Source organism: Cupressus sempervirens, chromosome 4 (assembly GCF_028749045.1).
Source record: "Cupressus sempervirens isolate cs-2001-9-10 chromosome 4, ASM2874904v1, whole genome shotgun sequence".
Classification (NCBI taxonomy): Eukaryota; Viridiplantae; Streptophyta; class Pinopsida; order Cupressales; family Cupressaceae; genus Cupressus; species Cupressus sempervirens.
This window is the reverse complement of record NC_143121.1, coordinates 519,820,073-520,108,430: the sequence shown is the minus strand read 5'-3', so window position 1 is coordinate 520,108,430 and position 288,358 is coordinate 519,820,073. Positions and strand designations below refer to the sequence as shown.

Below are 288,358 nucleotides of genomic sequence, written 5' to 3'. Positions count from 1 at the left end.
AATATCTTGAATGCCTTTTAACCTATGATAATGTGATAACCATTTAGACTTAACTATTTCACTCTACTGCAACCTTGCATCCCTAAATTTTAACCACAAATTTAACCTTGTGAGGATGCCATCATGGCTATCTCCTTTTTGAAATTTTGCAACCTTCTTTGAGAGTTAACATTAACACCTTGCAATGCTAGAATGACTGCATAGAAGACTGCTATCCTATTTTGTAGCTTCATGACCAAAGAATTTAATTACTACTAAAACCACGCGATGATGTGATAACCATGTGAAATTGATTACTACCATTCATTGCAACTTTGCAACCTAAAACCTTGACTCATCTCTTAACCTTGTGAAGCTACGAATGTATGTGTTTGCTCCATTACAACACTAACCTTAGGTTGCTCTTAACTTCTTGTAATGATATGATGAAGAACTTTTATTACTTCATCGCCTTAACTAGAAGTCAGCCTTAGCTCCTTGTGATGGTGCAATGGCTCAGACCTTAACTATTTTGGTTAGCTCTCGCTTCTTCATAACATAAAATAATTAAGAACATTTATAATTCAATCTTGAAAGACCATCCATTAATTTGATCCCCATCTGATGGTTAGGAATCCATATCTAAGGGAAACTATTCTTTCAACCAATGACGTGGATATTTTGATGCATTCTACACCATTGATTTGGTTTTCATCTTTTCTCTTTCCACCTTTGACCAGGGTGTTGACCATTGCTAGATATTTGAGCTCTTCCTTTGCATCAGATTTGAATGCTCTTCCTTCTAACCTATTTCCATGACCTACATCATATCCTCTAGCCTTGATATCGATGTTCTCTTCTACCTCTTTCTCTAAATATAAGTATGATCTTCTTTTTGAATGTATCATGTCTTCACAATGAACACTTGATCAAAGTATTAGGGTTTCAGAACAACTTCCCTCTCATGTAGGAAATGCATAGACCTACCCTCCCTTTCATAATCACTTAATTTGAATGAATGCATTAGATTCCTTTTGAATGCCCACCTAGGTGCACACAAAGGGACAAATGAGAGAAGAAGTTCCTTAAGGGTAATAGACACATAAACATGACATGACATTGACTCAACCCTAGTCCTAGAAGTTTGAATGATATAGGAGAACTGAAATCATGGCAATAAAGTTCTACTTAGAAATAACATTCAATGTTCTATCATCTCAAAAGGTAAAAGTTGGATGAACATTGCATTGTATGATTCACTATTAGGTGACTTTAAAATCAAGGTCTTGTTGTGGTGTCCACAATACACACCCCATTCCTCATTGGGAATGGGGACCCCCTACTTTTTTTGACTCTCGAACTCACAGTTCGAGAGTCGGGAGAAGAAAATTTTATTAGAGTTGAAGTATGAGTTATCAAAATTGAAAAAAAATACAAAAACATTAGAAAATTTGAAAACCACCAAAAAAATTGAAAAATTTTAAAAAATTAATTTAACCATGTGCAAGTGCACGTGGGCTAAGAGCACGCCACACACTAGCATGCATGCCAAGGAGCACCACACACTCGACCTAGCGTGGGGTTATAAAACCCCCAGCACTTTATTTATTTTAATTTGTTTTGAGTTTGGTGCAGTGATCTCCCTGTTCAATGCAAGGTAAAGCTCATGTGCAATGATGGTTTCTTGTATGCCCACACTCGACACCTCCCTACAGTGGTGTTTTTGTAACCCATGGCAGTGTTTTTGTAACCCACAGTAGCATTTTTGTTACCCGCATGGTGGTATTTTTGTAACCCGCGACAGTGCCCTTTGCACATTCGTGCCTTAACTCATAGTGACACCCTTTGTGCATCCATTCCCTAACTCGTGGTGGTGCCCTTTGCACACTCGCACCCACTCCCATGCGAAAGTGCCCTTTGCACGCCCTCGCCCACTCTTGTGCAATGACACTTTTATGAGCATGTGCTCTCATGACATGTAGTGGCACTTTGTGCCAACACTCAATGCTACACAAACCACTTGCTTTGGCACATGCACCTAAATATTTAAATTTTTTTTTTATAAAAAAAATTTAAAGCCAAAAAACAAAAAAAAAATTTAAAAAGCAAAATAAATTTTTATAAAATTCCAAAAAAAATGATAAAATAAAAAAATATTTAAAAAAAATAAATAATAATAATAATAAAGTAAATAAAATGCCTAAAGGGGACTTTTTTAATGCTCATTAGCTTTTATGTTTTATCCTTGACTAATAACATTTTTTTTCTCACAATGTGCAAGTAACCAAATGGCATCCACATCCGGAGTAGCACCCAAACTGATCGTATTCAAGTTCCAAGGTGGACCTTCAAAGTCAAGATTCCACAATGACCACATGGAAATTTGAGATATCGACCTAGGGCATACAGACTTAGGTGAATTCCTAAGAATTTGCAACAAGCCAACAAAGAGGTCAGCTATGATGCATGCATTGATCAATTCCAAATTGGTGAATGCAACATCACATCTTGTGTTGGTACAATCAACTGAACTAATCATGGCCCTATCATAGTATTTTGTTCCTGATGAAAGAGTGGTCAAGAGTGTCAGAAGAGAAGTGGTGTTGGATGTACAACCTAACAACATTGAAAGGGTCTTTCATCTTCCTAGAGCCAACCAGTTTATCTGACTTTCCTATGAAACAGCTAAAAGGTGGTATAGGGAGCATTAGCAAGAGGCCATTGACATAATGCAATCTTCATATCTTATTGAGAAGCCTCCTCGAGGAAGGATAACTGAAAAAGTGGATATGACCTAAGGATACATGAAAGAGGATATTAGTTATTCCATCATTCTCCTAAGCAAAGTCATGGGTTACCCGCAGTGGGCCACCTCAGTACTTTCATGGTCAACTTCATTGATACCATTAGACAGGCAAAGATACCATTGGATTGGGCTACCACACTAAGTGAAAACTTGTGTGAGAAACTAAGGATGGTGAAGGAAAAGAGGAAGTTTTACATGACTTCTTACATGGTGTACCTACTTGTAGCAAGCGCAATGAACTATCTCAATTTGTACAAGAGAGGTAGTATGCAAGACCCCAATGCTTGGCCCTATATAGTCTACCCTTAGCTAGTGAAGAAGAAGCTCTCAGTGCAGAGTAAAGAATATAGAATTGTGAATGATGTGTTCACCTTTGTTATCATTCAATTCATTAAGGGATATTATGGAAAGAGGTTATCTGATGAAGCCAAAGCACAAGTCACAACTCTTAGAGCCTACTTTATCCAGCTCAAAATGTTCACATATTTGTGGGTAGCTAGTGCATCCATCAATCCTAAGAAGTTCCCAAGATATCCTAATGACAAGTTGGTACTATTGGAGATTTCTCAACAAATTAAGTCAGCCTATGAGAAGATAAAGAGGCAATGAAGACCTTGTTGGACATGGCCATTGGTCATTGGAGTGTATCAGGTGAAGAGGAAGCAGGATATTCTAACTTTTGAGTGGGAATAGGAGAACTATCCCCTTGAAGAGTACAACTCTCAGCCACTTTTTGACAATGTTGGGAAAGTGGAGAGCCTAGCAAAAAGAGACTTCCATCATGAGGATGTTGTTGAAGATCATTGGATGAATGCCACAAATGACTACGATGTTCGCATTAGGCACTATTGTAGGATGACTTTATATCTAGCAAAAAAGGCTCTCCAGTTGAACATCCCAGATGAGATAAAGCAACAGGATTCTAAGGAGTTACTGGATGCCTTTTTCAATGCTGACAAAATTAGTGAAAGGCCTATTTTGAATGTAGAGGTTAACAAGGAAGAAGGGGATGATATTAATCATCAAGTGAGGCATGTTATCCGAATGATGAAGGATTGGATCAAGAAACCTTTTCCACTTGATCCAATTCCTAACATAGTGATCTTCCATGCACATGCCCATGCAGAAAGAGGTAGAGGAAGGAAAGTAATAATTCCTACCTTTGCAGCTTAGTCTCCTATCAAGCCAAAAAAAGTGTACTAGCTTGATCACCTAGTTGGATATTATCACCCTCCTAAAAGGAAGGGAAAGAATAAAAGAAAGAGGACCTCTCATCAGAGGATTCAGACAGAATAAGCACCTCCCCAGTAGCAAGAACAGAGCCCACAAGGGTCCCAAGATACTAGAGTGACCCAAGTCCAAGATGAACCACAGTTGCCTCCTATTGTGATTCCATAAGTCTCCATTCCTCCTACACAAGATGAGTCAGCTTCTCCTTCTACCTCCAAGAAACAAAAGAAAAGGATTAAGATTCGGATGAAGAAAGGCAAAGGATTAGTAGAATATTAGTGCCCAATCCATCTATTCCCGAGAGTATTTCAAAGGGAGATGAAGAAGAAGAAGAAATAGAATTAGAAGAGGAAGAGGAACAAGTGCCCCTATAGGGAAGAACTTGGCTAGCTAGAGCTATAGAGTTACAAAGGAGAAAGAGTGCCATAGGTACCCTGCCATCCACTCAAGGAGAACCATTAGAGCTCTCTTCCTCAAAAGATGAAGTACAGTAGCAGGTAGATGAGCAAAGTGAAGAGACCGATGATGTTTTCTCAATGTCAGATTTTAATTTTATGCCCATAGGTACAAATTTGATCAGGGATAAGATCAGGGACACCCCTACAGGTGAACCTCAATAGGAAGACTAGACATAGATGCCCCTAGATACGCAGGGTCATGATCTTACTCCTCCATCTCCACCATGAGTTATAGTGGTAGAACAGGGCTCGATGACCCCTCCACCACAAAGTTTGAAGGAAGAGCATATTCAGAAGAAACCATTATTTGAGGAGAGACCAAAACAAATGGTGACTGATGAAGTGTCAAAAGGAAAAATGGAGGAATATTCTCAGCCACTTTCCCATGACACTGAGGTTTAGGCTATAGGGTCCACTGATATTGAGGCTACACAAGAAGAACCCTCCCAATAGGATACAAATCCCAGCAGAAGTGAAAAAGGGAAAGAAGTTGCAAAACATACTCCTTCATCATCAAGAGCCAGGTCCTTAGTAGGATGCTTCCCTAGATGGATCTGAAAGGAAATAATGAGGAGTACTAAGCCTTAATTACATGCTTCAAAGGAAGAGATTTGTGATATTGCAAAGATTTTGAACAAACCTAAGTCTCCATCGCATGAGGTAGCACCATTGGCATTTGTCACCACCATACAAAACCAAGATTTATTTGCACAAGTAGCTATCCCTCCTAAAGGAATAGATGCAAAAGGCCTTAGCCTCGAGGATTATGAATTGAAGGATGTTATGTTGGGAAGGCCTACACAGGATTTAGCCCAACAATTGATGACTATGGGAGTCAAAGAGGTCCTCAAGTACATGGAACAAGAGGAGATTTAACTAAATGCACTTCGAAGGTAGGTTGAGATTCTAAAAGGATATCTAGCTGAGGTTGTTGGTCCTCTTGATCCTGAACACCCAAAGCATATTTTGAACATTATATTTAGAGAAGGGTGAGGTGTACAATTAGACCCATTTTTGAAAGCTTGTCAGGAATGGTGAGAAAGTTTTGAGGAGAAAGGTATCTAGATTATCATAAGAAATTTCAAGATACTACATGCTACATAGGAGAACATGAATAAGATTGTAGCATTTTTGAAGTAGGACTTCAATATCATGGATGAGGTACATGCCTGGAGTAAGGATTTGTAGACCCTACAAGCCATAAAGGGCCAAAGATATCAAGTTTTGATTGATGTATATACCAAGGAAGAATTAGACATGATTGATGATTGGATAGAGAAAATAGCAGATAGCAATAAAGTAATGGAAGCATGACATGAGGAGATCCATCGGCTCAAGGACCAAGCTTGAGAGTGAATTTTGGAAGTAGAAAGACACTACAGTGATGCATGCTTGGATATTTTTGAAGATGAGGAATGAGAGAAATTGTTACCTATAGAGATAGTAGTGGAAAATTTTAGGAAGATATTTTTGGAGGTTGCAGATGATGAGGACATCTGACAAGCATTCAGGACAAAAGAAGCCCTGTTAGAGTTATTTACCAAACTCAAAGATTTTGCAGAGACTCAAATTGAGGTGGATAACTATAGATAGAAGGTAAAAGATAAATATGAGGCTTTAGATCTTTCATATATAGCTAAGATTACTGAGATGATAGAGAAATTCAAGGGCAAACATCCAAACATAGCTTTGGGATGAAGAAGAACAAAACCCAGATGCTAGAATTTCAATTTTGACACTCAGTAAAATTTTGAAGTTTTGACCCTGTAAAGGTTCGTAGCTCCGTAGGTGTCCAGGTCTGCAAGTACGCAAGTTTTTAGCTCTACAATTTAGAGGTGCACTAATAGCTAACTACTAGTTCCAAAAATAACACATCCCATGCATCTAGAACACATTTTGATGGTTAGTTTAACTATGGCACATGCCTAGTGAAGAACCAGCTTCTATTTTTGGCACCTCCAAATGCTCCTACTACAATTGAAGGCTTCCTCCTAATTTCTCTCTCATGCTTTCTTTGTTTTTGACATGTAAAGGGCTCATGCATCCAATTAATGAATAAAATATGGATGCAATCCCTCTAAGCACCAGATTAATGGTTAGTTTTTATATATTTAGTTTGTTTCAATATTTTAAAAGAATTTTATTGCATGAAGATATCTCTCACTCTCAACACAAATTGAGACAATTTCTTATAAATACCCCATTGTAAAATGTAACAAAGACCATCATTATTATGCAATAAAATTATGCTTTTGGTGCTCTCATTTGGAGTATACTGATTCTTTCCTGAATGTGTCATTGTTTTGTGAATTTTGTTCATAAGATTGTGATTGAGCCAAAGGTTTATTGCATTGTTTCTAGTTGTGCGATCTTTTAGTTCTAGTGTTTGCTACAGATTTACAAATTTTGTTGACGTAACAAGCTTGAGAAGAGATCATCAAATTGTGCCTACATAGCCTTTTGTCTCACATGAGCACACTTTTCATGGCCTTTTGATTTGATGAAAGGTGAAATATCATACGATTGTTAAAGTTTCTCACCGACGATTGCATCAGTGGGTTCTAGGAAGCGCTGCTCCTATTTTCATTGGTTTCCTACCGATTTCTTCAAAAGTTTAACTCACAGTGTGTTATTTTTTGTAGCTTATGTTTGTTTAGGATTTCAATTTCATGTTATTTTCTTTCAGTTTCATTATTTGCTTTGCTAACCCCTTATTAGAATAGGAACTCATTTTAGTTGCACTGTTAGAATTGCATTCATTAAAAAACCAAAAAATACATAAATATTTTTCTTTTGTGTATTATTTTGAGATAGTAGATAGATATACTTCATTTGAAGTTTTAATCAGAACCAATAAAGACCTCCTCATGAACAATCACATTTATCTTCAACTGAGCAGATTTTGGTATGTCACAAGACAAATACTAAACCTTGGAGTTGATTCCCAAAAGGATTAGCTTTTCAAGAGAGGAATTGCGCAATGGATTCTTGTCATTGACCTAATGCAAAATGACTGCCCAATAGGTATTTGGTTCTAATATATTTTCTACCCTATGGAAGGCTTGGACTCTTTCAAGGATATTCTTACCAATTAGAGCTATTGTTGGTTCTTCTCCAGCTTACGTTGTCTTAGATAGATCAATTTGGTGGGGTTTGTACTTAAATGGAAAACCTTTGGCACTTACACAAAGCTACTCAATAAAATAGTGGAATATGTTGGGAGTGTCTTTAATCAATTATTTAATGATTGAGAATCAGATGGCTACTTGTGATGAAATTAGAACTAGATATGGTATCACACAAACTCATAAAAAAACCTATACATTAATTTTCAAGGCTCTTGGTACATGTAACTTCTCAAAGGTTATTGACTCTGACAATTTTTTCAAACAATTGTTGTGGAGTGATGGAACATTGATTAATGAAGTAATAGTAAAACAATTATATAATATGCTTGTGTTTGATCCTAAAATATTTCAAAGAGTAATCCAAGGGTGGGCATTGTGTTTCCCTTTTTTCTAAATGGTCCTTCTTTTTTCAGTACTTGTGGGAGTCAAGAGTGGAACCCAAAATACTATGTTTTAGGTGGCTTCTATTGCTAAAACAACTCACTTTAGGGTCTAATTTGGAGTCTTTAGGTCTCATGCTTGGCAATTGCAAAGTCTATGATGCAGTTGAGTCTTTTGAACATGTTTTTTTTCTTTGTGATTTTTCTATTATGATCTTGTCAATTTTTTTGGGTAATCCAATTATATGGAATTCAAAACTAGGTCTTTCTTGGAGTAAAATTTTAGCTGGATATGTTGAAGCTTTTGATTCTAATATTAACTCCTTTTGGTTTGTTCTTACATGTGAAATTTTATGGTTCCTTTGGAAAGAGAGAAATGAAGAGGTTTTTCAGCAGAAGGATAGAGGAATTACTGAGTTTACTCGTAAACTCACATTTTTCCATTATATCTCAAGTGTCACTCTCTCTGAAAATTTATATGATTCAATTTATGACACTGGTCAAGGATGGCATGCTACTTATCCATAAAGATGAGGTCAAGGCTTTCTAGTATCTTGATCAATTCAAGGATATGATGGACCCGAATGATATCAAGAAAACTAGGAGAATGATGGAGGATCTACACATTTCCACTAGTACCTAGTAGATTGTTCCAAATGATACTAATGGAGAAGAGTTTAAATTGTCTAAGGAGTATGTTCTAGCAGGATGGAATGATGAAATATTCGATGCAACTTTCTTGCAAGCACTAGATTCTAATGATGGATGGGGCCTGACTACAAATGAATAACATGTTTTTAATCTGATATTCAGCATTACGTAAATCTTTTTTTATAAAGGTGTAAATCTTATATTACTTTGCTATATTTTCAAGTAAGTCATATGGGTTGAGTACCCTGTAAGTCATTTATAGGGCTGATATGGTAGTTTATAGTATGATACTCTAGAAGTTTCCTTCTTCTATATGCTAAGCAATTAATGATGGACTTATTGTATTCAGTTTTTACACAATTCTAATCGAATTTTAAAAAAGGAACCTTACACTAAATTGTTTTTAAAATATTATATATAATATAGTTTAAAAATAAATAATTTGATTGATAAAATAATACATTTTAGAAAACTTAATTGAAGAAATAAAATAAACATAAATATAATGAACTTGAAATTGTATAAATGTTATTATGAAATAGAATATAATAAAACTTTAAAATATATCAATATTATTTAACTAATTCTCTATTATATGTTTTTTGTAGATTAATATTATATTCTATAATTTCATGTATTCTATAGTAACTAATATTTTATTTTAAATAAATTACTAGTTAATAAAATTATATAATAAAGAACAAGTTAAAATATTTATTAATACATATCAAATATGAATTCTAAACATCTCTTGCATTACTTTCATTGGTATGGATGCATACCTAGTTGCAGGCTTAGTGATCAATGCTTTGAATTGTCTTATTGATTTTGTTCCATCTAGTTGTCCTGTCTTCGCTCTTAGCCCTAGCATGGTAAATGGACATTGATTTATTCTCCATGTGTTGATATCATTATACTTCAACCAATTTTAAAAATTAGTACCCTTGGCTTACTATAATAGAAGGTGTCAAAAATTTAGTGAAATTTCAAGATCTATCAACTAATGACTTTTTTCTACAAAGTTCTCTTGTTCTCATAGCACATGGACAACTTTTGGGGTCTCAGGTTGTATTTTATAAGAAAAATAGTATTTGGTTGAATTTTATTTTTATAAATATACAAGTAGTTTAATTTTGAAGGATATAGGGAAGAGATTTAGTAGTTGCCAGGCTTACTTTGTGCACTTAGCTTTTCAGAAAAAAAGGTCAATCTATGCATTTGGACATTTACGAATCTACTTTTCTTCGGTATAAAAAATAAAATTTAGATTTTCTAAAAAAGAACATAATTCAAATTTAGACATAAATACATTTTAGTCATGCTTTTAATTCTTTAGACATAAGACATATCCTCATCATAAAAAATATCGTCTAATTCATTTCAATTATCCATTCAAATCCTATTAAATTTAATTTTTCATATACATCAATTATTAAAATTTTAAAAAAATAAATCAAAGTTTAAAATTACTTTGAGAAAAAAAGAAACTATATATATATATATTGAATAGGAATACTAAATGGTTATTGTATAGTAATTTAATTAGAGAATTTATGTAAATATGCATCATAAATTTAGTTATCTTCATTTCTTAATATTAGATTTATTTGAAAAAATAGCAGAAGTTTTTCCCTTTTATCAAAAATCAATTCCAAAATTAATATAATACACACATACTACATATTTTATTATATTTTTATATTAAAATATAATAACACCCAAGGCATTTCCTTATATGGAATGGACAGACTGATTTTAGAAATCAATGGTTTAGAGTGTTTAATAAGGCATGAAGAACCATCAAATACATTCTGGCCATTTATTTTCATGACCAACTATTTGTTGTTTGAGCAGATCAGCAGTTGCAAGTTGAAGGAGGTCAATAATCAATTACTAAAGATTATTCATATGTTGATTATTTTTCATTTTTCTAGTAGACTATATTTTCCACGTAGTTTTTGACATCTCCATTATACAACTACCATTCTGCAAGAGAATTTAAAAGCAACAGTACACCATTACCATTGAATTATTAAAAAAATTGATTTTTACTAGCCGTCATGAACTTTGAACACTTCTTAGAATCAAAGGCACACTTGTTTTACTCTTGTGTCTTTGGAAGGAACTCCTGACAAACTACAGCTCTCAATCCTTCTTGTAAGGAGTTCGACGTTGTGTAGCCAGCGTGTTCTAGTATCTAACAACTCCAAGGATAACTTAATTATTTTCCCTTGATTTTAATCATGAAAATTATTGTAGGGTTCATAATAATCCAATCCAAAAACCTGAGCAATAAATTTAAGGAAATGTAGTATTTAAATGTTTTTGCTAACTAACACATTCATCACCTTAAACAACGGTCTCTATGTTTAGCATGTGTTTGACAATATTTCCTTCACTATTTATTTTCCTTCTATTTCTAAATGAGCATTTTGAAATTTCAAAAATGATTCGAAACTTCACAAAACATGGAGAGATTTTTGGATGCACCCTTCTCTAGGAAAGAGTACTAAAAATAGCATAATTTAAAACTAGTCTTCTACTTTGTAAGTAATAATAATAATAATGTGCAACTCATGACTTGAAATTGATTATGGTATAAAAGTATATTTGTAGTAATTTAACAAGTAGAGATTGATAATGGCATAAAAGTATGAGAATAATTATCATCTTAATAATTGTAGCTTGAATATGATTTGGAAATATATTGATTAATGTATAAGAAAATTAACAAATAAAATAAGATATTTAAATTTTAGATTTAATATTGATGTGATTTTTAAAATAGTATATGATGATGTATTTTTGTGTTTCAATTATACAATCTTATTAGGCTATTGTTGTTAAATTGATAATGTTTGTTTTATTGATAGAAACCACTCAATACATATGGCTCAATGAACTAATGAACCTCATATCAAATAACCTATTGTCTTCAACAGGCTCATCTAATTATTGTACAAGGTTACATGCCTTCACAGATGATAATGCCAAAAAATATTCCTTGTTCGATTCTTGATGTAATATGATCTCTCCAAACATAAGTAATTCCAACATCCACCTTTCATTTATTTTAGACTTTTTATTCGAAGAGTAGAATTTGATAGCAATAAAGTTCAAACTTTGTTGAATTCCTAGGAGTATGAGAATAAAAAATATGGCTCAACTATGACTACAAAACTAATTAACTAATGTTTTAGTAGGGCGAAGATGAAATCCAAAGAAGTATCATTCCCAAAATAACCATAGATCTACAACTAACTTTCAAATTATATGTATTGAAAACCCACATTATACATTTCAATTACGTAGACTCTTTTGTGATTTTCTTTAAATATGGATCAACTTACTACCCACTAAATCACAATATAGTATTCAATAATTAAATCGTCACATTTAATTTAGAAATGACATATCATCCTTTTTAGGATTTTTCTATTAGGGGTAGACAAATGGTCATGTTATTATTAATGTCGACTTGTTATGCATCATAGTATTAATGCTGATGTATTTCCATATCCTCCTACTTTTAACAACACATAACAAAAATAATAAAAAATTATTTTTGTTAATAATAGATTTCAAAAATATTGAATTATTTAATTAATAAAAAGAATATATAATTGAACTATTTTAAAGTAACTGAAAAGTGTCACTAATTAATTGCACATTTTTTATGGATTTGTTTCTTTATGATCAATCGGTAAGAGGCCCAAGCTAAGATTATTTATTATTATGTGTCATGATTAATTTTTATTTTTTTTAGTTTGAGTAGACTTGAACCTAAGACCTCCCACATAAGAGGCTCACAAATTTATCGTTGTGTTGTAGGCTATGTGTATTCCTTTATCTTTTTTTGAAGTATTTTGATATAAACTATTTTTCCTAAAAGTGCATGATTTTCTGAATGACCCTATGTACTAAAAGAGCACATACAAAAAATAAACAATTTTTTTTCTAATTGACAGCCCATATATCTTTGGTGTACCCATTCCATACTAAAATGTGATTGCTAGCATATATTAAGTATAGTGAAGAGTAGAAAATGCAATATGACCTTGTGTTGTCATAGCAACATAAATATAATAATAATAATACATAAATATTCCATTTGTCCAAATCCAATCTTTGCAATTTTTGTTATTGTTAGATTTCTTCACAAACATATGCCTCAAATATCAAGAATATATATATATATATATATATATATATATATGTCACCGTCAAAGGTCATTGCATCATGCCTAGTGCCTAGCCTTGTTATATCTACATAGGCTACCTAATCTCATACTCAAAAGCAATCCTTTCACCAAATCCTATCTTTGCAACTTTCAGTGTGATTAAATATCCTAAAAATTTAATCTCTAGTAATGGGTCAGATGCTAAAAAAGTGAGGTTGTGAAGATGAGGGTTTGATCGATTCAATAGGTTGAAATTCAAAATTCCATACCAAAAAAATTGCAATATGTAGTAGTTGTAGTTGTTTCTAAGAAATCTCCTAAAACTTTTTCTCATGATCTCTCACGAATGTAGCACTATGCCATAATATTATTCATCGACATAAGATCATTCACTCCTATCCATCTTTTTTTTTCAAAAGTAGTTTTTGACATGTAAGACAATCTCATGCATATTAAAAGACTCTACAATATTAAATGCACTCTTAACTCTTATATTTTCTTGCTTTTTCCAATTCCAAAAAAATGAATAATGGCCAGGAAGTTGGCCTCTCACCAATCAAAAAATGAAAATTGAATTGTGATGATTGAATTTTTTAAATACAAACTTAAAAGCCCTTGTCTTTGACATTTTATTGTTTCCATGGAAACTAATGTGGGAGTCTATTGAGAATATTCCTTATATATAAGATAAGGACTAACAATATAATTATTATTTATGAATGGATATGATTCTAAGAATGAAAAATTATATATAGAGAGTATAAACATCTAGAAAATAGATATTAAAAATATAGATAATAAATGAAATAAGTTTGCAACAAGTTTAATAGAGAAATATTTAATAAATTAACTAAAGCCCCTTTAGGGGACATTAGAATCACCTTCATTTTGATACAAGATTGCAAGGAATATAAAAATATATGAGTGGAATTATGTATATAGTTTTTAAAGATTAAAAAATAAATACATGAACTCATATAATACAATTGGAATAGAAAGTGGTGCAGGAGCACCAAGAAAATACATCAAAGTAGTCTATAGCATTGATAATTAAGTTCAATTATGTTTGCATGAGTAATGTCATCAATATTAAAGGTTAAAAGAGCCTGTTATAATGAGTTGTCCTAATATGGTCTTAAATTATTTGATAAAATTTGTATAAAATAACCATGAAATGGTAAAATGATGATAAAATATATTATTATTCCATTCTAATATGTTTGGAATATTCTTGTGAAGTTGTAAAGTCATTTGAGTCAAATACTGTAAAAGTTGTAAAAAGACAAAATGGGAAGTCAGATGGTCATAAGAGGAAGTTGAGTAGTTATCACTTCCACATGAAAGTGTAAAGGCTATTAAAACCTTTGTAATGGTCATTCATAGGCATGATGTAAAGTTGGAGAAGGATTGGAAAGCATTGGAAGCATTTTTGTATCATATTTTCATTGTTCAAATCTATTGTTTTGTTGTCTTAAAAGCTTCTCCTCTTCTTTTCAGGTCTTGTACGACCATGTATAGCCTAGAAACAAGTGTATTTCTATTATGATATTTTATCACATTGAATAATCTTTCCATTAAATTTTTTTTGAGATGATTTCATGCAATATTGAGGAAAAGTTATCAAAATTTTGGTGAAAAATATTTGTAACTACCCAAAACTCTAATTCATGATGACTAGTTTTGGGAAAATAATCATAAATTTTTATTAAACCATTGGATCTTTCTATAAATTGGATATGTGATATGTAATTACCCATTATATAATATGAATGTTAGTATTGGCTTGATTATGAATATTTGAAGCGTTATTGATAACTATTTATTATTGTATTTTCATGACCAGAATAGAGTTTATTTCACGTGTGTTAATGCCTTTATCATGTTGAAGAAATTGATCATTGAATTCTATGGATTATTTGGGGGTTCTTGAAGGGTTATAATATGATAATTGAATCAAATTGGTATAACATCTTTAATATCTTGAGTGTGTGGGTACAGTGCTAAAGGAGGCAATCCACACTAGGACCTAGCCCAAGAAGGATTTGCTATTTGGTTTTTGTTAATGATTATGGTTGTAGGTGCTTGTCCATATAGTTTAAAAAAGGAATACATGGAAGGTCTATCAAGGGCCAAAGATATAGTCCAAGGCCATAGGAGATGGTCTATTAGTTTCCAAGAGACTGGGGCAAGAAGCAAAGAGGAGAACTCCATGGTGAGGCAAATAGGTTGTTGGTGAGTTGATGCAACATGAAGAGGTGGACATGAAGTTGGTGAAGCACCATGGATGGCATCCATATACACTCCACTGATAGGAGTCACAAAAATATTACTTGAAGGAATATTGCAGCAGCATATAGATAATTAAAGAAGAACGAAGAGGCGTGAAATGAGAAAGATGAATGAAGACAAAGTTGAAGATCCCACTCAAAAAGATTTCTTGCATAGGTTATTTTCATCCATGTTTCCAAGGGACTTGGAAATTTTTTGAAGTTGGGAGTATGGTGCAAGAGCACCAAGAAAATACATCAAATTATTCTATAGTATTCATAATTAAATTCAAGTATGTTTGCATTAGTAATTTCATCAATATTAAAGGTTAAAAGAGCCTATTGTAGTTGTCCTAATATGGTCTTGAATTGGTTACTTGATAAAATTTGTATAAAATAACCATGAAGTGGTGAAATGATGATAAAAGATATTATTATTCCATCTAATATGTTTGGAATATTCTTGTGAAGTTGTAAAGTCATTTGAGTCAAATATTGAAAATTTTGTAAAAAGACAACATGGGAAGTTAGATGATCATAAGAGGAAGTTGAGTAGTTATAAATTCTACATGAAGGTATAAAGGCTATTAAAACTTTTGTAATGGTATTTCATAGGCATGATGTAAAGTTGGAGAACGATTGGAAAGTATTGGAAGCATTTTGGTATCATATTTTTACTGTCTAAATCTATTGTTTTGTTATCTTGAAAGCTTCTCCTCTTGTTTTCAAATCTTGTACGACCATGTACATCCTTGAAACAAGTGTGTTTATATTATGGTAGTTTATTTAATTGAATAAAATTTCCATTTATTTATTTTTAGATGATTTCATGCAATATTGATGAATTTACCAAAATTTTGGTGAAAATTATTTGTAACTGCACAAAACTCTAATTCACAATGACCAGTTTTGGGAAAACAATCATAAATTTTTATTGCATTGTTGGATCTTGCTATAAATTAGAGACATGCTATATAATTACCCATTCTATAATATCAATGGTAGGATTGGCTTGATTATGAATATTTGAATATTTATTGATGATTTTTTATGACTATATTTTTGTTACCAGAATAAAGTTTATTTTACATGCATTAATGCCTCTATCATTTTGAAGAAACTGTGTTGATAATTGAACTCTATGGTTTATTTGGGGGTTCTTGAAGGGTTATAATATGCTACTTGCATTAGAAAGAGGGAGTTAAAAATAAGAACCCTCTATTGACTTGGTGGTTAACACCTCCTTTGGGGTTCACAACATGGCTTAACCACCTCTCGTAGATCTAGGTAAGTCTAGTATTTGTGACATTCATTGATAGCTCAAGCTTTTGGCGCAACAAAAAAATACCAAAAATTGGTATCAGAGCCTTGGGTCACGAGTTTGAATCTTGAGAGGTCTCCTTCATTTCGTCGATGTGGAACCCTCAGTTGGTGTTGAGGGGGAGATTGTTGACTTGGCGGTCAGCACCTCCTTTAGGGTTCACAACATGGCTTAACTACCTCTCGCAGGTGTAGGTAAGTCTAGTGTTTGTGATCTTCGTTGATAGCTTGAGCTTTTGGCACAACAACAAACATACCAACACCCTCATTGGTTAGATTTCACACATGCAATGCATTCATATGTAAATCACAAAGATAAGTGAATGTTACATTGCATCAATATCTCAATTTTGAAAGGGAGGCTTATAACATCTTTAAACAAGCACAATGACATGTCTCTTTTGAAGAAATATATGGTTTTGATCATGACATTGCTGAAGATTATACAATAGGATTTTTCCAAAATAAAATGTCTTTACAAGGTCTTTTATTTCTAGTACTTGTCAAAAATATTGCAAGTGTCAGAGGGTTTACACAAACTAGAGAGAAGCTTACTTTCCCATAGGTTCAAGGAAGCTTGTGGATCTCAAGTATGTTCCTCAATAATTTTTGCAGAGAAGGGATCATGTCGAGATGGTGCAAAGGAGTGATATTAAGTGATATTCTCTTCTTGGCCCTTGGAAAGATGTTAATAAATTCCTCATTTAATATATTACATTTGAGGGAATCTATGCAAATGTTTTTATTCACCACTTCTTGAACTAATTTCACATCCACTAAGAGAATTACTTGTCAATGTTTGTTTCATACTTTCTACTTGATAAAATGGTTCATCTATTAGCCCCAATTGATGATGTAACTAAGAATGATATGAATGTATGTGAAAGAGTCATGTTAGTTGTTATGTTGTCATTGAAGTCAAAGTCTTAGTTGGCTAGACATTATGTCAATTCAGTATAGTGTCATGTCATTTGATTGATGAAGAGGATTTGAAGAAAGTATGATGATGGAAAAGTTGATAGGTATGGTATTTAATAGGCACTTGAATAAGTAGGAAAATGATAATATAATATTGGTTTTATTATTTTACAATCATGTGATCATGTAATGATAAATTTTATGTATTAACCAAGCTATACAAGCTACATAAGGTGACAAGGTAAAAGAAGAAGTACAATATTGATAGAGTCTTTGTAAAAGAGGAAGTTAAAGTTCAGTATTAACCAAGTATTTTATATGTTATTCGAATGATGTATTTCCTAAGTGAAATATAATGTTCACTAGGTATGAGCTTGAAGAAAAAGTTAAGAATAAGGGAATCTGAAGTTGACTTATGGTGAAAATAAAGAATGTTCGAGAAGTTCAAAGGCTAAAATTAGTTTGTTACAAGATCTACAACTGGAAAAACACTATGAAGACCCAATGACAGAGATTTAAATAAGATGAGGATGAGAAAAAATTTCAATGAAAGTTCTATTTTCTAAGTGACTAAATACATTGAATATGAGATCTATGAATAAGATTAAGTGACAAAACTAAAATAATTTGGAAGCAAAGAGTTTACTATTTAAGGAGATGTTTATGTAAGTTTTTTGTTGTTGAACGATATTGTTAAGTTGGAGATTTGTGAGAAGAAAAAAGAAGGAAAGAACAGTATGAACCTAGAAGAGAAGAAGGAAGATCAAGTTGAGTTAGAGAAAAGTGAGAGTGTGAAGAAAATAATCAGCCAAACAAAGATCTAAACAAGAAAGGTAATGCTAAATTTTACAGATCATTTGATTGTGATTTTCTTGCCATTGTAGTAGAAAAATATCTTAGCCAAGTGGACCTAAAAAGTATATGAAATCATATATAGTAACATCAATTAGTGATGAGAGTGCACATCCAGAAACTGATCTACGAAATTGTTTCTTTTGCCTATTTTCTCTGCTTGAAGGCTGGTCACAAGGCTCATCAATGTCCTAGGGTAGAAAAGCAAAAGACTAAGGCTCCTAATACCTTAGACAAAGCTAAGAAGATATCCTTCCTTTCTCACCCTTCATCCAAATGGAAGAAGAAACTAATCTGGAGGCACAAACCAGCCAAGTCTTCAGATTCAAGGGAGAGCAAGGAAGACAAGTAGAGTGCCCCTATGCAGAATGATACCAAGAAGGGTGATCCTACTTTGGAGTCAGTGGTTGTTGCATCCCCAGTGGAAGCCCCAAATATAGAGGATGTAGTTGCACCAGAAGGGCCTAAGCACATCACCTCGAGGCAGGTTTCTCCCCCTAATATAGAGAGAAGCTCAGAGGAAGGAGTCCTCCCCCCAGAGGCCTTCCCCTAGGCCCAAGGATTCCCCACTTCACCCTTCAGGCTTGGTCTCGAGCTAGGGGAAGGCTCAATCTACTCCCATGAGTTTGGAGGCCAACCTCGGGAAGGCTCAATCTACTCCCATGGGTTTGGAGGCCAAACTCCTACAACTCATCAACAATTCCTCTCCTAACCAGGTCTCTCAATGGGAAGAATGGATTGACAGTTGCTCTCTTGATAGCCTAAACAACTAGTGCATGATGAAAAAGAAAAAGAAGAACCAACTTTGAGATCACCCCCCCTTGTCCCCAGCCACTACTCGAAGCAAGGTTAAGGCTAATGTTGGTATTACTCCCAAGCAACTAGGCAGGAAGAAAACCAACCAACTCTTGCAAGAAGAAACCAAAAGGAACCTGGTAGACGGGAGCTAGAGAACCATCAAGAAATTCTCAAGAAGTAAGAAATGAAGGTCATTTCTTAGAATGTAAGGGGCCTTAATGGGGCCCATAAACAAGAATTAGTAAGAAATATGATCAAAGATCAAAGACCCAATTTTTTGTTGATCCAGGAGACCAAGATGAAAAGGGAATTGGTTAATAAGTTATCTTTCAATAAACTCATGAATAGTATAGCCACTGATTCGGATGGAGCCTCTGGAGGGGTGTTGATTCTTTACAACAATAGGAAGTACCAGTTATCCACCATTTTCTATGTGAATAATGCTCTCCTCTGCAAAGTCTCCCTTCACCATAGTGATGATTCTTGGTTCATCCTAAACCTATATGCACCTAACTCTAAAAGGGAAAGAAAAGCCTTCTAGGATAGTTCCATTGTAGTCATCAACAACATCAACACCAAAAAAGGAATCATCATGGTGGATTTTAACTCCCCCCTAACTGATGATGACAAATGTGGAGGGCTAGCCCCAGATTAGGAAAGTAAGCTTGACCTCGCCAACTTCATCCACAATCTTGCTGTTATGGACATGGATCCCTTGGGGGTAGTTTTACTTGGTCTAACAAAAGAGTTGGAGGGGAATGTATCCAAGTTCATCTTGATAGAGCCCTCATCTCTCTCGGGTGGCTTCAGACTCACTCCTACAGACTATCCCTCCTCCCTAGAGTTGGTTCATATCACTCCCCTATTTCTCTTTCTGTTAACCCCCTTTTTGTCAAAAGGACTTTTCCTTTTTGCTTCAAGAAAATGTGGATAACCCACCTGGCTTTGGAACCTAAGATTTCTTCATGGTGGAACATTGAGATTGAAGGCACTGCCATGTACAGGGTTGCCTAGAAATTGAAAAATGTTAAAAGAAACATTCAAATTTGGAATAAAACTAACTTTGGCCATATTTTCTAGGATAAAGATGAGAAGACTGCTCAACTTAGCACTATCCAGGAAGAAATTCAACATATCGGTTACAATGATCAGAACAGGCTGGAAGAGAGGGCCATCCTCTCAGATCTCCATAACATCATTTCAAAGGAAGAACATTATTGGAATAAAAGATCTAGAGTTAATTGGTTAAAAGAAGGTGACCAAAACTCAAGGTTCTTTCATCTGACCACCCTAAAACATCAAGCAAACAATAGGATCTCTTCCATTAAGAAAGGCTAGCCCCATTTAACCAAGGATGATGAGATTGCAGACAAAGCTATTTAGTTCTTCTCCTCCCTCCTTTCCAAGGATCCTTCTCTCTCGAATCACGACCAAGTTGACATTTTTTTTGCTATTCCATCCTTGTTGCAAGTGCACCACAATTTGATGTTGAAAGCTATCCTCTCCCTAGAAGAAATCTTCCTGGCTCTCAATTCTCTCCTAAGAGACAAAGCCCCTAGCTTAGACAACTTCCCGACTTTATTTTTCCAAGTCTTTTGGGAAGTGGTCAAAAAGGATGTTATTAAGGTAGTGCAAGAGTTCTTTGGTGCCAAAAATCTTCTAAAAGAACTAAATGCCACCTTCTTGGTTCTCATCCCTAAGACACCAAGAGCTGACTTGATGGAGAAGTTCAAGCCCATAAGCCTTTGCAACTCTTTGTACAAAATCATTTCAAAGGTTCTTACCTCAAGACTCCTCAGCATCCTCCCTTTGATTATTTCCCCTCAACAAACTTGCTTTGTTCCTAGGAGACAGATTCTTGACTCCATTATCATGGTCCATGAGGTCATCTACTGTCTTGAGGCTGGTAAGAAGAAAGGTTTCTTGCTCAAAATGGATATTTCTAAAGCCTATGACAAGGTGGACTGGAATTTCCTTATGGCAATCCTATAGGCTTTTGGTTTTGACACCTAGGTTTGCAAGCTCATCTCTCAACTTGTTACTTCTCCTTCTTTATCTATTTTGGTTAATGGTTCCCCTTCTCTATTCTTCTTTCCTTCGAGAGGACTGAGATAAGGTAACCCCATTTCCCCTATTCGTTTCATCATTATGGCTAAATGCTTGGGAAGAATCATCCAAAGGAAATGTTAGGACAAGAGTTTGCTTGGTCTAAAGCCCTCTTCGAGTCCCTCTTCCTTCACTCACTAGCAATTTGTGGATGATACCATTTTGGGGGGTGAAGCCACTACTAGTGAGACCAAAGTTTTCAAGGGCTTCCTGAATACCTACACTAGGGGCTTAGGCCAAGCAATCAATTGGGAAAAGAGCTCGATCTTCTTCATCAACACCCCCTTGGAGAGACAGAGGAATATTTCCCACATCTTGGGAAGTAGTATTGGGTCTCTTCCTACCAACTATCTTGGCCTACCCTTGGGCACCAGACCCCTAGATTCTTTCTAGAACAACATCCTAGATAGATTCAACAGGAAACTTGTAGGTTGGAAAGGTGCCACCTTAAGCCAGGCTGGCAAGTGCACTTTGGTTAAATCCATCTTTCATAACGTCCGAACTTATAACTTAAGCCTTTTTGGTATCCAAGTCAAGCATGTTGATAGGATGGAGAAGATTCAAAGGGACTTTCTCTAGTCATGGTCTGATTACCATAAGAGATACCACCTTGTTTCCATGGATCTTGTTTGTCTCCCCAAATGTTATGGTGGTCTTGGCATCAGAAAAATTAGACATCTCAACAACGCTCTCCTAGCTAAGCAAATATGGCACATTTTTCAAAGTTCAAGTGTCTAGAGGGATATCTTGACTAAGAAATACCTGAGAAGGTAGTCCCTCAACTCCCTGACAGATGGGTCTGAGATTCCCCATGGGTCCTACATTTGGAATGGGATTTTGAAGGCAAAGCCTCTGGCCAAATCTAAGGCTAGGTGGAAAGTTGGCAATGAGGACAATATCCTTTTTTGGCATGACAACTAGATATGTCAGGGACCTCTAATCAATCACCCTTGCTTTGGTAGATGGGTTGAACAAAGCATAGAAAGATATGGTCTATATGTCAGAGATTACAGATCTGGAAATGATTGGCATGACCTGTCTGAGCTATCCCTGGACCTTAACTCTCTGATGATTTATCTAAAAGCCGCCTTCCTCAACAATAGCAGGGATACCCTCATTTGGGGGGATTCTTTGAGTGGGCAATCCTTTGTTGCCTCAAGATATTTCTCCATATGGGATAGGAAGGAGAAGCCAATTTGGGCTAAAGCCTGGATTTTTGGTCTCACTCCTAAAATCAACATTTTCTTTTGGCTTCTCCTGTAAGACAAAATCCTTACCCTAGATAATTTATCCAAGAGAGGCCAAATTATCCCCAATAGATGCAGCCTCTATAAACATGACCTGGAAATGGTTAATCATTTGTTCATTCACTATCCTTTCTCATCCAAGGTGTGGAACCTACTAACCAGGCACCTTGGTTTCAATTGGTACCCCCCAGTTAGTTTCCAGGACTTCTTCAACCAATGGAGAAGCAACCACTTTAGCATGAATTCACATTTATTTAGCTTATGGTTTCTCCCACGCTTCTTTTAGGGAATCTGGAAAGAGCACAACAATAGAATATTCAAAGAAAGGGAATCTCTAGAATTCATAATTGCTAAGAAAATTGAAGGTCTCACCTTGGAGAACTATGCTATAACCAAGTGTGGAAACATCAAGGAGGGAGGGAACTGTAAAGCTAGAAAGGAAGATAGGGACAAGAGGAGATAGGAAGCCAGATGATCCTTTCCCCCTGAGGACTGGCACAAAGCCAACTTTGATGGGGTAGCAAAGGGGAATCTTGGTCCCGTCAAAAGTGGAGGCATTATTAGAAATAGTTTAGGTAGAGGAATTGCTTCTATATCCTTCCCTCTTGGTCACCAAACCAACCACTTCACTGAAGCCAGTGTGGCCAACCATATTGTTAAACTAGCTTTGGCTTCCAAAATTGAGCATCTCTGGCTTGAGGGTGATTCCTTAAACATCATCAACTGTATCGAAGGTCTCATCACGCCATCTTGGACTATTGCCAACATCATTGAGGATATTAATTCTGACCTGGGTAAGTTCAAAAAGACTTATGTCAGCCATATTTTTAGGGAGGCCAACCCAGTTGCTGACTAGTTTGCCAATGATGTAGTCACAAGAAATTTAGTGATGATGTGGAGGAACGATGATGAATTTTTGGTTTTGGTGACTGAGTTACTCCAGTTGGACCAAATCTAGGGAACGAATATCCTTTTAATTATGATAGGATTTTCCAAATCGCATGTCAGAAATAGAGTAGTAAGAATTAATGTGAAGCCCTTTTAAAGATATAATTACATGTACAGAAGGCATGCTTTGAAGGTAGGCTTGAACAAAACCACTAAAAATCATAAAAATGTTTTCATTTTTTGCATCCAAACCAATTTTGTGCACTGTAATACTACTAGTGGTTTCAAGTTTGCTGAGCCAAAGGCTACCATGGTGGGTGAAAGGATCAGAAAAGAGCCTTCAGGGGAGTCAAAGAGTTGGAAGGAGAAGAAGAAGGTTTGGCATAAGCTCAAAAAAGGTGGAATAACCAGGTTCATGGAGAAGCTACATGGTTTCGACGTTGGGGTTATGAAGGTCATGGTGGATTCTAGGTGCAATGGGAGAGTCAAAATTGGTGGTGTCACCCACCAAATCTCTAAGGGCTTAATCATGGAGGTGACAAAAATCTCGTTGGATGGCATAAAATTTTACATTGACAAAAAGATGTCGACCAATGTTGTAAATAAATTTATCAAGGATGACAAGGAGAGAGACAAGCTCATCAAGATTGACACCTACTACAATATTGAATCCATCAAGAAATTATGGAGGTATGTTCTCAGAATCCTCATTAAGTACATCACTCTTGATCCCAGGTTTGACAGGATAAGAACACATAATTTTGTTTTGTTGAACCACTTTAGGCATGGTGTTAAAAAAAAATTCCCTTCTATCTTTACAATTCCATGTCTAAGGGTATTAAGGGTTTCAAGAAAAAAATTGTAACTAATCCTGCCCTCCATGAAGGCCTTCTTCTCCTAGTTTACGAGTTTTTGAAAACCCAAACCAGAGGAAAATACCTTGGTGACCCGGGTAGTGAATCAGAGGATACTACCAGTTCAGACTCAGAGGATGTTCAATTCATTAAAATGAAGGATGAGGAAAACCCCACCAAAGCCACCTATGTTGCTTGCAACCCCAGTATGCCCAGTAGAAAGAGTCCTAGAAGTTTCCCCCCCTTCCCCCCAAGCCTGAGCCTCAAGAGGAGAAAATTGATAGTGGGGAAGAGGAGGAGATGGATACTAATTCAGAGGAAGAGGACAAGGAGCTAGGGAAGGACAATGCGAGTGATGTGGAGTAGGGGAGGGACAGTGACAAGGAGGAGGTTGCCCCTATTTCCCCTCCGTGTAACCCCAAAAAAAGAAAAGCCAACCAGACCTTGATTCAGGAAGAAGCCCAAATTCTCAAAACCCATGGCCCTGACCCACCCATATCCCCACCTGAGGAGATGAATGAAATTATGGTGGAAAGAAGTGGGGAGGTGGTAAGGAAGAATAGGAGGAGGGCTTGGAGAAATTTTAACATGGACACAACTAGGTTGGGTATTGTCAGAGAATCGGTGAACATCCAGGTGTTGGAGGACCTTGACGGCAGAACCCACTATGATGAGTTAATTGACCCTACTATGTTGGTCATCTGTGACAACACGCAGGAAACTAGCTTCAATTTCCTGAATAATGTGAAGAATTGCTTGGTAGACAATTTCTATTCTATCAAATGGCTATTTTAGGAAATTGAGGCCCTTAAGGAAAAGAACAACTAGGACACCAGTCAGAATACTCGCAGGGTTCAGGAGACCACAGGAAAGAATATTACCCAAGTTGGTAACCAGAACATCCACGGTGGCCAGGACACCAAGGATGGACAAGAGGCCAGACTCTCCTTGGTTGAAAAAAAAGTCCAGAAGTTTGAATCCATCCACTAGGTGTTGACTAAACAAATTGTGGACACCCTGCACATTCTGAATGAGAACATTGTCAACTTGGGTGACTCTCTAATGAGAGCCAACTTAGTTAAGGACACTATACAGAAGACTAGGATGGATTTTGAGCAGGTGGAGTTTGCTCAAACTAAAGCTAGGGACCAAGTGAACAAGGCAGACCAAGTGGAGACCCAGAATAGGAACCAGGAAGGAGTGGATAGTTAGAAGGACAACAACACTGCAAAAACTCTGTAGGACCTAGAGAAGGACAACCAATAGTCTGCTTCACTTTTGGTTTTGTTCTTTGTTTTGGTTTCTAGCCTTTGCCTCCTAGCCTCGGGCCTTTTGTCAATTTTTGGCTTTTAGCAGTAGTCTCTTGTTAGCTAGACTTTTTAATTTTCTTTCTATTATGTTGTAAATTTTTGGGTTTCAGAATCCCTGTAAAACCTATTTTACTTAATCAAAAACATTGATTAGTGATGTTTGTAAGTCCTTTAAAGAAGGTCAGTCTTTAGACAAGATCAAGGATTGATTAGGTCTAGATGATATTTATGTCAAAATTATCTAATAAGGTCATATTAAAAATATGTAGGTAAACCTTTAACAAGGTTGACTTTTAGTAGACCTCACTATAGAATAGTGAAATTATTTGGGTTGCCAACCCTAGGTAGTCTTTCCCTTTACAGGGTTTCCACATTAAATCATGGTGTCAAATGTGTTTATATTTTTGTGTTGCAAGTTAATTTTCATGGTATTTACTTAATACTACAACTCACTAATAGTTAAGTAACAATAAGGTAAATATAAGTTATATTTATGATACTCAGTAATAATAGAAACAGTGAGATAATAGCTTTAAGCAAATTTATTACAACATTGAACTATGAAGTTGAATGTGATCCCCAAGTTATTGCTAATGAAGTTTATGAAGTGTGAATTGGTACTTAAGTTTTTAAAAGTCATATATAACTAGACATAATTGACTCACCCTCCCCTCTTAGTTATCTACCAATTGGCATCAAGGCACAATGCTTGAAAGAAGAATTTTGAAGGAACTTGAGCTAAAGATTTGAAGATGTATAAAAGAGAGGTACCAAAGCTGAACAAGGCTAATTTCTCTGCAAGGAAAAAAAAATGTTATATCTATCTAGAATTGGGGATTATTCTACATACTAGTTGGATAATGAATACACCACACCAACCCATCATATGACCTTGGAAAAAAATGGTTGAGAAGAAAGGCCATAATAGTATAATGGTTGAAATTGCATCTTCCCTAAATGATCTTGAGTTTGATGATTTCAAAAATTGTGTTAATGCTAAAAAAAATGTAGGAAAAACTAGCACTTGTACATGGTGGAGATCCAAATGTGTTGAGAGCTAAAGCAACAAGTTTAAGATGCAAGTATGATGACATGAGAAAGGAAGAAGGTGAGAATGTTGCACAATATGTGAAGTGAATCAAGGAGGTAGTAAATGGAATCAAAGTAGCTAGAGGAGTTATTAGTGATTCTAATATTGTAAGTAAAGTTCTTAGAAATCTTCTACCTATCTATGCTATCAAAGTTTCTGCAATTCAATAAGTTAGAGCTATGCCTGGTAATGAGCTGACACTTGATGGTTTACTTGGTCCGTTGACTTTATTTGAGTTGAGAAATTATGATAAAAGTTTTTTTACACTTGGAAATGATTTTAAGTCTTTACTAATCAGTGTTAGTTTAAAGAAAGAGAAGAGTAGGAAAGATGAAATTGCATTTGAATATGAAGATGATATGGATGATATTGAGGCACTTCTTTCAAGGAGATTATCAAGAGGAAAAGGTAAATTGAAAGATAAACTATCCTTGATTTGTTTTAAGAGCAACAAAGTTGGTCATTTTATAGCTAAGTGTCCTAATAGAAGTAAGAGTGACATAAATGATAATAAAGATCATGAGTATATGAAGAACAAGGACTACAGAGACAAAGTAAATAAATCATGCTACATTGCTAAAGAAGAGCACACCGAGTCTAGTTCTCATGATGAGAAAGAGGCAATTGAAATGGTGTATATTTTTATCAAGGAAGATCTCAATGGAGAAAGGTATGAAAGTGAATAATCCTTTATTTCACATGTTATAAATAATGATACATGGATCATAGATAGTGTATTCTCACATCACATTACTATTGACATAAGTAAGTTTTACAAAATTGAACAAATTGATGATGGTGGAACTATTAAGTTAGGTAATGATGTTCTATGTCTAGTGAAATGAAGATGATAATTAATGTTTAATGATAAAATCAGATGTGATGATGTATATAGGGTGCAAGGACCAAAGGATAATCTTTTGAGTGTTTCTCAGTTGAAAAATACAGGTCACAAGCCGAACTTTCAAAATAGAAAAGTCAAAATCTTTGGTGAGATGGAAATCTGATTAGCATTGGAATTCAAACAAAAGGTAATCCATTTTATTATCTTGACCCTATTGTTGATACATGTTTGTTTTCTAAATTTGAGGATGTATGGTTATGGCATAAGAGGTTGTGTCATGCAAATTTTGAGAATATGGTGAAGGTTATTAGAGAGAAAAGACTTGAAGGCTTACCAAATCTTCATAAATATAAGAATGTTATTTGCAAAGAATGTCAACTCAACAAGGTGACAAAGTCAATTTTTTCAAGAAAGTCACACACTTCTAATGATATTTTGGAATTAGTGCATATATTTGTGTGGATTGATGAGAGTAGAAAGTTATTATGGTGACAAAGACTTGATATTATTTGTTAATGATTACATTAGGACAATGACTATCATGTTCATGAAGGTAAAATCACATGTTTTTGATATTTTTAAATGGTATAAGGCTAGAGTTGAGAAAGAAACTGGTGAACAATTTAAATGTTTGAGATCTGATAGAGGTGGTGAATTTATGTCTACTCAAATCACTAAATTTTGTGTTGGGAATGGTATTAAAAGACAATTATCTACACCAAGGACACCAAAAAAAATGGAATTACATTGCTGATTGAAAAAGATGTTACATAAATGTTTTGGAGAGAGACCACCACCACTGTAGTCTATACTCTCAACTGAGTTCAATTGAAGAAAGGAACAAACAAGACACTCTATGAAATATGGTATACCTAATGTGAGTTATTTCAAGATATTTTGAAGTAGGTGTTACATTCATAATGATGCAAGGAATGGTAAATTTGATTCAAAAGGAGATGAAGGCATTTTCCTTGGCTATTCATCTAAGCTAAAAGCATAAAAATGTTTGAACAAAGATACTAACACAATGATTGAAAGTGCAAATGCGATAACTGATGAGTTTGTAGACAAGAATGATGTTGAAAGTAAGAAGGGACAAAAATATTACAATAGATTTGTATATGTGTATGAAGATGTACTTGATACATTACCTACTTTACAATAGAGAGCTATGAAGAAATAACCTTTTTTACCTGAGCAACAAATAGTAAAATCTCAGTAGGAAGTTGAACCCCAACTGAGTTAGAATAATGTTGAAAATAAAAGACCTAAACATGTATTAGCAAAATATATCAAAAAGAATCATCCACCTGAGAAAATCATTGTAGAAAAAAGTGTTGGAGTAATGAAAAGAAGTAAGTTGAAAGACAATACCTATTTAAAAGCTAATTTTGAACCTAAAATAGTTTAGGTTGCACTTGATAATGGGGATTGGATAAATGCTATGAATGAAGAGATTGATTAGATAGAGAAGAACAACACATGGACAATTGTACCCAGATCTATAGAAAAGAATGTGATAGGAACAAAGTAGAATATCATAAAGTGTGAATTTTTTTATGTATCAAGTTAATTTTCATGGTATTTACTTAATACTACAACTCAGTAATAGTTAAGTAAAAGTTAGGTAATAGTAAGGTAAAATCTAAGTTATATTTATCATACTTGGTAATAATAGTAATTGTGAGATAACAATTTGAAGTATATTGATTACAAGATTGAATTGTAAAATTGAGTATGATCATTGAGTTATTAATGATGAATCTTGTGAAGTTTGAATTGATACTAAAGTGTTTAAAAGTCTTGTAGGATAACTAGACATAAATAATTCACCCTCCCTCTTAGTTATCTAACAAGTGGGCCTATCACTTAGTAGGTAGTGGAGAACATTGCAAAAGATGTGGAATCACTTAAGGTGCATAATATACTAACTATTGTGGTCTTTGAGACTAAGGTCACACTAGTACCTTAGAGGGAAAGTACAAAATCACCAAGGATTACACCACCAATAAATTCAAATAAAGCTAGTGAACCTCCAACAAAAAAATACACCTAGACAAAAGGCCAAAGCACATGGGCCTAGTCAAAATAAACCTAAGGTCACAAAGCCTACGGAAAAAAAGAAAGAAAAAGAAAAACTAGTAACAATCAAGCAACCAATTCAAGAAGAAAAGAAAGAAGATTTTTAAAAATGGAAATATTATGATGAAGATTATAGTATAATTGAAAAGGAATGCAAAATTGATTATTAAAAAAAGTATTATAATAGGTATGAGGAATTAGATCAGAAGTTGATAGAAGATTCAATCATCATATATCTTCTAAACTTTAAATGAAATTTTCTATAACTTAAGAGAAGTATATCAAATGATATTTATGAAAAACTTGATGTGAGAAGGAAATTAGCACTTGAGGAAGATTGGAGAATAAGAGAGAAGAAATTGCATAATCTTTGTACACTGGTGCCAATACAAGAAATAGAAAATATTTTGAACAAGGCTAGAAGAAAGATGGGAGCAAAGATGGGAATAGTTAAGATACTGACATTTTTGTATGAAGAAATATGAGAGGAAACTAAAAAATCAATTGCATAAGTACTTTATGAAATTAACTACAAAAAATTTTATGTACCCAAACTAAAAGGTATATCAATTAATAAGGAAATTGTAAATCCACCAAAGGAAGTAGATGATGTAAATAAATTCTTTAGCACAATGAAACAAATTGATTTCTTTTTGTCAAGCATTCATATCTCATTGGATCATTCATGGGAAGAAAAAGAGAAAGCGAAACATGACTTTATGGGAAATTTTATCTCTAATGATGAAATATATGAGATCATGCTTGAATAAAGTGATAAAGGTGAGGAAACATTTGAACCAAGAGAAGGAGAAGGAGAAGGAGAAGGAGAAGAAATAAAAGGAGGATATCATGACATAACAAGAGGTAAGGAGGATGATAAATGAAGGTAAACCTTCATTAATCACTATTGATCCAATTGATAAAAGTATCACTCCACTAGAATATAATTCCCTATATGTAACCATTATTCATGTTGATCTTACTAATAATGATAACATCATTATGCATTTAGAGATGATAGAAAGAAAGTTAGAAAGTATTAATAAGACCCCTATTACATTAGAGATAATGAAATTTTCATAAAGTGATTTGATCAAAGAACATGCAAGCATGGATAAGGAAGAAGACTTAGAGTCCTATGGTGAAGATATCAATGATGGACTTTGTTAAGGTAAAGGAAAGTTCAGAGATGACAATTGAGAGAAATGGTACTTAGCTGAGTCTTGGAAATATTAAACTAAACATTACATATTCGAATGACATTTTAAGGTAATGATGTTGTAGATAATTAAGTTTCAAATATTAATGAATTTGATGTTCATTTTCCATCACTTGAGTTAGAAACTATAGCTAAGGCAAAGCAAATTATATAGATGAAAAGTTTAGTAGGTATGTGCTTCTATTAAAAATGATGTTAAGTTGATAAAGTAGCACATTTTATATTAAGGAATGTGTTGATGAAGGAAAAGAGATGTATATTCATTTTGTAAGATCATATAAACATGTAATTGATGTACATAAATGCACAAAAGAAGAGGAAGAGAAACTAGAAAAGATAAAAGTAATATTTGAGAAGTCTAAACATACTATTACTGATTTTGAAAAAATTGTAAGCAAGGCGATGCATAAGATAAGTATCTTATAGAGAGAAAGGGACAAAGTAATCCAAAGATGTTTAATTCTGAGAAGCTTGTAAATCCCTAAGTTGGAAATAATGCAAAAAGAATTAGATTTGTTGGAATCATCTAAATAGTCATATGCATTATTTAGACCTATAGATTTGGAGGCATCTAAGATAGAATAATATTCCTCATGCGAATAAATTTAGGTGGCAAGGAACTTGCAGAAGTCATGGGACATAAATTTTAAAGCCTTGAAGGTAAATTTGCAAATGTATTAAAAGATTTGTTTAGTATAATGTATGATTTGGTAAAAGTTATGACTTGTACATAGTCTTTTGAATCTCTCCTTTGTTATTAATGTCAAAAGTAGAGTAATATAGTAAAAAATAAGTAATTATACAGTATGCATATAAGGGGGAGTATTGTTTAGAGGAAGTACAATTAAATATTTTATAGCAAGTTTTTTTTGACATTGACACTTAGTCATTTTCACTAAGTGTTTCCATCAATGACAAAGGGGGATATTATTGGCAAGTGATCAATAATGGAAGCCTAGATTTTGTAGTTGATGAAAACATAATTATTTAGTAAGGTCTCTTGACTTAATGATCAATTTTAGTAGTCATTATTCAAGATAAATGCCTACATATAAAGCAAGATGACAATGTATAGTTGGACAATTCCTGTCAACAAGTACATGATATTGATTAGTTATGGTTACAATTTTTGAATATGATAACTCAAGGTTTATATTTTCTTTAGATAAGGTCACCTAAGTTAAGATGTTTTTTGGCACATTTTTTGGTTAGAAAAGTCTAAGTTGGTAGAGTATAAATTTATCCAGGAACAATTTTTGAAGATCAAACAAACTGATCTAAGGAATTGAATTGTTTTACCAATTCAATTACTTGGCATTATAGGGATGAAAAACCTATATGCTACCTTGGATATAATTTCTTAATATTTATTTTTGAATATTTTTCCACACATTTTATAATGAGTTTTTTTTAAATACAGGACTAAGAAATTAATTGAGAAAGTTGTAAAGGAAAGTTAGATTTTGTATGCGAGCATGGACTATTGATGTATGATGATTATATCTTGATATTGTGATAAATATATGTTATCCTTGATGTTGGATTATATCAAATGCAAGATACATTACAAACTAATCAAAGATTAGGATGTCAACATTGTCATTTTTGCTATCGTAATTACTATCTTTGTAATTGGACAGTAAGTCCTCATTAAGTAGTGAACTTTTCTTTATAATAAAACTCCTAATAGTTTTGTAGTCTCTAACAATGAATAATGTACTAAATGTATGTAATGACCCTTAACAATGTCAAAACTCCTAAAAAAAAAAATTTAGGCTAGTAAATAGTTGTGAGTACCATCTCCATTGGGGTTTTTCCTTGACTAGGACTTCCTCAAAAATAAATCATGGTGTTATGATTTATGCTTTGATTTATTGTATTTCTTTATGTGTATGTTTATAGTAAAAATTTTAAGCTATTAATTGGTTTAAAGGTGTTGCAAAACTAATTCACCACCCCTCCCCTAAATGAGGATCCTTCTAAATTTTCATCAAAATTAGAGTTATCAGGATCAAGTCAACTTGTCGACTTGTCCCTTAAATATTGAGTTGTCCTTGCACTTTTTTGTCTTAAAATTGGATGACATAAATTTAAAGGTCTTAGGCTCTTAGATCTAGAGTTTCAATTTTTTCACATTTTGAAAATAATCAAATTTGGATACAAAGTTCACATATTCTCATATTATTTCAAGGTGCGTATATTATTTTCTTTTACCCTTGCACTTACTTTCATAGTTTAGATCTTCTCTCATTTCCTTTTCATTTACCTCCATTCATTTTCGTTACATTCATATCTTCTTAAGTAATTCAAATATTACCTTTTGCATAGATCTTGTATTAATTAGCACCCATTTATCCTTTTGGTTATACTAATCAATTATTTTAAGGGAGGGTTGTATTCCTAATGTTTAGCCCAAGGAATTTGGTGAGTGATTCTACATTCTAATACTGCTCATCATTTTCCTACATTTTTTTGAAGTGACTCATTACTCTTCCATTCTCATTTTGGTGTTAAATTCTCTTTCTATGCATTTATATATCTAGATCTACATTATACACATAAATACGTGTATCACATATTTTGTACATTTTATACATCTAGATCTTTACATTTATTTTACATCATATTTATAAAGTAAATTTCTTTGTATCCATATCTATATTACATGCTTATAATATTTAGCATCACATCTAGTTGGGTATGCTTTACATTCCATATTTGAATTTGATAGTTAAATATGTTTTTCATAAGGAATTCCCTTTGATTTGGGTTGTATATTTTTTTCCAAATTCTATATTTTCATTGAATTTAAATTTCCTTTAGTTTCCTTCTTAATGGGTATTATTGTTAGAAATGTTTTAGAATAACTGGGGGGTGTGGGGGGGGGGGGGGAGGGTGAATCAGTAATTCAAGGTCCAAATGTCCTATTCAAACCTTTTACTAAGTATAGTGAGCCCATTCAACCATTCATTCATCCAAGCTTTGACTTGTCTAACCAACAAGTTACTGTAAATCAACATGCAAGTATAACACATAAGAAATCAACACATAACACAGTGATTTACGTGGAAACCCAGTTTGGGAAAAACTACCAGTAACATGCTACTCAATTTTCACTCTTATGAAGTGATGCCCTGTGAAAGGCATGCCCTATGAAAGGCCTAACCTGTTAAATACTTACAACACACTATCAAATGTGATCTTGTTAAAGGATTTATCCACCTTGTTAGAAGTGGGCCTAGTTAGAGGACTTTAGAACATTCACTTGGAATGCCACCCTGTTAAAGGATTTACAAATGGCTATTAAACCAACCTGAGTCCATAGGATTTTTTTAGATCTAATACAATTGCTAGAGAGTATTGGAAAAATCTTGACTTGACTACAACATACAACTTATCGTGCAAATCTCAGATCACTTTTTAGCTCATACCCTTGCTTGGCCTTCAATCTCTGCAACTTTGACAACTTGCCCTCCTTTCAAGCTTAGTCTTCTTGAGTCTCCATGCTTAATGTACTAGTGCAATCATCTCTTCATGATCACTTATAGAAGCAAAGCCTCTTTGCTCTTCCTTCTCCTAGATGTCTTCCCCTTGATACGCTTTCAACTACTTCGTAGATTTGTCTCTTCAGCAGAAACAGTATCAGTAGCTCTTTGCTTCTTGGTCTATGACTCCTTAAATAGAAGTCTTTGAGTTCCTTTTCCCACTTGATTCTTCCATTCTTTATTTTCAATTCACATGGATTAGGTAGAATTCATTGCATCTAAACCATATTTTTTTTCATCTAGAAACTTCTTGAATAATCCTTTAGAACTAGCCCAAAAATGGTTTACATAGGATTATGTGCCACTAGCTCATCATCGTTATCTTCCAACTCATTCACAAAATTCAATGTAACCACTATGTGAGCTCAGATTTGGCAAATCTTCATCATTTGAAATAATGCAACAGCTCGGCACATACTGTATTACTCGACACCCACTATGTTTTTCCTGATGCTCGGCACCTAAAGATCACTCATCATCAACTAAGAATTTTTTGATGCTCGGCACCTGATCTTCACTTGGCACTAACTAAGAATTTTTTGTTACTCGACTCCAACTGGGAATTTTCTCGGCTTCAACTAACTTGCTTGGCATCCACTAATGATCTTAGTTTAAGCTTTGCAATCAACCTTGTTACAACTTCCTCCTCCAATGTTTCTAAGTGTGACCAACCTTTGTATCCTTGAGTATGTTATCAATACATCATTTAACCATTGTCTTAACTAATCCTTGCACTTCATTGCAACATCATAACTCAACCTTTCCTTTAGGTGCTCTTGTTAGATCTTGTTGATCAAATCCTCTTCATCAATCAACTAAGTGAGAGTACTTGGATCTTATAAGAAAATATCATCCCTACAAATAGCAAGTTTGACATCAATGAAAAAACAATGATTGAAAACATTCTTTTACAACAAGCTTCCTTCTTTGCAACAATCTCCCTCTTTGATCTTCAACAACAATGAGCTTTTCAATTAGATTTCCAACAATCTCCCTCTTTGGCATTGATGGAAAACCAAACTGATCAACCATCAGACTACACTATTCAACCATAGGCTAACTAGGTTAGAATTGTAAGTCAAGTGCTAAAAAGTAATTGTAGCTTCACATCTCCTTCTACTATTCTGATTGCTTCATTTCAGCTTCTCCCTCTTTGCTATTATATCCTTGTTCTTTATCTTTCTCCCTCTAATTGCTCATCTTCTGTTGTTCTAATCAATCATCTAATTACTTCAGTCAACTTCTCCTTCTAATTTCATTTGATCACCAAATCATCTTCATGTAAGCAATTTTTTGCAACTTCTCCCTCTTTTTTTATTCTTTATCTTCAATAGTTGTTGATCAATTGTCTACTTCTCCCTCTTTGACAACAATGCCAAAGACATATTAGCATCTTTAATATGCAAGTGTAGCTTTGCATGCTCATTCAATTTCTCCCTCTATCACCTTGCTTGTGATTGATTTGGAACTTCAGCACTTCCACTACTTTAGTCATGAATAGTAAAGTAAACATCCTCTGCATCAATGTGTGAAATCTTCATTAATTAGCTTATTTGATGCAGGGCTTACTTGCTTGTACTTCAAGTAGCCTTGGCTAGGGGTATCACCCCTAACTTACCTCTAAGATACTCAAAAGCATCTTTAGGTAGTGCTTTTGTGAAGATGTCAGCAATTTGTTCCTTTGAGCTAACATATTCGATCTTCACTCATTTGTCTTCCACCAATTCTCTTACATAATGATACTTGATTGCAATATGCTTGGTTTTAGCATGCATTACTGAATTCTTTGATATTTTAATAGCATGTATTATCACAATAAAGTATTACAGGCTCAGTTACCTCTTCCTTCATACCTTGCAAAAAATGTTTGATCCATACAATATTGCTGCAATTTATAGTAGTTGCCACATATTTAGCTTCAATAGTGGACTGTGAGGTGCAACTTTATTTTTTACTAGTCCATGTAATCAACCTTTTTCCTAAGAAAAGTGCTCCTCCACTGGTGCTTTTTCTATCATCAATATTATCTCCCCAATCTGCATCAATGTAGGCTCTTAGTTCAAATTTTTCACTCCTCTTGTAGTACAAACCAAAGTCATTAGTTCCTTTTAGGTATCTCAATATTCTCTTTACTATCATTAAGTGATTTTCTCTTGGATTTGCAAAAAATCTTGCCACTATTCCAACAGCTAATGCAATGTCTAGTATACTATGTACAACATATTATAGCTTTCCAATCATTGATCTATACAATGTTTGATTTACTTCAGCAGATTTATCATTCTTGGATAGCTTATGACATGTTGCCATTGGTGTGCTAACTAGTTTTGAGTCTTCTAACCCAAATGTTTTGAGTATCTCCTTGATGTATTTGGATTGGGTCACAAATATTTCATGCTTCAATTGATGTACTTGTAATCCAACAAAGAATTTAATTTCTCCAAACATTGACATCTCAAATTCATGCTTCATTTGATCAGCAAAATCTTTGCATAAAACATCTTTTCATCCAAATATTATATCATCCACAGAGATTTTTGATATCAAAATGTCTTTACCTTTTTCATTTTTGATGCACAAGTTGTTTTTGTCATCTATTCTCTCAAATCCTATCTTCACAAGATATTTGTGTAGTCTCTCATACCATGCTCTAGGTGCTTGCTTCAATCCATAAAGTGTTTTGTGTAGTTTACAGACCATGTCCTTGTTCTTCTCATCTACAAATCCCTCTAGTTTTTCTATGTAGACTTCCTCTTCCAATATACCATTCAAAAAAGTAGACTTTACATCCATTTGGTACACTTTGAAACCTTTGTATGTAGCATATGCAAGTAATGTTCTTACTCCTTCCATTCCTGCAACAAAGGCAAATGTTTCTCCATAATCCAATCCTTCTTCTTGTGCATAGCCTTTGCAAACTAGTATGGCTTTGTTTCCCGTTATCTCCCCATTCTCATCAAGTTTGTTTCTAAACACCCATTTGGTACCAATCACATTCTTATCAGTTGGTCTAGGAACTAGAGACCATGTTTTATTCTTCTCAATATCTGATCTATCTCTTCTTCCATGGCTTTATACTAGTCATCATCTTGTAGTGCATCTTTCACTATTTTAGGTTCAACCTTGCTTAGCAGACATGATTCATTTCTCAGTCTATTCCTTGTCATCGGTCTGGCATCCTTGTCACCAATGATTTGATCTGCAGGGTGATGTCTTCTCATATACTTGGCTAATCTTGGTTTTGTCCTTCAGCTTCAGAGTCAATTCATTCTTCTTCATCTGGTAATTCATCATTCCTCTCATGTATACTATTTTCAGAATCAAAATGTGCATTTTCTACATTCTACAGCTCAGCTTCTGAATGCAGCTCAACATTCACAAGCTAAGACTCAGCAGATACTAAAATTTGTTGTTGATTCCCGACTTGATTTGCAACATTGTCTTCAATAGTCATTCCTTCATGAAAGTATACAAAGGATCTATAATCCTCTGATTGCTTGGATTCATCAACCTAAACTTTTGCATGCTTATCAAAATTTACATTTGCACTCTCCACAATCTTGTTAGTGTTAGTATTCAAACACTTATATGCTTTGCTTCTAGTGGAGTATCCAAGGAATATGCCTTCATCACTCTTTGCATCAAACTTTCCATTTCTAGTATCTTTAAGAATATAGCATTTACATCCAAAAACTTTGAAATGTTTAACATTAGGTGAGTGACCATACCATAATTCAAAAGGTGTTGCATTTGTACCTTTCTTGACTTGAACTCTATTTAGTGTGTAGACTGCAGTACTTACAACATCTCTCTAGTACTTTAGTGCAACATTTTTCTCCATCATCAAGGTTCTAGCACAATCAATCACTTACCTATTCCTCCTTTCAGTAATACCATTCTGTTGTGGAGTTCTTGGTACTGATGTTTTCCTTTTGATACCTTTGTCATTGCAAAATATTTCAAATTCTTTTGATGTAAACTCACCTCCTCTGTCTGACCTTAGGCATTTCAGGTTCTTTCTTGTTTCTTTCTCAACTCTAACCAAATACCACTTAAACATTTGAAATGCATCAAATTTTTTCTTTAAAAACATAGCATTCATCATCCTAAAATAATCATCTACAAATAGCATTATGTATTTGTCTCCTAGGTAGCTTTGTACTTCTATTGGACCACATAAGTCTGTATGGATTAGTTCTAGTACCTCATTGGAAGTGTATGTTTTGCTTTTGAAACTAGACTTAGTCATCTTCCCTAGTTGACATTGTTTGCACATTGTGTTTTTAGGTTTCTTCAACTTGGGCAACCCTCTGACTTTCTTTTTCTTGTTGATGTTGATCAGATTATCAAAGTTAACATGACACAGTCTTTTATGCCACAACCACACATCATCAAGTCTAACAACAAGACATTTTGCATCTTTCATATCTAGGTAAAATAGATTACTCCTAGTTTTTTCACCCTTTCCTATTAGATTTCCATCTGTTTCATAGATCTTGGTAGTTTTGTTTTCAAATTCAACTTTGCAACCTACATTGCCTAACTATGATACACTCAACAAGTTGTAGTTCAATCCTTCAACATAGAATGCATTCTCACATGAAATTTTCTCTATGAGTTTAATAGAACCTTTTCCTTTGATTTGACATGGGGTATCATTACCAAATATAACACTATTTCCATCATATTGAGTAAAGGTGATGAACTTACTTTTATCACTTGTCATGTGATGTGAGCATCCACTATCTATGATCCATTTGTCATTCTTGTTCACATAGGTAACCAATGTTGTTGCTTCATCTTCATCTTTGTCTAATTCATCCTTCATGGCTACATAGACTACTTCATCATCATTCTCATCAGAATCTTCTTCAACAATGTAGCATCTTTTGCCTTTGTCTTTGTAATCTTTGCTATCATCTTCTCTCTTGTTCATATACTTATTTCCTTCTTTGTAGTTCTTCTTCTATGTACATCTTGCAGCAATATGACCTACTTCATTATAATTTAAACATATGATAGGGATCTTACCTTTGAATTTGCCTTTGCCTCTATGGAATCTCCTAGCCAATAGTGCTTCTAATTGTTCCACATCTTCCTCATTTGTGATGCTATCATTGGATGCATGTTTTCCTTTTCTTCTCTTCTTGTTTGATGTATCCTCCTAAGTGTCTTTTATTGTCATCTTGGCCTTGAAAGAAAATTCAAGTTTCTCAGGTTTGTAGTTATCAAAATTGGACAACTCAAATGCAGTAAGTATTCCCACTATTCCTTCAAAGGTTAGTGTGTTTCCTTGTACACACCTTAACTCTTGGATGGCTGAAACTCTAATACCATAGATAGGGAGTAGTGTTCTCAAGTATTTTCTAATGGTTGTTTCTTCTTCCAATTGTCCACCTAGACTTCTTATTGCACTTACCACTTCTTTCATTTTTGAGGCATACTGGGCAACATTTTCACCTTCCTCCATTTTCATGTCATCAAAATTTCCTCTTTGGTTTTCTCTTTTTGATCTTTGGACATTTAGATCTCCTCCATAGACTTCTGATAAGGTTTCCCACATCTTGAATGCAGTGTCACAGTCTTTGATGTCATCATATTCTACATAGTTAAATGCAGAGGCAATTTCCAACATTTCTTGATTGTGCTCCTTCTTTTTGTTCAAATCATCTGCAATAAGAGGTCTTGTTGGATTTACATGTTCTGTTCCAATTGAGTTTTATGCATAGTCACCTATTGATCCAAGGTGCAATTTCATTAGACTTTTCCATGCAGCAAAGTTGTCTTTGTTGAGCTTGGGAACTTCTCTCTTGGACATCTTGATCTTCCTGCTTCTAGTACCTTGAAACTAAATCAGCAGATGGCTCTAATACCAATTGTTAGAAATGTTTTAGAATAACTAAGAGGGGGGGTGGAGTTGAATTAGTTATTCAAGGTCCAAATGTCCTATTCAAATATTTCACTAAGTATAGTGAGCCCATTCAACCATTCATTCATCCAAGCTTTGACTTATCTAACCAACAAGTTACTATAAATCAACATGCAAGTATAACACATAAGAAATCAAGACATAACATAGTGATTTATGTGGAAACCCAATTTGGGAAAAACCACCAATAACATGCTACTCAATTTTCACTCTTCTGAAGTGATGCCCTGTTAAAGGATTACAACACACTGTCAAATGTGACCTTGTTAGAGGATTTATCCACCACTATGTTTTTCCTAATGCTTGGCACCTAAAGATCACTTGAGACCAACTAAGAATTTTTTAATGCTCGGCACCTAATCTTCACTCAGCACTAACTTAGAATTTTTTGTTACTCAGCTCCAACTGGGAATTTACTCGGCTTCAACTAACTTGCTCGGCATTCACTAATGATCTTAGTTTAAGCTTTGTAATCAACATTGTTACAACTTCTTCCTCCAATGTTTCTAAGTGTGACCAACCTTTGTATCCTCGAGTATGTTATTAATACATCATTTAACCATTGTCTTAACTTATCCTTGCACTTCATTAAAACATCATAACTCAACCTTTCCTTTAGGTGCTCTTGTTACATCTCTTCAATCAAATCCTTTTCATCAACCAACTAAGTGATAGTACTTGGATCTTATAAGAAAATATCATCCCTACAAATAGCAGGTTTGACATCAATGACAAAACAATGATTGAAAACATTCTTTTACAACAATCTTCCTTCTTTGCAACAATATCCCTCTTTGATCTTCAACAACAATGAGCTTTTCAATCAAATTTCCAATAATTATCACTTTGTGTATATTTTATAACATTTTGATTAGACTAAGCTATAGATTTATGAGTTCCTTTGATCTTGAGCCTTTTCTGTTTCCTAGAAATCTTAATGCTCAACCAACATGCATATTAGTGACATCAATTCCATTATGGAGGTTAGATATTCTCATGATGAATATAAGGCTTTAAGTTTTCCTCCTATGCAAATCCAAAAACTTTCCCATGACTTTGAAAAACTTGAACATTGGCCAGGACAAGAAAAATCTAATCCCAAGGCCATTTCTATTGTAGAAGACTTAAGGAAGCTCATTCATAATGATGATCAACATTTTAATGTCTTGCATAGTATCTCTCATATTATTAATACCAATGTCAAACCTATTAGGGATTGTGCTAGATATTTAGGCCTCATTCCACATGTTATTAGTGTTGAGACCTCTATGTCTATTTCTACTTCCATTCCTAGTGTGCCCACTTATGTTCCACCTATCATAACATCTTCCATTCAAAATATCAATCTTCCACATGTGAGAATCCCTAATCTTATTTCTCAATTCATTCCCTCAAGTGGGTCATGTTATTTTTTTAACCTTCATCCATGCTACTTACCATAGTGTTACATTTTCATATTGAACCATAGCTTCAATTTCTAACAATGTTCCCAATATTTCCAATATATATCCTACTTATATCTTGGCTCAATCTATGTCTTATTTACATTAAAAATGCCTCTATGACCCAATCCAAGTTCTATTCCTATTTTTAATATTGCTAGTGTATCCACCTAAAATTAGTCTCCTAAACCATGGACCTCTAATCTCAATTCTTGATCATAATTATGACATTCCTAATCTAAAAATTATCAAATTGTGTCAATAAATCTGATCTAGTTTAGTTGATAATCTTATTAGTATGATAGTTTCCACTAGATTGCTATGATAACTCGATGGTGTCAGACGCCTACATAGAAGAAAATAGGCTAGTAAAGATCACAATACCAAAAATCTCTTTGACAGAAAAAGTGAAGGTGGTGTATGGAAAATTGAAATTGGTTTGACTCGGTTGCCAATGTTTGTATGAAGAAAATATAATATTACTTTATAATAATGAATAGAAAATCAAATATGGCATACAAGCTTCAATACTATGAAGATATCATAAATTGTGGTTTTGAATAAATTGTATTTATTAGTTTCTACATGAGGCAGAATATTATAGCATTCATTCAGTAGATGTTAAGTTTAGAAACAATAATCCACCAAGATAACTGGGGGGGTGAATCAGTTATCCAATAATTAAAACATTTATCAACCTTAAATAATCTTATCCATTCAACCAAAGTAAACAACAACCATAACAAGATGCACATAGACAATTACACCAGATATGTTAACAAGGGAAACCCTTGATTAGAGGGAAAACCCTAGTGGGAATGATGCCCACAACATGATGTACTAATATAAATATTCCTTGTTAAAGGATGGACCTTGTTAGGAGTCTATTACAATATTTAGTACATATGAGTCCTTGTTAGGAGACTTTGAATCTATTTTAGAAGATTCTGACCCTATTAGGAGTTGTCGAAGAAAAAAGGACTTACTATCCAAACAGCTTCTGGGGCAACACCACTGAACTCACTATCTAACTGATCTCTCAACTATTCCTTGTAGAATAATTGTATGGAATGTACTTTAACTTCTTTCCTTTGTCCTATCAACTAGGACCAATCACTGTTAGACCTTGTAGACTAGGTCATGAACCTCAGATCCAAGTATCAAACTTCGGATCACATAATAAAACTTTAGCAATGAAGTTTCCTTCACTTCTGCTCTGCTCTACTTATCTTCACATTTTTCTCTTCTATTGCTTACAATCATTTTCATTCCTCCATATCATGATAAATTAAAATGTCCTTCCTTTATACCAAATCCATAAAAAAATTCCCTAAGTTGGTTGTTACACCTTCATAATTAATTATTATAGGACCACATTAAGAACACATTACACTTAGTGATAACATTAATCTTTCACTTTGCAACTTGAATAACTTTTTGTATACATAACATTATGATGAGCAAGCCTAGCTACATCATCACCAACATCTCTTCTTCACATCTTTAACTTTGTCTTGTTAGAATAAAAAATCTACTAAGAGATATAATAAGTTTACCATAACATGCCTCTATAAACTCTATCTCATAATAGTCTTCACTGAAACTTCCATAACTTCTTCTAGACTTAATATCTTATGCTTATGAGGTTAGCTATGTATACTAGACACATAGTATAATCTCTCTTTAACCTCACTACTGAAAGTACTCAATGATCTTTCTGTACCAACTTGATCTTTACCATTGTTCTTATGTCAGATACCACAATAAATTACTATGTTGACATCAATGACAAACACAGTCATGAATGTAACATATCATCATGATAATGATATAATCATGTTTCTACAGTACTCCCCCATAGAAATATCATTAGCATTCATGCTTCCAACAATATCCCCCTTTGGCATTGATGGCACCATAGATGAAAAACATCTAGTTCTAAGAATACCAATTGTAAAAGATTGTTAACCTTTCTTTGCAAATCCTCTTCATCAATTATTCTCCCCCATTGATATACCTCAATGTACTTTACATCAAACTATTTTTCCATGTTTTAATTCTATTATACTTCTTTACAACTATTTTTTTGAACATGTTGTACTTGTTTTCCATGTTTTTCAAACTATTTTTCCATATTGTACTTTTTTTCATGTTGTACTTCTCCCCCATTGACATCAATGTCAAAGGTTTTAGCAAGCATTAAACTCTACAACAACTATTACTAACTAGCTCAAGTGTCCAAAGACACTATTCAAAAACAACATCCAATAAGAGTCCTAGATGACTCTATCCATCATAGATACTCTCCCTTATAGGAAGCATCAACATTTAGTCTAGAAAAACAATAGTGCCCTATTACATTGGATTGGTGCACTCTTACATCATCTACTTAGATGTAGAAAGGGGCATAACTCGTAGCATACCTCACAAATACTCAAAAGTTTCTTTGGGAAGAGGTTTAGTGAAAATATCTTCAATCTTTTCTTTAGTGCTCACATACTCCAGTCTAATTTCCTTTTCAATAACTTTCTCACTCAACATGTGATACTTGATAGAAATGTGCATGGTCTTAGAATGAAACACTAGATCCTTAGACATATTTTCAATGCTTGTGTTTTCACAATGTATGATAACAGGTTCACTGAATTCTATTTGTATATCCTTCATCATCTGCTTCATCCAAACAACATGATTACAATTGTTTGCTATTGCAATATATTATGATTTTTTTATACTTTATGAGGTACAATCCTACATTTTTCTTTTCCAAGAAACTAATCTTCCTCCAATAAGTAAGGCTCCACCACTGGTGCTCTTTCTGTCATCCATACTGCTTGCCCAATTAGCATCAATATAAGCATATAGAGTAAAATCATTAGATCTATCATACCACAATCCAAACTTTGGTGTTCCTTTCAAGTATCTAAATATCCTTTGGACTACTGCATAATTTACTTCTCTAGGATCATCTTGGAATATTGCAACAATTCCAACTACATTTTCTATATCTGGCCTTATGTGAGTCAAATATTGCAATCCTCCAATCATAGATCTATACTTCTTCTACTCAATAGTAGGTGTCTCATCCTGTGTAGATAACTTGTGTCTAGTTACCATAGATGTTCCAATGGGTTTACATGTTCAAATTAAAACTTTTCAGTAAATCTTTCAAATACTTAGGCTAAGAAACAAAGATTCTTTCTTTGTCCTGCACAATCTCTAATCCTAAAAAATATTTCATTTCTCCTATCATGCTCATTTCAAATTCCTTCTTCATTTCTTCTACAAACTTGTCACTTTCATCATCATTTCCTCCAAATATGATATCATGAACAAATATTACCAAAATCGTTAATCCATCATCAATTTCTTTCCAATAAAGATTACTATCTACCATACCTTTGCTATATCCAAGCTTTGTCAAATGCTTGTCCAACCTTGCATACCAAGTTTTGGGTGCTTTTTTCAAGACATACAATGCTTTCTTCAATCTGCATACTATGTCCTTGTCATCTGTTAAAGGAAAACCTTTAGTTTGTTCTATTTACACCTCTTCTTCAAGTTTTGTATTCATAAATGCTAACTTGACATCAATTTGATAAACTTTTAATTTTTTATATGTTGCATATGCTAAGAATAACCTTACTACTTCTATTTTTGCCATAGGAGCATAGGTCTCATCATAGTCTATTTCTTCTTGTTGTGAGTAACCTTTACATGCCAATCTTTCCTTGTTCCTTACAACTTCACCTTATTCATTCATCTTGTTTTTGAATACCCATTTAGTTTCCATCACATTCTTATCTGCTAGTTTGGGGACCAATTCCCATGTCTCATTCTTTACTATTTGATCCAATTCTTCTTTCATAGCTTTCTTCCAATAGTCATGTTTACATGCTTCATCTACATTCTTAGGTTCAACTTGAGATATAAAACATAGTTCTTCATTGATTATTCTTCTTCTCATCACACCTTTATCTTTTCTTATGATGATTTTCTCAGGTGGATGATTATTTGTCATATTCTTACCTGAAGTAGGAGTTGTTATCTCAACTCTTAGCTTAGTTGAAGGTTCCAAGCTTTGTCCCTGGCTTAGCTCTCCTTCATTTTTCAAATCATTATTAGTCTTAAAGAATACTTCATCATTCCTTGGTCTAGTAACAACATCATCATCTGAATTATAATCAACTACTCTCTCTTGTATCTAGAATTTCTCATCAACTCTTACATTTACACTTTCCACAATAGTTACCAAAGTTGTCTCTTCTATTACTTCTTCTTCATTAACCAATTTAGGTTCATTATCAAAGTCATTCAAGAATATTTTGATACTTGTTTTAAATTCTTCAACTTGATCTGAAAGTAAACTCTTTCTAGTTTTCCTTAATCTCTTAGGACATCTAGACAAAAAATGACCAAACTCTTTAGATGTCCAACAAACAAAAAATCTCATACCTTTTGGCTCTCTTTTTGTAAGTAGGTCAATACCTTTCTTTATCTTTATGTCTTCTTTAGATATAGACTTATCTTTTCTTGTGCTTTAATTCTTTTGAATATAACAGAAGGATTCTAGATCTGAAAACTCAATGCTCTATTATTTACACAAATCTAATAACTTGCCAAGAATTTCCACCATCTGGGTATCAAAATTTCCTCTGCCAAACTTAGGGCTATCTTTTTTGAACATGTTTTCCATGGATCTCACAAAGTTGTTAAACTTTATCTTTAAGGACCTTCTCCAAGTCCACCAAGATAACTGTGGGGGGGGGGGTGGGGATTGTGAATTAGTTATCTAATAATTAAAATATTTATCAACCTTAAATAATCTTATCCATTCAACCAAAGTAAAAAACAACCATAACAAGATGCACATAGATAATTACACTAGGTATGTTCACTACAAAAACCCTTGGTCTGAGGGAAAACCCCCATGGGAATGATGCCCACAAGATGATGTATTAATATAAATATTCCTTGTTAGAGGATGGACCCTGTTAGGAGTCTATTACAAAATTTAGTACATATGAGTCCCTATTAGGAGACTTTGAATCCTTGTTAGAAGATTCCAACCTTTTTAGGAGTTGTATAAGATAGAAGGACCCACTGTCCAAATAGCTTCTAGGGCAAGACCACTGAACTCATTGTCCAAATGATCTCTCAACTATTCCTTACAGAATAATTATATGTAATATACTTTAACTTCTTTCCTCTATCCTATCAACTAGACCAATCACTATCAGACCTTGTAGACTAGGCCATGAACCTTGGATCCAAGTGTCAAACTTCAGATCACATAATAAAACTTTGACAATGAAGTTTCCTTCACTTCTGGTCTTCTTTGTTTATCTTCACATTCTGGTCTTGTACTTCTTATAATCATTTGCATTCCTCCATATCATGATAAAGGAAAATGTCCTTCCTTTATACTAAATCCATAAAACAATTCCCTAAGTTAGATGTTACACCTTCTTAGTTAATTATTATAGGACCACATTAAGAACACGTTACATTTAGTGATAACATTAATCTTTCACCTTCCAACTTGAATAACTTTTCGTACACATAACATTATGATGAGCGAGCCTAGCCGTGTCATCATCAACATGTCTTCTTCGCATCTTTAACTTTAGCTTCTCAAAATAACAAATCTACTATGAGATATAACAAGTTTACTAGAACATGCCTCTGTAAACTCTATCATAGAATAGTCTTCACCAAAACTTGCACAACTTCTTCCAAAATTAATATCTTATGTTTTTTATGTTAACTGCATATACTAGACACATAGTATAATCTCCCTTTAACCTCACTACTAAAAGTAATCAATGATTTGTTCGTACCAACTTGATCTTTATCGTTGTTCTTCTGTCAAATACCACAAAAAATTGCTATGTTGACATCAATGACAAACACAATCATGAAATGTAACATATCATCATGATAATGATCTAATCATGTTTCTACAATACTCCCCCATAGGAATATCATCAGCATTCATGCTTCCAATAGTTAAGTTGTCAAGTTATATTTTATGATAACTCTTCCATCTATATGCTTGATAAAAGAGCCTATACTCATAACAATAGCAAAACACTATGCAAAACATATTCATCATTGGAAGATATTAGCTTATTTATTATTTTATTAGATAGTGGAAATTTTCTATTACAGACATTAATAATATGGAAAAAATTCTGCTATAGATATTTCCAACCATTTTTTTCCAAGCAATCCTTATCAAGAGGAAAATATAATACCTTTTAATTCCAATTTGTTATAATGCCAAATACACTAAGATTAGTCATTTTGAATGAAGAGTATTTTAAGGATAAGATACTGCTCATTTATATTCACCCATTTATTTATATTCATAACATATTTTTCTTCTCTAAAATGGTGTGATTCTTAACTATTTGGATTATTACTATTATCTTCTTTAACTCACACCATTCCACTTTAATGAGAAGCCATAATGGCATACGTAGCACTTCAAATTTAGAGCCTAACATAAGTGTCTTTTTCTTACTATTTATTCTCTTCCCTTAAGCATATATTGATTGCTTTTTGGAAATTCTCTTAAGAGAATCATAACTATTTCTAAATAGGATTCATACTAAAGTTTGGTTTTGGATGAATCAAAATATAAAGTTAGCATTTTAGTTTTAGTTAAATAAAGGGCATAAATTCTTTTGATTTTAAAATTTGTTAAGGATATATTTTATTATTTAAGAATTCAAATGCGTTATAGTATACAAATTTCTTCTTATAAATTTTGATGTTGATTAATTTAATTTATAGAATTAAGATAATTAGTTAATGTGTTTAATTTTGGATTCTAGAATTAATTAAATACAATGACAAAGAAATAGGATAGGGTAAATTATTAAATATCCAACATTTGTAAGTGTTTCAAGTACAATTTATTCTTATAAAATAATTTTATAAATGTTATAATTATTTTAGTTTATAATTGGTTACATTTTAGCTTTATCATGGAATAAAGAATAGGCTTCAAGAAAATTTTAAGATACAATTAAATGTTCCTTTATATTAAGACATTATAATTATTATGTGATTTGAAAGTGCTCTATAATATTAGTTGGTTAGTCATTAGGACAATTTTGTTATGAATATTTGCAAAGATAGAATAAAGTTATTTGAGGTGATAGATAGTATATAGATAGATATTTATAGAAGATCAAAGAGAAATAAAGCAAATAGATAATAGATAGTGAGTGGTAAGTGTTAAAGAAAGGGGTAAGATAATATAAAGGTGGAGATGGAGAAAGGTGTGTGTGTGTGGAGATGGAGAAAGGTGTGTGTGTGTGTGTGTGTGTGTGTGTGTGTGTGTGTGTGTGTCTGTGTGTGTCTGTGTCTGTGTGAGAAATATATAAAGGAAAGGAAATAGAGGTAGATAGGGAGACTATGCAAATTAGAGATAAATATATGGACATAAAAAAAGAGAAATATACAAAACATAAAGTAAGATGGACTTTAAATGATAGAGATGATCGTATAGAAATAATAGCTAGGTTGTACATTTCATATAGGAAATAATAGTTAGAGGGATAGATAATTATAATAAGAGATAAGGAGAGAGTGAGAGGGGAGGAAGGGAGAGTGAGTAGGATGAATACTATAAAGGGAAAAGAGGAGTAGAGAGGTAAATAGATAGATTGAGATAAAAATATATAGGGAAACATCGGGAGAGTCATTGTATAGATAGATGGATTAGGATCAAATATCAAAGTGGAGGATAGTTATAAAGGGAGAGGCAAAGAGGAGGGGAGTTGGAGGGAGATAAATAAGAAGATAAGAGGAGGGAGAACAAGTTAGAAAATGATAAATATATTTGAGGTGACATATGGATAGTAGATGGACAGACAAACATAGCATGTATACATAGATAATATCAAAGAAAAATTAAAAAATAGGATATAGATGGATAGGAGCATATGGTAAAGAGGGTAAGATCAACTAGAGATAGGGAAGGAGAAAGAAAGGTCCATGTGTGTGAATAAAAGAAGGCAGGGAAGTATATGGGGAGAGTTTGTAAATAACCATTCAAGAACATCATCAAAACTATACAAGATTGTCGACTTAACCCTTGCACCCTTCAAAGGTGCAAGCACTAGTCATCAAAAATATTTAGATAAGCTCTACAAACACTTCATATGTGTTAAATTGATCATATTTTAATTTTTAAGAAAAAAATATTATAACTACAAACAACACGAACATTAAATTGTGAAATCAAGCTTTTGATTTATCTCTCCAAAATAAAATAGGGAATCAAGGGAAGATTAAAGAAGTAGCATACAATGATCACTCCACAATCCAAGGGTCAAAAGCTCTAATCCTCACTTATAGCAATAGCTTTGCACATAAAGTGATTCAAAACTTATTTTAATAAGCTTTATAAATTTTTTAATAGAAGAATGGAAATAAAACCAATAAATCTATGAGAACAAAAAATAACTTACCAAATTATTAAGATGTTTACAGAACAACAATCTTTACATAGACAAAGGATTCATTAGCAAAAAAAGTAGGTAATTTGGCATCGATTGCTACTAAACAAGTGTGTGATTTTGTTTATCAAAATTTAACTACAAAAAATATTAGCAGGTATGATGTTACCACTAAATATATTTTGAATTAAGGATTCAAAAATGATATTCTTGTTAACATTTGAAGTTGGGACAATCTGACAATTTGTCATACCAAGCTAAGTGATTTCTCTTGACCATCAGCGAATATCAAATGAAAAGCATCTCTCATATGAGACTTGGTAAAAAATAGACGCCAATTATCAATGAATACCTTGCCAATTTGTCAAATATTTTCCATCAAATTAATAATAACTATCAACCCAAGATTGTATCAAATTCAAAAAAAAAACTTATGATAGCAAACCAAAAAAGTTGCTAAGGTTTGCAAGTCCATCAAAAAACATAATGGCTTCCAAATTTTTGGATAGACAAAGTGCTCCAGTAACTATATAACTCTTGAGATTATTCAATTCAATTATTTTTGGCTATCAAAAATTTGCAATTAACCTAGGAGACAAACAAAATTAGGGCCACAAATTTGTGAAGAGGATTTGTGAAAGGAAAAAAGTCAAATTTAGGTCATGGGTGTCTGAGTCACACTAGATCTTGGGCTCACAAACCACCTATTTGTTAGTTTATGTTTTTTGGAGTCAGCATATTTACTCGTTATTTTTGGTTTGCTCTTGTTTTCACATTTTTAGTTTGAATCATTGGTTTTGTTGATTGTCAAACTTGAAGATGAAGTTGTACTGACATTTTCATATCTATTCAACTTTATTTTTGGCCAACCTTCCCCTCAAGCTAAATTTTTGACCAAATCTTCCTTTATAACCAGCTTCAACCAAAAGAAAATTTATTTCAAAACATCATCTTGTTGCGGTTTGGAAGGTGTCTTGGTATAATAGACAAGTTTTCTTGTACTCCTTGAGCCTTTTATACCCTTTGTACCAAGTTCAAAGAGTGTTAAGCTGCATTGAACCTTTTGTATCAAAGGAACTAGTTCATGGGTTCAATGTTTCTTTTGTTCCTCAAAGTAGCTTTCCTTGGAGGGCCCACTTAACATGTCACATGTACACATGGTGCATGAGACACACAACAGTTGGTTTTCTCATCATGATTAACATGGTTTTAGGTGACATCATGATCTAAAAAGTGAGTACAGGCAATCAATGGTCAAGTAAAATTGTCATTAATAGTCATGTCAGAGTTTTGATTTAACGGTGTGAAAGCAAAGATTTGGCACATGTAGAGAGTAGTAATCATTTAAAGTATGTGCCTCCTAATTTAATGCCAATACTCATTCCGCCCTATCATCTTTTCTTCATGGCATGCCAAAAATTACTTCTATCCTCTATGCAATTAATGATCATGTCCTCCTTTTCATAATACATTTAAAGGAAAGTTTTCTAGTTTAAAAAGAAAGACATTAAGTTTCTTTTTCTGCTCCAAACAAGCAGTCACAGGAGAGAAATAGAGAAAACTAGCCTTCTTTCATAGTTGAAATGGTCGTTGTCTTCCAAGTAATCCTTCCATATTCTAGTTAATTTTTCCTCTCACCTATGGGGTGAATCATATTTTTGGTTGTTTCCTTGCTTTTAAATTTAAAATAGAGCTCCTAAAATCATGAAGTCTACATTACACATATTTGGAAACACTCGTAGTCTGGAATGTAGGTCCCTCATAATAGTTGATACAGACTTGCTAGGGGTTGATTTGGGAGGGGCTTCAAAAAGATTGTGTGAAAGACTAGCCCAACCATTTTCCACTAAAGTGTTAGATACAAATTTGCTCATGGTTTCCACTTTCCCTCCAGCTTATCCTTGCCTAGAGTTAATTGAAGAGTGCATACATATGAACAATGTTTCTAAAGGCCATATATTGAAGAAAGATGGAAGTGTTTTGGTCAATAGAGAGACCGTGTCTAGCTTGTTTCACCTGGAAGAGCAGCAATTTGCTAATCTTACCTCAGCCTTATTTGTAGCTAGATTTTTTGAAAAGGCAAGTGATTATAAGAATGTCATAGCAAGAATTTGGATAGAATCTTTCTATAAGAGTGGTTTGAGGTTGCCTAAAATTTTGAAGAAAAGCCTAATGATTGCTTAGGTCCAAGACATAATGGTTCTTTTACACAGAATTTGTGGTCCCCTCGATGTCTTTGGTTTTCAAAATTGGATGTATTTTTACATTCAAATTATGTTAACAGGTTCACAATATCTAGATTGGATAGAATTAATTGCTAGTTCTCTCAAAGATTAGTTGAAAGGTGCTTTAAATCTAAATAAGGATTTCTTCATGTCATCTTATTTAATGCACATGTTAGCTACCACTCAAGATTTGCAACATTTTCCATATGAACCCTAGACTAAGACTATCACCATATACAATTATTGTCCTTTGTTACATAAGGATAAAGTCCTAGATGATTTTAGAAGGGTTCATGATGTTTTCTCTAGGAGATTGTGTTTTGAGATGAAAAGTTCTTTGCAACATAGATTTTCACCCGAATCTCAAAGACTCATCCTATCTTTTGGTATATCCAATTCCCAAGGTTCACTTATTTGAGAGTAGGAGGTTTTAATGAAGAACCTATGTGTCTTCCAAAATTTCCCTTTGATTATTTCATCTTGGCAAAACTAGCATGATAATTAGTCTCTGTGATAAATAAATTCTCATCCGAAGAAGCCTATGATATCATTTTCCTACTTAAGCTAGGAAAATTAAAATGTGGGAGCATGGAAGATGCAAAATGCATAAGCTCTAACTTGGTTGCATTTGGTTTTGGTGCTTATCAAGCTAGGCCCAACTTTGACAGCAAAGGAATTATTCATAGCTTGTTTGACACTCATGTGAAAATTACACATGTCCCCACTGTGGACAATTTTTGGGAAGATTGTACAGATGAATTAGAAGTGAAGAGAAGAGAGCTATCTAGGTTTAGCATTTCCCAAATTCTCCTTTTTCAATTGAAGTTGGGAATAAATATCACAGACATAGAAGAGGACGGGACTGACATTTGAGCTTCCCAAGAAATTGAACCTGTAAACCTTGTTATAGATTGGAGTTCTAAAGAAGAAAATGATATTTTTTTAAAAATAGCTAATGTGATTAAAAAGATGAAGTCATGGTTAAAATTGAAAAGGGGCACCCGTGCTAATGTCAAAGTTGATTCTATTTCTAATGTTGGTCTAACCATTGTAGGTAGTAGAAGGTCATCAAGAATTTCTGAGAAAAATTTTCACAACCCTCCCCTTATGCAAAAAACTTGCTCTAGCAAAAAGGATAAAATGTTGATGCCAGCAAGCCCTCATTAGGTTATTCAAGTTGATAACAAATAGGACAAAGATCAAGGTGAGGAACTCATTGATAATAGCCAGAGAGTTCAAATGATTGTGGGTTTGTCTCCTCCAAGGGTACAGATTGTAGCCACTCTAGAAAGGGTTGTTGAATCACAATGGGATGTTGTCACTCCTAATTGTCTTGTGGCCTCATTGAATAGGAAAAGGAGTTTGGTTCTAGCTACTTTCCCTATTGATGATATTGTGAATAAATACACTAATAAGGCTCCTAAACCCAGAAGAGCCAAGAGCACTGCTAGGATAACCTTTGACAGTATGACTAGGAGGAGCATAGCTGAGGTAGCCACCTATAACCAAAAAGGAGTTGACAAACTAGATCTGAGTAACTTTGGAGTTACACATACAGATTTAGGGGTAATGAATTGTGAGACAAAATAGCACTGGGTAGAGGCATTCACAAAAAAAATTGTACTACAATCATAGAAAGATGGAATTGAGAAGAAAGGGTTAAAAGCTGAAAATAATGCAATGGTTGAATACATAAATTCATTAAAAGGAAAAAGCTCAGTTCCTGGGAATTAGTCACAAATAGCCTTTGATTCCAATGCCCTTGAAAATCAGCAGCTATTAGAATATTTGAAAAAAGGAAAAATGATGATGTTTGCAGTGTCCAGTTAGATTAGCTTGGTAACAAGTCAAGTTGCCAAACTCATGCAGAATTTGCATGAGATTGTTTCCTTAGTAGGGATTGTTCTTGATGAATCTTGTGTTTAGTCTAGGACATTGAAATTAGAAGCTAAAAAACTATTAGCCATGGTGTCTTAGTTAGTAGAAGTAGAAGAGTTTGGATGAGAAAAATTTCTCCAAGAGAACCCATTGCAACATGTAGACGTAGGTCTAATTCAAGTTCTGAGGAAAAACATAGCCTGGAGGGTGTCCAATTATACTTCTACAATTTCAAGGATGTAATCATGTGAGAGGGATTTCAAGACATTACTAGAGTAGGTAAGCAGGGACTTCCAATCTATTGGTTCCCCTTTGCCTAATCCCCTTAAAGAAGGAGGCTTTGATGTAGAGACAATGGTCAAGCAGCATGAAGGACGTATGAAGTCTGTAAAAGAAAAAATTGATCTCACATCATCTGACTTCTCGAAAGTGGCCAAAAGTGTAGTGATGTCATGAACCTATACCCTATGACTACCAAGTTACCTAGACACTGTAAACAAAATGAAGCTGGAAAAATCATCTTCAAAGCTTCAAGAATCCAAACACAATTGCCATGACTAAATCCATGAAAGCATTTAGGACATGGAAGCTGGCGCATGGTGAAGGTGATGCTGAAGATGCTAAGGATGAAGAAGAGGAAGAAACTACTTGACCAATCAACTGATGTCTAATTGCTTTCTATTTAATTGTTTTAAAGACTTTTTAGTTATGGTTTTTAAAAGTTAAACTCTAGGTCTATGTACCCTATTTTAATGTTGGTTTTCAAAACTACTTTTAACCATCTGAGAATCAAGTTTTTAGGGAGATTCTCATATAGCTTTCTATTTAAGTTCAAAACTCAGTAGTGCTAAGGGTTGGCAGTTTTTTATGGATATCATGCTATGACCATTTTATCTAAAACTTATGTTTATGCAAATTTTCTAAGTTTTTCTAGTATCATATATGAATAGTATTGTTCTTTTTGAAAGGAAATGGTTGAGTTTGCAAATATGTATGCTTTGAATTCATTCATTATTGGTTTAGTATTGAATTATTGAGATTCCTCATGTGTTGGATACTTCTTTTCTCATGGTGATTATCTATCAAGTTTGTTTATTTCCTGGAATGTGATTGATAGAGAAATTGTGTGTCCTCTTCTTTGTATGATTTTGTTTTTATTATATTGTTATTAATTAGATTGTTCCCCCTATCCAAGAATAGATGGGAAGCCTTATTACTTTTAAAAGTAATCTTCTTGTGAAAGGTGGTTTTGATTGAAAATCTAATAAGGGAGTTGAACCTTACCAAAATTTAGAGAGGAATTGTGAATGTGAAAATTCCTCAACTATTGGAAAATTGCATTTGTCTTATGAAGTTGGCCATAGAATCTTTCCTTATTTTTCTTTAATTTAAAAGATAAATCTATTCACCAACACTATTGTAGAAATCACACTTAATTGTGTTGGGTAACCTGGATCACTTTTTGCAAATGTACTATCATGGCCATTGTAATTGATGTGTTCCAAATGCAGATTTGGATCTCATATAAATATGAGAATAGAAGACATGTCTCTATGGTGTAATCATTACTTAATAATATTATATTAACATAAATAATAATAATAATATGTATAACAATATATATTATATATTATATTATGTTATATACAATAATATTATTTAACATGGATAAGAATATATAGGAAATGATGATTTACCAATAATAATAATGTATCTCAAATCAAACCAATCCAACTGAAGCTACAACCTTAACAATCCCTCTTAGCTAGGGAGGATTTTTAGAACACATTATGCTCTCAATTAAATGAAGAGATATTGTCTTAATATGGTATTCTTCGAATGACATATTTAAGGATATAAAAATGTATTTGTCAATTTAGATGTTGTCTTTCAATATAATATGAAATATGATTCAGCAATAAATATCAATCATATGATATTCATCATACTTATATTCTTTTGATATGTGCACTGACATCAAATAAGAGATGTCTATCAAGAGAATAAGTTATCTAGTTTCTAGCTCTCTAGGACAATTAAGTAGATCAGATTAACAAAAAAACACAATGTCATGAACTCTATCATGACAAGTATTATGATCTCCAACACTCCGAGAAAAAAACTTAATGAAGTCTAATCATAATACGTTCATTATCATGACTTTTTGCACTGTATGAAAATTTAATGAAGTATGTCATCATACATTCATTATCATGACTTTCAGTGCTCTGTGATAACAACTTAATGAAGTTTGTCCTAATAATAGATCTACCATTTATAATATTGCCACCTTACAATGGTTACCTTCTATATGATACATTTTTTATCATGACTTCTAGTACTCTGAGACAGCAACTTAATGAAGTATGTCATGATAACAAATCTACCATTTATAATATCAGCACCTTACAATGGTTACCTTCTATTAATATATGTCAATGAAAGATCATCACCTTTCATTACATATCATATGTAAAATAGTAACCACCATGAACCAAGTTAGATGGTGGTACAAAGGATTTCACCTTAATTTTCTCTCATAGAGAAGAATGCATTACAAGGAGTTTCACTTAGAACTTCTCCTCATAGAGAAGATATCATTCATAATAGATTATACCTCAAAAATTCTCCCTCTGAACAATGATGTTGGGAGGTCTAGTAGTTACTCCCTTAGATTTTCTAGTGATAAGTCAATACTTCCTCATGACACACTCAAGAGTAGGCCCATCAAAATAATGCAATGACACACATGTATTTCTAGACTCCCTCTGAGTATTAATCTTCTAATCTCTTGTGTTTCCTTTAAATAAGTGTCATTCTTCCTCTTAATGCAAAATGCTCATTATCTCAACCATCAATGATATTTTCTTCAAGAGCCTCACTTTATCTATGCTAATCATCAAATGACTAATGAATTATAGATTACAACTTCTTTGAAGTTATTGTCATAAGATCAAGTCTACACAATATTTTGTACCATGTGTAAAATAAGAACCTTCTATTCCTACAAGAACATCCTTAGACATAAAGGAAAAGATCAAGGAAAATAACCCTTATATTATGTATAGAATTACAAATAGGAGAGAGAATACAATGAGTAGATAAATATAAAAGATAAGAATATATATCTACACATGAAGGTTCATAAATAGTCTTCTTAGATTATGTGAAAATGGAACATCTCCCCTTTGAAGATGGTTCAAGTGGGAATGAAACACTGACTATTATTCCCCCCATAATGTAAAATTCCCACTCATTCTTATATTGTTGAACAATTTTGTATCAATCTTATTTCTGCTTAATAGATCTCAAAACCTTGTTGTATTTTTGATAGGAGAAACATAATCAAATGATCTAATCTCATATGATAATCGATATTTTGAAAGATAATCATTATTACTTAGAAAATTAGTAGTTTAAATTTATTACATCACTAGCCCATGTTGTAGCTTCTTTGTGCAATAAGACCTTAAGGTACTACCATCACTTTCATTGTGCTTTTTTAACCTACAACTTCTCCAAGTAACGCACCTTCAAATTCCTTATACAAATTTCTTTCTTCAACATATGCCTAGCAGGTTGGTATCACCATATTACCGTGTGTATAATATACAGGGATCCCTACCTTCCACTTAGGTTGTCTTGTATGGTAAACTAGGGATTTATTTTTGTAATTTAATTACCACCTACTATGGCAATATATGTGTTGGAGTTTTTAACAATAGCTCTAAAACAACACCAGGATACATAAAAATTGGATGCCAAGGGGTTATCTATTTTCCATATTTAGCAAAAAACTTATTCAGATCTGGACCAACTTAACAAAGCACAAGAGCTTTCTACACTTTAGGCTCTGTAGAGCCAAGATGGGTACACCTAGGGAATTTATCACTTATTTACAAATCTTCCTTATCCAATATTTATCCCTCATAGTAGAAAATGGTCTAATATCTTCTTGAAATTATAATCAACTATTGATTTACAATAGCTAATCATAAGCTCAAGGGAAGCTATTACAATAAGTGAATGACCAACACATTGTTCTTTGTTACAAATTTTAAACAATTGATTTTGATTTAAGTGTGAATTATGTAAAATAACTATTTCAATTTGTAACTCAATTGATGACCAGTGCCTTATCCATTGTTACATAGAATCATGTCAATAAATCTCGATCTAGTTAATTGACTTGCAATTAAATTTATCAGTTGTTAACCCTAAATCCCATTCTTATGATATCCCTCCCATATATGTAGAAACCCTATCAATTCATAGAAGCATTTACTTAATTTCTTAAATTAATAGCAATAACGAATTGACAAAAAACCTATCCCAACTACATTAAATTGAAATGAACTTTGGTCACTCAATCTCAAAGTAACAAACATATGAAAATGGAGACAGAATTCAAGATACAGATATTTAGAACTTCCTCTTGTATTCATTTTCTTGATAACAATACATATCTAATACAAAACATGGAATAACTCATAATTTGACAAAATTGTCATTCAATGTCCATTATATTATCAGATTACAAAATTTGGGATAATATATCATTGATATAAGAATTGGACCAACTATAAATAGCATAAATACTAAAGTAAAACAAAACTTGGACCCTCAACTCCCATCTTGGAAAACCTTTTATAGACAAGGATTGCAACAAGCTTTAGATGGAAGGGCACTAGTCAAAATTTGGTTCACAAAATAAAGTAAAATGACATTCTTGATATTTCATTTTTATAAACATTCTTTGCAATTGGAAAAAAGTGGAGAAGCAGTTCCAAAATTGGCAGGTGGCAGCTTTTCTTCAAGCATCTCCAAGATGACCATGTGTGCACTTTAACAACCTGTCACTATCATTGTTTGTTCTCTATTTTTTCCTTTCTACCTATTAGTTTTGATTTCAACTACTTAATTACTATCCTCAAATGGTAAGGCCTTTATGCTAGCTATGAGCTCCCAGATTGCAATACCGGTTTCACCATTTGGCCAAGTAGCATCTCTGATCATGTTTAATTCCTCAAGGCATTTATTCTATTTGGCATCTATGATAGCTTTAACCTCTGCAGTTACCTTTACATCATGTCATATACTGCCATCACATCTTCCTCATTGTTACAGAAAGCAATAAATCTGACATGTTTTAAAATGTCATCAAAGGAAGATGACCATTCTTTCCAATCTCTTACATTTTAATTTTCATTGGCAATATTGAGTATAAAATTAGGAGCTCCTGTGGTTATTGCTTTCATTTTATTCTAGATTAACTATAATTTCCCTGGGAAAAAGTAATTTAATTCCTTAACCCTGTGAATCAATTTCCTTACAGAAATAATCATCCCATTTCGAAAATCTTTATTCTGTGTCAACATGGGTACAAGATTTTCAAAAACTATGTGTGTGCGCCCCATGTGTGAATATGGGTGATAATAATGTAATATCCTCAAAACACTCATATTCAGCTCCTTGTAGGACAATGTAGCTATTGTGTACATTTTGTGAAAAAAAATTTAAAGAATTTATCTTATGAATCAGCAAATTCTTCATAGTTATGATTTTTATCTCTTTGCTTGATTCTAGTTCTTCCTCATCAGTAGCCATAGATTGGCCTAGCATATCCCTTTTATCTAGTGTATAGCCCTCTATTTGCATACCCTTTTCATAGCATGTATATAATTGTTCCTCTAGTACATCAATTATATTCATTCCTAGTAAAGATGTTGAAGTCATCAATCCATAAATATGGTTGTTGGATGTGGAATGAACATTCCAAAAGATCACATTCCCACTAGGGGACTCTTTGATTTCCATGAGAGTTGAATTTTCATTCTCTAGAGCCAAACACCATATCTCCATGGTCAAAGCATAAATTCTATAACCATATACTCTCATTTCTCCCTGTTGATTCACATCTTCAAAAGAGACAATTTTCTTTTGTCTTCTCATATGGTCCAGCAAGAAAGAAGAATTGATTTCCCATCCTAGAAAGATAACAATGCCACTTATTTGTATTAGTTCTCTTACTTCATCGCGAGTTAACTTCTCACTCTCAAGATCATACACCTATAGCCTCTTGACCATCTTTGCTACTTTTTCATTGGAGTCATCTGGTTTCAATTGCAAGGACAATTCATTTTTTTTTAACTTGAATGAGAAGATTTTAATCTCTTATGTTTTTATGAAGTTTTCATCATTCATAAATTCTCTAGCCTCAATAATTCTATCATCTACCATTCTGGCCTCAAGCTCCAAATTCCTTGCCCTTTTCTCATCTTCATTAGCTAAACTCATCAGGAAGCTTTGCCTTGCATCATCAAAATATCGGCTACTCCTTGGCACAATTTGCAAGGCTTTCTCTCTTGCCTTTTGAGAAATCTCTACCAATTTTTGTTTCTTCCTGCTCTGTTGAACCCATGCTAAGTATTCTAGTTGTTCCTCATCTTCACTCACCTCCAGTAGAATATATGGTTCAAGAGATTTAGGATAAATACTCTATTTTTAATCTCTTATGGAATCTAAGCTAAAATCTCATGAAAATTATGAATACACTTATTGAACCTTGGCCAATAGCCCTCTTCATGATAAAAACCCTTAAAAGATGGGTCAATTTTCCTCATTTCTTCTTCAAAAATCATTATATCTCTTCACTTTATCATTTTGTCTCTACATATGTTATCATCCAGGTCATCTGCAATTACATCCTCTTCCCATAAACATTTGGTCACACGCAAGTTGTACCCCCTCATTTTCATTAAAGCATTCCTAACAATATTACTTGGATCAGATGTTCATGTAGGGGCAGAAGGGAATTTGTAATCTCTAAGAAATGCATCAACTTCCTCAATTTCATTTTTACCACTATCAAAATCCCAAGTCTTAGAGCATCTACATAAGAATGTCCCCTTTATGACATTTTGGCCCAAATATTCCCTATTTGTTGAAATTAGCTACCAAGAGAGTTCTACAATTCCAAACCTCTCTGGAACAAACTTAGGGAAAAGATGTGGTGGATGAGGGCACCCAAAAACCTTAATGACTGTGTAATCTTCAAACAGAAAAATGCTACCCAATCATGCCCTAACTATTTTCCTTCATCAAAGCATCTAGAGGGCTTTATCAATTTCCTAACATTCCTAGGAACTCTCTCTGCTATAGCTCCAACGTATTTAAAACATGGTAAACAAAATCATTATAAAATGAAGTAGTATTTGAACAAGGGTAGAAACTTTTCCATACCCTTGTGCATCATTATACAAGAAAATTGTCTCTAAATTCTTCTATACTTCAATGAAGCTTTGATCGATGTACCCAACATTCTTATATAGAATCAAATGCATCAGTAGAGAGTAATGATGAAATTTGAAATTCTCCAATCTTCCTTCATGGGGTGCAACAATCTCATCATGAATGTGATGGATTATGTAAGTGACAAAGTCATACCCAATATTGGTGTTGAGTTGTTAATATTTAATGCCATGATATAGAGTCCACTAGTAGCATTCATAGTCCCATATAAACCTAAAACCTTATTCAAACCAAAAAATATGTTATGAAGATATCTTTGGAAATTCCCTAGAGGTACAAAATCCCCCAACTTCTTTGGTATATCTCCTTGTTCCTTTCTCAACTTTGGAATGTGTCTCAACATGGTCCTACTAGTGTAGAAATCTTATGGTTACTAAAATTCTCATCAAAATTCTCCAAGTCAATTGGCAATGACATAGTTCTCGCTAAGTCGAAAGCTTCAAATAAATGACTCCTTATCTAGCAAGCGGAGTATACTTTGTCTTGCTTATAGAATGATTTGCTAACATGATTATATACTTTAATTAATGCCTTCATCAAATCAACATCAACAAAAACCTCAAGCAATATCAATTTGCCTAGATTCTTAGTCCAAGAGTTGGATATAGGAACCTTTTCAAGACTATTCTTGTAAAAGTACCAAAATAATTCGCTCCTTTTCTATCTGGCACCTTTGCACCTCTGTAGAAATTGTATGGGTCCCTAAAAGCATTGTCATTTTTAGATTGAAAGTTTGGCAACCCTAGTAAGAAATGTAGGCATTCTTTAGCAAAATAGCTAGGGCATTTCCATTTTGAAGAACTCGATGGAGCTTCTTCAATTTGAACTTGTGCAATTAACTCTCCTTCTTGATGCACCATAGTTTCAAATTGTCACAACACTAGTGAACTTTGCCTACTATAATTTGCTTCGTAACTTCAACTCTGCTATGAAATTTTGAACACTCTACAACTAGTAACAAAACTCTGGCTCTTTTTACCTTTTATCCTTTTTTGTAAATCAAAGTGTGGCATTAATGGTATTAAAATGACATGCACAAGATCTTTCCAATACTTCAAAAGCTTCCCTGTCTTCAAACTTTACATCATTTGTACTTCCAGCTTATCATCTATTTCTAGCTTGAACATGCACTTTAATCTTTGTTTTTTCCTTTAAAACTAAAAGTAGTAATGTAGTGATTAGCTTCTTTTCTCCACTTCTTGGTAACTTCATGACTCTTTTCACTTTTGGTCGCGACTACATGAAAATGGTTACGATAACCATTTTGTAGCTTTGCCACTTGATTTTTTAATTGCCAACTTATCCCTGTGATGTTCCACTATGCACTTATCTCTACTTCACCATGATGTCTTCTTGTTCACCACATATACCTGCAAAGAAATGAAACCTTTACTTAACCTTATTTGCAACATTATAGCAGTTAAGATTTTATCATTTAACACTGTAGAGATGTAGCATTGACTGTCAAAACAAGCATTGTCTCTCCATCACAACTTTATATCAAATTTCTTGTAAACACCCCACTCAGTAGCAAACTATAATACTTAACCATCTTACAACATCACAGTACTTAAGTTATCTATCTTTCCAACCAAAGTGACCCAGCGATCCATATCATGTGGCTACTCAACCCTTTATCACAACATCTCTACCCCAAAATCTTATTGTGACATAACATTTGTTAAGGTGTGAGAATGCTTATCTCCTCATCTTAGCTTATTTCCTTAACATACATTTTAACCTTGCAAAGTAGTGAAACCCTTTCTTTTGGATCCATTGTTGAATCTCTGCAGTTTATGACTTAACACCTTCTATACCCACAATGGTGTGAAAACTTTATCTTTAACCCTTTTGCCACTTTTCAATTGTCAACAACATGACATCGTTTAACCTTGTGATACTGTGAACATGGTTTCTAATCTAACTGTCACCCTTTTTACAACTTTTCATCCATAAAACTTAACTCATAATTTAACCCTGTGATTTTGTAATCATCACTTATCTCCACTTCTCCACCCTAACTTCACATTGTCTTTAACTGTATGAGATGTAGAAATAACTTAAATCTTGATCACCATGGTTATAATTTGCAGCTTCACAACTTAAAAGTCACCAAGTAAACCACAAGTTGTAACCCCATAGTTTCAAGCTTATCTCAACTTCCTGGCCTTAACTTGAATGCTAGCCATGTTGCCTACAATGTCATGATAACCTTGTAGTTGACTGCTTTACAACTTCATGGTCCTCAAAATAGTTAAACAACATAATGGAGAGATACAGCGATCAAAACATTTTCATGACTCTGCAACTTAAAGTACTTAGGGCCATAGATTTATATCATACAAAATAAAGCAAAGGAATTAGGGATATGGAAAACCTTTTAAACCATAGGGTATGAATAACAATTTAGGGGTTTTCATGGGAAATGACAACACTTTAAGAAACCCTAAACATGAGGATACATTTTCTTCCTAATTTTGAATAAGAAATGAAAAACTTTAGGCCTAGTCAGTAATCAAGCCATCAATGACTCTAATTGAGGATGATGGATGACTTGTATCTATGCAAGAATTCAAAATTTATGGGTTAAGTAAACCAAACACATGACAACAAATGACAACATTTGGAGGGCAACACTTGAAAAAACATGGGAAACACACAAATAAAAAGGAACAACAAGATTGTACAAGATTTACAAAATATACAAAAATGTAAAGCTAATGTTCATGGAAAAAAAAGTATTTCAACATAAATACCTCTTCAAGAATTATCCATGAAATGCAAATTCCAGAATATCCCCTAATAATTCCTTTATAAAATAAGAGTCTCTCCCCAATTTTCATGAATTAAATATGGGCCTAACCAAATAAGATCAAACTTTCTATGTTTTCCCTTTTCTACTAGCCTAGCATTCCATAGCAACACCATATCATCTAATTGAAACTTTCTTGCTACTGTCTTCTTATCATAAATGCTTAACCTGAGTTTGCAAATTTGCATTTCCAGCAGAAGCATCTGTCCTTGTCTCATCTAGTTGTAGAATATTATCCATTCTAGTCTGCATTTCATCAGTGAAATCTTCATCATATTGTTGTGAAAACTTATACATCTCCCTTAAATTATTTTGAGGCAATCTAGCTTGTATTCCAAACATTAAATCAAATGGTGTACACCATATGACCTTTTTCACTGTTACCCTGTTAGCCCATATTGCCAATGGTAGTTTGGAATCCCAAGCCTTTTTATTTTTATCTAAGATCCTCTTAATGATCTTTAGTAGACTCTTATTACTTGATTATTCTTGTCCATTTCCTTGGGGATGGTATGGTGATGAAGTAGACTTGGTAATGCCATATTTTTCATAGAAAATCTAATATTCTACATATCTGAAACACATTGCATTATCTATGTGACTATCTTCTTAGGTATCCAAACCTAGTAATGATGTTAATCAGGATAAAATCCATTACTACTTTGCTGGTAGACTTTCTAATAGGGATTTCCACCACCCATTTTGTAAAATTGTCAGTAGCTACCAAAGTTCTAGCATGTCCTCCACTTGACTTAACTGCAACTTTACCTATAAAATCAATTCCCCATTGTTGGAATGGTGATTTCCCTTCTACTAGTTTCAATTGTAGATCTCTAGAAAAATTTAATTTACCAACGAATCTTTGACAAGCATCACACTTTTTCACAAGTTCATATGCATCTTTAAAAAGAGTGGGCCACCAAAATCTTGCTTTGATCACCTTGTGAGTTGTTGTCTTATCCATGTAATGGCCTCCACGTATCCCACCATGCATCTCATTCAAGATTACTTCTAAGTGTTTCTAATCAACACACCTGAGTAGCACACGTTCCATACTCCTCCACCATAGCTACCCACCTATAATAACATATCTAATAGTTTACAATTTTAGGGCTCTCCTCTAATTATCATTTAGCCCTAGTGAATCTTTCATATATTGCAAATAAAATATTACTCCTTTGTACCAATCACAGACATCCATATCACATAATTCATTTCTATAATCACCATCAAGTTGGTTTATCTGATTTGCTTCAAGACTAGCCTCTGTCATTAGCTTAGCAAGTCCTTGTCCTCTTACCAACTTGGTAATCTATTGGAATTACAAGTGGAAAGAGTAAACTTTTTTTTTGTGGGGGGGGTGGTGGTGAATCAATAGTTTGACCTTGGACCCATAAAAATTTCACCATTCATTCATTACATGCATTAACAAGTAAGTTGAAATAACATGTAAAGCATATGCATCTAAAACATATAACCATGTAAGCACTCACACACATAACACTAGATATGATTACCCAAAAACCCTCCAAGTGAGAAGGTAAAACTGGGGTGGGGATGACACCCAAAAATCTTCACTATTGTAGTAATAAAGTGTATCTAATGAAGGTTACAATGTTTTGAACATGAAACATGATCTACCTTGTGAAAGGTCTACCCTGTTAAAGGCTTGCAAAGACTATTAGGTCTCACCTTGTTAGGGGATTTCAACACCCTATTAAAAGTGTGCCTTATTAGAGGACTTCAACTTACAACTAAGTAAGCACCCTGTTAAAGGATTTCATATAGCCTATTAGGAATACTCTGCTTAAGAGATTTAACTAAAATCACCTATTAAAATGTCTCAACATAGATCCTACGATTGGCACTTGCTTTCCTTATAATAGATCACCTCTACATAATATTTTACTGATCCTTCATGATCAGATGTCTCAATGTTTTATCCTTCTCTCTATCCTCTATTCTTCTCTAACTAATTCTTCAATTCACTCTTTGATCATAACTTCTAAGTCACCTTGAATGCTCTACATGCAAACTATCTTGTTCACTCATTTAATTCCTTCCACATTCCTCTTTCATAAATATTTCAGGGCTTCATCCTCCTTAAGAAGACTTAGGTGGCTTAGGGTTAGGTATGAATCTATGGCTAAGATTCATCCATTTTGCTACTTAATCCTTCCCATTTTCTAATTGGCTACATGCAATTGCATAGGGAATCCAAATAGAGATTCATCCTTATCTCCAAAATATCAAAATATAATATTAAGTCAACTCAAAAATGGTTTACATAGTTTTTTGTGCCATTACAAACAAATATGTCAAAACTATATCACTCGGCATATGAAGTCTCTAATGCCCAGCATGCACTGTTCTGTATACTGTGACTCAGCACCTGAATTACTCAGCATCCATTATTTACTCGACTCTTGAATCTCTTGGCATAGTCTATTTGCTCGACACTTTAGTGACTTGGTACTCATTGCAACTCGGCATGGTCTAATATTTACATGTTGTGCTTAGCATGTATTACTATTTTGGCATAAACTAAGTAAATGGCTTAAGTGTGTTGACACTCACTTGTGAAAACCAATCTGAGATCAACATAATCTAGACATCTATGCTGAATTCTTGGATCCTATTAATCCATCTACATCTTCTCCCTGAAACTTCTTGTTGTGATAAGATATCCTTCACTATAGCACTAGGTAAAAAACTAATCATAGTAGCTCCCATTAGATAACATCTAAATACCTTCACAGCCTTGACCAATGCATAAGCTTTTTTTTCATTAATGTCATACTTCAATTCTATAGCCTACAAGGACTTATTGAAAAATTCTATTGGTTGTTCATATCCATCCGCATTCTTCTACAATAAAACTATTGCAATAGTATGGAATGAAACAAAGGAAAATATGTGCATTGTTCATGAATAATTAGGGGAGTTAAGACATGAGCATCCTTTATTGCTTGTTTAATCTTTTGAAAAGCCAAAATTGTCTCATCACCCCCATCTTATTTCAAAACCTTTCTTCAACATCTTAGAAATTGGTCTACTTATTTCTACAAAATTGGTGACAAACCTCCTGAGGAAATTAATTTCCCCAAAGAAATATTGAATGCCTTTCAAATTCTTAGTCTTATGATTTTATCTATAGCTTCCACCCTCTTTGGGTCTATCCTAACTCCTTCTTTACCAACTAAATGACCCAACAATTTACCTTCAATAATAGCAAAGGCACATTTCCTAGGATTCAATAAAATGCCTTATTTAAGAGATTTGATAAATACCTTTTCAATATGCATACAATGGTCATTTTCATCCTTTGAGTATGCTATTAAATCATCTTGATACACCACTAGATACTTATCAATTATGTTTGCAAAGGCCACATCCATGGCTCTCTAGAAAGTAGCACCAGCATTATTTAAACCAAAAGGCTTTTTTCTATAAACATATGTTCCCCAAGGTGTTGTGAATGTAGTCTTGTATTGTTCTGATTCTTTCACAACCACTTGATTGTACCTAGAGAAACCATCCATCATAGACATCAATTTTGATCCAATGAATCTTTGCAACATGGCTTCCATATTAGGTAGACCATAATTGTCCTTTAATGAAGAAATGATCAAATTCCTAAAGTCAACACATAATCTTATATCACCATTTTTCTTCCTAATGGGAACCAAGCTTGATACCCAAGAAGAATGCTTGATTGGTTTGATGATTCATGCACCCCTCAAATTTATCAATTCTATTTGCATCTTTGGTGCTAGAGTTGGATTGATAGGCCTCTATTTCTATCTGAAAGGTTTAGCTACCTCTTTCAATGGGACTTCATGTTGAAAGAGATCATCTCTATAGGCCTTCAAATCATCATATGACTAGGAAAACACATGTTTGTAATTTCTCAGTAAACTAACCAAAGTTTGCCTGATTTTAGGAGATAACTTCCAAGCTATATATACTTTCTTAGGTGTTTGTTTGGTTCCAAAGTTTATCTCCTCTAAATCCTTTACATCATGCTCTTTTTTATTTGTGTTAGATCTATCATGATAGTCAAAAATAATTTCTAATACAACCAGCCCCTTATGAATCTTGTTTTTTTTTCAATTGAACAACCACTTCACCAAAAATGGTATTCTTGCCATCTATTATCCCCACAAGTGTTGCACAATCAATCTTCTATCACCAAAATTGGTCCTCGCAATTTAAATTCCTTATAATGTCTTTCTCTTCTTCAAGACCTATGAATTTTGGATATTATCAAGGACTGAGGTCTGGTTTGCACTTCCACTTTTGATAAACCAACAAAGGTTATGTCATTAGGCTTTATAGAAATTTTTTCCAGCAAGTTAGCCATCTTGTTATTACTCCTATCCTTCCATGTTATCCCAAAGGCATCAAAAACCTCTATCATATCCCAAAAAACATTTCTATATTGTTTTAGTCTTTTGTTCTTAGAGACATGTACTTCTCTTACTTGGGAAACAATTAACTTAGAATCACCAATGACATATAAGAACTTAATGTCATGTTTATGAGCCAATCTTAATCCTAATAGTAAAGTCTCATACTTTGCAATGTTATTTGTACATGGAAAATTTAGAGTAAAAGAGAACTTATAAGTGAAACCATCAGGAGAAATCAAAAGGATACCTACTTCTGATCCTTCTTTGCAACAAGCTCCATCAAAGTACATTATCCACAAATCTCTTTTTTTCATTTTGACTCAACTTCCACTACAATGGGTGACTTAAATTTTTCCCTTTTCAATACCAAAACTTTAGCCCTAAATGCATTAATATTAGTGTCTACAAAGCATGTCATGTCATCTTCAACTTCTGGTTCAATCATATAGACACTTTTGGGTTCCCTATTTATTCTTACCAACTTATCATCAATTTGAAAAGTCACATATAAAAAATCACATTGAAGATTTCCCCCAACTCCATTTCCTAGATAACAACATGCCATATTGGGGTGGGATATCCACAATTAGTACACTCATTGTTTGTTCTTTATCAAGATAAGTAGATAACTTGTAAGGAAATCCATTTATTGTTCCTATCACAGTAACTTCTCTTTGATCTATAGCACAACATCTAACCTAAGGAGTATCCACTTTTAGTCCCAATTCCTTCATTACCTAAAATGGAATTACTGTATTTGATGCTTTAGAATCAATCATACAATTATTCACTATCCTCTCATTTACAATAATGCTCAAGAAAAGGGTTCAACACTTCCTAAACACTGATTTATTGAATCATCTAAATACATGGGTGGAATTTGAGACACAACAACTTCATTTTCTAGTTCTTTCTCATGTCCATCAAGAATTTGATTTGAGTTACAATCATGACTAGTCTTATTATCTACACCCTTTGCCCATGTTATGGATTTACTCTTTTGTTTAGGGATCCTTAACAACTTTGACAAAGGAACTTTTGCTATAATTTGAGACAACACTGACAACATATCAAAAATAATGGAATTATCTATAGACATACCTTTCACTTCTTTGTGTTTGTCAAATGAACTTGCAATGTTCTGATTCTTCTATTTTTCATTCACATTAGTAGCCACTAGTGATTTCTCTTCTTCCTTTTCACTATCATTATTTTGAGCTTTAGAATCCTTTGCAACATCCACTTTCTTAGGTTCCCACTTTTTATTTACAGTCTTAACATTGATATTACAGTTATCCTTAGACCTATTTAATTTTGCCTTATCTAGATTAGTTTTCTTGATAAAAACACTAGAAACTTTATTTCCTTCAGTCTTTTGCAACATACCCCTAGTTTGCACTTGGGAAACCATGTTTTTTGTGATCTCGTCAATCTCTTCTTTAGTGGGAATCCTTAAAATAATCCCATCTTTTGATGTCACCATATTACAAGTTGTGTCTTCCTCCTCATCTTCATCTGAGAAGATCTACTAGTGCATTGTGCTATAAAATTGTCTTGTTTCATGAATATCATTATCATTGTCATCACAATCAGAGACATCATCATAACATGACTCAAACATGTTACATCCTACATCCTCAACACTATTCTCATGATTAGACTGCTCTTCATTTCCATCTTGATTAGCAGAAAAAGATAATGCAACAACACAATATTCTGGTGAATGAGGTAGCTAGAAAACTATACACCATTGAGGGTCATCAACCATATTGACAGATGCATTTTACAAAGGATCGGGGGTATTCTTCTCACCAACATTCTTGATAGGAGGCACAATAGGTTTCCCATCTTTCCATTGGGTAGTATAAGGAAAATTTTGCATCCTATTTTGTTTGTTGAAGTTATTGAACTGTGATTTATCATCAATATTTTCTTTGTGGGCATTTCCAATTTGTGGGTTCATATTCTTCAATATAGTCAACATCTGGTCCACCTTATCCTCCTCTGGCTTCTTATTTACAACAAGCTTATCACCTTCCTTTTTGTCACTACAAGGATTGAAAATATTTGGATCATCTCTTCTTCCTAATTTTCTAGAGGCCTTCCCTATTGTTTTCAATGTTTATAGCTATGGAGCATCTCTTAATCTTCCGGTATCTTTATCCCTCAAAATATAAGCCATGTTACTATCAAAAGAATTAAAATATGTTGTAAGGAAAACATTTTCCTCCAACCTCATTACTTGGAATAATTTGTACATTCCCTTTTGAAATCTGACATTGAAATCAAATGTAGACTCATTCTAATTTTTCTTTATTTTGTTGAACTCATTCAATATAAACCTAGCATTAGTATTATCCTCATACTATTCTTTGAAACACTTTTCAAGATCTTCCCAAGAACTAATGCTTTTATTAGGTAGTCTCTTATACCAATCCTTGGCATCTTTTATGAGGGAATGCACAAACAATTTCATGACCACATATTCATGCTCAACTTCATAGTCATTCAACATATATTTAAACTTTATAAGGTGTTCTTCACCACTAATAGCATTGTTTCTAGAAAAAATTGCAGCCTTATCTCTTAGATCATTTGAAGCAGGGTTTGGATGACCAAGGATAGCCAAGAAGGATATTTGTTTATATCTCTCCATATACATAGGTCTCTTTGTAAAACCTACAGCACCAATAGAGCTAGATCCAACAACTTGGTTCTGAAGATTTTTTTCCTCGCTGGGTACTAGCTTGTTGTGCTACTATGGTAGAAGAAGAGTGGTCAAGATGGGAAGTAGTTACACTACTCATTATGGGCCCACGGGCTATACTAGAAGGTATTCCTAATGAAGATTAATTTTGGTTTATATACAAACTAGAGGTAGATGTCAGAAACTAAATTTTCTTCCTCATTTCTGCTTCTTGGGCTTCATTCTCTACCTTCTCAAGTCCCTTGGCTACTTCTTCCCACTTCTTCTTAGCCTTTTCCAACTCTAGATCTATTTTTGACATGGTAGGGATACTTTTGGATGTAATAATTGGTTCATTTATCTTAACATGAGTTACTTTATGCTTACCTTTATTAGTGGCTTTAGTGGTAAGATCAATCACATGGTTTTCAGCTTCCTTTCCAATAGGCTTATATGGTTGGGTTTGTACAACCACTGGATCTTCTTTTTCTTGCATAGTCTTCTCATACTCATGAACTTTAGATCTTATCTCCCCAGCATCCCCAAACAAATTTGAATGCAAGGAAGTAGACTTATCTTCTAACTTCTTATTATGTTTCTACAAAGCAGCCATTCTCCTAAGTAGGTTATCTCTTTCAATAAGAGCATAGTAATCTGCTCTTTCTACTTTTCCAAATGAATGTGTTTGTCATCTTCTTTAGAAACCCTTTTCCTAAGGGCTTCTACTTTTTTCCATAGATCATCAAGATCTGTAACGGTTGTTTCTAATCTTGTAGGGCCGCTTAGGTCAATAAGATTTCTCTCAATAAAAGTGAAGATGAGACCTACTTGACTGAATGCTTATAGGTCTAAGATGTTGATTTATTCCTCCTAAATCAATTGATCTGAAGATAGTATCTCCCATGGATGACACCATTTTATCTTGGTAAATTTGTTTCTCTTGAAAAGGTGTTGTAAACAAATTACCCAGAAGCCCAGTATTCTCAGACTCGAAACTATGGGATAAGAGTTCCTTCTCAACTATAGGCTGGTATTGGGGATTATCTTTGGGCTTCCATGTATTACTGGACTCCCCTTTCTTCTTAGGCTAATTTTCTTACCAACTTTTGGTAACTCTATATACAGTGGGATTTGCAGGTTCTCTCTTACATATGCTCTTGTATTTTTCCTTCTATTAGTCATTTCTTATTTTAATATGAGCACTAGCTAACAAAACCTTTGACTAAGTCATCACCCACTAGGGGAAAATTTTTACTATGGCTAGAAGATAGGAAAATTCATGTGAAAAGAACTAAAAATATATCTGACACAAGGGCTCAACCTAGAAAACTTTAATATTTTATACCTTAGGAAATGTATACTCTATTTCATAAATAAGGCATTATGCAAACACATCCTATGTCATACAACTCCTATAGTATTGGGATTCTTTTAAATTCTCAAGGTTTGTCACTCAAAAGGAACCAATACCAAACATAAGCACAAGAGACAACCAGACATATGACTGTAGATGTTCATCTTACACCAAAAACTCCAGTATTTCAAATACAATTTTATTTTCACAGCTCCCTAGTAGAGTCACCATTTTTTTGGTGTTTAAAAAAGAGATCTAAAACAACACCAAGATGTAGAAAAAGTGGATGCCTATGGGTTAGTTATTTTCCATAATCACCAAAAAACTTATTCAAATCTAGACCAACATAACAAAGCACAAAAGCTTTCTACACTTTAGGCTCTATAGGGCCAAGGCGGGTACACCTAGGGACTTTATCACTTATTTAATTCCTAATCTTCCTTATCTAGTATTTATCCCTTATAGCAGAGAATGGTCTAATATCTTCTTGAAATTGTAATCAACTATTGATTTACAATAGCTAACCATAAGCTCAAAGGAAGCTATTACAATAAGTAAATAACCAACATTTAGTTCTTTGTTATAAATTTTAAACAATTAATTTTGATTTAAGTGTGAATTATGCAACTAAATAAATGCTTCAATTTGTAACTCAATTGATGACAAATGCCTTATCCATTGTTACATAGAGTCATATCAGTAAATCTTGATCTGTTTAATTGAGTTGCAATTAAATTTATCAGTTGTTAGCCCTAAATCCCATTCTTATGATATCCCTCCCATATATTTAGAAACCCTATCAATTCATAGAAGCATTTAATTAATTGCTTGAATTAATAGCAAAAATGAATTGACATACAACCTATCCCAACTACATTAAATTGAAAAGAACTTTTCTCACTCAATCTCAAAGTAACAAACATATGAAAATGGAGAGAGAATTCAAAGACACGAATATTCAGAACTTACTCTTGTATTCATTTTCTTGAGAACAATACATATCTAATGCAAAACTCAAAATAACTCATAATTTTAAAAAAATTGTCATTCAATATCTGCTATATTCTCAAAGTACAAATTTTGAAATAATAATCATTGATGTTAGAACTAGACTGACTGTAAATAACAAAAACACTAAAGTAGAACAGAACTCGGACCCTCAACTCTCATCTTGGAAATCCTTTTATAGACAAGGATTGCAACAAGCTTCAAATGGTAGGACACTTGTCAATTTTTTATTCAAAAAATAAAGTACAATGACCTTCTTGATAATTCCTTTTTACAAACATTCTTTGCACTCGAAAAAAAGTGGGGAAGCAGTTCCAAAACTAGCAGGTGGCAGCTTTTCTTCAAGTATCTCCAAGATGAACATATGTGCACTTTAACAACCTATCATTGTAATTGTCTATTCTCTATTTTGTCCTTTCTATCTTTTAATGTTGATTTCAACTGCTTAATCACTATCCTCAGATGGTAAGGCCTTTACGCCAGCTATGACCTCTCAGATTGCAATATCAGTTTCAACATCTGGCTAGATGGCATATTTGATCATGTTTAATTCCTTGAGTCATTTATTCCATTTGGCATCTATGATGAATTTAAACTCTGTAGTTACCTTTCCCATCTCTAATTCCAACTTATACAAAACATCAATCATGTCATATAATACCATCACATCTACCTCATTGTTACAGTAAGCAATAAATTTGTCATGTTTTAGAATGACATCAAAGGAAGATGACTATTCCTGTCAGTCTCTTAAATTTCCATTTTCATAAGAAATACTAGGTATAAAATTAGGAGCTCCTATGGTTATTGCTTTCATTTTGTTCTAGATTAACTGTAATTTCCCTAGGAAAAAATAATTTAATTCCTTAACCCTGTGAATCAATTTACTTACAGAAATAATCATCCCCTTTGGAAAATCTTTCTTCTATGTCAACATGGGTACAATATTTTCAAAAAACTGTGTATGGATCCCATGTTTTGAATATGGCTGATAATAGTGTAATAGCCTCAGAACATTGATATTCAACTCCTTGTAGGACAATGTAGCTATTATGTACATTTTGTGAAGGAATTTTTTTAAAGAATGTATCTTGTCAATCAGCAAATTCTTCATAGTTTTAATTTCTATCTCTCTACTTGATTCCAATTCTTCCTCATCAATAGCCATAGATTGGCCTAGCATATCCCTTGTATCTGGTGTATAGCCCTTTGTTTTCATACTATTTTCTTCAACTTCAGTAGTAGGCCTAGTAGTGTTCTTCAATGTTCCTATTTTGTTTTCCAACTGGAGATTCCTCTATTCTGGGTCATATATATTTTTTGTCTCCTCCTCATACTATCTTCTTGTATTGACGTACCTATCATAGGTTGTATATAATTTTTCCTTCAGTACATCAATTCTATTCTTTCCTAGTAAAGATGTTGAAGTCATTAATCCATAAATCTGGCTACTAGATATGGAATGAACATTCCAAAATATCATATTCCCACTAGGGGACTCTTTGATTTCCATGAGAGTTTTGTTTTTCATTCTCTAGAGCCAAACTTTATATTGTTATGATTTGAGCACCAATGTTATAACCAGATCCTCTCAGTTCCCCCTATTGAATCACATCTTCAAAAGAGATAGTTTTCTCTTGTCTTCTCATCTGGTCCTACAAGAAAAAAGAATTGATTTCCTACACTAGAAATATAATCATGCCACTTATTTTTATCAGTTCTCTTGCTTCATCAACAGTTAACTTCTCACTCTCATGATCATACTCTTGTAGCCTCTTGACCATCTCTACTACTTTTTCATTGGAGTCACCTAGTTTTAATTAAAAGGATAATTGATTTTTTTTACTTAAATAAGAAGCTTTATACTCTTATGTTTTTATGAAGTTTTCATCATTCATAAATTCTCTAGCCTTAATAATTCTATCATCTGCCATTTTGGCCTAAAGCTCCAAATTCTTTTCCCTTTTCTCATCTTCATTATCCTAAGCCATCAGGAAGCTTTGCCTTGCATCATCAAAATATTGGCTACTCCTTGGCATAATTTACAAGGCTTTCTCTCTTTCCTTTTGAGGAATCTCTACCAATTTTTGTTTCTTCCTTCTTTGTTGATCCCATGCAAGGCATTATGGTTGTTCTTCATCATCGCTCACCTCCACTAAAATATTTGGTTCAAGAGATTCAAGATTTACTCTGTTTTTAATCTCTTATGGAATTTGAGCTAAAATTTCATCACAATTCCTAATGCACTTATTGAATCTTGGTCAATAGCCCTCTTCACGATAAAAGCCCTTAAAAGATAGGTCAATTTTCCTCATTTCTTCTTCAAAACTCATTATATCTCTCTACTTTATCATTCTACCTCTACATATGTTTTCATCTAGGTAATTTTCAATTACATCCTCTTCCCATAAATATTTGGTCATAGGAAAGTTGTACCCCCTCATTTTCTTTAAAGCATTCCTAACAACATTACCTGGATCATATGTTCATGCAGGGGCAATAGGAAATTTGTAATCTCTAAGAAATGCATCAGTTTCATCAATTGTTTTTCTACCAATGTCAAAATCCTCAATCTTAGAGTATCTACATAAGAATGTCCCCTTTTTGATATTTCAACCAAAATATTCCCTATTTATTGAAATTAGCTGCCAGAAGAATTCTATAATTCCTAACCTCTTTGGAACAAAATTAGGGAGAAGATGTGATGGCTGAGGGCAACCAAAAACCCTAATGACTGTGTAATCTTCAAATAGAAAAATGCTACCCCAATCATTTCCTACCTATTTTCCTTCATGAAAGCATCTAGAGGGCTTTATCAATTTCCTAACATTCCTAGGAACCCTCTCTACTATAGCTCCCAACATATTTAAAACAGGGTAGACAAAATCATTATAAAATGAAATAGCATTTGAATAAGGGTAGAACCTTTTCCATACCCTTGTCCATTGTTTTAGATTACAGTACAAATAGGTTTTGAAGGGATCCCAAAACCCTTACACATCCTCAAAAAAGGAAAAAACAAGCCAACCAATAGGAAAGAGCCCATAAACCTACTAAAAAGTAGCATCAAAATCAAGTTTTACAGGGACCTGAAACCACAAATAAAGTCCAAATAAAATACCCAGGTTTTACAAGGACCTGGAACCTATAGTACAAGTTAAAAACTAAAATCCAGAAAATAGGACCAAACAAAGGAACCAGAAAAACCAGCCAGCAGACAGGACCTGCACAAGAACCCGACCAGAAAAGAAGACCCACGAAACTATTGCAATTCTGTAATCATCTTCACAGCCTCCTTACCAATTTTAGCCATGTCCTAGATGGAGTTAGCAGCCAAAGAAGTAGTAGCTATCAAAGCTTTTTTTCTCGAACTCTGTCTTGTCCTCTTGCTTAGGCCCTCCGAAGATATGGTTCCTTCATTAACTCTTTTACCCAAAGTCGCTGCAATAGAACAGATGCTTGAGGTCACTTGCTCCATTTTTGTTCCACTTTCCCTAATGAGCAGTCTAAGATTCTACGCATAATCCTTTAATTTTTTTGGGATATCTCCCATTTGCACCTCCATGTGTTGAATAATAGCCCAATCAACCTCCTGGTTATGTTACAAGGTATCCACTTTCTTCTTCAGCCCCATTAATTCATTATATAACCAGGAATCGACCTAAATGAAAGAGTTAGCTTTTTGTTTAGTAGAGTGAAGGAAGGAGAGTTTGGTTTCCCTCACCAAGGAGTCACCCGCATCATTAGCAGTGGTGTGAAGAACAAGGCCATCTTTATCAATATGAATCCGCCCATCCAACGGCTCCACTTGAATATGGTGGCTCTAGCCCTCCTTATCATGTCCCTCAGTCTCCTTAAGAGGAGTGGAAGCTTTCCCCATGTTTTCCTCCTCACTCAAAATGGCTAAATCATCATTTTCTTTCTCTTTATCACCTCCCCCAGACACGATATGAGTGTCCTCATTTTCAAACTTGCTCTGTTCCAAATTCACCTCAGTAGTATTTTCCTCTCTCCTGTCCTCATTCTTGTCTTTTGAATCCGAGTAACCATCCAGGTTAGAGCTAAACTCCCCAGCATCCATCCCCTCCTCTTCCTACCCTTGTCCATTGTTGCACAAGTATATTTTCTTTGAATTCTTCTATGCTTTCAATGAAGCTTTGATCAATGTACCCAACATTCTTGTACAGAATTGAATGCATCAATAGAGAGTAATGATGAAATTTGAAATTCTCCAATCCTCCCTCCTAGGCTGCAACAATCTCATCATGAATGTGATTGATTATATAAGTGACAAAGTCATAACCAACATTAGAGTGTGGCTACTAGTTCACTTCCAACATAACTTAACCAATTATGATTAACAAGTGAGATGGGCACTCTCACCTTTTTTGAATTAGCTGGATTGCAAGAAGGCGAGAAACTAGTTCAAGAGAATTTAGCAGGAGGTACTGATCCTAGAGGCACTAGAGGGGATACTAAGAAGAATCTACCAAATAATGATGGGACAGAAAGTATCTTTATGGCCAATATGGACAAGTCTATGTGTGATTTAGGCACATGTTGTGGGGTTTGAGACCCTCTCTTGGATTCCCTTTCTACAAGTCACACGTTGGGCCAGGTTTTCAAGAAGGATAAATCCCCTTTGGTTATTGTCAAGACCAATGAGGATAAGTTTTCTAAAGGGCCAAAGGTAGGTTTTTCAAAACAAAGGACTTGGTCTTCTCTTTTTGGCAAAAAACCTAATGGTAAATCATCATTTCTACCGGTGACTGCTAAATATTGTTGGGAGAAAGGTGAGTTTCAAATCTTTATCCTAGATCCTTTAGTTGATTTTTTTGTGTCTTCCATGGATTTTACCCTAGTGGGAAAATTTTTAGGGGCTAGACCAAATTTAGATTCTCTGAGGAAAATGATCAAATGGACATGGGTTATTAAAGGGGATGTTGATATTGCTCCCATGGCGAATGGCTTTTTCTTGTTTATTTTTAACTGTAAGGAAGATATGAATCTGGTTCTCTGTGGAGGCCCGTGGTCATTTGGGAAAAGTTCTCTCACTATCAAAAAAATGGGAGCCCAATATGGATTTATCAAACACTTTTTTCTTAACCACCCCAATTTGGGCTAGACTCCCTGGCCTCCCTTTAGGATTTTGGCATGAAGATATTTTTAAAGGTATTGCTAGCTCATTTGGTGAACTGGTGGCTTTGGATAATGCTACGGCTGCCAAAACCAAACTTCATAGTGCCAGACTTTATGTTAAGGTGGCAGACTTGAATCATCTTCCAGAAAAGGTGGAATTAATTTCCAAGCTTGGAAAGAGAACTTGGGAAATTATTTTTGAGGATCTTCCAAATTCTTGCTATGCTTGTAAAAAATAGGGTCATCTAGTTAAAAATTGTCCCAATAAAAGTAAGAATCATTCAAGAGCCGAAAAGGAAGTGAAGAAGGCTAAAATTTAGAAGAAAGTGTGGAAACCTAAAGTTTCTCACCTGAAAGAGAAGGAGGAGATCATGGTTTCAAAAGCTCAAGATGAAGCCACTGATAAAGATTTTGAGAATAGTCAAAAGGAAAGGAATAGATCTATGGGGAATAAACCTGTGCAACAACCTGGGAAAGAGAACTCTAGAAAAGATGTTAATGTATCCATGTTTCAATCTGTGAGGCTAGAAAAAAATATAGATGACTTGGCAGATTTAATGAAACAAATTTTTATTTATCAAAGGATGGAAGATCAATGGGGAGATTTAGATGGGAAGGTGATTCTTGAGGAAGGGGAAATCCTGGCTGACTCTGGAGATCTGTTAGAGGAGACAGATACTACTGAGTGCAAAGATATTTTTCCTTTTAGGAATGATCATATCCTAGAAGTTTCAAAGGAGAAAGGAAAAGACTCAAATCATAAACCAAATCAAAGGAAAAAGGCTGAAAAAAAGACCAATACTTTTTTTAAGGGGGTTAAGACTAGAAGCAGGAAAGTGGATCAGCAAGTTAAGGTGAAACCTATCGATCGTACCCCAAATAAATCTAGATGTAGAATGGATCAGAAAACAAAGGTGAAACTAGATGTTGGTATCCCAGATAAACTTGGAAGAAGATCCTCTAGGAAAACCAGAGAATTAGAGAGTATGCAGAATATTGGTGATGGAAGACAAGCAACTATTCTGGATTTTACCCCTAAAAAGCAGTAATGAAAATTATAACTTGGAATATTAGGGGGTTGAATAGCATCCATAAGCTTGATGTTGTTAGGAATTTTGTTAGAGAGCAAAAGCCAGATTTTCTTTTATTGCAAGAAACAAAGATGGATAAAGAGAAAGATAAATAGATTAAGTCCTTTAAAAATTACTCAATAAATGCTAGTAGTTCAGAAGGTGCTAATCAACAAAATGGCTTCATCCCAAGTAGACAAATTCTTAACTCTGTTATCTCAGCCCATGAGAATATTCATTCTTTGTCATGTTCCAATAATCAGGGTTTTATTATGAAAGTGGACATTACAAAGGCCTATGATAGATTTGAATGGGAATTCCTTTCTAAAATCTTATATGCTTTTAGTTTTGACCATAAGGTTGTTGGAGCAATTTATCAGTTGATTTCAACCTCTTCTATAGTTGTCTTGGTCAATGGTAGTTCTCATTTTTTCAATCCTTCTCGTGGTCTAAGACAAGGAGACCCTTTATCCCCCATTATTTTTGTTATTATGGTTGATTGTCTGGGGAGATACATAGGGGATTTGGTTCAAAAATGTGTTATTAAAGGTTTGTAGCCTTCTTCCCAACCTCTTATTTGCTCTCATGGTCAGTTTGTTGATGATACAATCTTTATGGGTAAATCTAAAGTCAATGAAGCCAGAAACCTAAAGCAAGCTCTAAATTTCTATTCTTCAGCTTTGGGTCAATTGATTAATTGGAATAAAAGTGTTGTGTTCTTTATTAACACCCCTATTCCTAGATAGAATAAAATTGCTAATATCCTTGGGTGTTCTATTGGATCTTTCCCTTCAATCTAATTGGGTCTTCCTTTATGTTTGAAAGCCCCTAATTCCTTCTAGTAAGATCTCATAAATAAATTCAATAATAAGTTGGTGGGTTGGAAAGGCAATCTTTTGAGTTAGGCAAGTAAATTAACTATTCTCAAAGCTTGTCTTCAAAGTATACCAACCTATGCTTTGAGCCTTTTAAGAATTCCAGTGAAATTTGCAGATACTATTGAAAAAATTCAGAGGAATTTTTTATGGACTAGGAGTGAGAAAAAAAAGAGAATGCCTTTGATTGCTTGGGGCCAAGTTTGTAAGCCTATCAGAGAAGCTGGACTGGGAATCAGGCCAATAAGAAGTATGAATAGAGCTTTTTTGGCTAAAAAAGGTTGGAGAACTTATCATGATGACAATGAATGGATTACCATTTGGAAACATAAGCACCTTTTCAATGTTAATACTTTTGCTGATTTCCTTTCTTCTCCTGATGTCCTTCATCCATCTGCCATATGGGGTGTAGTTCAGGGAACAAAGAATACTCTTGGAAAGGGTTTCTCCTAGAAAATTGGAAATGGGAAAAAGGTGAGATTTTGGGAAGATGTTTGGTTAATGGATCATACTCTACTTGAAGACTTTCAAGATATTGCTAGAGTTGACATATGTAAGCAAAGGTATTGCATTTTACTGAGTCATTGCTGGCATAATAATTCTTGGGTGAATTTGACTAATATTGATCAAGGTTTCAATAATATACAATTAATTTTGAATGCTTTCTCTCTATATCCTACTTATGAGGATGAGATGATATGGAATGCTGACCCTAGTGGTCAATTCAAAGTTTCTACTCTCTTTACTTCTAGGGAGAAGGGTAATCATCCTTTTTGGTCACAAGCTTGGATTAAGGGTCTCATACCTAAAATAAACATTTTTTAATAGATTATGCTTTAGAATAAAATTCTCACCCAAGATAATCTATGAAAAAGAGGTATTAATGTGGTAAATAGATGTACCTTATGTAAAAATGGATTTGAAGACAGAGACCATTTGTTCTTGAACTGCTCCTATGGTCAACAAGTTTGGGTTGAGATTCTCAATTATTGGAATATAGTTTAGGTCCATAAAAACAATGTTGAACTTTGTTTTAAAATTTGGAAATGTCCTATGGATCCTAATGTTCAACTTCTATGGAAAATAACTCTTCCCCATCTCTAGTGGGGTATCTGGAAAGAAAGAAATAATAGAATCTTTAGAAATAAAGATTTGACAAGATGGGGGTTTGGATAGAATATTGTTACAACAATAAAGGAAAATTTCAAATCTAAGAGGAAAGTTGTTCAAACTTTTCAAATTGATAATCCTTTGCGATCACAAGGTCCTAATTTGAAAATTGATAACCCAAGATTAACTTCTAGATGGAATACTCCCCCTAATGGATGGATTAAAGGGAACTTTGATGGTGTTGCAAAGGGAAATCCGGGAAGAGTAGGATGTGGAGGGGTTTTAAGAGATCATGTTGGAAATATTATTGATGCCATTGCAGTTCCTATAGGTATTTCTAATAGCCACATTGTTGAAGCTATTGCCACTCTATACACTATGAAGTTAGCAGTTGATTCGGGTTACCCTAAACTATGGTTGGAAGGTGACTCATTAAATATTATTAACACTCTCAATAAAAAAAATTCAATTACTTGTTCGATTGAGGAAACAGTCATGGAGATAAAATCTCTAATTAATAAATTTGAAAAAGTCATAATATCCCACACTTATCGTGAGGCTAATGGGGTAGCTGACTGGGTTGCCAATTATGCAGTCTAGATGGGATATAAAATGATGTCAATTAGTGAGCTATACAAGTACGTTGATCTTAAAGCCCTTATTAATTATGATGTTACTCATGCGAAGGTGGGAAAGATATGCTAAGATTAGAAATTTAATGATTTTTGGTAGTGGGCCTACGATTTTCAATGTTCCTTCCCCGAGGAGGTACATTTATGTGATTACAAGTTAGGATTTGCACGTATCATCTCTAAAACGAGTTTTATGTGATGTGATGAAAATTTGGTATCTGTTTTACTTTTTGCTTTCGACTATCGCTTGCTTCTAGTTTTATCCATTCTCTAGAATTCTCTGAAAATGGGAGGTGAGCCACAGAATCAAGAACCCAAAAATTGTGATGAATGGAAGGCTAGGAAGGATGTTTGGAAGATTTTGTAGAAGGGGAAGGTGACCTATTATTTGAAAGGCCTTCACAGGTTCAAACCGCATGTCACCACAGCCTTTTTCAAAAACTGGACTAAGGATAGGGTTTGTTTACATGGTGTTGCTATGAAATTGACAGAGGACTTCATAGCTGAGATCACAGGTTTACCCATGGAAGGCATCAAGTTCACTAAACAAACCAGCATTTCCAATGCTCCTTTAAAAAAATTTCCTAAAATGGATGCTGAGGAGAAAAATTTGGAAAAAATTGGAGATTTTTACGATGTGGAGCAGATAAAGGAAATTTGATGAGATGTGCTCTCCTGTACCCATGAGTATTTCATATTGGATGGTAGAAATAAAAGAGTTCATAAATTTCATTTTGTATTTCTCAATCATTTTAGACACGAGGATGGACTTTCTTTTCCTTTATATTTTTGGTTTTCTTTGCTTCAAAGTCTACATGCTCATAGGAAGAAGGAGTCACGTCCTATTTTACATGGAGATTTAATTCTCCTTATTGAGGGTTACTGTAAAAGTAAGTCCATGGTTTCCACTCCTTCATTAGATAAAAATAAGGGTTTTTTTACTGATTCTCATTCTAAAAAGAATAAGAATGAAGAGAATGTTAAGGGTAAGAAGAGGATTCTCAGACATAAACCCTCGCATTCTCAAAAGGACAAGGTGGAACTGAACACTGAGTCTGAGAACTCTGAAAGGAGAGGATGATACTCCAGAGGAAGAGAATAACATGGATGTTGGAGATTTTAGTTCTAATCTGGAAGGTTACTCAGAGAGCAAAGGAAAAAGTGGAAAAGAGGATGAGGAAGAAAACACAAAACAGGGTAATACTGGTGATGAGGGTAATTAGATTGTTAAGATTGCTTCACCCACCAGAGAGGTTGAGGAACAGGAAAAAAATGAGGATGCTACTACTATAAGGGAGGAGGAACAAATAGATAAGATTGAGAGGTTGTGGAAGAGGACAAGAATGATTCTCTGTATAGGGAAACTATGCTTTCCTTTTTGCACTCTACTAAGCATAAAGTCGATTCCATTCTCCAAGTTGATTCATGGATATATAATGAAATTATGGATCTAAAAAAGAAAATGGATATTGTGCAACAAAAATAAGATATTGACCATGCCAAAATTAGCCAGTTGGAAGTGTAGGTGGGAAACATCCCAAACAAACTCAAGGATTATGAACAAAACCTTTGTATGCTTATTAAGGAAAGTGGTAATAAAATGGAATAGGTGACTTCCAGTATCTGTGCTGCTGCTGCCAGTCTTGGAAAATGCACAAATTGAGAGATCATATCACTAGGCGGTCCAAGCAAGAGAACCAAGCAGAGTTCTAGGAAGCGGGCTCAAGAGGTTGTTATTGCTGATTCCATTCAAGACACTATAGAGATTGGAAAAGAAGTTGTCAAAATGATCAAAGAGCTATAGTAGTAGCTCTCATTAGGTTTTGATCTTTGGTTTTTGTCCCAGCTTTTGGTCTTTTTTGCTGGTCGCGGGTATTGGTTTATGTTTTTGGTCTTGTTTACTAGTTCTTGTCTAGTCTTTAAACTAGGCTCCAGGTCCTTGTCAAAACTAGGTACTTTTATTGGATATTTTGTGGTTTCAAGTCCCTGTAAAACTTGATTTTGATTTTGTTTCTCAGTAGGTTTCAAGTCCTTGTAAAACCTGGTGGACTTTAATGCTGTATCTTTTTTCCTTTTGTTAAAAGGTTTCGAGGTCCCTTCAAAACCTATTTTTACCATAATTTGAAAAACATTGGAGTGTGGGTCCTAAACATTCAATGCCATGATATAGAGTCAACCAGTAGCATACATTGTCCCATCTAAACCTAAAACTTTATTCAAACCAAAAACTGTATTCTAAAGATATCTTTGGAAATGCCCTAGAGGCACAAAATCTCACAACTTCTTTGGTATATCTCCTTGTTCCTTTCTTGAATTTGGAATGTGTCTTAGCATGATCCTACCAATGTAGAAATTCTTACGGTTACTAAAATTTTCATCAAATTTCTCCAAGTCGATTGATAATGACATAGGTCCCCCTAAGTCGAAAGCTTCAATAAAAGACTCCTTATCCAACGAGAAGAGTATACTTTTGCCCTTCTTATGGGATGATTTGTTGACAGAATTATATTCTTTAATCAATACCTTCATCAAATCAACATCAACAAAAACCTCAAGCACTATCAATTTTCTCAAATTCCTATTCTAAGGATTAGATATAGGAACCTTTTTAATCCTATTCTTGTAAAAGTATCAAAATAATTCGCTCCCATTTCTATCTAGCACATTTTCATCTTTGTAGAAATTGTATGGGTCCCTAAAAGGATGGTCATTTGCAGATTAAAGCTTTGATGACCCTGATAAGAATTGTAGCCATTCTTCAGCAAAAGGACTGTGATTTTCCCTTATCAAGAACTCAACAAAGCTTCTTCAATTTGAACTTGTATAATTAACTCTCCTTGTTGTGCCATTATTTCAAATTGTCACAACACTAGTGAACATTGTCTGCTAGAATTCACTTTGTAACTTCAACTCTACTATGAAATTTTAAACACTCTATACCTAGTAACAAAATTCTAGCTCTTTTTGCCTTTTATCCTTTTTTGTAAATCAAAGTGTGGCATTAATGGTATTAAAATGGCATGCACAAAATCTTTCAAGTACTTCAAAAGTTGTCTTGTCTTCAAACTTTATGTCATTCGTACTTTGAGCTCATCATCTATTTCTAGCTTGGACATGCACTTTAATCTATGTTTTTTTCCTTTAAAACTAAAAGTAGCAATTTAGCGATTAGCTTCTTTTCTCCACTTCTCAGCGACTTCATGACTCTTTTCAATTTTGGCCATGACCACACGAAAATGGTTATGGTAACCATTTCACAACTTTGCTACTTGATTTTTTAACTACCAACTTAACTCTATGATGTCGCACTATGAACTAATCTCTGCTTCACCACGATGTCTCCTTGTTCACCACATATACCCACGAAGCAGTGAAACCTTTACTTAACCTTCTCCACAATATCACAACAGTTAAGAGCTTATCACTTAACATTGTGGAGATGTAGCATTGACTATCAAAACAAGCATTATTGCTCCATCACAACTCTAAATCAAACTGCTTGTAAACACCCCACCAAGTAGTGAACTATAATACTTAACCATCTTGCAATATTGTAGCAATTAAGTTATCTATCTTGCTAACCAAAAAAGCCCAGCAATCCATATCAAGCGACTACTCAAATCTTTATTGCAACATCTCTACCCCAAAATCTTATCACGAATTAACATCTGCGAAGGCACGAGAACTTATCTCCTCGTCGTAGCTTATTTCCTTAACACACCTTTTAACCTTGTAAAGTAGCAAAACCTTTCTTTTGGATCCATCGTTGAATCTCCATAGTTTATGACTTAATACCTTCCATACCCACGATGCTACAAAAACTTTATCTTTAACCCTTTCACCACTTTGCAATAGTCACCAACATGACATCCTTTAACCTCGTGATGTTGCGAATGTTGTTTCTTTAATCTAACTATCACCCTTTTCAAAACTTCGTATCTATAAAACTTAACTCGTGATTTAACCCTGTGATGTTGTGATCATCACTTATCTCCACTTCTCCACCCTAACCTCACATTATTTAAGCGATAACTTAAATCTTGATCACCATGGTTACAATTTGCAGCTTCACAACTTAAAAGTCACCAAGTAAACCACAAGCCACAACCCTGTGATCTCAAGCTTATCTCCACTTCTCGACCTTAACTTGAATGCTAGCCATGTTTCTTGTGATATCATGATAACCTTGCAACTAACTACTTTGCAACTTTGCGGTCCTCAAAATAGTTAAATAACACAATGGATAGATGCATCAATCAAAACATTTTTGTGACTTCGCAACTTAAAGCACTTAGGGCCACAATTTTATATCATACGAAATCAAACAAAGGACTTAGAGATGTGGAAAATTGAACCTTATAATCAAAGTTTTATCATATCCCTATTTATTATTTTCATACCAACTCATGAATAACTTTGCACAGCATAGGGTATGAACAATAATTTAGGGTTTTTCATGAGAAATGACAACACTTTAAGAAACCCTAAACATTAGGATACATTTTCTTCCTGATTTTGAACAAGAAATAAAAAACTTTAGGCTTAGTGAGAAATCAGCCCATCAGTATGTTTGCATCACCTTTTAATAATATAATTTCAAAGTTATACTTTCCTGCATATAATACTGAGTCAAATCAAAGGTTTCCATCATTGGGATATATTTTCTCATTTTATCTTTTTGTTGCCCATGATTTCATTATATCTAGTTTTCATTTTAATTTTTATTATTAATATCCAAGTGCAAAATTCAATGCACTAGTAGGGGACCAAATATGGATTTCCATTTTTAAATATTGCTTGTTGTTCCATCTATATATACCTCAGAAAGATAATTGACTTTTCTGACTCTCATAGACTTGAATGTCTTTTCTACTCGCTAGGTCTAATATGGTAAAATATTTGTTGATAATCTTCTCTTGTGACCTTTTATGTGTCAAAAAAAAAAAAAAAAAAAAAAGTACCTCCATCAATGTGTCACCCGCATGTGTTGACTGATAAATTATTGACTATTGTAATTTGCAGGCTTCCACACAAATTATATATATTGCTACTCTAGTGAGGTTTGATCACTTCTGATTGAGAACTATTATCTATCGATTTATTGTCCTTCTGGGTGTATCTCTCGTTGCGGTTGCTCGTGGGTGTCTTACTACATTTCACCCAATCTTCCAATATGTCTTTTGTATGAAACATATGATCTCAAAAATGGACTATTCACTCTAACATAGTTTGCTAAATTATTTCAAATTCCATATTCATTGGATTTTGTCTAAGTATGATAATATTAACTATATAATTCTCCTTTCTTAATTGATCATCTTATATTGAGTTTGGTGCTTGGGCGTAAATGTCACTATAATAGTAAATGGGGAAACAAATATATTATGCATTGATTATATTCCATGGATCCTTGTTAATTTATAAATCTTAATTTGTTTTTAATTGCTTATCAGAAAAACCTATAATTTAATGCTTCTTAAATCTCCCCATGAGTTGAGTCCACATGGGTATTGGGTGCGCTCTTTTATATATTTTTTCTATTCATTGTACTTCAGCCTTTGCACAATAACCACGGTGGCAGAAATGTTTGTTTTTAAAAGCATATTACTTGTCCTTTTCTATTCATGACTGATCAATTGGTATCCTTCAATATTCATTTTCCTCTATTTGATGGAACGGCTTAAGCATCACTTGATCATTATCTTTGATTTGGCCTTGTCAACAATTTGTTTTTACCTCTATTAATAGTCTAAGATTGAGAAGTCACGTCCTTTTAGATAGAGACTCTTATTTGTTGATTTCAATAAGAATTTTTTCTAATAAACCAAGTAAAATACTCCCTCTAGGATGTTCATGTCAAAAGTTTTTCCACCTCATTTTTTTTTTTTTGCTGTGTCATGAAGGTAGTGATGGCCAAGAAGAGAACGCAATTGAGGTTTTTGGCTTAATTAGCATATTCGCTATCTACCTCCTTGTGTGTATACGTCGTAATTCTCATTATCAATATTGTGTTTTGGTTTTTGTGTCTGATAAATTGCGATAAGATTGTAAAAAGAATAATTCTTCTTGCTGTGACAGAATGAGTTTATGGTATTCCTCAATGTCCTTTGATTTATTTATTTATTTATTAATGATTATATCAAATAAGATCATTTATCAGCTACGTATGAAGAGTTCTGCCTTACTGTTCAGCCGAAATTCAATTTGCTCCTATAAGCCACCCATCTTCAACTATGGTTACATGTACACAAAATGACTCATAAATTTATTCAGCCAACACAGTAGTTCTTCAACATGAGTTATCTTAAACCTGAATTTTGAATAAAATATGAATCACTCCATATAATTTCTCCCATTAATATATTGGTGGTTCAAAATCTTGGTTGACGTATTAACAAATTCCGAATAGCCACCTTAAAGTAGATATCAATATTATTTTAGAGTATAGTCTTCAACGAGATTTTTCCAAATAATGTTTTGCCCAGTATACAGTTTCTGAATACTTTTGTAACAGCGAGTGTCTATATTCCACTACTCCATGCTCCAATGGTGTATATTACAATGAGGACTTTACTCATATAGCTTCTCAAGGATTACACATCAGGAAATAGTCAAGCTCAACATTTTTTTTTATCAACACTTTCTATAGTCTTTCTTTCTATTTTATTCTATTGACTTGCAGTCTTGCTCTGATATCATGTTGAGTAACATGGATCATTTTCTGCAAATATATTATCATGACCATTGTAATTGATGTGTTCCAAATGCAGATTTGGATCTCATATAAATGTGAAAGAAAGAGACATGTCTCTATGGTGTAATCATCATTTAATAATAATATATTTAACAATATATATATAAATTAACATGGATAAGTATATATAGTAAATGATGATTTACCAATAACAACAATGTATCTTAAATCAAACCAATCCAACTGAAGCTACAACCTTAACACATTAGGTTTTGTGGATATCAATTCTATTTTGTGGACATCAAATACTTCCAATCACCTGCTAATTTTAAAAAGTAATTTCAGAATTATTCAAATAGTAAAATGGCTCTGCAGCCAATGAAAAAGAAACCAACATACAATGCTTCATACTTTGCTAAAACAAAGTATGCGGCAACAAAAACCCTATATGTTTGCAATAGATATATGAGATTCTACAAAACTTGGAGGAAGATCCATTTGTGAAAAAGGGCACAAGGAAGGACCCAAACCTTGAATTCAAAAGCATTCAAAGGTGAGATAAAAAATAATGTGATGACTTCAATCGAAAAACAAAAAGAATTATTTCTCAAAATCTAGATACTGGTGCAATTAAAAAGAAAGAGAAGTAAACACCCACGTTCATAAGACATCACAAAGATTCAAAGGGAAGAGGAGGGTTTATATTACCTGGGATAAGGATGAGGCAAAAGCATTACAACATCCAAGTCAAGTTTCAGAAATAAATTGGGTTGCAACTGGAAAGAAATACGAAAAGTAGTACAAGGATAACAAACAATCAGTGGCACTTGAAAAATCCATAAAAGTCTTCCCCAATAACCCTAAAAAGGGATGGAGAGGGCAGATATTACATCCCACCTCACAAAAGAATATATGTGATGCTCATAAACAACCACCAAAATATCTACCAAGAAAACCAAGTAAGAAAATGGCAAAACTTGAATTTGAGGATAAAATAGGATGGATGTTCTAATGCCCAAAGAACTATAGATGGAATAAAAGACCAGACAAAGATGAACTTAGAAAATAATAAGGATGGTGAAAAAAATTGTTAATTAGTGATATGTACAGCGAAAATAGATGGTTTGATTGCCAAGATTTGGGGCTCTTCGCATTTTGGAATGGGCCAGAAACAAAGATCCCAAATTTGTCTAGATGGTTGAAAGATCATTGTGTGGACCAAGTAAGTATAACTTCCTTATCAAATAGACTAATATATATTCAATTTAAAGAAAAAAGAATTAGAGGTGAGCTTCTTTCAAGCTATGTTTGTTTTTATAAAGGATATTTTGTTAAATTTATAAATGGAGCCCAAATTTTAGTAAAAATCACAATAACAAATTACATATACCTACCTAGGTAATGACAAAAACATTACTAGTAGAACTACTTCATCTTCAAATTCTAAAATGCATCAGTTTGACAATAGGAGATTTGATAGGTTTTGAAGCTAATTATAATAACTCTAACAACATCAAACTCATTATTAACATAGAGACATACTTGCATAAAATAAAACCACTAAAAATTATAACAAATAGATCCATCTATAACATTAACATTTCTAAAAATAAGGATACATTCATTAAATAATCATCTTAGACTCCTTCAAGAATCATCAGTCAACTAACTTTGAGTTTTACGAAAGAAGTTCAAATTTAGAAGAAGCCTTTCCTATGTCTCCTACTTGGAACAAGGCCCAAAATAGGGATCAAATGCCAAGAAACTATGAGATCTTAAATCTAACAATGAAAGTAAATGAACACAACACAACCACTCCAAGGTTAAATGTAGGAGGAAAAATCTTCTTTCCAGAGGCAGTAATAGAAGGGGGGAAATAGTGAAGGAAGGTGGACATACTTATAATACCCCCTACTGTTCCATTAAACATCTAACTCAAGATGAAACATGCCAAGAAAGAAAGGAACTATTTAGAAACCTAGATAATTTAGTCAATAAAAATAACTCTAAAATGGTGGAGACATAAAGGCAGAGGAATGTAATCACCCAAAATTGGTCATTTAGACTATTAGCCCCCCTTCTCAGCATTTTTGCTAAAATTATTATAATGCTTATTTTGATCAAATCCTCAAAAATTAATTTATTTTATATTATCCTATAGTTTGAACACTATATCCTAAGTGTTGGAAATCTGATTGAAAAACTCATCGTTGTTGAAGATCAAAGAGGGAGATTGTTGTAAAAGAATGTTTTCAATCATTGTTTTTCCATTGATGTCAAACCTGCTATTTGTAGGAACAATATTTTCTTATAAGGTTCAAGCACTATCACTTAGTTGATTAATGAAGAGGATTTGATCAACAAGATGTAACAAGAGCACCTAAAGGAAATGTTGAGCTATGATGTTTTAATGAAGTGCAAGGATCAGCTAAGACAATGGTTAAGTAGTGTATTGATAACATACTCAAAGATACAGAGGATGGTCACACTTAGACATATTGGAGGAAGAAGTTGTAACAAAGTTCACTGCAAAGTTTTCATCTTGATCATCAGTTGATGCCGAGCTAATCAGTTGAAGCCAAGAAAATTTTAGTAGAAGCCAAGTAGCAGACATTTTCAGTGTGTGTAGAGTGATCTTCAAATGCCGAGTAATCTTTAGGTGTCGAGCTTCAAGAAAAAATTTAGTTGGTTCCAGGTAATCTTCAAGTGTCGAGCATCAGGAAAAGCATAGTTGATGTCGAGTAACATAGTATGTGTCAAGCACTAGTATTTCAATAGTGTCGAGCTGCTACATTATTTCAAATAACAAAGATTTGCCAAATCCAAGCCAACTTAGTGGTTACATTGAATTATGTAAACAAGTTGGAGGATAAGGATGATGATTTGTTGGCACAAAATCCTATGTAAATCATTTTGGGTGAATTCTAATGAATTATTCAAGAAGTTTCTAGAGGAAATAGAATATGGGTTACATGGAATGAATCCTACCTAATCCATGCGAATTGAAATTGAAGAAAAGAAGAATCGAGCAAAAAAAAGAACTCCAAGACTTCTATTTAAGAAGTCATAGACCAAGAAGAAAAGAGCTACTGATATTGTTGCTTCAGGAGTGTCAAAATCTATGAAGAGATTGAAAGGGTGTCAAGAAGGAGACATCTAGAAGAAGCAAGAGCACAAAGGCTTTGTTTCTCCAAGTGGCCATGAAGAGATGATTGCACTGGTACATTATGGAGACTCAAGGAGACAAAGCTTGAAAGATAAGGCAAGCAGTTAAGAGTTACAGAGATAGAAGGCCAAGCAAGGGAATGTGCAGAGAAGTGATCTGAGATCTGCAAGATAAGTTGTATGTTGTAGTCAGGTCAAGATTTTCTAATACTCTCTAACAATTGTATTAGATTTGAAAATCCTATGGACTTAGGTTGGCCTAACAGCCATTTGTAAATACTTTAACAGGGTGACATTCCAAGTGAGTGTTCTAAAGTCCTTTAACCAGGCCCACTTCTAACAGGGTGGTTAAATCCTCTAACGAGGTCACATTTAACAATGTGTTTTGTAAGCCTTTAATAGGGTAGGCCTTTCAAAGGGCATCACTTTAGAAGGGTGAGAATTTAGTAGCATGTTACTGGTGGTTTTTCCCAAATTGGGTTTCCACGTAAATCACTGTGTCATGTGTTGATTTCTTGTTTGCTATACTTGCATGTTGATTTACAGTAACTTGCTAATTAGATAAGTTAAAGGTTGAATGATTGAATGGGTTCACCACATTTGGTGAAAAGTTTGAAAGGGACATCTAGACCTTGAATAACTGATTCAAACCACCCCCCCCCCCCCCAACCCCTCAGTTATTCTAAAGAAATTCTACCAATTGGTATCAGAGCCTTTTTCTGATTTAGTTTCAAGGTACTAAAAGCAAGAAGATCAAGATTTCCAAGAGAGAAGTTCCCAAGCTTAATAAAGACAACTTTGCTACATGGAAGAGTTTGATGAAATTGCACCTTGGATCAATAGGAGACTAAGCACAAACTTCAATTGCAACATAACATGTAACTCTAGCAAGACCTCTTACTGTAGATGATTTGAACAAAAAGGAGCACAATCAAGAACTGTTGGAGATTGCTTCTGCACTTAGCTATGCCGAATATGATGATGTCAAAGACTGTGACACTGCATTCAAGATGTGGAAAACCCTATCAAAAATCTATGGACGAGATCAGAATGTCTAGAGAGCAAAGAGAGAAAGCTTAAGAGGGAAGTTTGATGACATGAAGATGGAGGAAGGTGAAAATGTTGCTCAATATGCTGCAAGAATAAAAGAAGTGGTGAGTGCAATAATAAGTCTAGGTGGACAACTGGAAGATGAAACATCCATCAACAAATACTTAAGAACTCTACTCCCTATCTATGCTATAAGAGTTTCAGCCATCCAAGAGCTAAGATGTGTACAAGGGAACACACTAACTTTTGAAGGAATAGTTGGAAGACTGACTGCATTTGAGCTATCCAATTTTGATAACTACAGACCTGAGAACCTTGAATCTGCCTTCAAGGCCAAGATGACAATAAAATATACTAAGGAGGACACATCAAGAAAGAGAAGAAAAAAAGGAAAACATGTGTCCGGTGATGGCAGCACAGATGAGGAAGATGCGGAACAGTTAGAAGCACTACTGGCTAAGACATTCCATAGAGGTAAAGGCAAATTCAAAGGTAAGCTTCCTATCATATGTTTCAACTATAATGAAGTAGGTCATATAGCTGCAAGATGCCCACAGAAGAAACACTTTAAAGAAGGAAGCAAGGTCAGGAACAAAAGAGAAGATGATAGCAAAGATTACAAGGAGAAAGGCAAGAGATGCTCCATTGTTGAAGAAGACTCTGATGAAAATGATGATGAAGTAGTCTATATAACCATAAAGGATGAATCAGACAAAGATGAAGATGAAGCAACAACATTAGTTACCTGTGTGAACAAAAAATGACAAGTGGATCATAGATAGTGGATGCTCACATCACATGACAAGAGATAAAAGTAAGTTCATTACCTTTACTCAATATGATGGAAATAACATTAGATTTGGTAATGATGCCCCATGTCAAATCAAAGGAAAAGGCTCTATCAAACTTATAGAGAAAATTTCATGTGATAATGCATACTATGTTGAAGGATTGAACTACAACTTGTTGAGTGTTTCTAGTTAGGTAATGTAGGATGCAAAGTGGAATTTGAAAACAAAATTGCCAAGATTTATGATATTGATGGAAATCTGATAGGAAAAGGTGAACAAACTAGGAGTAATCTATTTTACCTAGATATGGAAGAAGCAACATGTCTTATTGTTAGACTTGATGATGTGTGGTTGTGGCATAAAAGGTTCTGTCATGTTAATTTTGATAATCTGATCAGCATTAACAGGAAGAACAAAGTCAAAGGATTGCCCAAGTTGAAGAAACCTGAAAACACAATGTGTAAACAATGTCAACTAGGGAAGATGACTAAATCTAGTTTCAAAAGCAAAGCATACACTTCTAATGAAGTTCTAGAGTTAGTTCATATAGATTTATGTTGCCCAATAGAAGTACAAAGCTACCTAGGAGACAAATACATAATACTATTTGTAGATGATTATTCTAGGATGATGACTGCTATGTTCTTAAAGCAAAAATATGATGCGTTTCAAATGTTCAAGTGGTATTTGGCTAGAGCTGAGAAGGAAACAAGAAAGAACCTGAAATGCCTAAGGTCGGACAGAGGAGGTGAATTCACATCAAGAGAATTTGAAGTATTTTGCAATGATAGAGGTATCAAAAGGAAAATGTCAACACCAAGAACTCCACCACAGAATGGTATTGCTAAAAGGAGAAATAGGTTAGTGATTGACTGTGCTAGAACCTTGATGATGGAGAAAAATGTTGCACTTAAGTATTGGAGAGAAGCTGTAAGTATTGCAATCTACACACTAAATAGAGTTCAAGTCAAAAAAAGGTACAAATGCAACACCCTTTGAATTATGGTATTGTCATTCACCTAATGTTAAACATTTAAAAGTGTTTGGTTGTAAATGCTATATTCTAAAAGACACTAGAAATGGAAAGTTTGATGCAAAAAGTGATGAAGGAATATTTCTTGGGTACTCCACTAAAAGCAAGGCATATAAGTGTTTGAATACTAACACTAACAGAATTTTGGAGAGTGCATATGTAAATTTTGATGAGCATGCAGAAGTTCAGGATGATGAGTCAAACCAAATAGAGGATTATAGATCCTTTGTATAACTCTACGAAGGAATGACAGTAAAAGACAATGTTGCAAATCAAGTTGGGAATCAGCAACAAACTTCAGTATCTATCGAGTCTTATCCTATGAATGTCGAGTTACATTTAGAAGCTGAGCTACAGAATGTAGAAAATGAAGAAACTAGTTCTGAAAATGGTATACATGAAAAGAATGATGAATTACCTGATGAAGAAGAACGAAATAACTCTTAAGCTGAAGGATCAAATATGGAAAGAAGGACTGAACCCAGATTAGCCAAGTATGTAAAAAGCCATCACCCTGCGGATCAAATCATTGGTGATAAGGATGCTAGACCAACGAAAAGGAATAGACTCAGAATGAATCATGTCTATTAAGCAAGGTTGAACCCAAAACAGTCAAAGATGCACTACAAGATGATGACTAGTATAAGGCCATGAAAGAAGAAATAGATTAGATTGAGAAGAACAAAACTTGGTCTCTAGTTCCCAAACCAGCTGATAAGAATGTGATTGGTACCAAGTGGGTGTTCAGAAACAAACTTGATGAGAATGGTGAAATAACAAGAAACAAAGCTAGATTAGTTTGCAAAGGCTATGCACAAGAAGAAGGACTTGATTATGGAGAGACATTTGCTCCTGTTGCAAGAATGGAAGGAGTAAGAACATTACTTGCATATGTTGCATATAAAGGTTTCAAAGTCTACCAGATGGACGTGAAGTTAGCTTTTTTGAATGGTATACTAGAAGAGGAAGTCTACATAGAACAACCAGAGGGGTTTGTTGATGAGAAGAACAAGGACATGTTCTGCAAACTACACAAAGAACTTTATGGACTAAAACAAGCACCAAGAGCATGGTATAAAAGGTTGCACAAATATCTTGTAAAGATAGGATTTGAAAGAACATATGACAATAGCAATGTGTACATCAAATATGAGGAAAGTAAAGACATTTTGATTTCAGAAATCTTTGTTGATGACATAATATTTGGAGGAAAAGATGTTTCATGCAAAGATTTCGCAAATCAAATGAAGCATGAATTTGAGATATCAATGTTTCGAGAAATTAAATTTTTTGTTGGATTACAAGTACATCAGTTAAAGCATGGCATATTTGTGACTCAATCCAAATACATCAAGAAGTACTCAAAACATTTGGGTTAGAAGACTCAAAACCAGTCGACACACCAATGGCAACTGGGCAGAAGCTATCCAAGAATGATGAATCTGCTGAAGTAAATAAGATATTGTATAGGTCAATGATTGGAAAGCTACAATATGTTGTACATAGTAGACCAGACATTGCATTAGCTATTGGAATAGTGGCTAGATTTTTTGCCAATCCAAGAGAAAACCACTTAATGGCAATAAAGAGAATATTGAGATACCTGAAAGGAACTAATGACTTTGGTTTATACTACAAAAGGAATGAGAAATTTGAACTGAGAGCTTACACTGATGCAGATTGGGGAGGTAACATTGATGATATAAAAAGCACTAGTGTAGGAGCACATTTCTTAGGAAAGAGGTTGATTCAATGGACAAGCAAAAAAATAAAGTTGCACCTCACAGTCTACTGCTGAAGTTGAATATGTGGCAGCTGCTATAAATTGCACTAATATTGTGTGGATCAAGCATTTGTTTTAAGGTATGAAGGAAGAGGTAATTGAACCTATGACACTTTATTGTGATAAGGCAAGTGCTATCAATATATCAAAGAATCCAATAATGCATGCTAAAACCAAGCATATTGCAATTAAGTATCACTATGTAAGAGAGCTAGTTGAAGATAAACAAGTGAAAATGGAATATGTTAGCTCAAAGGAACATATTTTTGATATCTTCACAAAAGCACTACCTAAAGATGCTTTTGAGTATCTTAGAGGTATGTTAGGGTTGATACCCCTAGCTAAGGCTATTTAAAGCAAAAGCAAGAATGCTCTGCATCAAATAAGCTTAATGTTGAAGATTTTACACATTGATGCAGAGGATGTTTACTTTGGGATCCATGCCTAAAGTAATAGAAGTGCTAAAAACTTTAAATCAATCACAAGCAAGGTGATAGAGGGAGCAATTGACTAAATCTTTAAGAGCTACATCTGTATATTAAAGATGCTAATACATCTTTGGCATTGTTTTCAAAGAGGGAGAAGTAAACAACTGATCAACAATTGTTAAATATAATGGATCAAAGAAGTAGAGGGAGAAGTGAACAACTGATCAACAACTATAGAAAGACAAAGATCAAACAAAGGTTGAATATAGACAACTGAACAAATAAAGACAGATGGAGATTTCAGAGGTTGATCAGAATAGTAGAAGATGAACAATACAGAGGGAGAAAGACAAAGAATAAGGCTACAGCAGCAAAGAGGGAGAAGCTAAAATGAAGTAATTAGAATAGGTAGAAGGAATGTAATGTTACAATTTACTTTTGGCTTTTGACTTATTGTTCTAACCTAGTTAGTTTGTGGTTGAATAGTTTAGTCTGATGGTTGATCAATTTGGTTTGCCATCAATACCAAAGAGGGAGATTGTTGGAAATATGATTGAAAAGTTCATCGTTGTTGAAGATCAAAGGGGGAGATTGTTGTAAGAGAATGTTTTCAATCATTTTTTTGCCATTGATGTCAAACCTGCTATTTGTAGGAATGATATTTTCTTATAAGGTTCAAGTACTATCACTTAGTTGATTGATGAAGAGGATTTGATCAACAAGATGTAACAAGAGCACCTAAAGGAAAGGTTGAGTTATGATGTGAGTTATGATGTTGTAATGAAGTGCAAGGATAAACTAAGACAATGGTTAAGTAGTGTATTGATAACATACTCAAAGATACTGAGGATGGTCACACTTAGACATATTGGAGGAAGAAGTTGTAACAAAGTTCACTGCAAAGTTTTCATCTTGATCATCAGTTGAAGTCGAGCTAATCAATTGAAGCCAAGCAAATTTTTAGTAGAATCCGAGTAGCAAACATTTTCAATGTGTGTCGAGTGATCTTCAAGTGCTGAGTAATCTTTAGGTGCTGAGCATCAAGAAAAATTTTAGTTGGCATCAAGTAATCTTCAGGTGCCAAGCCTCAAGAAAAACATAGTTGATGTTAAGTAGCACAGTATGTGTTGAGCACCAGTATTTCAATAGTGTCGAGCTATTGCATAATTTCAAATAACGAAGATTCACCAAATCCAAGCTGACTTAGTGGTTACATTGAATTTTTTTAAAAATTGGAGGATAAGGATGATGAGTTGTTGGCACATAATCCTATGTAAATTGTTTTTGGACGAATTCTAATGAATTATTCAAGAAGTTTCTAGAGGAAGCAGAATATGGCTTAGATGCAATGAATCCTACCTAATCCATGTGAATTGAAATTGAAGAAAAGAAGAATCCAACGAGAAAAAGAACTCCAAGACTTCTATTTAAAAAGTCATAGACCAAGAAGAAAAGAGCTGCTAATATTGTTGCTTCAGGAGTGTCAAAATCTACGAAGAGATTGAAAGGGTGTCAAGAAGGAGACATCTAGGAGAAGGAAGAGCATAGAGGCTCTATTTCTACAAGTGGTCATGAAGAGATGATTGCACTGGTACATTGAGTATGGAGACTCAAGGAGACAAAGCTTGAAAGATAAGGCAAGCAGTTAAGAGTTGCAGAGATAGAAGGCCAGGCAAGAGAATGTGCAGAGAAGTGATTTGAGATCTGCAAGATAAGTTGTATGTTGTAGTCAGGTCAAGATTTTCTAATACTCTCTAGCGATTGTATTAGATCTAAAAATCCTATGGACTTAGGTTGGCCTAACAACCATTTGTAAGTCCTTTAACAGGGTGACATTCCAAGTGAGTGTTCTAAAGTCCTTTAACCAGGCCCACTTCTAACAGGGTGGTTAAATCCTCTAACGAGGTCACATTTAATAGTGTGTGTTGTAAGCATTTAACATGCTAGGCCTTTCACAGGGCATCACTTCAGAAGGGTGAGAACTGAGTAGCATGTTACTGGTGGTTTTTCCCAAATTGGATTTCCATGTAAATCACTATGTTATGTGTTGATTTCTTGTGTGTTATACTTACATGTTGATTTACAGTAACTTGCTAATTAGATAAGTTAAAGCTTGAATGATTGAATAGATTCACCACATTTGGTGAAAACTTTGAAAGGGACATCTAGACCTTGAATAATTGATTCACCCCCCCCCCCCCCCCCCTCTCAGTTATTGTAAAGCAATTCTAACACTAAGTCACTATTTAATTAAAAGGGACATGTGCCTTTTTAATTAAATAAAATACCACATTCATCTCTTATCCTAAGTTGCACACATAAAAGCATTTTCCCACTTTAAAAATAAAATAAAAGTTTATTTGTCTCACATGGAGACACAAAAGTCAACTATTTGTGATTGGTGGAAATGATTGTGCACATGGATCATGCAAAAGTCAACTCCCCGCCCTTGATTAGATCCTCTTGCTTCATGATCTTCATCATTTGTACTTCTTTAAAAGAGGGATCTCTCTCCTCATCTTGGATCAAATCTTTTTATACTATTGTTATGTTGTAGGTTTTTCTAGGTGCTCTTGGAGCTTTAGAGGATCTTGTGGCCTCACACTCTCATTTGCATATCATAGTAGTTTAACATGTTGTTGCATGGTATCCCTTTTATGCATTAGAATAACACATCTAGTTTAATTAGAAGCATTGTAATACTCTCATTTTGCTAGTTAATTTGCATTCTGTATCTCATTTCATAGCTTAGTTTTCACTTGCATTGAATTGCATGTGGATTCATGGACACTAGCATCCTTTCTCTTGTCTTGGAATCTCCCATTTTATGGTGTAGTTGCAATAGGTTACATTCTTAAGCTCATTCAAGATCTATTCAACTTCTATTTGCCTTCCTTTGCATGTCATGACTAGGGAGCTCTAGGTCAATATTTGAGGCTCTCAATCCATTGGATACATTGGATAAAAAGAATTAAATAAATGCACTATTTTGTATGTACATTTTTGGTGCCCACCATGGGTTTGAACAACTCTGTTTTGCCCTTCTTTTTTCATTTTCATCACTTTGCTCATTGTTTTTTCCTATTTTATTTTTTTTGCAAATGGAATTATTGTGTGAAACTTTTCCAATATCATACAATATTTCATTCTATAGTGGTGCAGTACTTTACCAATTAAAGTATCACACGATGTTTTACATTTTATCACACTACATTTTTGTAAAATATCACACTTAGAGACACAGTGTATTGCACAAGTAATTTGTATCACCTAGTTATATTGGTAAGTGTCATACAATATTTCTACAGTAGGAAGTAATGCCTAGTTCATAATAGATAGATGTCTCAGTTTTTGTTAACAATTTGAGTTCTTGAAGCATTTTATTTTTAGGTTTCTGGTTTATTTACAATCTAACTAGTGGCCTTTTGTAGGTTTATCACATTTTTCTAAACCTCTTGATACACTAATACGTTTGTTTTGTAGGGTTTTCTTAAATAACTTGCTTATTTTCTCATTTAAAGAATGCATGTTAAAGACTTATATTTGCTAAAAAGGGCTAGTAATTTTTGTTGCAGGGCCTCCCAAAAGCAAGAAAAACAAACCAAAATCATTTTTGTATTTTATTTCTTTTTCATGTGCAACATCTACTAGTTGTTCATTTCTTTAGGAACATAAAACTTGTGAGTAGGTCTCATTGTTGGTAGGAGAGTATGTTCTTCACCCTTGAGGTGAATTAGAAATCTTGACCCTTCATTGAGTCTCGAAATTGAGCAGTATGTTCCACTTTTTAGTGATCATAATTAATCTTCTTGGCATGTATGGGGAAGCACTAAGGAATAGGAGAGTATGCTCTTCATGCTTTGGGTGAATCATAAATCTTGACCTCTTTGTGTTAGGATTAAACCATGGACAGAAATAATAATTACATGCGAATATAACCAATATCAGAAAATAATAGATCACACAAAAAAGAACACAAGACACCAAGATTTAACGTGGTTCACCCAAACCCTGGGTTATGCCCACCAAATAGCAAGTCCAATATTTTTACAATCTAGTGATTACAACTTGATTACAATCTATAATCCCTTACAGCTTAATACTGCAGCAAGAACCAATTTTGCATCGCCTACTATATAGCAATCCCTAACCCTATGCCCTTTTATACAAGTATTTTTATGCCGCTTTAGGGTTACAACATGTTGACCACAATGTCGGCCACATCCTAAACCCCAAGTATGTACAATACTTCCCTGATCAGTCACCACAAACTAACAATCTCCCACTTGAGGACTGATCAGACTCCACACTAGACAAAAATCTCCCACTTGGATCCCACTAGATCAAACCACCCTGAACTCTATTGTTCTTCTATTCATGTTCAGTCTAGAAGACCAACTAAAGCTGAAGAGAAGTTCAACTTCTCCCTTGTTGCAACCTTTGTAAACATATCTACTAGATTGTCATCTATATGTATCTTGTCCAGCTTTAACTATCCATCCTCCAAACTGACTGAATGAAATGGTACCACAATTGTATGTATTTTGTCTTAGAATGTAGAGCTGAATTCTTTACAAGATGAAAGACACTCTGGCTATTGGTAAACAAATAATTATCTCTCCAAGGGTGTCCCAATTCTTCCAAGAAGAATTGAAGCCATATCATCTCCTTGGTTTCCTCTGTAGCAGCAACATACTCTACCTCTATAGTGGATAAAGCATTAACCTTATGTCACCTAGAAACCCAGCTCATAGCTGCCCCACCAACAACAAAGACATAACCTATAGTACTCCACCTAGTATCAATATCCCTTGCCAAATCTAAGTCAACATAGCCCTATAAATCAGTAGTAGAGCCCCCAAAGTGTAAACACTTATTGGATATTCCTCTCAAATATCTGAGAATCTATTTGACTGTATTCCAATGCTCAATTCCTGGATTACTTGTATACCTGCTAACGAATCCCACTGTATTTGCAATATCTAGCCTTGGACATACCATAGCATACATCAAGCTTCCTACAGCTGAAACATAGGGTACCTTTGACATTTTATCCTCCTCTTCTTGTGTCTTAGGACACATCTCCTTAGTCAACTTCAAATGACCAGGTAAAGGTGCGCTGACAGCTTTAACATTCTCCATAGAGAAACATTGCAATACATTCTCAAAATAATCAGCTTGAGATAGCGTTAATTTCTTGTTCTTCCTATCTCTACAAATCTTCATAACAAGGATTTGTTTTTCTGCCCCCAAATCCTTCATAGAAAATGCATGTGCTAATTGGTGATTCAGCCTCTTAATGTAATCCATGTTAGACCCAGCTACAAGCATATCATTAACATATAAACATAAAATAATGTAGCTATCACCATCTAACCTCTTAAAGTAAACAAAGTGATCTGAATGACACCTATTGTATCCATGCTCATGCATAAAACTGTCAAATTGCAGATAGCATTGCTGAGGTGCTTGCTTCAAGCCATATAAACTTTTCTTCAATTTGCACACTAAGTTCTCCTTGCATTTGACCTCAAATCTCCATGGCTGAGCCATATATATCTCTTCATCCAAATCACCATGAAGAAAGTTTGTTTTAACATCAAATTGCTCTAAATACAAATCTTCAATAGCCACAATACTTAAAATAGTACGGATACAAGTCATTTTAACAACAAGAGAAAATATCAAGCATCAAAATTGATTCCTTTTTTCTATGCAAATCCTTTTACAACTAACCTGGCTTTAAATCTTTTCTTACCTCCTTCCTCTTCTTTCAACCTATAAACTCACTTATTCTATAAAGCTCCTTTACCGACAGGCAACTTGCATAAATTCCATGTCTTATTCTTCAGCAAAGAGTCCATTTCATATTTCATTGCAGACTCTCAGTGAATCTTAGTATCCACCTACACTGCTTCATCATAACATTTAGGTTCACCAACATCAGTAATTAAAATTGAATACAAAGAGGAAGAAAATCTTTCTAGAGGTCTAATTTGCCTTGTTGACTGTCTAACATTCACTGGAGTGTGTGGTATTTTTTGTTGTGTTTGTTGCACATCATGAGGAATGGATGGAACATCATCTTTTGGAGTATCATCCAGCACTACATAATCATCTTCTTTCTTCTCATGTTGCTGCAACAGATCTTTGTACAACAATTTCTCATTGAATATGACATCCCTGCTTCTTACAATTTTATGATTTTCAAAATCTCAAAGCCTCTAATCAAATTCATTAATGCCATATCCAAAAAATACACATTTTTTTGACTTAGCTTCTATCTTGGTTCCATTTTCAAAATCTATGTAAGCAAATGCTTCACAACCGAAGGTTTTGAGAAAAGAATAACTCACCTTCTTACCAATCCATGCTTCCTCTAGAATAGCACAGCCCAAAGGAGTAGAAGGACCTCTATTAATCAAATATATAGTAGTATTGGCAGCCTCTACCCACATGTGTAAGGGCAACCTAGCATGCAACCTCATGCTCCTTGAACACTCCATTATAGTCATGTTCATGTGTTCAACCACTCCATTTTCTTGTGGAGTCCTTGGAATAGTTTTTTGTCTACAAATATCATTAGTGGAGCAATAATCTTCGAATTCATGACTACAATACTCACCACCATTATCAGATCTGAGACATTTTAATTTCTTGCCAGTCTCATTTTCAACCAAGCATTTCCATTTCTTAAAAGTTTGAAATACATCAGATTTCTATCTAAGGAAATAAATCCATACCTTTCTAGTTGTGTCATCAATGAATGTAACATAATAATGAGAGCCTCCAAGGGAAGATACTTGAGCTGGTCCTCGTACATCAGTATGTACAAGCTCTAATTTCTCCTTTTTGTTTTCCTTTCCAGTCTTCACAAAACTCACTCTCTTTTGTTTTCCATACACACAACTTTCATAGAAATCCATATTAACATATTTCAGACCTAGTAAAACATTCTTTGAATGAAGTACTTTCATACCTTTCTCACTCATGTGCCCAAGTTTGTTGTGCCATAGCGCTATATCAGAATTTAAAGCAGCTATTTGTTCTCCTTGCTCAAGTGCATCAACTGTTCCTGAACATTCATTTTTCTCTAAAACAATTAAAGTAGAAGGAACAATATGACCTATTCAAAGATATAAGGTGCCTACTTTCACACCTTTTGCTACTACAAGGGAACCTTTTGTAACCTTCCAATTTTTATTATTAAAAGTAACTACACAACCCTCATCACCGAGTTGCCCTACAAAAATTAAATTCATACTCAGCCTTGGAACATGTCTTACCTCATGTAATAGCCAATGATTCCCATTCTGCAACTTATACTTAACTTTTCCCTTTCCAACAATCTGGCAGGGTTCATTATCCCTCAAATAAACAAGCCCAAAATCCCCTTGGACATAATCAGTGAAATAACCTCTATAAGATGTAGCATGAAATGAAGCACTAGAATCTAAAACCCATGAATCATCAACACTTTTTAAAGATAGAAGCAAAGCATCCTCTTAAAAAATTTTACTTACCACATTTGCCTCCTTGTCTCCATCTATTTTATCTCCTTCATTTTTCTTTTGATTTCAGCAATCTTTCTTTTTATGCCTTAGTTTCCCACAATACTAGCATTTGTTTGGTCCTGTCGATTGAGACCTACTCTCCTTTGACTTTCCTCTTGATTTTCCATGATTTTTGGAATTACTTCCTCTCTTAGTCATTCTTCCTTGACTTTGTGCATTCAAAGCACTTCCAGATGTAGATCCACCTGAGGATTTCCTACGAGTTTCCTCACTCAAAATAATACTGCCCACATCATCATATTTTAGGGTACTAGATCCAGGAATAGAATTACTCACAACCATTACCAAGCCATTTCAGCTTTCAAGCAAAGAACACAAAATCAAGAGAGCCCTAATTTCTTCATCAAAATTGATACCCACAGAAGATAGCTGACTAGTAATAGTATTAAACTCATTTAAATGATTTGTAATAGATCCACCTTCTGCCATTTTCATATTAAATAAATGCTTCATGAGAAATACCTTGTTTGAAGTGGAGGGTTTTTCATATAGTATCGCTAGGGTTTTCATCAACTCTTCTATTGTTTTTGATTTTGTAATATTAAATGCCATCGATGGTGCCAGGCATAATCAAATGCTTCCAAATGTCTTTCTGTCTAAAAGATCCCTGTCCTCATTTGACATAGATCCCTAATTCTTGGTTTTTCCTTCCAATAGCTTCCATAAATCCTTCTGATAAAGATAGTCTTCTATTTGCATCTTCCATAACTGAAAGTTCTGCCCATTGAACCTGTTAACCCTCATCTGCCATTGCTTCCACTCAACCGTGAGACTTTCTTGCAGAGGATAACTAAAAAAAACCTCACTCTGATACCACTTGTTAGGATTAAACCATGGACAAAAATAATAATTACATGCAAATATAACCAATATTAGAAAATAATATATCACATAGAAAAGAACACAAGACACCAAGATTTAACGTGGTTCACCCAAACCTTGGGCTACGTCCACCAAATAGCAAGTCCAATATTTTTACAATCCAACGATTACAACCTAATTACAATCCATAATCCCTTATAGCTCAATACTGCTACAAGAATCAATTTCACATCACCTACTATATAACAATCCCTAACCCTAAGCCCTTTTATACAAGTATTTTTATGCCGCTTTAGGGTTACAATATGTCGGCCATATGTCGACCACAATGTCAGGTTTGACATCGGCCATGGCCCGAACCCCAAAGAATTTATGAAGTATGTACAGTACTTCCCTAATCAATCACCATAAACTAACACTTTGGTGCGGATCCATTTTTTTTCAATCTCTTAGTGATATTTTACCTTTAGAGGCTATTTTATTAGTAGAAAGATCCCAATAAGAATGACCCAAAGTGGGAATGAGAACAACCCACCTAATTTGTCCCACTATAATCACAAACCCCTTGACAAAGGCCAAAGCCTTGTAGGTGTAGCACTTGTCTTCATTTAGTGGAAGTACTTGTGGGATTGTGACCATGAGGAAAACACCAAGTGAGAATGCAAGTAAGGTACTCTTGTGGCCACAAGGTCCATTACCTATCACAAGATAGTGTGTCCTATTATCAGGTGCATGAGGGGTGTTGTGAATAGGACCCTTTCCAACACCTTAGGATTTAGAAGCTATCTTTATTATCTTCTCAACATCTTGGAGCAAGGATCAATCCTAGTGGACTACTTGGATCACCCCAATATTTTACACTCACCTTTTGTGTCTCTTTGGTTGTGTTACTAGCACTTCCATGACAAAGCCAACATCTATTATGGAAAACCACTTTGTGTGAGGCAAAGGGGCATCAAGCATGGGCCAAGTTGTTGAGTAATGAGTTGTGACCTTTAAGTAGTTCTACTTGGCATTTTTTTTAATTTGCTAGACCCATGAAAACATTTTGAACATACACACATGATTTTAGTATTCACAGGGTTTAATTTTTGAGACTTCACAAGTGCTTGTATTGACAAGGTTTCTTTTTCCTTTGTTCAACTGCTTGTCGACATATTCTTGTATCCTTGACTATTTTCAAAAATTTGTATATGTTGTTGCAAACTAAAACATTCCTCTATCACAACTATATTTTAGCCTAAAACACTTAGAAGTTAAATCAAAACATAGACATTTTAAGCACCAAATACATGCTACAAAATCTGTTGAACCTTCATTGCATGGCACTTCAGAGTAATATCATGTGATATTTCTGGATTGCCAAAAGTATCACTCTTCTTCACAAAGTCTATCGACCTGCTATTTTGTAGTATATCATATAGCCTTTTGGAAAGTATCACATGTCTGAAAAGTGTCACCTACCTACTATTTAAATTGTCGTGCAATAGAATGTGTTGATGTAATACTGCCTAGTTTGTTGTGAAGTATCGTATGATTTTTTTTGCTTGCATAATTGAGTCCAAATTGCATCTTAGCTGAAGTAAGCATATTTTTACTCAGTCTTACAACAATCTTGTCTAAAACCTTCATGTTTGGTGATGTCTTGAGCTGAAAAGATGAGTTTGGTCTCTCGAATATGAACTTAATGTCTCTATTGCTCACTTGTCAAAACTTGGTTATTGCATTCTCTTGGCTATTTTCCATCGGGATTCTTGCCCAACTCTTAGCTAGAATCACTAGTGTCATAAATTCTTGGGCACTTTTGACAAGATATTCTCTTCAATTTATCTTTTGACAAGTGAACATTTTGATTATACAAGTTTAGATCCTGAAAGGCTTTGTGTCATCTTATTATGCTAAAATCTTGCCCTTACATGTTAGTTGTGACTAGACTCCAAGTTGGTCAACGAGGTCATCCCTCTTTTACTTTTGCACAAAATCCCACTCCTACTAGATGCCCTCATAAGAAGGTTAGTAAGGAGGAAACTATCCTTGATAGATAGAAAGAAGCTAAAGCCACTACTTGGAACAACCTTCTTTACCACTTCAATAGTTTCTTTGATATTCCCTTTGGCACTCCTAGTGCTGTGGATAGTGTTTTGCTCACCATGAACCCCAATGAGAGGAACTACTACCTAGAAGACTTATTTTCACTTAGAGAGGAGCAAGCTAGGCTAGACAAAGAAAGACTAGAAGAAGCTAGATGTATGGCTGCTAGGGAAATGTCTCACCCACACGCTGAAACTAGTACTCACGTACATGACTTTGAAAATAGACATGCTCACACCAACTATAGCAATCCATTTATGAACAATTTGCCTTGTGGCAACAATGGGAACAACACTCCTCCAAGATCTCCAAGGATACATGTAGTAGGATGTTCCTCGCAATCACACCATGAGAGTGAGGTAGATAATGAGGTTACTAGTGAAGATCTCATAAAACTATAACAAGATGCATTTCTCAAAAAACGTATGCTTGAAGCTTTAGAGAAAAACAAAGATCAATATTCTCAATACACGACTTCTTAGGGATGGAAACTCTCTCGTGATTATGACATTGAAAGGATCATCTAGAGAAGAGAGCCAACTAAAGATGAGATCCTAAGGAAAGAGATGCAAGAGTTGTGAAGTCAACTTGCTCAAATGTAAATGATGAGAGAGCAACCCAAAACCTCCTTTGTGGAAATCATATGTGCTCTCCCATTCAATAGAAGTCTCTACATGGTGTCATTTTCTTAGGATATAGAGGTTCCCAATTATGAGAAACATGATGGAAATGGTGACCCACATGACCATGTACAAAATCCTATGCTCTTAGGATGATTTCAGGCATGAGACACATACCTCATGAGGCTATTTACTAGGATTTTTAAAGGGACAAGCCATGAAATGTTACCAAGTTGTCACCTCCTCTTAAAACATTTGATGAACATGTGTAGTGGTTCATACAACATACAATACCTTATCTCCATGTTGGATCTTTGCAACATAAAACAAAGACAAGGAGAACCATTTGCCACATACTTACAATGGTGGAGAGAACTACATTCTAGGTATCCCCAAACAATCCCTAAGACTAAGAATATTGACATCTTTGTCAACACACCCATGTTTGAATTATATTATGATCTTAGGAAGAAAATGTTCACAACCTTCAATGAAATTGTTGAAAGTGCCTATCATATTGAAGATGTTGTAAAAAGGGGAGACATTGTCTTAAACAAGGATAAAAAGACAACAGATATAGGAAGAATAAGAGTAAACCATGGAACAAAAATAAGTGTGCGGTCAATGATGGAGTTGTAGACACTCCTAAGACTAAGGAGTTGATCTTTCACTTCACCAATTCTATATATGTTTCTAAACAACAAGATACCACAAAGGTGCAATCTTTTGACAAGGTTAAGAAGCCCTCTAAACCTAGATGCACTTACACCCCAATGGTTTACTTGTATGAAGTGGTCTTGAAAATTTTTCTCACTAATAATCTTATCACACTACCTAATAACTCTTGACCTTACAGCCCACCTATAAAACTTGATTGGTGGAGAGACAACCAAGTTTGCAATTACCATTGGAACAAGGGTCACAATACTGAGAATTGTTTCAAACTCAAGGACATTATACAAGCCATCATTGATGAAGGGAAGGTTGTCACAGATAGCTTAGCTAAGAATTTAGATCAGAAGGCCTTTGAGGATCTTATCCTTGAGTATGAGAAAGGAGAAATATCGAATAACAATAAAAAAAATTCATGATGCCAAGATCAACTATACTTATGCCAACATAGACAATGCCGTCAACATGATCGAGACCATAAATAAAAGAGCTTATATGATGGGACCTGAATTTGATGAAGAACCCAACTACGATACCAATGATGAATGACCTATGGTTGTCTTGAGAATTCCCAACTCCTTTGAATGCTCTAATATTGCTAGACCACAATTTTTTCTTAGGGTGGTAGATTCCTCTCATAGTGAGACTTTGAACGCTATCACTTGGGGTAGTCTAAGGTTTCTCTTAAGGTGCCTAGTGAGCCCAAGAAAGCCTCAATTTATAAAAAAATGTCTTCACCACCTATATCTATCTATGACCTTGTGAGTTAATTGCAGCAAAATCCTATGCAAATTTCCATCTTCAAGTTGTTAGAGGTGTCTCCTTTACACAAAGAGATCCTAGAGAAAGCTCTATGCATGACTAATGTCCCTACAAATATTGATGTTGAGAGATTCCAAGCAATCGTGAATTACATATCTTCACTGCTCTATCTCACCTTTTCGAATATGAAAAGTCTCTTAGTCATCCTCGTAATCTCACCCTTCACATTGAAGTTCAAATCTACCGCACCCAAGTCCATTGAGTGCTAATAGACAATGGTGTGGGGCTAAATATTGTTTCCTTTAGTGTAGTTCAACATTTGGTATTGTTTAAATTTGCAATTGATCCTAAATGGAAGATAACCATAAAAGCATATGGTGAAGTTGAACGATCCTCCAAAGGCCTAATTGTGGTTTCTATCTATGTGGGTCTCATGGAGAAGGATGTGGTCTTCCAAGTATTAGACATCCCACTTGCTTATAATATTTTGTTAGGTAGGCCATGGACTCATGATATGCAAGATTTACCATCAGTGTATCAAGTTTTAATTCAATGGTGCAAAGGTTGTGATCCTAGGTGGAAATTCCATGTCCATCAATATGCTTACCACTGCAGAGTCGCTAGTGCCACATAGCCAACCTTCTAGTCACATTAGACCATCATTTATAGAATGTGAAAAGAAGTTAAAAATGATGAATATTGGCATAGGGGAGTATACCTTGGACTCCATTGCGACACTACATGTTTCCCCACATTCTTATGGAAAACCATATGAGAAAATGAAGCCTTCAACTTCTGCTATGATTACATGTGGTACCTTTGTCCAATCCTCAATCCCTCTAAAAGATGAAAAAGAATAACAAGTACTTATAGACTAAATATATAAAGAGAAAGATCTAATCAATGAAGTTGTACCCACAATACCTATATCTCCTAAGAAGTACGAAAAAGGTTATCAGTTTCTTAAGAAGATGGGTTACCCAGGTCATGGACCTTTGAGCAACAACAAGCATGCTCTTATTAAGCCTATTAGACATATTGAAGGTAGTAACAGTAAAGATAAAAATAGTTTAGGCTTTGGGGCCTAGGACAATCTTCCCATTTATGATAGAGAACCCCTACTTGCTACAAGTAATCTAAAGGACGAGGTTCAACCTCTAACTACAACTACTCCAAGAGTTGATTTTGCCTCCTCCACCTCCCTTATTTGGGGGTGAGATATATTATTCAATGATTCCACAACTAAAGTGTCTACTTCCAGACAACCCGAATTGGATGAATCTAACATTGAGAATCCTAATGCAAAAAGAATTATGAGAAATATTGCCCGACTTTTTGCCTAAGAGAAAAGCATTGATTCTCAAGAATATGAGTGGGAATCCCTGTCTAATTCCTTTTGTGAATTGGGTGTAGATGTGGCACATGTCTATGTTATTCAACCTAATGTTTTTGATGAGTATGATATAGAGTTGAATGATTTAGATTTGCAACTTGCCTTAGTGGATTATGTTGATTCTTCTAGGACTTATCTTCACTTGGACTCCTTTGGATCCTTTCCTATAGTCTTGACCTTTCTCATAACCAAAGACGATTCCTTTCACGTCAATAACCTAAAATTTTCCACTTTGCTTTCACTTATGCACCTTGATCTCATAGACTGGTCTATTAAAAACTAAAGACCTGAGCTACCCTGATTTCATAATGATTATGAGATAGCATTCTACCTGAATACCATCAAACCCATGGTATCTTCCACCAATGAACTAGAAATTAACATGACCGAGATATACATCAAGTACCTCAGTCATAAATTAAAATGAAAAATGAAAAATAAGAGTTCAAATGGGAAAATAATTTTGTAGTGGTGTTTGAGCCAAAAAAAGAGCAAAAATAAAGATATAAATGAGGGTGAAAACCTCTTTGAGGTGCCTAAGGATGAAGTATTGGGTAGTCTTCCAAACTATTTTCCAGATAGAACATCAATTTTGATAGAGCTGACACAACCTATCAACTTGGGTATTAAGGAATCTCCCAATATTATCCACTTGGCTCAGTATTTATCAGCATAAGAAAGAGAACAATTCACACAGTTCTTTAAAGAAAAAAAGATCAATTTTGCATTGACCTAAGTTGATATGCCTAGCCTAGATACAGAGCTCATTATGTATCACCTCTCCATCACTTTTGGTGTTAAACCTGTCAAGCAGAAATTAAGAAAAATGTACCCTCATGTTCTTTGTTGGTCAAAGCTCAGCTTGAAAATGTTCTAAGTGCCAAGTTCATCAAAGCCATTAACTATGTAGAATGGATATCTGATATAGTGCTTGTTTCTAAACATGACAAGTCCATTCATACATGTACAAATTTTAGGAATTTAAACAAGGTATTCCCAAAGGATTATTATCCGCTACCAAACATCAATATGATAGTGGACATGACCGCATGCTATGAAATGTATTCTCTAAGGGATGGCTTGTCAAGTTACAATTAGATTAAGATAGCTCCCAAAGACAAGGAGAAAACAACTTTCACTTGTGCATGGGGTACATTATGTTGGAACGTCATTCCCTTTGGGCTCAAAAATGTAGGTGCTACATACCAAGGAGCCATGACTACAATATTTTACCATATGGTGCATAAAAACATGGATGATTATGTTGATGATACCCTTGAAAAATTTAAACAATGAAATACCCATCTAGTTGACCCAAGTCTAATATTGGAACGTATGGAACTATTTCAACTCAAGCTAAATCCAAAAGAAGTGTTCTTTTGATGTTAGTACTAGAAAATTGCTTGGGTACATAATATTAACTAAAGGCGTAGAGGTTGATCCAAAAAATGTACAAGCTACTATAGAAATTCCACCCCCAAAAAATATTAGTCAACTAAGGAGTTTGCAAGGATGCCTTCAGTTCATCAAAAGGTTTGTATCTCAACTATTTGATAGATCCCAGCCATTCAATAAAAAATTGCATAAAGGGTCCGCGTGCATATGAATGAGAAGTGTGAGAAGAGCTTGGCCCATATCAAAGAATATCTAGAAAAGCCACCTATCCTCATGCCTCCAATTCAGGGCGAAGCCTTTGATTCTTTACATTTTAGCTATTGTGAATTCTCTAGGAGCTTTACATGATGAGAATGGAAAGGAAAGAGCTATATATTACATCAGTTGTACATTGATTGCCTATGAGATCAATTACAATAATATTAAGATATCATGTCTTTCCATGGTGTTTGCATCCCAAAAAAATTTCCACTACATGGTTCCACATACGACACAGCTTGTTTCCAAAATTAATCCCTTGAAGCATCACTTAAGTAAGGTTGCACTTACAATAGGACTAGGAAAATGGATGATGATTTTTTCAGAATTTGACATTTGATATGTTGAACGTAAATGCCATTAAAGGGAAAGTTATTGTTGATCAACTTGTTGAGTTCCCAATCCAAAATAGCACTCCTATATAGATTGATTTCCCTTTTGCATCTATCATGTATGTTACAGAAAGGACCTGGAAGATGTTCTTTGACGGGTCACATACTCAAAATGGAGTTGGTGTTGGAATTTTTTTCATTACACCTCATGGCTCTACTATTCCAAAATCTTACAAGCTACTATTTCCATGCACCAATTATATAGCTGAATATGAAGCTCTTCCTGATGGGATCAAGCTAGCCCTTGAATGGAGAATAACATAGCTTAACATTTATGAAGATTCCCAACTTATCATCAATAAAGTTAATAATGAATATCAAACTAAGGATGATAAGTTGATAGCCTATAAGAAATTGGTGGATGCTCTAAGAAATTACTTTACTTTTGTCACATTCCAACAGATCCCTAGAGCTGAAAATAAGGTTGCAGATGCTATGGCAACTTTGGCATCTATCCTGCAAATACAAGAGCATGAGTCTCAATTCAAGTTCCTTGTGGAAGAATTGTGTCATCATGGCTTCGATTCCCTTAACAATTGAAATATTTTCAACATCGTCAATTATGACTCTTCTCGTTACTCCACCATCTTTCCTATCTATGAAACCAAATCATTCCTGACAATCTTACACACAATGAAGAGCACTATCTTATTTGTAATGCTTCCTATTACACCCTCATCTCTGGTGACATGTATAGGAAAGGCTTAGAAAAAACACTTAGGTGTCTAGAGACAGATGAATCCAAAAAGGTATTAGCCAAAGTTCATGACAGTATTTGTTGGTCCTATTCTAATGGCCTTGCACTTTCTCAAAAATTTCTTAGCGTGGGATACTATTGGCCAATTATGAAAGTTGATGTCATCCAATATGTCAACTCTTGTAAGAAGTGCCAATTGCACGATAACTTGATTCATGCTCCTAAGCATGAGCTAATACCCTCTATTACACACTAGCCTTTCTAGAAAACAAACCTTTGACTTGGTTGAAAACATTCATCCAAGTTCATCTTTAGGACAGAAGTTTATTATCACAACAATTGAATATTTCACTAAGTGGGTCAAAGTTTGTTTCTATAGGAAAACATGTTGCCTTGTTTGTATTGAATCCCATTGTTTTTTACTATGGCATTCCCTCATCTATAGTCACTAACAATGGGGGAAATTAAAGAACAAGGACCTTAGGAAACATTGCAATAAGTTTAAAATAAACAAGCACTGGTCCTCCATCTACTATCCCCAAGGGAATGGCCAAGTCAAGGTCTCAAATAAAGCATTGCTTAAAATTTTACATAGGACGATGGACAAATCAAGAAGGGATTGGCACCTACTGATTAATCTTACATTGTGGGCTTATAGGACCACCATATATACTCCCACTAAGACTATGCCCTTTGCATTGGTCTATGGTTCTGAGGTTTTCCTCCCATTATAATTTGAGATTCCCTCTTTACAAGTCTCTTTGCAAGGATTGATCACCAATGAGGACTACAAGGCTATGAGGATTCATGAGCTTGAGACTCTAGATGAGTGTTGAAAGGTTGCCTTTGATCACATGAGACCTTACCAGAAGAGGATGTCTACCAGTTACAACAAGAAGGTGTTTCCAAGGGAATTCCAAGTGGGTGATATTATTCTTAGTGAAAACTTGAAGAATCGAGAGAAAAGAGGGTAGAAAGGTAAGTTTGATTCTAATTGGTTAGGTCCCTACATTGTTACTGTCGCATTTGGATCCGATGTTTATCAACTTTATACACCTAAGGGAGAACAACTCCCAAAACCTATCAACATACTCCATCTCAAGAAGTTCTATGCCTAAAAGGCTCTTATTGCTCAGTTGCTTGTACATATTTTATGATCCTAAAAAATTCCAAAAACAAATCATATATGATGTTGAAAAAATCCAAAGAAGTAGAAAATATCCCAAAAAAATGATCATCTTAGTGAGAACCTAGAAATATGTGCTTTGATGTATCACCAAAAAAATACAAAATACAAAAAGAAAAATCAACAAAGGTCCTAAAAGAAATTTCCAAGCGGTGAAAACCCAGAAACAAGTATTACTTGAGATCCTTGCAACTATGTCTATCAGTCTTTCTTTGTGCTCATTTCACTTCATTTTTGCTTTGCCTTGCCTAGCTTGGATCTGACTCTCGTCTAGGCCTGGGGGGGGAAAACTACTTAGCTTATTAGGGTCTCTTTATGTGTAGTTTTTTTCTTTGGAAACTTTCTCGATAGTGTTTCTCAACACTTCCCTTGACATCTAGTGTTTCTTAATAATTTTTGGATACCTTAGCTATAGTCTAGGTTGTTGCGATATTTCTCACTGACAGATTTTAATCCTAAGGAAATGATCATGTAACCTATACACACACACTTGAATATTAAATTTGTTGAGATTTGATTGACTTTATTTTTCTTTGAGTGCTATCTATGATGGTTTTCTTTGCTAAGTGTTCCCTCCCTAATAGTCTCTCAAGGATGTCATGGACTAGAAGATTGGGGGCATGGGGCATATTTTAATTCTTTTTTTCTCGTGGGTATACTTTATTTATCTAAAGTGTCATGAGAATTCATGTTTCTCCTACTTGACATTTTGGATCTACAAAATATCATCCTTATTTGTTTCCGCATTACCACACTCAGGGGTTATCCTAGTGTTGTGCCTTGATACATGTGTAATATTTCTATACTAAACATAGGGAACCTAATTGCACTATTTTTCTTGACTTATGCATCTTTGATGCATAGGTTGGCTTCTGAAAAACCTATTTGATATAGATCATATCCATATCCAAGATAGCTATACTAGTGATGATTGTGTGATCTTTTGATGTCCCGAATAAATCTCGATGATGAAAATTAAAGTTTACTTATGCATCCCTTGTAAATTGCACCTTTTCATACTAATAGTTTTTATTTTAGGACTGCTTCTAGTTTAGCTTCAACATAGTGCATCTTGAGAGAGATCTCTCTTTATCTTTCATGGACACGTTAGCTAATTGCATTCATCTTTCCTTGCTTCCTCTTAATCATACCTTTCTCTCCTTGTCAATTTCTTCAACTTAATGCTTCTTTAATTCATGTCATCGCAAGGGGTTAATCTCATCATTACATCTAATATATCCAAGTGATCAATTTTCAAATCACAAGTCTAAATTGTAACATGAGAACTAAAACATATATGAGAGAGATATATCCATACATCCATGAGTATATAAACATAAGATGAGAATACATAAACTTGAGCATACATATCAACATCACATGGAAATATAAAGACAAGTGTTGAAATGCACATAAACATCCATCACATGAGCCATAAAGGAGACAAGTTCACAATGCTATAAATTGAATCCAGTATCTCGTATATAATGATAAATCAAGTACATGTACAATATGGGATCCAAAATTTGGATAATTGTCTCAAAATATACTTCAAAAGTTATACAAGAGCATCAACCTAGCTCTAGCCCTAACACCTAAGACTGAATCACCCCCCTCCTAAGTGGGATGTGGCTATGGAAAGGGTTCCCACATCCTATCTAGTGGCTGATATGACCTCCTCGCCCTCTCTAAATAGAGAGACACCCGCTATCCTATTGGAACCGCAACTATGTATACTCTATGATAATATGTTTTCTGTACTCCTTATCTCTCAAACTCATGTCGAGCCTCTACTAGATCCTCTTGCAAGGATCTCTCTTGTCTATTAGTCTTCACTCTTACATCCACCAATTGTTGATCTCTCACTACAATAGTCATCCTCAACTACTAAACCTTCACCTCTAAGGCCCTAATCTGAGCATCTCGAGGATCCTCTCCCTCTCCAACCACAAGATGCTCTTGCCTCCACTCTAGAATATGTTCCCTAGCCCTCTCCGCCCACTACCACCTAACTAGTCTCTCCTCCTCCTCCTCTCCCTCTGTCTCTACCATCTCCACCATCCCCTCCCTGACTCACATCTCTTGGCAACATGTTTGGAATAGTGAACCAAGGGAATGGGTACCTTCAACATCCATAGAATCCCAGAGGTAGTCCCATCCCTCCCATCATAGCCCTACCTTGATGTACATAATCTAGCATTGGCAACCATCCAAGGTATTCCTCCCACCAAACCTAGTGTAGGTAGTAGTCTCGATGGATACTACCTATCACTGCCAAAATTGTCTCCAAACTTGGCTAATCACAAACCATTGCATGATGTCTAAGTGCCTGCCCAATAGTGGTCTACTATAAAACATATATCCGAGCTCATCCATAACATCATCCCAAATCTTGCATCTAACATAAGGCCTCCAATTAAACGAGAACAACTCATCAAATAATCTTCAATAATAGGTAATGTCTCTATGAAGATGGAGTGTCTATAAATGAATGGATATCTCCTCTCCCAGGGCTACACTAATGATTAAACCACCACCACATGATCTCCCATCATACATGTGTTAAGACAACCCTACATGCCGATGTCCTCCCCTACTAGTAAAGTATCTCATGTAACATATGGAACATGTCTACAAGGATGGATGGCCCTCATGAAATCCATATCACCCACCCTACCAGGTCCATCACCAACCTTGCCCAGCCTAGTGGGAATCCCTTTTGGCTTATTCCTATCACTAAGACATGTGCCACCAGATACCTTTCTCCATACTCCTCCATTAGTCTCTCCCAACTCATATGTTTTTTTAGAATGGTGACATCCTAGAATACCTCTTGCACTACAACCCTCCCCACTATCAAGGTCTGGTTATAGTACACCTCTGATACACAAAACTCATGTCGACACTCATAGTAACAAAAGAATGAAGTAAAGAAAAACATCTATACATACTCATTGTACACTCAACTTGTGTAATCCTCTAAATCCTTCTAGCTAAGGTATCCCATAGATTGGAACACTCAAATGGCAACTTAGAGCTCCCTATCCATGGAGTGCAAGGTGTGTGTTTATGCATATGAGAAGCTCTCAGCTAAGCCTTAGAGACACAAACCTTGATCTAGTAAACCATGCAATGAGAGATTCCTTAGACAAGTGCAAGAGTGTAAATGTCCAAAATAACTCTCAAACATGCAATGATCACTCTTGTCTATTAGCTTGGTAACAATAGTCATCCTCAACTGTGCTAACAATATGATAATGTTACCAAGCTATGCTAATTAAACTAGGTTATCTAAGCTATTTCAAAAGAAACTAGACTACTTGCAAATGGATCTAAGCTAATATGGAAATGCAAATAATGAGATGAGAAGAATATAAGTTCTCCACAAAGCTCTAAGGAAACTTGTCAAGAAACCTATAGCATAACATTACCTCAAATTTGGGATCCTTGGAGAGGGAGAGAGCTCTCCCTTTTAAAGGTATACGAATAGTTGAGATCAAGATCAAGAAATGGATGATCAAAGGTGGGGGTTTACTTTTGGCATGATCCATGTGTAAGAGAAAGTCAACCAATGAAAAGGGGTTGACTTTTCATGTGAGACAAAAGCCTTTTCTTTTAATTTGTAAATAGGAAAAAGACTTTATGTGTGCACATTGAATGGGTTAGAACAATGGGGTCTTTTATTTAATTAAAAGGGGGACATGTTCTTTTAATCAAATATGGACTTAGGATTTTATTTTCAAAATATAGGTTAAAATTAAATAAATTTATTTTTAGCAATTTGGCCTAGGAAAATGATTAAATAATTTAGCCAAAATGTTGAGAAGGGGGTTAATAGTCTAGATGACCATTTTTAGGTGATTACATTTTCCCCTATTTGACTAATGTGTGATCAATTTGGGAACACAATACGTCAAAGAATAGAGAAGCCAAGTAGGTTGCAACAAATAGAGAGGTTTGATTCTGAAGAATGAAATGTAGAGTGAGATAGCAAGTCTAGAATGTATAGCCTGGTAGCAATAATATAAAACATTAGGGGAGAGAGAGAGAGAGAGAGAGAGAGAGAGAGAGAGAGAGAGAGAGAGAGAGAGAGAGAGAGAGAGAGATGATATTATAACTCAAGAAGAGTACTAAAATCAAGCATAGAAAATAGATCAAGAGCAAATAGAAAGGTCAAGCATATGCACTTGAGAAATAGATAGCTATAGCAAGCAATGATAGAGTATTTCTGCCCCCTTGGGATTGAAAATGAAATAGGGTAAAGGGAATGTAGAAATGAAAATGATATGAGAAAATTGAGATATATAAAATTTCATGATGATAGATAAGTGATTAGAACCAAAGAGAGACCATAAGGAAGTGATAGAATGCCCCAATTTGACTAGAATTGACCAAGAAGGATAAAGCCTAAAATTAGGTCAAATCAAGTAGGAAGATGATTTAGAAGAGAAATATGTGAATTAAAGTTGGTAAGAAGTGTAGAAATGATGAAGACATGGAGAAATGAAGATGCCCCAACAAAAATTCAAAGATTAGCTATCAAAAGGTTAACTAACTGCATAAAAGAAGGCAAAATTTTAAAACACGATTTTGACTAGCAAGATGAACTTATATTTTTATTTCAATCCTAAAAATAGGTACAAGATGTTGAAATTAGCAAGGCTATAATTTTCACAGAATTCTGACGAGTTTGAAAAATGAGACAAAATGAGGTCAGAGGACTATATAAGGGGTCCAAGGGTCATTTTCAATTCATTTGTCTTTTGTGATTGTTGAGAGCTTTGAAGTGATTTTGATAGAGAATGATGACTCTTATAGGCATTCCAACCTACATTGTTTCAAGCATAGCCAATCGCACAACTAACCACCCGATTATGACGCCCCGGTGAGTCTTCAAAAATTTCATGCTTTTCAAGCTATTTAACATATTTTTAATGCATTTTTATGGGTATTTGGAAAAATATCATGTGATACTTTTAAAGTATCGCATGCTTGTGTTGAGAAGTATCGTACGATACTTCTATTACCAAAATTGTATTGCACACATTAAAATTTCCATCATATCAAGCATACCCAAATATTGTCTGATATGGTGCGAACTATCACATGAAAGAAAAGTATCACCCAATAATTGTAAGAAGTATTGCACAATAGTTATTCAACAAATTTTATCACTTACATGTTAGCAAAACTGTCGCCTGGTTATTTATTGAGCATTTTTGCATGTGTAGGAGCAAATTTTGAGCATGAGATTGTTGTTTTTCTATCATTTTGATCTATTTATGATGCCACTTGATCTAATTATAGCTGATATTGATGTTTTGATGTTGTTTGACTTGATTATGCATATTTTTTTCCCAACACTATTGATCTGAGCCCCCAAGGTGGTGAGGTTGCGAGTCCTCCATCATCTAGAGGCAGACGAGAAGCCACTATAGATAGCATGGGATTCATGTGGTTGTTGCACATGCCCCATATTTGGGAAAACCATGGATTGTTCACCACATTAGATGAGTAGTGGCATAGTGAGCATAACACCTTTCATTTTCTCACTAGCGAGGCCACCATTACTCTAGAGGATGTATGTTTTGATGCTCTTTTGTTTTAAGTTTCCAGTTTCTATATGAGGTGTGCTGACGTGAACTTTTGCATGTCACAAGTTTATTACGATCAAACCCTGACAAAGGGGAGATTGGTAGCGCAACAACTCTTTAAAGATGTGACTATCCTAGATCGACACCTTAGGATAGACTCATAAATGAGTACAAGGATAAGTATCCCTTAGCCTATAGTAGCAAGTAAGGGAGGAGATGACAGAGATGGCAGAGGTGGGAAATAGATGGAGATTGGGAGTAGTTCTCAATTTGTTGGGGTGAGATAGACGTGGGCCCAAGCCACGAGAGAGGAGGAGGAGAGTGAGGAGGAGCAGGAGGAGCATCCATTGAGATGCAAGAGATTGGAGAGGGTAGAGCCATAGTAGAATAAGCTTATAGGAGGGTGATGGTTGAGATGCTCGAATTTGGGCCTTAGATGTAGAGTTTCATGAAACATGGATCAACATAGTCGTGTGGGATCAGCAACTCATTGATGAGTGGGCGCAGGGCGAGGAGCTATGTAGGGAGCAAGACTTGGCAACATGACACAAAGCATCATTGTGTGTAGGTGGCTTATTACTATGCTACTTACAATGGTGTGGTACCACCTAGATAGGGGCTCCTAGACTATTTAGAGCAAGAGGGTAGATCAAAGGGTGCAATGTAGCCACCGAACAGGAGACAGGCTCCCCACCACAACCACCACCAGCCCAAGAGGGTGGAAGTCATTCTTAGGTCTAGGGGTAGATCTAGGTTGATGTCCTTATGAGACTTTTGTTGTACTATATGAATTTTGAGGCTATTATACAAATTTTGGATCCCATATTGTATTTTGATTGATCGTTATATATATATATATATATATATATATATATATATATATATATATATATATATATCGTTGTATGTATATATATACATATATGCATATATATATATATATACACATATATGTATATATATATGTATATATACACATATATGTATATATATATGTATATATACACATATATGTATGTATGTATGTATGTATGTATGTATGTATGAGATGCTAGATTTGATCATTATGCATTGTGTACTTTTATCATTTTATGCTCATGTGATGGATGTTTCAACACTTGTGTTCATGTTTCCATGTGATGTTTCAACTTCTAGTCATGTTTATGTATGCTCAATTTTATGTTCATGTTTATATGCTCATGGATCTCTCTCATAGATATTTTTAGCTCTTATGTATATGATGTAGACCCATTTTTTAAAAATATGATACTTGGATAGATTAGATGTGATGATTAGATTAACCCCTTGTGATGACAGGTATAGAAGAAGTAAGCAGGTGGACATGATTGACAAAGGACAAAAGACATGAGTGAGAGAAAGATTTTAGAAGAGATAAATGTAGTTAGCTAATGTGTCCATTAAAGATAAAGAAAGAGCTCTCTCCATATGAAAATGCAAGACTAAGCTAGAATGAGCCTTAAAATGTAAGCTAGTATGCAAAATGGTTTACTTGTAAGAGACACAAAATATTTAGACCCTAATTTCATCATTGAGCATTATTAGTGACATCGGAAGATCATACAATCATCACTAGTATAACTATGAGGATATGAATATGATCTATGTTAGATAGAAATGTGGAAATCCAACCTAAGCATCAAAGACATGTAAGTCAAGATGGCTAGTTCAGTTAGATTCCCTAAGTTTAGTTGAGAAAGATTACACTTGTATCAAGGCATGAGTGCTAAGATAACCCTCAAGTGTAGTCTTGAGAAAATAGACAAGGATGATACATTGTAATTCCAAAGTGTCAAGTAGGTCAAGCATGAATGATCTCAACACCTTATATTAACAAAGTATACCCACGGTCAAAAGACAAGTAAAACATGCCCCATACTCCCAATCTTCTAGTTCATGACATCCTTTAAATACCATTAGGGAGGGAACACTCAGCAAAGAAATTGTCATAGATAACACACAAAAAAAGATAAAGTTCATCATAGCTCATCAAGTTTAAATTTTAAGTGTGTATGTATATCACATGGCCATTTCTCCAATACTTGAATCTGATAGTCAGAAATATCATAGCATCCTAGACTGTAGGTAAGATATTCGAGAAGTGTTGAGAAACACTCTATGTCAAGGGGGGAGTGTTGAGAAACACTATTTTTCATGAGTTTCCAAAGGAACCCTAATGCACAAGAAGACCCTAATAAGCTAAGTAGCCCTGCCCCTGAGATGAGGGAAAGAGACAATTCCAAACTAGGAAATGGAGTTGTGAAATGAATGAGTGTTATTGATAGACATAGGTGCGAGGGTCTCAAGTAGCACATGTTTCCAGATTTCACCACTTGACAAAAAATTTCAATACTTTTTTCAATTTTTTTGTATTTATTTATTTATTTATTTATTTTGGTGATACATCAAAGCATCTATTGCTAGGTTTTCACTAAGATGATCATTTTCTCAAGACCTTTTTTGATTTTTAGGATTTTTTGAAAGATCATAAGATATGTACAAATAGTTGAGCTAAGAGAGCCTTAAGCATAGAATTTCTTCAAATATAAAATGTTAATAGGCTTAGCAACTTGTTCCCCTTCAGGAGTAGAGAGCTAATAGGCACCATATCCAAATGTTGTTGTGACGATGTAAGGACCCAACCAATTAGGCTCAAATTTACCCTTATGTTCCCTATATTGTTGATTCTTAGGGTTCTCTCGAAGAATGAGCTCACCCACTTGGAACTCTTGAGGGTTGACCTTTTTGTTATATCTAGTAGACATTTATTTTTGATATGTCCTCGTGTGATCAAAAGTGGCCTTATAGCCCTCATTGAGGGTTTCTAGCGAGTGTATCCTCGTAGCTCTATGATCTTCATTAGTTATCAACCCATATAGGGAGACTTGCAAGGAGAGAATCTCAACTTCTAAAGGTAAGATAGCCTCAAAGCCATAGACTAGTGAAAAAGGTGTAGCCCCTAGAGGAGTATGTATAGTGGTCTTGTAAGCCCAAAGTGCTAGATTGATTTGCAAGTGCCAATCTCTACCTAATTTGTGGATCATCCCGGGTAGGATTTTTTATAGAATCTTGTTAGAGGCCTCAACTTGGTTGTTCCCTTGAGGATAGTATATCAAGGACCAATGTTGTTTTATCATGAATTTCTTACAAAGTTTCTTAAGGTCCTTATTTTTGAACTATCCTCCATTATTAGTAAAAATGGAGGATGGGATACCATAGCAACAAATAATGTGGTTGAGTATGAATAAGGCAACATTATTGCCTATAGCAACACACAAAGGTACAACTTCAACCCATTTTGTGAAGTATTTGGTTGTTGTAATGATGAATTTGTGTCCATTGGACAAGCTTGGATGGATCTTTCCCAGAAAATCAAAGGACCACTACTGAAAAGGCCAATATGTGATAGAAGGGGTGAGTTCATGCCTAGGACCATGAATCAAGTTACCATGTAGATGACACTTCTTACAATATTTATCATATCTGATAGCGTCACCCTGCATAGTTTAGCAATAGTAGCCTATCCTAAGTAGTTTTTGAGCAAGTGCAAGGCCATTAGAGTGTGCCCTAAAAATGTTGTCATGGACTTTTTTCAATGCCTTTCCAAACTCTTCTAGTTCTAGAAACATAAGAAGCATTCCATCTAGACCTTTCCTATACAAATCACTAAAGACAAGGGTATGGTGAGAGGCATTTCATAGAAGTTGAAATTTTTGGGTATGCGTGATATTTTTAGGAATTATTTGATCATCCAAGTAGGAGAAAATGGTGAAGTAGCAAGAGGAGTCATGCACGAAAACTATTCAGATCACATGATTATCGAGGGAATCATATGCAAGATGACATAATTCTTCCACCATCAACTCAAAGCATGATTCATGTTCTTGCAACTGAATAATAGATGCTAGAGTAGCCATAGCATTTGTAGCCTTATTTTCTACCCTAGGAATTTCTTGGAATGTCACAAATGTGAAGTAGTTTCATAGGGCATCAATCAATTTATTGTAAGTTACAAGCTTGTCATCTAGTTTGATAATCATTATTAACTTAGTTAATAACAAACAGAGAGTCTCCATGGATGTGTAGCTCTGTAATCCTCCATTCTAGAGCCATTTTGATCCCATTAGTTAAGGCCTCATACTATGATATATTTTTTGTGTATGGGAACAAGAGTTTGTAGGACTTTGGGATAGTGTAGCCATGAGGCATGAAAAACAAAATACCTTCACCAACCCCATTATGGGTGTGAGAGCTATCAAAAAAAAGATTTCATGTTCTTTCAGTGACATACATGATGGAAGCATCAAGAAATTTAATTTGCATAGGAGCAGTATCTTGCAATGGAATTGATCAGCTATGGCTTATCCCTTAATAGCTTTGTGTTCAATGTATTGAATTTCAAATTTGGAGAGAATCATCATCCATTTAGGAAGGCATCCAATAAGCATAGCTTTACTTAGTAGATGTTCAAGGGGATCAATCTTTGCAATGAGATGCACTATGTGAGCCAACATGTAGTGCCTAATTTTTTGGGAGGTAAATCCCACTACAAGGCAATCCTTTTCAATGTTGTTGCAATTCATTTCATAAGCCCCCAAATTGTGACTAATGTAATAAATAGAATGTTCCTTTCCATTCTCATCACTTTGTGCTAGTATGCTCCTAGAGAAGAATCTATAGCTAAGATTTATAAGATCAAAGGTTTTCCTGGTGGCATCAGTATTAGAGATTTAGCCAAATATCCTTTGATTTGATCTAATCTTTGCTGAAATTCTTCATTATAGATACATGTAGAGCCTTTGTGCAAGTTCTTATTGAAGGATTGGGCTCTATCAACCAACTAAGAAATAAACCTCCTAATAGATTGAAGATGTCCTTGAAGACTTCTCAACTGACTAATATTCTTAGGAGGAGGTATTTCCATAATGGCTTGCACCTTTTCTAAATCATCTTCAATGTCTTTTGTAAACATGATATAGTCTAGCAATTTTTCTAATGTGACACCAAAGGCACACTTTTTGGGATTTAACCTACTTTGAAACTATTCCATGTGGTCCATTATCAAACTCAAATCATCAATATGTGTATCTCTTTTTTTAGATTTGGCCAATGTGTCATCAACATAGTCTTCCATATTTTTATGCATCATGTCATGGAAGATAGTAGTCATGGCTCTTTAGTAAGTGGCTCTTGCATTCTTTATTCCAAAGGGCATGGTGTTTCAACATAAAGTACCCCATGCACATGTAAAGGAAATTTTCTCTTGATCCCCAAGGGAAATTTTGATTTGATTATATCCAAAGAAGCTATCCATTTAAGAATACATTTCATAACCCCATATCATGCCCACTATCATGTCTATGTTTGGAAGTATAAAATCATTCTTAGGGCATGCTTTGTTCGAGTCTCTAAAATATATGCACACATGGGTGGACTTGTCATGTTTGGACACATGTACTATGTTGGAGATCCACTTTGCATATTCAATAGCTCAGATGAAGTTTGCACTTAAGATCTTTTCTAGTTCTGCTTTAATCGAGAGAGCAACATGCGGATGCATTTTTCTCAACTTTTTCTTAACGAGTTTAACACCAGGAGAAATAGATAAGTGGTGCATGATTACATCTATGCCAATGCTAGGCATATTTGAATAGGTCCATGTAAAGTTGATCTTTTTTTCTTGGAAGAACTTAGTGCAGTTCTCCTTTTCCTAAGCTGATAGAGATTGAGCAACATGAATGATCTTGGGAGACTCTTATGTACCAAGATTAATAGGTTGTGTTGGTTCAATAAGAACCAAAGATCTATCCTAAAAATAGCGTGGTGGACTACCAAGTACCTCATCCTCAGGTGCCCTAAAGAGGTTTTCACCCTTAGATTCATCTTTATTTTAACTTTTTTGGGGTTTAGACAGCCACAAAGTGGTTTTCACCATCAGAATGATTTTTTTTGTTTTTCTCTTGATTTTTTGACTAAGGTACTTGATATATGTTTCTGTCATGTTAATCACGGGTTTGCTAGTGGAAGATATCACAAATTCAATGGCATTGAGGTAGTAGGTGATCTCATAGTCATTCTAAAAAGATGGTAGTTACGATTGTTGGTGTTAAGCAGCTAATTTATGAGATCAGGGTTGAGTAATGAGAGGAAAGTAGAGGTTTTGAGGTTATTGGTGTGGAAGGAGTCATCTCTGGTGACATGAGAAGTTGATCCCATATGGAAAGTTCCAAAGGAATCCAAATTAGGACTAGACCTAGAGGGACTGACGTGATCCACTAGAGCAAATTGTAAACCAAACTCATTAGACCTTAGACTAGACTCATCAACTATGTTTGGTTGGCTAACATAGGCATTGATGACATCCACTCCTAACTCACAAGATGCATCTGAGAGAGATGTTCATTCATATTCACCAAAATTTGTACTCAGGTTTTGAGCTATCAAGTGAGCAATGTTTTCTCTTATCCTTCATCTATTAGGATCTTCATGGTCAAATTCATGAAGTTCATGTTGTCTAGAGGTGGAAGCCTTGACATCATTATGGGTGACCATTGATTATTCTCCCCAAAGGAGAGAACTAGGAGGCATGAAATCCTCTTCTTGGAGAATAGTAGTAGCATCCTCCTCTAAGTCATTGGTCATTTGAGCTCTTCTATCAAACCTTGGTAATTCATCTTCGAGGCCAAAGCCTAGTCCAGTAGTATCTCTACTTTTACATCCCTCAGTATGACTTAAGGGTTCTACTAGAGCTTTCTTATCACCAGTTAGGGATCCTTGGCCATGATATCCAATATTTGTTAAAAATTTAGAGCCTTTGCCATAGTTCTTAGGAGAAATAGCAATAGTGATTATAGCCTCCTCAACATCTTCTTCCTCCCTATAAATCCAATCTCTTATAGCTTGATCTTATTTTTCTTCTTTTAAGGGAATAGAAGACTAGAAAAAGGTTTCAAAAATAGTCATAACAAAAGTCGAGAGCTTCAATTTCTTAGAAGGTTTTCAATAAGATCTAGGAGAAACTGACAAAGAAGCAATAGTGTCCAGAATGTACTCACCCATACCAATGTTCATCATTTTTTAATTTATGTTCACACTCTTTGAGGGATGGTTTAAGCTCATGGGAAGAGTGATTATGGGAAACTAATGTTTCATCAGCAAATAACATGTTGATAGACATTGAATTATCCCCTGGAATAACTTTTTTGGTGCCATTGAAAGGAAACTTTATGCACTGATGGTACGTTGATAACACTGCTGGCATGTCATGGATCCATGGTCTTCCTAGCAACAGATTATATGCTATAGGGATGTCTAAAATTTGAAAGATCGCATCTTTTTCAATAGGACCCACATGGATCGGCAACACAATGAGACCTTTAGAAGGTTTTTCAACCTCATCATAGGCTTTGATGATGATCTTCTACCTAGGGTCAATAACAAATTTAAACATTCCTAGCTATTGAATAACATTGAAGGAGATGATGTTTAACCTAGCACCATTGTCTATCAAGACTTTATAGATGCGAGTATGAAAGGTTTGAACTTTGATGTGTAAAGCTAGGTTATGGGGATGACTAAGTGACTTGTCATCTTCTTCAAAGAATGTGAGATAGTGTGGTGAGGAGATATGGTTCACCATAGATTGGAATATCTCAATGTCAATGTCCATGGGAATATTGGTTGCGTGTAAAGCTTTATCAAGAATTTCCTTGTGAAAAGGAGATAATTCTAGCAACTCAAAGATGGAATTTTGCATAGGGGTTCTTTGAAACTGACTAACAAGATCATAGTTGTATATAGCTGGAGTAGCTACTTGTTTGGATGAGGAAGCATTCTTGGGATTATTTGCAACTTTTAGGACAACCCTAGCTTGTCCCCTAGTGATAGTGTTTAGTGTCTCACCATGTGAAGAGGAGGATTCGTCCACCCTAATAACTACCTTTGGCCTAGTTTTCCTATGATTTTGTTGAGCATTGTGTATTTTTAGTACTACCTTAGGTCTTTCATCCTCTGTGTCATAATTGGGTTCTTGGTCAAATTTAGGACCCATCGTGTAAATATGTTCAATAAGTTCTAGCATGTTTATGATATTGTTCGCGTTACTGTAGGTGTAATTGATCTTTGTATCGTGATTTTTCTTGTTAGCATGGGATGATTCCCCTTTTACATATTCTAGTAATGGTTGTTTGAAGGCCTTATGATCAAATTTTTTTATTAAGCCATATGTTACGACTTTGCCTCCATTAATGAGGTCTTGGATAACATCTTTGAGTTTGCAAAAATTATCATCTTTCCACTAATCAGGTTTGATGGGTGGGTCATAGGGCTGAGAGTTGTTTGGAAGTGTGATAAGCTTATTTGTGAGCAAGGTCTTTAAGACCACTTCATAAGATTCTACCATGGTTGTGTAAACATGCTTTGGCGTAGAAGATCTTTTAGTTTTATCAAATGTTTGAGACTTTGAAGTCTCTTGTTTTTTAGTAACATAAATGGTGTTAGAAAGGTTGAAGGTTGATTCCTTGGTCTTAGGAGCATCCACTACTCCATTATTAATGATGTACTTGATTTTTCCAAGGTTTTTTCTTTTCTTTGTCATTTCCATTTCCATTTTTGTCTTTATTCAACACAATATCACCTTTGCTAATAGCAACATCCTCAATGTGGTATACACTTTCAACCATATCATTAAAGGATGTGAATAGTCATTTCCTAAGATCATAGTAAAGTTTAGGTATAAGTGTATTGACAAAAATTTCAATCTTCTCGGTCTCAGGAATCTACCAAGGCTACCTAGATTGTAAAGATCTCCATCATTGGAGGTACATAGCAAAGGGTTCACCTTATTTTTGCTATATATTGCACAAGTCCAGCATAGTAATAGGATGTTGAATGTTATAAGAATAGTATTTGATGAAGCATTGTACAAGTTTGCCACATGACTTGAGAGGAGGTGGCAGTTTTGTGAACCATTCCATGGCTTGGTCCCTCAAGCTCCTAGGAAATAACCTCATAAGGTTAGTGTCTTCGTGCATAAATTCCATGCTAAGAGCATAGAAGTGTCTTACATGGTCATGAGGATCACCGTTTCCATCATATTTATCATATTAGGAACCTTTGATATCCCTAGGAAATGAGACCATGTAAAGACTCCTATCGAAAGGAAGAGTACATATTGATTTGAAAAAAGAGGTTTTGGGTTGATTCTTGGAAACTTTTAATCGAGCAAGTTGATTTTTGAGTTCTCGCATTTCCTCTGTCAAGATCTCAGCTTTAGTAGGTTCTAATTTTTGGATGATTCTTTTCACATCAAAATCATGAGGGAGTTTCCATCCCTTAGCTATCATGTATTGAAAATATTGGTCCTTATTTTTCTCCAAGGCTTTTAGCATTAGCCTTTGGACAACCTCATCTTGTTCCCTTTGGACAATCTCATAAGGTCTTCACTAGTGATTTCATCATTGTTCTCATTTTTGTGATGTGACTATAAGTTTCTAAGTAGTGATGGAAATCCTCTGACATTTATTCTAGGACATCTAGGAGATGTGTTTTTTCCATCATTGCCACCAAGAAGGATGTTATCAAAGGGATAGCTATGGTAACCATGTCTATTTTCAGCATTATGAGCATGAGCATGAGCATCATCATCATCTTAATGATAAGATTATTCTCTATTAGCCATGTGTATGGCCTTTAGGCATGCTTGTTCTTCTAAGTGTTGTTTCATCTCTTTAGGGAGCATGGTGAGTGACACACTGTCTTTGACCCTAGGTGTATCAAAGGGCCTATCAAATAGATTCTCAAAGCTATAGACCAAGTTATGCCAAGTTTTAACCTCTTGTGACTCATTAGAGATAAGTTCCTCTACACTAGGTTATCCACGAGGATGCCTAGTTAGAGTTTCCAATTGTTCAAAGGCAAAAGAAGGACAACTTCCTTTACTAACTTGGAACCTAGTCGTGACCAACATGTAAGGGTGTGAATTTTTCTAATAAGATGAGGTAAAGCATTTCAGATTTGATGTAACGCCCTGCCATGTGACCCAAAATAAGTTAACCTAAAATTTTACCTAGTTTGTCAAACATTTTTTGTTTAAGTTAAAAATAATAACTTAACAACAATAGTTATAACATAGCGGAAGCAATTAACATTCACATAAACACATACCATGAAATAGATTATAGTTCTTAAGGGTCCCATGACATTGAATTACATTTAAGTTTAATTAATAATAAATCTAATATATAATAAATCCACATCAAATAATAATATATTAGTATGAATCTATTTAAATAATATAAAATTATATATGATGCCACTTGGCAATAAACATAATGCACAATAATCCACTGTACATGTCACAAGGTATGGAAGGCTAAAATAATATACATCATGAAATAAATTACATCATCTTGTAAGATCTCTAAAATCAAATACAATACACTAAGTATAACCATCTATCATAGAAATACAGGAATAGATAGAAATGAACATCTGCACAAACACATCCAATAGCGGCATCCGACGGTTAGATCTCAATGGTATAAGAAAAGGCACTACCACCCAACCCAGTGGAACCTAAATGGCCCACTCCCACTGTGTTAAGGAGATAATCTCAAGTCCCAAACATGATAACAAACTCAAAAGTCAAAAACCAACATCTACGTTCAAGGAATCACCTGAAAGCAATCTAACTCAAAGGGTATCAAGACACAAGTATCAACTAATCCTAGAGGCAACACAAACACATAGGAAATCTACTATGCAAGTGGGCAACTATCATCGCACAAACTAACTCTAGGGTTAGCTAACTAGTCTTTTAATCCTCCGACCCCCTGGTGACTCCATGTGACACTAGTATCCTTTCGTACTAACAAGGCATACTAACAAGTCAACTCTAAGGTTACCCAGCTAGTCTTTTAATCCTCCGGCCCCTTAGTGACTTTCTATGGTACCAATATCTTGTTAATTCGTTTTAAACCCATTTAATGAAATGTTTTTACTTATTAAACAACTTACAATGGGTTACCCTGGCAGCCACTTTGGGCCTCGGCCTCCACTGCAAGCCACTTCCTGACATGACATATAAATAACCTACCCTAAGCTCAGTAAAATCAAAAGATCACAAAAGATCACATAACATGCATCAGTTCTTAAACAAGCAATTGACAAAAATTGAAAAACATTGATCATAATCACAGATTCCACCAATACGATCATTCTAATAGGACTGATCCCAAAATCAAGTATACATAAAACCAATCCATGTCATAGCACGACATTACCAAGAACAAAACATACAAACACCTTAGTCCTATAAAAGTGACTGGAAAGCAATCCAAATATAACTGATCAAAGACTCAAAGGTTATATCAGATAGGTCACACCATTCACCTCAATTTCACACAAGAATAGTGGAAAGCAATAACAATCAATGCATCAAAACATCTCATAGAGCATACCAGACACATTACTGTGATTGAGTATAAAAGATTGAAATCAAAACATCATCATTACATCACAAAATAGAACTCTCAAAACTCTTGTAAGCATCCTGATTGGCCAAAGCTAAGTCAAACTCGAAAACCCCCAACACTAGTAAATTACACATTATATAAAGTGCATAACAAAGTGAATTTCATAATTCATTAGGTTTTGAAAACCCTAAAGTTCAATATTTACTAAAGGTTTTTAGATTAAATCATGGACAATTCTATAATGGAAATCAATTTTCTCAAACAAGAGTTTCAACCTACAGAACTTCTGAAAATAGAAACACAACAGACACGAAGAAGATAGGAATTCAAAGGATGAGCAACTACTACATAAACCTACAAGATCCTACTTGGATCTGATGCTAAAACAATGAACGCACAAACACGCAAGAATTTTACTTTTCCTTTGAAAACCCTCTTTTCGAAAATTGGCTCCTCCAAACCTATGTATCTAGAAATGAGCTCTAATTTCCTTAATAAAGAGTTTTTTCCCCAAATCAAGGCTTTGATCATGCAATCATGTGAAAACTCTTTGTCTTTAATTACTATATTTTAATTTTCATGCACACACTTTATGCAATTTAATTAAAATAAACTTTATTAAATTAAAGCTTTCTCTCCCTTATTAAATCATGTGACGTTTTTGATATAATATTTATTAATTTAACTAATAATATTATTCAAAGTTTATTAAAAATAAAAATCTTAAATAAATTATTATTAAATTAAATAAATATAAATACGCCTAAATTAGAACTTTAATCAAATCTTTTAAATTTAATTCTTTAATGCACATTTAAAGAACTTTTTAATTAAAATATTCTTTTATATTTTCTTTTCCTCCACTTATTAATTAGTGTAAGCACTATTTAAAGCATAGTTTATTATTTAAATAAATAAGAATAATTAAAGCTCCTTATTTAAATGCAACTCTAAAATAATAATTATTAATTAAATAACCATAATAAAACAATATTAAATCTTTAATCTTTTAATATTTTAATCCTATTTTTATCCAACTTCTTAAATTAAACTTTTAAAATAAATATTTTAAACTAAAGTACATATTTAATTAATTTCTAATTAATTAAATAACATCATATTCTAATCTTTCTTTAACCAATTTTCTAAATTTAGACTTTTTATTTAAATCATAAATTTAATTAGTTTTTAATTAATCAAATATTTTAATATTTTAATATTTTCTTTTTAATCAAATAATATTTATTACTCAACTAATAATTACGCTGAGAGGCATAACCTACAGTGGTAGAATGGGGGGAACTCAAGTGGTGTGACCGTGTTAATGTTAACTTTTTAATATTAAAAATTTAAAGCTGACTAATATTGTATTAAATGAATCATTGCATCTGTAAAATTAATATATAAATATTAAACAAACTCGACTCATTTAAATGAATTTGTCCATGTTTCCATATTGACAATTCAATTTGGTAGATCAATTCTTCTGAGCCTGAGTTTCATACAAAATAATAAACTCTATTATTGAAGATGAGTGAATATATTCTGCATATATAGAAATATCTGGCATGTGTAAATAGATCTGATGCGAGCGTATAAACTATGTGTGTATTTAGAGTAAATTTAGTAAGCGGCAATCAAATATAATCTTATCAAATATACAAACACCAAACGCTGTAGCAATCTTATCTTCTCATTTTTCATTTCAAATCGATTTTTGCTTCTATTGGCAACACATTGAGATAGGATTTATCAAAGTGTCTTTTTTTTTTCAATCTCATTATGCTTTGATGGACCATGTGTAAGCCAATCTTTAAAATGGCTTCTTTTAGCTATGTATCTGAATGTATTTCTTTTTTTTTAAATGTGTTTTTTTCACTATTTTCTATGAACATTTAAGTTTCTTTTTAAAAAAATTTTAAAATTGTATATGATTTGTTTGAGCACATATGAATTTATAATGGAGAAAAACACTAGGAGAAATCACTTATCTGGTCAATAAAATGTTTATTTAAAAAAAAAATACTTTGATTGAATTAAATAATTTATAACTATTATTCACAAATCAAAAACTTTATCGATCAATCAATTTGCTTTTAGGGTGAAATAAACGTCCTAATCATAACACTGGTTTTGTGATTGTTTAAATATTTTATTTGATATAAAAATTTCTTTACTTAAAAACTAAGATTTCATACATTTTCTCTTTGTCTTGCATTTATTTCCATGATCAAAATATAGTATAAATAGTATAATTTACAAAATATAAAAGAATAGTTTCATATTATTTGTATTAATGTTAATATCACACAATAAATCAAATATTTAAATTTAAATAGGTTTATTTTTACATAATTTTGATGCATTTCAATCACTTTGCATCAATTACTTCATTGAATGGTTGCAATATTTAATTTTCTTTTCATTCTATGTGTTTTATTTTTCTTATCTGGTTGCACTTCCTTCTTTGTCCTTTGAACTTCTATATATGTTTTTTATGTTTGACTTTTATTTCTATTTTAAATAATTTGTATATTTTATTTAGTTTACTTAATATTATTTGAAAGCTTCAAAACTATTAGAAGAACCAAATAAATGGCTTCGTTTCCTTTTATCAATTTAAATTTCCCTTCCAAAAAAGAGTGGGAAGGTGGAAGAGAGGGTAGGAGGGAAGGTGTGAGGGGAAGGGCAGAGGTGGGAGAGGATAGCAAGGAGATTCAGAAGGATAGGACAAAGAGAGGAAGGAAGAGGAGATTGAGGGATGAGAGGGAGATAGATAGAGGGAAGAGAGGAAGAGAGGGGGGATAGTGGAAAGAGGGGAGAGTGGAAGGGAGAGATGGAAGTGGGAAGAGGTGGGGAGGAAGGGGGTAGACTAGAGGGGTATTAGAGTGGGAGGGTGGGGGAATGGGAGTGGAAGATATGGGGAGATTAAGGGAAGGGGATAGAGGGGGAGATGGAGGGGGTAAGTGGAGAGGGGAGAAAGGGGGAAGGAGGGGGAAATGGAGAAAGGGGAGTAGGGAGAGTGTGTATAGAGGGAGAGTGAGAGGTAGGGGAAATGGGATGAGGGTGAGAGGGAATATGGGGAATAAGGGGTGTGGGGGTGGTCATGAGAAGGAGCTATGGAAAAGATGAGAGGGGGAAGGAGGGGGAAAATTGAGAGAGGGGAGCGGGGAGAAGGAGAGATGGGGAGAGAGAGAGTGGGAGAGAGGGAGAGGTAGTGAGGAAAGGGTAGACAGGGGTAGAGTTTAGGGGTATTAGAGTAGGAGGGAGAGGGTGAGGGTGAGGGAATGGGAGTGGGAGTGGGAGTGGGAGTGGGAGATGGAGATGGAGGGAGGGAAGGTATAGAGGGGAGAGAAGGGGAGAGTGGTTGGAGGGTGAGATGGACGGGAGAAGAGAAGAGGGGGGAAGGGGAGGGGTATAGAGAGGGGAGAGGGGGAAAGGGTAGGGGTACAAAAAAGGGAGATGAAGGAAAGGGAGGTGTATGGAGAGAGGAGAGAGAGAAGGAGAAGGGAAATGTGATAAGGGGGGAGGGATAATGGTAAGAGGGAAAGCAAAGACTGGTACAAATAGAGAGTGATAGGGAGGTAGAGGGAGAGGGGGGTAGAGCATAGGAATATTAGAGTGGGATGGTGTAGGAGTGGGTGAGGGAATGGGAGTGGGAGGGATAGAAAGAGGGGAGGGACAGTGTAGGTAAAAGGAGAGTTGTAGGAAGGGGAGATGAAAGTTGAGAGGGGGGAAAGGGGAAAGGAATAGAGAGGGAAGAGGGAAAAGGATGGGGAAATGGGATAAATTGGGGGGGGGGGGGGGGATGGAGAAATGGGAAAGGAAGAGATGGGAGGGAGGGGGAAGAGTGGGGGAGAGAGAGAGAGAGAGGTAGGGAGGATGAGGGAGATATGGGTATATCATTTACTTATACCTGAAGATATGATGATGAGTATATCATATAACACTTTAGGTGCTAAGCAAAAGAAATCACTTGATATTATTATGGCACATTATAATCAAGGTGAACATGTCATGCCATTATGTATGATAATTCAAGGAACAACTAGAATAGGCAAATCGTATCTAATTCAAGCCATTCGTCAAGCTCTTTATGATGCATCAACACGATAATGTTATCCCCCATTATTATTAGCACCAACTGGAATTGCAACTTTTAACATTGGCACATCAACTATTAATTCAACTCTAAGAATTCCTCTTATAGATTTTTCTGACTTACAAGACACAAGGCTCACAACATTACAAGAAGAAATTCAACATATTAGGTACATATTAATGTTGGAATATTCAAACGAGAAGATTACTTATGAGAGGGGAGGGTGAATCAGAAGTAACACACTTCAACCTTTTCAAATCCTTTAAAACAAATAACTAAAAGTAAACTGCATGCATGTAAGCATATTAAATAAACATAAAGTAAACACATGCAACACACATAGCACCAGAATTTGGTAACCCAGAAACCCTCCAAGAATAAGAAGGTAAAACTGAGGTGGGGATGATACCCACAAAATCACTGCAGCAATAATTGTTTGACCACTTATGATGGTCTGCCCTATTAAAGGCTTTACACTGTGACAATAGTGACCTAGTTAAAGGATTTAAAACACTTTACATGAAATGTCACCCTGTTAAAGGATTTAGTCACCTCTTCAAAGGATCTACAAAATAGTTGTTAAGCTAACCTATCAACATAGGATTTACTACTATATAATACAATTGCTAGAAAGTATTAGAAATCTTTTGACCTAATTTCTTACAATCTTCAATTGCTTATTTAAAGCACTTGATCTGCTCATTTTGATGTTATCCTTACTTGATCTGATATCTAATCGTAGCCCTTGTTTTGTTCTAACCAATTGAATATGTAATTGCTGCTCAATTCACTAAGTCTATGATACCCTTGTTGCTTGCCTTGTTCTGCAATTTTGCTATCTACTTAGCAATTTCCTTTTCTTTTTTCTTAGCTATTCCTTGACAACTCGAAATTATGGGGTCTAAGCCTCCTTATAAAGACTTCATAGACTTAGGATTTGCAATGAAATCACAAACTCAAATTTCTCGCTCAAATCCTTAGATTTAGCTTATTGGTTGCATGGTATCTCCAATTTTCTGATTGGTTGCATGCTGATAACATAGGAAAATGCAAAGATTCAATCTTATCTTATAATCCCTTCATGAATCATCCAAAAATGGTTTTGCATCTAAGTTTGTAAAGGCACAAACTTATATGTTGATTCTATATTACTCGACACATACTGGATTACTAGTGCTCAGCACATATACTATCCTGCTTTGCTCGGCACCTATTGCACTCTGTCTTTCTCGGCACATGTATGCCTCTGACTTACTGGGCACATGTTGCATTCTGACTTGCTTGGCATCAACTATGATTCAACACCTATTGAAATTCTGGCTCGGCACATACTGTAGCTTGACATACATAGTGTACTCGGCTTCTATATGAAAAGTGGTCAAGTGTGTTGACACCCAAATGTCAAAACCAAAATAAGAACAACAATCTCTCCCTTTGACATGAGTGTCAAAAATACTTAACTAAACATTATTGATCTGACCTTATGAGTACATTAATCATTCTGCTCTACATATGCACAAAATTTCAAAATTTGTTCAAAATACCTTATAACTCCCCCTTAGCTGATTGTGCCATTTCATTCCTCTAACCAAAATTCTTGTGCTTAATGTATCTGATACTCTTTGCCTTTGCCCTATTTTTGTGCTTTGTACCTATTTTCTGTATCAGAGTTATCTTCCATTCTTATTTACAAACTCCTCAAAACATCAAAATTTTGTATCTCCCCCTTTATTTTATTTCTCCCCCTTTTTTATATCTCCCCCTTTTTGACACTTATGTCAAAGGGTTCTAAGGAGTAATAACATATTTAGCCTGTCTTTGCTTGTCTTTTTTTCCTGGTCTTTTCTTAGAACTCTTCTTTTTGGTTGGGCTTAATGCTTATTATTAGCCTATGAACTTAAACCTTTTTGGCTGGGCTTTCATGCTTATTATCAACCTTTTATTGTATTAACTATTGGGTTTCAGGTTCCCTGTAAAACATGTTTATCTAATAAAAAATAACATATTTAGCCAAAAATGTATTATTTACCTACATGATCATCTTGAGAGCTGCATCCCAATTCTCCAAAGAAATTTCAAGTGACTTATGTTAAATAGCAGTCTCTGCAGCAAAATGTATAAGCCCATCAAGTGTAGAAAGATTAGGATCTTTCTTGAGAACATTCTCTGCATAGGCTTGCTCTTTATGGAGGACCTCCAAATGTGGGGTTATGGAGAATTGAATCTACATTAATTTGTCCTTAGTGTTGGCCTCTTGACTTGTAATTACAGCTAACTCCTTTTGAGTGTGAAGTGATTGAGAAAAATGCTTCTCACTTTGAGCTGGATCTCTTGGTAATTACATGCTAGAAATCTTAAGATTTCTCTCCAAGCTCAATATCCTCTAGCCTGTCTCTTGTGTGAAATTGGAAAAATCACACAGCTTTTTGTATAGTGAGAAAATGTTCTCAAGTACAATTTTGACCTTTTCAATTTTCTTGGCCAATTCTACCTATGCAAGTGCTATATCACTTGATATTTTCTCATTTACCTTTCCCTAAAATTTCCTTTCAGACCACTCTATAAGTTTGACATTTGTGTCCTAGTCTTCGCTTGTCACCTAGTCAACTATATCTAATTATTATTCCATTATAGGCTTTGACTCATTTGGTGACTGCAAGCTGAAGACATCCATAAAGATGTCCTTTATCTCAAGTAGTGCTTGCTTGTGCTTATACTCCTTTCTGAGTATTTCTTGCTTCTTTCTTCTATCCAATGCATTCTGCATCTCTGTAATCTGTTCAATACTGATAGTCTTAGAGTCATAGGAAGGTATGACTATCTCTTCATCTAACTCAAGGTCTCCATAGTGAAATACCCTGGTAACCTTTCTAGAACTCGAACCTAGTGTGGAGATTTGCAAAGGTATCATCTTAGTGCTCGGCTTCTGAAGAGTTTTTGTAGGAGTGCCTATTTTTGGTAACTCTACTAGTGTTTGTATTGTGGCTTGCTCCTTTTCTTTTGATTTATCCTTCTTTTCCTCATCAGACTTCCCTTGATCAATGACAATTACTTGGGGTGTACCTTGGAGTTGTACTGTAGGATCAGATGTATCAATATGTTCTATTGGCCCTATTGTTGTATCCTTCCCTTCTTCTGCACTCAGCTTTTGAATGGTGTCACCTACTCCTGATGTGTCAATTGTTGCAATTGTTGGAGATGGTGGTGGAAGCATTAAAATTTGAGTACTAGTTGCTATAGAGACAGAAAGTGGTTCTTGTGGATTCACCTTGTCTCTTGAGGAGTCAGCTACTACCTTTTATAGCTTATCTACACTCAGCAATATAAGATTTATGCATAACCTGGCTTGCTATGTTGATTGGTCAAGGATCTTAGAGAGTTCCTCTATAGTAGGGGATTAATGTTCTGACATGATTTGTCAGTAACATCCTTGACATTTATTATGTCTGCAAGTGTCATGGTTACATGAGGAGGACTAGGGGGTGGCAATTGTATCTTCCACACTCTATTCCTCTTGTTACTGCTCCTACTCAACTATTGCCATATCTTCTCCTTTTTGTATCTCCTCCTCCTCACCTTTGTCTTTCTCCTCTTCATCTTTCTTCTCTTCTTCCCTTTTCTATGTTTCCTTTTCCTCTTTTTGTTTCTTTTCCTTCTTCTTCTCACTGGCCTTAGTCTTATTTGCTTCTGCATCTTTCTCTTCTTCTTTTTCATCCTTGTCATCAGTCAATTTATATATTGGTTTCCATAATCTTATTGATTTTTGGACAACTTCTTCAATTTTATTTTGTAGGATGCTAAAGGCTCTATACTTAGGTGCAAATTTGTCACCATGTTACTTATTAGCCTTACTTATTTGACCTCTTGTCAGGTTAGGCATTACTTGTGCTAAGGTAGATTTTTTGATCTCCTTCTCCATTTTGGGACAATAATGCTAGTGATTTTCAATTATCTCATATAACTCCCTAGGCATAGTATTGTCTAACTCAAGAGGCATGTTCTTAAATTCAGCCATCATGGCATATATAGATTCCTCTATTTTGTTTTTTTCTTCTCTACTTAACTTATTAAATTCAAGGCTTTTCAAATCAGTCAAATCTGCATTTTTAATATTTTCACAAAATTTATCTATGGCAGATTTGGGAGGATGGCTTATCACTATGAATTGGTTATCATCCTCTAACTTTGTTCTCTCCTCATCATCAGTGTTTAGTTGTGCTACATACTTTCTTCTTTTCTTTTGCACTTGACTAGTCCGTTCAGTGGCCTTCTTCTTCTCTTTTACTTGCTCCTTGGCCTTTTGAGTAGAGGCCCTTGTGGTAGCTCTTGTTACTGGTGCTAGCTTAGCTTGAGTTTTTTTTGTAGCCTTCTTTTTCTCTTTTGGTTGGGCTACAAGCTGGGCTTTGGACTTTCTTTTCATAGACTCGGCTTGTGTTGGTGCTTCCTTGGCTTCTTCTTCCTCGACACCTTCCTCCTTATCTTCACCTAAGCCTTGGGTTAACTTCATTGGGCCTTGCCCTTCTTCTTCTTCTTCAATCTCACCTTCTTCTTCTTCTTCCTCAACTGCACCCTCAATTCTTGCACCAAACTTCTTTATTTTTCTTACCAGATTTTCCTTCCTCTTTACTACAAAGGCTGTCTTCAAATCCATTTCAACCTTTGACTTCACCACATCATATGTCCCAAAAGGTTTGGAAGCTCTGTCAATGTCCTCTGCAAGTAATGCAATTATTTTTGTTGATGCTTAATCAATATCCAACTCATAACCTAATGGTCTAAGTGTTGGAAATGATTGAAAAGCTCATGAATGAAGAGTAATGAAACTAGTAAAGAATGTTTTCAATCATTGTTTTGTCATTGATGTCAAACTTGCTACTTGCAGGAATGACAATTGCTTTAGTGACCCAAATACTATCAATAGGTTGGTTGACAAGGAGGTGGCAATCAATAAGAGGTAATTGAGTACCTAGAGAAAGGTTGAAGTTATGATGTTGTAATGAAGTATAAGGATCAGCTAAGCCATTGATGAAATAGTGTATTGATGACATACTCTAAGACACAGAGGATGGACACACTAAGACACATGATGTAAGGATTAACTAAGATCTAGTTAGTGCCGAACAGATTCTCAGTTGAAGCTGAGCAAGTTCAATTTTAGTGTATGCTGAGTGATTTGCAGGTGCCAAGGAAGAAACAGGTGCCGAGTGAAGATACAGGTGTCGAGCAAGATATAAGTGTTCAGTAACATAGAAGAAGCTGAGCATCAGAAAATCAATAATGCCGAGTTGCTGCATTATTTTGAAAATCGAAGATTCGCCAGATCTGAGCTGACATGGTAGTTATCTAGAATTTTTTGAATCAGATAGAAGCTAAGAATGATGAGCTGGTGGCACAGAAGGCTATGTAAAACATTTTTGACGAATACAATTGGATTCTAGACGAAGTTTCTAGATAAGAGCAAGACATGGGATAGATACATTGTATCCTACCTAAGCTATTGAAACCCTAAAAGTGGAGAAGGCAAATCAAGCAGGATCAGTATCCCAGATTTCTATTTAAGGAGTCATAAGGTCATGAAGCAAAGTGGTGGTCAAGCATGAAAGCATGAACTATTGAAGAAGGTGCTAAGGTGGAAGAGAGCACAGATACTCTACTTCGATAGGTGACCATAGATATGATTGCATTGGTATGATGAGTAAGAAGACTCAAGGTGACGAAGCTTGACATGACAAGCTGACAGAGTTGAAGTGATTAAAGCCAAGCAAAGGATTGAACTGAAGTGTGATCTGTAATCTACAAGATATGTTGTAAGTTGTATTAGATCAAAAGCCCTTATTGTTACTCTCTAGCAATTGTAACAGTTAAAATAAATCCTATGGACTTAGGTTGGTTTAATAGCCATGTTGTAAATCCTTTAACAGGGTGACATTTCAAATGAATGTTCCAAAGTCCTTTAACCAGGCCCATTCCTAACAGTATGGTGAAATCCTCTAACAAAGTCACATTTAACAATGTGTTGTAGCCTTTAACAGGGCAGACCATCAGAAGTGGTTGAAATCAATTGCGCAGTTATTTGTGGGTATCATCCCCACTCCAGTTTTACCTTCTTATTCCTAGAGGGTTTTTGGGTTATCAAATCCTTAGTGTCATGGTGTGATGCATGTTTACTTTTCAAGATTGTTTAATGTTCAAATTGCATGCATGATAGTTTCAGTTATGTGCCATTAAGGATTTGTAGAAAAAGTTGCATTGGACATCATTGGACCTTGAATAACTGATTCACACCCCCCCCCCCCCCTCTTAGTTATTCTAAAGAATCATAACACTAAGCCATCTCACCCTTGGAACAACTGCTTGTATGTAGGTGTAGTTAATGTCCACTAAGAAACAAATATCATTGACATGTTGTTCCACTAAGGAAACTGGTATCCTCAACCTTTGCTTCATGGATTTCTTGAAATCCTCAAAATAGCTTGTCATTTGGGCTTCAAAGTTGTCACCCATCTGTTCAATGTACTCATTGATTTGAGTGATTACAAATTTGTTTGAGTTCCAATTTACCTTTCCAATTGATGGAAACTCTTCCAAGACATGAAAGAATATGCACACAAGAACTAAACCAAACTTGCATTGAGCACCTTTTGACCTTCTTATTGCTCCTAGGTTCTCATTTATCTGCTGAAGCATCAGTTCTGCTAGATCATATGTATGATATTTCTTTACAAGCTTATATGCTACATCAACAACAATACATGGTAAATTGTTTAAACTGTTGGATTGGTAAAATTTGTGAGATATCACTCTCACTACAAAATCTAGAAGAGGATCTGTTATAGTATCAATTGTCATATCCCTCTTATTCCACTTAGCCCCTGTATTCCTTTCAATGGCCTCTTTTGAATCACTTCTCAGGGTCTTAAGCTGATATAGGGTTGGGAAACTTGTAACCCTATGTACTATCCTCTTGGTAATCTTAACTGGTCATGTTTCTAGACACAGACACCCATCATGAATTTGGCTCAGTACAATGCAGATCCATTCTATTTTGAATACCGTGGGAAAAACTAGGGCATTTGTTAAACCCTTCTTCTCAACTATCTAAAACTCATCCTTCAAAATTTTGTTATCACATAGTTTTTCATAGGCTTGGAATATCTCAAGGTCACCTATAGCCCCCACCTTGCAGTTATAACACTTCCTTACATCCTGCACCATGACAACCTTGGGTGAAATTATGGACAATGTGTCGGTAGGTCGTTCTTGTAGGCTACCTCGGGAATGGATCTAAACTTAGGTTTTTTTACTTCATTACTACCCAGCTGGACCTCATGACTTTCCTTTCCCTTGGGGTTCTTAGAACTAGAAGCCATTATATTGATCTAGGGTTTCAATATATTAAAAATTTAACACTGCGTACTCGGCACTTGATAAATACCTTAGATTGATGAAATTTATGTTAAATCATTGTTGAAATTGGTGCAAAAGGTTTCAAGGTTGTTGTTTGATCACTTCTACACTCTTCTCATCTTTGCTCTATGTTCGGATGGCATAAAAATGATCAAAATTCAATCTTATACCCCTTAAAACCTAGCATGATATGCATAATGCATACAGCTATACACTTGACACTTGAAGGTTTCAACATGACTCGACTTCCATTAGTTTTCCATTACTTGGCTTCAACTAGATTTCCACTTCACTCAACTTCCATTGACATTTCTCAACTCAGCACTAACTATTAAATCAATTGCTACTAGCAACTTGGCATCTACTAGAGCTTTACTTGGCATCTAAGTACAGCTCAGCAACACTTGCAAAATTTTAAGTTTGCATCTTTTCTCATGTTGTTTTCTTCTTTGCAGTGCTCATTTTTCTTGGGATTAATGCACGATATAACTATGTATATTAGTCCCATATTCCTATTCATGCTTAGTTGGATGAGGTGTGACCACTTGACCTCTTAGGTGAAGTGATCCCTCCATTTGATGTGTTGCACTCATCTTTCTTCTTCCAAGTCTTGTTCATTTTCCCTCTAATTTGTTCAACATCTACCTTATATTTTCCTTTATTGACTTCTAACTTGGGTGCCTTTGACTTTGTTGGGCAATTCCTACTGATATGACCAGTCTTCAAGCAACTAAAACATTTGGTTTGACTCAACCACCTGCTGTAGTTCCCTCTAAAATGTGTTCTTATGCAGTTCTCAAGAACATGCCCATACTCCTGACAGTAATGATAGCTCTACGTGGTATTGTGATCCCAGTTGTAGTGGTGTCCATGGTTGTTTCTCCTTGTAGGTTGATTAGGTGTCCACATAGGCTTTGATTTGCACTCAAAAGCTCTATGTCCATATTTCTTGTAGTTATAGCAGTGACCATCAAATCTTGGTGTTCTCATGGTCTTGGTCTTGCAGTCTTGTGTCAGGTGTCCTTGCTTGTTGCATTTGTGATAGTGGCCCTTGTTCTTGGGTTTGTCTTGCTGATTGGTCTTCCTACTCCTGCATACATTAGTAGTGTGTCCCTTTTTATCACAAAAATGACAAGTGGTTTAGAATTCTTACTTTTGTCACTCCTTTGCTCAACATTCTTTGATGTCTCTCCTTCTTCAGTACTGGTTAAACCTAGTCCTGAAGTGTCATTGCTGGATCTTGGTGACTTTAGCAGTTGCTCAAAGTGCTTGATGGCTTCATTTAATTTTTTGAAGCTTTCTGCTATCTCCTTCTCTCTCCTTAATTCATTCTAAAATTGTTCATTTTGCATTTTCAAGGTGGAGATCTCAATATCCTTCATGTTTAGCTCATCATGAGCATTCATCATTTGGCTAAGGGTATCTAACTACATGTTGGAGACTTTTGCAAGCTCTATGGACTTCTCCTCCAGTCTATTTGCAAGGTTTCTTTTGTCATCCTCAAGCATGGCGCTATCCTCAATGGCTCTTTTCTTTTGTTTAGCTATCTCACACAACATCATGGCTTGTGACTCTTGCTCAATTTTAAGAGACTTTATCTCTTTTGGTTGAGCTCTGTTCTTTTTCATCAATTCGGCTATTGTTGCATCAAATTCCTTGGAATCTCCATTAGAAAACACTTGTGTGGTGTCAATCTCCTTGTAGTGTGTGTCATTTTTAGCTATGGCTATATCCTTCCTTCTTTTCAAAGACTTTCTCAATTCTTCTCTGGCTTCCTCCAATTTGTGTAGAGCGAGGTGCACATCAATCACCTGATTGTCTATGATCTTCCCAAGTTTGAAGACTTCCATCTTCAGATATTTTCTCTAAGTTGTTAGGCTTTTCCTTGTGAGTACCTTGCTCTGATACCAATTGTTGGAATATTCAAATGGGAAGAGTACTTTTGAGGGGAGGGGGGGGGGGGGGGGGGGGGGGGTGAATCAGAAGTAACACACTCTAACCTTTTCAAATCCTTAAAAAAAAAAATTGAAAGTAAACTGCATGCATGTAAGCATATTAAATAAACATAAAGTTAACACATGCATCAACACACATAACACCAGAATTTGGTAACCCAGAAACCCTCAAGGAATAAGAAGGTAAAATTGGGGTGGGGATGATACCCACAAAATCACTGCAGCAATAATTGTTTGACCACTTTTGATGGTCTGCCCTATTAAAGGCCTGCCTTGTTAAAGGCTTTACACTGTGTCAATAGTGACCTGGTTAAAGGATTTAATACACTTTACATGAAGTGTCACCCTGTTAAAGGATTTAGTCACCTCTTCAAAGGATCTACAAAATAGTTGTTAAGCTAACCTATCAACATAGGATTTACCACTATCTAATATAATTGCTAGAAAGTATTAGAAATATTTTGACCTGATTGCTACAATCTTCAATTGCTGATTTTAGGCACTTAATCTACTCATTCTGATGTGATCCCTAATTGATCTGATATCTGATTGTAGCCCTTGTTCTATTTTGATCAACTGAATGTGTAATTGCTACTCAATTCACTAAGTCTGTGATACCCCTATGGCTTGCCCTATTCTACAATTCTGTTATCTACTTAGCAACTTCCTTTTCTTTTTTCTTAGCTATTCCTTGGAAACTCAAAATTATGGGGTCTAAGCCTTCTTATAAAGACTTCGTAGACTTAGGGTTTGCAATGAAATCAAAAACTCAAATTTCTCGCTCAAATCCTTAGATTTAGCCTATTAGTTACATGTTATCTCCAATTTTCTGATTGGCTGCATGCTGATAACATAGGAAAATGCAAAGATTAGATCTTATCTTCTAATCCCTTCGTGAATCATCCAAAAATGGTTTTGCATCTAAATTTTTAAAGGCGCAAACTTATATGTTGATTATGTATTACTTGGCATATAGTGGATTACTAGTGCTCGGCACATATACTATCCTGCTTTGCTCAACACTTATTGCACTCTATCTTGCTTGGCACATGTATGACTCTGACTTACTCGACACATGTTGCATTCTGACTTGCTCAACATCAACTGTGACTCAACATCTATTGAAATTCTAGCTCAACACATACTATAGCTTGGCATACATAGTGTACTCGGCGTCTATATGAAAAGTGGTCAAGTATGTTGACACCCAAATGTCAAAACCAAACTAAGACCAACAATTAATTGATGAAATGAGTTTTATTGATCAAATTTTTTTACAAAATATAGATTCAAGATTACATCAAGCTTTTCTAGAAAATTCAAACATGAATTTTGGAGGAAGATTGATTATTTTAGTAGGAGATTTGGGACAACTACCTTCTGTTAGTGACAAACTACCTTATGATAGTAATGTTCATGTAAAGTTATTAGTGGAAGAGTTCAAGACTATTGTTACTTTAGATAAAGTGTTCAAACAAGAAGGTGAAAGTGAAGACCAACAAAGGTTTCACCAATTACTCACTAATATATGAGATGCAACTCCAACTATAGATGATTGGAAATTATTAATGGCAGGGACAGATGTTCCATTGACCCAAAATGTTAAGGAGGAATTTGATAATAATACTCATCTATTTACAACAAATGATAATGTTCATAACCATAATAGATTATTTTAGATTAAAAATTTAATAGATTTCAGTTTTACATGTGGTGTTGCAGATGTTACTAGCTTAGATGTCTTTATACATCTATCTAAAACACGCCAAGAGATTTCAAGCTCGAGGCGCCTAAACAGATAAGCGCCTCGAGCTTGAAATCTCTTGGCGTGTTTTAGATAGATGTATAAAGACATCTAAGCTAGTACTATTTAGAGTTTATTATTAAAATAAAACTCTTGAACAATTATTATTAAATTAAATAAATATAAATATGCTAAAATTAGAACTTTAATTTTATCTTTTAAATTTAATTTTTTTATTTAATTAATTTTTTAATTAATTAAATATATTTAAATATTGAATTTTCTATATACAATTTTCATGCAACAACTTTAAGCAATTTAAATAAAAATATCTTTATTAAATTAATTTTCTTTCTCACTTTAATTAATCATGAGACGTTTTTAATATCATATTTATTAATTTAACTAATAATATTATTTAGAGTTTATTAATTAAAATAAAACTCCTAAATAAATTATTATTAAAATAATAAATAATAAAATTTGTCAAAATTAGAACTATAACTTTATCTTTAAATTTTATTCTTTTATTTAATTAATTCACGAGACGTTTTTAATAATAAATTTATTAACTTAATTAATAACATTATTTAGATTTTGTTATTAAAATAAAACTCTTAAATAATAATTATTAAATTAAATTAATATAAATATATCAAATATAGAACTTTAATAAAATCTTTAAATTTAATTCTTTTAGTTAATTAATTTCTCAATTAATTAAATATAATTAAATATCAAATTTCTTTATAAAATTTCCATTAAATTAAATTATTAAATTATCTTTTAATTTGATTTAATTATAACAAAAAATCACAACAAACCCACAAAACCAAATATGACAACTCAGCTAAAGACACAAGACAAAAATCAAATTCCAATGTTAAAATCATGAATTCACGTCACTTGACGAATTCAGACAGGTAAACTAACTCAGATACTTGTCCTACTTTTTGGGACAATTGGTTCACGGTTTAGGATTTGGACTCGAGAGTTATCTCGCCACTTATACCATTGAAATATTGTGATAGGGTACACTCATCCTAACAATTCAAGGAAGTCAATACCTGGTATCTGCAATTTGCATAAAATCCATACATGTACAAACACTATATTCTAAACTAAACAAGGAATGGTAGGAAGTGGTTCATCATGTAGATCCTGACTAGCAGGTGACTAAGACTCCCTTCCTTAACCACATCAAAAATGTCAAACATAAAGAAACATACACGTACACCATACACATACAAGTATGGGGTAAATATCCATAGAAACTGCATAAAAATCATTCATCTAACATCATTCAATAACTGAAATAACTAGCACTAAGTAACCCTACATATATATATATATATATATATATATATATATATATCAACTGAATATGAAATACAACAAATCTCACTCAGTAACCAAGCACCGATAATCAGAAAATTGATCTAAAAGAATACAACACTATAACAGAAAAGTCAAGTAGGGGTATGCATTACATTTGAAGCTCATGAAGTCAAGAACGAGCACTTGTCAAAGATAAAAATAAGTAAGGTGGCTTGTCAAGAGTGCTTGAGAATTTACCACACTAATGACTTGAGCCAAGAGAGTGAGCAAGAAGCTCAATAACAAGTAGCTAGCATAGAGCTGTAACTGGATTTTGACAAGTGATCATTAGTGACATTTTTGGCTTACATTTGATGAACTAGACCCATCTTTTCAACTTAGAACAATACCTAAGATAAATATTTTAGACCAGATTCAGGTAGGATGAAGTGACAACACCCCTAAAACAACCAAGATGCAATTTTGACTCTATTTTGGAAGCAGTAGAGACTGGGTGATATTTCTTAGAAGGGAAAATGATACAAGATCAACAAATAATATCATACGATAGACTTTATAATAGTTGGGTGATACTTTTATCTCATATGATATTTTCCCTCAAGTAGGGCAACAGAGTTGATAACCTTAGTGCGATAGACCTTATAACAGATAGGCGGTACTTTTTAAGATACGAAATGTTGTGCAATATTTCTCGAAAGGCCATTGTGATAAAGAGCTAGTGAACTATGAAAAATGTAGTTTAAGACTAAAATATTCTATGTTTCAAGTTGATTTCTTGAGTGTTTCAGACCAGAGTGTAGTGTAGATAATATAGGACCTCAATTTATAACAAAAAATAGCATGGTTTGAAAATAGTAAGGGTATTAAACATGTCTCAAACAGTTGATCAAGGGACAAAACAACCTTGCCAACATGCAATTGTGATATCAAAAGAAAATTCTACGAATGCTAACGATATTGTTTGATGTTGAAGAACATTTACACGGATCTATTCACATCCAAAGACACATGCCAAGCAGTACTATCTAAGGTCACAGTTCATTACTCAACAACTTGGCCCATGCTTGATGCCCCTTTGCCTCACACCAAGTGGTTACCCACAAGAGATATTGACTTTGTCACAGAGATGCCATTAGCATAACCAAGGGGACACAAATGGTGAGTCTAAAATCTTGGGGTGTTTTGGGTAATCCACTAGGATAGGTCCTTGCACCAAGATGTTGAGGGGGAAAATAAGGTAGCTTCTAACCTAGGGTGACTAGATAGTGCTTTCATTTATAGTACTCCTCCTCTTTCTCCCAATATAGGACATCGTACCTTGTGGCAAGTAACGGACCTTGTGACCACAAGAGTACCTTAAGCATTCTTGCCTAGCATTTTCCTCATGGTCCCAATCCCACAAGTACTCGAACTAAGCGAAGACAAGCACTATGTCTACCAAAGTTTTGTGTCCTTGACAATCTTGAATTTATAGGAGGTCAGAATATCTGGGTTCACTTGATAGCCTTAATAGCCTTGAGTTTATAGTGGGTCGGATTAACCTTGAGTTTATTGTGCACAATGCAACTATGCTAACAATATGATAATGTTACTAAGCCATGCTAATTAAACCAAGTGATCTAAGCTATTGCAAAAGAAACTAGACTATTTGCAAATGGATCTTAGCTAATATGGAAATGAAAAGAATGAGATAAGAAAAATAGAAGTTCTCCACAAAGCTCTAAGGAAAACTATCAAGAAACATGTAGCATAACATTAGCTCAAATTTGGGATCCTTAGAGAGGGAGAGAGCTCTCCCTTTTAAAGGTATATAGGTGGTTGAGATCAAGATCAAGAAATGGATGATCAAGGGTGGGGGTTGACTTTTGGCATGATCCATGTGTAAGATAAAGTCACCCAATGAAAAGGAGTTGACTTTTCATGTGAGACAAATGCCTTTTCTTTAAATTTATAAATAGAAAAAAGACTTTATCTGTGCACATTGAATGTATTAGAAGAATGGGTTTTTTATTTAATTAAAAGGGTGACATGTTCTTTTAATCAAATATGGACTTAGGACATTATTGTCAAACTATAGGTTAAAATAAAAAAAAATGATTTTTAGTAATTTGACCTAAGCAAATGATAAAATAATTTAGCCAAAATGCTGAGAAGGGTGTTAATAGTCTAGATGACCATTTTTAGGTGATTGCACTCATCATACTTACCGAGTCTCCATGACACAATACTCATAGGATGTAGTATAGATCTTGTAGTGTGATGGTGGCCTCTCTAGTGGGCAAATGGAAGGTGCTATGCTCAGTGTGCCACTACTTTGCCAGTGCTGTCAAAAGGCCATAGTTTTCCCAGATATGGGGCAACCACAAGAGCCAACCAAATCCCATGGTCTCCAACACTCTCTCCTGCTCATCATCTAAAAAGTATACTAGTATCAACCCCACAACCTTGGAGTCCCTAATGATTAGCCTCAAAAAAACCATCTGCACAACCAAACCATGCAAAACATGTCATTACTTGCCACAATGTATCAAAACAAGACCATAAATGCTCCTACTCTACTAGGCAAGTGCATAAACCAAACTAAATGATGAAAAACATGAGAAAAATGCTAAAAATAGTATTGCGTGATACTTCTTCCTATTATCGTGTGATAATTTTGGTTGCATTTGTATCATGCAATACTTCACATAGTATTCATGTGATACTTTACAATCATGCGATACCTCACACCATATCGTGTGACTAATGGGTGGTGATCATACAACACTTTTCCTAATATTTTTGCGATACTATATTGATACCAAAAGTATCACATGATAGTTTATAAAACTGTCATGTGATACTTCTAAATTATCGCATGATATTTTATGAAAAACCTATGAAACCCATCAAAAAAGACCAAAAATGCTCAAAATACAAAAACTCATTGGGGCACCATTTTATGGAGGTCAATTATGCAACTGGTTGTACACAAAATGTCATGTATGGCTCAAAATACCTCCTCATGCCATCATTTCTCTCTCAAAATCACAAGAAGACAAAATTATTTGAAAATGACCCTTGGACCCCTTATATAGTCTTTCAACCCAATTTTGCCCTAATTTTTCAACTCATTGAAATTGTGCAAAAATTGCACCCCTAGATAATTTTGACATCCTAGATCTATTTTTGGGACTGAAATCAAAATCTGAGTTTATCTAGATGGTCAAAATTGCATTTCAAAATTTCCCTCTTCTTCTACGTAGTTGGCTGACCTTTTGAGGCTTAATCTTCAAATCTCACTAGTGCATCATCATTTCTTCATTCTTTCATCATTTCTACTCTATTTTTCTCTTCTTGCTCATTCCATTTTACTTCCATTTCACTGTTCTTCTTGTTTTGACCTAATTTTAATGCTTTATCTTCCATTATTAAAACTTAGTCAAACAGGGGCATACTATCACTTCTTGGTGGTCACTCTTTGATTTTAATCACTTATCTATCATCATGGACCTTACTTTAGCATTATTTGATCATATTTAACTCATTTTTGCATCTCCTCTACCTCATATTGATTTTGATCCCGAGGGGGTAGGAATATTTTATCATCATTGCAAATTGCTTTCTATTTCTTAGGAACATATGCTTGACCTTTCAATTTTCTCTTGATCTATCAACTTACTTTGCTTGACATATTAGCACTCATCTCAGGCTCTCTCTCTCTCTCTCTCTCTCTCTCTCTCTTTCTCTCTCTCTCTCTCTCTCTCTCTCTCTCTCTCTCTCTCTCTCTCTCTCTCTCTCTCTCTCTCCCCCCCCCCCCCTCTGTATTCAATACTGCCACTAAAAAATTGTGTATTCAAGATCTACTATCTCTCTATGCACTTTATTCTTTACAGTGGAATCGCTTTACCACTTGCTTGGTTTCTTCATTCTTTGACATAATGTGTTCCCAAATCGATCACACATTAGTCAAAGAGGAGAAAATTTAATCACCCAAAAATGGTCATCTAGACTATTAGCCTCCCCTTCTCAATATTTTTGCTAAATTATTAAATCACTTATTTTGATCAAATCCTCAAAAATCAATTTATTTGATTTTATCCTATAGTTTGACCACTATATCCTAAGTTCTTATTTAATTAAAAGGAACATGTCCCCCTTTTTATTAAATAAAATACACCATTCATCTCTTATCCTAAGTTGCACACATAAAGGCATTTTCCCACTTTAAAAATAGAACAAAAGTCTTTTTGTCTCACATGGAGACACAAAAGTCAAGTCCTCGTGATTGGTGGAAATTATTGTGCACATGGATCATGCAAAATTCAACTCTCCACCCTTGATTAGATCCTCTTACTTCATGATCTCCACCATTTGTATATCTTTAAAAGAGGGATCTATCTCCTCGTCTTGGATCGAATCATTTGTACTATTGTTTTGTTGCAAGTTTATCTAGGTAATCTTGGAGCTTTGGAAGATCTTGTGACCTCATACTCTCATTTGTATATCATATTAGTTTAACATCATGTTGCATTAGTATAGTTTCCCTTTTATGCATTAGGACAACACATCTAATTTAATTAGAAGGATTGTAATACTCTCATTTTGCTAGTTAGTTTGCATTCCAAATCTTATTTCATAGCTTAGCTTTTACTTGCATTGCATTGCATCCAGATTCTTGGACACTAGCATCCTTGCTCTAGTCTTGGAATCTCCCAATTCATGGTGCACATGAAAGGGGTTGCATTCTTATGCTCATTTGAAATCTATTCTACTTCTATTTGCATTCCTTTGCATGTCATGACTAGGGAGATCAAGGTCAATATTTGAGGCTTTCAATCCATGGGATACCTTAGGTAGAAGGACTTAGAGAAGTGCACTCTTTTGTGTGTACAAGGAAAACATAAATAGATTTCAACAATGTAAAATGTGTGTGGAGAAAAATCTTTTCATAGAAGATATTAGAGAGAATTTAAAGATATATAAAAGATTAACCAATGACTTGTTACTAATTCAAAGTGATTTAAGTGATCAATTAATCATTTGGGAGAAAGCACACAGGAATCATATGACCAATCTAGATGGGGGCCTTTAAAATAAAGATTAACATAACAATAAGAAGATCAGAGAAAGTACCATCTCAATATCAACAAAAAGCTATCAAGGTCAAGAGCAAACATTTGCAGTAAATGAACCCTCAATTAAGGATATAGAAATGTGTCAAGAATGCTTAGAAAGAAGAGATGAAATATGTAACTCTGTAGAGGAGGTATATATTTGTAGTTCTAAAGAAGGTATAGAGACAAAAAAAAATAGAAATAAGGAAGAAAAGATAGATCCAGAAGGAAACGAGAAGAAAAAGACAAGAAAAATGAACATGGCTGATGACTTAATTAATAGTACCAAAGAAAACATGCTTCACAACTAGATAGATATAGAAGGAAAAAGAAGCAAAAGTTTACTTTTACTCTTGAAAAGAATGAAACTAGAACAAAAGATGTTCAAAATCAATTGATAAAAGATGAGAAAATAACATTTAAGAGAGGTATTATAATGGATTGACTTGACTACCCCATTCCTTTGGATGAAGTTGACTTAGATGAAGAAGAATTCCCCAAGGATCTTGATGCTAAAGAAAATGATGAAGAAAGTAAAGAAATAATGAGAGAGAAAAGATGGTTAGTTGAAAGATCCATAAAATTGGACAAGAAAGAATTTGTAGATGAGGACATAAAGAATAATAAAGAAAACACAATTTAGCATATATTAAAGGAAATAGTGTATCAATATCATATTAAAATGCACTCTTAGGAACTTCTATTGGAATAGAGTAAGATAAACAATCAGATACAATAACTATAAAAAAATATAAAAACTTGAAACAAAAGGAAATGGAATCTATTCCACCTTCCCAATAAAAAGTTGAGAAAAGAGAAGAAGAGTGCAGATATATTCAAATTGAGGTAGATATGTTTTTAAGGGAATAAGAATTGATAAATCAAGAAGAGATACTAGACAACCAAAGTTTGGATAATATAGGTAGGTACAAAGCAGGAACATTCCAAAGTTGGGAGGAGTTCAGGATCCAAGAATTAGAATAATTTCAACAAGATATAGTCAATATAAATGCTATAAGCAGTCAAATTAAGAAAAAAGGAGGCAAAGAATAGATGAGGATGATAGAGGATTTAGTAACAAAATTATTAAAGAACTTGAAAAAAGACCATTTACATAAAGTGGAAGGTGAATCTATTGTTGTAAGTATGTAGAAAGCTAGTAAAAATCTAGATAATTTTGGTATTATGGAAAACTTACAAGGCTTAGGACACCCAATATATGGAAATAAAGAAAGAAAAGAGGAAGAAAATCCTTAGCTAAACTTAGAGCAACTACAAGAGTAGCTAGGAGAAAATATATATATATATATATATATATATAAACATTTTTGTGGATGTAGGGAAGGGGAAGTTCCTTTCAATTTAGCCATGAAGCTAACATCATGGAATGTTAGGGAGATAAATACCCCTAAAAAATAATGCTTACTCAAGCACAATTTAACATTACTTGAGTCAAATATTGTATTAATACAAGAATCAAAAATTAACAAAGAAGAAGGATAAAAAATAAAAGAAAACTAGGTTCTTGGAAAATGGAACTAGTTGATTCAATAGGGGCCTCAGGTAAGATTGGTATTATACGGTACCCAAGGAGGGTAGATTTCACTCCACTTGTATTCAATTATAATTAGATAGGATGGAGAGTAAAAAGATTCAAAAGTAGAATTCAATTCCTACTTATTAAAGTGTATGGGCCAACCCCAATAATGAATAAGAAAGTAATATGGAATGAGATTAATAATTATCTAGAGTTAAATCCACAATAAAATATTTTTATTGGGGGAGATTTTAATGCAATTCTAGATTCAAGAGAGAAAGAAAATGGTTCCATAACCATTAACCAAGTAATGTTAGATTTCAAATCATGGTTCACAAAAGATAAACTTATTGACATTCCTACATCTAATGGGGTCTTTAGAAGGAATAATACACAATCTGAATTCTACAGCATAGCAAAAAGATTGAACATATTTATATTTAAAGGAAATTTAATATCATTTATTCATCCTTTCAATTCATTCATTCTTCCTAATGTAGGATCCAATCACTATCCGCTTAGATTAGAAATAGGTGAATCACAAAAACCATCAAGAAATTCATTCAAGAAATCCATTCAAGTGTGAAAAAATGTGGTTTCTAAATAAATAACTTTGTAATAATATATATCAATGGTGACATGAAGAGAACCCCCCACCCACCCCCCCCCACCCCCGACAATAATAGAATAGAGGGCCTATTCTAACCTACTATTCTAAAGGGCTAGTGTGTGGGCGATCATTTGTGGCTATGGCATCTTATGTGATGTTTTATTTTATAGCCAAATTGAACTTATTAAAGGAAAAAAAATTTAAAAATTGAATAAAGATTATTTTAATAACATATTTAAAGAAGAACTAAAGAACAAAGAAGAATTGAAAAATTTAAATGAAGAAATTGTTAAGGTAGGAATGAATAATGAAAAATATATAAAAGAAAAAGAACTTCTAGCTAAATAGGAAAATATCCTAGCAACAAAAGAAATATTCTGGAAACAAAAATCAAGAGAAACATGATTGTTAGAAGGTGATAGAAATACATTTTTTTTCATAATAGTACTATTAACATGAGAAATATTGATGGAGTCAAAATAATCAAGGATAATTTAGGAAGTGTGATTGAAATCCAAATGAGATAGCAAAAACCTTTGTGACTTACTACACATATATCCTTATAAATTTGAATCATCAAATTTAATAGCTTAGAATAAGATGTTAGGATCTATTCTGAAATTAATAGATGCAAAAGATAATAAAAACTTAAATAAGAAATTTACCAAAGAAGAAATTAAAGATTCCCTATTTCAAATGAATTCTAATAAATCTCTAGGCCTTGATGGCTTTCAATCCCTTTTCTTTAAAAAGCGTTGGGATATCCTAGGAGACTACTTTTGGAAGGCTATTGAGGCAACTAGGAATTCTAGATCTCGTCTACCTAAAATTAACAATAAATTCCTAGCCTTAATTCCAAAGAAAACTAAACATATGGATCTAGGAGATTTTAGACCTATAGCCTTATGTAATACAATCTACAAAATACTTTCAAAAGTACTAGCCAACAAACTTAACAAAATACTACCAAAGCTCATTTTAGAGGAACAGACAAATTTTATTCCAAATAGGTCAATCATCAATAATATTATCATAATCCAAGATTAATTCATTATGTACAAATTAATAAGGAATCTTGTGTGCTAATGAAGTTAGATCTCAAAAAATCATATGATAAAGTGGATTGGAGATTCTTCTGTAAATCACTTGAAGCTTTTGGGTTCTCACAACGATGGGTCAATTTAATATATAATTGCAGTTTGACATCAAAAAATTCCCTTCTCATAAATAGCACCCTTGAAGACTTTTTAGTATACCTAGACAAATCAGACAAGGGGATCCTATATCTCCTTTTCTCTTCATCATTATGGAAGAAGCTTTTGAAAAAGCTATAATAAAGGCTCAAATTGAAAGGAAAATTAGAGGAAACACAATAATTGAGGAGGTCCCTAAAATAACCCATCATCAATTTCTAGATGATACAATTCTACCAGGAGAAAACACTTTGGAATAAGCTCAAATTTTTAAGCAAATAATAAATAATTATATGGAAGCATCAGGTCAAAAAGTAAACGCTAACAAATAAAATATTTTCTTTATTAATACCAAAGAGGAAGCGGAAAGAATTTTGTAGAATAATTGAATTTAGAAAAGGAACCCTTCCATGCAACTACCTTGGTATTCAAATTGAAAAAGGCATTAGAGAAATTAAAGTTTGGGATACAATTTTAAGAAAATTAGATGGAAAAAATGGGAAGTTGGAAAGGGAAATGGTTAACTAAAGCTAGTAGAATGACTATGATCAAAGTAGTACTATCAACCATCCCCACATATCATATGTCATGTCTTCCTCTACCCAAAGGTGTAAAAAGAAAATTAGACTAAAAACTTAAAAACCTTTTTTGGAAAGGAACTAGAGATAAGAAAAAACAAGCTTTGATAAAATGGGAAAAAAAAATGTATATCTAAAGAATTCAGAGGCCTAGGCATTAAAAAATTGAGTTGGCAAAATGAGGTATTAGGGGAAAAACTTATTTGGAGAATGTTTAAAGAACATGATATAGTAAATGGGCCAAAAAATTATATCATTAATATTTAAACAATAATAATCCTTTGTCTTTGCTCAAAACTAAAAATCCTTCAAAAGGTTCAAGAATTTGGAACTTTATGTTGAATTGCTAGCCATTAATAGCTAATAACTTATCTTGGGATATCAATTTAGGACAAAATGTTTTATTTTGGAAAGATTCATGGGATGAGCTCCTATCTCCAGATAATGTAAATCTACCTATAAACATAAAAATACTCTTTCAACTCTGTGGGGCAAGAATGTGAGTGATTATAAAATTAAAATTAACAATAATCAGTATGGAGGATGGCAATAGAAATCCCTAGATGAAACTCCACTCTCATCACATGAAAAGTACATTTTAAATCAATCTTTAAAAAGTAGGTAGGAAAATCATAAAGATAAGAAAGATAAATTAATTTTGGGAGCCTCAAAAGATATAAATTATAAAGTCAAACTAGGATATGAAAAGATAATAAATACTAAACAACGAGATAAGATTGACATCCCTCTAAATCTATGTTGGGATTCGAAATGTCTTCCAAAAGCAGGTATCTTCCTTTGGGATTCTCTTCAAAAGAGAAACCTAACAAAAAATAGGTTCACCAAGATGGGTTTTGAAGGACCATCTAGATGTCCACTTTGTGAAAAAGAATCAGAAACATCTAAACACTTGCTATATGGTTATCCCTATGTTAAGAGTTATTGGTATTATTTATGTAAGAAATTAAATTGGTTAACTGCATTCTATGATAGCCTATTAAATATCTTAATAAGTTGGCCAAAACATGGTTTTTCTTATTGAAGTTGATGAAAGATCAACCCCACAACTCCCAAAAATCACTTGCTTACAAAAACCTATCACAAAAAGAGAGAAGCAAAAGCTATGGAGGCTAAAATTCTCAGGTCCACAGATGAGACATTCTTAATGAGCAAAAAGAGAGATTGCTATTATCAAAATTGAATTAATTAATTACAAAGAGATCAATCCTTATAAAAGGAGATCAAAACCCTAGCAAGTAACTAACCTAGGTTGTATTATAATAATTAATAAAAGAATGAATTATTATATGCCCAAAGTTTAGCTTAAGTAAACTAGAGATAATAAGTGGCTTAATAATTAAATCAATATGATTTAATTAATAAGAAAATACTTTGTTACTCTAACACCCCCCCCTTAAGATAAACTTAGGAAGTAGCTACAAACCTAGAAACTACTACTACTGAAAGTAGATCTAGGTCCCAATAACAAAGGATTGATGAGGTACCAAAGCACAATTAAATCTCTAAAAAGAGGAGAAATAGAGAAAGCCACATGGGAAAATCCTACTCCAAAAAGAGATGGAAATAATGCTAAAAAACTAGTGAAGGACTAAAGAAGCCTCCAAACTAGGGAACGTCCCAGAAGATAGGAACAAAAGAACATCATGAAGAACACCACTGAAGCATGAAGCTACAAACACTACCAAACTGCTACTCTGAAGAATCTCCACTGTATAGAACATGACTAGGTAGGGAAGACTAAGTCAGAAGAGCTGATCAATCGAAGATGGAAGGTATCTTCATGGCTTCCAAAAATAGGAATGAAAGAATGTCTATATGGTAAATTATCCATCTCACCGAAATGCATAGGTATCCAACCACTATAATCGCCTAGTACATAGGATCAAATACTAAATGCATAGCTCACTCCATCAAACCAAGAAAGCAATAGAACCAATATAAACCCCCTATAATGCCGAGAGGTAAGACATGAACACTGAAACTAAATGCAATATCTCCTATAGCAAGAAGAACCAAGAACATCGAGAGTGCAAAAGAAGTACAAACACCTATAATGACACATGTCATCGACACATCATGAGACTAATGTCATGGAAGGAACACTCACTTGACAAAGGAAGATGGTGAATATGGCCAACATGAAACCCTCGAAGGAACTTTATAATTTAGTGCGAGTACAATAAAACACAAAGATGTCCAAGATCCCAAAATGCAATAGAGTGACACTTTATCTCAATGTGTTTGCAAAAATACTACAAAAGGATGTCAGCAATGATCAAAAGAGACATAAGGTTGATATAAGAGATAGTTCAACCCATGAAAAATCATCTAAAATAATAAAATTGATTTTTGGACCTAAAATAACCAAGATATCCACTAGAATGTAAAAAAGCAAAAAATTGAATGGGATGTGCCTGGAGCAGAATCTGAAAAAATAGAATGTCTTAAGATATGTCTCCCGGAGTGCAAAATAGAACATTTGAATTTGACTGCATAAATTGGCAATCAAACAACATAAAAAATCCAAATAAACTACACCATCACAACGGGCTCGAAACTAGCTTTCTGATGATATTTTGAATGTGAAAAATAGAGTCCAGATGAGAAAATTATGACCAATAAACCACAGGTAGGTCAAAAAAGCACAAGAAATGCAAAAAAAATGCTACCTCATGAAGCGTGCCCAACAGTACCAAAATTACCTTGGGAAGTGCACTAGTTTTGTACCAAAGTTGTCTCGATTTGTGTACTAAAAAGTTTGAGTAGTGACCAAAAATCTCGATCTGTGTGTGAAAATCTCAATTTACGTATCAAAAATATTGAATTGTGTGCCAAAAGGTCAATTTGAACACCAACAAATCTTGATTTGCATGCCTAAAAAAGTTTGATTTTCGTACCAAAATTCCTAATTTCTATGCCAAAAATCTCGATATGCATGCAAAAAATAAAAAATCATCACCTCAGGAAATGTGCCCAATCTCAAAGCAATATTATTTTGCCTCAAATTTCAAATGTGTCCAAATTGGATAAATTTTATATGAAAATAAGAGTTTTTGGGTGCTTTGAGCTCAACAATGATGCTCCTCGAAAAAATAACTCTAAAAAATAAAACCCTTCTAAAGAAAAAACATAGATCTAAAATCCAAGCCAGACCTCTCATAAAAAAAATAGGGGCATGAAGATTTGGAGCTCTGATAACATGTTGAATTTGATGAAAGATCAACCACACAACTCCCAAGGATCACTTGCATGCAAACATCTGTCACAAAAAGAGAGAAGCAAAAGCTATGGAGGCTAGAATTCTCAGATCCATAGATGAGACATTCTTGATGAGAAAAAAGACAGATTTCTATTATCAAAAATGAATTAATAAATTACAAAGATATCAATCCTTATAAAAGGAGATCAAAATCCTAACAGGGAACTAACCTAGGTTGCATTATAATAATTAATAAAATAATTAATTATTATATGCCCAAAGTTTAGCTTAAGTAAACTAGAGATAATAAGTGGCTTAATAATTAAATCAATATGATTTAATTAATAAGAAAATACTTTATTACTCTAACTGTTCTAAGGTTTATAGTAATTTATGGAAAATATCTCATTCCATACTCCTATGGGAATTATGGGAAGAAAGGAATAGAAGAATTTTTGTAATGAAGAGATGGGTCCTACATCCCTTTTTAACAAATTGGAGGCTTGTATTATTCAGGTAGCTAACAACAATCTCAAAAAACTCATATAAAGAGGAAGGCTCCTTTTCAGACTGGGATGTAGAAATGTGCAAAAATTTGTTTAAACTAATTAACCCACCAATGGTATACACAAAATGCAACAAGATCGCTAGGAAAGAATGTAAATAGGAACTTCCTCCTATAGGATGGTCCAAGTAAAATTTTGATGGGGCCTCTAGAGGTAATCCAAGACCAACACAATTAGAATATATTATATGTTTAGATAGTAGATCATGCCTAACTAAACATGCCAAAATTTTAGAAGTAATGTCTAATAACTTGGCTGAATTAGAGACCCTGATAGAGGGCTTAACTTTAAGTAGAGAGATAGGTATTTGCAAGTTAGTTATTGAAGGAGACTCACAAATTATCCTAAATGTGCTAAGGAAAATAAAGACCCCAAACTGGATCATTAATTCCAAACTTGAATATGCCCTAGCCATCATTGATCAATTCAAAGAAATAATCATAAAGCATATTTATAGGGAAGGTAATAGAGAAGAAGATAATCTTGCTAACAAAGGAGTGGATGGAGATGAGATTCTAATAAGACAACTTAATATAATAAGCATAAATTAGACACTTGTTCTTGAAGCGAGACTAGTTTAAATCTTTTATTGTCAAAATAAACATATTAAATTTAGTTAATATCATGGAAGTTTAATAAGCAACATATTTGCGATTACTCAAAACTTTTGCTTATAGAGCATTTGATTTTAAAATCAAATTCAATAGTAGATACGTTTCATTTTTAATGAAGCATACTTATTATCATTTTAACAACTTGATCATAGCCAAGTTTAATTTTCAGGTTATATTCACAAGGAAGTATCAAGAGCAAAATTATAAATACAAAAAGAAAAAACAGGTGCTAAAATTGAATAAATTACTCTGAGATATTTATGTTATAGCTACACCAAGGATACTTATCCATCTTTGATTTTTGGTGCTCAATTGAGATGTTTTTAAATCTATACACAATCTTGGGCCTCATGGTCTTCTACCTATAAAAAAAACTCATATAGTCATCAAAATTACAGAATCATCAAAACAAATGAATTCCTAAATATCAATATTATCTGGTAAATTAAATTAGTTTAATTAGATGTCCTAACACATTAAATAAATTGATTCCATTTGCCACTTACTCATGAAACATTTATTAATTTAAAATAAATCCAAAAGTTGAGACAAAAGAAGATAATCGACAGAAACAAAGAAACCACAAATCAAAGATGATAAAAACAAAGAGGTAAATCAAAAGTGGAGTTTCATAAATATATTAAAAATGTGAAAAATAGTTAACTTGAGTATAAAGATTAAATCATCCACTCTTATCCCCTTAAATCACTCAAAAAGAAACAATCAACTCAGCTTGAACAGATTAACTCAACTTTGAGAAAATAGGGACTTTTTAATTTATCACAAATCAATCTCAAACATTAATTTTATCAAGCTTATCTATAAATCAATATTCCTTCTCATTTGATGTGTGCAATTGGAGAGTAATTTTAGCTTTATAGCTCTACTCTTGAGTTATTGTGCATTAAATTGATCAATTTAGTTTTTGCATGTTATTAAATATAGATTTGCATATCATTATTATAGCTTAAAATCATGTTTATTTTAATATTATCCATTGATTCATCTTAGTTTGTTTATTATTTTCATATCTTATTTGTATAAAAAATCCAAGAAAGATAGATTGATATACATTTTGTTGAAGTTCTGTAGATTAATATGCATTTCATTCAAATCCTATATATCATTGTCATCTAGTCACTAATTATGCTCAAAATATCTTAGAGTAGGACATTCATATTAATTATGAGGTAATTGATAAATTTGTATGGTTTTCTATATTTATTTATCCAGGATTGTTCGTCTAAAAATACATGTAATGATCTATTAAGTGTTTGTGATTGTAGTTCTTCTAGGTACAATTTTTTCACACACATATTTAGCACTCATCATGGGGCTCAAAATTGATTTTTACCTCAAATTCGTGATTTTCACATTTTCTTGCTGTACACATTTTCCCAAAAGGTTGTACAAGATTTTATATTATTGTAAAAGATTTTGATCTGTAGCTGGTCTATCATTTCATTCAATGAGAAACCTTGTACAGTTAAATTGTGAAGGATCTTTTAACATTCTATTTTGAATTCTAGCTCATACAAGCATATACATCCTTTGGAGTTTTACCATCTTAAAATCTCAGAATTGTCATACAATTCTATTCTACCAATTAGGATTTTTTAGTTAATTTTTTATTAATGGTAAAAATGGGATTTAAAGGAACCCCAAAATCCTTTGCAATCTCTTAAAAATAGATATTCATTAAGAGCACTTTCAAAAAAAGTTACCCCATGAAAGGTAACACATAATCATTAGATAAGAACAACAACTACCAGCATCAACAAGTAGACAAAATAGAGCTATAGACCCAACACAAAAAAAACCTAAATAAAAAATAGACAATCATTGACCAAACCAACAAAAAGGACCAAGACTGCCCTACTAAACTATTTGCACAAGGAGAGTCTCAATCTCCTTTTTCAATTTCTCAAGCTTTTGAAGGGACTCAGTTATATCTATTTGCTCTTTTGGATTTTCCTTCTTCCTAGTCTCCATTTTCTTTCAGGTGCTTGCCCAAGTTATGTTGTCAGGTCCTTCTCTTACACCAGTTAAAGTCCCTTCATCTTTTTCCATAGTAATGATCTCTTTGACCTTCAAGCTTTGCACGAAAGCATTGATGTCATGAAGGATAATCATGAAAGCCCTGAGACCTTCGTGGGTATGGAGAAGAATACTTTTGAGCATTACTTCATTTGTATTGATTCTCTCATTGATATGTTGCATTTAAACCTCCATAATTGCCTTAAATTCATTGTCTGCCTCTGTCTGTTTCTCTTTACTAGTGATCCTTTTATTTTTAAGGGTTTTTTAATTTATTTTTATGAAAATAGAGAAAAAATTGATTTTTGGAATAGATTTGGTTATTGTTTTTGATTAGGTAAAACAGGTTTTACAAGGATCCTGAAACCCAAAGTTTTACGGCAAAAAGAGTGAGATGAATCAGACTAAACAAACAAAAAATTGACACAAAAGGCCAGAGGCAAAAGAAGGCCCGAAGCCAAAGTACAAAGGCCAAAGACAGAAAAGAAAAGCCAGGCAAACAGGCTACTGTCCATCCATGTCCATGGCCTGCAGGGTTTCTGCAATGTCATTGTCCTTCTGACTAGCCGCGCCCTCCTGAATCCTCGTAGGAGTGTTCATCTGGTTCCCCTGATTCACTTGGTCACTAGCCTCTTTTTGAAATTCAACCGGGTTGAATCCTTGCTCTTTGTTCTGCTCCGCATCCCTTTCAAGGCCAGTTGTAGTTAGGTAGTCCCCCAGATTGACAATATTATCATTCAAGGTGTGAAGGGTGTCCACTATCTATTCAGTGATAATCTGGTGGACAGAATCCAACCTTTGGACCTTCTGCTCAAGCTGGGTGAGTCTATCATCCTGATGGTCACTAGAGACCTGGCCTTTGTCTTTCTCCTAGCTCCCCACCTGGTCTTTACTTCCTCTGGCTTCCTGGTCCTTGTTAGAATCCTGGTTGTTGGGCTGGTTGTTCCTGTCCTTCAGAGCCTCGATTTTCTAAAAAAGCCACTTGATGGAACGAAAGTTGTCAATCAGGCTGTTCTTTGCATTGTTCAGGAAGTTGAAGCCAATTTCTCGCACATTGTCAGAGATGACCAAAAGAGCCGGGTCAATGAGCTCGTCATAGTGGGTACTTTTATCAAGGTCCTCCAGCACTTGGATTTTAGCAGGTTCTCTAACAATACCCAAACTAACCTTGTCCCCATAGAAGTTTCTCCAGGCCCTCTTCTTGTTCTTTCTAACCAAGAATAACCAAATAGATTTGGTTATTGTTATTTGTGACCCATTCTTATCATTTATTGACCTTTTGAACAAACTAACAAATTGTCTGCATAATATTTTCCCAAGATATGCTTGTTAATGCCCGAATTCTTGAACTCTTGAGTAGGATACTAATAAATTGGTTTTGTAGGTTATCTACAAAGATACGAGAAAACATACTGTATTCTTAACTAATTTTCTTAGGCATCTTAAAAGATTTATCTTTGGTGTCTAATTTAGTGTCAAGAGATTATTCTCTTATCTATATAGAAAATTAGAAACCCGTAATCATCAAATTGCTCATTGAAAATGAATCGAGTAATTGGACATACATCCATGACATGTTTGTAAAAAGTGTAGAGATAGGAGAATATTCTCTTATCTAAAAAGACACCCATAAATCCAAACCCTTGAAAATTTTCTATTTTTTGAATGTGTATCTTTTAGCAAGCTTTTTGTTGAGGGAAAAATCTCATGGGAACAATTCAAATAGGAATAGGGGAACTTGACCCTTCCAAACCACTATAACCTAAATTTTCCTTGAGATTAAAATTTTAGAGGATGCAATTATTTAATTCTATATGCTTTGATATGTGTAGTGAAGTGAGGCCTTGATACTACATGTGGGACTAAATTATGTAAGTACTTATAGGGCTTTATAACAAAATATTTCTTATAAGGCTACATGGAATATTTATGAAAAAATACTCTAATTACAAACCCTAGGAATAGAAGCTACTTAATACCCCTCTAAAAGGTTAATATCTTTGTGCAAGGGAGATAGCAACTCTCCTAGCTTCCTACAAAAAAATGCATCTTGTACCATGAATTCAAGTCACCACAAGGGACCGAAATTCAAGGTACTGAGAGCATTCTGTAGAAAAAACATTAACTTTCCCTACATACAATGAGGGTGGAGCCAAAAAAAATTGCCCCCACAATGAACAAATAATGGAAACAAATAATAAATAGAAAAGTCAAACAACAACCAACAAAAGAATGCCCAAGAAGATGCAACGCACAAACGAAAAAGGGCACTAGAGGGATGAAGAAAGGAAAATGACAAAAAGAAAAGCCAAAAAAAAAAATGAACGAAAAAAACAAATGACAAAGCAAAAAGAAAAGGAGAAGGGAAAAATACCAACTTGGAACACTAACTTGCAGAGACACTGTAGCACTAGGACTTGTCCAAACATGAACCATAACCAACTCGACCCACCAAAGCACTTGCAAAATGAAGAAATGATCACGCATAGGCGAGGTGGGAACCCAAAAATAAAACTTATGCTTGCAAAGCACAATTGTGATTATCAAACAAAGTGACAACTAACCCCTTTAGGTGTCTTGAATAACCTATCAATCATGGTAATTAAAGGGCACATTAATTGTACTTGTTCCTCGTTGATAAACCTTGCCAAGTATCCAACCTGAGACCACACAAGTATTCTCCCACCAAGAAAGACACAAGGGGGAAGGGTTCTTGACAAGTCCAAATTACTTTTCTCATTGGTCGTAGAACCTTGGCATGAGGTCAGGGATCTTTATATCCTTCTTTCACATAATTCAAGGGACCAACAAATTTGACAAGAATGCGAGAGCCCAAAAATAAAAAATAGACACAAACCACAAAGGACTTGTTTCAAACGAGACAAGAAAAAAAGTGAAAAGAGGGAACTCAACTTTTTCCTCACAAAAAGTAGGGAAGGGTATGCAAGGCATAACCAAACCTTCTAATAAAGAGCCTTAACCCTATCTAGGGTTTCTGTACTCCAATATTCTAAAAAGCCAATAAAAATATAATTACCTTAATTATATAATCCTTTCACGCACACTTAAATTTTTTTTAAAAATAAAATATTATTTTCTTTTCGTTTCTCTACTTTATTAATTAGTGCAAGCACTTTTGAAAGAGTAATTTATTATTTAAATTAATAATAACTAAAGCTCATTATTTAAACGCAACTCCAATTTAATTATTATTATTTGAATAATTATATTAAATCAATATTAAATCTTTAATATTTTAATTTCCATTTATTCGATTTCCAAATTAGGTTTTTTACATTGAATCTTTTATATTGAAGCACATATCTAATTAATTAAATATCTTCAAATTTTAATATTTTTATTTTTAAATTAAATAATATTTAATAAATCATAAGATTAATCCAAGCATCATAATCAAAATATTTACTAAGAAAATCACATAGTCAAATCCACATAAAAGCAACATAAGCAAAACTTACTAAAGTCAAAATCAACCAACACATGCAAAAATAAACTCATGGGTTTAAAAAGGATAAACACTCAGATTCTCAAGACAAGTAATTAGGATATAGTTGGGATTGGATCTGAACATTATCTCCCCATTCTTACCATTGAGTTATTGCGATAGGGCACACTCATCTTGACAATTCATGGAAGTTGATACCTAGTATCAATTACCCTAAAATAATCAATTACCCTTCATATCAAATAAATCAAATTTCAAATACCAGTTATAGCCTAACATGTTCACATAAGAGTCAAATAAAATTTTAACAACAACTCTACAGTAACAACAAAAGAGGGGTATTACATCAATGAAGGGGGGGGGGGGGGGTGGTTGATCTAGTAAATTGTGTTATACTAGTTCTACCCATCAAAGAGAGGAGGATTTGTCTAAGGATTCAAGAAGAAGTCAGTCAAAGGACCAAATGTGTGTGGTTAGTAAAAAGCCCTTGAGTTGATGGTTTGCAAAATTGTATTACTCTAGTCAACCCATGAAAAAGGATAGGTCAAACAATCTAGAAAATTTTGTTATGTTAGTTAACAAACCTAGATAAGTGAAAAGGGAGAGTAACAAGCCCTATAAATTAGTATTATGATAGTGTACTCTCTTTGAAGATATTAAAGAAGAGTGATTTGGCCTTGGAAATTTGTGTATATTAGTGTACTATATGTACCATGCTTAAAGTGAATAAGATATATGCAACAAGGAGGCTATGTATCATAATAAATGGTGAGAAGTGTTATGAAGGAAGATCACTCACCAAATTAAATGTAGAGGGGGATATGAAACATTGGGAATACCCCCAAATAGATCAGCCTCAAACCCAAATTAGATTAGCATAACCTAAAAGGATGAAAGGGTGCTAATTTAAGATCTAGATTTGAGGATGGAGTGTGATTTAGGAATGGGTTCCTTTAATGTCAAGATATATGATATGTAAAACTGACATGCAAGTGTACGAAAGTCATTGATGCTATGAATAGGAAATGACAATCCACAAGATGTGATATCACATCTTATGCATAAAAGTAAGTACAATAGGAAAATGGAAAGGATGAACTCACCTTGAAGTTATGAGAGGAAAGGTGAAGATTAGATGTAGTTTTGACTAATGTAGAATTATCAGAATCATGAATTCTTCTAGATTTGACACTTTGACACTTGTATCTTCCATTTGTAGCAATTCTATATCCAATAGACTATGTTGACCCAAGTCATCCTTATCCTAGGGAATTTATTCAAGTGGACCACAAGTCCAATGAAAAGGTGTTTTTTTTTTTCAATCTTTATTTGTGATTGACCCAATAGTATTGAGTTCCAATTTGACTATAAAAGGACATAAATACATCTCAAACGAGATCCCATGGTTACAATCAAAATTTTGTACAAGGAAAAGAGAAAGTGCAATCAAGATAATTAAGGGTTTTGATCAAGATTTGAAGGAAAGCACCCAATTCAGGGTCTCCAAGTCTCCACTAATATGAGGCTAAAAATGAGCATCTAATAAGGGTGCTTATTTTTTAGAAAGATACAAATTGTAACAATATGATTTGGGTAGATATAGATATCTAAAGATGTAGGAGTGAAATCTAATACCAAGATTAGAATGGAAAAGTCATAAGTCAAGATCACCAAAATGTACAATAGAAAATTGATGAAGTTCTGAAGGTAGATCACTCACCAAGTCCTATGATATACACCAAAATACAAACAAATCCTTAAAGAAATTTGATTAGTACAACCAAAAAGATGAAGAGTGCCAATATAAGATCTATGTTCAAGGAAGAATTTGGTATTTCTTAGGAAGAATGTGATTAATATGATGTGATGGTGTGATATGTAAATGTGATAAATAATTAAAGTAAATTAGATATGATCTAAAAAATTAAATGCAAGAGGAAAAAAGAAGGAATAAAATCGACTTGAAACAAGAAAAGGAAATTTTAAATTTGGACCCCATCTTGACCATCGTTGGAATATCAGATTCTGATGTAACTCAAAATATGCAAATACAATGTCTATAACTATCTATTGTGCAATTTTCAGCTAAAAAGTACATGACTATGGGTAAAAATTTACCTAGTTTTAAAACTATAGATTGACCTAGTCTCAACCTAAAATAAACTTTTACCTAGTTCCAAATCTCATGAATATTTATGAGGACTCACAACTATGTATGTGCATTCCAAATATAAATCCACAACTCTACAACCTATTCCTACACATAGAAAATAAGGGAAGACGGTTCAACAGAGGGGGTTTCCTTAGTGACAACCTTATTTGGGAATCAACATTGAAGTGAAATAATTGAAATGGAAAGAGTGTTGTCATGAAGTGAAGATTAGATGTAAACAATGGAGTAAATCATACCATGTCTTTGCAATGGTTTCTTAGAATGCACAATCAAGTATGTTAGTGCAATAACTTTGAATCAATATAAAAACCAAAAGGAAATCATGTAAGACAAAACTTTATGCGATAGATGTTGTAATTCACCACAATGTAATGGATCCTTCCTTGATTGCAAATTCCTTTTCTTAACCTCCAATGGGAGAAAGGAGCTATATCTATGTGAGAAAATGACTTTAATGCATGATGGAATGAATGCTTGAATGCTTAAATAGTTCTTGATGGTTTCCTTGCACTTGAATGCTTCAATGTTGTATAATGGAGGCCTTCAATAATGAATGTTTGTATGTACATGGATCTCTTGAATGCATAATGGATTTATAATAACTTTCTTGTAATATGTAGATTTAGATTGTGAGTGTGAGAATAAGAGAATTTGATTCATTTTCATACACATCTCAAGATTCAAATTTTGTCAAGGTTGACTGTAATTTCACATCTTGGAGGAAAATCCTGCCATTGAGCTTTGGACCCAATTTGGGCTCAAGAAACTTAGACAAGGTTGATATGTTGACCTAGTCTAGGTACAATTGCCTTAAATTTTTCTAGGATGTTAGGGAGTGAAATAATGAGTGGTGGTAAAAAATACTACAAGTCAAGAGATTAGGGAAAATCTAAAATCCAAAAATAAATGCATTGGTCCTAGGTGGAAAATGAATTATGTGATTGGATGGAATGATGGGAAATTATGTATAGAAGTAAGAGCCAACCTCAAGTTTAAACACTATTGAAGAATGAGGAGGAGCTAGATGCTTAAATTGAATATGAATTTAAGTACAATATGAGTTCCTACAATAAGAAGCATACTAAAGTATACTCAAAATTGTGCCAAAATGAGCACAAATTAAATGCTTTATTTTTAGGATGATACACTATTATCATAGAAATTATCTCCAAATCCATTGTCAATCCTAATTGTAGGCACTTGAGAAAATAACTTTACATGGTGTTCAAAAATGAAGTAGCCCAAATTGATTTTCAAGAACTTTGTAAGCTGTCCTCTACAAGAAATGGTATAGACTAGTTTAAATTGAAAATACATTTTAAAAATAGAAGATGAAGGCATAGTGGGACAACCCAATATTTGGAGAGGTGGCATTGGTTAGGTGTCTCTACACATTACATCATGGAATTCAAACATTCACACTTTAGATGGCTTAAAATGATAAATTCTAACGGGTTTACCATGAGCAAATTTTAAAATAATTTCTATGTTTAAGGGTTAAATTTATTTGCACATCTAAACTATATTCAAATTCAAATCATAGAATCCACTTTGAATGACAAATGACTAAAATTATAAAATAAATTTGAATCTTTGATAAATAAATAAATATATTTTGCTAACTTTGATATAAAAGGTCCAATTTTAATGTATGAAACAACAAAGTAAAATTGCATTACAAAGAGACACATTATTGAAAAAGGATAGGAGGAAAAGGAGGAAGCCTTTTGCTTCTTTGCTGATTTTAAAAAGACTTTTGACATGGTCCTAAGGGACAAGCTTTGACATAAAATAAAAGAACATGAGATTCTTATACACCCTAGAGTTGTTGTTTATCATATGTATGAAATGTCAAAGTCAAAATAAGAATTTCATTTGACATTTTACAATGTCTTGGGGAGTGATAATGGGGTCAAATAATGCTATCCTTTATTGCCTAGCCTATTTGAACCATATATTCACAAACTAGAAGAATGGTTAAAATGTAAGTTGATGAAGGTATTCTATTTAGTGAATTTGCAAGAAGACATTTTTTTATGTGGATGATCTAATTTACTAGCCAAATTTATATGTGATTTGCAATTTGCATTTGGACACACTTGGATGTTTTTGTACAACATGGTGGGAATGCAGTTAACACCAATAAAACTAAAGTCATGGTGTTATTTACTAGCAAAAACATAATCAACATAAGTTTATTTTGAAGCAACATTCTTGAAGAAGCTACGCATTTCAAATACCTCAACATTGACTTAATCAAGAATATAAGATGAGAAGGTTACAGAGAGAATTATTTTTTAGGAGGCTAAAAGACCTTTTATGCTCATCTAAACAAATTTAGAGAGATATGGGTTTGGGATTAGAAAGCTATTTAAACCCTTTTTGGTCTTTCAGTTTTGTTAGTTGTTCTTTATGGATGTGAGGTGTGGGCCAACATGTCCATCTCACATGAAAGAAAAGAGAGAGTTCAAAAATATTTGATCATAAGCAAGTTGAAAATCAAGAGCACTGTTCCATATGATGTTATGTTAAGCAAAAGGAGTGTTGCCCCTATTGAAGTTATACTGTGGTGCATTTCCTAAGTTACCTTAAAAGAATCAAACAAATGAAAGATGATAGATGGCCTAAGGTTATCTTTAATGATGTATTGTGCAAAAGGAAGAAGATATGGATGCAACAAAACATTAGGTGGATGGGTAGATGTAATATTCATTTAAACATGTCTCACAAATAAGAAAGAAATAAATATTTTTTTTATGGATAAGTTCTCTAATATGAATTAGGGTGATGAGATAGGCAAGCAAAATAAAATAAAATCAGTAAATTTAACCCCACATGTGACCAACTTCAAAATGCTTACATAGGGGCCAATGTACCATGAAGAACAAATATTCTTATTGCTTAGCTTAGGACTAACTTGCAACAACTTTGTTGATATTATACATTGGAAAAGATCAAAAGAGGTGTAGGAAGAGCAAGTTTGTTCTTTTTGCAATTTTGGTAATGTAAAATCTCAACAACATTTTATTGTTGAATATGTTGCTTACAAGGACAATATGGACGAGTTTATGAATATGTTAACAACTAGCTCTTGACACAACTTATTTAGCGAGAAGCACATTGAGAAGTTGAGTGCACTATCAATTTGCATAGAAAAATAATGATTTACTGAATTCGATAGGGTGTCCCATAAACTATGTTTAACCTCATGAATGTTAAAAGTTTTTCCTTTAATCAACCACAAAATAAACTAATCAAAAATTAAAGTTTGTTGTAAAAACCTTAAGACAAAGCATTAAACATGGTTAAAAATTGTTGAAGTAAAGTATTTAACGAGTTTGAAAAGACTTAAAAAGAAAAAGAATATATGTTTCTTTTATTTATTGAATGTACGAGGGAATTCATATTTGCTTTCAATAACAAAATTTGTAAAAGATGGAAACATTACAATCTTTGTCAGATCTCGATAAACATTTGGAATCATCCATTTGCAAAATTGACAGCAACATCATCGGAACCAGCGATTTCATCTTTTTCTACACCGCCGGTCTAGTTAAATATATTAAACGGAATAAGAACGTTTTCTCGTTGTTTTAACACACAGTGTTCGTCGCGTGCATGTGTACCAGTCCCCTTCTACATTTTTTACCCCAAGCTGGAATAACATCGGGTGTGTCCTTCCTATATATCTATAATCAATGAAGCACTTGGGGAATTAATTGGGATCAAACAGGCAAAATGATTAGCTGCAAAGCCCTGATGATCCATGGACAAGCCCCCTCTCCCAAGTTTGTGTTTGGATTGATGAGCCCAAGAGGCCTTTCCATCAAGACAAGATTCGTAAGCACACGAGTAAGGGCATGTGAGGGAGATGCGTCCACTGAATCTGGTTTGTCACAGAAAAAGAAAAAAACAGAAGAAAGAGAAACAGGAAGTATGCTTCGTCTGCCTATAAATTTGTGGAGGCAGACAGTGGAGCCGCTTAGTAATTTTGGATTTGGGAAGAAGAGCATAGCGGAGGCAGGAGTCGGGCTGTTCATGATGGCGGGGGCAGTGCTGCTGGCATTCACTGTTGTGTGGTTGAAGGGCTTTCAGCTGCGCTCGCGCTCTAAGAAATACCAGGCAGTTGTCGAATTTTCCCAAGCGTGCGGCATCACAGTTGGGACACCCGTCAGGATTCGCGGTTTTACAGTTGGCAGTGTTGTCAGAGTAAAGCCCAGCCTTGAGAAAATTGATGCCACAATCCAGGTTTACCCTATTTCTCTTACTCGTGCTCTGCTTCTCTTCTCGCCCGTTTTCATTACTGACATTTCCCATACATATTCATGCTCCATATCGCAAACCACTCTTGCCATTTGTGTTAGCCTAGACTCCGTTGTGCATCTCCATTGCATTTTCATGTAAGTGGTGTTTTTGCAGTGTATCACGGTCATGAGAGATTGATTGCCTCGAAACGAAACTATGGAGATGAATCCGGGTAAACAATCACTTAATCTCCATTATAATCATTGTCAGAATGTCCAATTGTAATGTAGAGAACTATGCAGGGTAAAAAATGACGGGATGCTTTTCCCTGCCTCCAATCATTGTAATTTCAAATCTTATTCATACTAAAGAACTGTTCTTTAGCCGAAAATTCAACCATCTCTCATTCCACTTTCCTTGAAGACTATGTGCACAAACCTGCATTAACACATACACAACTTTAACATATGGGACATGTTTGACATCAGTATATTGTTGAAGACTTCCATACTACTATTACAACATAATCTCCAGCAGGTTAATACATTGCTTTTTAATTGTACTATAGCCATCGTCAGAGTTCACACAAGCTAGAGAAAGTGCAAGCCATGTGCCATTGGCGTCATATTTGCAACAGTATATCGTCAAGTTGGCAATAGTTTAAATCTTAACGAGAATATTTTCATTGTCCGTCACTTATTTTTTCGCTCAAGCTGCTTTTGAGGACTTAGCTTCCTTGTACTTTCAAAATTGTGAATGATTAAATTCGCGTTTTAACTCTCTTTTGTCTGCCACAAATTCTAGTAGCTATCCACTACACTGTTCCTTAAGAAATTTTAAAATATTTTTTAACAAGTAGCTACTGCTGATGCACTTTTGTCCGAGTGTGTGTATACGAGCTCAATTTGAACAATTTTGCGGATGATGAACTCATTATGAAATAATGGCTTCCAAGTCTTTATCCAGCCGCTTCTCTTGATTTTGGACATGGTTTGTCCGCTAAACATTAATTATCATTTCAATTCCTTAACATATTGGAAAGCCCAACATGTAGCATTAACTGCTTCCTTCACTATGACATTTACTGGATATACAAATTAACCTAAGTTAATGGGTGTTTTACACTGAAGCACAAGATTATCCTTCTCTGAAATATGATAAAAATAATTAATTCAGCTTGAAGTTTTGCCCTCAATGAAATAAATACAGTTGTTTGCATTGATAAGTCGAGGGTTTTATTGGGTCTAATAATTAGTTGAATAATTGCAGACACTGAATAGAGCTTCCAATGGCCAACTTTAGACATCCAAAAATTTCTTTATCGACAGGAGCAGGGCCTAACAGCCCAAAATTCGACCCCACAAAAAGCTAAAAAGTCCACAGCCAAATTTCACACATCCTGGAACTACCACTCAGAAGCACATGCTTAAGCTATATAATTAAAGGCTTTACAGAGTCTTTGATTGGCAGATAGCGTCATTGCTTGCCCATAGGGCACATGCTTCACATAACATATGTCCTCCTCCATTGTTTCTCCATTAGCTTCTGCACCAACAACAAACTAAACACCTGGCTCTGAGAAAGAGCACTTTTCTGCATGAAACAAACCGTCTTTTGAATTTGTGGGAATGGAAAACAGATTAGATGCTCTGAGACACCTTCACAGTGAATTTTCTATGGATCATCTGAATAAATTGGAAGATCTTGACAAAAGGAAACCAATTCTTCTTTCAGAGATTAAACCATTTGACTTTCCCTCTGGAGGGCAAGAACTTCCTCTACTGTAATTCTCTGTGGTCCTTCTGCTCTAGCACTATCCTCCTCAGAACTTTTGCACAAAGTACACTTGTTTGCTATGAGCAAAATTCCTCTCAGGACCCATTCTTTGATGGCTGAGTTGCATCCATTTTTTCTTTGAAATTAGTTGCAAATGAGGCCCTCATTCTGAAAATATGCGTATTCCCAATCCTGACCTGACCAAGGATGAAATTGAAATCTTTTAGGGTCTCCAAATTCGGAATTGATGAAGTATTTCAGAGCCATTGATTAGAAATAGAACCATTTTAAAGGGAATCATGAAAAAAACAGGTTGCTGCTGCATCTTCAAGAGTGCAACCCTGCACAAAAAGCTATTGCCTCTTGAAAGGAGTGCGAAACACAATGGGGGCTCAAACCTTACACCATGATATGCATACATTTGCATGTACAAAAACTGGAAGGGGCACATCAAATGCTAGCTGCGGTCAGCCTATCTTAAATGATGCAATGTGAGGAGCAAACTATCTACAACAAAGGATATTGAAGCTTTGGTACAAGGGATGATCTGTTAAGCCCAGGCAAAGATGTTCCATACCCAATAGCCAAAATTAAAACTTAAATATCCTCAGGGAGGGGACTCAAAACTTTGCACACACTTTGAAGAATCCACAGAAATAATGAGAGGGAGGCTTTCCATTCCTTGGGATTATCTTTGATCACAGTAGAGAAGGGGAGCTGGTTGATGCTCACGCTCGGCAAAAGGTCCACTGCCTTATCACACTTTTCAAAGCAGTGATGGGACATGTCTGCCAGAAAATATTCACATAGATGACATGACTCTGAAAGGCAGTTACTAACTGTCGAACATTTGGAAGCCCTTGTGATCATGCCTGCAGCAATCACCTGGAAATTTTCCTCAACGGTCAATTTTATACAACTCACTGAGGCTGCACTCTTGATGCCTTCGAACAGAGCCTTAACCTCAGTGATGTTATTGGATCCGGAAGCTAGAAAGAATGTCACATCTCTTAAGAACTACTCTGAAGAGGATCTGGCGAGGGGTCGACACCAGCTAGTCTTAGATTCCCCCTTGAAGCACCCTCAAATTAAGTATAAAAAATCCCTCCAGAGGTGGTCTCCACAAAAATGCTAATATGAATACTTGTTTTTACGACTATCCCTTTAATGAGGTAGATCCCCATGACATATTAAGCACCTTTTTTCCCCTATTATAAGAATTGAGCCAGGCATTATATTAGAATATAAGATTCAGTTTCTAATTTTCCTTTTCTTTTAAATTGACTCTTGGACATTGTCATACCTTTAGGTTGCCAATCCTGACTTTAACCCTCTTTTTTACAGGTTGTGGACGATAGAATTGTTATTCCTCGAAATTCATTTGTTGAGGTGAATCAGTCTGGTCTTCTTATGGAAACTTTAATTGATATCACGCCACGGCCACCTATTCCTAATGCTACAACAGGCCCTCTTGATCCTGGTTGCAGCAAAGAAGGATTGATTGTTTGTGACAGACAGAGGATTAAGGGTGAACAGGGTGTCAGCTTAGATGAGTTGGTTGGAATTTTCACCAGGCTCGGTCGGCAAATGGATGACATAAGTATAACTAAAACATATGATTTGGCAGAAAGGGTTGGTTCAGTCATAGAAGATGCAAAGCCTCTTCTTGCAAAGGTGTGTTTGTTAATCTCATGATCATTTTACACCATGTTCTATAAAACTTTTTCAGTAATGTGACTCTTTGTCATAGTCTGTATAAGATACAGCCCTGTTTCACACTAATTTTTTTAAATACCCTCAAGTTCTTGGTCTATCATCACTCTACCAAACAGGCTGTGGACATCTCACTGAAGGAACAAGAAGTTTATGGCTTTTTTTGTTGTTGCTCACAATCATTTTAGTTGCAGTTATAAACTTATATATATTACTCTTTTGAAATTCAATTCAACAGTTTAATAAACAGAAATTTGCAACAACAATCAAACATAACATGCTTCTAATATAACAATAATTCTGATCTCGATTTAGTTTTCACTTACATCAACTTTCTGATAGCTGGGATAGCAATTATATCAGCAGTGACCTGAGATTGCAGCCATCGTAAGAATTTACTTGTACAGGTATTTCAACACCAGCCTCCTTTCTGGAATTAATGTTTGACAGCAGCAAGGATACAAACAGTTTGCCCAAATGTTATTCGTATAATTTTGTATCTTTCCCATAGTGCATCAATCCAAAAATAGTATTGCAAGACTCAGAAAACAGCAGTTGATAATCTGTTTGTACTCAATGTTATGCCTTTCCAGACTCCTCATACAATGAGTTCCAGTCCATTGTCACTCACAGGCAGAGATTTCAGTACCCTACTTGTTTCTGATTTCTGCCCTGTAATACTATCCATCGTCTTTTAATGCCCTTCTATATCCACAATCTTTCTTTGAATACTTTCTGTAGCAGAATTAAATACTTAGATTTAATGCCTAGCTCTGAAAGTTCTGTAAGTCAACTATAGCAAAACACTGAATATTAGAGTCACCGACCATCTGAAGACCCTCATGCTGATCAGCAGTAGTAGATGCTTAGAATGGGTATTTTTAAGACCTCCAAAGATGCAGATTTGAAGCCAAAGAGCCAAAGGGAAATGTTCGAAATAATGTGGGAACTCCAAACTGACTGTAGGAAGCATCCAACAAAGTTACATATCTATGCTAAGAAATTCCAGTTTGTTGTCAAAACTGAGATTAACTTTTAAAGATGCAAAATTTATTTAGCAATTTTAGCTTGCTTGCAACAGTGACAGAAGACATACTCCATGGGGTAAGAATACCAAAATCACCTAATTACTCATTGCTTGTCAAGCTGGGTCATGCATGCCTGAAGAAACCCACGGATTCACAGCAGCTAGAATTAATGGAACACAGTATCAATTTCGAATATGCTCATGCTTCAGTTTTCTAATGATGCCCAGCAAATGATTCCACTGTGAGTGAGGATAGGGAGAAGAAACAGCTTTCTTCAAACTCAGAATATCTCCATTTGCATCCAGAAGAACTGAGAAGAAATAACCATTAGCAGCCAAGAAATGTTCCAACGCCCAACTCTTTTTTTAACCTTTAGTGTCGAAAAAATAATGTTGAAGCCCTGACAAAGCTCTTAAAGATTTAACAAAAGACAAGCTTTTTATCACCAATGAACATTTACCCATCAAGCAAATAATAAAGCCATCAAACCTCATAAAGCTGTGCTCACGATTAAACGAAAATTCTTTTAGTGTTGAAATCTTGCCAATCCTCAAAAGAATGACACCCAACAAAGTAATACTTAATTTAAATTAAATGAAATCTCCTGATAAATAATGTTGTCCAAACTCACCAAAACAATAAGCTCTCAAGTTTGCAAGTTTATCTGCTATGTAAATATCATAAAATTGAATTAGTTTGCAATGCAATGTGAGATACCTGGACGAGGCTTCCAACTAGAACAAGGTTCCCGTCCAATCCCAAAAAAATTCCGAAGGGTTTCCATCCTTAGGTTTCTTAACTGGAAGCCAAATGCTCTCCAAAATTGCTTAGTTGCCGATTCGTGAAACAAATCCAATTCGGGCACGTGAATCGGATCTGTGGAATTGGGATTTTTTTTTTTTCCCAATTATGATTTGTGGAGGGTTCGTACACACACACACACACACACACACACACTAAAAAATATGAGAAATATACATAGTTCTAAAACAAAATCATCTCATAATATGAATCTATGATTCTATATATATATATATACTTAAAAATATGAGAAATATACATAATTCTAAAACTAAATCATTTCATTGTATGAATCTATGATTCTAGTACGCATCTATGAATCTAGTATACTTGATAATTGATCTATTTTCACGATTATAAAGAAAATCAACACATTTATATTGAATTATTGAAACTTTGTAACATTCAAAATATAGATCATTAAACTTGAAGTTTGTAATGGAATTCACTCATAAAAGAGTCAAGAGTCAAGACTAAAGTTTTTGATTTCAATCGTCAAATGGATTTTCAAGAAAATCCGCATTAGAGGGGTATTGATGAGCTGCAAGTGTCATATCTACACCACTAGAGGAACCCAAACCAGCTCCACTAGTACTAGAGGGGATTTTGAACTCATAATCCTCCTCATCATCCACATCAACCAAAGTGGATCTAGCAAGATCCTGGATGGTCATATCTAAATCAGGAGCTTCAGTTGCTACATCCCAAAGCTTTTTGGGACCCTTCTATTTAGGATCCTTCCGTGATAACAACCACAAATTGTTGTGAATGAACACAAGTTCTTCTGCTTTGTTTGCAGCCAACTGGTTGCGTTTGACCGAATGGATAAAAGAGTACGAACTCCAATTCCGCTCAGCTGTAGAAGAGCTGGCAACCTAGAGAGAAATTAAAAAAATATCAATACAACAATCAAGATAAATTCAAAGAATTGAGAATGTTAACTTTAATTTTAAGAAATTAACTTTGGGTGTTAAATTTTACAAACTTACTTGGGATAGGATCTTTATGGCAAGAGGTTGGAGGTACGTGAAGTCTTTACCATGAAGGTACTAGCATTTAATGGCATCCATCCTGCTTTGGTCTGCCATAGCTAGAGTGTGGAAATCATTTCCTGAGACGAAGGCAGCAAATTCATTCCTCACAATCACCCCAATTTCTGGATCTTGGAAGATTTTAGTTAGTGCCCTCTTATACCCATTTGCAACCTTTGCATCTCTAACTAGTGCCACTCTACCTGGAAGGCAAAGTACATCTGCACTAAATTACCTGGGGATAACATAATACGATTGAACATTATCAAGTATCAATAGCACAAACATTGGATAACATAAGCACAAACATTTGATAAGCACTACAGTACCTTGAGGATAAAGCATATGTGAGGAGGTGCAAAGGTGTGGACATCTTGTTCCATTGATAATGCACAATTGCTTCCACCTTTTTGTAAAAGGTGTCCTAAGGATCATTCTCCCTCCTCTGTATGAGCTAGGATATGAGATATGAATAATAATTATAATTAGTGATTATGTCAATTTAAATTTTAGAATCTAGATATTTCTCAAATAAATAATTGTAAAAGAATGTAGTCCATGGAATCATAAATATCCCCAAGGCATGGCTCATTAGTGTTTGCCAAGCGAAGCATTGCCATGATTGGATTGGTGAATTCCAACAAATAAGTCACAAGACCCCACCAATCCTCATCTAGTATCGTTCTTCTCACATTTTGGGCTCTTGTTGTGTTGGAATTCTTCCAAATGCTCCTTTGTGGGCTAATGACCATTTGTTTCAACGCTTCCTTTACCTTTACAAGTCATCTCAAGATGATTGTGTGAGACGCAAAGTGGGTTTCAGCAACCTAAGAACATGTTAAACTCAAGTTAGTAATACGTTTAAAACAACAACAAAAAAATATTATGTAATATAATAATATATAAATTAAATTTTAAATTTACAAATTTATCTTAAATAATTCCAAGTTTGAGAAACTCCTAAAAATTGCTTGTGACATGTGGTGATTCATCACAAATATTTTTTTGTTGTAAACAACAACAAAAAAATATTATGTAATATAATAATATATAAATTAAATTTTAAATTTACAAATTTATCTTAAATAATTCCAAGTTTGAGAAACTCCTAAAAATTGCTTGTGACATGTGGTGATTCATCACAAACATCTGAATCTCTTCAACCTCCCCATATATCTTTTTAACCCAATCTATTTTGGTGCCAATTGATTTCATCACCAAATTGAGAGAGTGGACAGTGCTTGGCGTCCAAAAGATATGATCATATCTTGACTCTACCAATTATCCTGCAGCCTTGCATTGTTCGTGACCACTTGGACAACATTATTCGGACCCATTGACTCAATGGCATCAACGAGAATGTGGGAAATAAATTCTGAATCTTTCACTTGCCCTTCACAATCAATTTCCTTCAAAAACATTGCCCCCTTAGGGCATACAACAATAACATTTATTAATGGACAATTTTTACAATATTTCCACCCATCCAAAATAATACACACCCAATTGAACCCAGGAGTCTCTAATTGGTTGAAGTTCAACCTCTACATTTTTCCTCTCATCATGTAATATGGTAGTGCACAACTTTTCATAACTAGGCACTTTGTAACCACGAGGTGCTTCATTTATTGCTTGCACCATCTCCCTTCAATAGGGCGATCTCACTAAATTGAATGAAAAACCATTTGCAATTAAACAACGTTCAACTTTGTGATCCAATGTCCCTCAATTCATTTTGGAATGCCCTATCTAGTGGGCCTCTCTTGCGGGTGAGTGGAAATGGGTCTTCTACTTATTCATTTGTAGATGGCATAGGCAAAAAAGGATGTGTTCTTGTGCTTGTTTGATTGGATGGTAGCATTGGTGTATTTTATCTTTTGGAAGCACTATGTTTTCCTTTTGCAATTGCTCTATCAGCATCTTCTCGCTCTTATGCTAACGCTGCTATTTGTGTAGCTGGTAATCCCTTCTTATCTTCCCCACTACCCTCACACATGTCAATTCCTTCATCTGCAGGGCCCAAAAAATGTAGTTTCTCTCGGGAATAGGAGCTTCTATACTGTACAGTGTAATAATTACATTTCCATATGTATGACCCACTCCTAGGATATTGTGTGATTTTTGTTCTGTCTCCATAAAAGAGGCCTCATATCAATTTTGAATTTTGGTGATCCAGCTCCACCCACTGAGCCTTGATTACTCATTGTTCTATTTTTGCAATTTAGAAAAAAATGAAAGAAAACCATGCTTCAACACTTGGACAAAAACTTGAAAATTGCAAAAATTAGAAATAAATCAATAATCTATGAAAGAACTAAAGCAAATGGTTGAAATGCATACCTTAAACACTTCTTGCAAGGTATTTGCAGCTCCACAACTGTTCTTCTTTGAATCCAAGCACTTTACTTCAAACTAGCAACTATGAGAGAGCAAATGAACTTGCATTATGAACAAAAGGGGCATTTTTAGGGTGAATTAAAATTCCTGACAAGGAGATGCCAAAATCAAAATATTACAGACGTTCAGATGTAATGAACGAGTTTCCAAACCAAGTAGTGGACTTAGCCAACATGCTTACAACTAGTGCTAAAATGGGAGCTCTATAACATGGTATAGATATCCATCAAAGCTTAACATTTTGGCGTTTTAATTGCCCTTGTAGACATGTACATAAAATGTAGACAAGGCAAGTGAACTATTTGACAAAGTGCTTCAAAGAAATGATGTCTCATGGAAACTTTCAGATATATGCAAAACAAATTTGTTAAAAATACTTTTGAAAATTTTAAGCAAATCAATAGGTGTAGAGCCGAATGTCACATCCTTTGTTGGCATACTTCTAGATGTGAGGCAGAATGGGAACTTTGGAACAGGGTATGGAACATCATGGAAGGGGTGTTTTTGATCGGATGTAGTAGTTGCAAATGCCCTCAGAGATGAGCTTGCAAATTGTAGAAGCATATAAACTTAAAGGCATGTGAACTGATTAACAAAATCTTTCAACAAAATTTGGTTTCGTGGACTGGAACAATTGTAGTGTATCTAGAAAATGGATCAAATGTAGAGTCAAATTCCAAAACATTTTCCAGCATCTGTTGTGTTCGTATCGGTATGGTAGCTTTGCATTGGAGTAGGGTATGGAGTCTAACCAAAAGAATACAAGGGGTTTTTTCAGACATTGTGGTTGGAAGTGCCTTGATGCACATGTATGCAAAATATGGAAGGAAAGACGAGGCACCACAACTATTGGAGAAAATCCCTCGAAGAAATGTGGCCCCATGGACTACAATGACCGTTGGATAACACTACATGCATTTGAACAAAATATGACTAGAGTAATATGTTCAAAGTGGTTTATTGAGAAGGCATTGGAAACTTTTAAGCAAATGCAATTGGTGAAGTAAATCCAAACTCCTCAACCTTTGCTAGCATACACCTTGATTATGCTCAAATTTGAGCTTTAAAATTAGGGACAACTATTCATGAAATAAAAATTGAAATGGGATTTTTGTGGGATGTTGTAGTTACAAATACTCTAGTAGCCCAGTTCCCAAAATGTGGAAGCATAGACAAGGCACATGAATTTTTTGACAACCTCAAAGAGTCATGGTTTGATGGAACATAATAATACTTATATACATTAAGATTCATATACACTAAGATTAATAATAACTTTATGGATAATATATTTTTAGACTAAAATTTATTTTTTTAAGATTTGAAAAATAGATTGTGCATAGATTCAATAATAAACATTTCAAATCACATATGTGGATACACCATTTAAAAAATACATATAATTTTTCACTATATTTACTAATTTTTAAACAAATCAGCTATAAATTTTATTAAACAAATTAAATATAAATTTTATCTTTTAGATAAAAATGAAAATTTAATGATGATAGAAGCGAATGGATTTTTAAGTTGAAGGATGCCACGATTAACAAAGAAAAACAATCATTTGCAACATTTCTAATATGAAGGTGAAATTTTGTAGGTTGAAATTAGCTTATTGTTAAATGTTTAAAAATAGAATTTTCACTATTTGGATTAATGATTGTTGAGACTATATCTAATTTTCAATTCTTTGAACACTTACTTACCTTGAATGATTGTATTTATATCTTGACTATATCAAAGAATAGTTGACAAAACAATTTCTTTCCACACGAATAATATATATTCTTATTATTATTTATTATTTGTCAAAAGAGATAAAATGTTTGATTAATTTTAAATGCTTAGCCCACATCCTACAATCCAACATTATAAACAATTTGAGAAATCCACGTCTATATTTTATTAGATGATAATATTTAAATTAGACTGTTTAGTTTTACTCTACACTACATTAGATAACATTGTATATCTTTTCTATCTGCATAACCATTGCACCTCCTTCTGGAGCAGGTGCTAATAATTATAAATGATAATAATGGATCATTATCATTTAACTTTATTGTGTATTCATTGCATTCTTAAGTAGTATTTATAGTTTATATGTTCAATTGATCTAATGTCTTTAAATGTTAATAAATGTTTAATTATTAATTTAATTATTTGATAATATTGTTTTAACTAAATAATTTACAACAACATATTAGTTTACTCATAAGCATTGAGTTATCTCAGTATATATATTTTAATCAACTACTTAGGTAAATAGGGATATTGATTATAATCTAATATTAGATTTCATCATTAGAGGGGGGTATTACATATTGTTATTAAATGTGATGGTCCTCCTTGCAACTATTAGTTAGAAACATGAAATATAGAAAAAACAAATATTGATATGGAAACACAAGATTAAATTTGTGTTGATGGGTAGAATCAAATCATAAAATATTGCTGGGCTCTTCAAGGAAGCAACCTCCTTTGAGCAATGCTCAATATAAATAGTTCATGGATGCCTATACAATAGCCTCTGCTTTATATTTATACCAGTTCTATTCAAGCTAACTACTATGTTGGAAGCATACAAGATTATTCATAATAGCTCAAGAGATGACTTGTAAAGCATAGGTCTAAAGCCTCCATTACAACAAGGAAGGAGTTATCCCCTGAGAAGCTTTGTCTTTAGAGGAAAAGGGAAGGAAATTGTTGTTGAATTTGGTAGAGGAGTTCCCAAGTCGAATCTTCAGGTTGTATGCCACGCTGCTAGATCAAGAACCTAATGAGTGTGTGAATGATGGATCTTTTGGCTTTGAGCTCAGGAAGATGGTTTGAGCACTAACATGTTGGCAAAGAATGTTCTTTAGACAAGAGACGTGGAAGACATGAGCACAAGAGGAAGGTGGGAGTTCTAGCTTGTAAGCTATTAGACTGATTTTCCATATAACTTAGGGACAAGCTTTCATTGCAAGGACTTCTTATAAGGATGAATTGGAGGAAAACTATATTGACAAGCTGTAAATTATGGTCAAAAAACTGTTGATAAGCTTGTAGTTTCATGGAGTTTTGAGCCAAGATTTTCATGAGGGATTAAGAAAGCCATCTTGTTGTTAGGCCCAAAAGGAGGCAAGCACAACTGAGAGGGCAAGAGGGCAAATTAGTTGCACACTAACAATTATAACTTCAAACCACTTAAACCAGTTACAGATCTGAATGATAAACAATAATGCAAGATCCACAACACATAACACATAACATGTCATATCTCCTTTCCCAGGCTAGTAAAATTTGATGCGTCGTTGGCCCATTTTGCCTTGGTCCCATGGGTTAACTGAGATTTCTTAGGGATTAGATTGTGTTTTGGTCTAGGCAGTTCCAGTTGGTGGCTAATCGAGGTTGTTTCAGTGGGGTTTTCAGACATTTACTATTTTTAGTAAGTTAGGAGGCTCAACATTCTTGGCATATCAGTGTTGGACTAGGGATGTTTTGTCGAGGCTTTTCCAGTGAGCTATCACACATGCTTATCCAAGTCCATCTAAGTAGTAATTTTAATGCCTGAAGATTTAAATGGTTTATTAATAAAGTGACTTTAATAACATAAGTTCATATTATCAAATGTCACTTTATTATTATACGAGTGCTTTATTTTCTTAAGTGGGTAAAAATGACTATTTTAAAGGAAATAAAGAAATAGAGAAAGGAATGTGAAGAGTCACCAGGTTGAGCTTAAAAGAAGAAAAAGGGCTCATTTGTAATATACTTGGTTTATGTTTTAGATTTCTTTTCTCTCAACTTACTGTAGCTTTGAGTACAAAAAACCCTCAGGCTTGGAGGCAGGGACGGAAGCCCATTGTTTGTTGGAGACATCAATGGGGTATCTCACTTGTACTTAAATCTTTGTTTTTCTTATTACCAATACAACTGCAATTCCTGTGTTTAAGATTGGATAATGCACTATTTTGCTGAGGGCTTGTAAAGCAATATTATTTTTAGAATATGTATATTTTCAGCAGGATATTGGTATTTTGTTGAATGAATTGAAAATCATTTGCTTGCACATTTCTTGTTAAATTTTTTGTATTGTGGTCTGCGAATTTTGGGGAAAATATGTGGTCGGGGACATTGCTAAGGTATCAGAGCTGTGTATTCTGCCAGCCTGTGAGGTTTGGAACTTGGAAGGCAACATTTGTTGAATCTCTATTGAAGAGAAATCTGTAAGGTTTCTAAATTGTGTCTTCAACAAAAGAATGAATTTTGCAGCCATGTTAATTAGAGAAATTGATTGTGGGTCATTTTGTATCTGTGGAGGAAAAATGAGATATTAAATTCTGAGTATGTGTTGTCTGAGTGCACAAAATTGGTGGGCCGACTTAGTAATAGGATTAATATTTGCTGGGGTTAATTTGAGAAGCCGCCTCATATCAAGGGAACAAAAACGTGCCCATCGCACTAAATATCCAACTCTAGAATATAGTTCCTTGTTGCCATCAATAGTTTTGAGAATAATGCAAAGGTTGTGAGACAAATAATACATAGACAAATCTCATATTATTGCTGTGAAATATGTAAGGATGTGCAATTATATATCTCAGCGGTTGAATCTTTTATCACTGGAAATGCAAATATAAAGTCTGGAGATTTTTATTATTGCCTTAGACAGTAATTTATGTAAGCCTTGGCAAACATTGGTTATAACTTACAACATTTGCACTAAAGTTTGTGGGCCCAATTTGTTGTTATGGAAGTCACAAATATATCTCTGGAATTATACATAAGATCAACTTTAATTAAAATCTGATAATATTTACGGTGGAAGAAAATACTAGATGAGCTTACAAGGCTGAACATTTCATATAAATAATCTTGCTGCCGTGGAGAATAACTATTCCTGATTTGTCGTGATATTCCAGCCTTGCAGTAAATGATTGACTCAGCAACTATGAGTGGAGTTTTATATTAAAAGACAAGCATATAATTACTACAAACTATAGCGGTGACTATAGTTGTCTGACAATATTAAACAGGGAATTGTTTTTATTGGTGAGATGGAAGAATTGATGTATTCCCGTGAACTTCAATAGGCATTTGCCCAGTTATTAATGCCCCTATAAAACCTGACGAAACCCGGTTGTAATGTTCCCGACAACTCTTGTTAACAACAAATATTTTGGTATAGATGGATGCAATTTGAGGATAAAGGTGGGAACATAAGTAATGTCTTCTGCTCTCGTAACTGGTTGTAACATGTATCTCAGAGTCTGCAAAATTGGTAGTTGGTGAATGATATTTGTTGTCTTCTGTTCGAAGGCTTAGAGCTGGGCCTTGGCACTGGCGAAGTTCTCAATTGATTTAGTTGAAGTTGAAAGACAGGGAACTGTGAGAAGCCGACAATCTGTAGGAGATATTACTAAGCCCAGGCACATGGTTCTAAAGATAAATTAATCTTTTGTTGGCTGTTTAATGTGTGAAGGGACTAAGACTACTGTGAATATTTTCTAAAAATCGTGGGCCCACGTTGGATGAGATTTTATAATGTTTGGGAAACATTAATGAAGCAATTATTATTTGGGCTTCTTCTAAAGTTGATAGATAAATATTTTAGCCAACTATAGTCTTGGGGCAATTATATTTAAAAAATGATTGATGCAGCGTGAATATTTCATAGTTGGACAATTATATTTTCTAGCAAAAGGTTTTGACTTGCTGTGAAATAAGTGATACAGAAATTCTTTAATCATCAGTTGAGCATCGAACTTATTTTTGATATGTATCAGGCTTCAATATGGAAATATATATTTGTTTGATGCCAAAAGTTAATGAGTGAATATTATTGAGAAAGACTATTATTGGTGGAGATTATTTAATATGCAGAGTAAGGCATAAAATTACTTTGAAGTCATGGGTTTATTTTGCAGGGAATTGGAGGAAGAAAATCGTGGGTAGAACTAATGACTTCATTGCATGATAAATTGTTTTGTATTTTCGTAAACAATTCAAAGTGGTCGGGTTCATTGCATGGTGCTGCCTGTGTCCTTTGTTTGTTAGTTTAATGAATTTATTTTGGTCCAACAATCTTTTTCAAGACCTCAGGTAGCATGCATTGGCTTTGGATCAGGAATCTTTGGGTTAAGAAAATAATGGTGTAGGCAGTTTGTGCATTGCCACATACTCTGCTGTTTCAATACTAATTATTCTGACTCACGGTGCTATTGCGGGAGGCTGCAAACAACTAGGCATTCGCTTGGAGAATTTTTTTGTTCTACAAGTGAACACTGGTACAAATTGAAAAGGTCAGAGATATATTTTTGCTATAATTTCACTTCAGTTGAGTCTGATGCTATTAGTTTACCTGTTATAAATGCGAATGTATATGTGCACTTGATCCAATCATTGAAACATGATACATGAACAAAACATGCCAATTGTTTGACATAATTCATGAGTATTTGTGTAGAAGAAAAATGGGGACATTTATGTTGCTAAGGACTTCTAATTCATACAGAGACAGGTGGTCTAGCTATGAGAAAAATACACGGTCTGGATAAAATCAGGGAAGATCTTGTTAAGATACACAATAGTTAGCCCAAATTTCACGATCCGACAAAAGAACAAATATACTTGACTTGTATGATGAGTATTAAAAACTCCCTTTACAGGTTCAGAAAGATTTACCCTTCATTGATTACATCTAAAGCTACGACACAAGACTTTCATGGCAAAGAAGCAGTACCACAAGTTGGCTCAGGATCTTCTTGCGGAAGATAGGTGCATAAATTTGTATGAGGGGTTTTCAGAATTAAAAAATCAGCTTACAGGTGGACAAAATTTCAAACAAGTTATGGAAGGCAATAAAGAAAAATGTACTACACTGGCTATAGGCGGTCGTGGAAAAGAACAACCAACTACCAATGATTTGCAGCTTTCACATGATATTGGGAAAGATGTTAATAATGACACATGGTTATTGCTAGGCAGTTTGGAGGTAGAGGTATCTTATGGGGCTGCGTAGACTTGTGCTCTTGATGTCATGTCCCCTATTTTGCCCCTTAGAATTTAATAATAAAGAACAAAATAAGGAGTCGATTTAATAATAAATTATTAATTGTAGTGTTAATATAATAAAATAAGAGGACATGAAAATATATTAGTATAATAATATGATATATTATTATATTATATTATATTAGTAAAATAAGAGGATATGATAGGAATAAATAATATATTAATATAATAATATGATATATTCTTATATTGTTATATTATATTATTATTATAATAAGATTCTATGATAATAATAATAAAAAAATATTATCAATATAATAACAAATATTAAATAACTATTAAATAATGAATATAAATATAATTCTAAAATATATTGTCCAATACATATATTTCTAAGAATGTATAATGATCAAATTAATAAATCGATGATAATTAAATTTAAACATTAGTAATATTTGGAGAGGGACGTGACTATTCAAGACGAGAGAATACAGATATAAATAGAGGGGAAATATACATTAAAGAACAGTGAAGAGAATATAAAAAAGAGTAATAGAATTATATTCCAAAGAAATGAAATATACCGAGGAATCCACTAATTTTTGTAAGGAGCAAAGGACACGTGAACTCCGTCTAAGTTTATGAAGTAAGAGACATGGCTTTTGGGCAAAGACATATGTATGGATTGACTGTGACCAGATTGAGGAAAAGAATACACTTGAGAGGCATACATGGAGCGCAGGAACAACATAATAAATCACATGGAGAACGTTAAGGCGGCAATTAACCATACTACAAGGATGACGGAATAGAATACCAAAACCAGCAGCAATAAATAGACAAAATTGAACTAAGGAAGCAGTCATGTAATGAGACGGAGGAGCCTTTGGGAAGTCTCGGGTCTGCAAACAGATAATTATCTCATTGATGTCTTTCTTATTGACAAATGGAGTAATCAGAAGAGAATCGATATGGATTAATGACACAGCCCATGTACACAAATGATTATCGGGCCTGAAGTGCAAATATAACATAATCATCATCAAATACAAAAGGAGGCAATCAATAAGATGTAATGATTAGCAATCGATATTATAGATCAATTATGATATAATAAGAAGAACGATTACTAAAGGCATTGGTTAAGATTAAGTAAACTGATCGGTTGGTATTTAGGAAGGGGTATGAATAAAAGAATGACTGCTTATGAAGAGACGCAGATGCAACTTGTGGAAAGCATCACTTCAGCGTACCAAGTATAAAAGGGAGGTCAATTCCTCTCATTTGAATCATGAAGGCATATACCTTTTTTTATCAATCCAATAAGTTTTTCTCTCATTGAGCTCCTGCATTATCAGGCACAAACAGGTTGCAAGCATGTAAATTTACATCAGACACAGCATTGATTGCAAACAATAATAGCCGATATATCAGTCACAGCACGAGAATAATGTTGCAAGGTTATAAACAACAACACTATTGCCATTAACATGATACTGATATCAGACATTGCAAGTATTTAACTCCATAGCTGAGACAGCAATATCATTGCTATAAGAAACAAATCAATCATCACTGCATATATTACAGCGATCAGATCAGATATAGTTATTGATAATTGATCACCATAGTTGACATTATCAAATTGCATACAATTAAGGAAGATAATTGAAACAGCAATCTAATTGCAATAAGCAATTATAGAATAAGTTTGACAAGTCATATTGATCATATTATTCGTCACATATTTCAAACCACAAGGTTAGATAACATAAGAATAAGAAATTAAAGAAATTTGCTTGACTCATTGTTAGGGGTCATCACACTTGAGGAGCATGTCGATAGCCCATGTGCGCAAGTTGACCAATCAGACAACGATGACAACTCCCCATCTCTTGTGAGTGCTGATGCTTATTTTGGTCTAGGTTTGATTGTCTCTAGACATTGTATGAAAATTTCTTGGCATGGACCTACTAGTGACCATAGTGCAGTCCTGATTTCCTATACACAGTTGGGCACCAAAGATGACATTGATATGTTTGACGAAATGTACTCCCCTACATCATATCCAGCTGAATTTCTCGTATGCCTACTAGTGCATCTTATTCAAAGAGTCAAATGAAAGTAACTAAAGATAAATGTTTTGCAACTTTGTCGCATTTTGATAACATATACGAGATGGTTGAAAATAATTTGTGGAGGGAACAATTAGAGAGAAGACAAAAAGGACTCGAAGGAGTTCTCACATTTGTAGGTGATTAAGGAGGGGATGAAAACAATGAAATCAGATTATCTACATCTCACAGATTGTGATCATCTTCTCAATCTTGCAAAGATCTGTTCATAGGAATTAAGGAAGAAGGAAGAATAAGTAGACACCCTTACTTGCGAGCTTTTGAATACTAAGGACATCCTAGAGGCTGCCTTAGTGGCATTTCGTAAAGCAGAAAATCAGATTGTTGAGCTTAGTCAGAAATTAAATTTGGCATGCTCTACTTTAGCTCAATATTTAGATGTGACAGTTGAGGAGATCGTCAATGATGAAATCACAAGAGTCGATAAGGATGAAGATGATTCATGCACATTCTATGGGAATATCGTACTTAGTGATGAGCCATTGACTGAGGTTGGAGTTCTTTATCACGACAATATAGTGAGGAGTACCCATCATTTTTCATTTGATCTATATGTGGATGACTTGATGAGGAGTAGGTGTGGATTGGCTCAGAGCTCGTATCATCATTGTGGGATGGATGTCAGTCATGTTCAGAAGATGGGACTAGAGGCTGCAAATATATGACTTAGATGATTATGGGAGATTACTTGTAAGGACACAAGTCAGTTTGCCATCATACTGATATGTATCCGAGAGAGTTGGCCACTTCTATATCACATATATCTCATGTAGATACAGGGTTATAGGGTGATTATGGTGTCCATTGTTACAAGCTGGATTACTTATAGAGTTAATACATTTGTGGGGTCCTCACAAAAGCTGGATGTAATTATGCGATTGCAAGTTCCTTCAGTGATTTGTATTCCCTTATGGCCGATGGATGTGAGAACACTTTGCTTTGGGACCCATGTATTGTCAACATTAACACTATAGCTTGGGTGGGTTCCACTGATTGGCTTCACTGCTTTTGGCATGGTGAAGATGAGGGTAGAGTTGAATGACAGGAGCCGGATGATCTTCTTGGACCTGTATTTATTTTGATGGATTACTCTTGTGTGCGAGATTTGGATAGTTGGTATGATTTATATCCTTACGCTGTTGAGGGAGGTGAGACATGTTGGCTTTTCGAGCTACTCTCTTCTATGATGTTCACTCTTGCGACACCTACAATTGGGTTACTCTATTTCCAACATAGTGGCTTGGTGATTATATCAGTGTGGTAGGTAGTCTTATCCCCATCGATGGAGGTATTACATGAGTTGGTGATATCAGGGACATCATAGAGGTTTTCACTTGGGATCCAAGTGGAACATTCACATGGGTCCTTATGTATTAGGGAGTTCGGGGGTGAATTTTGTTTTGCACTATTCTTATTGGAGGTTGGCATACTGTTGAGCTCCCACCACCACTTTACATTAGAGATGCTTGTGGTTATAGCTGGAGTGAGGTACTTAGTTGGATCGAGAAAGTTTTCTTTATAATAGCAACGATGGAAGGTCTTGACTGAGTATGCACATGAGATTTTTTGGGATCTTGACATTCATTTGATTGGCATTTGGTTTATGTTGAGTTGTTTCATAACGCTGAGGTTGGAAATGTTTACACTTGTGTAGCACAACTTTGAGGATGAAAACCCTTGGGCTTGTAGGCAATGCACAAAATCTTGTTGTCTGTTGGAGATATCACACAAGTATCTCACTTGTACTTAAAATTTAAATCTTTGCTTTCTTATTACCATTTGACTGTAGTTTCTGTGTTTAAGATTGGATAATGCACCATTTTGTTGAGGAATTGTAAAGCAATATTATTTTCAAAAAATATATATTTTCAGCAGCATATTGGTATTTTGTTTAATGAATTGGAAATCATATGCATGCAGATTTGTTGTTAAAATTTCTGTATTTTGTTTTGAGAAAATTTGGGAAAAATATCCAGTTGAGGATATTACATAATGCCAAATATGTTCTCAAGGAAGCTCGGTTAAGGCGAAACCCCAATGGAAGTCAAACCCACAAGATGAATGTACTCTGTTAAAAGTACTGCCCAGTTAAGAGCAAATTCAAAACAGAAGGGGAATGCACATGCATTCATAGATCCACTGCCTAGAGCACACTGCTCATGATACACTATCACAATGTGGACCTCAGTTAGAGTCATCAATCAATCTCTTATTATAATTGACAAAGGTGGAAAAACTGCCCAATATAACCAAACTGACTCAAAACATCTCAATGCCAATACAGTTCTAATGAAGTACAATTTTTGCCTCAATCGCAAAATACATACAATAGCTCTCTTCACCTCTTTCCCATGACACAACACTCTCAATTACAAAAATGATCTCTCATTTATATGCATTACAATGAATAAACAAAAACAAGGTCGGCCAAGACCTATAACAACAAATGATACAACCATTATGCACAAACAAGCTATCCAAATCAAGTCGATCAAGACTTAGATAGGACCCAAAACATTAATTTCGAACATGCCATAGCCTTGCCAAAACCACACCAAGAATTGCAACACATCACTTTACCGAGTCAGTTAGGACTTGATTAAAGAAACACTAGCATGCTAGCAAATCACCACATACGATTACCACGACTAATGTAAACCATCAACATGATCATAACGTGATCCAAGGACACCAACAAGCAATATGAATAGCATTTCAAAGCGTCACCACATTTCAACCTCAAAATGCAAACATGTTTCTGTATTGATCAACAATAACTCTGGAACTCTGTCACATCAAAAAGATAGCTTGCCAAACCTTGAATCATGAACAACTCTAGCTGAGGCAACCATTTTAAGTCCCAACTGTACCGCCAGCTTTGCATCTTCTGAAACAATCAATACCAAAGCGAATACTCAACCACAGAACACATGAATACTAATATACAATCAACTTATAAATCAATTATAACTCAATCTTTCTTGCAAACCTTTGTAAATTGACCAGAATCAACTACAAACATATTTGAAACACTAACCAAAATAGAAAAACAAGGTCTTCAATAATTCTTCTGAACAAATGAAATCATCTGAATTGAACAAACAAAACACACTGTCTGCAACGACAAAAGTATATTGACATCAATGACAAAACATTAATGTCAACACACATAATCAAGGTCTAATCAACAATCTTTGACATGCTCAACATATTTCCAACAATCTCTAATAGACATCCAAGACTTGTGTTCTTAGGGTAGTATTTGTTGCAGTGATTGGAGAATTGTCTAAATGTATGACACAAGAGATGGTGATTTTTGCCTATAAATTATTTCATATGGGTTATTTTTATGGCAATGTGACAAGGTGTTGCACCATGATTTTGTCAATTGTAAACACTTTACCTAATCGTGTTATTGCTTAGGTGCAAAACATTAGAGATACATTTAGCAAGCTTGTTGACTATTTTATTTGACCATTTGTGTGGGGGTGATAGCCGAAGCACATTTTCAATGTTGTACAATTGTACTGAACAATTATTATAATATATCTAGAAATGGGTTGTAAATAGACATAGAAGAGGGAGTGTCAAGGATATGGAAAATTTGGTTGAGGGAGGTGTGGGGGTAGGCCAAGGCACAAAACTGGGCATATTTGGAGGTGATTTACCACCTCAAAGGCGATTGGTTTCTTGGTAAACTTGGAAGGTCCTCAATGAGATCCATTGGAATGTTTGTCCAAATTCAATTGGAAAGGGTAATGGTTGGAGCAAGCCTATAATTGCCTTTGTTTCACCCTTGTAATGTTGGCGACCATCACATTTAGCAATGAAGTACTTCATATATTCCTTAAGCCCTTGCCAAAGGAAATTTCCATGCACCCACTTGTATGTTTTCAAAAATCTTTAAGGACCATCTGAGGGAGATTCATGCAATTGAAGAAAGCTTTGTTGACATAAAATAGAGCTAGGATGTAACACCGAGCATTCTTTATATCATAAATGTTGTCCTTATGAAAAGTAGTTGGGTGATGAAGTAGGGTCTGTAAAAGTTGGTGGATGAGACATTGTGTGGGTGTGTTTTATTGTCATTCTTGTTAGAGTAAATCACCAATAGTTATGTTAATGTTTTGTAGCTTTAGTTGGATAAATCTATGAGTATTTATATATGAGATATAATGTGCTCATTATATATGAGATATAGGTTATGTTGGTTAGTCGTTTGTCTTTCCTAAATTTTGGTTTATACCTTGACTCTTAACATGCCCAATGTGGTGGAAGATTAAGTTGAAACCAGCAGAATGGGTCAATGTAGGTATTCTATCAAGGCCCCTTGAATTGAAAGGTACAGCTCCCTTATATGCAAAGATCTGCAATGAATAATGTTTTTAGTGAATCAAAGAATTTAGGGACATGCTCTCAACCAGAAAGCAGAAGAGGATATGACTAGATTGCCCAGAACTTCAGGCAACCTAGGTGAATTTCTGATGGTGAATCACAACGTCCATGACCATGAATGTACATGAGTCACTTTAAAGTTCTTCTAACTCCTACATGCAATCTAATCTGACTGCTGAATGCATGATGTAACTATGCAAGCTTAATTATTGATGCACACTGCATAAGAAAAGGAAATGTCATCAATTAAACAACCAACAAATTGCCCAAATTGTTGAGATTCTATAACAACAGATTGCTTCTAACAACTCAGATTAATCAAATCCCACAACTTCCTCACACAGCAATGAAAATGCACAAGAAATTAATTTGTATAGAACAAAAGAAACGGAATAATACTGTAAATGATAGTGAAATCACTATAGGGAAAGCAATAACACAAAGTTTATTTTCAGTTCCAAGGTTTTCACAGCACAATTCACTCCAAAGAACTATACAAAACAAAACTATGCTAACATGAACAACAAAATTAAAGTGCAGACGCAGATTCTCACACAATAGTCAAAGATACAGGGGTTTGTCCACACCAAAAATTTGCCGATCTTATTTACTTCTTCAAGAGTTACATTTATAGGCTCTTAAATTCTGGCTAGTTACATTTCATGATTAGAATACAGGGAAGCTCTGGCAGATGTATCTAAAAACAGGATTGACTAGTTAGACATCTGTTACAAAACATGCCTACGAGGAGAATGCCAGATTTGGATACAAAATTAGAGAGAGAGAGAGAGAGAGAGAGAGAGAGAGAGAGAGAGAGAGAAATAAAAAAGGGGAAACACTCGTCACATATTGCAGTAGATTCATTCTGGGAAGAATATAACGCCTCCAATAGAGCATCAATTCTTCTTTGGAGTTACAGCTTTAGCTCTGTGTGCCTTCATAGCATTGGTTACATTTTTCAGCTCCTTGACACTTGGGATAAGGATGCTATCAGCCCAGACAACCCAATGATCATGCATTTCTGTCAATTCTTCAACTCTAGAGACCTTTGATTGGAGCTTCTCTGTTGCATGCTTGAGGATGCAATCAACTGCTGTGAGCTTCAGAATCTTCGCCACTTGGAAGTTTGTTGGATTAGTAGTCTCTTCAATGAATGCTAGAAACTTAGTCTTCATCCACTCAATGTCTACCAACTTGTTATTATCAGTGGCATATGATTCAGTATGTAGAACCTTCAGATATCTAAATATTTTGTCCATAATCCTTTTTACTGAATCATAGACACCCTTTAATTCTTCTTCTGACTTCACTAAGTTTTCAACTTTAAATTCTACAGATTGCTTCCAATGAAGCAAGGTTCTTGACCTGACTTAGGGATTCCATGTGTCACAACAACATTTCTTATCAATGACCTTTTGTAATAGGGCCAATTGCCCAGTTAAGCTTGCTGATTCCTTCCTCATTGAGGTCTGGTGACTTAGCACTGCCTCTCTTAATTTATCTGTCTAACAACAGATTTCCAAGGTTCGCTATGAGAGGGGGACCTTGAGTCTTCAATTCTTCAATCCAGGCACGACCAAGGTAAGCAAATTGCCTCTCTTGTTGTAGCTTAGTTGATAGATTTTTGTTCTTCTCTTTACTTGGGTCAGAAGTACTAACAGATGTATCACCAAGTGCTGCTCTTATGTAGTCCATTAATTCTTTGTTTGAGGCCTTCAATACCTCTTTCTCTGTCCTTAACTCCTCTAACCTGTCTTCAATCTTCACATTTGTTGATTTCTAGATGTTGACCATAGAATCATGTACTGGAATACCCATGTCAACAGTTCTGATATGGAAATCATTTGGAGTTAACTCATGAAACCTACCCTCCTCCTGAGGTTCTGTAGTCTCCTCAAGCATGTGTCCAGTAGTTGCATTAGTTGACAGTGCTGCTAGGGTCTTCTGTTTCTTTGCCTTCTTGGACACTGGCTGGGGCTGAGTTGCTTGTGCAATTAAATCTTTAGATGGAGCACTTTCCTCGCATCTCCTTTTCTTTCTATCAAGTGTCTTTTCCAGCCAAGATTCAGTTGAAAGAACATTGAGTGCAGATTGCAGGGATGATAGATCAAAAAGTTTCCTTGCAATTAGGGGTGTCACCCTGCTCCTGCTAGCAAATGGAAGGGCATTTGTCTTAGTAATAGATAAGGCTAGTGTCTTACCTTGCTCGGATGCTCCTTGCTCTTGACCATCTAGAGGATTGTTGTCACCATCAAGATTGATGACTGGCACTGGGAAGAAGCCATTACTGTTGATTTCTTCTTCTCTTTATCTTTCTCTGCATCTTCATCTCCAACTTTTCTTGTGTCTAGCAGAGATCCTCCTCCACAAGTTGGAGGGACTTAAATGTTCTTCTTAGGAGGTTGGTCTCCTCCTCCGCCAACAGATTGTACTGGTCCAATTGATGTTGATGTTGCTGCAATAGTGGAAGTGGTTGCTGATTGGGACTGTTCAGCTCCGGATGCTACTCCACTGGCTGAACTTGTGGCTCCAATTCTCTTTTTCCTTGCTTTGGTCCATTCTACCGATTTATTTGTCCTCTTAATGATGTCATCCATCAGGACTTCCATTGTATTAATCACAGGACCATCAGGCGAAATTGACACTATGGGAGTGTCTTTGATCTTGTCATAGGTAGTGGGCCTCATGTAGGAACCATCATCTGTAATATCACTAGAATTAACCTTATCATTATACAATTTAATCTCATCAATTGTCAATCTAGACCAATATTGCTCTTTGGTTTGGTATTCATTATGACATTTGGCCCAATGGTCTTCTATATCCAGAACATGCCTATGAGCATACCCAAGCTTAAGATGGTCTTTTATAGAGCTAACAGTATCATATTGGGGCCTTATAACTTCATAATCTATCAGTTTAATTCTATTCTGAAAGGTCTTGATTAGATTTCGGGCATCAAACCTAGAGGCACAAGAATAGGGTCCTACTACAATTGGAAAAGAAATGCCGACTATCTTCTTCACATTAGAGCATAAGGTGTTAACCCCTAATATCTATCTACATAATTCAACAAGTACTACCTTATCCTCTGGATACCTTGGGAGTCTCTTCCGCAATCCATTGAATGCACCAATCTTGATGTAGGAGAAAGATGGAAATTGAATAAAACAACATCCAAACTGGCTTACCACAGATATATTTTAGGTGAAAACCTTCGCTTAGGGCATCCTTGTAATTCCTGGCATAGCCTCATGGTAAAGGCATCGTTCACCTTCGCATATTCCGCAAAGCTCTTTTCCAGCTGCAGAGATAGATAGAATTCATACGCCTTGGTATTCTCATTGAAATCTTCAATACAAGGCAAACTTGGCCATAAACGATGCGTGGCTAAGGCATATATCAGATAAGAAGACATATAGAATTGTTTAAATGCCTTAGCTGAATTAAACCACGAGGGAAGCTCATCACAGATTATATAAGCCCAGTCAATTTGCAATTCCTCAACACAAATGACTTGAACCAAGAAAAAGTGGTGCTCTCTGAAATCCAAGAACTCCTCCTTTCCTTCTAATCTTAGCAACAAAGCCAAGATAACCACAATTTCCCTCTTTAGATTAGTTTCAAAGAGAGTCCTTGGCATTTTTCTTTTCTTACTTCGAGTAGTCTGGAACCATGTGCTTTGTATATCTCCTCTCCTTTGAATTTTCTTTTCGTTAAGCATTGATGCAGTGGATCCAAAATCAATATTGCAATATTCCTCCTTTACTGGAATTCCAAAGACAGATTGCAACAATTCGCTATTTATTGAAAGTAGAATAGATTGATCTGGCAACAGAATCTGCTCTGTCTTAGGATTGTACCTTTTGATGCATTCCTTCACCAATTCTGGTGCTATTCCTTCACCAATTCTGGTGCTTGCACAGCCATGGGAAACCCGACAACTTCAACTAATCCGGTCCGGGTCTCCTTTAGCTTTTGTGTGATTGGATGGATGGGCTGAGCGTTCAATCTTTTATGTAAGTCACAAAGATCAAAGAATTTGAGAGTGTATCAGTGTAGTTTTTAAGTTCACTCTCTAGACCAACTGGACGATAATGCACATCTGATCTAACTGCCATTTACTTATATTTCACCTAGAAAGACCAAAGGCTTAACAAATTTGCATAAAAATAGCCATTAAGAAGTGAGGAGCTTTGTTTGGCTGAAATATGATCTTATATATTTGGGAATTTGAAGGTTGGTGCCACACGAATGAAATAACTCACATCTAATGACATAACGGTTGTATTTGCATTTAATTAGGAGGATCAATGGTCCTGAAAGTGACATTAAGCCTACCTACATAATATCTTGCAACTCCGAACAAATAAACTTACTTTAATCTCTTGGGGTAGTGAGACTATTTCTTTTCCGAACCCCTTTATAGTTAAGCTTTTTGAAAGATACTTGTTTTACTAAGAAATCTGGATCATTATCGTGCATTAAAACTCATTAAGCACGGGAAAGGAGGCAATATACTATCTCTCCGCAAGCCTAGGTTTGCTATGGATTTTCTTTGATTTGGGAGCGCATCATGCGGGCTTCCCTTTTAGTACCTGGGAGACTTCATTTGCTTCTTTTCCATATGAGGCTTTTCTTTCACTTTAACACAATGACTTGGAGAAGGCACAATACAACCTTTCTGCTTTATATTTAAGTGAAACATTTCCTTTGCATCGGGCTCAGGCTTGGGCAGCTATTCCAACAAATGACATTAAATTAGCATCTTTGAAGAATATCCTTCGTATTTGAGATGACATGGCTTTGAAAATCTCCATCTTCCTAACCTCCGGAAGGCAAGCTTCGCAAATACCTCTTTAGGCGGAAAAACACCATTGGGACCTATACTTTCCGGATGACTCAGCAATTAGAAGGATTTCTATCATTTTGGTTGCTTTTCCATTTGAGCTTTAAGGCAGATTGTAGACCACAGATTTATCTCTTTGTAACATCAAATCAATCGCTGATTTCAAACTCATCTTTGTAATGCTTTAGAAATGGTATTTGAAGATTTTCGCTTCCAAAGGAGGAACAATTGAACAGATGGAACTCCGCTTTGATGTATAGACTCAAGATTTGAGTTCGAACCTTCGCTTTGAGAAGTTCATAACCTTAAATCCATGCTTTCCTGATCATCTCACCATTGTCCAATCTGAAAATATATTTGAAGATGTCTTTATCATTTTGATCTTCAGAATCTAGTGTGATGAAGGCCGCCAATGACGGAAAGATAATAGAACGAGACGGAATCCGGGAAGAACAAGGAAATTGCCCTAGAACCAAATTTGACTTTCTTTTCATCGAAAAAACGCTCAAACAAAAACCTAGCCAAACCTAGATCACCTAAGGCAAAAGACGCACAAGAAATACAAGAATCCCGCATAGAGGTGTAGGTAGGCAACATAGCAAGGAAATCTCGACAATATGCAAAAGGGAAAGCCCTTAGGATGTTTGATGAGAAAAAAGACACCTAGGGCCTGGCTAGGCTAGGACTTAAACATAATTGCATTGAATACTCGTTAAGCTAGGAGCTTACAAGGTATAGACTGAAAGTCTGACAAGAAGTTATTATTATGAGATAAATTATATATATATATATATATATATATATATTTGTTTGTTACATCCCAAATTTTTGATGTTTTAAAACAATATTATAGCGATTGTCATGGTTAGTTAGAAACTCTTGGATATCATGATCTTGTGAAATGGAAGTTATGAATAATTGAATTGATTCATGCGTAAATGACTTGTTAGTCAATTATTGTTATATTTCAAATGCTTATATTTAAGATAAATGTTAGTGGTGTAAGTCATTGTGACAGTTTTCAGTTATTGTGTTTACTTGATGGTTCAATTTAAATGGAGGAACATGTTATTATTGTGGAATATGCATTTTGGTTGTAGGAGTAGATGAAGAGGGGGAAGCATTGCTAAACGGAATTCAAGGAATGGGGCATGAATTTAGTGCTTCGTTAGACCATTAGGTATGGGCTCTAACTACCTCGATGAAGGATTTAATGGCTTGGCAATAGAGTATACCTTGGACAGTCATGAGCTACTTGGTCAATTTTTATAACAAGAGAAATATCAAACATTTAATATCATGAGAAGAACTATGATCCCTCTCTTTTTGTGAGACTGTGGAAGTGATCAACATTATAAACTTTACACACACACACACATATATATATATATATATAATGCCACCGGTACTCTAATAATATCTATGAATTGCACTTACATGTATATATACATATATGCATGCGTACCTAGAGAGAAAATAATAATAAAAAGGAGTTATACGTACTCTCAAAATTACATAGGCGTATAGATAATTGTATATGTAGGTACAATTATAGCTAGAATTTAATAGCATGATGACAAAACATATATATATATATATATATATATATATATATATATATATTTGTTTTAAACCATGAAAAAAAAAATCTTTATGCTTTATTATGACTCCAAATCGATGAGCGTTGCCACCTCCTTATTGGCATCACCTTTTAAATTTGAATTTATGGAGTTCTTGTGACCGATATCGAGCTCCTTATAACCGAAAGCGAGAGGCTTTATCTCCCTTCCTTGCAGCTGAAGGATCATTCTCATTTTTTGTCACCTCATTCTTGTATGGGATTACCCTCTAAACCAAGTATCCTTTCACCTTTCCGCCTGTATTCTAGAGCATAATACCACACTAAATTTGCAGTATTTAGCTGCATGGGTGGAAGTCATAGCACAGAGTTGTTGCTAAAGAATTGCGTCAGTGATTGCATTGTTTCTTTTCTCAGGTCATGAAATATTTCGCAAGTTATTCTCATTTAATGCTATGCCCTTTTTAATACAAAACTTCTCATTTTATATCCAAATGAAATAGTATCATGATCATAAGCTCGATTGCATATCTGAGAAGCATCGACCCTTCTTTTTCATTATGTATGACAAGTTCTTATCTATGTATATTGGGTGTCTTCTCGTAGGGACTGAACTGCTATAGTCCCCTTGGAAAGGAATGCTCAACAATTGTTAATGCATAATATTTTTATGTTGTATAAGGTATGCTACATCTTTGGCTTGAAGTATCTTTCAATTACTATGGTACTTGTTAAATATCAGCTGTGGTTATAATTAGAATGGCACTCACAAACAAATATGATTGATCAAAATCTCTTAATTACTAGAAGTCTCCTAGGATGCACCTAGGGCTGGCAAAGCCAAGTGTAAATGAGTGAAGAGGAGAGGTATTCCTGCAAGGAAGATAAACTATTAATTTTTGTCTTATTTATATGAACATTTAAAGAAAGAAATTGCTCAAGTCCAAGTCAGCTCATGATTGTCCAAGATATAATCGGTTGTCAAGTCGAGTGTTAGTGATTGGGTTGTTCAATGCCCACCTAAATCCTTGGCCAAGGTAGATTAGATACATGCTTGCCACAAAATGATCACTAGAGGTTGAGAGTGCTAGCTGACAAAGGGAAGGTTGACGGAGAAGTTCCTCAGCCTTGTCTACTTCTCAGCCGACACTTTAACACCGGTATTCTCATGATGGCTCGACTATAGTGCCCCAAGCCTAACCTGGGGTAGGGAGGGCCTTTCTTGAGATTGTGTGGGGATATGTTAAGGTTCGCAGTTGGGAGGTTAAGCCTATGCCAATGCTTCTCCTCTTCATCAAATGCCGAGGCTTGCACAACACATCAACAATTATTTCAGTTCATGTATGAAATTCTAAATCTTTTACTTGTACATACTTTTATGTTACTTTGAAATGTATAGTTGTAAATATGGTTAATTTGATTCGTTTCTTTCAAAATGTTATCATAGAAGTCAGTTATGGAAGTTAATTTGGTTGTCTTCATATGAAATGGATATAGTCGTTACTTAAATTTGATTTTATAGCTAGTATAATAAATTCAAAAATAGTTTCATTTCTATATGATGTATTGTTTTAAATTACTTCATGTCATTCCGTTATGATATTCGGTTACAATCTTAAAATATGTTCTTTATTTTTAGCTTAGTAAAAATGGTATGTTACACATGGTATTAGATCACTGGGTTCAACTTTGAACCTTGGGGTCATCACTTAACAAAGTTAGGAAAACTGAAAATAAAGATTTAAATGTAGCAGGATGTATATCCAAAATACTCCTTGCAAGAAAACCTGGCATCCCATATTCGTTTATTTGAAAAAGAACATGCCGAAGCATGATTATTTCTATTGCTCCATACCCTAGGATCCCTAGCTCAGGCCATGCAATGGATAAAGAAGGAAAGGGTCAGATGGACTCCTGCCAGGAAGGCAATACGAAGGGACAAACTTATCAAGGCATGGAATGCTTGACAGATTGATCCCCTCATGATCTTTAGTAAAATTTGTTTAGTGGGGGATAAGCACAAAATTGAAATTGAACAAAAGACTCAGGAATAGAGTATCTGAACATTCAAATTAGTATTTTCTTTGTAGTGTCCTTAGAAGAGGAGATTTTTGTAAATAATTTTTTTTACAGATGTAATTGGGAAATTGGTTAATTCAATAAAATGAGCAATTAGTAATATATTATTGTTTTTGTACTTTTTTTTGAACAAACATATACACATTTAAAAGTATGAACTGAAGCTGATTAAGAAATTTATTTACATTTCAGGGTTATTTAAAATAGGGAACATGAATAGCAACGGGAACACTGTAGATAATGAAGTGACCAATGAAGTCAACCCACAGATATTCCCATGGATTTGCTGGTTTAGGTTTTGCAAGATACGCAAACGAAGTTGGAAAACATGGAAAAGAAAATGAATGATTTGGCAGCCCAGATAGGGCGAGGTCAAGAGGAGATGTAATCATCCCCTCCACCTAGAACCGAACATGAAAATTCTGGCCACAGCGAAAAGAGTGCTCAAGTCTCACCCACGCAAACTGAGAAACAAAAGAAACTTGAAATAGTTAGCTATTTGTCCTTTGATATTAAAAAGATCAAACCACCTAGGTTCTCTTGCTCTGAATCTGGAGATGATGTAGAAGTTTGTTTAACTGAGATGGAACAATACTTTGAAATCAAGAGTTTTTCCGAAACTTCAAAGGTAGTATGGGGAATACACCACCTTTCAGGTGAAGGAGCTACTTGGTGAGGAAACACCAAGATAGAACTTAACATTAAGACAACTAAGGTTACATGAGACAAGTTTGTATCCATCTTTAAGAACTGATGGTTACCCCAGACTTTCTACGACTAGAAACTGTTAGACTTTCAAAACCTTAGACAAGGGGATATGTCTGTACACAAGTACTGGGAGAAGTTCACTCGGTTGTTGAAGTATGTACCCTCGTATCAGCAAGACAAGAACCTGAAAGTTAGGAAGTTCATTATGGAATTGAACAATAGGATAGGGGGAGCAATTTGGATGTTCCCACTACTTGAACTATGGAGGAAGCCCTTGAGAGAGTTGTTCGTTAGGAACAAAAAGTGAAAAGGGATGACTCTGTTTTGGATAACAAGAGAAAAACTAATTGGAACACAGAAGGATTAGATTCAGGGTCCCATAAAAGGCATTCTCCAAATTTCAAGCCCAATAAACCAGATTCTAGAGGAAATGGTGGTAAAGAATTCAAGGGTAACTCCAACTCAAACAGAGGCAGTAAAGGGAATGAAAAGAAGGGACTGCCATTAGGATGTTACACGTGTGGGGATCATTATGCCAACAAGTGCCCTAACAAGACAAATACCAATCAGCCACCTCGACCCCATTACCGCTGCAACAAACTATCTACCAGTAGAGGATTCATGCAGCACTGGACAATCGGCAAACATAACAACAACTGGGCCCAATAGAAACTCTAGGTAAGATCTATGGAACCCTATCTCCATATTAATTGATACAGGGGTGACAAAATGTTTTATATCCCCAAAGTTATTAAGTAGATTACTTAGAAGAACTAGTTTTATGGCAAACCCATGGACTATCGAGTATGCAAACTAGTCAAGGGCCAAGGTAGAGTAGTGCCTGTTTGAGGCTCGGGTTGACTTTTGTAAAAACCCTCAACAGGCTATATCCTTAACAAACATCAATTTGCTTTTGCTAATCAACAGTTTGATGTTTTGTCAAACATTTGGCAGACAAATTATTATCACTCAATAAATAATGCTTTAAATTCATAGTCAGCTGCTCACAATTTTAATTGATTAAGTCTTTATCAATTTGGACAAATGAACACCACTAAACAATTTAGAAGTAATTCTATAATTGATGGCAATGCTACTAATATCCAATTAAAAAAATTGACTTTTGGAATTTTACAAGAATGCAATAATGAACTTGGAAATTGACTTCTAATAGATGAAATATGGATTGCAGCTCTCAAGAAATAATCCAATTTACTCGCAGGTTCAGAAATACATGCTCCTCGCTTATAATCGCAGGTGCTCTAAAACCTGATTGCTGCCCTCCAATAATTGATTGCAGCCTTCCACAAACTCTGAAATTGCTGTCAAATACAGGGACAACAACCACATACATTCCTCTTTAACCATGCAAAACAATAGATAATAATGGCATTCCAAATCACAAATTCTCTAGCTACAATGAAATTCCTAGGTACAAATAAACACCACTAAACAATTCAGAAGTAATTCTATAATTGATGGCAATGCTACTAGTATCCAATTTAAAAATTGACTTTTGGAAATTTACAAGAATGCAATAATGAACATGGAAATTGACTTCTAACTGATGAAATATGGATTGCAACTCTCAAGAAATAATCTATGTTACCCCAAGTTTCCGGGACAAGGGAACGGGGGGACGGGGAAATGGGTTTTCGGGACGGTTTTTTTTTTTGGCAGGAATAGGGGACGGCAGGGGACGGCTATATATATATATATATATATATATATATATATATATATATATATATATATATATATATATATATATATATATATATATATATATATATATGAATTTTCAAAAATATTCATCAGTTCTACATTCATCACAGCAACATAGTTAAAAATTATCAATTCCATTCATCAAATATTGATTCATCAATTATCATAGGGCATAGCAATCAGCATCTAATTGAGTTGTCATAGAAAATCAAAATTCTAAATAGCATCATTTTCAATTATCTAAGAAAATTCAAATAATCACTTTCAATCATCATCTAAGTACTTACAATACCATTAGTAAGTCATGAAATGAATCAAATGAGACAATGAAAAACATCAACTTTCAACAAAATGAAAACATTGAAAAGTTAAAGACTTAAACAATTAAACTTTTAAATTAAAGTAGATCTGTAATATAAATTAATCCATAAAAGATAAAGAGATCTGTATGATATCTGTGAGGATAATGGATCATGTAACAACAGAAGTATACAGTTATTATTATTATTAATGGACGCAAGGTTATGATTACATATAATAATGGATGCAAGGTTATGATTATATATAATAAAACATTAAGATAGGAAATGAAAACATTGAGTTATTATTATATTAACAAACCTAACTCTATATAAAAAACATTAAAAGTTTTATTTTTTAATATATTTGAAGTTGCGGGGTCCGCAGGTGGCTTATTTAATTTTTGTGGTAAAAATCGAAAACTTTTTTAGAAGTCTCGGAAACCTCTAGGAAACGAAAATGCAATCCCCGGGACAGTCAATAAGTTTCCGAAACTTGTTGACCGTTTCTTGTGTTTCGGGGACGTGTTTCCGATTTTCCTATCTAGGTGGGGACGGCTTGGAAACGTTTCCTGCCGTCCCCCCATCCCCGAAACCGTCCCCGTTTCTGAAACCTGTGTCTTAGAGGTGGAAACGCGTTTCCGGGTAACATAGGAAATAATCCAATTTACTCGTAGGTTCAGAAATACATGCTCCTTGCTTATAATCGTAGGTGCTCTAAAACCTAATTGCTGCCCTCCAATAATTGATTGCAGCCTTCCACAAAGTCTGAAATCGCTGCCAAATACAGGGACAACAACCATGTACATTCCTCTTTAACCATGCCAAACAATAGACAATAATGGCATTCCAAATAACAAATTCTCTAGCCTCAATGAAATTTCCAGGTACAGTACATAACAGTCGGGAAATATTATAATTTAATTAAGAGAATTCTTAGAATTAATTGACAATACCTCAGCTGTGAATTACCAGACACTTCTTAATTCCAAACCCTTATACTTAAGCAAGGGCAAAGAATTCGGCAAACTTAGAAACTCTTTGTAGGCAACAAAAGAAAATAATCAATCAGATGCTTTACTCATCAAATAAGCTCATATTTATAATCTCCAAATGGCACAAAGTTTCCCAAATGAACTTCACTTAGCAAGCTTCCCACATATAAAATTAAAATATAATAAAGTGCCATTATAAACTAATTTATTAATTGCTTTTGGCTCCGAAAATGACCTTTTCCACCATAGCTTAAAATTTTGACACGTAAGGCCATTGTTTCTTATTCCCATGATTTAAAACTTTTCATCCCGGTTCCAACGAGCTATGATACTGAGGTGACCAACTAACAACAATATCAAAAATAGCAACCTCAACATATTTATATGAATAATAATAATTCACCCGTCTTGCAAAAACAATTGAAGAGGCATCAGAATCAAAATCCGACACCAAAGTGATCCTGATGATGAAAGATGATGAATGAACCTGACGGGGTGACTTACTATAAATAGATGCTCCCTCCAAGATTCTTGGAGCTTAAACTGGAAGCCTGAATTTTTTTTGAAAGCATCCTCCAACTCCTCTAACTCAATTGAGCTCATTGGAACCAACAGATTGACTTACTATAAATAGTCAGTCCCTCAAACAAAGCAGAAACACACCATAGGCTCCTGGAAAGCCTATAACCACACAATTGAGACCCTCAAATCCCAATGTCAGCTGACGAGGGTTGCGATGGTGAATTGACCTGGTCAATTGTAGGAACTTGCTAAAAATGGGGACATTACAACTTACCAGATTTTTCAACAGAGTTGAATCTGTATGTAGCACCTTTTGGGTCCTATGACATCATCTTGGGTATAAATTGGCTTAGTGAACATAAGGCTAAGGTTGATTGCCTTGCCAAGACAGTAGAATGTTTAGATGACCAAGGAAATCTTGTAACCATCAAGGGGATTATACATAAGATCAAATCATGCTAGATATCGGCCATGCAACTTAAAAGATGTAGTAGGAAGGGATGTGATACTTTGCGGTTAAAAATGAAGATTTGAGAGAACCTATAGATACTTCTTGCAAGGATGACTATATCTTTGAAAATGGAGAAATTAGAGAAAAACTGAAGGAATCCTTTAAGGAGAAGTATCCATATCTCAAAAAGTTTCAAGATGTGTTTCTAGAAGAACTCCCTTGATTACCTTAGTCTAGAGCATTTGATTTTACGATAAATTTGGTACCCGGGGCAAAACCTTTGTCCAAAGCACCTTATCTAGTGACCACTATTGAGTTGATGGAGCTACAAGTGCAGCTACAAGATTTATTCGATAAAGAACTCATCCGACCTAGTGCTTCACCTTGGGGTGCTCTAGTGCTGTTTGTTAGGAAGAAGGATGAGACTATGAGATTGCGCATAGACTATAGGATGCTTAACAAGGTTACCATAAAGAATAGGTTTCCGCTTCCTAGAATTGATGACTTATTTGATCAAATGAGAGGTGCAATTGTATTTTCCAAGATTGACTTGAGGTTTAGATATCATCAATTCTGCATTAAAGACGAAAACATTCACAAGACTGCTATCATAACTAGATGTGAACATTACGAATTACTGTACTACCATTTGGATTAACCAATGATCCAACAACTTTCATGAATCTTGTGAATAGCATTTTTCAAGATTGTTTGGATAAATTTGTGTTAGCGTTTATTGATGACATTCTTATATACTCACAAAATGAGGAGAAACATCAAAGGCACTTAGAGATAGTTTTGCAGAGGTTACGAGAACATAAATTGTATGGAAAACTATCCAAATGTTCATTCTATCAAAAAGAGATTTAATACTTAGGGCACATTATATCAGCTCAAGGGATAGGCGTGCACCCCACTAAGATCAAGGCAATTAGATTTCGGCCTGTACCTAGGAACGTGATAGAGGTCAGGAGTTTCATGGGTTTAGCAAGATTTTGTAGGAAATTTGTCAGAGATTTGTCCAGGATAGCTTAACCCATCACCTCACTTCAAAGGAAAGGGAAGAAGTTCATTTGGATTGAAAATTGTCAAGCAACTTTTGAGTACTTGAAGGAGAAGTTAATTACCGCCCTGATACTTAGAGTATTTGATCCCCAAGGCCAATTTGTGGTTATAATTGATGCATTCGAGGAAGGGTTAGGAGGTGTATTGATGCAGGAAGATCAAGTTATTGCATATGAATCTAGGAAACTGAAAAATTATGAACAAAATTATGCCCCACATGACTTGGAGTTAACAACCATTGGTCACGCCCTCTAGATGTGGAGGCACTATTTGGTAGGAAAACTCTTTGAGCTCCAATCAGATTACCACCGCTTGAAATACGTATTTACTGAACCTAACCTCAACGCTCAACAAAGGAGATGGCTAGAATTTCTAGTAGATTATGACTTTGAGATCAACTACATTAAGGGCAAGGAAAATAGGTAGCAGATGCTTTGAATTGGCGAAGGCATGTGTTAGCTACGATAGCAATAACTATTAGACTTAGGGAGCAAGTATTACAACACCTAACCAAAGATGATTTCTATAGTGAGGTCAACCAAGAACTTCATAGAGACCTTTAAGATCCCCGGTATGGAGATTATCAATTAGAAGAGGATGGATTGTTGAGATACAGAGGTAGGATCTATATACCCAAGGTTCCGGAAGTCTGAAGGATGATTTTAGAAGAATTCCACACAACTCCATATTTTGGACATCCTAGTGTGACCAAGATGATGGCATATATAAAACCCTTGTTTTTTTGGAAGGGAATGAAAAGAGAAATAACGAACTACGTAGATGGATGCCTCGAGTGTCAAAGAGTCAAGGTGGAACATCGTTGCCCAACAAGCCTATTACACCCAAACAAGGTTCCTGAATAAAAGTGGCAGGTAATTACCATGGATTTCATTCAGGGGTTGTCCATGACCCAGAATAGACACAATACCATCTTAGTAGTGGTAGACAGGTTAACCAAAGTGGCTTACTTCATACCAGGTAACTTAAAAGATGGAGCACCTGAGATTGCTCACAAGTTTGTTCAAAATTTTTTCAGATTTCATGGAATTCCAAAAAAGATTATGTCCGTCAGGGATGCTAGGTTTTGGCAAACTCTATTTTCAGCCTTGGGAACCAAGCTAAATATTAGTTTCTCTTACCACCCAAAAGCCGATGGTCAGATAGAGAGAATAAACAAGGTTTTGGAAGATCTCTTAAGAGTGTACTGTATGGATCGACAATACCCATGGGAAATGTATCTTCCCTTAGTGGAACTTTCTTATAATAACTCTTATCAATCCACTATCAAGATGACACCCTTTAAGGCCTTGTACGGTCGTAAATGCAGAACTCCTGTAAGTTGGAACCGAATTGAGGACAAAATTATCATTGGGCCAGAGATGCTATAAGAGATGGAAGAACATGTAGTTCAAATCCATTAGAGGTTAAAAGAGGCAAATGCTAGACATACGGGTTATGCAAATGCTAGAAGAATACCTAAAGAATTCTTAGTGGGAGAAAATGTTCTATTAAAGGTAAAACCACAAAAGAGCACTATTAAGTTCAAAAAGAATGCCAAACTAGCCCCAAGACACGTGGGACCCTTTGAGGTGTTAGAAGTTATAAACTCGGTGGTCTACACAATCACACTACCTCCAACCCTTGCTAGGATGCATGATGTATTCCTTGTATCATATCTTGAGAAATATATCACCCATCATGAGCATGCAATTCACTGGAATCTTTTGCAGGTACGAGACCAATGGGTGGTGGAAATAGAGGTTCTCAAAATACTTGAGGTGCGTAAGCTCTGCTTACAAAATTGAGACATAACCTAGTGCAAGGTTTAGTGGAATCAATATACTGAGGAAAATTCCACTTGGGAAGATTATGATGACATCTTTCAAAAATTTCCCCATCTTTTCTCCAGGACCAGAGCATAATTTTTTTTTTCTTATTTTGTGACCATTTATTAAAAAAGAGAGACTATGCTATGGTACTTAAGTAAAATTTTGTTTTTCCTTTTGTTTAGTTCATCAAGGAAGATGAAACACAAGGGGGAGGGTATGCTACATCCCAAATTTTTGATCTTTTAAAACAATATTATTGCCATTGTAATGGTTGGTTAGAAACTCTCGGATATCATGATCTTGTGAAATGGAAATTATGAATAACTGAATTGATTCATGTGTAATTGACTTGTTAGTCGATTATTCTTATTTCAAATGCTTATATTTAAGATAAATGTTAGTTGGGGTTAGTCATTGTGACAGTTATCAGTTATTGTGTTTTCTTGATATTTTAATTTAAATGGAGGAACATGTTATTATTATGGAATATGCATTTTGGTTGCAAGAGTAGACAAAGGGGGGGAAACATTTCTAAATGGTATTCAAGGAATGGGGCACCAAATTTAGTCCTTCGTCAGACCATCAGGTATGGCCTCTAACTACCTTGATAAAGTATTTAACGATTAGGCAATGAAGTATACCTTGGACAGTCATGAGCTACTTGGTCAATTTTTATAACAAGAGAAATATTAAACATTTAATATCACGAGAAGAACTATTACCTCTCTCTTATTGTGAGACTGTGGAAGTGATCAACATTATAAACTTTACATATATATATAATGCCACCATGGTACTCTCATAATATCTATGAATTGTACTTACATGTATATACACATCTATGCATGCGTACCTAGAGAGAATATATTATATAATGATAAAAAGGAGTTATACGTACTCTCAAAATTACATACACATATAGATATATGTATTTATAGGTACAATTATAAGTAGAATTCAATAGCATGATGACATAACATTTATATATATACATACACACACACACACACACACACATATATATATATTTTAAACCATTGAAAAAGTATAATCTTTATGCTTTATTATGTCTCCAAATCGATGAGCGTTGCCACCTTATTGGAATCAACTTTTAAATTTGATTTTATGGAGTTTTTGTAACTGATATCGAGCTCCTTGTAATCGGAAGCAAGAGGCTTTATCTCCCTTCCCTACGGCTGAAGGATCATTCTCATTTTTTGTCACCTCATTCTTGTATGCGATTACTCTCTAAACCAAGTATCCTTTCACCTTTCCCCCTATACTTTGGAGTGTAATACCACACTAAATGCGCAAAATTGAGCCGCACGGGTGGAAGCCATAGTGCGCAGAGTTGTTGCCAAAGAATCGCGTTAGCGATCTCATTGTTTCTTTTCTTGGTCATGAAACATTTTGCAAGTTATTCTCGTTTAATGTTATGCCTTTTCAATACAAAACTTCTCTTTTTATATTTGTCATTTCCAAATGAAGTAGTATCATGATCATAAGCTTGATTGCGTATTTGAGAAGCATTGACCTTGCTCTTTCTTTATGTATGACAAGTTCTTATCTATGTATATCGGGTGTATGCTCGTAGGGACTGAATTGCTATAGTCCCTTTGTAAAGGAATGCTCAACAATTGTTAATGCATAATATTTTATGTTGTATAAGGTATGGTACATCTTTGGCTTGAAGTATCTCTTGATTACTTTGGTACTTGTTATATACGAGCTGTGGTAATAATCATAATGGTACTCACAAACAAATATGACTGATTAGAATCTCATAATTACAAGCAGTCTCCTAGGATGCAATCAAGGCTAGTAGAGCCAAGTGTAAATGGGTGAAGAGGAGAGGTATTTTTGCAAGAAAGATAATCTATTAATTAGTGTCTTAATTATATGAACGTTTAAAGAAAGAAATTGCTAAAGTCCAAGTCAGCTCATGATTGTCCAAGATATAATTGGTTGTCAAGTTGAGCGATGGTGATTGGGCTGTTCAATGCCCATCTAAATCCTTGGCCAAGGTAGATTAGAGGCATGCTTGCTACAAATGATCACTAGAGGTCGGGAGTGCTAGTTGACAAAGGGATTGTTGACAAAGGAATTCCTCAGCCTTGTCTATTGCTTAGCCGATACTCTAACACCGGTATGCTCAGGATGGCTAGAGTATGGTGCCCCAAGCCTAACCTAGGGTAGGGAGGGTCTTTCTCGTAAGAGATTGTGTAGGGATATGTTAAAGTTTGCAGTTGGGAGGTTTAGCCTATGTCAATGCTTCTCCTCTTCACCAGTTGCCGAGGCTTGCACAACACATCGACTGTTATTCAAGTTCATGTATGAAATTCTAAATCTTTTACTTGTATGTACTTTTATAATACTTTGAAATGGATAGTTGTAAATATGGTTAATTTGATTTGTTTCTTTCAAAATGCAATCATAGAAGTCAGTTATGGAAGTTAATTTAATTGTCTTGTTTTATTTTTGTATGATGTATTGTTTCTAAATTACTTCATGTCATTTCGTTATGATATTCGGTTACAATCTTAGAATATGTTCTTTATTTTCAGCTTAGTAAAAATGGTATGTTACATTGTTATTATATTAATTATGTAATTAATGAATAGACATGTCCTACAAAGAGACATGTCTCTTCATAGCCTTATTCCCAATATAAATACAAGGGAGATTGTTGCATTTGAAACACACATACCAATAAGGCAGTGCTACTATATCTACAAGCGATCTATGAAAATCAACATGGTATCAGATCAGGTCGATTCCCACCTATTAAGAGGGGAAGATGAGACTAAACTGATTACAACACTACTGTACCAAAACACATACCAAGAAGGCAGTGCTATTACACTTGCAAGTGGTCTATGCAAATCAACATGGTATTAGAGTAGGTTGATTCTTGCCTATTAAGAGGGGAATATGAATCTAAACTGATTACAACACTACTGTACTAATCATAACAAGAACATCATCAATATCCATTACGATATTGGCTGGACATTTGATGAAATGTCTATACTTATTCCATAAATGACAGTTTAAGTTTAATATTCTAATTGCAGAGCATCATATCTATAATGTGTTATGCTAAAGATGAATGATTATTATATCTGAAGAACCAAGTAAGGCAAGAATGTGATTGCATATTCAAATATTATCGAAATGAGTGATGAAGGACGGAGTTGAAGCAAATGTCACCAAAGCGAAAGACATTTGAAGAGGTAAAGATAAACAAATTGGTTCTGTTCGACCTCCAGGTCAGACGACATTCTTATTGGTAAAGTGTTGGCATCAGAATATATTTATTAAGAATATGTTTTTATATGCATATGCACAATTGTTGATCTCAAATTGGGAGGATAATAAAATGTACAGAGTGGAATAAATTAAATTCATGGGGAAAAGACTGAATGTATAAATGGATGACATGGAGTGGATTATGAAGGGTGGCACAAGTGGAACCCAACCGAGAATTATGGTCGAGTTAGATCGCAATAGAAAAGACATGTCGGCGCATGGAAAGGGTCAAGGAAACATTAACCCCAACGAAGGAAGGAATATAAGATAAATCTATGTAAAAGAACGATGACCAAAGGTGATTAGACAAGGAACACAGAGTGATCACTACAGGAAACAATAAGAAAAGTTTGCGTACCTTAGCCTTAGATAAATTTGATAGAACGTCACTTGAGGGAATCGAATGCATAGCTGGTAGTGGATGCCAAATTCGACAAGTTGAGATAAGAGGATTTGGTGCATGGAAAAGATAGCAATAAAATATTATGCCATGCGGTTATGGTGATAGAAAGTAATTTAAAAGAGAGGACGATCATTGATTGGATCAACCCATTAATCAAATGCAATAGAAACTAAATGGGAATGCATAATCCAAGGTGGCATATGAATTTTAATTAAAATACTTACAACACACACTGATGCCATTGATGGAGAGTAGGAACCATTGCATATTATAGTCATGTCAGCCTGCTAAGTTGTAAGGAAACTTATATATATAAAACCTTAGTATATCACTTGTGAGATGCGTTTCTTGAAGACTAATGACACATAAGAACTTTGGTTGCATTCTCCTTAAATAAGTTTTTGTCTATATAAGAAAATGAGAATGAGTGAGTGTAAGATAGCATAATATAAAAATAATGAAATAAGTATTATTTATTATATCTTGAGAACTACCTTTATTTACTTCTTGAAGTTAATTTCTTATTTATATTTTTGATACGTACTATAAGAGCTATTTGCCTTGATCTTTTCTTCCAAGAATGTTCTTGCAGGAAAAGGGAGATTGATGTCAGATTCAGAGGGAGTCCGACACTTCTTCAGAGGCAACTTTGGATGAGGAGCTCAAATCATTGATGTTAAGAGGAAGTCTGACACATTTGTTTCAAGGGACGGATAGAGGATATGTTTCAGTTGATCCTTGAAGATATTGATCATATCATAATTAGAAGGAGTTTTGACTTGATGTAAACATTTGGTATCATGCATATGACTGCATGATTTAATGGACCTAGCCCTTGTGTACATCATGAGGAAGTGACAAATTCGAAATGGTTATCAGTTGTATTTGCTGAAGTTATTGAAAGGTGACGATCTTACAATAACTTAATTTTCTATTATGATGGATAACTTATGATGTCTATGCAGATCATGGTAGATTATACTTTGCATGGTGGATGTTTATATGATATGCATTATGAGAATGCGTGTGCACATACCTTATAAACATTTTTGAGTACTTGGTGAATATCATGTGTTGATATTTTGGAAGACCAATACTCATGATATTAGATGTGATATCAAACCTTATTGAGTACTTGGTGAATATCATGTATCGATATTTTGGAAGACCAATACTCATGATATCAAATTTGATATCAAACGTTATTGAGTACTTGGTGAATATCACGTGTCGATATTTTGGAAGACCAATACTCGTGATATCAGATGTGATATCAAACCTAATTGAGAAATTGGTGAATATCATATGTTGATATTTTGCAGGCCAATTCTCATGATATCAAAATATTACTCAAAGTATTTGGTGAATATCATATGTTGATATTTTGGAGGCCATTACTCATGATATCAAATGGTGGATATCTTCTGATCAAAGATATCCTTAAAAATTTGCCATGCCTAATATTACCAGTGGTGTAATATTTATCCCGTGTTTATCTTTCCTAGCTAAGAGGGAGTGTTAATGTTTTGTAGCTTTAGTTGGATAAACCTATGAATAAAATTATATATGAGATATAATGTGTTCATTATATATGATATATAAGGTAGATAAATAAATAAATAAATAAATAAATAAATAAATAAATATATTTGTTACTATATTAATTATGTAATTAATGAATAGACAGGGACATGTCTCTTCATAGCCTTATTCCCAATATAAATACAAGGGAGATCGCTGCATTTGAAAACCACATATATTAGGAAGGTAGTGCTACAACATCTGCAAGCGATCCTCGAAAATCAACAGGTTCGACGCCTAGGGAAAATATTTTTCCATTGTTTGGGAAATCGCCACCTTTGTAGCTTTGCTCGTGCGCAGATGGAAAACTCTGCTGTTGGCATTTTTATTTGTGGCTGCTGGAAAGTTCTCACATTTGTTGCATTGGTGGAAATCATGGCTGCTCACATTCTCGGAAATTCCTCAATAATGCCTTGTTGCAGTTTCATGGTTGCAAAGCTCAGAAATCTCTGGCTGTGTTCACTGATGGTGGCATAGGAAGGTCAACTTACCTATTTCACATGTTTTAAACTTTTAAAGTTTTATCATTATGTATAGTTTACTTTATATTTTTTTAGGTTTTGTTTTTATTAGTTCCTGCCTAGGCAGGATACTACAGCATTCATGAATGCTATTTTCTTTTTTCTTTTGACCAATCAAATTATAGAATTTTTACAGATGCCTGTGCATTTATAACGTTTATAATTTTTTAATGTTTCTATAGAATCTATTAAAAAGCTTTTATGTCTCTTCTTATTGGTTAGTACAATGAACAGTCATGGGTGGAGCAGTTCTAACTTTAGTTGGTGGTTGCAATTAATGCACAATTCTGGAGACATCTGTTTTTTTTATAAAAAAGTAATATTTATTCCTCAACTTTAGGCTTTTTAATAACTCTTGGAAATATCTGACTTTAGTTTGTGGTTGTGATTAATGCAAAATTCTGGAAACATCTATTTTTATCATAAAATAAATCTATCCTCAATATTTGGTACCTTCAAGTTAATAAGAAATTCTAAAAACATCTATTTTTTTCTCAAAAAATCTGTAACATTTGTTTTAATTGTTAAACAACACATTACATGAATATTACTTCTTTCTATTGAACTCAACAAAAATCAAAACTACTATCCACAACACAAATCAAAACTACTAAACTACTATCGGCAGGAACTAGATGCATTGCATCCTTGTTTATTTTTTTGTTTTTCTTTTCATGCGTTTTAACTTTAACATATAATTTTAAGTTAGTTTTAATTTGTCTATTTATAAATAATAAACTGTTTTAACTTCAAATTATATTTATTAAGGTTCAAAAGTTATACGTATTATTTGTTTAATCAAAATATTTATTAGTGTGTTTTATTTATTATTATTTTACACTACTGCTTAAATACAATAGATTGTAATAACTAGTTTTTATTTTATTTTATTATTAATATAATTTACTGATCAATCTGTAAAAGATCTTAGATTTAGGTATTTTTAATTTTTTTTAATTTTAGTTTGTTTTTGCAAAATTAAAAAAAAATAATTTGTTCTTTATTTTTGTGTTTGAAAAGATATAGCTTAAATATTTTATTTTATTATTTTGTGTTCGAAGTTCTCTATTTTAAAATAGGGAATAATTTTATTTTTATTTATTTTAAAAGTTTGTAATACAATTCTAATATATTTAATTTTTAATTTTTTATGTTAATTAAAATAGAATTTTGTATTCATTGTTTAGTTTGTGTTTTAGAGTCTACAACTTATCAACAATCAAGTGTTCTTAATGACTCGAGAGTTTTGAAGTTTTATTATTGACTATTGATTATAACCTTTTGACATAAACCCATCTTGGTACTCTTGATGATTTGAATTTTGGAGTATTTTGAAGTTCTAAAGTCTAAAATGTTGATCATATCTTGGAAGCCAAAAATGAGACAAGGACTATAATCCAAAGAGCTATGGCAAATGTTGGTTGAAAAGCCTTTAGAATGCATTATAAAGTTTGAAATTTTTCTTATAGAAACTAGCCAATTGAAGGTATGTGGTTATTGGATTGCACAAAAGATAATTTGTTTTTTCATATTGCTTTCTGCAATAGTAAGTATGGGATAAATGTGATGATATTTGTTTGGCACTATTAATGAGTTCCAGGTTTGCAACTGAAGGTAGATTTGATTTTTCTCTCTTGTAATGATTTTCTCTCAATTGAGAACTTTGCTAAGTTAAATTTGATTCTGTCATTGTAAAAAGGTTGTGGAAGAGGTAAAACAAATAATGGATGTATTTTTTTGATTTTGTCTAAGGGTCCATTTCAGGTGTTTTCTACTTTCTACTCCACCTTGGTGCCTTAGCCACTGATTTTGCTTTTTAAGATGCCCACCTTTGGGCTGTCTTGTGAGTGACTTACTAGGGAACATGCACAAAGGTAGGTACTGAAAATGGTGTGTCTTCCTCAAACTGAAGTAAAAGAATGCTTAGAAGTTTACACCTCTCTCTCATTCTTCTAGGTAAGGTGAGTTTTTCTCCAAGATGAAGACAAGTAGACTTGTCTGGCAAGCTTAGACACAATAAATCACAAAGGACCTGTGCGATTTGGCACAGATGTACAGCTGGCCTGAATCACCCTTGTACGTACAGTCCCTAGTGAGTTGCAGCCTTTCAAAATTCTGATTCTTACTTCTGTGCACGAAATGCAGGCCTGATTTGGTGATTTCTTGAAATTTTACTACCTGGCAAAGCTCAATCTGGGTTTGAATGAACTTCAGCAGGAATGCGTGGCTGTAGTAGGTGTTAGTGCTGCCCTGCTGATCAGCACTGGTTCCTTATGGCTTGTTTTTGTCCTCCCAAGAAGTTGTTTTCTATCCTCCCAGATGATAAAGACTATAGGTTGTGCAATTTATCTTGAACTCTGCAAGAGAAATGCCAATCTGCTGCAAAGCCCAGGCACTTCCCTATTGGGTCTGCTTCTGATTGAATGATGATGTCTTCCTTCTTGGCACCGGGGTCTATACTGAGTGCGATCTGCTCAAATTCCAGAAAATGTTGCACAATCATTTAGTTTAGTGTCCATGCAACCCTTGAAACATAATTGCTCAATATAGAGGCACGGTTTTTATTAATTCAACTCATATCTGCAGACCAGGCAGTTTCATCCTTGAGTGCTTATGACTCAATCTGCAATGAAATTAGAACATCCAAATATTTGGTGGTGAGATTGAGCCAGCTGGCTTGAAATTATACCCTCATCCTTTAGGACCCAGGGAACCTAGTTCTGGGTGCTATATATATAGGGAAGAATAAAGATCTCTAAAGATAACCTGTTGGAGTTTTCTCTCTTTATATCCTTATTTAACAAGGGAAATGCTGCACTCAACTTAAATTTTGTCATCTGTAACCTTTGACATCCTGGCTGTTTAGAGTTTGAGAGAAAGCTTATTTGATCTTTCAGGTGGTAGGAGTTGTGTCTCAAGGCCTTTCCCTAAGCATCCTTGATTCTATGAATCTGTTATCCTTTCTTGCTTATGCCACAAATACCATCTTATTGTTTCTTTGATTCCCTGCTCTTACAGTCTGCTCAGAAACTATTTGTGATATTTATAGGCTTTGATTCAGTTTTATCTGCCAGGTACGAGCACATGGCATAAGCATCACTTCTATATTGGATGGTAGTTTAAAATTTTCAATGTCCAGGGTGAATTGCTTGTGGAATTCTGCAAAGTAAATTTGTTTTATTCATAGTTTCATAAAACAATAAACTGTTCAATAGCTTGAGGAATCATATTTTCTCATGATATTATGATTAAGATATCCTTAAGTGTAATACTCAAAATGCTAATGGGGAAAATATCATGGATTAAACAATATGTAGATTGAAGAAATGGCTGGAGACATTCAACCATTGCTGAAAGAAATTCGTGAGGGTGGATTACTCAAGGAGGTTGAGCGATTGACACATAGTCTTGCAGATACTAGTGAAGACTTGAGGTAGGCATACATACAGTCAAACTGTTTAAATCTTTAGATAATGAAGAAATTATTCTCAAATGATAACCAATTTATTCAGATTACTATGACATTCAATATTTTCCTTGCATATTAAACATGGACATCTTTGAAACTTCTCAACACTGGAAATACTTCTAAGAGTTGCAAATGAATGACAGCTTCTCAAGTCTCGATTACTTCTTAAAAGTCACACTTCCAATCTAATATTTAAAAAAAAATTCTGGATAATTCTTTTTGCCTCGATACATTTTGTTTATTATTAATTTGCTCACTGTGAAGAAAAATATGAACTTTGAGTAGACCGTCCAAGACTAATAGAAGCGTACCAATCTTTTATTTTTCTTCTTGTAAATAGCAGGAAATGATCCATCTGGGTAGTTTAATTGTATTTTGAGATTTTAGAGGCATCGCATTGAATAGTTGATGCAATGCAAGTTGGGGTGCAAAAAATTGACATCATTTGGACATATGGCTTGACATTGAAACTTATGTGAAGGTTGGTGCCATTGGCACAAAGATGGAGCAGCTTTGGTATAAGTTTGTTTCTAAATCCAAGATTGATTCCAAAGTTGAGTTTAGTAAATTTTTTGATGTTGCACATAGATTGGTTTGGATGGAAAATTATGCACCACTTAGAACTTGGGACTAAAGACGATGTTAGTGAAATGGTAATTGCTTGATTTAATTATGAAAACTAAGTTGTACATATATAGGCCATATACTACGATGTTTCTAAATGAAACAATTGTAAACTGAATACTGAAATAGAAACTAGCTAAAATATTCATCTAAGTTTTCATGGAGATCATTTAAGTGAGTCCAGATCTCTATAGGTGTCTTGCAAACCCCATCAAATGGTGGAGCTTAGTTTGATGAAAACTCTCCTTGGATAGCCATGTGTGTTCTTACGATCTTTCCTTCAAGTGGTTAGTTTGTTTTGAAGGAACGCACTTTGATACTAATTGGAAGAAACACTCGCACTTATACTGGGGTGGATTGGTCAATTTTTAATTTTAGAAATTTTAAAGCAAAGTGTTGATTTTTCATGCTTGTTTACCATGGGCAATGATTTTCCTTTCCAACCATAGACAATCCATGATTGTCTCCCTTGAGCATTGCATCTTTTCTTAATAGAGTAGATCGTATATTCGCTATATTCTCTATGTTCAAGAGAGGAAGATTAATCTTCCTTCATGCCAATCAAATGTGATTCCTTCCATGGCATCCACCATGCCTACTTGCAAAGGGTGTATTCATCATGCCTACTTGCAGAGGATGAAAAAGGCCTGACACCTCAAAGTTCTAAAGAAGAGGGCAATACCACCTTGCCTACTTGCAGAGGGTGGACAAAGAGGGCTTGCACCTCTGAGTTCTCCTAGAGAAGAATGTATGCCACCTTGCCTATTGTAGAGGGTGGTTCCTCCATATGTACTCGTAGAGGGTGGAAAATGAGGGTTTTCCTTGCCTTGCCTACTTGCAGAGGGTGGAAGATATATCTCAATGTATTACTGATGCTGACTCCCTCTTAGTTAGAGCTTCATTCTCCACCATTCAAAGCATATCTCGAAAAAATGCACAAACTTCCCTTTGACAAGAGGTTTGTGAAAATATTAACCGTTTGATCATCAGTGCTAACGTATCTCAATTTAATAGCATTCCTTTGCACCATATCTCTAATACGATCTTCACATGCTTTGACCTATCATGAAATAAAAGGTTGGAGTTTGCATTACTCTTGGTGAATCCCAAACTCACCAAGTATCCATCTATCAAAAATATCACGAACTATGTGTTAGTGTAAAGGCCTTCCAACCTTCACACATGGAACTTCGTCCCATGCATCATTGTCCTCTGATTGCTATAGTTTCCTGATCACAAGAGAAACCATCGCAACATGGTCTACTCCCTCTGAACCAATATGGCCAAGCTCCTCAGAAGTCAACTGAAGAAGATTCTCTAGCTGCTCCTGTGTCACAAAAGCATGCATTGCTCACATGGTCTTGGTCCTATAGACATAAAGTTGAGTCCGAGTCCAGAAATAATATGACCATTCCGAGAATAGAACATTATCCCTTATTCCCTGGAACTGATAGAGGGAATGATTATCCTTTATTCCTTATAATATCTTTCTGATAAATTGGGTTCAAAAGTTTTGAAGAATGGACAGTTCACAAAATCAAAGTTGATACAAAAGTTTTAAACAATCGACAATGGCTGACACAAATTTTGTAGCCAAACAGTAGGATTAAAGTAGATCTTAACATTACCCATAAGCTTGCTGGGGTGCTCTGCCCTTGTTCCTAATTTGAGATAGCACAATATAAACCAAGAATCTGGTGAAACTATTCTGGCTCACAATTTTACAATTTGATGGCTTGTTGTAAAGGAGGTGGGATTGATTTCAGTGCATTCAAGTTAGGTTTCTCAGTTGAACAATGATAGCTCTATCCAATCTAGTCTCAAAGATAAATTAATTTGAACCATAAGCCTTTGTTTAGAATTACGAAGATTAAATCTATATTAAATAAAAACTTATTCTGGTGTTATTCCGATTCCATAATTATAGAACCAAATGCAGAAAATGCATCTTCTCACTTTGAATTCCAGGTGAAACAAACGGTTCCAGCCATATTCTAGAAACAATTCTTTGGACTTAAAACTTCCTGAATTGTCAAAGTTCAGTATTTGACAATTCTAGCATTAACTAATTCCAGCAACTGAACGGGCCCTTAGACACATTATTTGCACTCAGAATCGGACTGCAGACTTAAAAAATTATGTATCATATTCTTAGGAGCAGTAAGGTATAGCTCAGAACAAGATCGCCTCATGTCATTTTTTCACTCTGATATTAGCATGACAACAGGAACTCTCTTCTCCTGAGCAAATGTGAAGACTTTTTCCTCTTGCCTAATGACTGCAAGGTCTGAAATAGCTTTAAACTTTCTCTGGCATCAAATGGATCTGAAACATACTAGAACAAAAACTAGTTCTACAAATTCACCAGAATTTAAGCACCCTCTTTCATTGTTATATCTGATTGATATGATCATTGGCATATCATTGCTAGACCTCTAGCATGTAGTTCATGGAAAATATGTTTAGCTATGTGGCTCTGAGCTATTCCTGTCTCCACATAAATCTTGTCTTGGCCAAATTGTCTCAGAATTAATATTCAAGCAGGTATTTTTTGCAGCTCCTTGTCTCAATCACCATCCTATCCGAAGAATGGTGTCTTTTTAAATACTCTGTTTAGTGTCTTGTGGATTGCAATCAACTATACCGATTTATTTATATCTGAGCTTATCCACGAGATATTGTGCAAGCTTAAACATCTCCATGCCACATTTGAACCGAACTTGAACCCTCATATATTACCGTCAATATCAAAATAATCCATTCCATTAACATATCAAATCAACTCTAATAACAGATTTTATTTTCTGTTGAGAATGATAATGATCATTTCTCGCGTTTAGTTCTTCTTGGAGTGCATTGATTATTCTATAATATTTAATATTTCTATGACTCGGTCCACTATCCATATAGATATATCAAATTCCTTCTAAACATTGCAAACCAGGGAGCCTATCCTCCATCGCATAACTAGCTAGGTGTTAGAAGTAATTCCCCTAGTCATGTCTATTGGGAGGTTGGCGCCTCCATCCCCTCTAGGTGAAGTTACCATTCCGCATAGACCAATGGATTTGTGACGTGCTTAACTGCCTCTTGTGGATCCTTGTCTCTGGCTATTGCGATGTTCATTGACAACTCGAGCTTTTGGTGTAACAGTGGTGATTCCAACAAGTGTTATCAGAGTGCTGGGTTAAGGGTTCAAATCCCACAGGTCATGCTAAGGCGGGGGATTGTTGGGAGGTTGGTGCCTTTGTGTCCTCTAGGTGAAGGTACCATTCAACATAGACCATTGTATTTGTGACATGTGCTTAACCGTTCCGTAGATCCTTGTCTCTAGCTGTTGTGATGTTCATTGATAGCTCGAGCTTTTGGTATAACGACAATGGTAATTCCAACAGTCTCTTAGCAATTACAAAAGATACCATTTTTGTTTCATTTGTTGTGTACGAACTTGAATGTTCAAAAATGAAGATATGTATTCCTCTTATCTCAAACTCTATTTCCCAATTCTATTTCTTATTTTATTCCAATGTCAAGTTGCCTAAAAAAATGACATATAATCATAGACACGCATATTAAACAAAAGAGGAAACGCCTTGAATAGACCTTTTGCATGCTTTTCCTCCTCTGTGTCGAGGCCTCCATCCTAATTGTCACCTCTGTTCCCAAAGTAGGTTTTGCTGTAGATGAGTTGTAGTGTGTCGCAACACTTCTTGAGATTAAGATGTATAGTGGTTCCATATTAGTGGACTAGATTGTCTATCCCTTCCATTCGCTTTCCTTGCGACCACTTATGGCGTAAAGTTGACAACATGTCAAAGGCAAGCGCACACCACATTTTCTTCCACCTACCTTCATAGGGAACCAATTTAGTGGATAGAAATCCTCCACTGCAGTAATCAATAGTCATCAAAATGGGGGCAAGATGCAAATATAGCGATACACTTCTAAAGGAACTCTTGGCCCATTATAGCAATAACATGGACGCTTCCTAGACAAATGCATATGATGGGGGTAGCATAGCTTTGGAGGAAAGAGTGAGGCCACTTGTATCTCATTCGACTAGGGTTTGTCACTATCCATAATTGGTTAACTGTTTTGGGTAAATTGTTGGCTTTGTTTCCATCGTCCCAAGTTAACACATTCATCCGTTGCTATCATTGATGTATTTTTTTTATCACTAATCAATGTATATGTTAACCATGTCTAAGTCGTGGTTATCTATTTCACACTGGATTGGTTTCTAATTAGCAACATAGAATTTGGTAGTGACATAATAATTAAATTGTCTTCTTCTCCAAGCACATCTTGAAAAGATAGTCAAGGAGGGTGAGGTGGTTGATCCAACACATGCCATACTCTTCCATCACAAGCATACCCATTAACTATTTTAGTCCACGATATGACATTCCTCACTACATCATCAATTACCCATAGAATTTGTGCTTCTGTTATTTGTGAAAGCTCAGAAGTTGGGAGGGAACCTGCTTTGGTACCATGTTGATTTTCCTTGCTTGTTTACCACGGGCAATGATTTGCCCTTCTAATGATAGACAATCCGTGATTGTCTCCCCCGAGCACTGCATCTTTGCTCAACAAAGCAGATCGTATAGTCACCATATTTTCTATGTTGAAGAGAGGAAGATTAGTCTTCCTTTACGCCAATCAAATGGGATTTGTTAAGGAATGCCACCCTTTCATCGTTTGGGCCCCCAGTTAAATAATAATTTTTATATTATTATATAATAATGTTATAATATATCTATAATATCACATAATAATATAATTATATTATTAATGATATAATAATTATAATTATAATATAATCACATAATACAATAATATAATAATATTAGTGATAGTATTATTAAATTGTTGATCACAATAATTAATATAATTTTTGTATCACGATAATTATATCATCACAACTTCTATGTTATCTATGTTACCTTGAATGACTCCAACCATAGCTACAATAACATTAACATAAAGAACTAAGCATCCACACAATTAACAAAAGAAGACAAGATGCACACAAGATCTTATGCAAGCCCTTGAGGAAGAGAACCATGACATTATTCCTTTTATAAAGAACTTACAAATTTTTATGTACCAACCCACATGAGGTACCAATCCCTTTCATTGAACACTAACTCAACAAGAGACTCCAGTGTCTTGAGTAAGAGGCTCCAACCTCAAGTATCACAAAGTAGAATAGTGCAACCTTTAAAATGTATAATAAGAATGTTGTCGGATTTTCCCTAGATCCCTTGAAGGACTTCAACAACTTGTCGACTCCTTTCTCATAATTTTTTCCTTGTAAATAGGCTCCAAATTACTCACCCAGATCTGAAAATAAACTTCAAAGATGTGCTCACAAATTTGGCTCTTCCTTCATAATAAACATGTCTTAAATCTATTATAATCTTCACAAGTTAATCTGTAATGTCCCCATTTTTGGCAGTATCGGAGTTTGGGAGATTAGCCTATTATTGTGATTCTCAAAGGCTAATTATTGTGTATAGAGGGTCTTTTGAGACATTGGCTTGGCTTGGGAGGGTCTTGTCTTCTCCACAATTCAATAAGCTACAGGTTAGTTTTCATTTGGCTCAAATTGGACCTCATTTGGGCTTAGATTTGTGTACTTAATAATTGTGGTATGTTGGGTGTTGATTGAGATGGACCCTTTCTATTTTTAGAAAGTGCATTTGGTCACATGGAGAAATAATAGGTGATTCCTATTTCAAGCGACATTTAAATGATGAGTATTTTGGGAGTTATTATATTTTTAGTGGCCAAAATATTATTAAGTCATTAAATGACTTGTTATAAAGTTATAATTTTAACTTTATAATTTCACTTGAGGGTTGAGTCATCATTGGAAGGGGCCATTTATTATATGCCTAAGCCAAGTATTAAATATTTAAAGTGATGTTGTGTTGGAAAGTTTCAAGAGCTGAGTTCATTTGGAAAACTTTCTGAGCTTTTGAAGTGGAGTTCCTTAGGAAACTTTGGCCAACAAAGGATTATTATAGGAGCCCATTTCATTGGAAAAAGCACGCTTGAATATTTATTTGCTTTTGTTTCTTTTGTGGCTTTTCTATGTTTTTAGAATTGTGTGCCCTTGCTGAAGTATAAGGGTTTGGGGCTGAGAGGTGTTTGAATCACTGCTGAGGTATAGTGATTACATTTATTTTGAATATTTGTTGAGTCTCCTGTACTGTGATTATTTGTGGCTGGGAGATATTGTTTGGAGTTTGGTGATTTTCCATTCCATTGCTGAGCTATAATGGAAATTGGCATTCTGAATTTTGCAAGTCCATTTGTATCTTCCATTACTGTTTGTTCTGTGGCTAGGAAGATATTATGCTGCTGAAGAAATGATGGTTAGAGGGCTTGCACATGTGCGCTCATTTACCCCTGTAATGGTCATGGGTTAGGTCTATTACTACAAGTTGTGATATGCATTCTGCAAACTAGTGTTTGTTTAACTACATTTCTGGACAATTTAAATACTAGCCAATTGGCATTGGGAATTGCTGTTGTTGGGCATCTGATAAATCTGAGAATCTGGGCTTTAAGGCACAACTGTGGCTGCAATTCTGGGCAGTATTTCACTACAGTTCAAGGCCATTTCAATCTGAAATTTGAATAGCACTCAGCATTGGAAAATAGGGATTGAATACTCCTATTGTGCCTGCACCTGAGTGTCACTATTAGTGCCATTCGTAGCTCTGTTTTACTTGGACTTGAACGCTAGAAATTATTGGTTCTGGGCAGCGTTAGCTGTGAGTTTACTAGGAGCGGATTACCCTAACAGGCCTGCAGGTTATTGGCTGCAAGAACATCCATTTTAGGTGACTGCAGATGCTTCTTTCTAGGCTGCGATCATCCAGAACAGGTCTACCATTGTTGCTGATGGTTGAGGGATGATTAATTTTAATTTATATCAGGTTCATCACACATAAACTGTAATTTGTTTGGTCATTGAATAGAAGAATTTGAGCTATGGATTTAAGTTATTTTGGATATATCACTATTGCAATCGGGCATTAAGAGCAAAAACTTCTATTACTAGCTTGACCGGTTATTTAATTTCAGTAGTTGGAGTATCAGTTGTGGCTCACCTACTTGCATCCACCTTTGTTCAAAAATTATAAACAATGAACTTGCATAAAGCAATACTTTCATCTCGTTTGAGCTTGCTTACCAAGTGTTTGACAAAATGTCAAACAACTGAATAGTGAAGAAATTGGTGTTCGTTAAGGTTATAACCGGTCAGGGTTATTACATATTCCCACACAACTTGCATGTATTGACCCTCTAGATGATAATGAATTAACCTCATAAATATGCTAACATGGAGGTCTGCTATTTATCTCTTTTCAGAATAGGAAAAATCTTCAATGAATCTATTGATAGAATTGTCCACAATAACCTTCCTTTTATACCCCACAAAGTTTCTTTTCAACCCACAAGTTGCCTTTAGAAATATTATGATATTAGATAATTTCTATTTACTCTCTCTTCCATCTTTTTCTAATGGTCACTCTTTTTCTAATGTTTCCAGTAACTCCTATTCATTATGGAAATTTTCTCTCTCTCTTCAAAATGTTTCTATTTCTCTCTCTTTGTTCGTTATAGAAACATATAGATCATTTATGATCTTTGTTTAATAAAACATTCACTATTTTACCATAATATGGTATCAGAGTAGGTCAATGGGATTTCATAAAATTTGGTGAATTTTTTAAAGAAAAATTGAGCCCCTTCTAATGTGAATTTTTTTCTCAGATTTTTTTTTTTCTTAGGTTTTTAGAAAAAAAATTGTTACAAGTATTTTATGGAACTTTTGGCGTGTGTCATCGAGGATTTTTGCTGGAAATTGCAAGCCTAGTTAAGGGTTTTGATCTTGCGATTTCTTGGTTGCAGCAGGAGTCTTTGATATTTGAGGGTTGCATGTACTTGCATGTTTGTTGCGTGTACTTGCATGTTTGTTGCATGTACTTGCTGGTGATTGCATGTTGCTCGAATGTGTTGGCTTACCATGCAAAGTCTCGTGTTTTGCTACTCATACAACTTTCTAATGGATTTTTATAAATTTTTCCCTTTAAAATTTTTTTGATGGGTTTCTATAATATTTTCATTAAAAATTTCTGATTTTGTAATTTGCAAAATTGCGTGGGATTTCTTGGTGCGTTTATAATTTTTTCCTCAAAAATTATCTATTGGGTTTTACCATTTTTCCTAAAAAAATGAAGCTTTGTATTGTCTAGTTTTGGTTGATTTTTAACCGCAAAAACCATGTTGGGGTTTGATTGTTTTTTCAGCTCAAAAATCGTGTTCGGTTTTTATATTTTTTCTCCTAAAAAATCGCACCTTTTTGTAGTTTGTTTTGGGGCATCATGCTCATCTCCAAAGTTTGCACAGATCGAGCAAGTTCAAATTGGCATAACATAAAGCCTATTAGATCAAAAGCACCATGAAGAGCAATGAAAGTTCATAGACCACTTAATTGACACCAGCAAGTAAAATCTCCTTATGCTTCAGGACCCCATAATAGCAACAAAGAATGTGCCAAACTATTAGCAGGCGTAGAAACTGCAACAGTTAAAAAATTACAACCTTCAAAATAGGGTTTGTTGATTTTTCCTTGACATCATGCTAGCTGTTCGTAGTGTTTGTCTCTGTCTCCAGTGAATAGAAACTTCGTTCTCCAACTTCAGGTTGGATGTTTTATGATAATTTTTAGTCAGATGTTTTGTTGATTCTTGAAGGGTTAGTGACAGACTTATCTTAGTGCAGAGTCAGTGGTAGGCTCTTCTCTTTGTTGCAAAGCATTCTGAAGAAAGGGACACCTTTGTTCTATTATGGCAAACTTTGGCTTCTTAGTCATTTGTATTTTGTAGATCCAGGGAGAGTCTCAACAGGAACAAAATGTTTTGTAGAATTTTGGACCAAAAGACAACAGTTAGACAATGACCATTAAGGGAGGGTATTAGAATATTCTAATGTTTATTTAATGGTCATCTTAGTTAAGTCTTTAGTTTATTAAGTAGTTTCTATTTTCGGCTTTAGTTTACTATTGTTTCTTTTAGAAACATTGTCTTTGTAAATCTATATAAGGACTTTGAATCTCTTTTGTTTAATACAACTACAACAACATCAATTTACCATAATATGGTATTAGAGCAAAATCCTGGCCTCTTCGAAATTTTTTAATTTTTTAATTTTTTTTTGAAATTATTAGTGCAAAATTTTCAAAATATTTGGCCGAGTCTGTTCAAAATTTGCATCTTTTTTTCCTCAAATTTTTGCATTTTCCTGGTGGATTTTTGTAAGTCTCAACTAGGTTAGTCTCGCTTTTTTTTGGGTGCATTGTTTTCGGTGCCTCAAATTTTGAGCCAACGAAATCAAAATCTGATAGTAGATTCTATTTGGGGTTTTAGATTCTATTTGGGGTTTTAACTTCTTTGAGCTCATATCCGAGTCTTCAAATTTTTTGGGTTTTCCATTACTTTGACTCAAAGTTTGTGCCATCTCAATTTTTTCACGTGTTTTCATTGAAAAATGTGCAATGGCATCTCTCACCAATCTTATGCCGGAAGGCAGTTAGCGACTCAACGGAAAGAAATACAACACTTGGAAGCAGAGCATAATATGAAAACTAGTTGGCTAACTTGTAGGTACATATTTCTATTCATTAAAGACTCTTGCCCTAGGATAGCCACTCCTTTCTATGGAGGTTGGCCCTCTTTCTAAGAAAAAATATATTACAAATTATTTTAATTCTCTTGACATGTAGGGCTCCAAGAGAGAGGATTGTCAAAAACTAAATAAATTATTTTTCCTTTATCTTTAACATGGATGCCTTTAGTATTTGCAATTAAAAAATTAAATTATCTTTCTTTTTATCAACAAAATTTGATCATCTCGAACATAGTTTTGTGGATTTGTCATACTTTAAACCTTTATCCATTATGCCTTTCATTTATCCTTTAACATCAATTTTCTTTGAACAAAGCATTTAAGGCACACGGGAGATTGTAACACAAGGAGCATGGAAGGATATTGTTAAGGTAATAATCACATGTCATGTACTTAAATTCCACATCTTCTATGTGTTTTTCTATATAGAGTGGAGCTTAGAAAATATAAATTTTTGGTTTTTAATCTGAGTTGCCGGGTTCGGACCTTGGAGGTTGAGTTTGGGTCCGGATTTGAGCTCGGGTCTGCTACGGGTCCAGGCAGGGTCCGTGCTTAGGCAGACTCACAGGCCCAAGCATGGACCCTGTGCGGACCCACAACGGACCCGGTTGAATCTGGGAGGACCCACGGCATGTGGGGTCATAAAAACATTTTAAAATGGGTTTTTTTATTGTTTTTTTTTTCAAACCCTGAAGGAAGGCATATTAGATACTTTTCATTCATCTAATCTCTCATTTGCTTTCTCATTTTGCTCTCTCATTTTGGTGTGGCCATTTTGCAAGTTTGAAGAGAGGGTTGTAGAGATTGTTTGTGAAGTCTCAAATCTTTCAAATAATCAGTGCTGAGTGTTTCAGGTATGCATTTGATCCTTCCTTTTGCTTCTTTCATAGTTTGTTTTTAGTTTTTTAATATATTATTCCAAATTTTTATCAAGTTTTGTATAAGTTCTGAAATATTTAATTTTTTTTTTTTATAGATTGCAAGAATCATAGAATGAGTAGTCAGGGTTCAGTGGGTGGGGTCGGATCCCAAAGATTTAAAATTGATAAAAGCTCTCCTTTGTAGAAGTATACAACAAGAATTGAGCAATGTGTTGGAGGGGGAGGGTATATATGGAAATGCAATTTTTGCAAAAACCAATATAGAAGCTCATATTACAGGGTAAACATCATTTGATGGGCCCACTAGGTCAAGCGATTAACATGTGTGGGGCCCCTAGAGGGAGGTAAGAAGGGGTTGTATATAGAAATTCAATTTTTGCAAAAACCAATATAGAAGCTCATATTACTGGGTAAACATCATTTGATAGGCCCACTAGGTCAAGGGATTAGCATGTGTGGGGCCCCCAGAGGGAGGTGAAAAGGGGTAGTCGGCTCCTCAAATAGTAGGCATGTTAAAAAAACAACAAGAGGCTGATAGGTTAGTGTCAAAGGCGGAAAAAATAAAATCAAAGCAAAAACCACCAACACCACGCTCTCAAACAACCACTAGACCACATCCCTTTCTACCTACGCCATCTGTGGATGAAGATGAAATAGAAACACCCCCATCCCACAAGAGAGGCCCATTAGATAAGGCATTTGAAAATAAAAAGAGAGAAATTGCTGACATAAAGATTGGGTGTTGCCTCATTATGAATGGTGTTTCATTCAATCTAGTGAGATCACCTTATTGGAGAGAGATGGTGCAAGCAATAATGAAGCCCCTTGTGGTTATTGAGCCCCTGGATATGAAAAGTTGAGAACCATCATATTGCATAATAAGAGAAAAAATGTAGAAAACCTCCTCAAACCAATAAGAGATTCCTAGATCCAAATGGGGTTGAGCATTGTCTTTGATGGATGAAAAAATTGCAAAAACTGTCCATTAATAAATGTGATTGCTGTCTGCCCCAAGGGGGCAATGTTTTTGAGAGCGGTTGATTGTGAAGGGCAGGTAAAGGATGCAAATTTTATTGGTGAACTTCTCATTGAATCCATAGAGTCCGTGGGAGTTGACAATGTTGTCGAAGTAATAACGAACAATGCTAAAGTTTGTAAGGCTGCAAGTGCTTTGGTAGAAGCACAATATGAGCATATCTTTTGGACACCATGCATTGTCCACTCCTTGAACTTGGTGATGAAAGCAATTAGCACCCAAATTGAATGGGTGAAAAAAGTATATGAGGAAGGTGAGCAGATCCAAATTTTTGTGACAAACCACCATATGTCACAAGCAATTTTCAAAACTTTCTCCCGTTTGAAATTATTGAAGGTAAACTTTAAACTTTATTTAGCTTCATTTATTATTTTAATTTTTGTGTGATACTTTACATAATTTAATACATATTTTTAAATTTTTGTGTTGTTTACATATTTGATATTTGAAATGTGTTATTATATTAACTTACAATTTGATTCTTTGAATTAACATGGTAATAGGTTGCTGAAAAAAGGTTTGCTTCACACACAATCATCCTTAGACGACTTGTGAGGGTGAAAGAAGCATTGTGTCAAATGGTTATTAGCAACAAATGGGGTGGATGGAAGCAAGCTGATATAGAAAGGGCTAAAACTGTAAAAGATTTGATCTTGAGTGATAATTTTTGGAATAGGGTGGAATATGCATTAGAACTCACCGAGCCCATCATGTCTATGTTTTGGTATGCTGACACCGTTGAGCCTTGTTTGAGGGACATATATGATGCCATGGACTCCATGCTAGAAAGAATGAAATCAGCAAGTAAAATTTTTTATACAATACTTTATCCTTGTTTATTGAGAGATTTTTATTTTTTATTTTAATTAAGTTATTAACACTACATCAAGATAACTTACATGTACATCATTTGACATCCTAGGTCATTTAGAGGAGAGAGCAGGATCCCAAGGATACCTTGTACAATAAGGTGAAGAAAATTCTTCTACATCGTTGGAATAAGTTGACTACACCTTTACACCTCCTGGCATATGCACTTTCTCCCAGATATTATAGCGATGAGATACTTTCTATTCCTGGTAGAGTGGCATCATACAAAGATCCTGAAGTTTCTACTGGGTATAAGAGGGCATTTAGCAGGCTCTTTAGTGATCCTAATATGGCATCGAATGTTAGGAGAGAGTTTGTAGATTTTGTTTCAGGCAAAAATGCAGATCCTGATGCAATCAGTGACCAAAGTAGAATGGATGCCATTGGATGGTGGTACTTACATGGGTAGAGTTACATGTACCTCCGACCTCTTGCCATTAAGATCTTGTTACAAGTATGTATTAAAGTTTTTTTTCCTTTTCTTATGGCCACTTAGCTTGTCGAATTAGCACTCTTAAATACCTATTGTATTGTAAAATTACAATTTCTAATTTTTTAAAATTGTGTTGGTTGTCTCTCTAGGTTGCAAGCTCTTCTGCTGTTGAGCGGAATTGGAGTACATACTTCTTTGTCCACTCAATGAAGCATAACCGGTTGGGTTCGAAGAAAGCAGAGGACTTGGTATTTATTCACAACAACTGACGCCTCCTATCACGCAAGGATCCAGGATATAAGAAGGGACCAGAGAAGTTGTGGGGTGTACTACCCGGGGCTTCTGACTTGGATATGATTGTTCAGGATATATCTACAATTGCTTTGCTAGATGTTGAGGAGGACGAGGAGGATGTGGTTGCATTTGGGGCTAGTGGAATCGGTTTGGGTTCCAATGATGAGGAAAATGATATAGATGAGGATGAAGCCATTGATCCCTCATATTTTGATGACCCATTTGACCCTTGAAGGGCATTTGCATCTTTGATACTATGAGTCTATGATCATCGATAACCTATGTTTAAACATTTGTCATTGACTCATTTATGATTTATCGCCATGTTTCAAACTTTATTAAATTATAATTTATTACCTATCAATCTGATGAAGTAGTCTATGTTTTGAAATTCCATTTTGCATTTTACCAATTCAATGTATGATTTTATTTACAACATTAACATAGATTAATGAGTGAGTATTTAATGTTTATCTTTGACATTTGGCATTGATCAATAATCAAGTAACATTGATATATTCATACTATGTAGTATGAAATGACTTAGTAAGTATGTTTTACAACTATGGGAGTTTTTTTTTTGCATATATATATATATATATATATATATATATATATATATATATATATATATATATATATATGTACACTCTCATGAACCCACCCACGAACCCAAATGGGAAATTTTGTTTTGCTTGAACCCCTGGACCTGAAACTCAAACCCGAATCCGTCCTCGAACCTGAATTGGCAACTTAGTTTTTAATACATATTGAGAGGATTGTTTGATGGTAAGGATTTTAATCAACGAACAAGCATTATATTACTTGAGACATGAATGTTTACTATGCCTTTATGCAAATTGATGATCAAGCATTTACAATAATAAAGCATTATCTAGATTCACGATTAATGAATGAGACTAATTGATACGAAGATAAATTGTATTGAATCACCCTCTAGGAGTAGCTATGGTAATTATTGTAAGACGATGACATCACATGAGTGATTATGTGATGAACACTTGTGTTTGTTGGCCCATCCTTTGGGAGTGGCCATGGTGGTCTTTACTACACTACTGTGATGTCGAGTAGGATTCCTTCTTAGCTAGGAGGGAGTGCTGATTTTATTGTTGTTGTGATTGGAATCCACATACCAACATAGATATCACGAAGGTTTGATTATATTCATATTTATTTTGAGATAATATAATATAATCATATAAGTATTATATATCATTATTATGATATAATTATATTATTATGTAATAATATAACATTTTATTAATTATATAAGAAATGGGGCCACATGTAAAGAGTGGCAACCCTTCGGTAAAAAGTCACCTCTTACATATACAACGAGATGTGTGATCTCATTTAACATGTAGAGATACTATTGTATAATAATATGCAAATCAAATATACCAGAGTGCTCAAGGGGAGAGGATTGATGTTCATCCGTGGTTGGGAGGGCAATGAGATTTCCTTGTTTAATTGAGTATTGTAATCCTTGTTGAAAAGTCACCTCTTACATATATAATGAGATGTGTGATCTCATTTAACATATACAGATAATTTTGTACAATAATATGCAAATCAAATGTACCAGAGTGCTCAGGGGAGACGATTGCTCTCGTCTATGGTTGGGAGGCAGTGAGATTGTGCTGGTTAGTTGAGCATTGTAAATTCAACATACAAAAACCCAAGAAACTTGACAACATGAATCAAGACACTGATGCTCCCATATCATATGCATCCGCTGTTTCCATGTGTTGTAATTATGACTGATGAACTTATAATTGCTCATAATGTCTGTCAGAGATGCCATTCCTCCCAGTTTTCAATGCACAAAAAATGAGGTAAACAAAAGCGCCGATGCTGGTTGTTGAAAAATCAAAATTTCTGATCTAAAGTTGGCCAAACACGTGGCACAAAAGGCAGAAACGTTACCTCTATTTGTGTTGAAATAATCAGAGAAAAATAGCCGAAGCCACGAAGGGTACATACTAGCTGAAAGAGAGGTGAACAACCTTTAGCTCTTAGCCCAAAGCCCTAGCTGTTGGAAAAAGGATAGTTTCTGTCAAACAAAAAACTTGTAGCTTGAGCAAAATCCCCAGTGGAACAAAAATATGCCTTGATTATGCCTAGACCCACAGAGATAGGTTGTGGGTAGAAAACTAGAGGACACATGGGTAGAGAACGAGAGACAAACCGCGCATGAGCAACACAAAATGGTGCTGGGGTTTGCATGGGCAAAATATTACGGTTGTGACATAAAAAACGAGCTGCGCAGCTTGGAAAAAAGTAGAAATCAGAATGTGTGGATCAAAACATGCGGGAAAGGTGTCAGTGAAAAATCACATGTAGAGCAGAGAAAATGATATGTTACCCTCTGCAAATGGCTGCAGACATTGCAATTTTTCCTTTAAAAACTCTAGGAAAATTTAAAAAAAATGGAGGTATAATTTTGACAGAGGAAGACCACTGACAAGAAACGAATGATGCTGCTCACAGAGAACAGATGTAGATGTAGAGAAACCCTTCATGTGTGCGCAGGATAAAAGCATGACCAGAAACCCATGAGTTTGCATTGAGAAAAACCCTTGAATTTTTGTCCACGTCGAAAAGTTATTTAAAAACCCTTTTGAAAGATTTTTAAAATTTTTTTTCAAAGAAAAAATCCTAGAACTCAAACTGCTCTAATACATTAAATGATAATTGCTTGATTGAATTATTAAACAAAGTTGTACATATATAAACAATTACACTGTGGATGCTTCTTAACAAAACAATCATATACTAGAGATTGAAATAGAAACTAACTAAAAGAACAAAACAAAACTAAAAGCAATTGAAAAGAACTAAATGACCATTAAATAATAATTAAATACTCTAATAGTTAAAATCTACTTTGGAGTTGAGTCTTTTTCAATAGAAGATCTCCGATCGGAAAGTGAAGCATCAGGTGGATACACAATTTAGTCCCAAGTTTCAAAGATAAACATTATACTATACCAGGTTATGAAACCAAGGGCCACAATCATGCAGGGAAATAGAGAAACTTTGTCATCTTGTACAAGCCTACTTATTTCTTATGTTTCTTTTTCCATGAATCTTTTTACATGGATCTTTGCTACTTCATTGTGGTAATTAATATGTACAAATAAGCCGTAAGACATTTCATTTTTGTTATTGCTAGTTTTCATGTAAGTGTATTGGGTGTCAATGCAATGTCATATTACTTATCTCCTTTTGCATGTTTGGTATGAAAATTTCAAGTTTAGTTTGTAGTGTTAGCCTACAACAATATAAGGAAACTGACATTAGATTGTTTGTGCCTGCATGCTTATAGATGCAACTTGGGATGTAGAGTTTGGTTGTAATGTCTCCTATCGGGACATCACTTATTTTCTTAGTTGTCGATTCGTGTGTGTGTATATATATACTAAAAAATAAGAGAAATATACATAATTCTAAAACTAAATCATTTCATAGTATGAATCTATGATTCTCGTATAGATATATGAATCTAGTATACTTGATAATTGAATCCAATCAAAGCACTTTACTTCAAACTAGCAACAGAGAGAGAAAAATAGAGAGCAAATGAACTTGCACCATGAATAAAAGGGTCATTTCTAGGGCTTGAAGTGAAAAAAAGATTAGAAATTTTACTTGGGCCCACCGTTTTATTCTTTTGTGCCTTGTATTGCTGCGGATCCATGCCGGATCCTTGGGCTGTGGATTGGATGTTGGAAATCTAATAGCGAAAGTAAGATACTGAGGGGGGGGGGGGGGGGGGTGTGAATCAAGATCTATAAAACTTTAACACTTAAAACATGAACCATCATAAACCCTCTTTAAATAGTAACCTTATACCAAATCAAACATTCACTGCAATGTAATATCAGATTTAACAATTGATCAACACATGACACCAGATAAGGTAACACAGAAACCCTCCAAGGTGAAGTTAAAACTGCGGTGGGGATGACAACCACAAAGATCTTCACTACTGCAGCAATAGAGTGTGCCTGTTAAGGTTACAATGTTTGATCACTTTTGATGATCTACCCTGTGAGGGGTCTGCCTTGTTAAGAGCTTACAAGATTGTTAGGTCTACCTTGTGATGGAGCCCAAAATTATAGCAAATTTGGGACTCCATTTAAGAAACCTTTTTGAAGCTTGTCAGAGAAAATCAACATATCAAGTTCTGAATATATTGCTTAAGATGATAATTTAAACCACTGATAATACAAGATGATGAAGGTGATAGAGAGAAAATGCCATTGACATACAACAGAAATAATAAATTATTGGGACTGTACAGTATCTAAATTCCATATGATGTGCAGTAGTTCATAAAGGCACCCAAAGACTTGTAGAGGATTCATAAAACAAAAGGAGGCAAACAATAGACACATCAGTAATGAATCCAGTGAAGGCTTACATCAGATAGCACTGACAAGAGTGACAGAAATAGCAATAACTATTTCCATAGTGAGGGAAATAGCAATCATGAACTGCAGTAACGAGCCATGCTTACGGCATGAAGATAATGTTGTGCTCATTCAGCAGGGGGATATTGACATGAACAATCCAACTATCCTTATCCTTACGGAAAGATATTATTGCATTGAATACGCATCTGCCTCTTGTGCTAGACATCTCGAAAGATGAAAACAAAGGTTCTGTATATGTCTGAAATGGTTTATTTTGATTATAAGGTGAAGATGCAGATTGTAATCATTTGAAGATAAACTATTGGCACTTGATATAGCGACTGGAAATTGGCGGATCTCTAAACTTCTCTTGCTCCGATAACAAAGATGAGCCCAAAAAATATTGTACTTGCTCAACTAGATGACGGAGATCATCAGTGGATGTGCATAATGGTGGAAGACGTTGGAGAGACTCGCAAAGCCAAGATCTGTGTCATCCAAAGAACTGAGAACATATAAAAATCGCAAGGCGTATATTAAATCATAGATAGATGTGTTTGACGACAACATAAAGATTTGTTAAAATTTTAAAATATTTGACAGCAAAATACCATATTGCCCGATGAAATAGCTATCGGTGTTATAAATAAAATTATCATTAAAAAATATAAGTCATTAAATATAGTGAAGCGGTGGGATTAAAAGAAGAGAGATGAATAATTAAAAAATAAGGAAAGGACGTAACTCTTAGTTTGAAAGATTATATTTCTTTATCCATTATAAATAGTGGGAGCAACAAGACACATTCGGGAGAGGACAGATCGGAACACTTTATATTCTCTAAAAAGAAGCATTTTTCATATTTATATATTTTTGTAAGGAGGAATAAGGGCTAAATATGGCTTCATAATGTAAATTCCATTATTTTATTTTTAAAATAAAATAAAATCTCTTGTTAATTTTTGAATGGCATGGAGATTTGAAACTACAGGTGAATCGTCCTTCGTAATTATATTTTAGAATTCTGTATATGATTTTGATATCAGATAAGTGGACATGGTCAATTAGCATTTTAAATTTGATCATCATAGGTGTTGTGAAATATTAAATTGTTTCCGTACCTCTGTCCACTTTGTCTCCTTCTTAGCGGAGTTAAAATTCAATCTAGATTGATTTAAGAGTGCTTTATAATTGGTCTGTTGCATCTGGATCATTAAAATTGTTGGCAGTGTAAGTGCATTGAACATTATTAAGTTGTACGTGAAAGTTCACTGAAGTTGACTCTATTGCCCGGACGAACAGAGGCACTATTCTTTTTATTATTAAAGTCAAAAAATCTATATATTCCTTCTACAAGCATTAGATCCATTTTTAAAACCTTATTCAAACATTTAACCATTATCCAACATCCAGTTTTCATTTTGATCGAGTTCGAGGACTTTGCCAGTCGAAGAACTCCATAAGTTTAAGTTCGCTATAGAAAAGCCTTGAACCAGGCTGTTAGCATTTGAGGCAAAGGTTTACCCGTTTGGGTGTAGCGGAGCTTGAAGTGCAGGGGAATCGAGAAGTATTCCCGTTTGTTGGCCAAAATTGATTGAGAAGTCCTATCGGAGAAGTGGCAGGCTCTTGGATTTCCAATCTGCGGTTTTGGGAACTAGCAACTTGATTGAATGATTTTACATCACAACTAAGTGAGTACTCTGTTAGGAGATTTACAAAGGCTTGTTAAAACCACTCTGTTAAGACAAGAGATTTACCCTGAAACAACTATTAGAATGGATTAGTATCTGATCCTTTGGTTTGCACTAGAATGTAGATAACAGATCTCCTCTATCCAATGTAATATCACCTCTCTGTGATTGATCTTCAATGACTCCTCACTGCACTGCTCGGTGGCCTCTATCTTTTACCTCTCTAATTCACCTTAAACTTTGCATATAAACTTGTAATTTGCAACATCTATGAATTAGGTCTAAAACCCTCCTTAAATAGTTGTTCAATGAAGCTTCTAGATCATGATCAACGATCTAGATTCATCCCTTTTGCCACCCTGGTCATTCTAATTTTCTGATTGGTGGATTACCTTGCATAGGGATTAATGATCTGTGATTGCACGTGTAATTGTCTCCTTGATTAACTCCTCGATTTGTAAAACATGCTTCCAGCTCGACAAAAACAATTTACATAAGATTTTGTGCCATTACAAATTTATATACAAAATTTGTCTTACTCGGCACTAATAGTCTTCTGATGCTCGGTTATGCTTGTTCTTCATGTTGTCCCTTGGCTTTAACTCTGCTCGGCTTATACTGGAAATCTCTCTATGTCTTGCCCGACATTCATTGTATCTTGAATCACTTGGCATTAACTTAACTTGTCAGCAACTCTTATTTATTCTCGGAACTAACTAGCATTCGGCATGAACTAAATATGTACACTTCACCATTGTACGTGCTCGGCATATATAGTGGCTCGGTCGCAATGTTGGCTGATCAACATTGCCTAGATAATGACTAAGTGTTTTGCACTAATAGACATTACTAAGATTGCCTTTAGGGTCAACATTGGATCCTTGAGGATCGGGGCAGGATCCTTGATTTTGCCTGTGGATTGGGCTGATGTATCCACAGACGGAATCAAGGATTCTGCCCGGATCCTCAAGGATCCAAGCTCGAATCCGGATCTGGTCTGTCTAGGACAAATCCAATAACCAAGCTTTATTTGCCCTAGAATTCCCAAATAAGGTATAGACTGTCAACTTTATATCTTGAATTAGAGCCTTAACTAGGTTAGTCATCATTATGAAAGATGAATAAACGTGTAATCTCACAATGTTAAAAATAGAATTCTAATTCTAATTATAATTATAATAGATGAGAAAATATATGCGATTACACAATATTATGAGAAGAATCTTGAATACTATTATAATGGATATATTATACAAGTAGGATTCCCTTAAGATCTTCCAGTAACCCATCCACATCATGAAGTGCCCTAGGGTATCATAGAATGTGCCTCGAGCCTGTCAGTCAAGCCTACAGGCATGGAACAACACTTGCAATTCGGCCTCCCGGTTCCTTTCTGGTGACCACTACTAGAATAGACCTTATGCTACCTGCATTCATTGCATGTACCCTGTCCCCCCTATATAATGGGACAGCTTAGTGATTGTAGGTCTTAATGGAATCTTCATCATCATCATTTATGCATTCTTTAGAAGCAATAGAATAAATGCATATATTCCTACTTCTATCAACTGAAAGACAAGAGGACAAATCAGTCAAATCAGAAGTTCATGCATTACGCATCATACTAAAGACTAAAAAATGTTATGTCTGCAGTCTAGTTTATTAATTATGAAACTTAAAGTATCTGCCTTGACTGAATGCTTTATTATTCAGCTTCTTTGATCATGAAATAACCCCTGCTGGCTATAGTCTTGGACAAACACCAATTCCCTTGTTCATTTAGTAGTTTGACATTCATCCAACACTTTGCAAGTAGTCTCAATAAGACTGAAATAAACCCAATTTGGCATCTCACGTATTATGCTGAATATGTTTTTCTTTTGTAATTAAATGTTGCTTTCCCTTCCTTTGCGCTTTCTCGGAATTTTGAGTATTAAATACTAAAGTGACAATACTGAATTCTAAATATCAACTGCTACATCATGTCCCATTGCAATAATGATTACTTCTCTATTATGATATATCAAATGATTTACAAACTTGAATGCCAAACTGAGGTAAACTGATATTAAATTTGATAGCAATTAATTACTTAGAAATTACAAATTCTTGAGAACCTGGTATAAGCCGTAAATCTCCGATAATTCCCTTTCAAGGAAAACAGACTTGCAGATGAATTCGCAGCCAAGAAAATAACAGTAAGAATGTCAACTTAGTCACAAAACAGTGTTTGCAGTTTCCCAAATATGTATTCTCCTGCCAATGATGTCTCCAGCTCTGACACAGGCCTTCTAATCCCAATCGTAGCCCTCACAATTCTAATCGCATAGCTCCTAATTCAACACACCGGGCCAAAATGAAGTTGTACGCAGCCACAGCAGACCCCCGTGGGTCAATTACATCAAACACAGGCCTGGGAAATAAGACCGCTGTAACATCCAACTTTTCTTGGGTCTTAATTAACAATTAACATAGCAAAGAAATACAGTTATTACTTGGGTCTTAACTAACAATTAACATAGCAAAGAAATACAGTTATTACTTCCTTTTCATAGGATGACAGTTATATCAGTTACGTTCATGTGTATGAGATTAATAGTTACAATCAGTTAAACGAAAATTTCATTACTAACAATTGAAAACACCATCAATGAATTTATTGTGGAAATTAAAATCTACATACCATGGAATTCGAAACCGAAATCAATCTAGGGATGCTTCTGCAAAAACCCAGGTTAGTCCACAAATACCACTTAGGATCGAATGCCGATTACCATTCAATACCACTATATCAAAATCAATTGACGATTACCATCAAATACCACTATATCAATTAGGGCATCGATTACCATTGGATCATTTAGGGCATCACATACCATTGTGTCAATTAGGACATCTATTATCATTGGATCATTTAGGGCATCACATACCACTGTATCAATTAGGGCATCAATTACCATCGGATCATTTAGGACACCGCATACCACTGTGTCAATTAGGGCATCTATTATCATTGGATCACTTAGGGCATCACATACCACTATGTCAATTAGGGCATCAGATACCACTGTATCATTTGGGCCATCAAATACCACTGTATCATTTGGGGCATCAGATACCACTGTATCATTTGGGACGTTAGATACCTTTGTTTCTTTCTTTTTCTTCCTATTGCTAATTGTGGTAATAACATAAGATTAGAAGATATGCTCATAATCATTATTATAAATGAAAGACTGAAATAACAATCCTATAGATATATTCCATATTCAGTTGGAAGGTCAACCAATCTAAATGGTTACCAATTACATTGATGAGAAAGGTTGCTTTCGTCAAAGAAAATAACCGAATTCAACTATGTAAATTAATCCATAATATCTTCTACTTGTATAAATATCCTAAAAGTAAAAATACCTGTGACCAATAAATGAATGCTCAACTTATCTTTATCTGATGCATGTCTTGACATCTCGTGGAGAGGGGGGAAACATTGTCAAGGGCTTAACCTGCCAACCATAGACCTTAAGCTTATATCCACACTTTCTTTAACTAGAAAGACCCTCCCTACTTGGAATAGACATGGAACACCTTGTCAGCCACTAAGTATTTTGGTACTTAATCACACCACTCAATTTGACAACAGAGAATGAATTGGACATGCATGAGCTTTTAAATGATTCCTTTTAAAAATAATATATATTGTTATGTCACATTTGATTCTGTTTCATGTTGTTGCAAATTTCTCTCTCTCAACTCTTCACCTCTTCCTTGGCCATACAGTTGGGTGAGTCCTAGGTGTTTAAATCTTAGAGTAAACCAACTCTTTCTGCTGAACCTCAGCTGGTGTAAGAGTATTACATTTTTTAGCATAGCATATCACAATCTTTATGACTTGAGAAATGATCTTAATGGCTTGCAAGAAATATAACTCGATTCTGAAAAACAAAGATGTATGAACATATTATGCACATTTGGTCTAAACTTGACAACATAGAGAGATTGGACTATCGAATATCCATTCAATTGGAATTCAGAAGTAATGTACGGAATTTTCATGACACATTCCTTCTTGTTGCAAATATGAAAATAGTTTAAGAAAAACATACAACAATTTGATTATGAAAGTCTGACCACATAACCTAGTCTAAGGATGGAAAACGTGAGCCTTGGCTTGGTTTCAAATAGCCGGTTCCTTGGACGCGAGCCTTGGCTTGATGTTTAACAGCCGGTTCCCTCATGGAAGCAATCCGTATGCAATATTCAGAATATATCTGATTTCTGGCCTTCAGCAAGAGTAGAACAAGAAGTAACAGTGCAGGTAAAAAATATGCAGAGCTAAATCGTGAAGACAATATATCCTTTCCTGCCTTCTCTTAGCTTCCAAATATATGTAAAGGCATTTGATAATCTCCCAGGCTTCGAAGAAGCCGTAACTTTTAAAGAAATAATTTGCCTTCTTGAACACTAATATAATATGCCAAGTCTATATTTCAGTTTCTAGAAAAGAATTGAATAAATATGGAAAAGATCTTAAAGGTTATAAATCAAGGATAATTTATAATATATTTATCTACTTGCACGTAGATGTATTTATAAGATGGCATCATACTATATATTTTATCCAAGGTCGTATCTTTTTATTATGTATATCTAAATACATGCTTTATTTGGAATATTATTTTATCTTCTTGTACACGTATTTAAATGTACGTAATATATAGAATCTTGTATAGAAATAATACTATAGTGTCACCTTTATTTCTATATCTATGTGCACGTACATAAATGTGTTACACTGAAATGATGAAAATGTCAATCATAAGCTGTTTAAAGGTATGTACTTTAATTAAGTTAAATCATTAATGTTTTTAGTATTTATTTAATAGCTCATGTGTGTCTAATGTGTGTATCCTGTTATGTAGTTCCTAGGTCCTTAATCATAGTAATTCACGATTCATACCCATTTTCCTAGTGATGGTGATGCTCCCGTGCCCAATTCTTTTCTGACAATGCTTCCACCCCTTTGACATGCTCCCTACAAGAAAATTCTCCACGGTTAAATCATATTACCATAACAAGTTATTAATAATAAATAATCATAACTTTCAATTCCATGAATTCGTGATAAATAATCAACTAGCATGTTATCTTCATATGGAATTATAACGACTAAACATCTTACCATTTCGTAAGATTATAACAAATTTAACTGTCAACTGACTTCATGTGAACCTCAACGGCTATATGAACATTTTAAATTGGGTCAAAAATTGGGATGTAACAACCATGGCCCTAAGGAATGACGCAGGTCTTCCAGATGAATTCTGTAGCCTCTAAAATGGGATGCAGGCACCAATTTTGATAGCAGATCTCCTTGTAGTGAGTGCCAGCCTCAATCAAATTACAGCTCCAAAATATGAGTGATCGCTGCCATAGGAATGAAATGGCAGCCCTCCAATTTAGATTAGACTCCCAGACCATGAAACACAGGTATCAAAATGTAATTTGATTCAACCTCTTCCTTCAAATTTGCTCACCAGCTTCCAGTCATAATGATATACACAACAAAACTTCTCAGTAACAATGACCATAGTAGAGAAGCTTGATCAAATTGCTATACCTCAGCAACAAATGATTTCTTCCAAAGCAACATGAATATAGAAACGAAAGACCCAATGACTCCAACTCTAACTCTTATACTTCAGCAAGGGCATAGAAATCACCAACCTCAGAAATTCTCACAAAGGCAACAAAAGAAAATAGACAATCAGATGCTTCTTCCTTCACAATGAGCTTATATTTATAATCTTTAAATGACACCTAGTTCCCAAACGTAACTCCACTTAAGAAGTTTCATCAACACAACATCATTTTGTAACATTAAATATAATAAAGTGCCATATAATAATGTAAATTTTTAATAATAAATAAATAAAATGAGCTCATACAATAAATAGCCCATTTAATGCAGGTGATGACCAACTTCCAACGTCCCCATATCAACTGCCAAATATGGCAACTGCTCGAATTAGACTTAATAAAAATAGTAAATCCACAATTGTGACCCTCAAATCCCACTGTCAGCGTATGAAGGTCAATATGATGAACTGACCAATAAACTACAGGAGCCTTCCAAAAATGGGGACATTATTGCTGATAGAAATTCACTCAATAAACGTTGGTGCTTTCTCTTGTGCTTGTACGTGAAATAACATTGTGTTTGTACATGAATTGTGAGGCATCCATGATGTGGATGAGCCTGTGTTTAGTATGATAGTCAATGGTCCTATACGTAGTCATGATGATGGAGTTTTTATATAGGGATAGGTGGATGTGTCAGTGCTAGCAGAGGATAGCAACATTGAGCCTCAGGAGATTGAGGATTCTAGAGTTAACGCTGCAAATAGTGTGGAGGCAATTGAGGTAGTGGTTATCATTGGTTGCTTAGACTCTCTTGGGGAGAGGGTTGTTATTGGAGACTGGTTGATATAGCCTCAAATCTTTCCATGATGCCCTACAATGGTGGGAACCTTTATAATAAAGATAAAATTGGGGCAAATACCTAAACCACATTTAAAATTAGGCATATAATGGATAATTGCTTAAACCGCATTACTATTAGGCTAACTATTTACAGATACTAACTTTGACCAAACATAGCTACAATGGATTATGAACGTCACAAGACAACTATTTTACAACCCCATTTAAGTCATAATACATATGCCTTAGTATATAACACATCATTTGTAATGTCCCCATTTTTTGTGAGCATCAGAGTTCGAGGGATTAGCCTATTTCTTGACCCTCGTAGGTTAATTAGTTGGATAGGGGGTCTTGGTCAAGCTAGAGGTTGTTTTTCCACTCAATGATTAGGGATGTTCATGATTGTTTTTCCTTTGAGCTAGTTGGCACAATTACTATTTATACTAAGTGTCTTTTTTTGTGGAAGTTAGGGTTTCTATCTTTAGCAGGGCGCTTGAACAACTTTGTGGCAGTGTTGAGATTTAGTATAGTCAACAAGAGTAGTTATTCAAAGACTTACTATTTATATGTAGTCATTGTTAAGGAGTTGCTATATTTGGCAAGGGCACCAAGACTCATGGTGTGTGCAGTGATGAGCTCTCTCCTCAGTTGACTCTATTTGAGAGACTTACTATCTATAGTAAGTCAATTATGCTCGTGTTGCTATTTTTGGCTGTGCACCTAGACTTGGTATTAGTAGAATTCGTCAATTGGCTTAGTTTCATGGACTACTATTTATAGTTAGTGGATGTTAAAGAGAGACCCTTAATATTTTTAGCAAGGCAATTGGATGCACAATAGATACAATGATTAACTCCCAGGTTTAGACTTAAACAAGAAATAATGATTATTTTTTGTGTTGAGTTATTTTAGTTATTAATTAAGTAATACTTTATTAATAAATAAATGATGAAGTGCTATTATAAAGTTATATTTTCAATTTATGTGAATGGGGCCGTTTAATGACTTAAAAAGTCATTTAATAAATTGCATTGCAATAATATAATATAACTTTATGATTTAAGTGCATTTCATATAAAAGAGAGATATAAGTGTTCGATAAAGTGTACTTTATATTGTGCACCAAAAGGAGGGGTATAACTGAATATTATAATTGAATTGCAACAAAAGAAAATGGTATCAAAAGCTAAGTAATTTTGAACTTACGAGTACTGAGAAGTGTATTTGTGAAGATATGAATTGATTTCTCTTGGAGAATTATAAAAAGCTAAGAGAACTGTTGTGTCTTTAGTTGAACTCTGCAAGGATTAGGCAAAGACAAATCTTACTATAATGTTAAAAATGGATATATTGATAGAAGAAACTAAATGTTGATTAACTTCCTTGTGGCAATCGAGAGTGGTATGATATTCTTCAATTTGTGGATGCATTTGATAGAGTGAAATCAATCGACTTAATTATCTTTATTCAATGAGTTAGCAATTGAGGTTGGTGCACAATGTGCAATTCATCACTAATAATGTTGCTAAGACAAACCTATGATGGAGAGGTTCCTCACATTGTTTTGCAGCCCATGGACAACACATTGCCTTGACTCAACTTCATGAGATATTGACAAACTTCCTTGGGTTAATTTTCTGTCAAGATAGGGAGTTCCAACACACTTTATATATGTTCACACAAGGATGGTCAACATGATGAGATCCTTTATTGAGGGAAAGGATCTATTTGACCTAATATGAGTAGATCTACAACTCATTTTCTTGCATTGCAGAATATAGGTTCTTAAAAGATGAACCTAAAAATGTTTGTTTCATTGGAGTGGGTTGAGTCTACCTTTGCCAATCATATATGGATGGTATTGCAGTTGCATGCCTTGTTTTTGGTGACACATTTTGGATGGATGCATATAAGATTGTGCTAAATTCAGAGCTCTTGATTAGAGTGCTAATATTGGTCAATGGGGAGAAATCCCTGATAAGCCATTTTTAATTTTTATGAGGCCATGGATAGAGCAAAGGTGGCAGTGAGGTCCACAATTTGAATGATGAAAAAAGTTACATGTTAATATGGAAGATTATTGATGCTAGACGGAATTGGTAAATGTATTTTTATTGCCATGTTATATTCTCTAGTTATATTGCATCTTTTAAGTTTGATGCAAAGTCAACATAAGGCCTATTAAAGAAAATCCTTTGCAACATACTTTTCTAAACTTTTAGAATCAAGGAGTAGCTATTGTAGAGTTGCTAGTTCACCAATAGGGGAAGGGACTCTTTTCTAAAATTTGTAAAGAAACCCAAGGAAGACATAAAACAAGGTACTGATTTTAAATTAATAATTTGCATAAATATTGTAGTTATATCCTTTTAATTTATTGTGAATTTGAAATACATTATGAATTTATTTCTTTTGCCACTAATCCAATCTCAGGGTAATAATAGACATGCATCAGCAAAGAAATCATATCACTATTATGGATGAGCTGACCATGCAATTCTTTTGCTTGCAAGCATTCTTGCAGTGTGTTTGAATAAATGTACCCCAAGAAACACAAATGGTTGGAACAACGATAAATGGATGATTTGGTCTTTGTTGATGTGATGTTCCATTACTGAAATAAAGTTTTATGAGTGAAAATATAAAAAACATATATAAAGTATAATAATAATATTCAAGAAAATCAAACTAATACATATACTCAAAGGAAACAGTGATGATCAATTGGTACATTATTTCCCAAATCAGATTAATAATTGGCACCATCATAAGTTGACCTTCATTCTTGTTTCTAGAAGAGAGAAGTTGTCTCAAAATTGCAAACCTTGCGAATTCTCAATGCATTAGTTAGTATCAGAGTTGTGCAGTGGAAATTACTCACATTGAAAGATCTGTATAAAAATTAACATTGCTTGAGGACAGGCAATTTTGAGGAAGGGTGGCTGTGCTTTTCCCTTTCTGATTTTAAAAATAATAAATTAAAATATTAAAAACATATATAAATATATAATAATAATTAATAAAATCAAATTATTACATATACTGAAAAGAAAAATGATGATCAATTGATACATTTTTTCTGTGTTGCCAGCTGTACATTTCCACGAGGGAACCCCTGTAGTGGGGGAGACAATCTTCGACACATGAATCTGTTTTTCTGATTCTCCTATATCTTATTAGGCTGGATAAGTTTCTTCTAACCACCGTATATCTTCATTTGAGAAAATATCACAGGCCTTATTTGGACCACTTCAGTATATCACCAGCAATATTAATATGAAGGGTGCCAATATGATGAAGGCATTTCAAAGAAATTCAAAATTCAATAATTAAACAGAAATTGTTATCCAATGTTTGAAGTGGCAGCAATCAACAATGTCTGAATCAGCAATATGGGACAATTTTTAGGAAGAAAAGTTAATAACCACCATCAGCAGCTCACAATCAAACAATCGATAATTTAGAGGCATCAGTAATTACTCACTAAAGAAGTGATTAGAATAGATGATTAATCTTTAGCATTCTAATTCAGAGATTAGTTGAAGAGTCATGTCTTCTAGCGGAAGTTTGTTATATATGGAAGATCTGAATGAAGGGATCAGGCATTGAAGGATCATTAATTATAAATATAATTGGTACTGATCAAAAGTAAGGATCAATAAAGAATTGGATCATGGATTGAGATGATTCAAAGGATTAAAAAATAATTATTTATTTCTAATAGAAGAATCAGGAATTATTATTTTATTCATCAAGGGAATGAATTGGAAATGAGAGATTATAAATGGTTGTAAGTAGTCATCAGAAGATGAGAATTATTATTTATAATCTGTGAACCAATGAACCATATTATAATGCTGGCAAGCACAATGTGACAGCAAGCATGCTGTAATTGAGATACAAATCAATCCTGATCTAAAGAATATGATACCAGAATTCTATTATGGATGAGAACTTTCATACGGTCTAAAATAGTGAAATCAGAATTATATATCAGTTTTGTTATATATATTCGTAATGCTTATACTAATATATACTTAGCTAATTCTTTAGTCATTCATTAATACTGTTAAGAGCATGGTTGAAAATCTCGGACACGGTAACTACTCGCCAAGGCCCAAAAAAAGCTCAGTAAAAACTTAGAGACAACTTGACAACTTAAAAAATTGCATAAATTTAACTAGAAATATTTTTTTCTTTTCTTTGCAAGATTCGATGAAATGCATCTAAAGAGTCAATAAATGAGTTAACAAAAGAAACAAGTTGGATCTAGATAAATTTAAATGCAAATGGGGTACAAAAGAGCATCTTCATGTCGAATGTTGGTAGCTTGATAGTCTGAAGCAAAATTGACATAGAAAATCATTTTTGTAAAACTATATGTAAATAAAAAATTAAAACAGTTTATGTCCTCTTCCTAGTTCTGGTAAAAATTAGAGAGGTAGGGGGTCTAGTCTTGGGAGTCCACTGTGGTTGTGTCTCCTCACTTGACATGACTAGTTCTGGCTCACCTCCATCTGTGAAAAAATGGTGTTAAATCTTGTTCATTAGACTTCACAACAATTTAGTGTACTTAGGGAATGCCATTATTGAGTTTCTACAAACCTAGATGCAACAAAAAGGCTCAGATACCGATTCGTGGGCGTCAGGGGTGGCTTCCGCATCCGAGGCGGACGGATGCCAGATGCGCCCGGATGCATTGCGGGTGCTGGCCGGAAGCCAGCCGCAGGCAACTGGATGCATGGGGAAGCTGATACTCAGCTTCCACGTGCATCCGGCTGCTTGCGGCTAGCTTCTGGCTAGCACCCGCGGCGCATTCGGGTGCATCCGCGGGCCCAACACCGGCTAAGCCCAAAAAACAATAAAAAACTATTTTTTTTCACTTAAACTTGCATCAAGACATGTGATGGAAAACATTTTTAAAGTGTTTTTTCATTATGAAACCCTAAAATGACCCTAGAAGTCAATATAGAAGCATTCACAAGAGTCATTTTAGAACTTTGTTTGCACCTACAGCCATTCCTTCATTGTGAAGCTAAGTTCAGCATTTTCGAAGAGGGAGAGATAGTTTTCTTAAAGAAGTTTAAACCATTCAAGGTAAGTGATCAATCCTTTTCTTGAGTATTTAGATGATTTTTTTGAGTTTTTGATTTTTTTTTCAAGTTCTTGAAGATTTTTTTTAAGTTTCTTTTCAATTTTTTTTTTTGAAAGATATGTAGAAGCAACTTTGGGTATCTATTTTAGTAGTTTTTCTCACTTCTTTCCACTTGTATGCATGATCATTGATGTTCATAGTTGTTAGGAACTAATTAAAATTTATTTATTTTCTTATAAAATAGGTTGCAAAAAACTAGGCAAGAATGGATACTAGTGGTAGTGCTAGTCAAAGTTCAGTGGGGGGCCAAGGAGGGGAAGAGACTTATAATTTCAAAATTGATGTAGGTTCTCCTTTGTGGAGACATACAACACGGATATCACAGGTTTCAGGAGGTGGCTCATACTATTGGAAGTGCAATTATTGTCAAAGTAACAAAGGAAAACCTTTCAATAGCTCATATTCCCAAGTGAAGCTTTATTTTATGGGCCTTGCTGGCAAAGGATTTGGAATGTGCAAAGGCAAAAATGGTACTGGGATGACTAGTGCGGAAATACTTTCATTTGTAAGAGAACAAGAAGCTGCTGATGCATTGATCGATAGATCAAAAACAAGCTACTATCAAGGTCCTTCCTTAAAGAGCAAGCTACAGACACCCACTGAACCAATTGCATCTTCCCAACACCCATTCTTGCAAGTACTTGTGCCAGGAGAGGATGAGGAAGAAGTGGGAATTTCAACTAGCAAAAGAGGCCCATTGCACACCGCATTAAAAATGGAGGCAAGAGACCGCGCTGATGAAGCTATTGCACGTTGCCTCTATGCGAATGGGCTTCCTTTCAACTTGGTGAGATTGCCATATTGGAAGGAAATGGTGGCAGCAATCAAAGAATCACCAGCTGACTACACAAGCCCGGGCTATGAAAAGGTGCGTACAACTCTATTGCAACAAGAGAAGGCACATATAGAGAAAGACCTTCAACCAATCAAAAAATCTTGGAAAACTTCGGGTCTAACTATTGTGTCAGATGGTTGGAAGGATACAAGAAACTGGCCATTGATTAATATGATTGTAGTTTCTCCCAAAGGGGCAATGTTTTTGAGGGCTATTGATTGTGAGAGGCAAGTGAAGGATTCCAAATTCATTTCTAGAATTCTCATCGAGGCCATTGAGATGGTGGTAGTGAGAATGTGGTACAGGTGGTCACAGACAATGCCAAAATTTGCAGGGGTGCGGGTGCTTTGGTTGAGAGTCGGTATGAGCATTTTTTTGGACCCTATGCACTGTTCACTTCCTTAACTCGATCATGCAAAGGGTTGGCACTGAAGTAGATTGGGTGAAGAAAATATATGAAGAGGGGGAGGACATATAAATGTTTGTGACCAACCACCACATGTCACAATCCATTTTTAGAACATACTCCAAATTGGAGTTGCTGAAGGTAAATTAATTTTTTTAAATTACTAAGTTTCATGGTTTTGTAATTTAGTTAAAAATTAAAATGAATAATTATATTGTCAATTGACATATTGTTAACTTGCTTAGGTTGCTGAGACATGTTTTGCATCTCATACAATTGTTATGAGACAACTCCTCAAGGTAAAAGATGCACTGTGCCAAATGGTCATCGGTAATCAATGGGGTGTATGGAAGATCTCAAATTCAAAAAGAGCACAAAGGATCAGGGATTTGATCTTGAGTGAGAGTTGGTGGGCTTGTGTAGCATATGTATTGGATTTCATCGAGCCCATCGTGACTATGCTCCGTTTTGCTGATACAGATACGCCTTGCTTGGGGGATGTGTATGATGGCATGGACACCATGGTTGAGAAGGTAAAATATTCTATACAAGCACACAAGAGTGACCCCACACAATGTGAAGCCTTATGCACCCAAGTGCAAGCAATTATCCACCATCGATGGAATAAGATGACTACCCCATTGCACCTCCTTGCATATGCCTTATCTCCTAGGTACTACAGTGAGGAGGTAGTTGGTATGTCGGGTAGAGTTGCACCATTTGCGGATGAGGATGTTGCTGAGGGGTGCCACAAAGCTCTTACAAGACTCTTCCCATTGGAAGAAATGCATGAAAAAGTGAGGGAAGAATTTGGGTTGTTTGCTTCGGGGTTAAGGCATTCTCCATTTGCACTAAAGGACCAAAATAGAATGGGAGCTATCACATGGTGGTACATGTATGGTCAACCTTTCAAGCATCTTCAACCTCTTGCAATCAAGGTCCTATCACAAGTAAATTTTTTATTTTGTTTTGTAAATTTGTTTTAAACGTTTATGTTTATAATTGCATTTTAGAATTTAGTGTTTCACACATTCTTTAAAATTAATTTGCTTTTCATTTGTGTGTTTTGTGACAACTATATAGGTTGCTAGTTCTTCTGCTACTGAAAGGAATTGGAGTACATACTCCTTTATCCATTCAGTGAAGTGCAACCAGTTGGGGTCCAAGAAAGTTGAGGACTTGGTCTTTGTCCACACCAACTTGTGTCTTTTGTCACGTAAGAATGATCATTACAAGGAAGGGGCAACGAAGCTTTGGGATGAAGCCCCTGAGTGTGCAAATTTAGATGCAACACTTCATGATCTTATTACAGTTGGAGACAGTGACAATGATAGTGTGGCACGTGGTGCATCTAGCATAAGTGGAACCATGCTTGGTTCAAATAATCTTTCAGCAGTTGGAGATGATGATGAGAATGTGGATTTTCTTACGAATCCCTATGATTTAGAGCCAGACTTTGATTGATTGAATCTTTAGACTTCAATCATTAACTATGTTTTTATTTTGTTGGAATCTTGAATATGACCTATTTGAACTTATTGTTTAAAATTAAGACTAAACGCTAATGTTGGACAAGCACATATTGATATTGATATATCATATGAATTTTGAAATATCTTGAATTTTGATAAAGGGTTAAGTATCATAGATTCATAGTCATATTATCAAATGATTTGTTTTTGTATATTTCTTGCATTTCTTTGCATATATATATATATATATATGTTTCCTCACGCATCTGCATCCAAAAAAAATAAAAATCCCTGCATCCCGTATCCGCTTCGGAATCTGCATCCGAATCGGTAACTTAGCAAAAAGGAGATAAATTGTGTTTGTGTTACACCATTTGTTAGGGATAGAGGGATGGGGGGACGTCAAGGACAGGGGGAACTCAATAAAGTTACAAAAACATCAACTTGATTCGACACTATTTCCCCATCAATTCCTTCTTTTGTTTTTAAATTTGTAAGTGGGGATCTAGGGTGCACTTCTTGTCTGGTAGTGTTTAAGGTGATGATCATTTATTAAAATGGATCATAGTCACCGAGGAGCCATCATTTCATGAAGAGTTTGTGGCCATCTTAAATGAACCATTTTATGGCTGCAACCAAACTCAGAGGGAGGAAAACAAGGATGCAATGGCATTGATTTTCTATAGAATTAAAATTGTAATGGTTATTTGATTGAGAATTTGATAATAGTTGAGGGTTTGATGATCATAGACGACACTGAACTGTCTTTATTTATATCTGTGTTTGTTTCTCTTCTAAACATCATGCATTGCATTGAATAACAATAAGAGTATTGTTTCTGTATTTATTATAAATATTTTGAGCATCTTTTAGCTGTTTCTTCTCATTTTAAACCTAAGTAATTTAATTTTATATTCACTATCAGTTTAACTTGATAATGCCATTTAAATGGAACGCTACTATTGTTTTGATAAGGTTGAATCCAAAATAGATGACTAATTCTATTATGACATTAACATCTGGAGTATCTGGATCTTTTGGAACACCTTTACCTCTATTCTGCTCTTGACAGTTCATTTTCTGCACCTTTCTGCACATGTTCGCCCAGCTACAATGAGTTGTTACAAGCATCTAGTACAGGGGACTGTCTTTATGAGTACATATTAGTGACTGATAAGCTGACTGCACTGACTCATCCATTTTGGACAATTTAAGATATATTTTAGAAACATGGTTTCTCTAGGAAAGTTCGCTGCAATACAGCTTGAAAGTAACATATGGTAGGTGCAGTTATCCATCAAATCTTTTAATAATGGAATTTGTAGGCATCCTTTTTATATGCATATACCATTCATTCTGTGCTTGTAATGCCTGTCTTGTTCCCTAAGATGTGTAGTAACAACAAAATTAGAAGAGTGAACATCACATAAAATTCCTGCATTTTCTATATAAAGAGTTTTTCTAGAGAAAATATAATCATGTGCCATGTTTTAACTTTCCATAATTTGTTTCCTTGCGATTGATTGCTTTGGAGATTTGGACTGAGAAAATCAGATCTTCATAACCTGCTGTTTTGATCTTTGTATAATCTTACTTGGTAGTAGTACATACTACCATAGAATGCATGCTGGCATTTTGTTTTTCTAGAAGTAGCCACATTGACTTCAATGTTTAGAATGTTTGCTTTTTCTATTGATTCAAATTCAAAGGGTGCTTTTTAACTATTCATGTTTTTGTAATCCTCTTTTAGAAGCCTAGTAACAAACCTCACAAATCATCTGAAAGCTTCCGGATTTGATTGTGTTTTACATTTTTGCATCAATGTTCGGATCATCCTCTATGATCCATCATCAGGATGAAGAAGTGCAAGCAGAGAAAATGAATAAATGGCAGATCAGGAGAATAAAAAGATGTAGATGGTGAGAGAGAGGTGATCACAGACACTAAATCCAAGACGAGAGGTTGACCAGAAAAGAAAGAGTGGAAATAAAAGAGAAAAGAAGCAGCAAGAGAAAAAAAATACAAGAACCAAAGAAGCAAAAATTAACACCTAGAAGACCACCCAAATAAAACAAAGACCTAAATTATCAACCAAAAAATAAAACACAAGAAAAATTGATAAGAAAAAACAAGGAAATAAAAAAACTCAGACAAGAAGAAAAAGTAAACATAAAGAAACAATTAATAAATCAAAAAATAATATAATAAAGCAAAACAAAAAATACAACAAAGTCAGAAAAAATAAACCTACCAAATGAAAAAATGTCAAACTAAGAAAAAGAAGAAAGGGGCCAATAAAGTAAACAACCCACAAGGATAATGATTAATATAAAAAACTACAAGTAAATTATAAAATAAAAATATACAATGTAAATAAAAATCAATAAAAACATACATATATATTATATATCATATTTGTATACACAAGAAAAAATAAACATACCAAAACTAAAATAACGATGATCTGACAAAGAGAAACAAGGGGGACAGCATAAAAATGTAAATCTAAAATTAAAAATTACAAGAAAATTATATACACACACACACACACACACATATGTTATATGTGTGTATACTTACATATATATAAACATACGTAAGCACACATATGTACAGTGTATGCGAAAATGTGTGTGTGTGTGTATATATATATATATATATGTATGTATATGTATCTGTATATGTATATCAATGGCCGTATACAAGAATTTATGTATACTCCACCCGCCCACGTTGCAGCAAGACAAACAAGTAAAGGACACAATTAAGAAGCTCATTTATTTTTAAAAAGGACCCACCTCTTTAATCTTGACCAAGAATCTGTCATAACTCTAATTTCTGCTCTCTTCTTGCTTACCTTCCTAAACACATGGATACTGGAAATTTCGCTTAAGAACTTTGCAGTAATCTTTTCCACTTACTTCCAAACTCGCATTTGTTAGAGTTCTTTCATGTGTATGATTACGTAATACTGGAAAGTGGAATAAATGATGTTTTTCTGACTATTGAATGCTTTTTAATATTTTATAGAAGGGAAAGCTATTGCATTATTATTTGCTAATAAATATTTGTCCTCTTCATATTTTGCAGAAAACTGAATTCCTCTATTTTGACTCCAGAGAACACAGAGTTGCTTCGGCATTTAGTCTCTACTCTACTAACGACCCTGAAGAATATTGAGGTATGTTTTGGTTGTACCCAGTACTTATTTGACCTTTTGGAAAGAATATGCATCTACAATATATATACAAGTTTGAAACCAATTATTGTAAAAGGGGAAGCCAAATTGAAAAAGTTTTCCGATGGACTTGAGTGCATATTTAAGAAAGGCTAAAATTTATAACCTTAAAGCATGCCATTGATTATGTTATGTTAGAAATTGTTAAAAGTTCAATATCTTAGCTCATCTATCCTTGCTTCCTATGAAGATTAGATTGGATCCTGACGTTAAGATAAAACAGAAACCTACAATTCGAGTTGCCCTTGTCAGATAATGTGTTTCTCCATTATCCATTTTGCATTCTTCTATTGAGGACATTGCACAATAAAATTGTAAAAAATAATGACATTTCATTGCTCCAATGTTTAAAAACTTGGATGCCACAAGATTTATTCTCTCCAGCATTTCATTTTAATAAACTTGATAGGCTGGTATCAGTTCTCTGATAAATAAGAGGCTTTTGGAAGAATCTTTGTATTATTTACTAATATTGTTATGTGGCGTTATGTGGTGTGCTCAGAGCATCAGTGGAGATATATCTGGTGTCACAGGGGATGCAGCTACGAGACATAACTTGAAGCAACTAATTGATTCTCTCAGCAGATTGATTCTTGATTAGAGTTGATACATTATTTCTTCAGAGGATTTGACTGGCTTTTTTTAACTGATTGGGTTGCATTTCTTGTGGAGTGACCAAAGCAAGAAAACATTGAGATTCGACATTGTATTCATGGAGAAATAATTAGCATGAACATATTGGAATGCATTCAACCACAATCTTGCGTCTATCCAGGATGTCCAATAATGTCTCCCTATTAATTTACTCTATGGGGTTTCGGGGTATTTTTTTTATAGCAGGATAATGGTTTTGCAAGATAAAGAACAACTTATGGTAAGTTAAAATGATAGTGTAGAATATAGAAATTGTTAAAATGTAAGCTATTTTACATGAAATTGCATTATTGAAATAATTTTCCACGCTGCTTACTTTTAAGAAGGATATTCCGGTACAAGCCTTTTTCTCGAATAACAGTATACATGTTTTCTCTTCGAATGATATCTTGTAAGACACAAGCCCAATTAAAACCAATATTCACTTGGAAAGATTAACATTGCTCGATCTCAGTCTGTTGTATCCGGTAATCCCAAAATTCATCAGAAGCGTTATATGTTGTAATTTTGTATTCATTTTGTTGAATATTCTTGCATTATAAACTTGAGATTGAAATACAGAGTCTCATGTAAATCATGACTTTCTTTGGTCATAGCTAACTTGTCTGCAAAGGCGTTTCAGTCAACTTCACTCAAGTCCATATTTATAACACAAGAGTGCACCATACCATTCACATCACTTTTGCCTTAGATATTGTAGCAATCATAAAGCCTTTTTACTTTTATCATTTATATTTCTTGGATCTTTTTTGTTCTTAGTGGCCTAGTCTCCTTGACATGAACTAGAGGATGATAAGGGACAATAGGACATATTTTGGGCAGGACAAATTGGGAGGCCATATTTTAGGACTACAATACAAAAATATCTATATATGATCTTTTACTTGCTAGCTTAGATGCACATACAGCAAGATTGAGCTTCAGACATTTATAGCATACTTCCAATCAAAGATTCAATTTTCAACGATCATTGATTTGAGTATATTAATAATAAAAATATGATAGTCTAGCACATCACAAATGGCTCCGATGCTTAAAAAATGACAATGTCCGACAATAAAGATAACAATATGATTATAGATAAAAACCCAATAATACACCAGCATCATGTTGATGATATTTATTGGGTGAAATTTTCGGTCGTGGAAATGGAAGAAACTTAAAACCTTTAGCAAGACTATGGGAAGGCCATCGGTCAAAAAGTTAATCTAGCCAAAAGTAGGTTTTTTATGTTAGCACTCCCCTGGCAAGGCATGCTGAACTTTCAAATACTGTAAGATGTTAAAAACATGAGCTATCTTCAATCTATTCGGTATGCCCGTTAGAGATTTCAAAGAAAACTGTCACTTCCTCGTCAAAGTGCTCTTGAAATCAGTAATTTGGGAGAGGGTCACCCACAATGCCATTAAGAGGCATGGTTGTCCATCTCAGCATATATATCATTTCTCGTACGTAAGGGAGAAATTACGTTGGGATTTGGCTCCCAATTGACAGGTATACCAGAGGCAATTAATAATTAATGAGGCATGGGGTTCACATCGTAGGCCATCCATCATGGCAGTGAGAAATAAAATAATGGATCTTAGTAACTTTCATATGGGGAGGCATCACCTCAAAGAGGGGATTTTCAAGCTTTGTATTATTTGGGAAAGAACTACCAACAATGAAATGCGTGACTGGGAGGGATTTACGCACCTTGATTACGAGTTTCCATGTTTACTCTGACCGGAAGGAGGATGATATGCTGAGAATTGGGCTTTATTCCAACGACCTAATTTATTGAGACATTCCAAAGCATTTACACAAATTCTAATTTTCAATAAATGTGGAAATTATTGCATCCCATGGGATGACTGGAAGGCTACTGGCAACATAACTGCTTTGTGGTTTGTACATTGGTAAGATAATTGCCATTGTAAGTTCCCTTTCTATCGCGTTATATTCGTTTTTGTTTCGCACAGGATACATGAGGGTTGCGAGGGATAGATAGCTTGATAGACGAAACTATTGTTCTTTCGAGATGTCTTAGAGCCCTATTTGAGAGAGCTATAGCCTGAAAATTTTGAAGCTCTTTTCAACAAATCCGTTTGTGGGCATCCTACAATCATGACAGTTTTGCGATTATAGTGGTATTAGGAATTATACACGGAGTTCCCTTGCCTCATATACGATTCTACATTTTTTGTATGTGTTTCTTAGGGCCGGCCCCTTACAATTGCTATATTCCCAAAGCTCACATTTTGGCCCAGGCAGGAATAATGCATGCTAAAGATTGTGGAATTGAGCTTTACAATAATTGGCAACATTTCTTGGAGTTTCTGGAGTGTGATCGTACCTGTAAATAGCTGAAAATGCACACTTCAATAAATCATTAATTATATGATTAGTCACATTATATGATCTAAATAAAGCATAAAAATCATAACAAAGCGATCTATTGCCTTCTAATGGAAATGGGGACAGAGTAATCTCGAGACAAAATGTATGGAAGACAAAACAAAGACACTTTTTTTTTTTTCCATATTCATGAAAACACAGTGATTTTTTTCTTTTTTTTTTTGTTGTTTTCGACTACAAACTATGCAGAGCGTGAAGATCAAATGCGGAATTTTTTGGAAAAGTCCACGATGTTTTCGATTTTTTGAAAATTGGTCAATTGTACAGTTTGTAGGGAAGATAGCTGCATCCATTGAAATGAATATAGGTGCTCTCAGTTTTTAAAGCTATTTAATAACTTGACTACATTGAGATGGAGGATTTGAATGAATGCAAGATTTAAGTTTTGTTTTCATATTTTTTAATGCAAATAAATATGAAATTAATCTAAATGAGATAATAGAAATGATGTAAGCTAAGCTACAAAGGAAACATGCTTGTTAACTAGACATGATATGTAAATTCTAGAATGATAACAATAAACCACGATCATAGTTTTGATGCACAACATCGCTAGAGCAAATTCAAAATTATAACTTTACTCTTCAATTGCACATGAGAAATAAGGATATGAGCCGTGGTTTTATAGAAAATTCTAGTAGAATCAATGATTGAGGTTAATTGAGATGATTGATCTAGATTAATTCAAAATTGAGGTGAAGTTGAGTTGGAAGCACACACTTTGAGTTGATCATATGCTTTAAAAGATAAAACTCGAGTTAACAAGTCACTTTCGGAGTCCTTTTAGAAGATACCAAAGATAACATATTGATTTAATCTACATAGTTAAGCTAACAACAATATTCCTTTTTATAGTGAAATTTAATTTATTTACATTAAATTATATTTTAAAAATATTTTTATTATTAAATATCCACTAACTCATTGTTGCAAGCACATAAGTGTGCATTTGCTAGTTTAATTTTGTTGTCATTAATTTTGAGAATAATTTATTATTTTTCTACATTATTCTCTTTTTTATCACTTTTTGGAATTTTAATTCAATTTAATCAAATTAATACATCTTTATGTGTAAATGGAAAAATGAGTTTAATTAAACTAATATACTCTAGGACATTTAATTGAATTAATTGAGTCAAATTGATTTTGTTGGGTGGATATCTTGCGACTGACAGTTTTGGGTAAAATCCAATTGCAAAATAGGTAGACTAGCCACATCATGTGAGATAGAGTCTTTTCTATCTTAAAAGGAACATTGCCTCGTCTCATCGTTCTTTGGATCAACTCAAGATTAGCAAGAAATTGAGAAATTTGAAAAGGTATGATCAATAATCTTTCCTCTTAGCTTTTAGGAAAGAATCCACTTACCTGCGGAGCGAGTAATGGGCAAGATGAAATCTTGAACTACACTTCTATCTAGAGTTGTAAACGGTGATACGAATAAATTAACACTAACTCAAAGGCTAGCTAAAAGCGTACTAGTTTGGCTCTAAGTTCGGTTTTAGTCTACACTATAATAATAACCTTTACTATTGGGGCACAAAGACTTCTAGAAGTAAAGAATTCTAACTATTTTGTGAATTAAGAATGAGATATAAGCTACAGTCAAAGCTTCTAGTCTATATATCTTCACAACCACTTCCAGTCAAAGCTTCGGCTTCGATTGCTTACTAGCTCTTTATACTCAATTATTAAGAATCAAAAAACACATGAATCAAATATAACAAATGCAAATCACAATTAAAGCTTCCAACTTGTACGAGTAACAATTGCACTCAATCAAAGTTCAACTTTAATTGTTTCTTTGCATTCATTTTTCTATCAAAATAACACTACACAATCAAAGCCATGCTTGCAAAATTTTCCTAGAGCTCTCTTACATAAAATTAAAAATGATTTTACAATGAAGGAGCACTCCGCTATATAGACAAATGAGTTAAGAAAAAAAGAGGAAAAAGTGGGAGCAACTCGACCGACTTTGACCTAGTCTAGCTAACAACAGAAATTAGTAGATTACATGTCATTACACATGTAAATCATATTACATGTAACTACATATTTTCATGTAATACATCCTCTTCAATCTACAAACATGAAAAAGTAAACAAATAACAATCTTAAAGATTGTTCTTTAGTGCCTTGAATTTGATGATGACATCACACAGTGTATGAAGATCCGAAATCTCCATTGTCTTTGATATAGTTTCAATTCTTATTGTATCAGCATATGTTGATTTTACAACCTTGAGATTTGCCATGAGAGAATCCTCCAAGTGCTTTGTACAAACCAAACTTGTTCATTGTATGCAAACCAAAATTTTCAGAATCTAAATCAACATTGACCTTGATTGTATATTCTAACATCATCTCTTCAATTGCAACCAAGTTCTCATGTTCATCAAGAACTTGACATCCTATTTGTTCCAAGTCACACATGATTCCAGTCTCTATTGTCTGACAATTTGATAAGATTGCTTGCAACTTTGTTACACGTTTTCTTAATGTTTCTTTTTTATAGCCCCTAAGTCCATGACATTTGTAGAATATTTCACAAGATGGAAAAACATCACATGTGACTATGGCGTCCAAATCAGATTTAGCAATTTCACCCCAATCATTTAGAATTTCTTTTAGAGTATCAACTTCCCAATTTAAAGATGTAATCAAGTTGTGCAATATTTCTTCAATCTCTTTGATATGTTTGAGAATTCTGGTTGCATCTATGATGGATTGAACTCCTTTAGAGACAACTTCTCCGAACCAAATTTTTTCTACTTCCATGGTCCGTTTCTCTTGAGGTGTCTAAGATGTAGTGGCTGTATGTTGCGAAGGCTGCTGTTGAATAACCTCATTCAGGCAAGCTACTTCTTTCTTAAGCTGAATCTTTCTCTCCCACAATTCGTGATTGCTCATTAATACATTAGCAAGTGCATCACGAGCATCTTGTAGACAATTCAACTGAGATTGATTACCAAGTTTGAATTTGGTGAACTTGTAATATGAACGGTTAAGTTCTTCATCTGGTTTGTCCACCAGTGGTTCAACAACTTCCACAAACTTAGTTTTATCAGAATCAACTATGATCATTGAATCAATCTAATCTTTCAAAGATTTAGACTTGGTTTTCTTATTAGGGAAATTATCTAGGGGCAACACAACCTTCCTTCTCTTCATAGTAATCTTGCCTAACCAATTAAACAAACTAAAAACCTTATCCGCAAATTTAGGAGCAGTAACAACAATCAACATTGATCCTGATTGTATTTTTGTAGTAACTATACAAACTTTAGTTTGTATTGTTGTACCAAGAGGCGTTTCTCGAGAAGATTCTTTCATGAACGCTTCAAAATTGGTTAGTGAAGTATCAAGTTGGGAAACTTGATCTGTAAATGTCATAAAAGGCTCAAACATATTCCCCAAGTTCTCACATTGTTCAAATGTGAGAATAGGAGGTTTTGTTGAGGAGATAAGACACACCAATGTATTCACCTCTAAAACATGAATGGTAGATGTGAAAATAGTGGAGAATAAATCCACGTCATAGTCTAGGAATTAAGAAAAGGTGCTTCTTGAATGGATGGACCTTGTTGATTTATTGGTTGTGAAGGATATATGACCATAACCTCTCCCTCCTCTTCATCATATTTTTCTTTAGATGCAGTTTCTCTTCAACTTCCTCATTAGATTCTTGAACCTGCACGGGTGCTTGTGGGGGTTCTTGAGATGACTTAGACCCCTTTCCACCTTTTAACTTGAACATGAGAGATTGCATTGCAATGGAAGAAGATGCACCATCTTTGTTTGAGATTTCCAATTCAGATTTCCTTCCAGGTGATCCAAAACTTCCACAATCTAACCTAAGTTTGGGATACACTCTCTTGAGACCTTTGATCTTCAACCATTTGTTGGTATTCACTAGAATAGATTGAAATCTATCGAAAATGGATATACCTTCTTTTTGCTGCTACTATATAGGAAAAACACTTGCTTATTAAAGCCAACAGGTTGGTATTCTGGATCAATAATATTACCATCATCCTCTATCTAAAGATTGGATGGAATTTAAGCATGTTAAGTAAGATCAATAATGATTTATTGTAGAGTAAGCTTGCAGTAATCCATTCTCATAATATCTAGTTTTATGCACGGGTCAATCCATACATCCTCCATGTGATGAACATGAGTGAACGCCCTCTTAATCATTGAATGCATTCCTCAATAATCAAAATCAAACCTAGCTTTAAATCTTTTAATGTGATAAGATGAAGTTCTGCCTCCATATTCTTTGCCATATAAACTAAATTAATCATATATTGACCAATTACCAAGGGTTTGGTTGTAGTGATACCCAAACCTGGTCTATGTTGAGAATTGTGATAAGATTGTACTTCCATGAGCTGTTTGGTCAATTCCATCAAGATGATCTCATCTATAACATATATTGGTGGAGTATATGGATCTCCTTTGAAATAACCAATCCTCAAATAAGTGAAAGTTGGAAACTATAGAAAGATAGTACCAAACTACTTAACTCTATTCTGAGCTTTATTTGATACTCGCTTGATTACCAACTCTTATCAAACAAACACCAGAAATATCCAAAGAAGGCATCTTGAACTCTCTTGAAATGATATTTGTTGTGTGATCAGGTGATTTGATCATATAGTAGTCCTAGATAGGAACTTGTAACTAGTCCTTTTTAATGGAAAGTCTTGAGAAAGATCCCATGGATGCAACTATATAGACTAGGAAGGACTTCATATAGAATGGTGCTAACATTCCTACATTAAGACACTACTCACAAATATCAGTGCTAATAAGTTCTTTATTATCAAAGATTTGGAAAATGAATTTATACATCCAAGGCTCAAAATCATTCGAATCTTTGAGGTTGCATGTCCTGTTGAGACGAGTTATCAAGTCCTTGCATTATGAGTTGAAATTTGACCAATGAATGGTTTTATGCTATCTTGAAAATTTTCTTCTTCTGACCTTTAACCAATATGCATTTACATACATTTGATAATCCACCCTCTTTTTATTCCATAACATTAAAGACATATCTTTAGACAAATCCACACAGTCTACATTTTGAGGAACTCTAAAGATTTGTTCAATAACGTTTGGATCAAGGCTAATGATCACCTTTCCATCTGCATTCTTTATTGTCTTGGTTTTTGGATTGAAATTTTGTGTACAACCCAAAACAAATTCTGGTTCCAAGGCAACCATAACAAAAAAAGATACCAGATGAATATTACTTTTCTTGATGCACCTCATTTTGTGTGTTGAAGGAGATTCAAACCTTTGCAAGAAATCAACCATGTCAACATGCTCGATCTCTGTGTCAAAAAAATTATCAAGAGGTGATGAAACTTGAGATGTGGTGGCATGAGCTAACTCTTTGTCGAATTGGTACTTCATCTTTCCTTTAGACTTTTTAGATGAGGGTATTTGTTGTGCTGCAACATGAAAATACAAAAAATATTGACACATCCTCAGAAGGTATTGATTCCATAAAAGCGTTGAGTCTTGACGAACAACAAAGGTTTGGAATATGGATAAAATACTTCAAAGATCTAGTGTGGTGATCTTGAAAAGAGATAGCACACATATGCAAGGTTGAAGTACAATTTGTGAGAGGATGAAAACATGTGTAAAGGATGCATCCTTATGTAAAGGTTTGAGAAGTGAATGTTTTGATTAGGTAAAAATAGGTTTTGAAAGGAGCCAAAACCTTATACACCAAATCTAAAGATATGGCAATACAAGGCCCAACTACAACAGTGTGAGTCACCAAACAAAGATAGGGAACAACCAAAAAATTCCCACCACACCAGACATCAATCCTCAACAAGGGAGCTTAAGATTTAGAACCCCCCTTGTAGGGTTGCAAATTCTTATCTAGAAGAGGGATGGAGTACTTAGATTTCTTTCCTTTTACCGTTGTTCATCCATCCTCTAACTTAGCCGAATTGTTTTGCCAACCCTTTGAAGAAACGAAGGAATCCACATGGAAGACCAAAGAAGAAGTATCATCGAACAAAACACTCTCCCTAGGAGAGGCCAAATTGGGCGAACCCAAATCCAAAACATTTTGTATTGCAGGTCCAAAGACAACAACAAGTCTAGAGACAATAGACTGAAAAGGATTAGCATTCAGGACAACAAGACCAACAATCTAGGAAGCAGGAGCCTCCTCCAAAACAAGTTGATCCAAAACATTAGGAGTAGTATCTCCTGAACCATCAGAAGCAAGAGACCCCTCAACAATGTGCTCCTAAATAGAAGAAGATTTAGTAACAATGTAATGCTTATTAGAAACACCCGCCCACCAAGTAGGTGTTCTCTTTGATCTTGCCTTGTCAGAAGAACAACGAGCCGCCACATGGCCAGTCATATGACATTTCCTGCATCGGAAGGGAAGACCTTCATAATCTAGAACCTAAGTCCAATTACCTCGTGGGGAACTGAGGAAAATCTTCTCAGGGAGACCCTTAAAGACATCCATCTCAACTAGGATGGGTGTAAACATCGAATGAAGAACATCAAAAGTCGCCGAATCCACAATTTGAAAATCCCCAAGAGCCTACCCAACAGATTCCAAAACAAAATCCAACCAGAGATGCATGGGAAGATTTAGAAGCCTAACCCAAACAAGGATCTTATTAAAATATTCTGTAAGTGGGTCAAAATTCTTATGCCAAGGTTTCGCCATTAGGGAGAAACGTTCCTCCCAAGAGAAGTTGTAATCACACAAGATAGTCCTCCTATCTTCAATATTTTCAAACTTGACAATAGAAAAACCCTTAGCAACAGGGTAAATCTGAATATTTGCAGATAAAATTGACCCCCACAACTTGGAAATCCAATCATGAAGGGTAGGAAGGGAGGGCCAAAAACCTCTAAACTAGAAAATAGCAACATGGGAGGAGAAAACCTCTACTATTTTGAGAATCTCATCAACTGTATCAGAATCTAACAAAACCTGAAGGGGTTTAGTCACACTCATAGGAGTAGCCTCATGTTGCTTTGAAGATCCTGAAGAACAACCAACAGAAGGGATAGACCTATGAAGGTCTGCCTCAAAAGCAACAACATCTGCGTAAGAGGCAGAACTAGCAGACCCTGACATACAAAATCCCTTGAGGCAAACCCAACACAAGCAACCTTCATCGCAGGAGAAGTAGACGCACCAGACCCAACAAAAATAGACAAAGGAGAGGGAGATGCAACACCCCCACCCCACCCTCCATAACCGGTGCTACAAGAGCATCCACGACAGAAGAGGAAACCACAACAAAAGAAAAATGAGTCATCACAGTTTGAAATCGCCCTTGGGCAGGAACGCGAGTGCGAGCCATCCTAGGTGAGAGCTAGCTAATGTAAAGAATGCTAAATTTTAGACACATGGGAATGCGTGTAAATTGGTGATTTTTGACTTTAAAAGAGAAAACTTTAGTAAAAAAATGGGCTCTCAAGATGTCATTGCACGAAAAGTGAATTACACATAAATGTGACATGCAATTGGGTTCAAAGGATGAAAATGTGTGTAAATGCAGATGAAGGGTGCGATTACATGTAATCACATGTGAAGAGTGAGATGCAGTTTGCCATGACATGGAAAGTAGAATTACTTATAATTTCTCTTCAAGTGTAATTGCGTATGAAAGGAATGGATGCAATGTGCCTTAGTATGTAATGGCAAATATAGAATGAAGTAATAAACTTGCACGAGATGGTGGAAAATGGAGTGAAGTGAAACGTGCTCAAGTTCTTGGGAAAAAACTTGCAACTTCTTCCAAAAGAAGAAAAACAGAAAACAAGAAAACAAACAACAAAAAAAAACACAAAAGAAACACATAGCTTTGGTCTTAGACTCAAACATGCCAAGAGGCAAGTTACTTTACAATGTAAATTCGAATTTGAAATTTGAAAAATATCTTAAAAGTATGAAAATAAGAATTTTCATCATATTTAAAGGAAAAATACATTCTTCATGGTATCTCTATAGAGAAGTGTGCAACATCAAGCTAAAACATGTAATAGAATAGCAAGATAAGCACAAATTAATGAACAAGATAGAAAATGTCCACATACTTGAAGATTAATGAGTCAAAAATGGAGGAGAAAGAATCTCCAACTTTGAAAAATTCTCAAAACAAGCTTTAATCTCTTCAAACTTGCAATGATGACTTCGAAATGAGAATTCAATGAACCGTTTTTGATGGATATGCCCAAAAATGTTGTCTTTAATCACCAATGCATGGGTCATTTTTGGCAAAAACGTGCATTTAGTCTGCCTTTTCATTCAACATTTTTTTGTATAGATTGATATAAACATGACCTTCAATGATCAAATCATGCACACAAAGGCAAAAATGACCTATGTTTTAGCTAAAACGTGATCTCCAAACTCCAACTCTAGATGTTTTTGGGCCGAACGTGGATCCAAATGAGCATGAAACAAAACATTTTTTTGCATAGATTGAGACATAAAATGCATGAAATTACATGAGGATGAAAAAAATGCCTCTAGAGAAAGTGATTTCAAGTCATTTCATGGAGGAATCTGGCCAAGATCACCAAACATGTGGTCTTAATGAGCAAGAGCATGAACATTTTTCCTTCAATCTTCAAAAATTGTGTTCTATGAGGGCATATGCATGTATTAAAGGAAAATCACACTCTTGAGGATAGATTACATGTTTTGAAGACATGTAATGGACTCTTCTTATGTAAATCATACTCTAGGAGTGTAATTGCATATTTTAAAAACATGTAATTGGACTCAAAGTGCAAATCACACTCTAGGTAGTGCATTGCACATTTTAAAAATATATTTTAGTGCAAAATCACACTCTCTAGGGGTGTTAGCACATTTTAAAAACTTGCATATGCATAAGCCTACTCTAGGAGGTCCATTGCATATTTTAAGTTAAAAGCATTTGCATGCCTTTAGTTCAAAACACATTTTCTAGGAGCTTTTGCATATTTTACATCCAAATAGGTTAAAAGACATGTTTGCACAACTTAAATGACCTATTAAAGACATGTTTAATAATTTTTTGAAGAAATATCACTTATTTGGGACATAAATAATATTTACACTATATAGTTTAATATGTAATGTGCAAATATCATTCAAAAAGTAATATTGACTAAGATGTTTTGAATTAAAACTCAAAAATTAAATCAAACAATATAGTTAATATAGTCAGTTTAAGTGAAAAATTTAAAAAATAAGTCAACATGAAAATATAACATAAAGTGCACTATAATCACATAAGTGATAAAGTAACTTAAAAATATAACATAAAGTGAATTTATGTTATATTTTCCATGAAGTGAATGTCAACTTAAAAATATAACATGATATTTTAAATTGTGTAGTTGCACCTAGAGAGTCCACCTTTTTGGCACTAAAATTATCTTATCTTTTGATTGGTAACTCTGATTAAGCCTTAGGATAGATCAAATTAAAGGGAAAATTGAAAGAAATGATTTGAGCAAAGCCAAAAGATCAAAAGCTAACAAACCCACACTCAAGAATGAAGAAAAGGACAATGAAGGCTTCAAAAATCAAGTAGAGGCTCGACAAATAGAAAGACTAAAAAGACTCATCAAAAGCCTTCAGTAAAAAGATCCATTATAACATTTGGAATTGATTAGTTGGGCAATGTTATCCAATTAAATAATTAAACAAGTAAGAGAAAAATGAAACTAAGTTGAAAAAGTTTCGTATTGTTAACTACATTTTATGGTGACAAAATGTAGGACAACAATTGGCTCAGTTTGGGAAATGTTACTCATTTGTTCTTGGAAATAAAAAGTGACATAGAATCCAATTCTCTAAGTGCCTTTATCCACTCCATTGGGTAATAGAGTTAGGTGACACAAAAATAAAACTAAAAACAAGGACCCTGTGACTCAAAAATAGGAAACTATGTACAAGGGGTACTTATATGATAATCACTGGAAGTAATGTTTCAAATGTTGTCCATTGTATGGTAGTGACATTAGTGTTCCATCACAATATGCATGCTAGAAACTATTTTTGCCTGCAATCTAATGAATTGTAAAAGGTCCTTGCCAAAGAGAATCAAAATCACCATGCATTCCTTTTGGTTATTGGCTCTTGTCCTACAGTAGAACAAGATCACCAATTTGAAATTCTCTATACTTGGCCTTTTTATCAAATCAAACCTTTACTTGTTGCTGATGAGCAATAAGTGTGTCAAACACTTCTTTTCTGCATTCCTCCAACTGCTAAAGAAATACAATTCTCTTATCTAGAGCATTTGTACAAGTCTCATCTTCGATGACATGTACCAACTTAAGAGAGGGAAGCTCTAAAGTTATTGGAATCTCAACATTGATCCCATATAGTAATTGAAATGGTGTCATTCCAATTGCTCTTTTTGGAGCAATTCTGTCAGCCCACAAAGCATCGAACAATGCCTTGTGCCAAGTTCTTGATTTGATTCATTCAACTTCCTCATAATAGTCACAATGTTCTTATTGCTTGATTCTTCTTAACCATTTCCTTGTGGGTAGTAGTTAGATGCATGTGTAAATGTTATCCCATGATTGAAACAAAAATAAATATTTCTTTGGAAGAGAAAGCAGTTGCATTGTCCACAATAATTTTGTTCAGAACATCAAACCGTGAAGTGATGTTATGTTTCAAGAAGTCACAAATTATTTCTAATGTGGAGCCCTTTACAGGAATGAATTCTACCCATTTGATAAAGAAATCCATTGCTGCTAGGATATAAGTGTGACCCTTTCTTGAAGGCATATTAATAGTACCAATGAAATCAATACCCCATTCCTGAAAGGTTCTTCAATCACTACTGGATTTAATGGTAAAACATCAAGTTTTTGCTTACCCACAAATTGTTGACACAACTCTCATTTCCTTACTCATTAGTATGCATCTTGAAAAAGTGTAGGTCAATAGTATTATGCCCTCATAATTTTATGTATGGTGATAGTTGAGAAATGTCCACCATAGGCTTGATTATGGAAAGAACCAAGAATTTGCACTTGTTATCTTTTATCCACACATCAGAGAAAAGTTCCATCCATTGCATGCTTATAGAGACCATTCTCCCATAAGATGAAGCTAGAAGCTTTCAACTTGGGTGTTCTCCTTTCTTTGTATGTTAAATGTACGGGGTATTCCGCATAATAAAGATAATATGCCATATTAGAGTATGAATCATCCATAGTACTGATGAATAAAATAGTAGGAAGATAAGAGGAGTTCTCATCTTCCTCTTACAAAAGTTCTATTTCAGCCATAAGCTAGTAGAGTCCTTTGTTACGAACTAATTTAGTCGGTCGTATCTCCATATCATAATCCTAATTCTTGGCAATCCAATTTCCTCTCTTTGTACCAAAATCTTGTTGTGTCAAGTTGGTCTTAAGAATAGTACCATGTTTCTCCATTTGACTATATTTGAACTCATGAGTCTGTAGAGGAAAACTCATGAATGAAATAGGTGATTCAATGCCTTCATCATTTTTCTGCATCAAGATGGCTAACAAGGTATGCTCGAAAGTATAACTATACATGATTTTCTTTTCATGTAGTTTGGACACACAAACACAGGTGCATGTGGAATTGCTTCTTTAACCTCCACAAACATTGTTCTTCCTTCATGATTCTAGTGGAAAGCATCTTTTCATTTCATCATATCAACAATACGACGAGTCTTTTCAATGAAGTATGGTACAAATCTTTGCAAGAAATTCACCTTTCCAAAGAAAGAATGAACTATCATCTTGTTTGATGATGGAGACAAGATTTGAATTAATTTTACCCTCTTTGGGTCAATTTTAGTACCTTCTTTGGATACATTGTGTCATAACAACTTGCCTTCCATTAAACCAAAAACTGATTTCTTAGTATTCAGTGATACACCATATTGTCTACATCTCTTCAAGACTTGTCAGAGATGAAAGAAGTGATCTTGATGTATTTTGGAGAAAACAGTAAAATCATCCAAATATACAAAAATGCTTTTATTGATGAGACCATCAAAGGCAAGATCCATTGCTCACTGAAAAGTTGCTTCAACATTGATAAGACCAAAAGGCATCCACCGATATGCAAATGTACCCCATGGGGTAGTAAATGTTGTCTCATACTGATCATCCTCATGAACTTCAATTTTATTGTAGCCTAAGAAACCATCTAAACATAGATAACATTTTTCGACCAATTACAATTTGTAACACTTGATCCATGAGTAGTAGTGGGTAATTATCTTTGAGAGATACTTGATTAAGATTACGAAAATCCACACATATGCAAATTTATCCATTCTTTTTTTTTATTAGAGGAATTATATTTTCTACCCATGATGAATTATGAATAGGAAAGATAATACTTGCTTCTAATATTTTTGAATTTTAGTTAGAATGGTACCCAAAATCTTGGGATTGTATTGCCTCTACTTTTGATGAAAAGGAGCTACACTGAACTTGAGAGGAATATCATGCTAGATATCCTTAGGACAACAAGATTTCAAATCCTCATAAGAATAAGCTTGAATATCTTTATATTCACAACGCACAGTGATGAACTGCTCCTTTTCTTTGCCAGTACACCAATTTCCAATGTTTACTAACTTTGGATCATTTTTAGTCCTGATGTTGTATTTCTCATACTATCCCAAGGAACTAGTCCTCATTTTATGTTTCTCTTTAACATACCTATCATTCTTTTCAAACAACTTCTCCAAATAAATCAGACCTTTGGGGATCTTATTTCCTTTTAGTTGAATTACCCCTTGACTAGTGTCAAAATATTCATCAAAAATAATTACATTTGGTACATTCTCGCTTCCTTCAAAATACATATCATCAAATCTTTCCTTGGTTTCCAAAAAATTGATAATTTGAGTATCATCATTGAAAATTTTCCAATTTTCATAATTATTTGGAATACTTGGTTGGTAAACTAAATGTATTTCATATATGCCATCTTCAAAGTCTTGATGGGGACGTAACAACATGGCTGAAATAACAAGTGAATAAGCTCTATCATTCATCTCTCTAGGGATTACAAAAATATTGAAGGCATCAAATAACTTGATAAAATCCTAAACAAGATCACAATAATGTCTAAGTTGATCATTTTTAGCTTGATACTGAGTTTTGACTTGACATACCACCAACTCAACATATCCTTTAACATGAAAATTCCTAATTCCTTTGGCCTACGACATGTTTAATCCCAATATCAAAGCCTCATACTTAGTTGTGTTATTAGTATTAGGAAATTGCAACATATAGGAAAAAGGGAAAAATTCTTCGTCAAGTGAAATCATCACAATTCTGGCTCGAGAACCCATAGAGCCACAACTTCCATCAAATTCCATAATCCAAACACCATGGGAAGTACTTGAACTATCTTCATAGTCCATGAGAATAATCTTCCCTTCAAGAGAATCCATAGAATCTATAATAGAAACATTTTCTTCTTTGTTAAGATAATGCACAAGATCACCTCTAGGAATAGTTTCTCCTTTAGGAACAATTTCTCCTTCAATTATAGATAGTAATTGATTCTAATTTGGAATGGAAACCTCTTCTAGATCTTCAATAACATCAACATATCTTTTAGTATCAGAAAATAAAAAAGAACTTCTAGAGCCTATCCAATCCTTTGCAAATTTTGACACTTCATCATCATGTAGGTAATAATTACCCATTCCAACTTATTCCCAAAGAATCTAAGCATGTGAATCATTGGACTTTATTAGTACATACTTCATTTCTCTTTCAGGATGTAACTTTTGCATAACACTTTTGTCAGGTATTCTAGCTTCACTCATATCCATATTGAGTTCACCGCCTACATTTTTACAAAAATTATGACCAAGTAACATATTGTAAGATGTAGGAACATTTGTAACTAGGACAATCATCTTGATCTTCTTATTTGGGAAGAACACAAAGACAAATTGAGCATCTTTGATTTTCCCTTTCAGTGGTACTTTCTTATCCTCCATAGAGTAACAATTACCAAAATATTTTGTCAAAGTTAATCCCAAAGCATCGACAACCTTAGTTGGAATGACATTGTTGGAGGCTCCAAAATCAATGACAGGATTGCTTAGCTTAAAACTATTAATCAGTAGGGATAAATAGAAAGGTTCAATCTTCCCTAGATATGAGGATGGATTAGTAACTAGGTTATTGGGCAGATTTTTTGATTTAGGGGTAACCAAATGAGTTTGAGTAGGATGTGATTCTTGGAAAATTTAGTAAGCTTATCCAATTGATCTGGATATTCTTGTAGATATTATACCTTGAGCATCTGGATTTTGGTCTTCTTAGCATGATCTATGATATCAAAAGCTTGTAAAGATCTAGCTAAGGAAGTATTAAAATTTTTAGTCTAGATTTTGTAATAGAATTAGGTAGATTGGGCTTCGAAATATTAGATGAAGGTGTAGGATGATCATCACTTGATTTTTTACTAGATCAACAGGTAGGTTAGGCAGAGATGATCCCCTCATTGCAATGGTAGGAAGCATTTGAGGAGAGCCCATCTTTTTCATAACTTCTTCTTGGTGTGGATCCAACTTCATTTGTGAATACATCATGACTAAGTAGGCTTGTAAAAAATCAATCTCATGATCTCTGTCATCATATTGGACGATATCCAATAGTTAAGTCACCAACTACTAGATTATCTTCATAATAGAGAGAAACATTATCGTCAAGAGGATAGTATTCTTGACTATCATTAGTAAGATCAACTTCATAGTAACTAGTAATTGAGTTAATTGGTGGTGCCTCAAGTGCAAGCCTCTCCTTGGAATATCTTTGTATGGAGTAGTAGATGAAGCTCAAGATATTTTATTCTTAAGAGTAAGAAGTTCATTTGCTAGTTTTTGAATGAGTGGATCAGTGGAGCCCAATGAAGAAGATTCCATATAGGAATTGTTCTTGAATCGATTAGAATCCTTACTAATTTTTCTTGCAAGTATCAGGTCATCTTCAATCTCTGTTGCTAGTGTTTGTGTGAGAGTTAAAGTAGTAGGAGAAACCCTTCTTAGCAAGAAACTAACTTTTGGAAGTTGAGTGTTAATGAAGAAACATTTCAAATTTGCAACGATAGGTTAAGAAGAAGTGGCAATTTGATTGGTAGGTCTATTGAACTTAGCAATAAATTACCACATTCCATCATTTGCTTCTTTCTTCATCTGTGTGAGTTGTGCTAGGAAAGCATGCTCATCTTTAGTAGGTTTGAATCTTTTAAGAAATTTGGTTTGCAAGGATGCCCATTCGTTGATAGAATTGGGTTCCAAGTTGTAGAACCAATCAACTATACCTTGTAAGGTCTCAGTAAAGAACCTCACAAAGATATCTTCATGTTCAACACCAAAAACCCTACAAAAATGTAGAAAGCCTTAATGTGTTAATTAGGGTGTTGTTTACTGTCTCTATAGAATTTGGGAAAGTTCTTACAAGAACCTTGGCATAATGCACGTAATGGTGCTGCAAGATTTTGTGGCCCAAAATTTGACCCCCATGGTCTAATGAACATATTGATATTAATATGGGTATGGATGGTATGGATAACATGAATTTGATGTGCAACAAAAATAAGGGGTTTGAGGAAAAATTGAGAATCTTCACTAGGTATAACTGTCTTCTTTTTGGAAGGTGGGTAGCTAGTAGTTTGGGAAAAGAGAAGAGATTTTGGTGAGTAAATCAAAATGAGCTTGTCAAACCCAAAATGATCTCATAGAAATTGAGGAACTGTATGCCTTCTTTCTCCTAGAATACACATGCTCAAAGCTTGCTAGTGTGATTGCTGATAGTGCCAATTATAAAAAGGACTTGAAACTTCAAATGAAAGAAATGGGCCTTTGAATGCATTTGATCCCCAATGGAGTCACCAAAAAAATGTTGGGTCAATAATTTTCAACCAACATTTTTGGGTAAAATCCAATCGCTAAATAGGTAGACCAACCACAACATGTGAGACATAGTCCCTCCTACCTTAAAGGGAAGGCTCCCCCTTCTCACCATTCCTTGGATCAACTCAAGGTAAGAAAGAAGTTGAGAGATTTGAAAGGGTATTACCAATATTCTTTCCTCTCATCTTTTAGGAAAGAATCCACTTACCCATAGAGTGAGTAATGGGCAAGATGAAATCTTGAAATACACTTCTATCTAGAGTTGTAAAAGATGATACCAATAAACTAACACTAACTCAAAGGCTAGTTGAAAGCATACCAATTGAGCTCTAAGTCTACTCTTAATTTATATTATAAGAATAACCTTTACTATCAGGGCACAAAGACTTGTAGAAGTAAAGATTCTAACTATTTTTTGAATTAAGAAAGAGATACAAGCTATAGTCAAAGTTTCTAGTCTATATATCTTCACAATTGCTCCTAGTCAAAGCTTTGGTTTTGCTGCTTCCTAACTCTTTATACTCAATTATTAAGAATGCAAAAAAATATGGATAAAATATAACAAATGAAAATTACAATCACAACTTCCAAGTTGTACAAGTAACAATTGCACACAATCAAAGTTCATATTCAATTGTTTCTTTATATTCACTTTTCTTTCAAAATAGTACTACACAATCAAAGTTATGCCTGCACAATTTTCCTAGAGCTCTCTTGCGTACAATAAAAGATGATTTTACAATGAAGGAGAACTTGTTTATATAGACAAAGGAGTTGAGAAAAAGGAGGAAAAAGTGGGAGCAACTCAACCAACTTTGACCCGATCTAGCTAACAAGAGAAATTAGTGGATTACATGTGATTACACATGTAAATTGTATTACATATAACTACACATTTTCATGTAATACATCCTCTTCAATCTACAAACATAAAAAAGTAAACATATAAAAATACTAAAGATTGTTCTTTAGTACCTTGAATTTGATGATGACATCATGCATTGTAGGAAGATCTGAAATATCCATTGTCTTTGATATAGCTTCTATTCTCACTGCATCAACATATGCTGATTCTACAACCTTGAAATTTTCTGTGAGAAAATCCTACAAGTGCTTTGCTAGGGATTTGTACAAAGAAAACTTTTTCTTTGTATGAGAACCAAAATCTTCAGAATCTAAATCAGCATTGACCTTGATTGTATATTATGAAATAATCTCTTCAATTGCAATCATGTTGTCATGTTCATCAAGAACTTGACATCCTATTTGTTCCAAGTTGCACACAATTCCATTCTGTATTGTGTGAAAATCTAGTAAGATTGCTTATAACTTTGTTACAAATTTTCTTAATGTTTCTTCTTTATAGCCCATGATTCCATGACATTTGTAGAACATTTCACAAGATGGAACAACATCACATGTGACCATGGTGTCCAAATCAGATTTGGGATTTCATTCCAATAATTTAGAATTTATTTTAGAGTATCAACTTCCTGACTTAAAGATGTAGTCAAGTCATGTAACATTTATTGAATCTCTCTCATACGTTCAAGAATTATGACCGCATCTATGATGGCCTGAACTTCTTTAGAGATAACTTCTCCAAACCAAATTTTTTCTTCTTCCATGATCCATTTCTCTTGAGGTGTCCAAGATGTAGTTGCTATATGTTGTAAATATTACTATTGAATAACCTCATTCAAGTGAGCTACTTCCTGCTAAAGCTGATTCATTTTCTCCCACAACTCTTGATTGATCTTTAATACATTAGCAAGTGCATCATGAGCATCTTGTTGTTGGAATTATTTAGAATAATTGAGAGGGGAGGTGAATCAATTATTCAAGGTCTAGATGTTTACATAAAACTTTTCACAATTTAGTGAACCCATAAAACATTCATTATCATGCATGCATCCATAAGATTATGCAATCACTTAAAACTTGTAGATTACTGTCAAATCAATTTGCAAAAATGTAAACATGAAACATAATAGATTCAACAACACACTTGACACAAAGATTTACATGAAAACCCAATGTGGGAAAAACACTAGTAACATGCTACTCTTTTTCACTCTTTTGAAATGATACCCTGTGAAAGGCCAACCTTGTTAAAGGTTACAATACACACTATTAAATGTGACCCTATTAAAGGATTTCAATCACATTGTTAGGAGTGAGCCTTTTTAGAGGACTTTAGACCATTCACTTGGAATCTCACCCGGTTAAAGGATTTACAAATGATTGTCAGGTCAACCTTAATCCAAAGGATTTACCCTAGATTGATACAATTGCTAGAGAGTAATAGTAAGGCTTGATTTGATAACAACTTACAACTCCATTTGCATATTTAAAATCTTTGTTTCAATCCTCCATTTTGCTTGGCTTTCACACATTTTAGCTTTGATAGCTTGTTCACCCTTCAAGCATCCATACCCTTAAGCCTTCTTTCTTAACATGCCAATGCATACTCTTAATTAGGTCACTGAATGAAGCAATACCCTTGACCCCTTGTCTTTCTTTTTAGGTTCTTACACATGAAAACCCTTGTTTCTAACCAAATATCCCTTTAAATAGAAAATTAAGATCCTTTTTTGTTCATTCTCTATCATCCAATTTAGGGTTAGGACAGATTAGGTAGGATTCAATAAATCTACCCCTCATTTCATATCACTTCTAGAAACTTCTCCTTCAATCCTTTTTGAATTCATCACAAAATAGTTTACCATGAATTTTGTGCCACCAAATCATCAATCTTATCTTCCACTTGGTTCACAAAATCCAAGAAAAGAAAGTTGTCGACTCAGATCCATCGAATTCACGATATTTCTAATAATGCTGACACTCGACATTAACTAGCTTCTAACGCTCGATACATACTGTGTTGCTTAGCATCCTCTCTAAAATCACTTGACACAAACTAAAGTTTACTAGTGCTCGACATCAACTAAAATTTACCTCCACATCTATTGTTTTGCTCAACATACACTAAAATAAACTCTTACTTGGCTCCAACTAATTTTATGCTTAGCTTGCAATAATCTTGCTTGTCACCTATTATCCATTTGGTCAAACTTGGAAGAAAAAGTTTGTTTAACTTGTTCTTCTAAACTTTCTTAGTGTAACCAACCTTTGTAACCTTAAGTATATTATCAATGCACTATGATATCACTGTCTTAACTGATTCTTTTACTCCTTTTTATATCATAACTCAACCTTTCCTCTAGGTGCTATTGTTACATCTTTTGATCAAATCCTCTTCATCAATCAAATAAGTGATAGTACTTAAATCATATAAGCAATATTCCTACTAGAAAAATAATAGGTTTGACATCAATCACAAAATAATGCTTGAAACATATTTATCGTACTTGTATCAATCTATTTTCGACAATCTCCCTCTTTGGCATTGATGATAAACCAAACTAATCAACCAAACTGACTAGGTTAAAACAATAAGACCAACAAAATACCAAAAGGAAAATAATTACTTATATTGAAATCTCTCCCTCTATTAGCTTGTCATCTTCTCAATAGGTTACAAAGCTCTGCTACGTCATCCTTATGACTCTCTCTGAATTACTTCTCTCCATTATCTTCCTCTTGCTAGGTAGATGTAATCAACAAATACACTATCAATATTTCTCCCTCATATTGTGAGTAGTTAGGATTAGGATTTCTCCCTCTTTTTTCAATCTCTTGTATTTCTCCCTCTTTGACAACAATGCCAAGACTTGTAATCTTAGTATGCATATATGAATTTTTGTAGTTTCTCCATCTACCACCTTGCTTATGACTAATTTGTAGGTCTAGCTCTTTGATTACTTTAGGAAGCTCCTGAAGTAAGAACCACAACATCAATTTGTAACATATAGCAATTAGTTTTTTTGATGTACGATGCTCCTTTTGTTACTTAAATAGCCTTTCATAGGGGTATTACCCCTACTTTACCTCTTAGATACTCATGAGAATCCTTAGGTAATGCTTTTGTGAAGATATCAAAAATTTTCTCTTTTGTGTTAACTTATTCCATCTTCACCTCTTTATCTTGAACTAGTTCTCTCAAGTAATGATATTTGATTGCAAGGTGCTTAGTCTTTGTGTGCATCATAAGATTCTTTGATATATTTATAGCACTTGTATTATCATAATAAATTATCATTGGTTCAGTGATTTCTTCCTTCATACCTTTGAGTAGCTATTTGATCCATACAATGTTTGTACAATTTATAACAACAACAACATATTCAGGTTCAATAGTAGATTGTGAAATGTAATTTTGTTTCTTGCTAGTCCATGTAACCAATCTCTGGCCTAAGAAAATGCTCCTCTACTCGTACTTTTACTATCATCAATGTTTCCAGCCCAATCAACATTAGTATAGGTTCTTAATTCAAATTTCTCATTTTTCTTATAGTAAAGACCATATTCCTATATTCCTTTTAGATATCTCATTATTCTCTTTACAACCATCAAATGATTCTCTCTAGGATTAGCATATAATCTTGCAACTATCCCTACAGATAATACAATATCAGGTTTGCTATTTACTACATATTGTAATTTTCCAATCATAGACCTATATAATGTTTGATTCACCTCAACTAAATCATCATTCTTTGACAATTTATGTCCTATCACCATAGGTGTACTTACTGGTTTGGAATCCTCCAATCCAAAAAATTTTAGTATCTTCTTGACATACTTTGACTGAGTGATGTATATACCATATTTCATTTGATGTATTTGCAAACCCATATATAAATTGATCTCTCCAAACATAGACATCTCAAATTCTCGCTTCATTTCATTTGCAAAAGCCTTACGTAAAGCATCTTGACCTCCAAATATGATATCATCAACATAAATTTTAGATAACAAAATACCTTTCCATTTATCTATCTTCATGTATAGATTGTTGTTATCTTTATTCCTTTCAAATCTAATCTTCACAAGATAATTATGAAGTCTCTCATACCATGGTCTTGGTGCTTATTTCAAACCATATAGAGTTTTGTGTAATCTACATGGTACATACCATGTTCTTAATGTTAACATCAACAAATCTTTTTGGCTATTCTATGTAAACCTCTTCCTCTAATATGCCATTTAGAAATATATATTTAACATCCATTTGATAAACTTTGAAACTTTTGTAAGAAGAATAAGCAAGCAAAGTTCTTACTCCTTCCAATCTAGCAATAGGAGTAAACATTTATCCATAGTCAATTCCTTCTTCTTGGGCATATCCTTTGTAGACTAATCTTGCCTTGTTCCTTTTGACTTCACCATTTGCGTCTAGTTTATTTTTGTATACCCACTTGGTGCCAATCACATTTTTGTCTTTTGGTCTAGGTACTAGAGTCCATGTCTTATTTTTCTGTATTTGTTCAATCTCTTCTTCCATGGATTTTCTCCAATCCACATCTTCTAAGACATCTTTCATTGTTTTAGGTTCTTTCATGCTTAGCAAGTATGTATCATTTCTCAACTTGTTTGTTTTCATTGGTCTAACATCTTTATCTCCAATGATTTGTGTAGTAGGATGATGTCTCTTGACATATTTGGACAATCTTGGTTCAACTCTAGTTTCTTCATTTGGTCTATCTACTTCAGAGTCACTATGTACATCTCTGTTAGGTAGTTCAACATCTCTCTCATATACACTAATCTCAGAATCAAAATGTGCCTCAACTTCATTCTATAACTTGGCATCTAAATGTAGCTTAGTTCCTAAATGCAACTCGACATTCATAGTATGTGACTCGACAATCACTGAAACTTGATGTTGATTAGTAGCTTGATTTGTAGCACCTTCTTCAGTAGGCATACCTTCATAAAAGTATATAAATGATTTGTATTCTTCCGGTTCTTTCATAGGTTTAGCCTCATATACTTCTGTATATTCATCAAATTTCACATTTTCACTTTTCACAACTTTGTTAGTGTTACTATTTAAACACTTATAAGCTTTACTTCTTATGAAATAACCTAGGAATATACCTTCTTCAATTTTTGCATTTAATTTTCTATTCCTAAAGTCTTTAAGAATAAAGCATTTGCTTCCAAATATCTTAAAATATTTGACATTGGGTGAGTAACCACACCATAGTTCAAAAGGTGTTGAATGAGTACCTTTCTTGACTTGTACAAAGTTCAAGGTATAGACAACTGTACATACAACTTCTATCTAGTATTTCAAAGCAACATTTTTCTCCATCATGAGTGTCCTAACACAATCTATTATAGACCTATTCCTCCTTTCAGTAATTCTATTTTGTGGAGGGGTTCTGGGAGCATATATCTATCTTTTGATACCCCTATCATTACAGAACATCTCAAACTCATTTTATGTAAATTCTCTTCCTTTGTCAGATCTCAAACATTTTAGACTTTTACCTGTTTCCTTCTCAACTCTAGCTAAGTACCACTTAAACATTTGGAAAGCATAAGATTTCTGTTTTAGAAACATAACTTTCATCATTCTAGAATAATCATCAACAAGCAACATAATGTACTTATCTCCTTTGTATCTTTGCACTTCAATTGGTCCACATAAGTCATTATGAACAATCTCTAGTATTCCTTTAGAGGTATGAGTTTTACTCTTAAAACTTGACTTTGTCATTTTGCCTAGCTGACATTGTTTGCACATTATATTATCATGCTTCGTCAACTTAGGAAAACCTCTAACTTTTCTCATGTTACTGATACTAACCAAGTTATCAAAATTAACATGACATAACATTTTGTGCCATAGCCATACATCATCAGATTTTACAATTAGACAAGTAACATCTTCTATATCAAGGTAGAATAGATTACTTTTAGTTTGATCACCCTTTCCAATTAGTTTTCCATCAGTATTATATATCTTAGCAATCTTGTTTTCAAACTCAACCTTACATCCTAAATTATTCAGTCATGACACACTCAATAGATTATAGTTAAGTCCTTCAACATAGTATGCATTGTTACATAAATTCTTTTCTATGAGTTTGATAGAACCTTTTCCTTTTATCAAACATGGTGCATCATTACCAAATCTTACACTATTTCCATCATAAAAATTCAAGGTAATGAACTTACTTTTATCTACAGTCATGTGATGTGAACATCCATTGTCAATGATCCATTTGTCATTCTTGTTCACACAAGACACAAGTGTATTTGCCTCATCCTCATCAAATTCATCCTTCATTGCAACATACACCACTTCATCATCATGTTCATCAGATTCATCTTTTGTTTTCTCTTCAGCAATGTAGCAAGACTTCTTGCATTTGTCTTTGTAATCATTGCTATCTTCATCTCTTCTACTTTTGTACTTGTCACCACCTCTATATTTCTTCTTCTCTGGACATCTAGTAGCAATATGACCAAATTCACTGCAATTGAAATAAATGATAGGTAATTTACCTTTAAACTTGCCTTTAACTCTATGAAATCTCCTTGCCAGTAGTGCTTCAAGTTGATCTACATCCTTCTCATCTATATCACTGTCATTGGACACATAATTTGTCTTTTTCTTCTTCTTCTTCTCATCAGGCTCCTTCAATGACAGGTTAGCTTTGAAAGCATATTCAATATTTTTAGGTTTGTAATTATCAAAGTTAGATAGCTCAGAAGTAGTGAGCATACCTACTAGACCTTGAAGAGATAGAGTATTCCTTGGTATACATCCCAGTTCTTGTATTGCATAAACTCTAATAACATATATAAGCAGTAGTGTTCTTAAAAATTTTCTTAGTACACTATCATCATCTATTGTACCAATAGCTCCTCTTATTTTATTAACAACATCTTTTATCCTTGAGCAATATTTTCACCTTCTTGCATTCTCATATCATCAAACTTACCTCTGAGACTCTCAACTTTGGCTCTTAGAACATTCTTGTCTCCTCCATAGATGGTGTGTAGAGCATCCCACATTTTCTTTGCATTGTCAAGACTTTTGATATCATAAAATTCAGCATAACTTAGGGTAGAGGCAATCTCCAACATTTCCTAGTTATGTTCTTTCTTCTTTTTCAGATCCTTAGTAGTTAGGGCTCCAACAGGATCAAAATGCTCACTAGTAATGGTAGATTGTGCATGATCTCCAAGTTCTCCAAGGTGTAGCTTCATCAAACTTTTTCATGTAGGAAAGCTATCTCTGTTAAGCTTGGGTACATCTCTTTTTGACATCTTGATCTTTATGCTTCTAGTACCTTCAAACTAGTCCTCTTAAGCAGATGACTCTAATACTAATTGTTGGAATTCTTTAGAATAACTAAGAAGGGGGGGGGGGGTGTGAATTAGTTATTCAAGGTCTAGATGTATAAATACAATTTTTCATAGCTTAGTGAATCTATAAAACATTTATCATCATGCACGCATCCATAAGATTATGCAATCACTTAAAACTTGTAGATTACTATCAAATCAATTTATAGAAATGTAAACATGAAACATAACAGATTCAACAACACACTTGACACAATGATTTACGTGGAAACCCAATTTGGAAAAAAACCACTAGTAACATCCTACTCTTTGTCACTCTTCTAAAGTGATACCCTGTGAAAGGCCAACCCTATTAAAGGTTAAAATACACACTTTTTTTGATTTAAAAAAATAGTTTTTGAAGGGTTCTTGAAACCCTTTACAGATCTTATAATTTTCAATGAAACCCAAACTAAAAAATAACAAACCTTAGATGAGATAGGTTGCTTGACAAAACAAGGTGACCAGAGTGGCCTCACAGATAACACATTACACTACTACCACCTAAACAAGTTTTAAATGAGATCTTAAAACCACATGGTTAAAAAAGAAGACATTTAATCTTGGACCATGTCAAACTAGAAGACAACAGACCAAGGAGACCAGGTTAACCAAAGCAAAAAGGGACAACCTCAAAAAAGACTAGTGTAGAGACATATCAAATGATAGAAAAGAGGGCTTGACCTTTTTTCCTTTTAATTTTGTCCATCCATCCACCACCATCCTAGCAACCTTCTACCAACCAAAGTTATCCAAACCAAAAGCATCCTCCAAATCCTTCGTAGCCAAGGAAGAAGTACCACCACCACATAAAAGAGAGGCAACAACTCACCCTGGAGCTAGAGCCACATGAGGAGCATTAATCAAATCAGAGATAGTAGTATTCGAAGAAGAGTCAACAGTATTGGCCACACACCGTAGGGGAAACATTTAAATCATGAGGAGCAATGATAGAATTTGCCTCCAAAGAATCCTAAGAAGAATCAACCAAACCACCCACAACTGGGGGATCTTTCTGAATAGTGTAGTGATCATCCAAAACCCCCTTCCACCAAGAAGGTGAATTTTTTGATCTAAACTTTTAAGAGGAGCATCATGCTACAAGGTGGTTGGTCTTATGGAATTTTTGACATCTGAACAAAATGCCTTCATAATCAAGAAGCTAAATCTAAGAGCCATTGGGAGAGGCTAATTTAATCATTTCTGAAAGTCCCTTAGAGACATCTATCTCCACAAGAATGTGACCATACATTGTCCAAAACACATTGCAAGATGTGGAGTCAACTAGAAAAAAATCCCCTAATGCCTCCCCCACTACCTCCAGGACTGAATCCAACCATAAGTGAAGGGGAAGATTAGACAGCCTTACCCACAGAGGTATCTTGTTAAAGGATTCAATAGCTAGATCAAAATCCACATACCAAGGTTTGGCCATCAAGGGGAACCTCTCCTCCTAGGAGAAACCATGTCTAAGGATGGCATTTTGATCCTCCTTAGAAGAAAATTTCACAATGAAAAAGTCCCTTGCCATAGGGAAAATCTGGACAATATCTGAAACTATAAGCTCCCAAAATTTGGAAATCCAAGCATG

General features: G+C 34.5%; 1 protein-coding gene across 1 annotated transcript; it reads left to right on the top strand.

The window, feature by feature from the left end:
• Positions 1-173,622: 173,622 nt before the first annotated feature.
• On the top strand, positions 173,623-260,486 carry ABCI15 (trigalactosyldiacylglycerol2). Its single transcript, XM_089825758.1, has 5 exons — positions 173,623-174,283; positions 177,401-177,730; positions 221,791-221,906; positions 259,360-259,450; positions 260,010-260,486. The coding sequence occupies exons 1-5, from the start codon at positions 173,774-173,776 to the stop codon at positions 260,106-260,108; spliced, it is 1,146 nt and encodes a 381-aa protein (XP_089681884.1). The 5' UTR covers positions 173,623-173,773; the 3' UTR covers positions 260,109-260,486.
• The last annotated feature ends 27,872 nt before the right edge of the window (positions 260,487-288,358 follow it).

What these genes read in the sequence shown, in the direction of transcription:
- ABCI15 (XM_089825758.1), top strand. Translation starts at nt 173,774, where the DNA reads ATGATTAGCTGCAAAGCCCTGATGATCCATGGACAAGCCCCCTCTCCC. An exon ending in AAATTGATGCCACAATCCAG is followed by an intron (nt 174,284 to 177,400) that starts GTTTACCCTATT and finishes TCTTTTTTACAG; the next exon opens with GTTGTGGACGATAGAATTGT. An exon ending in GATACTAGTGAAGACTTGAG is followed by an intron (nt 221,907 to 259,359) that starts GTAGGCATACAT and finishes CATATTTTGCAG; the next exon opens with AAAACTGAATTCCTCTATTT.